We start from the raw sequence: 243,793 nt of genomic DNA on the forward strand, positions 1-243,793 counted from the left end.
TGATTGTCATGTAATGCTTGGCATACCAACTCTTCACCAAAAGGTAACATTTGTAGGAGTCCTTCGTTTGCCACTAGAAATGTTGCTGTTGCTAGGGAGCTGCTGGATTCTGTGAAGAGGTAAATTTGAGCTGAGAATGGACAGCATTTTGTTAAAAGAGGGCAGATGGAAAGGTGGTGCATGCAATTGCAAGCTTAACATTGAGAGATGGTATCAAAATTTTATGACCTTTTATTTCAAAAGCTTGCAGTTCAGCTTAAAAAAATGAATAATACTACTAAACCCAATGGAAAGAAAGAAGACAAGACAGCAACAAAAAGTTCTCAATCACAAAAGCTGTAGTATACAAATATTGTGGGTTTTTGAGAATGTGCAATCATGTTGGAAACATGAGATTTTACAGAAATAAAAATTTCATAACTATATTACTGTTCTTTGTTCTCTGAATGTTTACTGATTTGAAATCACAACAATGTACAGAGCTCAGTAGATATTGTCCTTGACTTACCTGGTAGGTAAATAAATTAGTAGCATATACCTACAATCTGTGCAACCAAAATCTTGCTCTATAATTCTGAGTTACAAAGCAACAGAATCCAGCTAAGCATTCGGAAGAGCTTCTCCAGCTTTTTAATATGAAAACTTTCTAAAAGATTGTGTTAGTGATATGCAATAGTTAACAGTGAAAACTTAGAAGTGAATAATAAAGCTGGTATACGAAAAATACTTGTGTATTAATTTCAAGTGCAACAGTGATTAAACTATTGGAAAGAGAAATTAAACCCTCAAATTCCCTTAAAAAATAATTTTAGCAATTTTTTCTTTCAGTGGAATCAGTGGAATTCACTGATGCAATGTGATTAAAATGCACTCTCATGTAAACGATTTGCATTGTCATCCAAAAGCTGCTGTCTTGTTCAGCTTTACACAGTGTGAGCTGAAAATGCAGCTACACCTTGCCAAGTTACTCCTTCCCCACCTACACACTGCACGTGTACTTCACTATCTGCTCATAAGAGGTAAGTAAGTAGCTGTTACAATAAAAGTAATAGTTAAAATACAGAACTTGCCTGCCAAATGCCAGTGATTCTCCAAGTGTCAAGGAGAGCAAACATTTCATTAAATTTTGTGTGAGAAGAAACCAACCTGAATTAACCCATAATCGTAGGATAATTGTAAAAATTAGTAAAGACCGCCTTCATATCATCTGGCAAAATTATGAGGTACTTTCAGATCAGAGCATTTTTATCAAAATTTTCCAGACAAAATTGTCTTCTTCTAAAATACACTTAGAGCGTAGCAAAATCTAGTACACGTAAATGCTTTCGAAATAAAATCTTGAAAATCTTCCAAACAACATTATCAAGCCAGAATATGTTTGGAATGCAATTATCTTGTTAACTGGTAATTTTTTTAATTGTTTCTTTTCTGTATTTCTTCGCAAGTCAGCAATTGTACGTAATCGTATATAACAAAGCACATATCTAAACAAATGCAAAAAATATGTATTTCAGAAAAAACACCAACACACTGTAACAAAAATACCTAAAATTATATTCACATTTCCAAAGAAACAGAAATGAAAATGAAACTTTAATGTATAAGTTCTAAAATGAGGAAACTGAATGTCCATTACTCTTGTTTAAGCTGTTCCTGCAGCTATCAAAGGTCAGCAAATTTACTGAGTTCTCTGTCAGCATCACAAACCCCCACAAAGGAAAAGAGCAATGTCTAAGAATTTGTTCATGTTTGAAAATTCATGTACATTCAGTCACCTTTGACTTTTGTACTCACTTTCCAAAGACATTTGCACATTTTGAGTGTTAGAGTCATGAGCACTCCAGGGAAGCAGATGGTTACCCTTAGAATCTCCCACATCTCTATAAATGTCAGAAATATAAAGTTGCAACTGAACTACTCGTAAATAGGAAAATATTCTGAGAAGCTGTATTAGGATTCAGAAGTATCCTTCTTGTATCTCTCTTATCCAGTTGGCAATGTTTTGTGAATAGTCAGCTCCTGTGGGTTTCCTGGGCAGTGACAGGGCTGGATGGAGTGAGATGAATGTGTGTGGGGGGGGGACAGACAGGGATGTTTGGCGCATGTCTAATAGTGTCAGGGAGATCTGTAGTAATTCATGTTTAATAATAAGAAATAAGTAATTGTCAAACTCATTTGATTTCTAAGATATATATGGACAGGAAAAATCTGAAAAGCATCCGAAAAGCATTGTAACTTCCACAGATAAGGGATATTTTAAATGGAGTACAAAATTCACAACTGGAGCAATCTTTTCTTGCTATATACTTGAATGTTAGGCTCTCTTTAAAATTGCTGGATTAAAAAGCAATTTCTTAGAATGGAGAAGCATTCCTTGGAATTCATGCAATTGTTCAACAGCATGTGATTAAGTAAATTTATGTGGAATTTTGGCAGATAGAATATACCTTGCAACAGGGAAGGGTCTCCACCAACTACAGCAGCTCTACAGGAAGTATTTAATAAACTCTAGTGTAAAAACATCACATATCCTGGCAAGTGTAGCATGGTATGAGATACAGATATCAGACAAATGATGATTTTTCAGACTCCTGGAATCATTTGAGTTGGAAGGGACCTTTAAGGTCATCTAGTCCAACTCCTCTACAGTGAGCAGGGACACTCACATTGCACAGAGCCTGGTCCAGCCTGACCTTGAATATCTCCAGACACGGAGCATCCACCATATCTCTGAACAACTTGTTCCAGTGCCTCACCAACCTTATCATAAAAATCCTTTTCCTTATATTGAATTTAAATCTTCCCTCTTTTAGTTTGAATTTTCCCTTATCCTGTCACCACTGACCCTACTAAAGAATCTGTCCCCTTCTTTCTTTCAGCCTCTGTTTAAACACTGAAAGACTGCTGTCAGGTCTCCCCAGAGCCTTGTCTTCTCCAGACTGAACAGCCCCAGATCTCCCAGTATGTCCTCAAAGGGGAGGATCCCATGGATCATTTTTGTGGACCTTCTCGGGACATACTCTGACAGGTGTAAGTCTCTCTTGTACTTGGGGCTCCATATGTAGATCCAGTATTCTAGGTAAGTTCTCACCAGCACAGAGTAGAGTGCTGGCCATGCTTATTTTGATGCAACCCAGGATCTATTTGACGTTCTGGGTTGTGAGGGCCCATTGCTGGTTCTTGCTCAGCTTCCTACCCACCATTACCCCCAGAATGTTTTTGGCAGGGCTGTGCTCCATCCTTACATCTCCCAGCTTGTATTGATAGTGAGGGTTGCCTCAGCCCAGGTGAAAGGCCTTGCACTTGGATTAGTTCAACCTCGTGAGACTCTCCTGGACCCACTGCTCAAGCCTGTCTAGGTCTCTCTGGATGGCATCCTGTTCTTCCTCACATGTGTCAACTTCACCACACAGCTTAGTGTCATTAGCAAACTTGCTGAGGGCACACATGTTCCCACTGGCAGTGTCACTGATGAAGATACTGAAGAGCACCGGTCCTAATACTGAACCTTGAGGGACACTACTCATCACTGATTTCCATCTGGACATTGATCCACTGACCACCACTCTCTGGGTATGATCTCACAACCAGTTCCTCATCCATCAAACAGTCCAGTCGTCAAATCCACATCTTTCCAATTTATAGTGAAGGATGCTGTGGAGGACAGCATCATAGGCCTTATGGGAATCCAGATAGGTGACATTAGTAGCTCTTCCCTTGTCAACTGATGGAGTTACGCCATCATAGATGACCACTAGGTTGGATTCACAGACTGCTAGGTGGAGTTGTCCCTGGTGAAGCTATGCTTATTATCCTTTATCACTTCCCTCTCTTTCTTTTGCCATATATAGATTTGATTATTCCCAGATGTCTCTTTCAACCCCTATGATACTTAAGTTATGTGTTTCTGCGAGTCTGTTAATCTGTTCCATGGTGCTTTTCCATGTAATCTGACATACTGACACACTGGACAAGTACATCTTACTCATATTGTTGTAGAGTTCAATGTAGCCCTAAAACATCCAGTGGAAATTGCACCCATATGAATTACAAGAGGTCACAGAACTATTTCTTTTATTGCATTACATACAAAGCATCTACCTGATTTTTCTTGAACAGTCTTTTACACACGAACATGGAAACCATGAGCAAGACATTCTAGAGAAACCCTAAGAAATATCTTGTTTATGTTTTTTCCTCCAGTCTGAGGAAGACCCTGTATGGCACAACAAGAAGAGGCTAACTGCGATGTGTATCTTACAAGAACTGCTTTCTCAGGTTACAGAGCTGTAGTGTAAAGCTGAAATTTTAGTGCTCACTGTTTTTTGACACAGACTCAAAGTAACTGATTGAGTTTTGACTGCTAGTGCTGTGATTCTAGCTTTTTTTTACAAACATACTTTATCTTTCATTCAGTTTACTCTGTGGTGCATACCTATGTTTAGTTTGTTACGGCATTTAACATTTTTATTAATAACATTTGTTTAGGAAAGAGATCTTGATTTCATCCTCTAAAATGAGAGAAATTTCAATTTTCAAATGTAAATGCTTGTTAAGAGTGTTGCTCCAAAACTAATGCCTCCTATTTTATGATATTGGCCCTTGATATCAGAGGTGGATGGAGGTGATATGCCAGTAGAGCTTGAACCTTCCTACCAATATTCCATTGCATTTTGTTGAATATATGGAGTAAAGGTGTGTCGTTGAATGCCTCCATGCAGAAAAAATGGCACCACTAACATTCACTGTCATTCGCTGAACATTTTTGGAGAATAAACAGTGGATGTGAGCACAGTGAGGGATGGGTGGTGCGTTTCAGTGGTGGTGACAGTGACAGTGGGTCACCTCCGCTGGTGCAGATTTTTATCAGTGCAGCATACAGGCTCTTGTTCATCACTGGTGAAAATGCTTATGCTGGTGACTATGCTGAAAAAGAGTGATTTGGCTGCAAATTTGCACTATGTAATAGTGTTATTGTGCTCTTTGTATGTCTGTTGTGATTTCCATGGAAATAAATATGAAGCATTACTTTTGGAGTAATTGTACAGCATTGTAATAAAACTACATACAGCACTGTAATAAAAGAATTGCCAGTTTTTCTTTCCTTTCTGACAGACCTCATATGCAGTTATATTTAGGTGTCAGCCTAATATCTTGTCACCGTTTTACTACAATATTTGCAAGTCCTCAGCTAAAAACCTAAAGTAAAACTTTATCAGATATTGAGAACAGTTCAGACTACATACAGAAGAAAATCATAGAGATGTTCAAATTTTCATCAAACCCCAGTGGTGAAGTGGGGTGAAAATTCAAGAGCAGGGTTAGAAATGAGCTGAGAGGAAAATCAGGCAAGATCAGGTGCAGTATGCAAGTCTGTACAGATTAATTCTGCTTCATAAACGTAAAGGAGAGTCCAAAAAACCCTCAAATCTATTGTTAGAAACTTGTTTCATTTGCAGCCACAGACTTTAAGCCTTAATCTTTATGACAAGTTACAAGAAGTTTTAATAGCTATGAAATCTCTTTATAAATGTATTTTGTTCTAACTGAGCTTTAAACTGCAAGTAGAATTTAAGATGAAATCCTATTGAGTTAGTTCTGCTTTTCAGTTTGTTATATAGGAAGAAACTGTAACGAAGACATTCAGGAAAATCACTTGTCTGAGGGACTAGTATCATGTTTACTGAAGAGCCACAGTAACACAACTTGCCATTCCCCAGAGGAATAACTGAATTTCAATTGCTGGGTGAGAATAATTTTAGTACAAAAAAGTAGTGTGATGAATTCAAGGATTTTGATTAAAAAAGATTAATGAACAACTGATAAGCTGACAAAAAGAATAGTAAGAATCAAAATAAATGGTGACTAGTGCAAACCTTGATCTATAGAATTAATGAAAACATAAATGAATTGAACTACAAAGAAAAAAATCGAGTAAATGGTCCAATTAAAAAAGTTATAGTGATCATTACTCACTCATTAGCCCTCCTTTTATAAAAACTAGCAATAACTTGCTCTACCAAGGACGTGTGATTTTGCAATTAAGAAGCCCCAGCAGTTCAGGATGGCTCTTAATTTTGCAACTTCATACGCATGAAAAAAAAAAAATCCCATTTAGCGGAAAATTTGTTTTTGTTTTCTAAACATTTTCCACTCTATTAGACTTTGAGATTTTTTGAAAGAAGGACCACATCCTGTTCACCCTGTACAGGGCCTAAACCTCCAGTGTGTTGAGGTACCTCAGTGAGATTGCTAGCCAGACAATGCAGCACACACAGGAGGTGACAAACAAGAAGATGGTTCCAATAGCAGTGTTCCTCTCTAAATATCTTGACCATCCCAAAAGAGTCAAAGGTAATAAACAGTTCTATTCTTAATTCATCATCATTCTTCTGGGGCAATTCAGAGAGGAACATAATATTAGCACAGAACAAACATATCTAATCTCTATTGGACTTTCAAAAGATGAATGGGTCTGCCTAAGGCATCCCTGGACAACCTTTGAGGAACTTATACATTTCTATTTCTAGCTGAGCAGCATAATCACATTATTTTGAGAGAACTGCTCTGTTTTCATGTGTAAAACCAGAGAATCTACACAATGCCTGCATTGGCTGGAATAAACCTGCACTCCAAATGCAGGTACGTGGGTTTCTTTTCTGTGAATTTTGAAGGTCATATGTAACACACGTTGTAGAGCCCTTCTTTCAGCAATATGTAGAAGAAATAAAGTTGATAATATTGTCAAATTTATGTTCCTGGATTTAAAAAAAAAAAAAAAAAAAAAAAAAAAAGTAAGCTGAGAAAAAATATAAAAACAAAGAACAGAGAAAAGAAAGGATCATAACCTCTTATGCCTCCTGTATTTACTCTTGCATTTTACAGTATATCCTGAAATAACATGATGTGCTTTCCAGAGTTTTTATTGTCCTGTGGTACAGTCACCAGTCACCAGTAACAGATATTTTTAATGAAAGGAAGGAAGAGCTATGTTAATTTGAGAGGGAGCTCCCAAATACAACATCATTTTTATGTGTGGATAACATAGCTACTGCTCCATTCAGTTAGACTTCCTGGGGTAGATGTCCATTGAGTAGCAGGCAAGAATGTCAGAAGAGCCATGATCATCAAGTCCCTTTCACTTTCCCTTCAGCCCCAAAGAAGGGAAGTCATGGGGACATAGGCTGGCATATGGGACTTCTGCAGCCTGTCTGTAGATATCTGGGGATGCAGGCTGATCTCTCTGTGGCAGGCAGAGACAGGTCTTCGTCAAATGGGCAATGCTGCAATGTTGCACCATGAGGAAAATGTCCCCGGCTGCTCTCTGCTACCCAACCTCAGCAGAGAACCTCATTTTCACTGCATCTTCCTTCAGTGGCCCAAAAAGCCAACTTCTCTGCTTTCTCAGCTGTACAGTGTATGCTGACACGTGGAGACATAACAGCAACAGCATGACATCCTGGTAACTCATAGCACATTTATGGCTGCTGCTGTCATGAGGTTATCTGCTCAGCAGGAGAGACTTCAGGTACAGCTGAGCTCCTGTGCTGGACAAGTTTTCAAGCACCAGCTAAAGCACAGTGTGGTCATGCACTCTCATAGCTTCAAATGTAAAGTCAGACATTTTCCACTCAAGCTTAAATTAGCATCTTTTACTCTTGCTTCAGGCTAGCACAAAACATAATTTGTTATTGTGGCTCAGTTGACGCACATGAACTTGCTCCTCCCAAGAACTGAAACCAGTCCGTGAATCCTGAGTGGGTAAATGTACAACCTCAAAGTGTCTAAATAGTTGAGATGATGCTTTATTGGTTTTCTTTTGTGCAGCAGCTGTACAATTGCAGGGTAGAAGCAGTGCTCAATGCAAGGGTCTGTGTGAGAGCTCTGGGTGAAGGCAGTGCTGAATCTTTCTCGTGAGGAACTGTTTTTCTTGTGTTTACCCTGGACACATAACACATTCTGGCTCTGTGGGCAGCAGGAAATTTATCTTTTAAAAACATTGCAAGGTAGAGCTATTTATTATTCACTTGTTGGTGCTGCTCTCACAGATTTCTCAGCCTTTCTTGTCCTAGAATCAAAGAGCTGAGCCATCAGGTTTCCTCCCAGAACAAATGATAGATTAGTGCTTGATTCTTCAAGATTTTTGGAATCACAGAATCACAGAATGGCTGAGATTGGAAGGGACTTCTGAAAGTTACTAGTCCAGTGCTCCTGTTGCAGCAGGGACTGCAGAGCAGGTTGTTCAGGCAGCTTTTGAAGAACTCCAATATTTACTATCGTTAATTCCTTAAACTATGGAAAAGTTTCACAATTTTTGCTTGTTTTACCTAGATTCCTAAGTGCAAGTGTTCTGCATTTCATTTTAAAAAAGTATTTTTCTTTTCTTAAAGTGTATGCCATCCACTTATTGAGTTTCTATATTGACTTACAAGAACATAGAAAGTATTAAGTCACAACTAAGGCTTCTTGGAAACCTCTCTCTTGAGGTCTTTAGCCTTATGCACCATGCATACCATAAAGCAAGAGAAGGAGCTGCTCTTTTAATGTCCTTATAAACTAATTCTCCATGAACCCTTTAGAAGTGGCAAGGGCATTTCTACACCATTTCTAGTGAGTCAGAGATCAGAAGTACAGGACAAAAAGTTTGCTCACTAGGGTAAACCTTACCTGTGCAAATCTCACTTTTATCTATGGTGGTTAAGCCTGAATCATCTGACTCTAATGGGAAAATGCCCAATACTTCCATAACTTTTTTATTCACTACCAGCTTCTTCCCCATTTGCAAAGTGTTATGTCTCCTCCAATATAACCAAATAGTGATAGATTTTTCCTGGTGATATCTTGTCTTCCTTTACAGGTTTTGCCTTTATTCTTCTGGTTGGTACTCCTCCTGCAAGCTCTTCTAGTCCTAGAGAAACTCCTATATCAGTTGTCTTTTTCTTCTCTAGTTGTCCCTATATTCTGAAGTCCTTCCATCTCTCCAGTTCAAAAGTTCAGTAAAGTACCATCAGCAAGAGAAATTATTATCATAGGCATAGTCTTCAAATGTTGAATGGATGTGTTGAGTCTTCTCCATGAAACATGTGCAGAAAACATCAGATGACAGAGCAATTAGATGTGATCCTACCTTAACTAGCACCACACAGGAAATTTTCTCCATTCAGTTGCTTCTGTACAGGTAGGCAATAGGAAGACCTCTATGGTTCTTGTTCCTGGCTATGCATGAGACAAGTGCAAGACCTATGTGTTGCTCACCACTGTGGGAGCACTTGTACTTTGTGTCAGCCCAAAGTGAATCTCCTGCAACCCTTCTGCATTGCATCCTTCCCCTGGCCATATTCAGTTCTCCCAGACTGCAAAGGGCAACTATCCAGAGGGACTCTAGCATCAGGAAGACCTACCATGTGGTACCATGGGCTAGACAGCAATGAGGCATCTCAGGAAACATCTAGTCATTCAGTGTGATACCATCAGTCTCTTGGGTAATCCACTGTGAGCTCCTCATCCCTTAGGCTGAGCTCAAATCGTTTTCCTTGCTTTGACAGAAATGCACAATGAGCAAAAGATGGGGAACAAGAAGGGCAAGAGATGAAGAGGACACAGAAGGACATAGAGTTTTTTAAGTTCCTTGAATAAATGTGTGCCTTCCTCTGCATCTTTACAGAGTGGAGCATGTTACAGAAAACTGGTGTGATCCCCAGCTTTGGACATAGAAACATATACAGTAGACAGAACTTAATGTAATAGATTTAGATAAGAAAACAAGAAGCCAACTTCTCTGACTCACGTTTATCTGTGGCAATGTGCTTTCAGTGTAAAACTCTTAAAGGTGCTTGCTTGCTTTCAACTTGCTGATGCATTCAGCTATTTACTTCAAATACAAGAGGTACTTATGAAAAGACAACAAATCCCATAACCTAAAAAAGAACTTCCCATCAGCTCTGACATTGATAATATGCGTACCTAATGAAGAGAAAACTAGTTCATAAGACTAAAATAGCAAAGGGTATGTGTTGACCCTTACCCTAAGAGTATTTCCATCATACAGGGAAAGCTTATGTTGTGCCGTCAGCATATGTTTACATCTCTAAAATATTTTGTAGCAATTTACCACATTATTACTGTGAGAAAACCTCAGAGAAAGGCATGAAGGGTAAACCACAAACTGTGCTATTTCTGAAACTCTTGTACTGTCTTAATTTCTACCTGACCTTTTCCTGGAGGAAATTTTGTTGACCTTTTACACACTTATCTCAGTGACGGTCTCATTCTCAGCAGCCCACCTCTCTTCTTCTGAGGGTCCCCTTGGATTCTTAAAGATATTTCAAGACCACCTATCTATCTATGGTCTCTTGGATTTATTTTATTTTATTTTATTTTATTTTATTTTATTTTATTTTATTTTGAAAAATGCACATCATTTCTTTCTTATCTCAAGACAGAGTTCAAAGTAATAAGAAGTTCCATGGTTTCTCAATTTTGTTTGTATGTTACATGTAACTATACTGACTATACTATTTCTGCTGCTAGTTAAAAACTTGCGTTGAGAGACAGAGAGATTAGGAAGGTTGGCTTTTTTTATGTTGTGTGATACTCCAGGGAAGAACTGTTGTTCTCTGATATGAGGAACTCCCACCTGTGAGTTGAATGTTTCATGATCTAGCAGTGTAAGTCTCAGAGATTTCTTCTGATTCACTCAAGTTGACCCTTAGATAGAAGGTTTTCATGGAAAACAAGAAGAAAGTGTTGTTTCAGAAGAAAGTAATTTCTTGGCTCTAGTCACATGAATCAAAGGGTTCAGAAGAAAGAAATAGATTTATACTGTCTTGTTCTGTGTTATTGCAAACGACGTGCACACACTGGAGATCATTCTCTATGATCACTCTCATGGAAACCCATTGGCCATGCCTAAACCTAGAATGGGTATGGAAATGCTTTGTTCAAGCTGGTAACTACTTCAAATAAATGCTTTCAGTTTCCAGATCTCTGGAAAACACAATTGCTTTTGTCCACAAATCTCCCCCCAAAAAATCTGCAACTATGAATCTAAGCAAGTTCTGTGATGGCATGTGCCTAGATTAAAGACCAACGTACAAACAATGATGGTAGTGTTGCTGCCTTGATATTTGAATCGAGGGAGATTTTCAAAGCATTACCTAGAAGCTGGTGATTTGGCAGTGAAGGTAATGATAAGACTCATAACCACACAGTAAACTTAGTAAAGAAAGGAGAAAGCATAAATACAAATTAAAAAAAAAATAAAAATCAAACACACAAACAAACAAACAAAAAAAAACAGAAAGGGTGGTCTCACACAAATGAAAGGCAGAGAAAAGCTGAGATTGCAGCTGGAATATTTGTATGTAGATATGTATGCCTATTACAAGGAGTTCCTATGTATATATTCTGCATGTTCAGTCACAGTGGAGATTTGTTCTTCCCCTTATTATCTGGATTTTAATGAGAAACATTTGGAGAAGGACAAAGTGGCACATTTTAGCTTTCCACTTCTCTTTAAATTGTTCTGGAAATTACAGAAGAATATTTATTTGCAGAGTAGGGAGCACTTGTCTTGAATGACATATCTCCCATACATAAATTTTGAGGGAAGCAATTTGAGACATAGAGCAACAAGTGCAAATGAGTTCATTAAACTGCGATGCCACTGAGAATCTCAAGAATGACTCTATCCCAGTTACAAGTAAGTCATCACAATTACTCTCATCATAAGACTGAACCTGACAAGAGTTCTGGATTATGGACTTCAAAGAGCCAGGGACTGTGCCTTCACTCATGATGTGCAGATGTAATCACACAAAAGTTAGAGTAACATGCACTGTAATGCATTGATTATATATTCAGTCTGCATGCAGATTTAGGAAGAGGGTTTCCATCCTACAGACATTAATTAGACTGGCAAAGAGAGCAAGGAAAAGACTACACAGTCCTGTGCAAACAAGTAAGACAGCAGGCCTGGGTATACAGCTGTCAGCACAAGGTTGGAGCATTAGCATGCGAAAGCATTCCTGCTCTTCTCATCATCTTTCTTATGTAGCTTTCTGTACACAGAATGTTCCATATTTCTTCAGCTTTCCTAAGAAAAATTGTCTCTCTCAGACAGGGAAACTAATATACTGATATACTGGCAAGCCAAGGGCTGATTCCTCCTAGATTGGGGAATTTCAGTCCTCATTAACAGATACTTTGCCTTCATGCATTGTGGCCAGATGGGAACAATGCAACCAGGTAACAATCAAGTGCTAAGGTTCTGAAAAGGCATTCATGGCTGCCTGTGTCTAGGAATAACTATTGGACACTGGTCCTGGAGACTGAGGGCCTAAAGCTCTTTTGCTAGGCTCCTACTTCTAAATCAAACAACTTCACATGGCTGTGGAGTTCCAGACTGGCTAGTTTTACCCACTCACATTTGCTCAAATCACAGAATCACAGAATCACCAAGGTTGGAAAAGACCTACAAGATCGTTCAGTCCAACTATCCACCCATCACCAATACTTCTTACTAAACCATGTCCCTCAACACAAAATCCAAACATTCCTTGAACACCTCCAGGGTCGGTGACTCCACCACTTCCCTGGGCAGCCCGTTCCAGAGCATGACCACTCTTTCAGAGAAGCAGTATTTCCTAACATTCAGCCTAAATCTCCCCAGGCGCAGCTTGAAGCCATTCCCTCTATCACCAGCTACACGAGAGAAGAGGCCGACCCCCAGCTCATACAACCTCACTATAACCTCAAAAACCTGTGAAAGAATAGTCTTTATGTCTTAGACCAGTTGAGAACTGATCAGCCCCATAGGCCACACGAGGTCATTGCAGGCCATGTGGGCAGTATCACTGTGGTACTCTGCCTCAGGTTGAAGTGGTAGAAGCATGCTTTGCATTCTCACTCCTCAATTGCATGAGATTCTTTTGGGGGACGATTTGCTGGGGCACAGACCCAGCAATCATATCCATTGCCCTCTGAGGTACTGCCAGTGATGTCCATAAGCTGATGTCCCAAGAGTTGCCTGCCCTATGGCTCTAAGCCTCAAGCTGCTGTCAGCTCTGGAGCTACACAGGCAGGGATTGGTATTGCTGTACAATGTCACTGTGTTTGTGGACCTGACTAACAAGGAGTGAGGGTAGGATTCTACAAAAGGTAGAGTGAGCATTTCTGCTGCCAGAGATTTTTTAGTTTTTTCCTCCTGTGTTGAAGCTGTGATGCAAACACAGTATTATTTGCCTGTTACTTAAACACTTTAATTTATATTGATCAAAATGTACAAATGCAGAATATTTTACAGGTACAAATTAGACTTCATTTTAAACAGCTGAGCAGTCAGCAGCAGTATTCCCTGGCAAGAGGGCAGATGAACCAGACAGTTAACTGCTACAGTGCAATCTGGTTATCTACCACTTTCTACATTAAGATCTGGAGCTAATGAAGAGTGTTGACACTTCAGCACTGAGCAATGGAGAACCCATGTGTCTCACTTTCTGTTACAACAGAGAGGGAGCTCCAGAAAGATCTCATAGGGTTGTACAGATGTTGGATGCCTGCTCTGGTTGGAGGTGGCCAAGTGATCCCCCACACGTGTGAGGACAGGACAGGACAGCAAAGTTTACCACAGTCATCACTGTCTGCATAGAGTAAAATTCTACTTAGATTATGTTCGCTTTGGATTTTGTCAAAGTTAATTAAACTTTGCTACTTTTAAAATAGCTAGAACTGCTGACTTACATAAAAGCATATTCATTGTCATACAGCCCTGCAGATAAATAACCAGCCTGCCAACCTCAGAGGAGATGGACATGGCAGCAGGAATATTGTTTCCAGTAACACTGGCTGGAAAATTTCCAGGTGATTTGTTTTCCTTCAGAAAATTCTGATCTGATTTTAAAAGCCAGCAGGGAAATGACTTGTTCATAGTTTTCAGTGAAAAACTAGTAATGGTTTTTACAGGACTGGCCTGTGTGGTTTATATTATGTTATGTCTTTACCTAAAAGCTAAAAAAAAAAAGAAGTCAGACAAAAATGACTTAGCCTAAACAAAATAAGGCCTTTCTGAAATGGAATATATCCCTTAAAGACAGTCTTGGCATTTGTAAAATTAAATGTCTGAAGAAAAATTTGTTCTGTTTGTCTTTTGAATTTTGCTGTTGAGCAAGGATAACAGGTTGGACTAAGGAGCTGAAAGTCCTTCTAGGGTAGAGGTTTTGCTTCTAGACTGATTCTAATCCATGTAATGCAACACAGCTGTGGAACAACAACAACAACAACAAAAACAGTAAAGATTTTGCAAAGAAGATGACTAGGGATTTCCCAAGAAAGTTAAGAGTACGGGGATCAGGGGTACAAAATGGCTACCTAAAACATCTTGTTTCACTATCTAAATGACAGAGTATTAAATCCTTCAGGGGGTGAGGTGTCTCTGTTTGCACGGAAGGTTTTCATTGTACTAATGCCCAACTATCATAGGAGCACTTCAAATTTCAGTGTAAAATGGAGCAGCAGTCTCACACTGACCTAGTTTCCTCTTGTCCACTAAAACCTTAAAACCTCTCCCATAATTCTTGTTTTGTGAAAAAAATACAACTTAGCCAACTGTAGAATCCAGCTTTGTCAGAATGAGGAATTCTGAAACAGTTTCCAGTTGCTTTGGAAAATGCAAAGAACCATTGAAATAAAAAATATTCAAAGGAAATTTAGGCATTACTTCCCTTCAATGATTTTTTTCTTTTTCAGTATGAGAACATGATGGTTTGTTTATTCTTTAGAGATGTGAAAACACTGAACACTCCCACATAGGCATTCAACTGAAAGCAGTATCTATCTTTTGGTTAAATGCTTGAGATGATTACAATTAATGTGCAGAGTGATATAGACACTGAAGGCATTCAAATTCCAATTGCTCAGACACAGAAAAAAAAAAAAAGCCCTAATTCCTGGAGACCCATTGTCTTCCTTCCTTGAAAGGACACAGACAAAAATGCTTAGGCGTGCTTAAAACTGACCCACATTTCAATAATTTTGGTTTTTGGTTTCTTTTTTTAGCCAGTGTTCTGGAATCAATAATGTTGTGTCTTTTCTGGATCCTGCCTGGATCCAGACTGGTTCAGTTGCACTGATGTGAGCCAGCTTCAACTCCCTAGTGGTATTTGATCCAGCTCTGCAAATATTACCAAGGCACTCCACTGCCTCAAGAACCCAGCCATCTACTGAAGCAGCACAGACTTTTCTCTGTATATGTGCCATGGTTAATTCTCAGCCTAATCAGAAACTTGTGGATTAGTATCCACTTAGACTATGTTAACTGCTAATTTGTGTTCCTCTACTAGAATTGCCTACACTGGTGGCACCCAGCTGACATTACCTGGTACCTAAAACAGTCTCTGTGGTCATTCTGGCCATCCTTTCCTCATGGCTACCCTGATCCCTAAAAGTTTTCATCATCACGAAGTTGTTGAAGAGGAAGCAGCATGACAAAACAGACAAATTCATAAATGAAAAATCCAGTATGGCTCGGTTTATATGCCAACTGACTCTCTATTGTCTATAGTGCAGTACAAAAGCGTGCTGACCCTACAGCTTATTGCCAGGCTGAAAATCCCAGAAGTATTACAAATAAACTCGGCACTAGAGGTCTAAGATTATTCATTTTAACAATCTTTGTTGCCTTGAACTCCTGTCAAGATCTAGACATCAAACACAAGTAGATTTCTATTGTCATCCTTTGCTCTGTAAATTGAGCATCTCTGCATTCACCAAGCACAGGCCCTTACTGCCTTTCACATTTTCTTTCTCTGACCTGATCTCCAATTAGTAGTGGTTAACAAATATTTACATCTAAAATAATAATAATAATAACTCAGTTCACTGTTCTGAGAAAAGGAAAAGCTCACTAACTGTGTTTCTTCTAAAAGAAAAAGATTTTGGTGCAGCCTCAGTATTGGCAACCTGAAAACACAAGGCCACACAGGATTTTACCACCAGAGCAGCTCAGTGGGGACAACCCTGGTTATGTTGAGAGCAAGACCAGGCACACTGCAGCTTGACTTCTGTGCAGCTATGCCTTTGCCTGTTCTTTCTCTCTTTCTTTTTTTCTCTCTCTTCTCTTCCTTTCTCCCTCTTCCTCTTTCTTTGCTCCATCTCTGGGGACAATGGAGCAGATCTCCAGCTGGTACTGCATAGAGGAATAAAGTGAACAAAACTGATTTGTACCGTGACTTGCACTGTGATAAAGGCGTGGATCTGTGTGATCCAAAGTGGCCCCTTTGCCATTTTTTCTATGTCATTTTTTCTTGCAAAATCGCAAGCACCTAATTGATAGAGTTTCATCCTTAGCTCTCAGTCATCGGGATTTAAGCGAGCTTCATGCTACTACACTAATCAATTATTTTTCTCTTTTAATCGCTTGACCATGAAGCAGACAATAAAATATGTGCAGAAGGAGCTGCAAGATAAGATAAGATAGAGGCTTAAACATTTTTCAAATTAATCCAATTGCTTTGTGTTATTTGAGGAGATAACATGTTTTTCCTCTTGTGGCTAATCAAACTATGGCTTCAGAAATCCCCAAATCAGGAGGGCATGCTTAGCCCAAGCCCCAGTCTTGCTGACAAAAGTTTGAAAGCTAAGCTTGAAAGAGAAGGTGCCATTGAACTTCAACAGAGCTTTCCCCAGCCATTTCTGTCCTGAAGCTTCAGACACTCACAGGGTACAAACAACAAGAGTAGGGTTTGCAGAAGGTAAATGCAACATAGCTCAGAGAAAAGAAGAAATGACCAGCAGTGAGAATCCCAGCCACTTCCCTATGGGAGGGGGCATATTTAGGTGGTGCATGGGCAGAACACCTCTCTTTCAAAGTGGCTGATGGCACTGAGAGGTGACTTATTTTATTACACTAGTGTGTATCATCTTGCATTGAGTCCAGATCCTAGCTCAGCAATCACACATACTTGGATAGTTTACAGGGTCTCTACCAACAAGCCACAGTTTCTTTATGACACAGATGCGGGCATTTGCTTTTCAGCACCTCCCTGTAACTTTACACATGGTCTAGGTTTATTTTGAATCGAGGTGCTGCAGCATATATTTTACAGCCGTCCTCAAATCCACTTCCAGGAAGAGATTCCTACTGTCACCCCACACCACCACGTCTCCACTGAGTCTGCTAAGGTCACTGTGCCTGAACTCCAGCAGGAAGAGCATGCATTGAACAAACTGATCTTCTCTGCTCTTCTTTCAGTGCTAGGTCACTGTAATTGCAGGCACATTTACTGCAACCTCCTCTCTAGCTTATTCACTCATACCCATCTTAGATGGGGTGATACCCAGGTGTCCTCCCAACTGTAGGTTTCTCCACATCTTAGAGTAGCTTTCTACATGCTTTCGACACTGGTTCCTGGCTGAAAATATGGTCAGGCTTTCATATCATGTCCTGGAAGCACAATGTATCTAGTCTTAAGGACCCTTGGACATTCCTCTCAAAGCACAGTATAAGAAAATCAGCATTTCCATGTTCCAGTCTGGCCACGGGTCTCTACAGTATTTTGGTAAATTGAGATAAGCACTAGATTCTGTACTCAGAATTAAAGATAACTGTAGTTATTTTTATTAGAAATAGAAGGAAGAGAGAGAACAGGAAAGGTATCTAGCGTACTCTTAGAATGATGGAATTTTAAAGAAAAACAACCGAGAATTTCCAAAATGTAAATAAAGACACAGAGTAATTTTCTGTTCAAGTAAATTCAAAGAAATCTTGGTATCTCTTAGTTGTGTTTGTGATTACTGTGGTCTGTCACAGTACAGGGGAGGTGGAGCTAATGAAAAGAACCTCCAGCAGATTAGAAACATACTGAAAAACAGGACCAGACTATGTCTTGCATATCTTGAAGCCATCCCATTCATCGTTTAGAGATTCAGGCCTCACAGTCCCATCCCCTCCTAATCAGAACTATCAACATATCTACGTCCATGGAAAAATGAGGACCACTGAAGTCAACTTGGTATCAACTTAATGAGCATTCATGGTGCCACCTCCTATAAACCACACAGATAAAGTTGCCAGTGGCAAGGCAGTGCTATGCAGTGATTCAGGATGTCTTGCTGGGGGCAAGCTGTGATCAATAATTGGAGGGTGAAAGTGGTTTGCACAGTCTGTGCATGATGAGCTGCAAGACCTGGAAAGCTCCCATTGGCACTGGTCTCCAGCTGTCCTCTGCTCCCAGGCTGGTATGTAACAGTGGCAGGCTGAGCATCTGTCTCTCTATGTCCATGCTGAGTTTCCATAACACTTCTCCATAAATTTCAACTGTGCACGTGTATTTTTCCCCAATACTCCGTTTCCATCTCTGGCTCTGCACTGCACCCTCCCTGTGCAGCGTCGCAGTCCTTTCCTCTACCATCTGCTGCAAAGAGCTCATTTGTCAAAGGGACAAGATCTCTAGGGGCTGACAGGAAGAAGCCCGTCAACACTGCTTTCATCCCACCACGTGTGTTGGCAAGGAGCCAGGAGCTAGCTAGCCATGGAGGACTTTGCAGGGCCCATTTGTTTAAATGCATTTTACAATACATGATTGTCAAGGGCACAATGTCCTCGTGTCAATGGAAAGGGGCCCACCATGGGAGGAAAACAGATATTTGAGAATGCCACATCTGCTGGCCAAGGGCAGCCACCTGCCTGGGTTCTGTAGGTGCAGGGGGACTATGTACAGCCTTCTGCTCCCTTGGCCTTGGCTGCTGCAGGCAGCACAGCCGGTGCCAGCCTGCTGCAGGTGCACATGGCTGCCAAAGCAGAGGGAAGCAGCACTAGGTGGGTTGCTGGTCATGCTTGGAGCCAGCTCTGGCCATCAGCTGTGTCATGGTGGCTGGTGTTGTGGTTTGGTGATTTTTTGTTGTCAGTATTCCACATCAGAACATCATGTGGACCTGTGGCAGTTAAAGAGTTGCCATTGTGTTTTCTCTTTGTTAAAACTGCTAGCTCTCTGCCCTTTCCCCCTTCTGCCAGAGCACATGGCCCAGAGCTGGCCGGGTCGTGTGCCAAACTGTTAGTCTCCTTCCTTTTTTTTTTTCTTTCTCTCCATTTTTTATTTTTTTTCCCATTTTCCTAGGGCCTGTGCTTCCCTAGACTTATATCTAGGGATAACCCCGTGACAGTTGGGTGTGCTACCAGCCTTCTCCATGGTGCTCCTGCCTGGATCTGTCATGGGCTGAAGGGCAGGCAGGCAGGAAAAGGAATCCTTCCATCACCTGCACACCTCAGTCATCTCATTGCTTTTCAAACAAGGTGGGAGGAAAGCCAGTGCATTCTTCAGGGTGACATCGTCAGCTGTTCCTGCACACCACCTCTCCCTTAACTTGTAAAGAAGAACCTGGAGTGCTAGTTTTGAAAGACACTGTAAAAAGTAATGCAAGAGGATGCTCCATGAGCTACAAATGGCTGCTTCATAGCTCTGAAAACCCTGAGCGCAAACCCTGACAAGGGAGGCAATGTAGATTGTAAATGTGCAGCTGTAAGCTCCAGCACCACCGTTCTTGGCAGGAGCAGGAAGGTGGGGAGAGGCAGGGACTCACTTTCCACCTGCAAACCACTGGGCTGGCAGAGCCAAGCACTCACCCATCACTGCCTGCCTCAAAGCAGTGATTTTTTCATTTTTATTTTTTTAATTATCTGTTTTCCCCAAGGCCTGCCCCATGCTCAGTGCATTCCCACAGCAATGAGACAGGGCTCAAGGCCGGGTAGGAGGCACATTTCAGAGAAGCACTGAATGGGAACGGGCAAACCTGCCAGCAGAGGGTGCTTGGGGGAGAGTGAAGGGCAGTAGGGTAGAGCTGTCAGGTGATAGAATGCCACAGCCAAATGACAGCTAGAACTACAGTCACACCATCATGGCCAGGCACAGACTGTTACCATGCCACACCTTCAGGAAGAGTTATATGTCAACATAAATATTCTCCATGCGCATTTGTATTCACCTAGAGCATAATGCTTCAGTACCAAGGGATTCCTCACTAAGGCATGAGAGAGGAAGAGAGATCTGGGAAAATCTGAGAGTTCTAAAAGTGATATAAACAGGTCACAAGCCAGAGTAGAGTGAATGTATGGCCTACACCTAGCCAGGACAAATGCTTTACATTAATGAAACAAATGCTTTACATTAATTGGGAGAGTACAGAGTAAGGCTCCCAGCTCCCCCAGCAAGACAAGGCAGGAGCTTTCAGTCCTGATGGTCTCTGTGAATTTGTAATACTCTGTCCTTTGGAGCTGATTATTTCAGACCCAGAGACCAGATCAATGCATTTTTTTCATGCTTTACAGTAAAAGAAAATACTGTGCCAAATCTCATGAGTCAGAGTCAGTGTGAAAAGAGAAGAGGCAGAATAGAGGAAATTTATTATAGGTGCGAATTCCCCTGCTAGCATCTGGGGGAGCCCATGTGGGGAAGAGGCTCAGCTGGTATTTGGGCAGTGGGAAGGAGCGGGCTTGTTGGCTGCTGTCAAAGATGCACCCTGCTCCCATCAGCATCCCACTGGCCCTTCCGCAGCCCTACTTAGCCCTGCACAACATGCACTGCTCGTTCCTTGTCCTCCCTGACTCTGAGGAGCGATTCTTCCTTCTCATTGTCAGCAGCTGAATGCTGCTTTGCAGCAGGGCTGAGTCACAGAGACGTGATGAAAACGAGCTGGAGAATTTAAAATGCCAGCTGCCACCTAATGCCAAGTCAAAATTAATCAGAATCCTTGATCACTATTGTGACTGCTAACAAAGAAGTGTATGTATATTAACTTGGTTTTCTCTCTATTGTACAACATGCCCTGGGGTTGTATAATTTACAAGTAATTAAGTTCAGCAAAGATTACTGAAAAACAGAAAAGGATGCCAACCTAACTCTTTTATTCATCTGCCAATGAGACTATGGTATAATTAACCAGTTAGCTTTGCTCTAACTCTCATCCAAGCCAAATAGGAGGGTTCCATTTTGAGTCCATTAAGATTTGCCTAGATAGGCATGAGGGGGAGAAAAAAAGAATACTCCTCTTTATGGTGTTAATTAGGATAACACAGGCTTTGGACTAATGTTTAGATCCACAATGATCTTCAGGAGCTCTCTCCAAAGACCTTATGGCATGCTAGAACTATCGAGTAGGGCTACCTGGCACCTACTGGCTCTCCAGTCAGAGAGAAAAAATTTCCAAAGTTTGATCTTAAAAAATCTTTATTTAAAACACACTGTTTGACAGAATATATATATATTCCAAGCTGCTTAGAAAATATACCCATGAGTGTGCTCCTGGAATTTTCAGTCCAAGTTGAGAGGATTTTTGCACAATTTCAAACAGCCAAAACTTTTATTCTGAAATCTAATTTGAAACATTCAAAAATAGATGTAGTAGTTAGAAGATTAGCTACTTAGCTCTGATGTTAGTGAAGGACGGCACATGCCATAAAGGATAACCATTCTTCCATCTGAGTCTTCATCATCTTCTCAGGAGAACATGATGCATCCACATTTATAATAGAGATCCATCTACCCTACTATCCTGTCTCTGCCTATGACGTTGGGAGCTACTGAGGAAAAAATTGCTTGTTTTTTCACCCACAGGTCTACCACTGACGTTTTGGTGATTTCCTGAGCCACAGCTAGCACGTTAGGCTCTTTTGCTCTTGCTGGGACCTTTTCCAACGTTATATAGTTATTCCTTTTTTGTTATTTCTATTTTTGTACCTGAGGGCCTTAAAACATACTATGGAATGATTTTTGCAGTCTAATCACTGACTGAGGGAAAAAATAGTGCCTTCCTGCCTTCCTTTTCCTTCCTCCCTCCCTCCCTCCCTCCCTTCCTCCCTCCCTCCCTTTTTTCCTCTCTCCCTCCTTCCCTTCCTTCCTCCCTCCCTCCCTTCCTCCCTTCCTCCCTTCCTTCCTTCCTCCTTTCCTCCCTTCCTCCCTTCCTCCCTCCCTCCCTTCCTCCCTTCCTCCCTCCCTTCCTTCCTCCCTTCCTTCCTCCCTCCCTTCCTTCCTCCCTCCCTCCCTCCCTTCCTTCCTCCCTCCCTCCCTCCCTCCCTTCCTTCCTCCCTCCCTCCCTCCCTCCCTCCCTCCCTCCCTTCCTTCCTCTCTTCCTCCCTCCCTTCCTTCCTCTCTTCCTTCCTTCCTTCCTTCCTTCCTTCCTTCCTTCCTTCCTTCCTTCCTTCCTTCCTTCCTCCCTCCCTTCCTTCCTCTCTTCCTTCCTTCCTTCCTTCCTTCCTTCCTTCCTTCCTTCCTTCCTTCCTTCCTTCCTTCCTTCCTTCCTTCCTTCCTTCCTTCCTTCCTTCCCTCCTTCCTTCCTTCCTTCCTCCCTTCCTTCCTTCCTTCCTCCCTTCATCCCTCCCTTCATCCCTCCCTTCCTTCATCCCTCCCTCCCCTCCTCCCTCTCTCCCTTCCTGCCTTCCTCCCTTCCTCCCTTCATCCCTCCCTTCCTTCATCCCTCCCTCCCATCCTCCCTCCTTCCCTTCCTCCCTTCCTTCCTTTTTCTCTCCCTTCACCCCTCCCTCCCTCCCTCCCTCTCTCCCCCCCTCTCTGCCTTCCTCCCTTCCTCCCTCCCTTCCTTCCTCCCTTCCTCCCTTCCTTCCTTCCTTTCTTTCTCCCTCCCTTCATCCCTCCCTACCTTCATCCCTCCCTCCCCTCCTCCCTCCCTCCCTCCCTTCCTCCCTTCCTTCCTCCCTTCCTACCTTCCTTAGTGTTAATTTCACTGTTGTTTTTACAAGAGGTTCAAAAATTTTACCTAGTAAAGTTTATTAGAGACATCAAAGGCTGGTTGAACTAAATTAGAATACACTGATGTAAAGTGATTTGGATATTTGTGAATTCAAAAAATAATTTTTTAGTTTCTTTCTCAGTTCATTTCTTATTTAACTCTTTGTGCACAGAAGGATGGCTAGCCTACTGCCTCTTGAGCTGCTCTCCCTGCCCAGCCCTGCTGCACCTTTTTTCAACAAGGAGGGCTTGAAGTCCATCTCCAAAATAACATTTTTCTGTTTCATTACACATGTTCATTTCTGTATGATACCATGAAAAACTACTGAATTAAAGCAGCTTCTGCAAAGGTCCAAACCTGACCTAAATTTCCCCAGGGAGCACATCTCATGTTGGAAAAATGCATTCTGTTTATTTTCACTGCCTGATGCACCTTGCCAGTGGGTGGCACGAAGCCATCACAAGGTTAGTACCCGGAGTGCTGTTTTAAAATGTTCTGAACATAAGTGAGTCAGTAGTCGTCTTTCCAGTCCTAATGGGCTGGCTGTTTCAAATTAAATTGAGTTATAGTGGGGCCCCTAGTCCACATCAGAGGATAAGAGCATGCAAAATTGAATTGGAAAAAGGGAGTCAGTTTGCATTCCTCCTTATGAACATGCAGACAAATCAGCAACTCAGAAATTACCAGCTATTATTTTATTGGCAATTCATACAGTTTAAAAATAGCCATGGAAATTTGTACCCAGGCCACTACCTCCCTTCAAAATCAGCTAACCATTATTGCAGTGAGCCCAAGTGGCAAATTCCTGTTGCAGCTGTTAAGCTGGGGCCAGAGATAGAGTGAAAGGCAAGGAGTGGTGGGCTCAGAGTGAGGCTTGCTTACATTTCCAGCCCCAGATATCAAGTACTCATGAGGCAGAATCATGAGGCCAAGTTGAAAATTCTCATAAATTTGATGTTTTTTCTTACAGTCAGTGAACTTCTAGTTTGCAATTTCTGCAGGCTCCATAAGGCCAATAAATGTTTGTGTAACAAATATGGGAGGTACACTCATTGCTCATACAAAGAGGTTTCAGGAGATTAAAAGAAAAAAAAGGTCGGGTTCAAGAATGGCCTAATCTAAATGGGGAAAAGGTGCTATATGGAAATAGGAGGGGTCCCACCACTGCTTGAGATGGAGGAGAGGGCAAAACTAGTACCTAGGGGTAAAATGGCTAACCAAACAGTTTCTTTCACCTTTTGTATGACTGTGGCTTTGAACTACCTTTTTCGTAGTGTCATACTCAGCTGCAGGTGCTCAGCTTGACTGGCCAGCCTTACTGCAGAGACAGGGAGTGAGGTCAGCAGAAAGAGAATGTAGAATACAAAGGCTCCTGTGTTAACTATCATTTAGCCTGGTTAGGAAATTCATGCTATGACTTTCACTCCTGGGTAAGGAATCACTCTTATGGACCAAGTATTATCTTGAACAGGGAGATGGACATCTACTGATAAGGTCAAGGCAAATTGATTAAAAACCTCTGGATGATCCTATTCTAGAAAAGTTCCTATTGTTGCTAAATGACATGGCATTTCCACAGTTTCTAGTCAAACACCTACTGAATTCACACCTTTGGAGGGCTGAAGTGTCCATATTTTTGTCCTGTGAACTTTCAGACAGGCTGTGAAAGCAGCTTGTCATAGGCCTAAGCTTTGATCATCACACACAAGCATCACACAGAGACAAAATGTCTTCCGGACTGAATTTTGAGCCACTTACCCAGTCCTGCTGTTACAGTTTACCTAAGTGTTAGGTACATCCTGCTTAAGTACATCCTGCTCAATTGCATGCAAGTATTAAAGAAATTCCAAGCTTTAGAGGACAATTAGACTTCTGGAAGTAATAGTGGTGATGCAATGAAAAGTTTTAGGCCCATTTGAGGTTTCCTTAGGGGTATATTATTCTCTTGGTGCAAACACGCGCAATGCTTATTCACATTATGTAAGCAGTGCTTTCACACAAAGAAGTAATATGCCTCCTTGCGACTAGATCAGAAGGGTTCAATTTATCCATGTAATGTTTCAGACTGCTTTTCCATGCTTGCAAGGCACTGTCTGCATTGTGCTCAATATGTTTCTGCCAGGTGCTACAGGTGAAGTCTGGAGAGACAAAGGATGCAGACATGCTGAAGGATGGGTTTGTGTCACCCATGTGCATGTGACAAAAGCAAGGGCTAATTCCTGCACCAGTTCTCTCATGGAGAGCAGGAGGTGTGCAGCATTACGCCTGCAAATAGCACAAGCAAAATCTTTGATTTTGGATCAGAGGTGAGGAAATTACAGGTTCTCTCTCAAGCATGTGCACCCACATTCACAGCCAACCACACTACTGACTCTTTCTGTCTCCTGATTACTCCACTGCTCCAGCCATGCAGTTTTCTCCTAGCCTTTCTCTTTCTATCTCTTGTTTACTCTGTGGTTTATCACTACATGCATCTTCAACATTTTTCTATGCTTCTTTCTAAATAAAGGCAATGGAGGAAAATCCCTTGCTCCCTGGGGATATTAGTCTGAATTCATACCTTGCCAAGTAATTAGTCCCAGTAAGCCATGCGAACATTCCTGTGCAGAGAGAACACCAAAATATTCTAGGTTCATACTGGTTTTGAATTGTAAGAAATGCAAAGAGCTGGAACCTCCTGCTTAATAGTATAGGTGGGAATTTAATCTTTTACAGTAATGTCTTGCATGGAAAGAGGCTCTTTACTACCATCTGGAAGTTTTCTCCCTGACAGCCAGTCCACAGGTATTTCAGCAGCGCTTATGTAGCAGTAAACAGGCAGACAGTCTGGGTCTTTGTGACTGTAGATGTCAGACTGTAGCTGAGTAATTGCACAGAAAGGACAGAAGAAGAGTCTGCTTTAAGGGTCTGCTGATGCTCTCCGTTTCTCCCCCACTTCCTATAGAGGACATATGAAGAGGTGCTCCAGCTGACAGAAACAGTTTCCATACTGCTGTGGTGGGTGCTATTAGGGAAAATTTTTTCATCCCTAAGTACGAAGAAATTGATAGTTCTGTTGTTACTTATTTGTAGATGCCTTTTTTTTTTTTTTTTTTTTTGCCATTTTTGAAACTTTATTTTTTTAGAAGCAGTGTCCAATCTCACAGTCAACAGAATAACTTTCAAGGAGGGGTAGAAGAAGTAGGTCCGGTCTTCACTTTCCCAAATTACTGCTCTCCATACATGCTGTCTTGTGTTTTGTGGCTCACATTTTCCAAAAGTTTGTGGCAGGCACTATTCAGCCTCACAGGAGCTCTCCTGGAAACCCAGTCCTTTCTCTGAGCATCTGAAGTGGAGCACAGCAGCTATGAATATTCAGTTCTGGAAGAGGGAGAAATGAGAGAAAAGGGGTCAGCTCCCCAAAAGCATTAGCTGTAATGAGCAGCCTGAGTGATGCTAATCCTAACCCAAAATCTGTGTGCTTTTTCAGGCCATTGGAACTTGGGCTGATTCAGGGTCTCTCTGCTTTGATCTGTCTGCAAAGGAATTAAAATGGCTTCTCCATTGGCAGATCCTAATCTTCCCAATACCCATGGCAACCATTTGCTTGTCAGGAGCAGGATTCTCTGAGACTTTTGGGAACCCTTGAGACAGGCAGAAAACGGTATGTCATGACGCTGACAATCAGATCTCGGGGTAGTCACATCCCCAGCAGGTACAAATATCCCATCTGAAGATTCACATTGGAAACAATGTCCTGTTTTGCTATAATCTGTCCTGGAGTGGGATTTCCCAGTGTTTTGCCTGCTCAACAGACTGATTTATCTCAAGCAGTCTGATAATCAGACAGCGCAGTTTACAGTTATAACAAGACAGCAGTTAACCCAATTTAACATGTCTTTAGACAGTCACAAGCGACAAGCTTCTCTGGGACGGGGAAAGGATTTAAACAAGTTGTCCTTGTTTGGTGAGGATGAAATAGAATTTCAGCTCCTTTGTTGGAGCATGAATGCTGTCAAGGGGGTGGGATGTATGAAACACATTGAGTCATGAAAGGGGAAAAGATTCCTTTTCAAGTGGAAAAACAAACTCATGCTATTAAAAGTGACTTTTTCTCCTCCTCTTTTTATTTCTTATTTATGTCAGCAGAGCTAATCCTGCTCAGTGCACTGCTCAGATGAAATATAGCTAGATTCCTTTGAAATCATAAACAGGAAGATCTTTAACTGTGGGAGTGGGCTGCTCCACCAGAGGTGAAAAGTTAAATGCACCCTGCAGCAATTGTTCAACTCATAAAAATTAAAAATAATGTCTTGGTCACATACATTCAAGAATATCATGCAGAGTGATTAATGTGCAGTCTTCTCTAGTCTCTCTTACCTCCTTCACTGACTCCCCTCAAAACATGATTATCTGCATTTCTTCCTTGATTTTTATTATTTTAAGATTGCTATCTCCATACTGCCTGGACTCCAGATTCTGAGCACAGAGAGCAAGAGCACAGCCATCATGCCTGTGCACTGATTGACCTACCAGTTATGCAGCATGGAGTCAATCCACGTGAATGAGGACAAAGGGACCGGTGCTGGGACATGCTGCACAATTGAAGTCACCATCTACTCAGGATGAGAGCAGGCTTCACAGACTTTCACTTCCCCTTTGTACTGGATGCTCTCATTAGAACACGTGGCAGTAATTATGCTCATGAAGCAGGGAGCTTTGTGTCTGCTAGTTATTTTGTTTTATTTTATTATGTTATGCTGTAAAAGCCTTTGCTTAGGTAAAATCTTCTCTTTTTTTGGATCATGAGAAGTAAGTGTACCATCAATTAGATAACTTACAAGTGGATCCCACAGGACACTTTACAATGGCTTTTATTCAGAGGGTTTTACTTCTTGACCTCTAAAGGCGGTAGCTTTTGCTTAGGTAACTTCCTACAGAACTTCACATGTACAACCAAATCCTCTAGTTTCCCACAGCTCTGAGAGTACCTGACAGTTTCAAAACGTGGCCCATCCAAGAGAGATCTGCATGCCAAACTGGGAGCTGGGCAGAAGGGGTTTTGAAAGGAAGACCATAAGCATGCAACGCTACTGCAAGATGCAGCATTCCAGGCATTTCATAAGTTGTCAATAGACAGTTCTTTGGAAAAACACCTATTTAAGTACATTTTCTCTAGTTTTCAGGGCATAAACGGAATTTGGCTTGTTACTAATATTTGAATTTGTCCTGACACTTCTCAGAAGAAAGCATATCTGAATGTCCTCATGAAGACTTACAAACTCTTCCTGTGGTGGAAGCCATACAGACCATTTAAAGACAACTTCTAAACAAGATGGAAATCAACTTTTTACACAGTCTAATCCTGGTAGGACAAGGAGAAGAATTTTAAACTAAAAGAGGGGAGATTTAGACTAGATGTTAGGGGGATTCTTTACTCACAGTGTGGTGAGGTGCTAGAACATGTTGCCCAGAGCAACTGCAGGCACCCCATCCCTGGAGGCATTGAAAGCCAAATGGAATGGGGCCCTGAATAGCCTGGTCTGGTGGCTGGCAACCCCCCCCCCTGCTCACAGCAAGGGGTTGGAACTTGATGATCTTTAAGGTCCATTCAAACTCAAGCTTTTCTATGATACTCTGATTCCTTTCTTAGCAATCAGCACAGACCTAGACACCTTTGTTTGCCTATACGAACACCTGCCTTGCTCAGTGCACGCTGGAAAAGACACTCAACTACCCCTCCATAAGGTAACTAAAACCTTTGGTACAAAAGAAGCAGTGTTTATCAGGGGGCAGTACCATCTCATAGTATTTAGTGGTGGTGTAAGCTTGACAGACCAAACTAAGTTCATGTTTACAAGCTTTGGAATAAAGAAGTTAGCACAAATATTCCCCTAGGCATATGGTACTTTCTATACATACAACATCGGAAAACAAGCTCTTGTTCCAGCCAATATTAACTTTAAATTTAGTCCTTTGCTTTCTACATCAATACAAAAATCACTGGGCCGTATATTCAATTTACTTAGATCCATTCAATCCCATTGGTATCAATAGCAACGTATGTGTATGAATCAGCCACACAGGACTGAGTAATAATCTCAGCGTATTCAGATTTAAAGCCTTCTTTTTCATGTTGTTGAAGTTTCAGCTTGGTAGGAACTTTGGTAACCGTTACTTCATGCTCTGTCTAGTTGTAAAGTCTTAGGATATTAAAAAAAACTTTCAACAATCTGAACAAAATGTTTATTATCCTATTGATAAATCAACCAAATACAATGTGTTGTTCTGTCCACAGTCCAGCTAGGACATCTGTTTTCTTGACTGTATGGTACTTAGCACAATGAATCATTTACCTCCAGTCATTTGCAGTCCCAGCATGTTATGCTGCCTAAATCATAGGAAAATTCCAGGCAGTCTCCTCCCAGTATTCCAGCCACACTGATCTCCTTACTCCCACAGCAAAAGCAGTGGGCTTTGCCTCCCTCCGTCTCTCCCACCACAAAACTCCCAAGACCTGTAGTTTACAAAGACTCCCTTTTTGCCGACCCAAGTTATTGAATGCAGCTTTTTTCAAAATACTTTGTGGGGTTTTTCTGGTTTCTGTAGCTATGCCCATATTAATAAATAAAATTAATGAATAATAAATAAATAGATAAAAATGAGTAAAAAAACTGGTTGGTCTCCAGCCCACGCAGTGCAGCTCACAGATGTCCCTCTCTGCAAATCATTCAAGCCCTCTCTGGGAGCCAGGCCTTACCTGGGTCATGGCCCAGGACAGTGCCAGCTCAGGCGGGGGAACAGAGTCATATGAAGGTATCAGAAAGAGGGGGCACTGCTGAGCCTTCCTGGTTTTCTGGTGCATGCAGAGCAACATCTGATGGTAGGTAGCTGGTCAGCTGCCCACAGGCAGGCAGACTGAGGGCACTGCCAACAAGGTAGAGAACCTATCATCTGGAAATTGCTCTTATGCAGATTCCAGTCCTTGGATGCAATTGAGGTTCCATAAGTAAGGAACAGCACTGAAGGAGCGCCCCCCTGACATGCAACATTTTCTTGTCTCCCCATAGGCATTACCAAAATGTTTTCTGTGGGGATGTAAAGCAAAGAAAGGAGAGGTAGAAAACAAAGGTAACAAGGCCAGGTCTGCTGAGGGATGCGTACCCAAATTCCTACCCAGAGTCCTCCAGAACCAAGGGGCAAGGGAGGCTGGAGGGAGAGGTAAGTTCAGAGACCCATGCTATATCCCAGCCAGATAGACAAACATCTGGCTAGGATGCCCTGCTCCAAATTTTAGCCAGCTACCCCAGTCAGAAACACTACTGCAGTTTGCTTTGCATGGAGCCCCTTCAGCAATAGCTATGGCAACTCATTGAACTCCTCTCCCCCAGACTGAAGAGGAAGCAATTTAGATTTTCCGTAGCAGAAGTTTTTAGAGATCTTAACTATAACTCCTGGGGAGTTCCCGGCTGTATGTTAGGTTGATCACAGAGCAAGATGCTATTTATAATCTATGGCATTAAACATTAGCATGAAACAAGGTTAAAAGTTACAGCACTGCTTAAGCAGTTTTCATGTATCTGTTGGGTTAGTCTAATAAAACCAGGGCCTCCAGCATGTAACTGAGGACCAGAAAATAAGTAAGAAATCTCAGAAACAACAGATCTTTGACAGGAATGTTGCTGCTTTCTGTTTTTCGCTGCCTTTTCTTCCTTGCATTTGCCAGGAACTTGGACTCCAGCTCATAAGAGGGAAAGTCCTAAATACCTGATGACAAAGACAGTAAATCTAACAATTCTGAGGCTATTCTTGAGACACTTGGGGAGTTTAATTCATTAAGTGGTAGAAATACATAGTTTGATATCTAGAACGGTATGAAAGCTTGGAGTGCCACCAACACCAAACAGGAGAAGAAAATCAGATAAACTGTTTCACAGTTGCACTCAAAAATACTTTGAATTTCAGCCAAAAGTTCTCTTTTTCTTTAGAAAAGCCAGTTCTCCCATGGCTAAATATAACCCAGGACACTACAGATAGCTTGTGTGCTCTATACAGCCAATTTGCCAACACTAAGTAACGCTGCAACCACTCCCTTTTCAACTGTTGATTGTAAGATTATGATACCTAAATCAGAGGAAAGATGAGGAAGAGCAAGCTGTGTCCCCAGAGATAAATTCTACTCTTTTCAAGATGCATCACCAGAAGAAAGGGATGTCTGAATGAAGGGGCATGCACAGTTTTAAAAACTGCCCCAGGTCTCCCAGCAGCCTCTGCCTGGCACTCAGGCAGTTGCACAAGTACTGCACATTGCATGAGGCAGTAGTTCCATTATTTATGAAACAGCCAAATAAACGATCATATAAAGCCACTGCAAATGGCCAGAGGAAAAACCTGTGTTCTCTTTGGGCAGAGGTGTTTTCTTTGGGCAGAACACCTTTGCTTCTCCAGTTCCCTTCCACCAAGCAGTACACGCTCACTGCTCAGTCATTTGCTGATCACTGGGGAAGTTCATACCTCTCCTGTCATTTTCTCTCTCCCTCTTTCCCTCAGTAAAGAGCCACAACCAGAGGCTGGCTGACCTCTGCTGTAGTTGCTGATAGTGCTACTTGAGGCTGTGCAAAGCTCACTTGCTGTTCTTGGGACACCAGAGCTGGTCTTTGCAACACAGCATGTGGCTGACAGTGTGTGCTGATCCACTTCTCAGAAGTAACTGGGGACAGACGTGGGCATCAGAAAGATAAATTGATCTGCTGTTTCCCATTTAAGTAATTTTTTTTTTTTTACTCACTAACCACTTTCCCATAATATATAATTCTAGTGATTTTTACATAGGAAAAATGTCCTGGAAAAGGGTTTAAGTTCTCCTACATCAGAAGCACCAGTAGTACATAAGATCTTTCACAAGCTGAAGTGCCATTAGGATTTTCTCTCTGTATTCCTATTGAAAGGCTATTCCAGACCAGAACTGCTCAGAAGCTGGAAGTGAAGGGGAAATAAAGATGAAAAAAGAATAATGTAGTATGGCACAGTTATTGCTTAAAGCAAGCTGATGTCCCAGCAAGGACCTTGACAGGATGGAAAGGTGGTCCCGGGTGAACCTGATGAGGTTCAACACAACAAAGTCCAAGATTTTGCACTTGGGCCAGAGGAATCCCAGGCATCCTTACAGACTGGAAGGAGCAGTCCTTGAGAGCAGCCCTGCGGAGAAGGACCTGGGGGTCTTAATGGATGAAAAGCTTAACATGAGCCATCAGTGTGCTCTTGCAGCTCAGAAAGCAAATGGTATCCTGGGCTCCATCAGAAGAGGGGTGGCCAGCAGGGACAGGGAGGTGATTGTCCCCCTCTACTCTGCTCTTGTGAGGCCCCACCTGGAGTACTGTATCCAGGTCTGGAGCCCCCAGTACAAGGAAGGCAGAGAGCTGTTGGAGAGGGTCCAAAGGAGGGCCACAAAGCCCTCCCCTACGAAGACAGGCTGAGGGAGCTGGGTTTGTTCAGCCTGGAAAAAAGAAGGCTGCAGGGTGACCTCACTGCAGCCTTTCAGTACCTAAAGGGAGCCTACAAACAGGATGGGAATCAACTCTTTGAAAGGGTTGATAACAGCAGGACAAGGGGAAATGGGTTTAAGTTGAGTGAGGGAAGATTTAGGTTGGATATCAGGGGGAAGTTCTTTACAGAGAGAGTGGTGAGGTGCTGGAACAGGCTGCCCACAGAGGTTGTAGATGCCCCATCTCTAGAGGTGTTCAAGGCCAGGTTGGAAGGGGTCCTGTGCAGCTTGGTCTAGTATTAAATGGGGAGTTTGGTGGCCCTGCCTGTTGGAGGGGGGGTTGGAGATTCATGATCGTTCAGGTCCCTTCCAACCCGGGCCATTTTGTGATTCTGTGATTCCCCAGATCACCATTTTTAATTCTCCCAGCTCAGTAGGATTTGATAAAGTGATTAGCCCAAATGCTTAACCTCAATTCTGATGTTGCAAATTGCTTCTCCTGGAGGAGAAATTAGCATTTTAGTCAAGACTTTTCTCCATCACAGTCTGATTTTTCTTACATAGCACCAATAAATGTCTCCAGCCAAAAGTGCTTGAAAACCATACTGTACTTTGAACTTTTCCTTCACTGGATGCTCCCTCTATTTTGTTGGTAGCACCTATGAGCTCAACTGCCATGTAACAGGAGGCATTGAACTGTTCCCTCATTTAATCCTTAGAAAGGTATCTACTAGCTTCTGTAACATATAAGATCGGTCACTGAATTAAGACATACTAGAAGTCACTTATTTTTCAATGTAAGTATGTTAAATGTCATAAGATCCAGAAATCCATAACACCCTTTGTCCATCCTTCAATAGAAATATTTTGACACAAACAGTTCCAAAGCTGTGGGATCTCATTTTTTCCCACTGCTTATCCAGACATTAATTGGACTTTCCCCTTCATGTCCCACTCCGTTATTTGCTTTCATGTATCTCATATTGAGGGTCTTATCAAAAGCTCAGCAACCAGTAATGCTTTTGATACAGACTGTCAGACATGCCCCACTCCTCCTGCTTCAGAAGAAAGCAACACACCTGATTCCCATTTACAACAACATAGCCTCGCAGGGTGCTGCTAGGATAAAAGGATTTAAAAATAATTTATAGCCATTCCAGGGTCCTGTTACAGAGACAAACTAGGGCCAGTGAAAATGAGAATTTATATTTCTGACTTTGAACATATCATCTATTTCATTTATTTTAGGGTTGGTGAATGAGTAATGTCTTTTCCCAGTGGGAGCCCCTAGAGGGGAATCTGGAGGATCTACTACCCACAGAATTTTTCAAGTAGTTCTGTGACACATCAGATGGTATCAGTCATCTGATCTCTTGTAAAAGAGCCTTGAAAGATGACTTTCCATATCATCTTTCTCAGTTCACCATGATACAGCTTCCTTCTCCATGTCCTACTCTTCTTAAATGGTCCTTTTGGCAGGAACCAGGGCAACACATACTGTCTCTTGCTCCTGAGAGACTAGAGTAATTTATAGCTATTATTTACCCTAATATCTTTGGCTCCCTAACACTCATACTGTTTAACCTTTTGATTTCATCTTTATGCCCAATGTAGCAATGTCTGCTTCATTTCAAGGTACTTGTTATGCTTGGATGGGTGCTTCATTTTACATAGGAAGGAGATTATTGAGGGAGCAGAAGGTCTTCGCATTTCTGCTTGATCACACAAATTTTACTTTTTCTATCACCCAGATTCTATGAAGGAAGCTATATAAACAATGGAAGACAATGCCAATGTATCTCTTTTGTTTTCATGGGAAAAGCCAAGATCCACTTTGAGAAGATACATGACAGAGACTGAACTCAGTAACTGGTGCAGCCACGCAATGCAAACACTCGTCCTTTCTATGGGAGAGAAAAACAGAGCAGAGATACTTATTTTAGGATGCACTTCTCGCATTCCCAGAGCAAGATGCTACTGGAGCGCTAGCCAAAGAATATGAGGTCTAGTGCAGTAGCAGAAGCATTTTATAAATTAAGGCAATTCAAAGTCCACAGATCATTATGGCAAGCAAAGAAATTAACCCTGATTACTACCAGAGACTAGAAACCAAATGTCAAAGCCAAGGGCATACAGCTCCTTTCAGAGCTGGAGGCTGTCCAGCTGACTATGAAAGCAAAGAAAATATGGTGCAGTCCCAAGCTTTCAGATGGAGAACAGGGTTAATCCACTATAATAAGTATTCAAATTCAGGAAAGGGAGAAATCAAATTTCTCTTACCCAGTCAGAATAGAGAATGGAAGATAGAGAATTAAGATTTGAAGCCTATTATTGCCTGTTTTCGGATGCATGGTAAATTGAGCAATTTTGTTTCTGGCTTTCACTGCTTTTATGCTCTATGACTTTAATGCTCTAATCATTTACCAAAATGGAGAACTGTTACAAAGGAACAGCACCTCTCTGGTCTAGTCTCTTGGGTGTTATCCTGTTATACAGTGGTAGCTGTATTGCTAGCTCATCTCAGAATTTCAGCTTCTGCTGAAAATTTCTGTTTCTGGCAGTATCCCCACAATTCTGCTACATTGTCTCATGGCCTTGCCATGGGACAGAAGCTGCAGCGTGAGGCGACACATCAAGGAGCAGCTTGATGTTCACATAAGGTAGGCATGGAAGGCTTTCAGTCCAAAAAGCAGCTGTTATCTTAGTTTGCACAACAGCTTGAGGGAGAAACCAAGAACAAGTTTAAGATAGTTGTTTTCGTTAAAACTTAAAAACAGACAAATGAGCCAAATCCATAATAGCTAGGCTGTGCACACTCTCACGTGTGCACTCCCACAGACACACAGTGTTTTATCTGTGGTGTAATGGGATGCCTCCATCAGTGAACAAGGGCTGAAAATGAATCTGCTTTGATGGCAAAACTACAAGCACATTAAGAACAAAACTGAAAAGAGAAAAGAAATCAGGCCATTGCCATAAAATCTTGGTTTGTGTAATTAACTTGGATAGAAGATCACCAAAATAAAAGCAAGTTGTTCCAGAAAACAGTTTTGGTGATTTAGTATATAGTTTTCTTCCAAGTCAATACTCCTCCAGCAGATGATTAGAAAGACCTTCTTCTGTAGAAGAAAGTGCTCTTTGAAAGGCCCCGTGGCACCTTATTCTAGAGGAGCAGGTATTAATGAAAGTGTCCGGTACAAAATCCATACCTTGACTACTGTATTCAGAAGATGCTTAGAGTTCCCTACAGTTTGTCGTTTTTATTTTTCTCTCCTGAATTACCAAGTTTTGTTGATGTGCACTATTCAGATGCTTCCTAGAATTCACCCCAGAAGTGTCTGCATGCATTAAGGAGAAAAACACATTAACATATGCCTTTCCAAGGCTCATGGGTGGCTTATGCTGATATTCCAAGGGACACTTCTGTTCCACAGATTTGCATTTTACAATTAGCAAAGCAGTTTTTCCAAGCTTTATCAGGTTTATGCAAAATAGTATTGGAGTTCAGTCTGCATTCATCTTCTTACAAAGTCTTAGCTCCTAACTCAGCAAAGTACTTCAAACAGGTTACTGATTGCACTGATTTCAACCCACAAGTAAAAGTAAGGCTTTTTCATTAATTGGCCACATCAGCACTTTATTTGTCTGACCTCCAACTAAACATGCTTCAGAAGAGCCACTGGAACTTGTAAATGACTCATATCAGCCTGAGGAACGGCTGAAAACTGCCTTTGTCTCATTTATTCACTAAAGAGCATGCAAAAATCCCAACCTCAATATAGTCAGTGCATGATGCGACTGCAGCTGTGATTAAATTTTGCTACAGCATTATAATTCAAGTGTACCTGGACCTTCCCTTTTGATTTGTAACACTGCTCGTCTAATCATTTATATCAAATGCATAGGATGAAAGCTGAGCTTTGTCTTTAGTCAGGCACGCTCATAAAATTTTTCATATTAGATTTTTGTTACCCAATGAAACAGTACATTACCTGTGAAAATACTGTTAAAGCAGTTGTCTCTTTTTCGATCTGCAACATTATCTCAGGGTCTCCTAGCACCACATTGAAAGACAACAAGAAACCTTGTGACAATCAGCAAGAAGAGCTTGCACTAGCCACATGAAGTTTGTAACAGCAGTAATGTCTAAAATAACTCCCGCTGCATCAGTCTAGGGACTGGTTTAAAAGGGGACAGTGGCTATCTGCTGTTCTTGGTACTCTCACCCACATGGTACAGGTGCAACAATCAATGCCATGTCAGGAATGCTTGTCTTGCATTCACCTGCTGCTCTTAACCCTGGCAGGAGCTCTCTTAAGTGTTTCCAGTGCTCACATAGTGTCCTTCTTTAAGTCATCATGAATGTTTTCGTTTTGCACCTCGGCCCCATGCTACTGACACTGCAGGGGTGCCAGCTGAGCATGCCATCCCGCTGTTCCCTCCCATCCCAGCAGTTGGGTTGGCTGCACTCCCGTGTGGGTTCCCACTCCACTTGCGGTCAGCCTGGGGTCTCATTTGCACTTGGATGCTGCATGGTACAATGCAGCCCTGTTCCATGCCTTGATTTTGAATGCTCTGTCTGCTTCCACGACTGAAAACCTGAAGCCCTCTGCTCCTTGAAGGATGCAGACACACTTGCACCATATCCCACCCTCTTGTTTAATTGACAGGGAGTAACAGATGGTTCCACCAGGCAAGGCATGGCAGCCACCTGTCCTGCATCAGCACTCAGCACACAGGTTAGAATGCTAGGAGAGGAGAAAGAGGGATGTCAGAACAAACCCAAAACAACAGCAAAATTACTGTCCATATAGCATTTGCTTAATGGCCTTGAACCTGCAATAATGCTGATGTTGTTAAAAAGAAGACATAAATGGAAAATCTGTTCCAATTTATCACAAAAGGGAATTAAACATACTCCTCAGCTGTAATGGCTTATGAGATCATCACAGCTTATGTCATGTTCTCCATTTTTGTCCTCCTTGAAGAGATAGTTTACCGTAAAAGAAAAGTGGCTAATGAGCAGGTTTTGGTTTTTTTGTTTTGTTTTTTGTTTTTTGTTTTTGTTTTGTAATTACAGTCATGCATTTTTCCTGCACTAACAACATTTGAATGACAGAGAAATAAAATTAACCTCTATTCCCTTAGTTCTTGTCCTGTCAGGTGTTGGGTTTCTGATGCTCCCCACAGTGTCTTAAAAACAAATTGTGGAAGGGTGCTTTCTCTTCTGACCACCACTCCCTCATGCTGAAAATAGTCCAGCCAGGACTACCCAGGAAGCATGCATCCATCAAAGCAGCTTTACACTGGGCTAAATGGGAGTTGGCCAGCCTAGAAAATCAGTTAATAGTGCAGTTTGTATTTCCTTGTTGCTGTTTGTTTTCTGGCTATCCTGTGTTAGATACCAATCTCTGAAGCAATTATCACTTCTAACAGTTTGTGGATTGTTAATGCTTTTGTTTTTTTAAAAGATAGAATTGCTCATAAAAAGAAAAAGAAAAAAAAAAAGCAATGTTTGATGCAACAGCATCATGCTGAAAAGCCATAGCAATCAGAAATCAGCACAACGATTGTACTCCTTGCATATACACATATACCTCCTTCCACTCAAATGAAGAGACAATCTGAAGAGCCCAAATCTTATGGATGATCATCACAGGGATTCTGCATCATCAGCAAAACAAAATAGCACTGCTGTTTTTTGAGGCTGTGAGCAGGCAGGGGGAGTCAGGAAACTTAGTGCCCAGTGTGCTCCTGAAGCTTCATATCTTCAGTGTTGGAAAGCCCAGAGAGGGGCAGACTTGGCAGTGTTACAAGCAGGAGCAGAGAGCTGCCTTCTCAGGGAAAAGCTGGGACCAGCACAACAATGAAACACATCTAATTCCCTTGCATTAACAAGAGAAATAGTTTCTCCTTTAAGCCACCAAGCATGCTAAATCTGATTCTTAGGAAATTATACTGGAGAGACATTGGCGAGGCAGGAAAAAAGCTTCTTGCCTCCCCAGTGGTGTAGCAGGAGGCTGAAGCCATGAGTACTGTACTTGGGGCAACACTGCCTTCACTTTTCTTTTAGACGAAGAAAGGATTTCCAACAAGCAAAAAATATTAATGCCCCCCATAAATCAAATAAGCTGAGTATCAATGTTCATATGCAGAACGGTGGCAGGGAAGATCTGCTTTGTGCATTTTCAGCCAGTTTTTTGCTCCATGCTAACATATTTGTAAAGTGTCCCACTTCACAGAATCACAGAATCACAGAATCGTAGGGGTTGGAAGGAACCTCCAGAGATCATCAAGACCAACCCCCCTGCCAAAGCAGGTTTCCTACACCAGGTCACACAGGTAGGCGTCCAGGCGAGACTTGAATATCTCCAGAGAAGGAGACTCCACAACCTCCCTGGGCAGCCTGTTCCAGTGCTCCGTCACCCTCACCATGAAGAAGTTCTTGCACACATCAGTGCGGAACTTCCTATGCTGCAGTTTCTGGCTGTTTCTCTTGTCCTGTCTCCACACACTGCTGAAAACAGGCTGGCCTCACCACTCTGCCCCCCACACCTTAGATACTTATAGACCTGGATCAGGTCCCCTCTCAGTCTTCTTTTCTCAAGGCTAAACAGACCAGTTCACTTAGCCTTTCTTCACAGGGAAGATGCTCCAGGCCCTTCACCATCTTTGTGGCCCTCTGCTGGACTCTTTCCAAGAGATCCCTGTCTTTTTTGTACTGGGGAGCCCAGAACTGGACACAGTACTCCAGATGAGGCCTTACCAGGGCAGAGTAGGGGGGGGAAGATCACCTCCCTCGACCTACCTGCCACACTCTTTTTAATGCACCCCAGAATGCCAAATCAAAGCTAGTGTTATCCCAGAACTTGAAGCTCCTCCAAATTGTTTTTACCCTCTGAAACTAAACTCAAGGGAAATGCTGGAAATCTGAGCTCAGGCAACAGCAATGGGAGGAAGGTCCTCCCATGCCAGCCGTGTTATTTTGTCCCTCTTCATGCTACTAAAAAACACCTCACTTCCCTCCCATGTCCATATGTAATGTCCTGTTGTGCAGCTGCTTAAAACAACCACCATAGACCTGATTATTGACATCTACATACAAAAAATTAATAGCTCACAGATCTTCCTTGATGCCCATGCCTTCAAAGTTAGGCACTGTGCAGAAACCTCCCCTACAGCTTCCCCCTCCCAAATGGCAGCAATTTTTCAGTGAGGTTCAAACCTCTGCCCTGTCAACAATGTTCATTTAAGGAAGGGTGATGGATTTATTTCAGAACTAAAATGTAATAACAGTTGTATATCTAAACATCTGCTTTACTTCTCCGTTTGTCAGTGGAAGTGCTCTTGTTGTGTCTTACACCAGAATCCTCTGCCTGCTTTGCATGCCAGGCTATATTTCCCCCCTTCTACAGGTGTTTACTGTAGGATATATGTTTTGCTTAGATATAGAACTCAGAGCATCTCTCACATAACACTGCAGCCCAAGCTCTATACAGTGAGGTGGTGCTATGTACCCTTCAGACACAATGCCATAAATCCAAGTGCTCCACCTGCATCAGTGCAGATGAGAAAAGTTATCATGAAATGGTGCCGTGGTACAAAAGCTAAAGACTGGCACTTTAGGTATCATCCATCTTGTCAGTGGCTGAAAAACCAGGTTGGATCCTTTTTTAATCACACAGTCTTTTAAAGTGAAGCAAAGGTTCAGAAAACACAGTGGAAAACATTTTTTGTTCTGTGGAAGGACAGTTCCATAAGCCTTGAACACTTCAAAGGTTTCTACCAGGAAGCACAGCTCTCTGGGAATGTAATCTGAGTGATCAGCTTAATGAGGGTCACATTTTGGAATGCAAGATCTGAATTATGTCCATGTTTGTACATGCCTCTACGGCAACTGTAAATCATGTCTTCACCCTCAAGATTATCAAGTGCAAGTTCAGAGCCTCTCTGCAGCTCACACTGCCATCTTGACATGGGTATCCATCCTGAAAAAAAGAGGGAATGCTGGACAGGAAAAAATGTTCTCATGCTCGTACTTAACACTGATGCTTTTCATTCAGAGATCTTTCATCATAGAGCATTATCATCTCCATTAGAGAAGATGTAGTAGATTCCAAATCCATCCGAACTCTGTTAAACCCTAGGACTAGGAGTGTGATTTGCGTGGATGTGACAAATCTCAGAAGCATGTCAGGGTCTAAAGGCAACAGCTAGAATCAGTCAGCTCAACACACTCTGCCAGGCCCTTGGCTAACCACGTGCTGCCCTAACGCACAGAGAGAAATAGATTAGTGATTCAAAAGGGGTGTATTACAGTCTCAGGAGCTAGAGCTGGTTCTAAGTCTATTAGCATAACAAAAAGGAATGTACTAGGGTGGGAGTGCAGCCAACGGGAATGAGCAACGGGTAATTGCAGGCACAGGCACAGGCGGAGCAAGTAGAGCTCCTGCAGGGACTGGCTGCAAGCAAGCCCAGTGAGCCTGCAGGAGCTTCCAAGAGCTTTCAGAAAAGTACATAACTATGACAGATACAAGGAGCACAATAACACTATTTGACATAGCAAACTCTCATCTATAAAACACTATTTTCTAATATAATCACCACCACTAGCTATGCATTTTTGCCAGCAATGAACAAGAGGCTGCATACCACTTGTAAAAATTTGCACCAGAGGAGGTGACCCGCTGTCATTGTTTCCACTGCTGAATTGCACCACCCACTGCCTGACTGTGCTCACATCCACTGTTTGGTCTCTATTGGCATTCAGCAAGTGTTAGTGAATGTCAATGGGTGCCATTTTTCCACATGGAAGAAGTCACTTGGACACCTTTGATTCATACACACTTCCATGCCAGATGCCATTTTGCCAGTGCCCCTTTGCACATGACAATAACATGCAATTGGATGTTGGCAGGAAGGCTCAACCTCTTCTTGTACCAACATCCACTTCTGACATCATGGGCCAACATAATAAAATAGGAAGCAATAGTTTCAGGGCAGCCTTCATTGAAAACCCTTATCCTTTCTGATTTGATTCCGTGCAGTTGTGCAGGAGAACAAAAGAGTTCACTCAGTGTTGGCTAGAATAAGTAACCCTGTGTTTCAAAAGGACTGGCTGTTTAGGCAGAGGATAAGGAGTAAAGCAGGTGTCTTAATCTACATTAAGATCCTGCAGCAGAGCAGAAAGTCAATGGATTTGTTGAAGAGCATTTCCCCACTCTGTCTGGGTGCCAGCAAAGAAGTGGGTGCCAGTGTACTTCTTGTGGCTAGCAGTTTGGCATCCTCACCCACACCTCCAGCAGGGCAAGGCAAGACAGAGCAGAGCAAAGAAATGGATGCTGATGAAGGAGAAGGCAGTCCATCTTTGGCAGAGCAGCAGATACATTTCATTCATTAATGTATTGGGAGGGAAGAATAAACATGGTGAAAAAAAATTCAGCTGGGGGGCTGAGTGGGAGGACAAACTGGGGCAAAAGGAGGCTGGAGAGCAGGAAAGTGGAAGAAAGGCATTCGCTGAAGGCAGAAGCCCACCATTCCGAGACGGTTGTCTGGGGCTAACCAGGAACCATTCATGCTCCACCTGCATTGAAACATTTAATTTCAAGGCAGAAAAATAACTATTCTACAAACATATTTTTTGATTCAGAACGGGGAAACTGCTCCTTAAGGTCTATTTTCCTTTTCTTAGCAAAGTACATTGGTCCTCCTCTTCTTATCTGTTTGGATGGACATATCTACTAAACACAATCAGAATTTACCAAGTGTTTTATTTTACACAGAGCAACTTTTGGGGGGGAGTTTATGACTGAAACAACAGCTCAATCTAACTTCCCACTAGGCCTGTATGCATTCTGGGTAAAGCAGTCTTTCACAGGAGTACAAATTCAAGTCCCATTCCTCCTGCTTGACTTGAGCAGTCCTTTTTAGCTCTCCACAGTTGAGGAAATCAGAAGCTCTGTGCAGCCCTTTGGAGCCCTTCTCTCCCCAAGGGACAGCACTTGCAGGAGGGCAAATGGGAAGTCACGTCTGAGCAGAAGCTGAATTATATTGCCTCAGGCTATGTAATGTGCTAGCATAGTATCTAGCACATTAGCACACAGAAGAAGTCAGGCTGCTTGTAGCAGTAATAGAAAAAATAAGAAAAAAAAAAAGAAAAAAAAAGAAAAAAAAAAAAGACAGTAAAGCACTGTGTCTATGCACAGACCTGACTGAAAGATGGGGGAGAAATTTAGAAGCCAAGAATCAAGTGATAAGTTGTGATCAAAAAGAATGTCTCTTGGTGTTTGTTTCCACCTCAGCTAAAGGGTAGTAGCGATACGATCAGCAGGAACTTTTAAAGACAGCTAGCTCCATTGTCTGTTTTCTCCAAAGGTGAAACAAGCACGCGGGATCCTTTGGCTGACCATCTGGATCATGGTGGAATAACAAGGGGATGGAATGTGTGTCTCGTGATATTATTTATTGTCAAAGGAATGCAAAGAGGCTTACACTCTCAGGTCAGTTGTGTTGTTATTGCAGCTTGTACTGCTTAAACAACTCCCTGTGCACTACTTCAAAAGTTACCTGGCCTTGGCACATGACCTCCCAGTAAGTGAGCCAAAGTTTTTAACAATATCTATTTTCCTCTGTTCACAGGTCAGTGCCATTATAAACAGTCACTGTTCTTGCAAATGATTTATTGTGAAAGGCAGCTTAGAAAAAAGTTTGTGCAATACTAACAACAAGCACCTTGCTCCTGTCAGGAGGGACAGTCCATGTGATGTAAGTGCGGAAAATGTCCTCACTTTCAAATATACATTTTGTTTATGCAGGACCATCCCACAGAATCACAGAATGGCTCGGGTTGGAAGGGACCCGAAGGATCATGAATCTCCAACCCCCCCGCCATAGGCAGGGCCACCAAACTCCCTATTTAATACTAGACCAGAGTGCCCAGGGCTCCTTCCAACATGGCCTTGAACACCTCTAGAGATGGGGCATCTACAACCTCTGTGGGCAGCCTGTTCCAGCACCTCACCACTCTCTCTGTAAAGAACTTCTCCCTGACATCCAACCTAAATCTTCCCTCACTCAACTTAAACCCATTTCCCCTTGTCCTGCCGTTATCTACCCTTTCAAAGTGTTGATTCCCATCCTACTTGTAGGCTCCCTTTAGGTACTGAAAGGCTGCAATGAGGTCACTCCACAGCCATCTTTTCTCCAGGCTGAATAAGCCCAGCTCCCTCAGCCTGTCTTTGTAAGGGAGGTGCTCCAGTCCCCTGATCATCTTTGTGGCCCTCCTTCGGACCCTCTCCAACAGCTCTCTGCCTTCCTTGTACTGGGGGCTCCAGACCTGGACAGAGTACTCCAGGTGGGGCCTCACAAGAGCAGAGTAGAGGGGGACAATCACCTCCCTGTCCCTGCTGGCCACCCCTCTTCTGATGGAGCCCAGGATACCTTTTGCTTTCTGAGCTGCAAGAGCACACTGATGGCTCATGTTAAGCTTTTCATCCATTAAGACCCCCAGGTCCTTCTCCGCAGGGCTGCTCTCAAGGACTGCTCCTGCATCCTGTAAGGATGCCTGGGATTCCTCTGGCCCAAGTGCAAAATCTTGGACTTTGTTGTGTTGAACCTCATCAGGTTCACCCAGGCCCACCTTTCAAGCCTGTCGAGGTCCCTTTGAATGGCATCCCTTTCTTCCATCGTGTCAACCGCACCACTCAGTTTGGTGTCATCAGCAAACTTGCTGAGGGTGCACTCAATTCCTTCGTCGATGTCATTTATAAAGATGTTAAAGAGCACAAGTCCCAAGACAGACCACTGGGGGACTTGTTACAGGCCTCTGACTGGACATAAAACCATTAATCACCACCCTCTATCTGCGGCCTTTCAACCAATTCCTTATCCATCATATGGTTCATTCATCAAATCCACATCCCTCCAATTTGGAAATAAGGATGTGATGGGAGACCATGTCAAAGGCCTTGCTCAAGTCCAAGTAAATGATGTCGGCTGCCTTCCCTTTGTCCACCAATACCATTACTCCATCGTAGAAGGGCACCAGATCAGTTAAGCATGACCTTCCTCTGGTGAAGCTGTGCTGGCTGTCTTGGATCACACTCTCACTCCTCATGTGATCAAGCATGTCATCCAGGAGAATCTGTTCCATGATCTTCCCAGGTACACAAGTGAGACTCACCAGCCTGTAGTTCCCTGAGTTGTCCTTGCTCTCTTTCTTGTAAATGGGAGTGATGTGACCCTTCCTCTGGTCATCTGGGACCTCACTTGATAGCCACGACTTTTCAAATATGATGGAAAGCAGCTCGGCAACCACTTCAGCCAGATCCTTCAGAACCCTGGGATGCACGCCATCCAGCCCCATAGACTTGTACGCATTCAGTCTCATGAGGTGGTCTCCGATTTGTTCTGTCCTTACAGTGTGTGGGGGGAAGGGATTTACCATCCCAGTCCCCACCTAGAGATTTAGGGATGCAGGGCTCAGGGACGTGAGAAATACTGGAATCCTGGCCACCAGTATAGACTGAGGCAAAGAACTCATTCAGTACCTCAGCCTTCCCTTCATCCGTTGAAGCCAGCTCTCCTCTTACATTTACCAAAGGAGGTACACTTGCTTTGACCTTTCTCTTCTGGCCAATGTACCTGTAGAATGTCTTCCTGTTGTTTTTTCACGTCCCTCGCCAAATTCAGTTCTGCCTGCATCTTGGCTTTCCTGATCCCATGTCTGCAAGTCTGGACAGCATCCCTGTATTCTTCCCAGGTGACATACCCTTGTTTCCAGAGCTTGTACGCACCTTTCTTTGCACTCAGTGTGCCCTGCAGGTCCTTACCGAGTCACGCCGGCTTTCTACCTCCTCTGCCCGCTTTCTTATTCAAAGGGACAGAGAGCTCTTGTGCTCTCGGAAAGGCATCCTAAAAGAGCAGCCAGCTCTTCTCAACATCTTTGTTTTTAAGGACAGCATCCCAGGGGATTTTGGCCAACAGTCCACTGAACAGCTTAAAGTTCGCTCTTCCAATGTTCAGGGTCCTGACCCCACTCTTTGCCAGGTCCACATTCCTCGAGATCACAAACTCAACCAGGGCATGGTCACTGCAGCCCATAATTCTTCTCTAAGGACCTATAATTCTTTGCAGCATTTCAGTGGCACTTGCATGGAAGATGGTTCATTCATTTGCAAAACAAGAGAAATGCAGAGGCTAACTGTTCCAGGCAGTATTTTGCCAGTGCAAACTTGTGAATTGCTAACAGCCAAATACCCTTCAAATTTATACAAGCCAGAAAACTACCACCTACCTGTCCAGGTCATATTTCTTCTGTTCCTCTTTAAATTATGAGCTTCCACAGGGCCAACCTACTTCATGTTTATTTTCTTTAACACATCAAGCCTGCAGCTGGTAATAACTTTTTGGGTTGTCTGGCTGTGAACCTCCTGTTTCATCCGCTTCTGTGTTGCCCACTGTTGTTTCTATTTAGTGTCAGTCAAAACCCCAAACAGCATTTCTCCCATCTCTTAGAACAAAATTATTCCTTTGCAGACTTCTGCCAGCACAAACAATACAGCAGTAATAATTAAAAAAGGTACTGCTATAAATACTTTTATTGCTGGCATAGGTGATTTACTGCCCACTTAGTTAATCCCTATAAAATAGCACAGCTGAACGCCTCCAAGTTACATGCATACAGATGACTAATTAAATACATAGTTAAATGACTTGACCTGGCACAATTCTGACCATTAAAATCATTAAAGAAATAAAGCTTGCAGTTCCCTGGAGGCAAAGTCTTATAGTGAACAATTTTGATGTTACCATGGCTTGGAGCAATTCAGGGTGGAGGACAGGAACACACACAAATCAGAGGGGCATCCAGCACTTCAGAAACACCTGCTGATCCCATCTATCAGCCCACCACCCCAGATCCTTGCTCTGTGCCAGGGAGACGCTGGCAGAAGGACACAGGAGACAGTGGGCCTGAAAAGAAAGTACCTTTGAATATAGAGAGGCCTTGCAGAGACAATCTGACAAACTGGTGTAGTGGACAATTGTCAACCACATGAATTTTAACTAGAGCGAGCGCTGGATACTGCACCTGGGATGAGAGAACCTTGGCTATACATACAGATGTGCCAGGAAGCTGCACAGCAGCCCTGCAGAGAGGAGTGTGGGTGTTCTGGCTGTCTAGAAGTAGAACATGAGCCAGCAGCGTGCCCTGGCAGCCAAAAGAGCCAACCATACCCTGGAGTGCACCAAATTCAGCATTGGCAGCAAGCAAGGGAAGGAGTTGTCCCCTCTGCTCTGCACTATGCAGTCTCACCTCCAGGACTGGGTATGGTTTTAGGCACCTCAGTATAAGAACCCAAAGCTATTCAAAGGAGTGCTGTGAAGAGAGTTAAGGCTCTAAAGGGGAAGGTGTACAAGCAGCAGCTGAGGTCGCTGGGTGTGCTCAGCACAGAGGAGCCTCATGGTGGCTGCAGCTCCTCACAGGGAGCAGAGAGCAGGAGCTGAGCTCTGCTCTCTATGACAGCTCTGCTCTCTATGACAGGGCCTAAGGGAATGGCATGGAGCTGTGCCAGGGGAGAGTCGGGGTTAGGAAAAGGTTATTCATTATAGAATGATTGGGCACTGGAACAGGCAGTGGTCACAGCACCAATCCAGCCCATTATAATGTCTGGTTCCACTTACAGTAGGGGATAGACCAGCACCAATGCTCATCCCTGTACTCCAGTGTCCTGGCCTATGCTGGCCTAAATGAGAGGTTTTTCTCTTGATCCCATTTCAGGACTGGATTGTAAGAGCAATGCCCATTTCTGGTTGGGAGCTGATAGCAGACCCCTATCATGTATCTCCTTTAAGCCACCTTTAAGCCCCTCTCTGCCTTTCTGCCTCCAGAGCAAACTATGCAGAAGGCATCTGGGGGAGGATGATGAACTCCGCTCAGTTTTCAGGAGGATGCTAGTGGGAGAGTAGGACATACGAAAATATGTTTAGCTGCACACATTCCACTTTATTCTGCTGCCTAAAAAGCCCAGGTAAAGAAGTGATGAGAGACATGCCAGCTACCACTATCCATCCCATCTCTCTGCTACTTAAGATGTAGTGCAAACACACCCTAAACACTGTTCCATTACAAGTAATGGCAGTGACTGGTTTTCATGGCAATTTGGCAGATGTGACCCCCAAACACATTCCTGAAATCACGACTTACTCTGTAAATGTTTGTAACTAGTGAAACTACCTGCTGAACCACTGCTGAACCTTTTTCTCTGCTTCCCCATCTCAGAATGAGCCCATCACTTCTTTCAGTCTTAGGTAACTCTATCTATCCCAGCATCCTGGCAGGCATGTCAGGAGTATGAGGAACCTCTCTGAGAAGTGTAGCAGTCATGTCTCAGGTGAGGACAGACTGCTTATAGGCAGAATGACTATAGCTCCTCAAAATGCCATCCAACACCAGGTTGGGTGTTGTAGTGATGTGCTATTTGAGACTCCACACAAGGAGGAAAGAGAGAGGGAAGTAGTTTGTAAAACAAGTGAATCATATTTATGCACATGTTCACAAGACGTTGATGAACAGCCTTTGGTAAATGTTTGCAGGAGTATTTGTACCAAAAGTGTCCTTCTGTTTATTGTTTGAATTGTAAATTAATTAAATTTCTATGAATATTAGCTGATAATGCACGAATGTAAACAGACTATATGTGACATTTACCATCTAATCAGGAAGCTGACACAGTGTCTTGTATCTGAAATGAGAAGTGAATGTCAAATATTCCTACTGCATTTCTTAGGAGAACCATTCCAGTTACATCTCTTTGCATGCATGTCTCATAGGTGAAACATAAATCTGACTTCAGATATCTTTCAAACAGAAATTAGACTACATTTTTAAAATAAGTTGTGTCTAGTTCAACTGTGAATAGTTTGCCTGCCTCTAATAATAACTGGCCAATGGAGATCAAATAACAAGTATCACATTCAGTCATGAATCCAGTCTAAAAATAATACTCTTAAAACCTTTCTGGAGTAAATTCAAATATAGTCAAAGAAATCAAAATTGCCTCTTAGGTAATCTGGGAGCAGAAAATAAGGCAAAATATGCTAAATAAATTATTCATTGTGATTTGTCCCCTTGACTCTAACTTTGACAAGATGCTTCTTAGGGAAGTCCGTTTTAAAATAGACAGTGTAAACTCACTTATAAGGTAAAAATTTGTCTTGGTAAGGCCCTTTTAACAAAGAAGTGCCCTGAATTATCTGTAGTCAAACTTATTTTCTATTTCATGGAATGAGTGTAAAGCAGTACTGAAAAAAAAACGACATTTTGTTTGACTGCATATCTTTTTCACCTTTTAATCTCTCTCTTTTCCTTTCTCACTATCCACAGAATGCCCCCCACATTTTCAGTTCCAGATTTGGAACCAAAAGTCCAAGTCACAATCTCTGAAGCTCTTGTTTTCCTTTGCTCACACCAGTTTGTTGTTTGCTGTCCCTAACAACTGATTTATGTGCATTTCTTTCTGGCTTCTGGATACTATGCACTGGAGTATTTATATCTCTCAACTTTTTTCCTACAAGTTCAAATTTTAGTTTGCGCTCATGAGCAAGAAGAATAAGCAATGCAATAATTGCAAAAATAATGCAGTACATTTTAAAATTACTGCTGTAATGTTTTAATACTGTTTGAAAATTCATAATGTAGGCATGCACAGGTTGAATACACATTGGAAAACACAGAAAGGAACTGATATTGCATGTGCCTCATTAACAAATTTTATAGCTATGTATGCCTTTATGCAGCTAGCAAGACTCAAGGGAGGCTATGGCAGAGGAGATACGGTTGCTGTAGGTGGGGAGCGAGGGGCATGGCATGTGGCATATTTGCTGCTGGGGTGAAAGGCATCCCATGCACCTGCTTCATGGCTGCGGCATGCTACAAGCTGGAGTTGACATGGTCTGGCTTGCGGCATACCGCAGGGCAAGGGCAGGCATGTGAGACACCACATCTCTGCTGCCCACAGCCTTCCCAGCCCCATCAGCTGCTGGCAGGCTGCCCAGGCGGATGGAAAGTTCAAGCGACATTTTCATGATCTTTCACCTACTTGTCTGCCAGAGCTTCAAGAGAATGACTAATCAACACCACAAAAAAGTATTCAGCTTTATTAATATACGTGCCATTGAGCACAGTACTTCAAGGTAGTATCTTATGATGGTACCATAACCATTTCAGCATTTATTAGATTGTGGACAAGTCTACAGACATCATCTTAACTAAATAGGAGCTTCTACAGCTGGGGAGTTCTGGGTTATGTGCTTAGAACCCAGGCCTATACACATTCCAGAAGGATGCAGAAAACTCTGCCATGAGAAGAAACAACATGGAAAGATTTCTTGATCAGCCACCAGTTATCTTCTGGTGCCACTGCCAGGAAGCAGGAGCTCATCTGCCTTCATCTTTTAAAGGACAGAAAGCAGCTTATTTTCTGCAGTGCTCTTTGTAGAGAAAAGTTAAGGAGGTTAAGGTTTCCTGTATCATTAGAAATCCTTAAAAATGCAAGGCACTACATGATATCGTTCATGCATCCTCAGCGGGGACAAAGTTGGTACTCCTGTGCTTCCAGCCTAGCGCAAGGCTGCCAGGAGCTGTGTTCTCCACAGGAGCTGCATCAAAACATGGTTTTATAGAATTGAAGACTCATAGAATCATCAAGGTTGGAAAAGACCTACAAGAACATCCAGTCAAATTGTCTGCCTATCACCTAAAGAGCTCATTAAAAAAGTGTCATATCACATCTAATTTCATCTTAGCCTTCACCTGTTTAACTTGCATTTCTAGGGGTCTTGTATGGGCCTAGAACTGAAGGAGAACAAAAAACAAAGGTTGAAAACACAGGCCTAGAAACTGCACTTTGCAAGGAGAGTGAGAGGAATTGTGTTGGTGACAAGGAGGTGGTTATTGTGGTGTTGCAAAAAGCTCACATTAGGAAAGACTGACAAGTGAAGAAATCTGCCACTTCTGAACCAGAGAACCAGTGTAAGGCAAGTTGTTAATGCCAAGCTTGCCCCAGCATGTATAGCATAGCAGATTTTCAGCTGTATCACCTGCTCCACTGTTGTGTTTTAGATGTTCCATTAATGCCAGGAAATGGGACAAGTTACTGTACCTAGTAGAAACATTTCTTCCGTGGGGTATGTGAGCTGGGACAAGACCGTATAACACCATAGCCTTTTACAAGTGGTGAGAAAGGTTTATCTGAGATGCGGTCCCCAGTCAGGGAAAGGCCAGACCAGCTTCTTTAGAGTTGTTGTTTGAAGATTATAACTCAGGAAAATATTACGCAGACCAAAAAAATAATAATAATAATAAAATAAAAAAAAAATTAATAAATAAAAAAATTAGTAAAGGCACGCAGGACAAGCATTGGCTGCCATGGGATGGAAGGCAGGAGGGGCTGGAACTCTTCTCGTCATCCCCTTGTCAACGGTTCATAGGCATGTTCAGCCCGGTTCCACGACTAATGGGGTAGGGGGACCCATGGACCCATGCCCTTGGAAAATGGAAGGGGGAAAAAGGGAAAGTGTAGGGAGATGGGTCTAAAAACAGAACAGCGGCAACAATCTGAGGAGGAAAGTTAGTTTACTAAGTATAATATTGGAATGCAAGATAACACACTACAATACAATACAATTTAATTGGAATTGAGGCTAATAAATCAAATAAAATGAGAGAGAGACTGTTCAAAAGCCGAAGGCCTTACTCTAATGCTGAAGGAGAGACAGCTAGGGAGCACACACACTGCAGAGATGAGCAGAAAAGGAAACGGGATGTCTGGTGACCTGTGAGCAGTTTTATCTTTCCCTCTGAACAGAAAGTGGAAACAGAACAGTAAAAAGTCCTCTGGGATATGTAGTTCTTCTCTTCTGGGACAGGTATGCCTGGAACTACCAACAATCTACAGAAGTGGAGCATTAACTTTTTAACTCCCAGAGCACTACATGATGTTATGATGTGGAATATCAATAGCAAAAATCATAATACCATGACATTCCATCCCTTATTCTACATCACTACATCATGCTTAATATATATATATACACAAACAATAACTAACTTGCATTAAACACATACATACACATATATATAACATATATATACATGGAATTACTGACTGCACTCCCCCAGCATCAAATTGCCTTGTGATACACATTGAACATCTTCATTTTTCTGCATCACGCACCAAGTGGACCCAGGTCCCTCAGGAAAAACAGTGCGATGGAGAGATTTGCTCTTTCCAGAAGCTGGTAGGACCCAAACCACTCTTCCCAACATGCTCTTTACATATTTGATGGGAACCTTATCTCCCTCTACAGTATGCAGGGAGCTGGATTGTGCAGGACCATCACAACTGATAGATCCTCAAGTATTGACCAACCAGATATCATCTGCCAAGTGCTTCTTCCAGTGCTTAAATGTTCCGCCACCCATTGCTTTCAACATAATTTTTTACAATCCATTATGTCGTTCAATTTTACCAGAAGATGGTGCATGAAAGGAAATTTGATAAATCCACTCAATGCCATGATCTTCAGCCAAAATATTTACAAAAGAATTTTTGAAATGAGTCCCATTATCTGACTCAGTTTTTTTGGAGTGCCATGTCGCCATAAGACTTGTTTCTTCAAACCTACTATAGTGTTTTGGGCAGTAGCATGAGGTGCTGCATATGTTTCTAGCAACCCAGTGGTTGCCTCCACCATGGTAAGCACACAATGCTTCCCACTGCAGGTTCATGGCAAGGCAGTATAATCAACCTGCCACTCATCCCCTTATTCATGTTTAGCCAGATGTCAACTAGCACCCCCAGATCCTTTTCCTTCATATAGCTTTGTATGCACTCTGCCCTAAGCCTGTAGCATTACTTACGGTTGTTGTGGCTGAAGTGCAGGACCCGGCATTTGGTCTTGTTGAAGCTTGCACAGTTGGCCTCAGCCCATCAATCCAACCTATTCAGGTCGCTCTGTAGGGCCTTCTTGCTCTCAAGCATGTGAACACTGCCTCCCAACTTGGTGTCATCTGCAAACTACTGGGAGTACACTCAGTTCCCTCATGCATAATGATGTTAAACAGGACTGGCCCCAACACCGACCTCTAGGGAACACCACTGGTGACTGGTCATCAGCTGGATTTAATTCACCACCACTCTCTGGGCCCAGTCATCCAATCCTTGTCTTTCAGCTGAGGGACTCTTGGGATAAATGATCTGACAAGGAGGAAAGAAGACATCGACTACCTCAGCCTTCTTTTCACCCTTGATGCCAATGTTCCCTTTTGCATTCAATAGAAGATGGAGATTCTCCTTGGCCCTCTAAAAATGTTATCTTATACAATGGTGGCCAAAGTAAGTTTTACCGGGGCATATCTTAGCAGCATCCCTGTGCTATTTTTGAGTTGCCTACCCCTTCTTTCAATAGTGGGGAACCCTGTATTTTTTTCTCAGACTCTGAGCAAAGGCTGCTTGTTCAGCCAGGCTGATCTTCCACACTGGCTCATCTCATAGCATGCAAGAATGGCCTGCTCGTGTGCCTTTGAGATTTTCATCTTGAGGAATATCCAGCCTTCCCTTCAATGATGTCTCCCAAGGGACTCTCCCAATCAGTGTCCAAGGCAGACTCTCCAAGGTCCAAGGTAGTAGTCTTGAATCACAAGAATTGAAAACTCTATCATTTTGTGGTCGTTCTGTCCAAGACAGCTTCCATCCACAATATCTCCCATCAGTCCTTCTCTGTTCATAAACAGTAAGTCTAGTAGGGCATCTCCCCTGGTAGGCTTTCTTTCCAGCTGTGTTAGTTTTGTATCCATGTTTTTATTGTTCATAGTCTTTATTTCTTCACCCCAATACAACACCCCAATGCTATAACTTGAAAAGCAGCAAAACATGGTGACTCAACTATTTGCACAATATGATGAACAAGAGGACTTTCTCACTTGGAAAGCCAGTGTAAATACTGCAAAAACTCACTCTGGTATATGCAGCTCCCTGGAACAACCACTTACATACCGCACTAATAGCCTAGGTATTTTTCATCCAGTATATGCCCTTGCAAAGGGCACAAAGGTTACATGCACAGAGGAGACCCAAAGTCAGTCTGTGGCTGCTGGGTGGCTTTCCAGAGGCCCAGATAGTGTGTTTGTGCTCCTGCAATCAGTTAGAAGGAATGCAGTGTCTTTTTTCATATTGATGTTGAGTCTTTTATGACTAGAAGGCAATATGGCTCGTGGAAATCGGTGTTCTCTTTTCCTTGTCCCTCCCCAGATCAAACTAGGGAGCGCATGTTGTGTCTTTGGGCACAGCATAGACAGGGAGGCTCCTAGGCATTAAAAAAGAAATAAAATAAAGAAGAGATTAAAATGACAAAATAATATCCTTAGGTTCTTCATCTCTTCTCTCTTCCCCTCCCACATACTATTCCTCTATTAGATTTTCCAATAAGATCAATTATTTTTTTGTCCCCTGCAGCCCAGATCTCCAGACACAACACTCAGCATTTCTGATGATCTCATAGCAGTCTCCACAGCAAATGATAATGGCCTCAGAATTCACCAATTTTTGCTAAAATCATTCCCTTGCTGTTTGGCATTTGGAGAGGTGAATTATGTCTTTAAAGCAGACAAGAATAGCAGAAATGCTCCCCTTTTTTCTTTGTCTTCCAGAGGAGAAGCTCCAGCATGAGAAGGGCAGAATCATCCCTTTTCCCAGTTCTCTATTCACAGATCCCCTCTCTGCTGCAAGCAGGGAATACAAAGCTGTTAGCAGCAAATTGACATTGGGCAGCCTTCTACATCTTTGTGGGTGACCCCAGCACAGACTGACAGCTTTGTCCCAAAACTCCATTTCCAAATACATACACACCTATACAATTCATATACAGGCCTTTAAGTTTTCATCTGAGTTCATTCTCAAAGCATTAGCCAAATATTCCCAACTGCTGTTAGTATCTAAAAAGATCTGACCAAGGCAAGTGGTCCTTAAATAGGGATGCATTTTCTTTATTTTTTGTTATTTTTAACAACATAGAAACAGATCAGGAACTTGTTGTCTTTGAAATTTGCAGGAATGCTGGTATCCAGGATGGGGACAGGCTAACTGTGCATGTTCCTCCTCCCCACCATCAGTCTGCAACAAATTCATCTCTTCAGAAAATGAAGCTTTGCTCATTGTATCTCAGGCTCCAAATACTTCATTTACTCAGAGGAGAGAGCAATACATTGAGAAGCTCTGAACTGCGTCAGCTTAGTTACTGTTTTTATTAATTAGTAAAATAAATTTTTAATGTACCAAGATGTGTATTATTCAATCAATGTCAAACAAAACTGTCAGAGAAACTCTTCCAACTCATTGACACATTAATTACACCTTTTCAGACTACAACATTCTAGATTGAATTTTTTCAATCTAAAAACTGAAATTTTTACAAAATTAAAATTTTTGAGAGCCTTGTTTATTTTATTAGAATATTAGGGATCTTGGGTTTAGCCTGCAGAATTTCTGCCTCATCTTTCATCAGCCACAGGTAGTGAAATATTGAATAAAAAAAGAATGATCACATTGAAAGAATGACTGGGAAACCATGCTTGGGAAACCAAGTCCCTAAATATCTTAGAGTGCAAACAGGAGAATCACAGTTTTTTGATTCACTGAGTAAGACAAGAAAGTGAATTTTGCTTGTCTCAAAGTACATTTATATTTGTTTCCACAGAAATTAACATCGAAGAAAATGGTTTCTTCTGTAGAAAACAGTGAATTTGAAATTAAACACGTAGTCATTTTTGTGACTTATCTGAATGTTTAAAAGTCAACAGGAAGTGAAAATTCATCTTCTTGTCCTACAGAGGAGGTTGGTGGTGCCTCAGCCTCAGCTCTGGCCAGCTGTACCCTGTTGTCGCCATGGAAAGCACCTGCATTTTTCCCCATGCTTCACTCAGTATATAGAATGAAATTTAATTTTATTTTTGAGATGAATTTGCTTTTTTTTTTTTTTTTTTTTCAGATCAAGTATTCTAGTTTTTAAAGATGGGAAAAAATTTACATTAAATGTGTGTTTGTAACATGACATAGAAGAGAGGTGATTTGGGCAAGGGATTTCATCCAGGAGCAGTAACTTTATATTCAAGATCATAAAGCAGAAGAAAATGGAGAATGAACACTTGAAAAAATTATTTAGTTGATACTATAGCAAACTTTGTCCCTTGAGTCAGATAAAAATGGGTTACAACACAGTCTGCACATAGAACTGGGAATCGTTAGGCATTAGCAGAAGGATGTGATACAGTATATAGAAGATTGACATTTCACATATCTGTGATGCTATGAAACTCTTCTCTGGAACACTTTAATAAGCCAGAATTAATATTGCACATTCCCATGAAGATGCAAGAACATTTTCTTTACTAAGTCTGCCTGGAAGAGAAATGTTCCCTGTGAACAAATTACATGAGATAGTAAAATTAGAAAATTAAGCTGTAATGTTTTCAAAGTTTAAAAAGTTAAACAACTTTTTAAGATTTTTTGCCATATGTCAAGAATGTATGAAGTTGTTTCTCAAAATAGCTTGCCTGCATGCTTTGTAACACATGCAGGAATTTCCCTTCTCCTCCTCATATTCACTTCACTGCTAAATTCAAGCCCTGATGAGCACAATCTGTACAAGACAGGGATATTATGTTAATAAGGAAGATACTTCTATTGGGCATTTAAAAGTATGTCTGTTTAAAAGATATTTAAATGAATCTATTAGATTTACAAATTGCCTTGATGTGTTTATTCCCTCCTTGTATTATTGTATTTACAGGTGTTTTTAGGCAAATGTTTTTTGCAATGTGTAAGGTAAAGTCATGCTGCAGATAATATCATTCATCTGACTATTTCAAGGAACCTTTTAAAAATCTTACATCACACTCAAAAGGTAGTTTTTTAAGTCCCATTGAGAACTGAAGCAAGATAGCTGCAAACAGAAAACAAGTATATTTCTTTGAGTACTGTGTTCAGTTTTGGGCACCTCAATACAGAAGGGAAACTGAGGTGCTGGAGGAGTTCCAAAGAAGGGCAGCAAGGCTTGTGAAGGGCTTGGAGAATATATCCTATGAGGGGAGACTGAAGGAATTGGGGCTGTTTAGTCTGGGGAAGAAGAGGCTGAGGGGAGACCTTATTGCCCTCTTCAAATACCTGAAAGGTGATTGCAGAGAGAGTGGGGCTGTTCTTTTCTCACTGGTGAACAAGGAAAATGGCCTCAAGTTGTGCCAAGGTAAGTTTAGGTTGGGTATCAGGAAACACTTCTTTACAGAAAGAGTTGTTAAGCATTGGAATAGGCTCCCCAAGGAGGTGGTTGAGTCACCATCCCTGGATGTGTTTAAAAATCGTTTGGATGTGGTGCTCAGGGACATGATTTAGTGGAGGGTTGTCAGTTAGGGTGGTATGGTTAGGCTGTGGTTGGACTTGATGATCTTTGCGGTCTTTTCCAACCTGACCAATTCTATGATTCTATGACTATAAACACCTAGCAGTCCCTCTAACTTACAGCTTTTCATTTTAGAGTTATGGACATTTACAACAATCTTTATCTTATTAGTGAATCCTGAATTTCTCCTGAGCTAGAACAAGAAATACTGCTAGACAACGTACATCATATAGTTTCAGACACCATCTATTAACTCTGAAGCAATTGTCCTCGACTGCATTTGCCTGAGGTCTTCCATGACCGTTTTTACAGTAACGACTTTTTGGGGTTTCTTTTATCCACACCAACTCCTGCACTTGATTCTTCTTTAATAAATTGTTCCATGGTAATATGTCATCAGTAGTCTTTGTCTCAAAAAGCATCTTTTCCTCCTAGCTAGTGTCTTGCATAACAGTTGCTGTATCTTCAATCACGTAAGTATTACTGAAGTAGTCTCAACGTTGAATTGTTTTAACTGTCCTGTCTGTATCTATAATGAGTACTAGGTATTGAAATACGTGGTTATTTCATATGGTCATATGTATCTTCCCTCAGATGTCATTGCTATCTGCGCTCTGGCACTTCAGGTACATTAAACTTTTTTAACTTTACTTCCTTATAAACGTCACTGCCTCTTTTAATGAGGTTGGCCTCAGTCACCTCCATGGTGGCAGCAGAGCCACACTTTCTGTCTGACTCTGCTACAGAGAAGGTCACCAGACCACAAGCAGCACCAGGGACTGGTGGCCACCCCAGAAGTTTCAAGTGTCTGCTTTGACATCAAACACCAAACTCAGGTCACCATCATGTCCCATCTTTTGAGCTATGCTGTGCATTTAAAAGATAAGAGCTCAATAGTCAGTGCATTCCCTGAGTGTTGCTCTCTCTGCTTGGAGGACTGGTGGTAAAACTACCGCCACTGTCAATATTGATTGACTGCCTTATACTGAAACCCACTTAAGATCAGCTGCTGTGTGTACATAAGCTGTCACAAGACACCAGACAAAAATGTCAGTCTGTATCAACCTGGGCTGGCTGGTAACCAGTAAACTAAATGTAGAAAATTGCACGTCCTCAAAACTCAGCCCAAGTGGTGCCTAGGTGCTCAAAATAGCACCTAGATGTGCTGGGTGTTTAAAAATACACTGTCTCACTTGGATGTCAGACTGGGCAGGAGGACTTACGCCAATTAACTTTGGCATGTCTTAAAAAAAACCACACGCAACTTTAGATAGAAACTGAGAAGAAGAAAAAATTAAAAAAAAATCCGTGACAGAGCTGCTGAACTTGCAGCCCTGCCACAGACTTTGCTGCTCACAGGCCAGAAGACATCAGAAGTTTTTTCTGCATTTTACACTGATAAAAACACCAAAATTATAATTTGCTCTATAATTTCACCACACACTTTACTTTTCAAAATTAGTTGCTAAAATATAGGGTATTACACAAATGTTTCATTCACTGTAGAATAATTACTTTTCGGTACAAATGCAGAGAAAAAATTCCTTCTCTTCAGCAAGACATGGGCAGATTTATTCAAAATAGTGGCTGGTTTCACGTGGCTGACACAATATGAGAACTTTAACTTCCTGTCAAAGCTAGGGGGGATTTTCAGGACAGCACGGGTTAACCAGTCAAGATAAGCAAGAGACAGATGTTCAGAGGTGGCAGATGAGAGGAGATAAGCACCAGCTTGTTTTAAATGTAAGCCACCAGCACATACAAATTAGAAATGAAATTACTGTTCTTATGCTAACTGCCTAGCATGGGTGGCTTCATGGCTTCACCAATATTGTTGTTCACATTGTAAAAGCAAAACATTTTTAACTCTGTTTTTAGAGGCAGGTTTCAAAAAGTATTCAGTCACAAACTCGACATCTCATTGGCTTTGAATTCATTACAGTAAAGGAAAGAAAACAAAAAGTTAACTTTCTTTTAAGTTCTCAAACCCAGCAAAATACAGTGACCAATATCTAAGCCCTTCTTAGGTAAAATGGCAGTACTAGAAACATTTTCACAAGTTTTAATGAGATTTCTTACACCTCCCTGCACAACTTGAAGTTAGATCTCTGCTTGTGAGGAAAAAAGACACACTGTGCAGTATCCCTCTGTGCATTTCTAAGACCACGTACTGGAAAAGCTTCCAGTACTGTGACACCAGATCCACTGAGCTGCATGTACCTGTGATAAGGACAGAAAGCATGATAACCTTCCCCACGAAGCTGCCCTTCTGATGGGCACAGGAGACAAGGTGTTTGTGCAGATGCCAGAAGTCTGAATTCTGGGACACCAGTGAAGCAGTGATTCCAAGGCAGTGACGGGGCATAGACAGCACTTGCCAGGTCTCCTCTTCCCTCTTGGCCACCAGACAGGAGTCTGAGTCGTTACTTGTCCAAGTTGTACATGGCTGCCACCCAGCCAACATGCTCCTGTTGCCTGGTGTGTGCCTGGAAAGGCGAAAGAGAGCTACAGTGGTATGTAGCCAGACCTGAGAACTCTGAATATAGCACAGGCGCAGAAGCTGTAGTGGAGGCATGGAGCCTTAAACAACCCACTGGCCAGGTAGCTCTGGCTTTTGCTGGCGAGCTGGAGCCTGCTGTGCCTTCACACAGCTCTGTGATGCACTGCATCACAAAGCAGTGAGAATTAGCCTCCATACCAGGGTGGCTTGCCCTCTGAAATTCTAGAAAATTTGCACGTATATGGGGCTGTCATGAAGGGCAGACCAAATGAACAAAATGATCAGGAAGAAAGACATACTTGAAGAAATGCGTAGTTGAGAAAATAAACAAAAAAAAAAGTCAGAAGAACATAACCAGACATGAAGGTTCCTGCTCAGATTTGCAAGTATCAGGCATTTAACCAAGTGCATGGATGGCGTAAAGCAGGAATATTGGAATGTACTGCATCTGTGCTGTGCGGAAGTGTTGATGGCAACGCTTGGGTCTACCTGTTCATCTCCTGAGCTGCTGTTGCGACTTAAACTTCTAAACTGCAAGGCTGTAGATGTTTGAATTTAACTCAAAGGAGGGCTGTCAGAATCATGTCATATTTCTGAGTATGAGTATGACAGCCTGCACAATTCACGTCAGAATTTTCTTTTTCTGTACAGTAATCACTAACAGTAACATAAAAGTCTCCTACAGTTTTTGTGCATGTTTAGTCTCTGAGCAGCAGGAAGACGTTGATGAGTGATGAATAGAAGGCCCTTCTTTATTGCTCTAAAACTCCTTTTGTGTACTTGTACTTTGAATTATGGGACAGCATATCTCTGGTTGATAACCTGCAGTTAGTGAAGTTGCACAAGAGATGCAAGGTAAATGTAAGAAGCTGGGCAGGAGCTAGACGTAAGCATTTTCCATGCTACCAGTTCATCAGCACAGGCAAAAGCTTGACATCAAATTATTGCAGCTTGATTTTTTTCCCCACCTAAAATTATCAGTCACTAAAAAATAAATTTGAGTGTATTTGCTCAGGACTAGTTGGGTTCAGTCATCTTTAGAATTAGGGTTGATGGTGCAGATGGACGCAAGGTCATCTAAAAGAATCCAGCCTAAAGAATCCAAAAGTCCCTACAAAAACTGAATCTCCAAGGGAAAGAGGGTTTACTTCCTCGCTCAGGCTGAACTATGGAAAGAAATATGGTAGGTTTTTGGACAGGGGTATTTCTCAACTTCTACTGCAAGAAAAGAGAACATAAAGATCCTGCTTGACTAGCAAAGTTCTACTGATTCCTGGCAGATGGGTAAAAAAATGAAAGGAAAATAATACAGATGGAGGCTTGTCTGCTTTGTGTTGTAGCTGGAAATTTGGGTTTTAATGGCCATTGCAACCTAAAGGGAGATTGTCAGAAGTCTCCATATTGGAAAAGAAAGATAAATCAAATCTCTGCATCTAATCATTTTTCCTTCTCAGTCTTGTCTGTGACTGAGATGACATTTTGAATATGACATAATACATTCTGCCCTTGTTGTAAGACTCTCTTATAACAGACATTGATATGAATCCATTCTATCATGCATTCCCTTGTCATTAAAACACATGAAACCCATGTTATAATAACAACATCCACAAAAAAGTAACCTGGAGTACTGCTGTACAGAACTATATGCACTATTATTTTCATGTTTTTTCTAGATTGCAGACATAATGTGACTCTGGTCTCTGGATATTTAACCAAACAATCAAACAAAAAAACACAAGAAGCAGATTTCCATTTTACTTTCAATGGTTTTACTTTACGTAATTTTTTATGCCTGATGTTTTCAACAGTTCCAAAAGCCTAAAATACAACTTTCAAAAACACTGAGATTGAATGGCAGCAACTTGTACTCCTCATAATTTACAATTCTCAGTCACTCCAGTCTGGCTTGTGCCACCTTTACCTATGTCCCACACATCAGTAACCCAGTCTGAACACACGCACCCAACCCCAACACCACAAGGAAGTGTCAGTGCTCCACCTCCACTATGTCTTCACTCAATTTTGAAAATGAAGTTCTTTGCAGCATCTCCCGCCTGTGTGCTTCTCATTCAGCCTCTAATTCAAAAGTACCAATCCTGAAGTCCATTGTTATATTCACTTTCATAATTAGCCCAAATAATGTCAAGATGCAAAAGAGAAACCTGAATGAAGTCCAGGAGAAATTAAAAATGTTGTCGGGCTGACAAAGTATTTTTCAAATGTCATCTTTAAAGAAGTTCAGCCTTTGTTATGGGAAAGAAAGAAGCTGCGTGTCCCAAAATACCCTGTGCCTGAGAAGAAAAACAAAATTTTTAAGTGTCACGGAGAAATTTGTTTTCTTTAGTCTTGTACTTTCCTCATGGGGAAAAGAAGAGAAATATCGCGTTGCTTCTCTATTTCCCTCTCCTTTCTGCACACTCAAAAAGGTGAGGGGAAGAGTGGAGTTTCAGGGAATGCCAAGTCTTTCTTTAAGGTTGACATCTGCTTGTAAAATGTTCACCTTATGCCAACAAGTTCAGCATAGGTGCATGAAGCAAGTTGGGGAAGAAGCACCATCAGTCTCCTTGCAGTCTCCAAGGGTTTATTTCTTGTCCTATCCTATGTCACCTGATATAGTTGCAGTGGCCTTCCTGCACAACCAAATGCAAACAGTGTCACATACTGAAAGCTGTCGTGTTTCACTTAGATTGCCCTCCCATCTTGTATTTTAGGGGGAGGATATCACCCATGTAAGGGCTGAGATCTCTTTTTAGTTCTTTTTGCAATATCGCACAACAGGCTCTTGAAACAGATCTGACAGATAAGGCACTGCCACCTTTCAGAAATGCATCCGCAATGTATGACCCAGCTGCTCTTACTCAGGCGCTTGGAGGCACCAGAAAATTCACCCCATGTGAAGAAGAGCACCTTTACTTCCCTGCCTTGGGGTACCAAGCCACTCCCATAGACAGGCAGAGCAGTCCCATATTTTTTCTGCGCTTACATCTTTCTCCTCTGGGTACAACTTTTAATTATAGGACTGATGTAATAGTACAGGGTTAATCCCAGCACCAAGTATGCTGAGTGGGACATCTAAACTTCCTCAAGTGTGATAGGTTTGAAGAAGGGGAAATGGAAATGTAGGGCTGGAGGGGGCAGGTAGGAGCTGGGGCCCACACATACTGCAGACAAAGCAGCTTGCAGGCATGTGGTGAGCTGGAGGCAGCATCACCCTTAGCCAGTTACATGGCTGCGCTGCATGGAGCCATGCATGTGATGATGGGTTGTGCCTTCTGCTTGACCTGATCACCCTGCTCAGGATGAGGTGCTCCTCAGCTTAGCATCTCCAAGACATACTCCTGTCTACTCCAAAGCTGGTTTTGGTGACTGATCAGATCAAACACCCAACAGTGCTGTAACTTCCTTAAATTGTAAGGGCAAATAACGGAAGGCAAAACTGGAAAGTCCCATTGTATTTTCTTCATTGTCTAGCTGAGGAAGGGAGGTTCTTGCACAGAAAAGTATCTCCAGCCGGCTGCAGCCTGGTGGGCATTGTAGCTGGCCAGCACCACCCATGTTCTTCCTCCACAAAAGTGAAGGTAGACAGTAAGCACTAAAGAGGAATTGGCACCATTAAGCTAGTTTGAAATATGCTGCAAATATTTCATGAATTGTCCAAGGTGAAATTTATGGTCACCATTCATTCAAAAGTACGTGTAACAATTCACCCAGTGTCATACATTAGAAACTAGATCTCCTTTTTAAAGGAAATTGCTCTGCTTTCACTGAGAATCTGTACACTTCTTATGATCATACGGTATCTCATAAACAACTAATTCCAATGTGAGTTCTGTATGCTGCATATGATGTATTAAACCTAGTTTCACAGTACTTTATGATATAAAAAGTAGTTAATGTCTGTTTGGCTGTGTTTTTTTAAATTTTTCTTGGGGATTTTTCACATCTTGATGGGGCTGAGACTTCACATATGTGTAGGCTTATAGAGTTTGCATGCTTATAAAATCATATCAGGATCTAAAATGTTTTGGAATGTTTAGAAAAGACCTAAAATCTTGATGGTTCACTTTCAGATCTACATAATTTTCTTTTTTACTTAGAGGTCATGTTCTAGTTCAATCCCAATCATAATCAATCAACGTAAGCCACAGATAAGGATTGCCTGACAGCTGGATATTAGAAGAAAGTCTTCTTCATGCATGTTTAAAAAACTCAACCACTAATCTTGCCATGAAATCTCAGTTAAATTATTGTGGAATATTACATCAAAGTTATCCACTGATCAGCAATGTGACTTATTTTCTGACAAGTACAACTTTGTCATTTTTATCTGATGGTCATCACATCTTCACAAAATAGCTTCCTTTTTTTTATTCTCTCCTTTTTTTACCAGACTTGACTACAGTGCAGATTTGTATTCTTGGCATTCTCATTCAGTTGGATGAGTTTTAGGAAAGTCAGATTGTTGTTTTGTCCCCAGAAGCAAAACAAACACTGCCCTTAATTGATAACAACACAATTTAACTGCCCTATAAACAGTCATTTTACCTCCATGATATGTGCCTGCTGCTTCAACATTTAAGCAATGGAAATGATATCATTATCAGACAACTCTAGATGATGAAAAATGACCGACATTAGGGAACACTCTGAACCCAAGAATTCTTCAGCTATCAGTCATCACCATGATAATGTATTTTCTTCTATCTGCAAGTATAGACCTATGATGAGGATGAACTTGCAAGGGAAAGAAATACTTTGCAGAGGATGTCTGTATAATTAAGCAGCAGCAACAACACCCCAGAGATTCTGCATTTCTGAGGAGAATCTCTGCAGACAGGCCCACAAAAGCCTGTACACTGAGATTTCAGCCACACAAGAAATGTAATGATGTCCGAGGAATGTTTTCTTAGAGATGCTCTGTGACTGTCAAAATAGAGATTTGTGGTGATTCGTTTTTAGCATGAGATTTGCTATTTCCCAGTAAGTTGTTTGTCTGCTGTAAGCAGCATTGTGCACTGTGCAGCATTGTACAGCAGCAGTTCATGCTCTGCAGTGTCTGCTATTCCAAGGACAGCACCAAAACCTACAGAGCATAGAGTGCTCCCAAAACCAGTAGCTGCACAGGAGCTTGCACAAATCGTACTGAGATCACACATTGAGACTCAGCCTCCAAAGTGAGCTCCCATTAATAGGAAGGGGAGTAATGTAAGGAAGGTGATTCCAAGCTGAATGTGGAGACTGGCAGAAGCAGAAGATGCTGCATGAGTTTTGGATAAGGATGGGTGATTTCTGATTAGTGAGACATACTCAATTACAGGAAGCAACACCCTGAGAAACAGAGACTTGTCTAAAGCCACCATACCACCTGTGCTGTGCACTTGTAGCTTCCAAACTTCGTATAGATGGGATAGAGGAACATCCAGGTCAGAAATAGCCAGGCAATGCAGAAAGCCTTGGAGAGACAGCACATTCCTGAGAGTTTTAAAGTAAAGGATATGTTGGTAAGGAAGAATTGGGACTTTGGAAAACTCTGGGTAACTTGAGTTTCTGTACTGATAAGAAGAATTTTAACTATTGAGTATGTCAGAGCAAGGAAGAGCAAGGGGCCTTGGCATCCACTAGAGCATCAATGCACTGGCAGGTCTCTGTTGCCCTGTCCATCACCAAAGACTTTTTCTACATCAGCCCATTGTCAGCTCTCCTTCCTCTAATAACTGCATGAATGCACAATCAATTCCCTGAAGCATGCCCAGCTATGACATGTAGCTTCCCATACATGCCAGAAATATCTGAGCACTCTTGTCCTGTAAGCAGTACGAGGGCAATACTGCTCTTTTGGTCACTCTGGGTAACAAATTAAAACATACAGCTCCACAGTGTCTGGTTGTTGCACTTTAGGTAAATGGAAAGAAGACTCCACAGTTACTTCACAGCTGTTTGTGAAAGAATATGGTGAAAACTGGACAATGAAATCCCATGTCATCGTTGGAAGTCCATCGTTGCAGGAATTCTGGAAATCATTTTTCAAAGTGAAAAGGTTCTTAAGTTCAAAACAGTTTTTGATCAGTACGAAAAGAAAAGAGAAGCACTTCTTTACAAATACTAAGTGAAACATTTGTCTCCTTTTTCTTCTGTTTAAATATAAAATAATTACAGAAAGACTTAGGAAATCATTCTGTGCCAGAATGAAAGGTTTCCACTGAAGTGATCTATGACCTTCCAAACAAATAAATTTTATAACTCATTCAACTGTCACTCTACCCAAAAAAAAAAAAAAAAAAAAAAAGGAAAAAAAGAAAACGAAGAAATTTTGAAATAGTTTTTTTCTTTTACTCTTTTAATTTGTTGAATGGTACAGATCACAAACACCAGATCAAGCGTCATTTATCCAAAATCCCCAGCTTCAAGAATCTTATCACATCTTCCTATGTTTTATGTTCATCAACTCTCTCTACCAAAATCAGGAAATTACAGGAAAAGTGCACTTCTTATTTGGCTTTTCCTTTGTTTTGCCTTTTTTAAGAACATTTCAAGAATGCTTTTTATTCCCCTGTTTATTAAAAGCTTGAAAATATGACTCATAGAGGCTCAAAAGCTGGCAATTAAATAAAAGGAATCACAGATTTACAGCTCTATTATCCCAAAGCCAGTGCTGATCTTGGTGGGACAGGAGGGGGAGGCTGACACATGTTTTCATGCTGAGGCTCAAGCATAGCAATGCTTCACAGCCCAGGGCATGGGCCACATGTGTCCTGGGATCCTCACTGAGGTACAGTCTGACTTTTGGGCTCCCAGAGGGTAGAAGGGGCCAAGCACTTTCTGAACATACCCTGATTTCCATGCTGTATTTTTGTATGCTATAAGCATCAGCAAAAATTCTGTCCTACGCTCAGAATGGGAAAGATTTCTTGCAGCAGTCTTTATACACTGAGCTTTCTAGCCAAATACAGGTACTGACATTCATCTAACTCTCATTACTACCATGCTTAATGATCCTGCAACCTCACTATTGTAGTGTGAAGGCATTTCAAAGGGAGCCTGAGATGGGCTCAGCCGCATGCTCAGCAAGGAGTAATGTGGGACTTCTGGATATTGCTTGCTGCTCCCTTTGGCTGGAGGGAGTCGCAGCCAGTTCTGGCTTCTCTGCCCGTAACTCAGCTCCTAACCATGATGTAGCAGGGAGGGAAGACGGGAGGAGTGGCTGTTTGCAAGCCTAGGGAAGCGCTGTCAAGAAGCTTGAGTTAGGATCAGTGCTGAGGCAGCATTGTCACCTTTATAGGTGAGGTGAGGAATCCACTGACCATTACGATCCTCACTGAAGACAAGTGAAATCTGTACTGTAACATGGACTAGCACTCAGGAGCAATTTACTATTGAGCAGTGGATGATCTAAATGCTGCCATTGCTTTCTTGATCCATGACATGCCTTAACATTGCCTTCGGAAGTCTAACTCTAGGAGATCTTTCCAGGGATAAAGATTTTAAAGAGCATTGCCTCCTGGAGGAAAGGGCTCTTTCTGATAGTGCCTTGGTATGTCTGTCCATGTGATCTGTCTGCTAGAGACATGAAACCTCTTCCCCGCCCCCCAGATGTGGCTTTGGGCAGCAGAATGCACTCACAAGAGATGCCCCAGGTAGCAGCTCACCTCACTGCTGTAGTGGCAATTATTCCTCAATTTGATGCTGAATAGTGCTTGAAATTTCACCAAGATACATCTTGCTGATCCATCAGCCTCCCTTATGGCACTGTGGCAAGGGAGCTCACAGAGTCCCAGGTAGCTTGCATGCCCCATACTGTGAGGTCATAGACAAATGTGCCAGCTGCAGCCATCCAGTGACTGGCAAGGGAGAAGTCTCCACTTCTGCCTCACCACATCCAGCTGGATGATGATGTCATTCTTCTCTCCTATTCAGTTTTTTTTGGGGTTGTTTTGTTTGTTTGTTTATTGACTTTTTTGGTCCCAGGCAGGTGACCAGAAAGAGTGTCAGCAAGCAGTAAATGTGATGCATGTCACCCAGATATTCCATTTACCAGGGCATTGCAAAACAGCAGTGTTGGTCCACACGAATCCAGAGAGCTTTGGGCCCGCATTCAAACCTGATATTCCCCTATCATCTAAGAGCTCATATCAATAAGGTATTGGCAGACAAACTCTTATGCAACTCATTAACCATAAGGAGTTTTTAAAACTCATTTCCTGAAGCTGTAATCTACATTGCATTAACAAGGAGAGATGGAATATGTAGGTATGCATAGAGTTAAACAGGTGTCAGGATTTAATATGTTTCAACAAGGAGTCACTATTGAAGAAGAGAGGATATTAATACATCCTGGTATATAAGCACTCATGAAGACGATGGAAATAGAGAATTCTGTGAAGAGAAATACAAAAACCATTGACCGGACCACTGACCACAATTGGATTATGACAATATCCACTAAGTAAAGAAGATCCACAACTCTCTGTTAAAAAGACCACAATTTCCTTCTCCGATTTATTTTCAGACCTACTATTCCTAATAGCAACAATAATTCCTGTCCACAAGAGTAATGCCAGCTAATAGGTTTTGTGGCTGGTCTATTCTGAAAGATAATAAGAATGACAATATCTTGAATTTGCCACATCCTATCATTATTCAAAGGGAGCAAGGATCCCTTAACTATCAAAGCTATTTCAAGTGGAAGTGAGGGAAATAAAAATACGATGTAGATTTCTCCAGTGGCAGTCAGACAGAAAAGATTCAAAGCTGAAAATTCATTGCACATTCTTTAGATGAGTCACAGAAATCCAAAATAACCACAAAATTATATGAAAGCTTTTTTAAAAAAAGAACAAATTCATCTCTAGGAAACAATCTCAGGGAAATTATTCCAGGAAATAATTTGTTCACTATACGTTCAGCATTGCATGTCACATGGTCTAATTATAGGAATGAAGGCAACATAGGAATTAGATGGTCTTTTCAAGCCTGTAAGGAGTGTGAACAAAGAATATAATTACACATCGAGCCCGTTGATTAACCAATTACTAGTTAAAGCAGATTTAGACTTTAAATTAATTTGGCTCTGAATTCTGGGGATTTGGGGGCTAAGATAAACAGTGTTTGAAGATTAATTATCCTTGTTTAAGATGAAGGAACTAATTTCAATTTTGTTAGCATGTCGAAAGACTCTGGCTGCTGCATGGGAGAGGGTAGACTGCAAATCTATTGAACGGATTGATTAAAGTGAATTCTGAGGCTCCTAATCACTCTAATCCTCACAGAGAGTGGTGATATTACAGACAAGGCCAAATTAATGTTTAAATGAAAAACAGACCAAGATTTACCTAGAGGAGAGAGCGTGCTGTCTCCAAAGGACTGAGAAAGTCCTACCAAAAAGTTACATAGGCAGTAGAGAGGAGAAACTGGAGCACAGCACTTTGTGCATCTTTGTGCATCTTTGTCCAAAGACTAACAACAGGAAAAGAAAGGCACTGTTGTGGTACCTGTCATTTTCCTGTGTAGTGTCAGTATCAATTCACATTATCATGACAGAATTTCACAGGAATTGTATGTAACATAACACTGTAGTACTGCCAACAGTTCAGATACGGAATTTTGTAAAGCAAAAACTTCTCGTTTTGACTGCTATTTCAGAGTGTATGTAGGTTTCAGCATGCCTACCAAGATATTCGATTGCCTGAAGTCCCATGGTGTGCAGGGCAGGTTCACACTGTGTTCTTGCTAAATGCCCCAAGCCAGACTCTCCCTGGCCATTGCTGCTCTCCTCCATGAAATGACCCTGAGCTGCAACTATCAGGAGTCAACCTTTGGTTTCATGCCAGCAGCAGAGAATTATAGAATCAGGGAATATCCCAAGTTGGACAGACCATCAAGTCCAACTCCTGGCTCCTAGTTCCTCCACGTTGGAAGAAGATTTCCCCATATCTAAATGCTGAATGCTTTATGCATGGGTGATTAAATGCAATTGACAAATTCCTTGAGCACCTTTCAGGAAGTTCCTGCAGAGCAGGGTTCTACCACTGCCTGCTGAATACCAACTTCACCTCAAAGTGAAGTATTGCCTAGTGCAGTTCAGTGTTGAACGTTCCTTAGCATATTTCCACCAAAGTCAGCATAAGGCATTACAGTTCACAAGAACAAGCAGAAGGGCCGAATTCTGTTTTTAAAACCCAAAGCCATAGATTTGGAACTATGTTAGATGTTGTAACTGCAGAGAAAGATGGCCCACAACTCAAATAGGACAGTAGTACAGATGTAAGGTTGTAAACAGTGGTGAAATGGATGAAGGGTTACAGCTTGCTTGCAGAAAAAAAGCAGGTCCAATGGGGTTTCCAGAGTTCAGAGAAGAGCAGCAGGTCTTGCACCATCTGAAACTGCATGGAAAGGAGCAAAAAGCATCTGCATCTTGCACTGATCAGCTTCCAGCTTGTGTTATACATGACTTGTATGCTCCTGTCTTGAGCCAGCAAGGGCCATGCAGCAACCTGAGCTGGGAAAGAAACTGCAAGCCCTGGGCATCAGCATTGAAGCTGACATTGCTGTCCTTAAGCAGAGTGCACTATTTCTCTTGTCTCATTTTCTCAATGGTACTGCTACATGGAAGTAGTAGCATAAGGTTTTATCTGTGCAGGGCCTAGACATCTACCTTGAGTAAGTAGCAAGACATATGTGTGTACAGTTTCTTCCACTGAAAACTCTTTCATTCAAACAGATTGGTGCTGTCATGTCTAGTGCAAACAAATACCCACAAGCATGAGATACTCCAGTGTGAACTGCCATGAGCTATAGGTAAACCTGGAGCCCTGGATTTATTCCCTTAAAGGCTGACATTGCCCTTCAGCCACCAGAAGATGATTAATGGCCTCTTAAGCTACTGAGCATGCACATGTGAGCATGTCCAAGTTCTAGACACTAAAAAATGTCTAGAAATATCTGATGCACAATCTTGTGGGATCTTACATCATTTTCATAGGAGGAGTGATTTAAATATACTCTTGGCTAAAATTATTAATTTTTATAATATTACTATTTTTATTAGTTGAATTTCAGAATGATTCAGAATCCAGTCTTGGAGGAAACCTGTCATGGTTTTATGATTTTTGGTTATTGGTATTCCACATCACAACATCATGTAGTGCACTGGGAGTGCACTGGGAGTTAGAGTGTTAATCCTTCAGTTCTGGGTGCCTGTCCCAGAAAAGAACTACTTCCACAGAAGACTGTTTGCTGTGTTGTTATCATTTCTGCTCAGTGGGAACAGACATAAGGCCTTGGTAGTTCACCTGATGCTCTCTTCTTTGTCAGGCTCTCCTCCCTGTTGCTCAACTGGACTGCGCATTTCACTTCAGTGTTATGGTGAGGCCTATCCACCTTTCGGACACTCTCATTATATTTGATTTATTAGCTTCAATTCTAAGTATATTGTATTATAGTGTGTTATCTTGTATCTTGTGTAGTATCTTCCGATACTGTATTTAGTAAATTTGTTTCTGCTCAGATTATTGCCGCTGTTTTTAATTATTTTGGGGTCCCCTGTTTCCCTTTTCTGGAGGTGTGGATTCACTAAATCCCTCCATCCCACTAGTCACAGAACTGGGCCGAACCAGCCCGTAAACTGTTATGGTAAGTTCTGCACAAACACATGTCTATATGCCCTAACTGCCAGCTGCGGGAAATTGCATTGCCTCCTCTTGTGCTTCCAGACACCAGGGATCTGTCTTTCATCATGCATGCACAAACTATAGATTTCAGGTGAAACTTCAGTTGAGCTACAGGATGACAGAGAAGAGGCATATGTTTCTGTGTGAGAATGCTGACAGAAGTAGAATTACTGAGAGCATCTCTGAGGAGAAGGACTGGGGTTGGTCGATGAGAATTCAACATGAAACAGCAATGTGCACTAGCAGCCCAGAAGTCAATCAGTATTCTGGGCTGCATCAAGTAGTGCGGCCAGCAGAGCAAGGAAGGTGATTAATCTCTCTGCTCTACCCTCACGAGGCCCCATCTGGAGTACTGCATCCAGGCCTGGGACCCCCAGCACAAGAAGGATGCAGAACTCCTGGAGTAGGTCCAGAGAAGGGACACTAAGATGATCAGAGGGCTGGAACAGCCCTCCTAGAAATAAAAGGATGAAGAAGCTGGGTTTGTGGAGAAGAGAAGGCTCCTGGAAGACCTCATTGCAGCCTTTAAATACTTAAAAGGAGTTTATAATCAGGAAGGAGACTGACTTTTTATATAGTCTGACAGTGATAGGACAAGGGTGAATGGTGTTAAACTAAAAGGGGGTGTTGAGGCCCTGGCACAGGCTGCCCAGAGAAGTTGTGGATGCCTCATCTCTGGACATGTTCAGGGCTAGGCTGGATGGGGTTGTGGTCAGCCTGATCTGGTGGCCAGCAGTTCTGCCCATGTCTGGGAGTTGGAACTGGGAGGACTTTAAGGTCCTTTCCAACAAATCATTCTACGATTCTATGATATCTAGAGCACCAGCATCACTTCAAGTGGGTATTTAAAATGAAAATTTTTTAAAAATGTCCAGTGAGATAATTCATTTTGCCCCAGGGTTTCCTGCATAGTGCATTGCAGCCCTTTGCTGTAGCCAGCAGCCACTGGTGCAACTTTGGCTGCTGTGGTCTCTGAGGGACAGAAAGCTATACCCTTATCAGACCATCTCTGCTCCAGAAGCCAAGGTATTAATGTGTAACCTCATCTGGCTCTTGCAAATTTGAGGTTTACATTTTTACTTTTCTTTGTTAAGAAACATTGTGAGTGTCAGATATTGAAGGATTGTGTTTGACTGCCTATGAGATACGAGGTCACTAACTCAGATTCAGTGGGCAAATAAACTTGTGACTTTGTGCTAAAAATTAATAAACCGCCATCAGCACCTCAAACAGAGGAGGAAGGCAGCATCTGCTTATGTTAGCTCAAGCCTGGACCTGCTTTTCTTTCATAATGACCTGACTGCAAATGGAGGCTGCTGTATTTTATGTTGCAGACTGCCTTCTAAAGGAGACTGACCTGAGATCATGGCATCATTAAATTGGGAATGATGCTGGACATGCACTGCAACCACAGAAGTGAAAGGTGAGCTGCTGCCTCAAATTGTTTTAAAAACTCATTATCGTTAATAAATACCAAGCTGTGGTACGTGCACCATTTCATTAAAAGAGGATATCCAGAAGGAGAGCTTAATTATCTTGTTCTAGTAAAATGCCCTAGAGGCAAAAGTGGAATGTATAATTACAGTGCCGATGTGGCCTACTGACCTGCCAGTGGTACAAGTGAGACGGGGACCTGGCGCTCTAATTCTGATCTCACCTCTACCATACGTGACTGTTGGGGCACATCATCCAACATTATTTCCAACATGACAGCCCTAGGACTTCCAGAGGTAAGTAATCAATGTGCCCTATGGATTTATTTTAGTATAAAAACTGGAGCATTCACAACCTATTTCCCATTTGCCTTCATGCATGTTTAGGTAGATACTGACTCACTTTATCTCAGATGGCTTGGATTCAGCAACTAGGAGTACCTTGGCAAAAGGGGCACTGCTTGATTTGGGACTGTGGCAGCTGGTATCCAGACACTCTGAAATTGTCCTGCTGCTGATAATGGCTGTCCCAAACCACACAGAAAACAACTTAATTAGATCAGATGTGGGACTTATTTTGCTAGAAGCCAAGGAAGAGGAAGCACAAGACAAGATTTACAACATATCTACAATTGCAAAATGCAGTGGGTTGTGTTTCTCCTAATCAACATAGAGTCAGGAGTAGCAAAACCACATTTGCACAACACAAATCAGTCCATGGTGCTTGGGAGCCTTGAGTATCTAGTGATGCTACTAACTTCATCTACATCCCACATCTTTGCACCTACTGCTACTTCTCCAAAAAAAAATTGCCACCACATAGACTTGGCCAGCTGTCCCACAGCAGCCAGCTTAGTGCTTGCACCCCAATAACCTCCTATCAGCAGTGAGTCCATAGTTTTGTGCATTCACTTGATTTCTACAGCTACCTCAAACAGCACTGAGTGAAGCACTTCACTATGGCATAGAAATTTCTTGGACATTTTAATGTCTCCTGGGATGTGCAATGGTATTAGTACCTGGCAGTGTTTTCTGTGATGGTGGTGTTCCTATGGCAGCACTGCTTGGAGAATGGTGAAGGGTTATGTCCTGCCTGAACGTTTACTTCTCTGCTACCTGAACAGTTACCATGCCTGCAGCACTTCTCTTTTGTGCACTACTCAAAACTGCCCATGTGTGCATGGGCATCCCCAGTTTGAGGAGTTATAAAGCCTAGAAGCCAGCTTGATTAATCCCAATTTCAAGGTACAGCAAGATCTACTAAGATCTACTTTATCTAAGGATAAAGAACTCCTAGAAATGTCCCATAGGATGAGAAATTTTAAGAACAATAGCAAGAGAAGACCTTCTCTAGCGGAGCAAGGAGCAGAGTTAAAAAGCATTTGAGTGAGGTATTCCAGATTCTGAAGGGCACAGCCAGAACTCATCAGCTTCTCCCTCCTGACCCATCCCAAAGCATGACAACAAAAAAAAACTCCACAACATTAAAGACAATAAATTTAGAAGAAATTACAAACGGTATTGCTTTGGACACTGAGTAGAGAGCTTGTAGTCTTCACTAGTGCAGACGCTCAATGTCAAGAATGTATGGCTGGATTTTTAAGAGCACTGGCTAATTCAATCATTGCTGGCTACTACATGTAGCATTCAAATAATCCAGAACTGGATTTCACCCTACAGTGCTGCAACTATAAAAATTACCTCTGAGGTATGTGTGTGCCTACGCAGGCAAACTACACTACTGGCTGAGTGTATCCATGTTTGTTTGTTTTTCCCTTCTGAATCTTTACTTTTAATATTTTTGAACACGTGAGGCTGAAGCAAATGGAATGACTTTGCAGTGAGAAAGCCCAAAGCTAAAGCTAGAGCTAAGGGGAATTTAGGAGTCAAGATCTTTCGTGTTTGCATATGTATCTTGGCAATGGATTTTGTAGGACATAAATACCCAGATGTTTCAGTAGGTCTAATCCAATGGGGGTAGAGTAGCAGCTGCGTAATACATGTAATCTGTACAATCAAAAATGGAAAGTGATTTCTGTCACCTTTGTTCCCTGGTATGATTTTGAAAGTACCTAGAAAACGTCTTCCAGGTGCTTCCAGTGCAATGACCCTACAGTTGAAATCTCTGCTATCTTTATTAGCTATGCCTAAGCATGCTGAATTTGCTATGCCATGTGGTTTGAACTGACTCTGTCCTGCCTGTAGTGATAGAATTCAGGTCTGAGGCACTCCTGTGGCTCAGTTTCACCCCTCCAGTCTGGACTGTTGTTTGATCATGAGAGCACTCTAGCGTGATGGCACAGATTTTCTTTTCTAGAAAGACTAAAAAGGTAGAGGATAAGTGGGGTGCAGGACCGTGCTGACCCACACCTCTCCTTGATCCTGCTGAGAGGTGGATGACGGTGGGGCTGCTTGCAGTCAAGAGGGTTTTCCTCCATCCAAGATGCTCAGTTGTACAGCTCGCTCCTTGGCACCCAAATGTAACTTACTACAATAGCAGTACAATATCCTCATCATCTTCTGCAGGGCAGAGGCTACCAGAGAGGTTTGGGCAGTCTGTTCTGAGCACCTGATAGCCCTCAGAGTTGGGCTGCCCATGGGACATTTGCTTGTTCTCTTTTGTAAGCCACAAAAGTGGTGGCTTCTGGCTACTGGGCGTGCTTCCTGAAAGCTGTGAAAACCTTCCGGGTTTTCCTATTTCAAGCACTTCATGTATTTCATGAGTTCTCAGGGGAGTTAAAGCACTCAAGCCACAACATGTGGCAGCACAAGCAGCTGTAGGTGCAGCAGAAGACACACCAGTCCTGGTATACAACTCTGAAGAGAAACGTGTTTCTGAGTCTCTTGCATGGGCTGGAGTCACTGAGAGCTTAGCAGCTCTAAGAAACAAGTCCATGACTAAATGCATGTTTGGAAATGGCTCAGTAGAAGAGAGGCTTTGCTGCCCAGCATTGCTGCAGGCTGGTGATGTTTCTGACTGAGAGGGATTCAGCCAGGCATGACTTGGACAGGGGTGCTCAACTCTCACATCCAAAGCCACCAAGCACCCAGACCAGTTTGCACCCAGCAAGACTCTCTCCTGTCCTATCCCAAGAAGGCATTGTGCCACCAAGCCTGTGAAACTCCTGTGAGATGCAGGGGCTGAGATGAGTAATTCATGGCTCCAGACAGAGCTGATGGCACCTCCTGTTAAGAGTCCTACACAATATTTTCCATTGTGTTCGTGTTCACTTACTCCTCTTTCTGCCAAATGCGTCTGACTCAAGCTGCTATTTTATTTAAATTTCATCCAAAACAACGTCTTGTTTCTAAAAGTGAGGGCAGTGAAAAATATGTTGTTTTATACACACATACAGGAGAGCAGAGAATCATCTTGCAAGGTACCTGGCTTTTTCAGTGCACAGCTCTTCTTATTGCCAGCCTATTCGTGATGGCTCAGCAAGGACCTACTGAAGCTGCGCGTAGATTTGGCTTTTTTTGTGGCTCCAGTTGCACAGCCAGGACTCATGTGTCCTTGCAAGCTTGCAGAATGCCTCTTGAAACAAAGGAGATGGATTTTCTCTACTGCTGGATAAGCACAGTGGAAGACAGTGAGTGCTAGAGAAGATAATAGAATCATAGAATAACCAAATTTGGAAAAGACCTCCAAGATCATCCAGCCCAATTGTCCACCTACAACCAATACTTCCTCAGTAAACCATGTCCCTTAGTACAACATGTAAACATTTCTTGAACACCTCCAGGGACAATGGCTCAACAACTTCCCTGGGCAGCTCATTCCAGCACCTGACCACTCTTTCTCAGAAGAAATTTTTTCTAATATCCAAACAGAATCTCCCTGGGTGCTATTTCAGGCCATTAACTCTTTAACTCCCAGTGTACTACATGATGTTATGATGTGGAATACCAATAACCAAAATCATAAAACCATAACACTCTCATCCTATTGCTAGTTACATGGGAGAAGAGGCCAAAACCCACCTTGCTACAACCTCCTTTCTGATAGTTGTAGAGAGCTATAACATCTCCCCTGAGTTTTTCTTCTCCAGACTGAACAACCCCAGTTCCCTCAGACACTCCTCATAAGACTTGTGTTACAGACCCCTCACATGTTTTGTTGCCCTTTTCTGGACAAGCTCCGGGGCCGCAATGTCTTTCTTGTAATGAAGGGCCCAAAACTGAATACTGTACTTGAGGGGTAGCTGCAACAGTGGTGCATACAGGGGAACAATCACTTTCCTGCTCCTGCTGGCAACACTATTTCTGATACAAGCCAGGATGCCATTGGTCTTTTTGGCTATCTGGGAACACTGCTGGTTCCATCTTTAGCTGACCATTGATCAACACTCCCAAGTCTATTCCTTCCACATGGTCTTCCAGCTGCTCTGCCCCAAGCCTGTAGTGTTGCCTGGGGTTGCTGTGGCCAAAGTACAGGACCTGGCACTTGCTTGTGTTGAACTTCATCCCACTGGCCTCAGCTCAGTGATCCAGCCTGTGCAGATCCCTCTGTAGAGCCTTCCTACCCCTAGTCAGATCAACGCCTCCTCCCATCTTGGTGTCATTTGCAAATCTTACTGAGGATTCACTCAATTTTCTATCATCCAGGTCATCAATAAAGACATTAAACAGGAGATGTGAAAGTGTGCCTTAAAGAGGAGAGGAAGGAGGGGAAAAGGTTGGCTTCTCTACTTTTGAAAATTATTTGCATGAAAATATTTTCTTATCTCAATGGTTTGAACTAAACCAAGGTTTGGAGTTCACAGGGGCAGGTTTTCTTTAAGAAACAATGAATTCCCTGGATGTAAGTGATGCCTGCACAGAAGATACGCATCTTGTCGCTAGAATGTCTGCTAAAAAAACTGTCCATTGTATGCAAGTGAGGTGCACATAACAGTAGTTATCAATAGTCATAGAATCACATTATCACAGAGTTGGAAGGGCCATTAAACACCATCTAGTTATAACTCCCTGCTAATAGAAGGGACAGCACCCACTGGATCAGAGTGACAAGTGATAAACACTTTCCTTGCCCTGCTGTCCATCCCTGCTGGAAACCTGAGTGTTTTGAGAGTTTTCAGTGTGGTTTTCTTTCTCCAGGAGACCAGGCTCTAGAAGGTGATTGGTTCTATGTATGGCCTGGACCTGATCTGACTATGGAGGACTGAAAGTGTGCTCTTGGTGATGGCATGCAGCGCCTTCAGAAAATGATGCATTTTGCCACATAATGACAATATGGTGATGCTGCTGTGCAAGTAGTCAAGGCTGCATACTTACAAATGGAGTATGATGTGTGCAGGATGCAGCACTGAGCCTGAGAATCACCACCATCTCCTTGCTGCAAACCATCTAAGGAGACAGAAGGACACTCCAGGACACCCCACCTTTTCAACAAATGCCAGTGTCAGAGTAGCAGTTCATGGCAAGCAATTGGCTTCCCAATGGGGTTGGGAGCAGTCTAGGATCCATAATGCGATGGCAGGTGCAGGAATGCAAGGGTCTCGCTCAGAGATTTCCTGTTCAGAAATAAACCCCACAGCATTTCCCTTCATGCTGTCCTGCATGCTCATGCACCATAGGAGCACTAAGCAGCAGGTGCATCTAGCTACTCTGGCTGCATGTGCATTAATACAAGACAGCAAAACTTGATGGGATGGCTTATTATCTGCACAGAGCCAAATCTCGCTCACCTTCTCCACGGGATCAGCTCCACCAAGGACTAAGGAGTTGCACTGGCTTACGCCCAAGCTGAGCTTAGCACAAATACTGCTTAACTTTACCATGAGACATTAGTGATTCTAATAAATCCCTACATAACACCTTCATTAAGCAGGATTTACTGTAATATGAGGTATATGCTTTATGTCTCACCTGCATAAACAGCCATGTTAACACTATAAATTACAGCATTCCTATTAATGGATTGCAGGCACCTCAACCAAGGTGAAATGCTTAATGGTTTTCAGCATGCACCCAAATTACAAGCATGAAGCAGAGTGGCTACAGAATGCACGAGTGCTGTAAGCCTTGCAAAATTATTCTTCTAAAAAAAATAAAAAGAAGAAAAGATCTAACCTCCCAAAGTTTTGCATAGTGCAGCATTAGCACTAGACTTCAAGGCTTGGTAACGGAAATTGGCTCTGATTTTTTTGAGATATGCATTACATCATAGTCTTCTTTTAGGGCATTATGTCATTCCTGCTGAGACGCATTATCTCGGCTTGGCCCAGCATTAGCGATTTTTGCAGGCCTACTGCAGTGTTCCCAAAGCACTGCTGGGAACCACAGATTGAAATCTGAAACGTTTATCTTTTACAAAGCTGAAAAAGGGGAAAGATGTTAACATCAGGCATCACTGCCTTCTTTAACCCTCTCCTGACTCCGTTTCCTTCTGGATCTTGGATTTGATGTCTTTGAACATGTTGTACAACGGAGGTAGCCTTTAAAAAGTCATGTTAGAGGGGCATAATATTGTTTCTTCCCACACTCTGAGCAGTGCCTTTTCAGCTGCATGAATAACACCTCCCCAGTATTTACAAGATGTCAACATGAATCGGATTGTACTTATGTGCATTGACAAGCTGTATTCCACAGACAAAGTTAGAGCATATATCGAGAATAAAAGGAGAATGCAATGAAAGTCTTTCTGTGACTCAATTCTTATTAAAATTTTTATTTAGTATCAAGCAATCTCAATATTCTATTTTTCAGTACATGCAGAAATCATGCCCACCTGGCTAGATCCACACATCCTGATCTGTTTGAGGACACAAAAGCTGAATTCCAGGAGTGCAGGGAACTGAGCAGATATTATCTCTTCTGACTTCAACCATGAATTCAGTAGCCCATTTTGTCTCACTGCATCCAGGAAAGGATTAGAGGCTGTGGCATGGAGAGAACAGACAGGTGCTTTCAGGATAAAGCAAGGATATTCCCCTAACCCACGAGAATCCCAAGACCTCCTTCACCACAGAAGCAATATTAAAAATGGGGGCTATGAAAGCTAAGTGTAAATGGGAAACATTCAACCATGACTAAATTCCAATTCCCCTTCTTATTATAAACTAACTAATGCTATTTGGTGGAGGATTTTATTTTTCTGCTCCATTTTTTCTTAAATTATTTGTTTCAATGAGTTGCCAGTTTTTGGTGTTTTAAAGCTCTCTGCTGCAGCTGAAGTATGTTTTCTAGAAAGATTGTAACAGTAACTGTTTCATCATAAAGGAATGATTAGTGGCATAAGCAGAATTCAGGAGATGGGACATCATTTAATCCTGCCAGAAACTGCTTTCCTGCTTGGACCGAAAACATTTCCCTTTCTTCATTTCCTTTCAGCTTGCAGCACCTGAATAATACAGCATTAAAGAGGAGAACAAGTCCTTGTATGACACCTGCCATCCCCATCCCAACTCCATGTCCATGAAGAGGACTCTCTAGCCTCAGCAGCCACCCTCCACAGGCAGAAATGTTATGTTTGGGGAGCCAAATACTGTTAGTACTTAGCATTGCAAAGGGATGCATGTGGCAAGCTCCTCTCCTGCTGCTCTTCCTGGTTTTGACAAGGTAACTCACCCTTAGATGTAAAGCTGGTACCTACAGGCAGGAAAATCCAGTCTGTTTTGTTAAAAAGCCAGCCACAAGAGGTGGAAAAATGGGTGAGTTTCCAGATATTTTCACCAAAAATACACTCACAAAGTTTTTGACATTGATTCATTTCAACAGGAAAAGGCAATGATATGCTGTAATAACTTACCCAAGGGAAGGCAGTTACCCACCACCTGAAGCAGCAAAAAAGCAGCCCGCAGACAGGTGGGAGTACTGGCAGCTCCAAAGGTCTGATGTCATATATAACACAGGAGGAGACACTAGATTAGCCAAGGCAAAAAGCTTTTACAGACTGGTGCTTTATGGGTCCTGCATGGCTCAGGATGTTCGGCCACAATTCACCAGCAGAGGAGAATATATTGATCAGAAAGATCCACACTTCCGAAAGCTGCTTTAGTTAAGGCACCACAGCAAAGTGCACTTAAAATTCAGAGCAAGTAAATACAAACACTTTTGATCCCCACCCAGAGGACTAGTAAAACTGCAGTTGTGTAAAATCACAGGACCAAGCTGTGCTTCTAATCAGCACAGCATAAATCTGGATTATCTTCTTGGACTCTAGCAGAGCTACTTCACCTTTATGCAGGTTTAAGCAATAGCACAATTTGGCACATGTTGCCAAGCAACAGACTCATAACAGATCGAGCTCATTTTGTAGGGACTCCTGCAGGTTTTGTGTTGAAGGTGGTATCCTCCAGGTCACACAAGGAAGCCCATTGCTAGTCAGAGGTGCTAGAGCTGGACTTGGTGATCCTTATGGGTCACATCCAACACAGCATCTCTAATGATTCTATGATGGCCAGTGACACGTGACATCACCTCAGCAGGTAAAAAGCTCCTGCCATCCAGGGATATGTAGGTAGGGGTGCTCTAACTCACAGCTTCCCAGCAGACAGCAGGTCCTTCCAAGACCCAGTGTGTTCTTGTGGCAGCAGGGTCCTTCCTTGCTGTGGGGTACATGTCTTCTGACTTCTTGCTGTCAGAAGGCAGTGGGCTCCACATCCCTCATGCATTTTGTGGAAGCAGATTCTGCATAAGCAGCCTCACTCAGCTGCAACAAGACAAGGCAAAAAGCTCCTACCAGAATTAGTTAAATTCACGATCTTAAATATTTGTTTGCCTTCTGTCCTTTTCAGTCCAACATCCTCCGACATAATTTACAAAGGAGTTCTTTTGACTTTAATTAACTTTATAAATTCCTTTTTCTTTTCACTGATGGTGTGAAATTAGAAGCCTGTTCCTGATCACTGCTCTGGTTTTACAACTGAGTACCTCAACTGATTTTACTCTTCCCTGAGCTGTGAATCTCACTGCTGAATTTATGCCTGTAGAAGATACCAGCCTGCTACAGCCCCAGTGGGAATGCCTGAAAGCACGGGGTTGCAGCTCACAGCTTTAACTCAGGATTAGAGGGGAAAGGAGTCTGTATTAGCAAGGGGATCTGTTAATAGCAAATTTTTAAAAATTGGGTATAACTTGATAAGTTTCCAAGGAAAAAAAAAAATGGCAAAAGTATATAACAACTCATATTTAATTTTTGTCCTTTTGACATGCAGAGATTTGTTTTAGAATGCTGCACCTATTTCCATTTGATGCTGAAAACAAAACTTTTCTTCTCATTATTTTGAAACATCATTCCCCACTTTAAAGCTGATCCAAGTGCCCCCCTAAAGAGGTAAAAATGTTTTGGAGAACATTAAGCAATGCCAAAATGAAACTGAAATAGCTTTCAAAGATAAGCTAGCATTTTGACATTAGTTCAATAACATTCTTCAAGCTTTCTTTTTGATTTTTTTATGACTTTCTCACCATTTTTGTTTTGATTGTCCACAGAATCACAAAGCTTGTTTTTCATCCAGAAGACTAGGCTGACAATGGTGGGACAGGATGGAAGTACAAGACCTTATGGTGGACACATGAATTTGCCATTCAACTTCAGATCATCATTTATTATCAGACCACAAAAATCTATTTTTGGAGTGCCTAAAGCTCTTGGCTTTGCCCACAGTCCTGAGGAACCAGTATGTTTGTGCACTGTCACTGGTGATCAGATATGGACAACATATGCCTTGTGTCTTATTCACACAAGGACATACGTGGGTCTGGTGAAAGCTCACCACAGCATTTTTATTGGTCTCAGCCTTGAACAGCAAGCTCTTATCTGCTTTGTATTAGTATTACTGGAGATGGGAGTTTGGGGAGAGGACTCCTTTTTCATGAGGGTTCTTGAGTCTCAGTTAGAGTATATGAAAGCAAAATAGATATATATTTTTTAAGTGTTTCTGTAATGGACTACATCTGTCACTTATATTACAGACTTGTAACTTTCAGACTACTGAGAAAAATTCACTCTGGCTGAACACTAACACAGTCTAGTATCCGGAATCAGCTTTCATACTCTGAACAAGGCTCAACTCTCTGCCCAATGCAACTTGAGCATCTGGACAAGGATGTGCTGGTATTTATGGAGGCAAAAGTTGCTGCAATATTATGTTTCACTGTAAAAGTAACCCTCAACTAGACATGTGTTCCATGTTGCATCAGCATGCCGTCCTTATGGGGTGAGCAGCCGGGGCTGCAGGAGAAGGTGAGTTTGCATGACACGTGTAGGGACAGCACATGGGAACCAGTGCTGCGAGGCCTCTATGGCAGGACCTTTGGTTTTCATCACAAAATCACCATCACCAAAACACAATGAAAAGTACCCTTTTACGCTCAGGGCAAAATGTGGTGTATGCTGTTCATTCTTCCATACCTGGATTAAAAGGAATTGCAAGAAGATGCTGAGTAGTATTGCAAACAGCTGCCAATAGGGATGAGCTCACACATGACCAACAGGAGTGTTGAGGGCATCCTTATGATGTGTGGAAATAGCTATCGAAGCACAGTGAAAGTTAGACTCTGATTCTGCTAGTAAAGCTGCAACAACAGTGGGCAGCCTGTGTTTTGTGTGCAGATTCCCCTTGGAACCACAGCAGTGAGGGAGAAAAGATGTCACACCTCAGCCAAAAAGAGATCTGAAGAAGGCGCTGGGGCTGTGGGGTGATAGATCAGCTTTGGAAGTGTTGCCTGTGACTACCTTTCCCTTGTGCCCGGAGTTCATGCTGCTGCCCTAGAGGCTGATGAAGTGCAAGGAGGTCAGGCCCTCACTGGGCCAGAGGGTTGGAGAGAGCCCCCTTGTCCTGACCAGGGTCTAGGAAAAGTTTCAGTTTTACATTGCATGTGGAGAAAATAATTTCAAAATTTGTGGAGAGGCCAAAATACTATGCAGTGACCCTTGTCCTAGCATACTGGCTGGATTATCTTCATCTGCCAAGCCATCTTGCAAAGTCTGAGAGCGGTTTCTCTGCTTTCTCCTCCTCATTACAGCTGACAATGCGCCCATGCTTCTTTCAGCACCAGGAGTATAACTCCAAGAGCTGCAGGAAAGTCATGTGGGTGCAGTAGCACAGGGCAGGAAGGAACAACTTCTTTAAGCTACAAAGCAAATGAGAGTCAAGACTCAGTCATAAAAGTCAGTGCATATCATGCAAAGTACAGCTCTTTTCGTCACATTTAGGCAGTAGCTACCAAAGAAGGGAAAGAACCAGGTATTTTCCCCAGTTTCCTGTATTTCCACACTCACTGCTCGTAGTGCAGCCCCCCAGTAGAGCTGCATTCAAGCTATATGGGAGCAGAGTGAACTCAGCTGACACAATTTTAGAAATGAACTCAGTGAGGTGAAAAGATCAATTTTCTCTCCTGACATTTTCAACTACTTAGTTGCTTAATTATCTGTTTCCAGAATGTCTCCCTATAAGCACCAGCAATTTTGCCCATTAGCAATTAGTGAAAACAGTTATTCTACTGAACTTTGTGCAGTTGAATAAATAGATTAATACTCAACCTTCTGAATATGTCTACACGGGGCAGATTCTCAGCTGGAGCAAGCTGACTTAGCATTACTCAAATTAACATTTTACTTTTGTACTTAAAAAGCAACTTGAAAATGACAAATCTTTTTAAAGAATGACTTTATTTCCTATATTACACTATTCTAGCAACAATACACTCTTTTGTCATGCAAATAATTTCAGCAGTGATCCAGTGAACAGATAAACTTCAGCCTTGCACATATTCTTGCTGTTGACAGACAGTTTTATAAACAGCAACCAGTAAAAATTTTCCAAAAGATGCCAGATTGGAGTGAACTTTAATGAAATCACCTTCACATTACATCTTCCTGCTCCAAATTATCATAACAATTTCAAAGAGAACTTCTAACGAAGTTAGGCCATAAGCAATAATTACATCGGACCATTAAAACTTGCTAATGGAGGATCCACATCACAAATGTTGTACACAAATAGTGTAATTGGTTACATTTTTACCTTCTGTAAAAGCATACCCAGAGAGTCAGTCCAGAAAGCAAACAATCCAGCTCTGCCTATCAAAGACTCTGCAATATATCAAATTCAGCATTTACAAGGTATCTGTTCCTACATAAAAATAGAGAATAGTAAAAGAGGAGATATTGCATACTTTAAAATAAAAGGATTCTTCAGGAACATCTACAGGAAAAAAAAAAAAAATCTGAGAAAAGACACTTTCCCCTTTCTCTGAGTTTTTCCTTGCAGTTTTCATAAGCCATTTATAATCATGTCTCTGAGAACTTTTCCTTGCTATTTTAAAACTGTTTCAACTTTATACTGATGTGCATGGCTTCTTTTTCAGAGGACTGCTCATTTGTTACAGAAATAGTGCCTTTTCTTACCTTATTAAAAAAAAAAAAAAAGAATTAGAGAGCTCTGCATGACTTGATCAGAGAGAGGACCTTGAGAGACCAGCATCTATGCTGTTATCTGTACAAGTTCTGTGCAGCTCTCCTTTGCCATCGCCTGTCGACCAGCTCAGAAGAGACTGGAAATCATGAGTGCACATGGCTCCAGCAGCAAAACATGAGATAGCTGATTGGGTATCTCACAGCCTGGGTTACAGGTTGGCCTAACCAAACTCAGAGCCTCCAGAGTACTCAAATGCAAGGGCAAGGCCACGACCAGACCAAGGCACACCCGCAGAACGTGCAGGCCTAGCACTGGCCTCAAGCACACACTCATATCTGGGCCATATCTCCTCCCTAGCCAGGAACACTTACTGTAAATGGAGATTTCATAGCTAAATTTAGGAGGCTATAGAAGCCGACATGAGATTTTCCATCACCCACTCCATGTGGGTGCAAGCCACAGGCAAGCCCACAGTGCTCACTTTGGGGCAATTGGTGCAGAATGCCAGCTGAGGGGCAGATTTTCTCCCAGATGTGAAGGAAACATAGACAGGGAAGGCTGTCAGCATGCAGAGGGAAACATTTGAAGTCTGGTGAGGGAAGTGATAACCCCACCAGGTGCAAGTTGCTACACCAGACCCCTATAGGCATCCTCAGTACAAGAGTCCTGGCTGAGTCCTGGCCCAGCAGCTCCTGGCACATCCCAATGGGCCAGTGTAGGCTGGGGCCTCCTCTCAGCACATGCTTCAGCCACCTCCAAGAAGGACACAGGCAAAGTCCTTAGCTAGGCACTGGATCACAAGGATATTTTTTCACCAGCAGCCCATATGATTTTAACTATTGGCTCTGGAATTTGTTCCCTGTGTGCCATGCCTCTTTATGGCATCAGCTCCAAGGCAGGTGTCACTCAGGTATTGCCCTTCCATAAATAAATACTTCTAACAGGAAGCCTCAGTCTCTTCACTTGGCTATGCACAGGCATAGCGGACTTATCTATTTCTAAGGAAAGTCACGTTTTCCAGAGGGAATTGCAAAGTTAAGCACATAAACAGCAGCTCAGGATGAAGGGATACTTGAGATAGAAGGAGTGCAAGAGGACAGGACATGATTATTTGGGATTTTGGCCTTCTGAGGACCAGGGACTTGTAAACCACTTGCTCTGAACACAGATTCCACTCTCAACCAAGAAAAGTCAATAGGAGAGATTCATAAAAGTAACAGTGATCCTCACAGGTAGGTGCATATCACAGCCGAGAAGAAAATACTGCCCTCACACAAGCAACATCTTACAGAAAAGTTAATTGCCTCAAGGTGCCCTATGATGGCAAAACAAGGGGATGCTTTCATGGCAGACAGGGTCTCTTCACAGCTTGTTTTTAGCAAGCCCCCTCCTTTTGCTCATCGGGACAAGAGCAGGTGGCTTTCTGTGCAGAATGGCATTTTCACAGGCAAAGAGCTGATGTGTAGGGGAAACCCCACTGCCTTATATGGACCCCAGAAACCAGGAATGCACCCAGGAACTTGCCCAATGCCTCAGGAGACACAACTGCCCATCCTAAAAAAGAGAATTTTACATTTTCAACTCCCTGCTCTACAGGTGTAGTCATAACTCACCACAGCCATACAGATATTCAAACAGTTGTTATTCCCTTCAAACTCTCTCTCTTTGTTGGCTTGTTCAAACCATACTATCAAACCCCATATTCCTGAGCTAGTTATTTAAATCACTTTTCACAGTTGCTTCTATTCTCCCTGTTATCATTAATGTTTATACTGTTCATAGATTGGATGCTCTGTAAAGCAAGGCCATAGCTGTGCTCTCTCAGCTGCAAGGTCTTTCTGAAGGCAATATTCTTCAGCCAGTCTGGGCTTTTCAACAGCACTTCAAGGGCCTCATCTACTGTCAGTGGATGGTGTTACTCCTGCAGTTCAGGACATGTGAACCTTAGCACCAACTGCCAGCTGAAAGGAAAGGGCTGCCAGGCTATGGCTTTCTTACAGCTATTTCTGCAATGTGCCATTTGAGTTGAACGAACCCCTGGTTCTTTTCCCCATTCAATCTGAAATGCTTCCCACAGTGCTGATGAGATGACATTTCTGGAAGCATCATGTTTCAGCAGCTCTGAACTTAACAAATGAGTAAGGCATGAGCCATATGTTCAGAAATTATTTAGGAAAACTTGGGAAAAACCTGTCCCTGTAAGAATGTCCCTTTCCTTACTTCATCTGCTACTGCATGCCCCAAGTTGTTTTGAATTCCTCCAAGCTATGAAGCTGAGTGTGTCTTCCTGGCTGACAACAAAGGCCACAATATTCCCAGACAGGCAAGAACTTTGTGTAGCACAGCACAAGCTGTGCATGGCTCTTGTTTCCACTGTTTTATGGGGCCACATTGACTCCAGCCATAGCTCGGCCATGGTGCCCCGCAGCCTCTGCCCAATCTGGTTTGTCCCAAAGATAGGCCCATGCCTAGTCAGCATGAGTTCCTGAAAGGCAGGTCCTGCTTGGATCAACCTGATCACCGCCTACAAACAGTTGACCTGCCTGGTACATGAGGGAGAAGTTGCAGTGTAGTCTACCTAGACTTTAGCAAGGTCTTTGACTATGTCCCCCATAGTATTCTCCTGAAAAAGCTGCTAACCTATGGCTTGGACAGGTGTACTTTCCACAGGTAAAAAAAACTCGCTCAAGGGCTTGGTCTTGAGAGTGGTAGTGAATAGTGATAAATCCAGCTGGTGATCAGTCTCTTGTGGTGTTCCTCAGGTGTCCATATTGGGGCTGGTCCTGTTTAATATCTTTATTGCTGATCTGGATGAGGATGGAGATGGAGTGCACCCTCAGAAGGTTTACAGATGACATCAAGCTGGGAGAAAGAGTTGATCTGTCTGGAAGTAAGAAGGTCCTACAGAGGGCTCTGGACAGTCTGGACTGATGGGCTGAAGCCAATTCTATGAGCTTCAGCTGGTGCTAGGTCATGTACTTTGGTCACAGGCAACACTACAGGCTTGGGGCAGAATGTCTAGAAAGTAAAAGGATCTGGGGGTGTTAGTTGACATCTGGGCTGATCATGAGCAAGCAGTGTGCCCAGGTGGTGAAGAAGGCCAATGACATCCCGGCTTCTATCAGAAGCAGGGAGGTGGTCCTTCCTCTGTACTCAGCACTTTTGAGACTGCATTTCAAGTACTGTGTTCAGTTTTGGGGTCCTCTATCAAGACAAGAAAGACACTGAAGCCTTGCAGTGTGTCCAGAGAAGGGCAATGAAGGTGGTGAAGGGTCTGGAACACAAGTCTTATGGGAAGCCGCTGAGGGAACTGAGATTGCACAGTCTGGAGAAGAGGAGGCTCAGAGGAGACTTGATTGTTCTCCGCAATGACCTGAAGGGAAATTGTGCTGAGGTGGGGGTCAGCCTCTTCTACCAGGTAACAGATACAGGATAAGAGGAAATGGCCATAAGTTGCAGCAAGTGAGGTTCAAGTTGGATATTAGGAAAAATCTGTTCTCAGAAAGAGTGGTGAGATATTGGAACAGGCTGCCTGGGAAGGCAGTAGAATCACCATCCCTGAAGGTCTTCATAAAAAGGGTAGATGTCACACTGACAGACATGGTAAAGAGCAATCACAGGCATGGCTGATGCTTGGACCAGGTGATCTTAGTGGTCTTTCTAACTTTAATGATTCTTGATTCTATGATACCCATGCAGATACAGAGCCACAGGGAGGATTTACAGGCCAACTAGCAATGCTTTCCACTACTAAGTACAAAATAGCAGCATTTGGTTTTGCTTAGATTGTGGTGGCAAAGGCAAAGAAGTGCAAGTGTGAGCAGGGTCACCCATATCTTATTAGACACTCCCCTGACAGATGCTAAAATTCAGCCAACAGCCTGAAGTGATGGTTTACACATGCCTGTCAGGAGCAATCTGCTGAGATCTTTAAAGGCTGAGAGGACATCCCTCTCCCTGAAGTTCAGTGTATGTCAGTGCCTGCTTCTCACCTAGGACAGTTGTATCTGAGTTTGGTTTTTCCAACCACAATATGTGGCATACATCTGTGATGGAGAGGAAGACAAAATGGAGAAGTGCCATGAGCTGGAGCATACAGGCAGCAGTTTGCATGTTGTCCTCCCTTGCCTGTTTATTCAGCTAAGTTAATTGCTGGTAGTAATTGCCTAATCATCAGATGTTTTGAGGATGATGAGAACGTTTAACAAACAATGGAACTAACACTAGTCTGATCTCCCACATCTTTGCAAATCAAGTGGAAGTCTGGAGGAGTAAAATGTAATGGCTAATTGTTTAACCTAAAAAGCTCAGCAGGGTTAAGTGATAGTACTGAACACACACACACACACCAAACAAAAAAAACATGTTACCAACCATGTCTGGACTGCCAGTTCTACACAGAAGACTGCAGACCCCTGCAGACATATCCATGTAATTACCCTCAGAGTTGATGGAAAATGTAATTAGACTTTCTTTTTGCAGACAAAAGGAATAGATGACCCATAAAAAATTTTAGTCTATTTGGTAGCAACACTTTCAACGTTTTCCACAATTTATGTATAAGTGCTGTTTACGATTTATCATCATACCACATAAACACTGCATCTTAAAGGTACAAGCTCTTTTTGCTTCACTTGCATTACTTAGCTATCGGTTATACTGGAGACTGAATTCACCCTAAAGTCTGTTCCAAAATACTTTTTTTTTCTATGATTTTTTTCCCCCCATGAATATTGAAGTCATTGCTCAAAGTGCAGTTCTGTGCACTTTTGGCACTCACATTTATAAAAAGATGCTGACGGTCTCAAGAAATTGAAGATAAGGACTTTATAAATGATTTCAAGGCTAAAAGAAGAGAAGTACAGGGAAAGATTTCAGGAGTCTTTTTTTGCACACTAATCATAGAATCATAGAATTACTCAGGTTGGAAGGGGCCTCAAGGACCATCAAGTCCAACCGCAGCCTAACCATAGTACCCTAACTCTAAACTAAAGTATGCAAAGTGACATTCCCTGCAGCTTCTTTAGGTAGTGAAAATGCTGAGTCCTAGAGGCCCTTCTAACTCCAAGTAGAAATGCACTGGAAACACTATTGAGTAGAAATCTAAGAAGGAAATTCAATTACAAGAAAGATCACCATTTTTAAACAGAGTTTGTAGCAACAAACAAACAAAGAAAGCTGATGCTAATCAAGAGCAAGTAGCTTTATAGAAAGTTTTGTCTAGCAAAGTTAGAAGAACATGTGAACTGCTATCAGTGTCCTTCAGTGCAGAGAAATACAAGACAGGAGGAAATATTTTTCTCTTGCCTTAGTCTTGTTGATTAGAAAACGTCTAATTTGCAGACGTGAAAACAAATTCAGACTCACCACCCTCATGTTTTCACATGCCCACTTAAAAGCCCTGGCAAAAATCACCCAATAACAACTCTGATACACTGAAAAACATGTTTTGCACCAGAAATGAAAGCAGATAATTTTGCAAAGGTCAGTTTCTCCTATCTTAATGCCACAGGCAGCCTCATCTGCTCATCTTACCTATTGTAAGAAATTAATAAAACCATTACCCCACCAAGCCTACTCTGGACAGATGGTTATCTTGCTAAATACATGGCTTAACATAGCAGATCAGGTTCACGCTGAGGTAAGAGTTCAGAATATTTTTGAGCTGCTGTCTAGAAGCTGCTGTCACCACTTTCCCTCCCTTCTAGGAACAGCAGGGATTTTTTTGTTCAGACAGGTAATGATGGAAAACGCTGTCCAACAGAAGCAGACACTTGGTTTATGAATAGCATGTGCGTCAGCCACTTCTGTAGCAAAAATTAAAAGCTATCACTCCAAAATTGTGATTTAAAATCACCAGAATGAGATGTTATTTGTTTCTTTGTTTTTATAATACTTCAAAGATCACAGAAAAATACAGTTGCAATTATTTTCTGATGGTGTTCCTCAGAACTATTATTTCTAGTCTATGCAATTCTCCCCCAACTCTGAATTTTTGGCAATGCAAAGCAGTTGCTAGGCCAGGAGTTAATGATTATGAGATAAGCATTTATCTCACTTGGTGCCATGTCGGCTTGTTCGTCTTTCAAATATTATTTGCTCTTATGCATGCTGTTCTTCTGCCAAAGCTGAATTCCACCTGTGTTTTTTACTTTATATCTGATAACTGGGGTTCTGTAGAAATCAAAAGCTGACACATTTGAATTATGTTATCCTTTACTATACTGAATATGGAGTAAGAAATGCAGAATGCAAGGAAGTCCCCTCCACCTCAGTAAGAAATGAATCTGTAAATCCAAATTACGCTGGCCAGAGTGCTCTCATGCTCTGGTTTTCCTGATCATTGCCTTCCACAAGTGCAGTTTGCCTCTGTCTGGGTGCCTCTGGGCCACACCTTATATTTTTCTCTTTTTTTCCTTGTTTACTGTTTTTGTAAGTTCAAATGTAAGTCCCAATCTATTTCTTATTTTGTCTTACTTTTCCGCTGACTAATAAAGATATTGTTTAAATTAAAAATTATATTACTTTATAGCTAAAAAGAACTATTGTTTGATTCATACTTTTTCAATATATGTTACAGTTGTTAACAAATTAGTCTAACTGGTATTCCTGTGAGACAAGTCTCATTTTTATTTTCCCTTGATATATAGAATTTCCGAAGACCAAACTGATCACTAATGTATTGTCCCAGGTTTTCAATAGCTAAACTTGTCAACTCAGAAAAATACTTTTTTTAATGTTTTTGTCATGTTTTTGCCTTTTTGTTTGTGAGGTGACAGAAAACAGAAGGAAAAGTCTGTGAGTGTCTCAGTCCATATATCAAACTGAAGTACCTAAACCACACTAAAAATGGCAGGGTTAAATTAATTCTTGTGATACATAGAAGAACATTCCTCAGAAAATTGACATTCAGCTTCATATATGAAGCTATGAAATCATGAATCCACATTTATGCCTGTTCAAAACTGTACAATAAATAGGATGTGCTTTGAGTTTTGCAGCAAGAGGGATTCAGAATAAAAAAGTATTTCTAGCAATAAATGCCAAACATTCATAAAACACAGCAGGTAAGAACATTTTAGTAAGATGGGCTACCTGCTAAAATGAGAAGCCCTAAAAATATTTTTTTTCCTTTTTAATTTTCTCTAAAGAAAATAGTAATAGGGCCAAGGAAATAATCTAAACTGATACATAAAATCTGTTTTAACTGGTTTTCTGCCTTGAGGTATATAATCAAGACTAAAAAGCACAACATAAAACCTCAGCAAGAATATCAGAAATAGTCGCATCTCATTGCTTCTTCAGCCCCTCTTGTTCTTATTGGTGATGATGTTTAACATAAGAAAAATGGTTGGGTACAAATGTTATACTTATTCTTACTCTTTAGGAATAAACACAGCCTTCTGGGCAGATAGCATCCTGCCAGCTGCACCTGGAGACATGCAAGTGTACACTGACTTCCTTTTATTAAATACACTTTGGGATCAGGGGTAAGTCAGGACTTTAGAAGCTTTTAAGTCCCTTAAATCCAGGCAAAGGCATAGATCAGAAAGCAGTAAAGCAAATTGTCTGTAATTACACACATTTCACCCAATCCTGCAGTAATGCCTTCAGCAGTGTTTTCGTGTCCGTGCAGCAGGGCACTCCCCCACCTGCAGCAGCATATGAGCACACTGCAGATACGTGCTTGCATCAGTATCTATTGACAGCCTGCAAAAATTGTCTGAACTAAGAGAACAGGATCCATACCACCTAACCTGCTGGCCCATCAGATTAAGCTGCCTAATGCAGAAGGGTCTGAAAATAAACACCCAGGCACTATGCAGCTGAGCATGGCTTTTTCAAACTCGAATGCTTGCAGAGGAGCACAACCTATTCACACAAGGATACGTTGCTTTAAAGGCATCAGGGAGTTCAGGGGAGCAGGGTTCAGAGCCTATTCAAGACTCCCTCCTGAGGTCTAAGAAGCATAGGTAACCTTCAGTATGTGAATTCCAGCCACCTGAGCCTCACATGAAGAAGTATTAGTGTAATAGTGACCTTATACCAAAGGTATGCAGTGTCATATTCAAACCAGTTCTAACTTTTCTAAGATATATATGCATGCTAAGCAGCTTTCTAGATAGAAATTCTTCCCATTCTCTTTTTTAAAAAGCTCCTTGTAACGTCAAATGATTCCTCCAGCTGCTTCAGGTGGCAACTGGCTGCTCCAAGAGGGAAGCTCGCTATGTCTGCCAGTAGTTCAAAAGCTGGCACAGACATAGTGGACAGTGAGGAATGAATGAGACATGATGCCAGCTGGTGCAGTTCTGCTTTTTCTCCCCAAAAGCTCCTCTCCTGCACTTCTACTCTGCAGTCACAACAACCCAAGGTGGGAAAGGGTAACTGCAATGATAGCACAGGACAGAATGTGTGGCCATCAGTGTTGCCTCTCCACCAGCCCCAAATGACGGTGGGATCCAGCTCTGAGTAGAGCATTCATTCTTCATACTTGAATCTCCATGGGATGTGCAGAAGGACTTGGGAGTTTGGCCAATACTGTTAGTGTGACCATCTGTTAATACACACTCTTTCTTGAAATGTGCAAGAACTTCCCTCTTGACCAATTTCAAAATTGATTTAAATTAAGTAGTTCAAAAGTCACCAAAGTGACAGACAGGACAGACAGTGCCTGAGGCTGCATAAGCACCATCTTCCCAGGAAAGCAGGGAAAAACAGAGAAATGTGTTTGCTAGGACATCGTAGTGACTGTCCAGCTCAGCAGTGCAGGTGAACATTAGTCATATGGCAGTAAACAGATTCTGATTTCTATGATCAAAAAAAAACAAAGGTGCTTTAGAAACCCCAACAATTCAAAACACCCTTAAAATTCACATCTGACAACAACTCCGAGACAACAAAACGAAGAAAACAATACTGAAGTACAAGGAGAAAAGAATGACAAATATATTTCAGCTTCTAAAATAAACTTCAGCTGTTTCTGAGGTCTCTTTCCATTTCATAGACCCAGAAACGAACAGAAGGAAAAATATGCAACTCCGAGGGAACATTTATTCTAAAAATTGTCTGGCCATTTGCTGGAACATCAGAGAACTGAATAGCTAAATACTGTGTGTCAACCAAAAAAGGAAATGACAAATGAATCAAAGCTATTTTTGGTGCAACTGTATATAAAAACAACAATAAGAAACAAAGACCTGCAATATCGAAAATTCAGTTTATTGTGTTTTACCTTCTGACCCCAATCATGAAAGCAGTTCTGTGCCCTGTTTATGTAGACCTCCCTGCCACATAAGTAGACAACAGATCTAGCTGAAACAATTATGCCGTTGCTCAGGAAGAATTAATGCTGCTGCACTCCACAGAAAGAAAACAATGGTAAAATACTGAAAAATGACGAGTACATTCAAAAAATAATTATCCAGTACAGCCTGTCTCAGCAATCAGATATTTTCCTTGAAGCTGAACAGCTTTGCTAAGCACTTTACAAACCAAACCCCATAACCCCATTGGCTTGCTGGCTCCCCTCTGCTCTTCCTCTCCTCCACTCTTTCCAAGACGTGGCTGAACTTGCCAAGAATGTCTCAGAGTGAAGACAGAACATGATGAACTTGTTTTTCCATGTACCATGGAGTGGAGTCTCGTTTCCATCTGGCCAGCTCATGGCTTCATTCTGCAAACAATTTTAGGTTTGAAGCTCTCTTTGACTGACACAGAAGAAATGTTTTGGTCTTGTCTTTCTCCAGCATCAGGTCTCAGCCTGCTCTCTCTCATGCCAATGGCCAATACCTGTCATGCTCCCACCTTCTTCTCTCTCTTCTAGGCAATATGAAAATCTGCAAGTAAAATGTCGTCAAGTCCCATGACCATAGTGATTCATCTTCGTATGCAAATCCTATTCTGTGAACAGGTAACACTGCATAAAGTGTTTTGATTTGTTCTTCAGGAAAATGTTTCATCATCATTTTTTATTTTCTTTCTTCAAAAAAATAAAATTATTTAAGGACATCACCATCTCGGGTTTTCTCCAGCTTTCTCCTTTTTATGACTGGTATGGATCATTACTCAAAGTAATGAGGTTAAAAACTCTCCAGTTTCTGAGTTTTCAGTCTGAAAGTAGTTATTTTTCTAAGTGGCTGAAGCTCATGAAAGCCAGAGCCCCAAGTAGCCATGAAGCCCAAGTGGAATAGCTTTAATTTTTGCTTTGTAAGGCCTCCACACTGCCCAAGTACTAGGCAGCTCTTCATCTCTCCAGCCAAAGTGAAGAAGAAAGAGGGTCATAAACACACAGAGAGAAGAGGTTCTGTCCTGAGAGAACTGATGTTAGAGTAGGCAGAGAAAAGATGAACACAGTAGAATGTGGAAAACATAGAGAGGAAAACCAATACAATCTGAGTGTTACAAAAGTGACAGGGGACTTTCTGTGGCTGAGAAGGAAACAGGACCCAAGGGCAGGTTTACAAAGCTTTACTGTAGTTGTGATCGAGAGACCTCTCTTCCATGAGGAAGGTAAATGAGAGGAAGAGAGACACCCTGATTAAAATCTCCAGTAGTTCATGTACAGTTTCCAACAAACCCTCCTCAAACCTATAAATTCTTATAATCACATCGGTCCTCCACAATCTTCCCTGCATTCCCACGCACAGAGATCCTGGTGCTGGACAGGCACAGCCCTGGGCTGCCTCAAGGCCCCTGTCTGTGTTCCAAGGGACCTTGCTCTCCTATGGAGACAAAACAGGACTCTTGGTGTTTTTGCCATGCAGTCAGTTTGTTGCTTCTGGTACGTCCTGAGAAAGTGTTCAGGCCAGTGTTTACAGCTCTGGCAGAGACAAATCAATTGGTGCCTGTCTTCTAGAAGAACAGCTTCCAGCAAGCTCTTTCCATGCAGAGCAGGGCTGAGCAGTTAGCCCTTTTCTCATAGGAGCTTGCAGGTGTCTTGGGCCAGAGAGAAGACAGGGAAAGTGAGCAGACAGAAGCAAGCAAAAATGAGCATTGGCTGAAAGGCTCCCCAGAGAGGAAGCTGCAGCAAGGGGGAAATCCAGTGGATCTTAAAGGGGACTTGCAGGATGAGTCGTAGTTTAGTAACTGTTTTGGATGAAGTGACACAACTCCCTCACTACTGCTGAAACCAGATGTTTGTGATTTTGGTTCGTTATTGCAAGTGTTTTCATATAATCTTTAAAAATGCATGAAAGAGGAGAAACACTTGAGCCAACTTCCCTATCACCAAACATCAATTTTCCAGCTTTCTGTATTTCCATAATTGTTCTCCAGTGTATTTGGAATTGACCTGACTGCCCAGAGCTGGTTACTAGTGCCTGAAGACTAGTGCTAATCTGATAGACGATTAATTGTCTGTACCTGAATGTTTCCATCCATCTGTATTTACCACCATACTTCTGACAATGTCCAGCTTTCCCAACACTAGTCATCTGGAAAATCTTTTACATTTAATGCTTTAAGTTGATAACTGGTTCAGGATGATCAGCACTACAACGCTGGGGTTACTGTGCTAATAATCATCACTGCTTTTGAATTCTTAACAGCTCTCTGCCAAAACTGTCTTTTTCCCTTTTCCTATTTTTTTTATATAGATCAAGAAAATCTTTGCTGCAAAGTAGTTTTGTTCCTAGAGAAGAAGCAAGAGATTCTTCCTTTCCTTTCCTTTCCTTTCCTTTCCTTTCCTTTCCTTTCCTTTCCTTTCCTTTCCTTTCTTCCTTTCCTTTCCTTTCCTTTCCTTTCCTTTCCTTTCCTTTCCTTTCCTTTCCTTTCCTTTCCTTTCCTTTCCTTTCCTTTCCTTTCCTTTCCTTTCCTTTCCTTTCCTTTCCTTTCCTTTCCTTTCCTTTCCTTTCTTCCTTTCCTTTCCTTTCCTTTCCTTTCCTTTCCTTTCCTTTCCTTTCCTTTCCTTTCCTTTCCTTTCCTTTCCTTTCCTTTCCTTTCCTTTCCTTTCCTTTCCTTTCCTTTCCTTTCCTTTCCTTTCCTTTCCTTTCCTTTCCTTTCCTTTCCTTTCCTTTCCTTTCCTTTCCTTTCCTTTCCTTTCCTTTCCTTTCCTTTCCTTTCCTTTCCTTTCCTTTCCTTTCCTTCCTTCCTTCCTCTCCTCTCCCCTCCCCTCCCCTCCCCTCCCCTCCCCTCCCCTCCCCTCCCCTCCCCTCCCCTCCCCTCCCCTCCCCTCCCCTCCCCTCCCCTCCCCTCCCCTCCCCTCCCCTCCCCTCCCCTCCCCTCCCCTCCCCTCCCCTCCCCTCCCCCTCCCCTCCCCTCCCCTCCCCTCCCCTCCCCTCCCCTCCCCTCCCCTCCCCTCCCCTCCCCTCTCCTCTCCTCTCCTCTCCTCTCCTCTCCTCTCCTCTCCTCTCCTCTCCTCTCCTCCTCTCCTCTCCTCTCCTCTCCTCTCCTCTCCTCTCCTCTCCTCTCCTCTCCTCTCGTCTTTCCTCTCCCTCCTCTCCTCTCCTCTCCTCTCCTCTCCTCTCCTCTCCTCTCCTCTCCTCTTTTCCTCTCCCCTCCTCTCCCCTCCTCTCCTCTCCTCTCCTCTCCTCTCCTCTCTCTCCTTCCTCTCCTCTCCTCTCCTCTCCTCTCCTCTCCTCTCCTCTCTTCTCTTCTCTTCTCTTCTCTTCTTTTCTCTTTTCTCAAAATCAGTTTATTATGACATTTCACACCAGAACTCACATCACAATGGTTCCCACTAAAGTTTAAAGAGGAACTTGTCACAGAATCACAGAATCACAGAATTGTGGGGGTTGGAAATGACCTCTGGAGATCTCTAGTCTAACCTCCTGCTAAAGCAGATTCTCTGCTGTAGGGTTGCACAGGGAAGTGTCAAAGCAGGTTTTGAATATCTTCAGCGAAGGAGAGTCCACAACCTCCCTCAGCAGCCTGTTCCAGTGCTCTATCATTCTCACAGCAAAGAAGTTTTTCCTTGTGCTTGTATGGAACTTCCTGTGTCCCAGTTTTCACTTCTTGCCCTTTGTTCTTTCACAGTGCACCACTGAAGAGTCATTCTTCCTCGACTTCACTCCTGCACTTCAGATTGTTACAAATACTGATGTGATCTCTTCCCAGCCTTTTCTTATACAGGCTGAACAATCCCAGGTGGAATATGTTCTTAACATATCTAGGTCAAGATGGATGTTCTTGGCAGGGAGCTTAATTGCCCATGGAACAACTTATCAGTCTGCTGTAGGTTCTTTATCTCTTGAGGTCTTCAGAACATAACTGGATAGTCTTGTCAGTTATGTTCTAGCCAGGCATAGTTTCATGAAAAAAGCATTTTATGGAGTTGTGAAAGAGTTTGGGTTGGATGGGAATTTAAAGATCATTTACTTTCAACTTCCATTTGTAGAAATCTACATTTGACTTGTGTGAGAGGTCTTTCATGGTCACATCTTGTTTCAGATCTATATCTCAAACTGGATTTAGTGCCAGTAAAGGTTTATATCAGTAAGCATTACAGCCCAGACGAGTTAGTGCAATATGTTGAAGTCCAAGATGCAGATAAGATCTGTGAAAAGGCTCTCTTTGATATCTCTGAGTTCTGGATGACATCTTCAGAGGGTGAGTGCAGTACAGACAGAATGCAGTGATGAGGCATATCACTTTTAGCAATTATTAGGTGACACTGCCCTCAGACGGTCAAGACGGAGTAGGCAAATTCTTCCTAATTCTTAAAAAAAAAATTAAGGCAGGATTTAATTATCAGAGAAATACATATAAAGTAATACAGTGTAAATAAATTCATAATTGCTCCATTATATGGACAACTGAGGAAAACTGTATTTTCTTGTTCACAGCTATCACTAAACCAGAACACAAATATTCCAGCTTAGGAAAAGATGCAAACTTGCAACAAGGGTCAAGGTGGAAATTTCGGACACAGGCAGCCCTAATGCTTTTTCAACTTCTTTCTGTTTTTGCTGAATTCAACCTAGCAAGGAGAACAATGTGCTCTATGGAATCAGACCTTCAGCTGAAAAGCAAGAACAGGAAAAAAATTGAAAGGAAAAATCCTGTTCCACATAAAACCTTTGTACCATAGCTACATTTGTCTAGAAAGTTAACATTAGAGAAATTAAATGGGCACTGCAAAGTCCTCCATTAGTTGAGGGAATATTATGTTAACATCAGATACAGAATGCAATTAGGTTTTTATTGCATATTTTATGCTCAAGGTATGAGAGTGTCTGCATGCTGCAGTACTGAGGAAGCAGTAATGGGCTATACAACAGCTCACAGACAGTAAGGGGCACTGGGGAAGCAGCCAAAATAGCCTACAGGAGCAGATTTAGTCTTCAATTTTCTTTCTACGGATATTGGTATCCTTCTGTGGATTTGAAATTTATAGGCTTTCTGCAAAATCAACATTGTCGTGTCGTCCCAGAAACAGTGACAGTTTCTCAGAGGGACAGATCAACAAGCTGCTGTAAGCCATGGGTAGGATGGGACTAGGCCCCAGGACCTATTCCTCAACAATATCAGCGCTATGCATGTCATCAGGGGCCCTGATGCACCATGAGGCCAATGTTTGGACTGGATATCTGATGTACCCAGCATAGCCTCAGAAGGCATTCACACTGCAATGTGTCAGAACTAATTTATGCTTGTGCTCGCAGATGGGATCCGCCACTCTCCTAGAATGCCCACACACCTCCTCTGGTCATGCAGGAGTCCTGACGGAGCCACACAGAGGCATCTGCTCTAGGGATGCCAAAGTTCGTGAAACCATAGACAGCTGTGAAGTTGTCAGCTCCTTCTGTTCTGTTTAGAAGAATTTGAGTCAGGAAGATAAATCATACTGCATAGAATGGGACCCAAAAAATCCTCCAGAAGATACAAATTCAAAGGAACTCTCCTGAAGACCTGGGACGTTAAATCTGGAGTGGGTAAGGTCAGAAACAAGCTACTGAGCATGCCATATTGAGGTAGGAAACCACCATTTTCTCTTCCTTACTGTTGAAGTACCTGATACTGCCTTCCTGCTTAACCAGTCTTAACCAAAAAGATGCTTCAGTCTAAACTTCCAAGTTTCCATGGGAGGTTTTAATATTAAACCAAGGAAAGCCAGGACTTAAATCTTTTTATATATCGTCTCAGAAAACAAGTAAATAGAGTCTCATCTTTTGGTTGAGCAGATAAAGGGTGGTTGCACTTTGAAAACATGGCTGATGGCAGGAAAAAAATGCGCTCCTTTCAAATGCTTTCCATGAGGTCATTTCTGTAATCAAAAGAAAACTAATCCTCCTGCAGTGGATAACAGACTTAGCTAGCCAGTTATTTTACTACCTCAGACAAAGGTTCTTTGAATCCAAAGTGCTAGATATGTCAAAATGCTTTAAGAGGATTGAACAGAAAGAACTTGGGTAAAGAAAAAAAGAAGGAAACAGAAAAATGAGGGGGAAAAAAGTAGACAAAAGAGGGAAGTAGCTCCTAAGGGAAGATGCTTTTCCATCTAGATTTCTATTAACACTTGTATGTTGATCTGTCATTCAGAGACTAAGCCAGCTGTTTCCATCTGACAAGCATTATGAAGCAATGACTGTGCAGCATGTGTGTAGCAGAGAACACAGGTCTATCTTTTTTTCAAAAGACCTCCTTCTGCTGCACTGGTGGCTGCCTTGGCTGCAGGGGGACAGAGCATTGCAGTTAAAGAAATTCTGGTCTAGGCTACAAGATCTCCCAAACTCTTCCGGCAACTGTAAAGCTAGGCAGATGCCTACCAGCTCTCCTGCAAGGACTTTTCAGGCAGTGTAAATGAACAAGAAATAGAAAAGACAAACAGCCTTCTCCTTAAAAAGACAGAACTGTTGACTAAACAAAAGAAGCAACTCAGAGTAATTACAGCTGACTTCCTTTGTGACCTCTGTCACCTCTCTGAAATGAAAAGTTTGAGACATTTAGGGAATAAATATATTTTCCAATATTTGAAAATGATAGTCTTGGTAAATTCATTCTTCAGTATCTATGAGAAACAGGGATAACATCTCTCTCCTGCAGAAGGGTTATGGCAATAAAATAGTATATTATCTTCCAATGTAGTTGAAACTCTGGATAATTTAGAAAACAGTGTCCCTTGCAGAAACTCAGTTTCTCTCCTTATGTTTGCTCAGGCAGCTCTAATCCATTCCCCCCTATAAAAACATTCTTAACCCATCACTTCCACTTGGTCACCATGATCTCAGCCTACTCTGGCCAGGCTGCCATGGTGATGGGATAGTGCATACCCACAGAAGATACGCAGTTTAACAGGAACAGGGCACCAGGCACAGCAACTGCAGTGATCCTACAAGCACACCTGAGAGCTGCTCACTCTGTCAAGGTATCACTGCAAGCAGTTTAAATGCAATGTCAAAAGCCATCTGAAAGACTGTATGGAGACCCAGGCAGTAAATCCTCATTAAACTGCATGTTGCCATAGTCTTGCTGTTAATTGCATCAGAACAAAACAGTTTATAATTGTTGTAAGCTATTTGTTCCACTACAGAAAATTGTAAATCCAACTAAGCAGCCACTGACGAATCCATTCTGATTATAGGAGATTTCCTTGAGTGACACCTGAAAAAACTATGACAGCATCCTAAGAGGCACCAGAGGAGTTCTCAAGGTGCTGAGGAAAATCCTCTGAGGCCTGTAGCATTCTCTGACCTTCCTAGGAACTCCTAGTCTCAGTAGTCTCATTTCTTCATTATCAGGATCATCTCATCACAATTAATGTAGCAAGAGGCTAAGCTCATTCCCTGACATCGTACCAGCTAAGATGTGAGGTGAAAGCCACCATCACCAACTTCTTCCTGGTCTCTGTGTTGGAAAAAGTCTGGGGGACATCAGATTTGCCACTACTTCCCTCACTGTGGATTGTAGAAATTCCTGTCTTGTAATGGAGAAAATATTACTTCACCCTTGGCAGCTCGATTTTCTTCAAAGAGAACACAGTTGTAGACAGCCTTGTCCCCCAGCCAAGTACCAAGATGGTCCATGCCCTTGACACTAAGTCTTCGCTGCATAACAGCTGCAGAGCTTTCCTTTTTAAAAGTTCTCAGAAAGAGATTATAAAACACATTAAAAATAGGGAAAGAAAGATTATTTTCTTCTCTAATACATTTTGAGCGTTTTCTTTACTGTCAATTTCAGCAGTTATAATAAATGGATTTTATAGCCAATAGTTACATCTCTTTTCATTTTTTAGGTGACTAAGTCTTTGTTCCTCCACAGGAGCAGCATGGGTTCAGGAGTCATCTACTGAACCAGTGCTCCTCCTCACATCTGCTCTGTAGCTCACCCATGGCAAACTTCCAGACACCAAGGAAATCAACAACAGAGAGATTTTCAGTGCATCTTTCCAGAAGAAATGCTTAATCCTGGCTTTTTGATTTCTCCAGCAGGAGAGTTTTCATTGGTGAACTTTGAATGGCAGGAGCATGCTGCTAAGGAATTCTTTGTCCTCATCTTGCCCACAGACTTGTTCAGACAATAACCAGATGATGGGCTTTCATCAGTCAGCTTTGTGTAGGTGTCTAGTGTGGTGAGGAAGAGGTTGCTCACTGAGAGACTGGAATATCATATCAAAAAAAGAAAAAAAAATCCAAAATTTAAATCCCATGAGAAAATTTAAGAGCAATTTCTGTTTTGATCATGCATTTCTTTTCACTAGGTCCACAGCTGTCATTTTTAATGCAACTGTAAAATTCATAAAACCAGATTGAAATTTATTCCTGACCCAATACTCTGATTCAGTGACACTCACACAAACCCAGAGAGACACCAGTAACTTTAATGACTTTTTACCAGATTCACAGACATGAAGATCAAAGCAGAATCTGGCCTAAATAAGCTGCTTCTTAAAAATAAATGTATAGTTTCCAAAGTCAGCAGCTCATTCTGAACTACCACCTGCATTACTCTGACTCTAGTGAATTTATTCCAGATCTAAGACCAGGATCAGTGCCTGGGACTCCTCTCCTGCAAACTCATCCAATTCTATTCAGAAAGCTATTATCCAATGTGTTAATATTTTTTTCTTATCTTTTCTTACATTGATGAGAAATTAGAATGCTTTCTCACTCTCCTATCTTTCTTAAGTTAACAGGCTGCAATATGGTTTTGTATAGATAGAGCACCCAATATATAGGCAGTAAATTATTCTGAAGCAAATGTTGATAGGTGGAAGGCTAGTGACATTTATCATGGTTTAGCCTGTAAATTAATTGAAGCTCTTTAATGTAACCTATGACAAAATTTGCTTTTTTCTGGACTGTGATCGAAGCAAGGTTCTACAGCCCCCGAGTTTATTGACATGAAGGCAGAATTTGACTCCAAAGTCTCAAAATGCAAACAGCTTCTGATGGGAAGGCATCATGTTTTTTGATATACTCAAACATTTCTATGAATTTATCCTTATACTCTTTTCTTTGTCTTTTTTTTTTTTTTTCACTTGGCTACTATAGCAATGATATAGGAGAAAAAATCTCTTGTATATTTGGAAGATGTCAGCTGGCAATAAAAAATATATTTTTTTAAAAGTCAGTTTCTGATACAAGCTTTAAAACAATCCCTTTAAAACAAACCTACACCAGCATCATTTTGCCAGCTACCAGGGGGTGAGTGTTGAGCTTATGACTGATGGGAAAAGAAGAAAATTATTCTTTGGCTTAGCCAACACCAAAGTGCTGACTAAGAAAAGTGAATGAAGTTTGAGTTGCACCTTTCTGCTCAAGCCTTAGAAAAACAGCTTCACAATGTTTAAGATCTTTACTATGTCAGGCTGCTGAGAGCTGAGTTTGTAAACTCCATAGAGTAAAATGATAACTTGGCTTACTACAAGGAATACTCAGGAACTCCCTTTGGTGACTCCAGATTTGCTTTCAGATGGCTGTTCTCTCCTGCTGTGGACCCAGCTGTAATTTCTGACATTTTTGTAGTTTCCGTTGGAACGGAACGTTTTTGTTGGGTTCCACTGTCAGCAGTGGCAATGATACAGAGCAGCAGTTAGGGTAGCTAGTGACCACCACAGGCTATATCTGTAAAAGATTATGTACCTCTTGTATCCCACAATTCTGTATGAGAAGCTTGTTTTGAAGTAAACCTTAGGTCATAAGATTTATTAACATATTTTTAACATATTAACAAGAAGAGCTGTCTTCACAGTAGCAGTACTTTTTTAGTTTGTGTTGGGCTGTGTGATCCATCTACCTCAACTTGACACAGAGATTAGGATGGAAGGAGAAAGATGGGCCTAAAACACTGATCAAGATTTTTGCTCTTGTCAAATGGCAAGGATGGTAAGGGCAAAGCAAAATATCTTGGATGCTTATATGAAGAGAGACCTCAGTGAGAGTTAAATTTTTGCATTCTTCCATAGTTAGAAAAGTTGAACAGTGAAATCTTCAAAATGGCATGTTAACCCCCCTCACATTCCTACATTGTAAAAAAAAAAAAAAGTCTCTTTCTCATGAAAAATTAGTCAAGAATCTGCTCTGAGACTCTTGTGGCATCCTAGGGCTCGCTACAACTACCTGTCATGCTATGCTCTGTTGGGCTTTATGCTAGCACCAACATTCTTGTAAAAACATTCTTTTTGTGCTCTTGCTTCTTAGGTTTTTAATCAGTCCTGTTTGAAATTTGCCTCAAGAGCATAGGCTGTTAAGTGCTCTGGAGCTATTTTTGTTATTCATTTCACTGACACATTCCAGGCCCTCAGAGTGGTGGTGAATGGACTTAAATATAGGTGGTCATGAGTGGTATTCCCCACTCTTGTTTACCGATTATCTGGACTAGGGGATTGAGTGCACGCTCAGAAGGTTTGCACATGACATCAAGCTGGGAGGAAGTATTGATATGCTCAAGTATAGGAAGGAAAAGGATCTGGGGATGTTATCTGACAGCCAGCTGAATACAAGCCAGCAGTGTGACCAGGTGGCAAAGACAGCCAGTGGCATGCTGGCTTCTATCAGAAAAAGTGTGGCCAGCAGGAACAGGAAAGTGATCATCCCCCCTGTACCCGGCACTGGTGAGACCTCAAGTACTGAGTTCAGTTTTGGGCCCCTCACTACAAGAAATACATGGAGGTCCTGAAGCATGTCCAGAGAATGGAAACTAATCTGTGAAGAGTCTGGAGCACAGGTCTTATGGGGAGCAGCTGAAGTAACTGGGACTGTTCAGTTTGGAGAAGAGGAGGCTCAGGGGAGACCTTATCACTCCCCACAGTGACCTGAAAGGAGGTTGTAGGAAGGTGGGTGTCACCTTCTTCTTCCAGGTAACTAGCAATAGGATGAGAGGTAATGGCCTCAATCTGAACCAGGAGACGTTCAGGTTGCATATTAAGAAAAGTTCCTTCTCTGAAATAGTGGTCACGTATTGGAAAAGGCTGTCCAGGGAGGTAATGTCACCATCCAAGAAGGTGTTCAAGAAATGTGGCACTAAAGGACATAGGTAAGTGATCATGGTGGTGATTGGTTGAGGGTTGGACTAGATAGTCCTAGAGCTCTTTTCCAATCTTAATTATTGGAAATTAATCTTAATGATTCTGCAACTCTCTACTCTGAACACCTTGCAGTAGATTTTACTGCATTTTGTGTTAAGAGAAAGGTTACTGAATAGTCGTTTTTAATTTCATAGATGAGTAGCTAATTTTCCTCCAAATTCACAGGCACCACTGGAGTTCTGATGCATGAGCAGATTGAGCTATAGCTCCACAGACATTTACCTGAAATGGGAATATTAGTTTTTGCAGCTTCAAAAGAGGCAACTCTATTTCAAATCCACAAGCCTTAAGTGCAGAGCAAATGCTCATGGTCCGATCTCTATATCCAAGCACGGTGTCAGCAGTTCTCACTGATCTGCAACATGCAGCAGCACACCACTGGGCAGTATAATATATATGAAAATGAAGGAGCAAAACATATGCGAGGCTTCAGTGATGGTGCAGGGGACTGGAAAATATCTTGTATAGTACATCATTTCACTGGAATTTCTGGTTTTCAGGACATTGGTTCTAATATTACGTGTTTAATGTCCCTATGGTGGAATTCCAATGTTAAAAAAGAAAATCTATGACTGCTACCCAGGAAAGTGTGCCTCACTGCTTTTGACTAAGCTAACTTTTTAGGACCAACCTCTGCCAGGGACAGAGCTTCCAAGCTCTGAAGATAGTAAGTGCCTGCTAAGAAAATCTATTATAAGCCAAAGTCCATGCATGTTCACACTTAGAAATTTATAAATGCTATCACATGAGCAAAAATTAATGTTGGGGGACATCAGGTATTACTTTTAAATTTTGTGCCTGTCCCTACCTCTGCATTTAAGAACTGTGAAGTGATTTAAGATATTTGCAGGAAAGAGATTTTTGTTTATGAGACAGAACTTTTGGTAGCTTCTTGGACTAACCTGTTGATTGAAACTCACTCTTAATTTAAGGGCATCTCTGCCTTAAATAAATCGGGACAATAGTAATTGATACTGCTCTGTTGTGCTGAGGCTGGTGCTGTATTTCTTTCAAATAAAACTGGAAGTCAATAATGGGATATTTAGAATAGTTTTAAGTGACACATTCATTCTAATTATACCATTTCCACCATTTTAAATGGTCTCCCTTTGGAAAACTGGGCAATATTATCCACTCTAGGCAACACGCTATTCCCCCAGCTCTATTAGGAAGACTGTAAGCCTGCTGGGATGAGGCAGTATAAAACTGAAAAAGAGAGATAACTGAGAGGATTTTTATGGATGTGTCTGTTCTTTCCTCATTAATGCAGCTGGGCACAGATAGAAAATTGCCTGGGCAGGGTTTTCATCTCCACCAGTAAACTGTTGTATTTTCAAAATGCAACATTTTGCTCCAAGCCCTTTGAATCCCAGTGCTTCCAAGTTCTTAGTTCAGACCTGCTGCTGTGCATCAGCTGTTCATGAGCATATTTCACAAGTCCAGGGCTGGCTGCTGCCCAGAAGATGTCTAGCAAAGCTGTACAGCTAATGCCAGCCTTCAGAAGAAGCTTGCATTGTTTGTATGAGGGGCAGAAGATTGGCAGTGCAGTATTTCTGAGACTCTTCTGACAGACTTCCCCTCTCTGTACTGGGAAGCTGCCATCATCTGAATAAAATCAACCTGTCCAAAAGAAAAAACAACCTTCCCTTTGTCCTGCCATGTGCTGTCAAACACAGGAGGAAATGAAGCAACAAGCCAGGCTACAGTGGAAGAATCTCCAGCTTCTTCCTTGTCGCTCCTCTATATGGGGGACATGTTTTACCACGTGATAAACCTACTAGAGGAGCAAAGGAGACCATCTTCCCATCACAAAAGGAAGTCTGAGCCATGAAACATCGCCAAACTGCTATGTAGACTAAACCCCCAAACTCGGAGAAGACATCCACATTCTCGCCAGCCTTGTGGGAAGTAAACTTCTGTGAGCTCAGTTAGCTTACAAGCTGCCTTCCTGAGCTAGATTTGAAAGATAACATGTGATTGACATAAGCAGTTTTTAATTATGTCTTCTTTTGTAAAATTCCTGTGTATAACTTGAACCTGATCAACTTATTTGCCTAAGCAAAACTCAGGGATACCCAGAGGCTTAACCTACTCACATCAATATCTGCATCCAAAAAAGCTCTTCCTTCCACATCAAGGTTTTTGGGGTTCTAAAATCCAAAGAGCAGCTTTACCTCTCAAAAATACTAACAAAAAATCTACAACAAGAGTTAGATTCTCACTAAAACAGCAAGCTCACATCCCTGAGATGCTTGGTAAAGTACTGTGAGATAAAGCCATAGAGGACAAAGGGGCACAAGAAAGCTGGCTAATATTTTTAAGGATCACCTCCTCCAAGCTCAGGAATTGTCACAGAGTGGCTTAGATTGGAGAAGACCTTAAAGATCATCTTGTTCCAACCCCTCTGCTGTAGGGCAGGGTTGCCAACCACCAGATCAGAGTGCCCAGAATCCCATCCAACCTGGCCTTGAATGCCTCCAATGATCCACATCCACAACTTCTCTGGGCATCATGTTCCACCCTCTAAGTAAAATATTTCTTCCTAACATTGAACCTAAATCTCCTCTCTTTAGTTTAAAGCCATTCCCCCTTTTCCTATCACTGTAAAAACTCAGCCCCCCTTCCTGCTTATAAACTCCCTTCACGTACCGGAAGGTCACAATGACGTCTCCCCAGAGCCTTCTCTTCTCCAAGCTAAACAAGCCCAATTCTCTCAACCTGTCTTCATAGAATAAGCGTTCCATTGCTCTGATCATCTTCCTGGCCCCTCCTCTGAACCCACTCCAACTCCACATCTTTGTTGTGCTGGGAGTTCCAGGCCTGGACACTGTATTCCAGATGGGGCCTCATGAAGGCAAGAGTAGAAGGGGACAATCACCTCCATCTCTCTGCTGGCCACTCTTCTTTTGATGCAGCCCAGATCTTCCAGGCTGCAAGAACACACTGAGAGTACTTGACATATGTTATTATGAAGCTACTCTATAATCTTTTCTCAATCATGGTAATCAGGAGAAGTACTCAAAGACCAGAGGATTGTAAATATCACTCCCATCTTCCAAAAAAGCAAGGAGGACCAGGAAAACAATAGTCCAGTCAACCTCACCTCATTCTCTGGGAAGGTATGTAACAACTCATCCTGGAAACCGTCCTCTTGGTACATGAAGGAGAAGAAAATCAAGAGGAGTAGTCAACATGGATTCACCAAGGGGAAATAATGCCTGACCAAACAAGCTTCTATTATGAAACCACCAGCCTGACAAATAAAGAGAGAGAGGTGAATATTGTCTTCTTGGACTTCAGTAGGGCCTTTGATGCTGTCCCTCATAAGATCCTCATAGAGACAATGTTGAGTTAAGGGCTGGATGGGCAGATAGAGAAGTGGATCAAAAACTGACTGAATGGCAGGACCCATAGAGTAGTGGTCAGTCTAAATGAAAGTTAACAACAAGCTGAGTATCCTAGATGTCAGTACCAGTTCCAGTCTTTTTTAACATCTTAATTAACAATCTGGACAATGGGGTACAACCTCAAGGAGTTCTTGGATAACACAAAACTTGGAGAAGTGGCTGACTCATCAGAGGACCATGCAGCTATCCAGACAGACCTCAAGAGAGAGGTGGTGGGCTAACAGAAACCTCAAGAGGCGCAGAGTCCCGCACCTGGGGGGGAACAGCAGTAGGCACCAGCACATGCTGTGGGACATCTAGCAGGAAAAGAGCTCTTCAGAGAAGAACCTGTGTGTCCTGGTGGATATCAGGTTGAACAAGACTCAGCAGTGTACCCTTGATGCTAAGAGAGCTAATGGTATCCTTGTCAGCGTTAGGCAAAGTATCACCAGAAAAGCAATAGAGGTAATCTTTCCCCTCTGCTCAGTGTTGGTGCACACCTGCAGTGTTGTGTCCAATTCTAACTCCCCTTCTTCTTCCCCCCTTCCCTTCCAAGAGCATCTGGACATGATGGCTCCAAGATGATGGAGATACTGGAGCACCAATCCTGTGAGGAGAGACAGAGAGCTAGTACTGTTCACCATAAAGAAAAGGAGGCTCGAGGGAGATCTCTTCTGTCTATAAATTCTTGAAGGGAGAATGCAGAGGATAGAACAAGGCTCTTTTCAGTGGTGCCCAGTATCAGTACAAGAGGCAGTGGTCACAAAGTGGAATCAGAGATGCGATCAGAGCATCAGGAAGCACTTATTACTGTGCAAGTGATAGAGCAGAGCACTGGCAAAGACTGCCCAGAAAAGTTGTGAATATTCCTCCTTGGAGATCTTCAAAAGCTCCCTGAACATGGTCCTGGACAACCTGCCCCACATGACCCTTCTTGAGCAGGGGTTGGACTAGATGGACCCAGAGGTCTATGACAGCCTGAATAACTATGGGATTCTGTTACTCTCTATTACTGCATTTAATATATATGCAGGCCTCAAGCACTGTCTTTGATCTGAACAAAATGGCCATAGCAACTTTGAGGGGAAAAAAATGCAATCATTCTTCTGGAGCACAATGAAAAAGGAGCAGCCCCAGAGCCACAACAGGCACAGAAGGACACCTCTGCAAACCATGTCTCCTAATACACAGGGACCCACCTGGGGATTTCTTGTACCAAGGTCACTGTTGCACCCATTATCACCAAATAATAGGATGCGTGAGTCTGTACAGGAAAGGAACTATGTGGACTTTTAGCCAATTAATTTCAGAATTGATTCCCTCTGCTGCCAGCATCCTCTACAGCCAGCAGGGCTCTTCACTGCTATCCAATGCAATGCACACACCTTTGAAAAATGATGCTTTCAAGCCTGCCCTGTGGTGCAGTAAATTTGAAAGTGCTCTTAATAATAATAAGGATCAACATTGACTTTAATGGTCTTCAAACCCTTCGTGTAATTTCATTAGATACCCAACACAGATGCAAGCAGGGGTGATGTCATACTTTTCCCTTGCTCTGAAACCTGAGTCAGGCGCCAGAGATAGAAATCAATTTTATTGCCTGTAATCGGATTAAAGTTTCTGGAGGCTGGTGATCAAAAGGTGATTGCTGGAGTAATCCAAAAATACAGAAGGTTCTTGTGAAGATACAGAATGGCTCAGATTGGGGCAGGGGTCTAGCAGACTGCATGCATAGTTATGGATGTCATTTAGATGCCTCTTAGCACCTTGAATTAACATGGTCAGTTTGGCACTTAAGAGTTTTCCTGTCAATGCAAATATCAAAAAGTGTGTGGTTTCACAGTATCAAGCAACCACACACACTGGTGGTGATTTCCAGAACTCCCCTTTTTATTGCAAATCCATTGGCATAAACACTCCATGCAGGTACTAAATCACCATTGCACGGGAAACCTAACAGTAATCTGTGTGTAAAAGTTCCTTCCTGAGTCAAACACCAGTTGCTTTCCTCTGTATACCACAGTGAGCACCACTGCAAGTCTGAATTTGTAAGCACCTTACCACAGTTGGCTGTCTTTGCCAAGATCAGGAACTAATAGCTGTAACCTTGTGATACATGTGGACACACATCAATGCAATGATCTTCATTCCATCTTGCAGAGCACAGATCCAGCATATCAAAAAAATATAACAGAAAAATCAGAACAGTAAGAGAACAAAAGAGAAATTAGGAAGCTGAAGAAGTCCATGACCATTGACTGCTTTTAACAAGACTTCTTCAATAAGCTGATAAAATGCAATTACCTCATCATCTGAATATTGCAGCTGTAAAATCAATGCTTCTTAAGAAGTCTAACAATCAGTTAGGTACTCTCTCGATATTTGTGAAAGTCAAAGAAATTCTGTGTAAAACATTGATTTATGTAGAGATATCATTAGGGCACCACAATACTAGTTCCATAATAGATGTTGAGACGATTAATTTATTCTAACCACAGAATTCTGGCAGAATCAGACCTCCGAACCTTCCTCTTTTTTGGATAAAGCCTTTTATTTTTTTCTTCCTACATGAGGGTTCTTCAGTGATTTCATCATTGTTGAGCAAGAGGCACTCATGAAAGCACAGCACACATCTGCCTAATAATTTGTTAAGACACAGACATACACTCTGTTTGGGCTCATGGTATATTAACATCATTATCCAGTGGGTAATACTTGACAATACAATTCTGACTTTAGCTCAGTGTATCCGACTAGTAAATAGACCTGTGAACATGCAATGAACAAACACCAGGGTCACAGAGACCCAGAAGCATTTAAGTATCTAACATCTTTTGATTGCTTATATAGGGGAGCATCTGGCTGCCTTTCTGCATCACTAAATGTTCTGTGATTTACGCACACCAGAGATGTCAAGTACAGGAATAGACTGCCATGAAAGTTTGCAGAATCCTTATATTTCAAGACTTTTTAAGAGTAGATTAGACAAGGAACTGCCAGAAATAACCTGGACATCATTGCTCCTATTTTCCAGCCAGAAAAATGGGCTACATAATCTCTTGAAGCGCTCCAGCTCTGTAACAGTTCAAAAAGACCTGATACCCATGTCATGATTTTCTGATTTTCCAGAAAATCTGTCAGAGCTTTTATCAGATATTTAGATAGGTATTTAGTATTAATCTTATAACAATCATATCTAGGATAACATGGATCAATTTTATTTCTGGTATGGCTTGGCTTTCATGGAATTATATGAGGGATGAATTTAGTTCAGTATTTGGATAATTAATAATCTATTAGCACTTAACATTAATGTGTATACTGAGTTATTCTACCACCATTTAAAACAGTGGCATCACTAATGAGACCATTAACTATAGAGACGATCAAATCACACTGGATTCATGTTTTCATTATTTCTGTCTAAGGTTCGTTTTTACCTTAGTCAGTTAATAAATGCCAGGATGATGCTGGCACAGAAAATGTGCGTCTCTTAGTTCTCATTAAGATGTCAGGAAGAAAGGTAGTAAATAGATATGACTGTTTTGTATCACAGGGTCCTGCCAGCCAGAAGAAAACTAAAAGATGTATTCTCATTTAGAATAGGATGCATACAGTTTCTTTTGGGATGTTATTTCTGAAACTGAGCTGTACCAAATTCAGAAGCTAATTAGGACTTTGTTCTGGTAAACACATCAACTCCTGCTGAACTTCAAATACACAAGTAGCTGCGTTGAAAACAATGGCTAAATTTAAGCTCACACCTGAGCTCTTGCCTGACAGATTACCATGGCTCTTGAAGTGTGATTACAAACACAAATTGTACTCCAGCTCCCTGACAAACTAACAAAGCTTGAAAACCTTTTCAAGTTGAATTGGGTTGTAAGTGAGTTTGAGGTCAAACAGAGGGGTTCCCAATGGAAGCTCCATTACAGACTAGTTGAATGCTGGACCAAAATGTCAAAATTTTCTTTAATTTAGAATGCAAATTTTCAGACTGAAAATCTGAGATAGCACAAACAATGCAATGAAGATAATCTGTTGCAAGAGTAATAGCGAAATTTTTAAGGCAAGATTTAGAAATGATGTCATGTTCGGATGTTCTTGATATGATATCTCTAACAAAAATGAAGTAGAGTTTGAAAGATGAAAATGACACCTCAGTGCATCATATTATGTGCCAGACTGGCAACACAGAGTCAGTTTTATCTAATTAGGCTTCAAGCCCATTCTTCACTGACACTTATAAAGACTAAATATTAAGAGATCAAGAACACAGCAGCAGTCAAGATAAAGAACAATCAAATCCCTGCAGTACAGTGTGTTGCTTTAAATTATTGCAGTATATCCCAGCAGTGACACCAGGCAGGTGAAACAAAGTATTCTCTTAGTTTTACCAAAAGAAAACGGACCAAAACTGGAAAAAAAAAAAAAAAAAAAAAAAAAAAAACTGAAAAGAACAGAAGCACCAATGGCAATAGCCATGTGGCTCCTGGTAGAATCAAGTTCAGACTCAGTCTCCGTCAAGCAGTTTGCATCAGTTGTATCCTCAGTCTTGGGCTTGTCTCTGGCTCTTGTCTGCTCCTTCTGCATTGCACCTGATTCCCTACCTTCTTACCAGTTTGCTCTCAGTTAATAAGTCCACCTGGTCAGCATACCTCCTCTTTTTTCCATGCACCACACAACCCTGTGTGTTCATCTTTAGGATGAGAAATGCTTTCACAGATATTGAACAAATGTATGTCTGTTATAGAGTACAGAAATTCCAACAGCAGTTAATACATCTGGGGAGAAAAAAAAAAAATAGAAATAGGGTGCTCTCCAGGTATTTTTCTTTCCACTACCATTTTTCTTGTCTCATTCTCTCTTTATGATCTGCATAAGTAATGAATCAACATGGGCTCTCACTGACCCTAAGGCACATAGGTGAGACTCTGGAAAGGATCACATTTAATGTATTTCCTTGTCCCATCACATTTTATCAGAGCAAGACATAGGCTGTACGTTTCCCCAAGCCCCAGCCTCAGTGACATTTTCTGATGATATGAAGCAGTGGCAGGAACATCCCCCTAATGAGCAAGAAGGTTCCCTGCTGCTCCCTGTCTGCAGCTGTCAGTCTGTGTGGAATTTCATGGGCTAGTAACATGAGATAAACTGACTTTTTCTAATCTTGCATTGTTGATACCAGCATTGTCACAGACGGAGCAGGAGCTGTATCCAAGGGTGGTGACACAGGCCACCCTATAACCATACAGCCCCACACTCAGCAACATAACTCCTTATTTGATGCTCTCTATATTACATAGTGTTTCCCTACCACTTCTGACACTGCAGGAACTTCAGCAGGCAACGCATATATGCATCACATTTTCAGCAAGCTATTGGGAACAAGGCCTGCTGCAGACCAAGGGAGAGTTACATGTTTATAGCCCTGGATTTCCCACCCTGAGTCATTCTCAACCACTGATACACTATAGCTTCCCCAGCAGCTGTTAACCAAGTATCTTGCAGAGAAGCATCTGTAGGCTAAATTCTTACAAGTAGCTGAAATAAATGAGGCTATATGTGAAATCCCACTATTTACAAATGTCACTGAAACACTGAAAAGTCAGTAGGTCCTGATTCTGTGTGCCTTTTTATCTCATTTTTAACAGAGTAATAATACAAAACATAGGAGGGGAGGGAGAGGAAAGGGATTGAATATATACGAAATATAGGTGTTTTTTGCTACTAACAGACTTTGCTACTGAAGAAGTTAATATACTTAAGTTTCATGGAGTTTTGATTACTAATTTTCAGGCCTAATCTAAAGGTGCAGTGAGCAACTGAGTGTTATGAGTCAGACTGTTTACACAGCAAACAGTCCACGAGCCAGTATCCTATATAAAATTAATTGATCCATTAACCTCAAACAAGGTCAAATACAAGAACCTAGGGACACACACTTTTCCCACTCTGTTCCTGCAGATAAGTCACTCCTGTTGACGTGAGAACGTGCAGTGAGTGTTAAGAACAGTGTGAAGATAGCACTGCCATGCTTACAGGCATGATGAGGGTACTCCAAAACACACAAGCTTCATTATTCCAAAGTGGGTTCATATAAGCCTTAGAAAACTCTTCCAGGGAAAAATCCCAGCCTGCTGAAATCACGTGGACTCTCAAGCTGATTGTGACTCATCTTCAGAGTCCAGGACATTTGTTACAGAATGTAGGAGTTCAAGCTCACCTTTCTTGGGCATTTCCTGGAAGGCAAGCTGAGCAATGACAGCAGAATAATGAAGCTACTCTGCGCTCCTACTGAATTCAAGTGTTGGGTACTGGCTGCAACACTTTTTATGCCAGGACCTTCCCCTATATGATACAAATATTGTTAGGGTGTCTGTCACCATGAAGATGACTGCACCATGCATAGGGTTATTCTTGGGTTCATGACCCAGTTTCATCAGTGGAGCAGAAGCAATTAGATCTTACTATTTATGTAAATGATTTCAACTATAAAGCAGAAGATCATTTAAAAATTAAGATTTCAAATAAGAAATCACTGTAAGAAGGTAGTTTTATGTGCTGAAGACACTCAAATTTCATCCTGGTGGTTGTCACTGCACACGAGGTGGGCTGGCAGTGCTTTAAGCACACTCTTTTTAACAGTAATGATTTCTCCTGGGTGCAGGCATGTTACTGTGCTTCACACCATGTGCAGGGGAAGACAACACAAGAGAAAATTCTGCACTGTAATTCCTGGTCAAACTGAGATCTGAAATGCTGACAGCTGATCAACAGTAACAGTAAAGCCCAACATGAGTGATAATTAGAACATAAATAGTAATTTATATGATTAGCAGTCGTGTTCAGACACTAGATTAGAGGAAAATCGCAGGCTTGTGCGCACTGACCATTGGACAGCTACACTGAGCAGAGACACACTTAGCATCGTTATAGCATCCCAGACAGATTCATAGTCAGTCATTCTCATCCACCCAAGGAAAAGATGGTCTTTGTGCCAGTGGGGCTTTCCATATTTGACATTTCAGAGCATGTGGTATCAGACAGCTCAGGGCAGAGAGTGGGAAATTTACTATCAGTGTCTGGAAGAGTTTAGACAGATGTTGCTTTTCATTGCATTTTTAAAAGTCTTGAAGCATCAAACCTGTGCAGAATGTTATCTCCAAAACACTGACCAGCACTGCAGCTATGGGTAATTCAGTTTCAAATAGATAAAAGATTATAGTAAAGAGAAAAAACTGGCTGCCCCCATGTCTATGGTAGAACAGACCAGACAGAGTGGGCGTAGTGTAGCAAGCTAGCTGGACGCAAAATAGACATCATGAGAAGCTCTCCAGGAGCAATAGGAAGGTCTTAGAGCAGTTCACAGGCAAATGCTGCAGAGAGCCCCATATGAAGGTAACAGACATAACCTAACTCATCCCAAGGGAGGGAGACAAACTTGGCGAACTCCTGTGGGTCTTTCCGGACTTGCAGATGATCACAAAGAAAGACCATACGATATAAAAGTCATACCATGTTAGTATTTGCACGCATCTCTTTGAAATCAGATCTGGAACAGAAAGCGTATTTCAGATAAGTTTCCCAGAATGCTGAGACTTTACTTCAACATGTCTCACTTGAAAGAACTTGAAACACTTGAAAGAACCATGCTGTACCTATATCTCCTAGAAACCTTTTTGCTACACGCAGAAATGTTCCCTTTCCCTAGTCTCCGTGTAGTTCCTATGGCTCTCACCTTGTGATATTCACACATGTTCCAGCTAGCTTGGACCTCCAGTACAAGCAGCTTCACACCTCTGGGTGGTATTGGTAATACCTGACAGAATATTTGGTCTGGACTCTGTATTCCTTTCCAACTTAATCTCACATCTCTGCTATGACCACTTTTTTATGAAAAGACAAAGATCATCAAAGATAAGCATTCTGTGATTCTATGATTATTAACTTAAATCAAGTGACAAGTTTGGGGAAAGTACATTGGCAAGAAATCATTTTGTGTCAAAACATAACAGTGATTTGACTTTATAAACATCTGGGGCTGGAAGGAATGCTGTGTCCTACCACAAGACTTAAGGAAGGGAGAAAATGAGAAGTTTAAAACAAGTATTTCCACAGAAAGACCAGGAACAGTGCTGCAGAAATTCCCAGAGAGGTCACAACCAGAGCAGGGCATGACAGTCCTGCTGAATTTCTCAAATACATTTCAGTTTCCTTGAAAGGTTGAAATGATTCTTGACCAGATATTTATTAAAGAAAGTTTGGGGTTTTTTTAATTGACACAGTTGGTTTCTTTTCTGGTGCTAATGAAAACCTCTTTGTGATTAATTCAGTATCCTGATATTTGAAGAGCACTGATGCTGTGGTATTATATAGCTATCACAGAAAATTACCACTTCAGGACAGATGGTGCAGTGGTGTTGATGAGTAACAATTAAGCCCAATCATTAAGGGCTCTTGTGCTCATTGAAGACATACACTGAAGACATGTGTACATAGACTTTTTAGAGAACCTTTTTCATGTGTAGAGGAATTAATGAAAGGGGTTGTAGCTGAATAATGACTTTTGGTTCTCTTTCATAATTAATAATTAAATGTTCAAATGTTATGTTAAATAAATTAAAATGTAATGTTAAACAATTTTTTAAAGCTGAATATCTTTATCCTACAGTTAAGTAGTGTTTGTAATCACTGAAGACTATAAATTTGAGGGCCATACGCATTATATCTGACCATGACATTTCTAATTTTGACCTACCCTACTATTTAATCAAATATTTAAAACTTTGTATCTAAGAAGCTCCACAAAGTTATTCCCAGCTCCATTCCCCAGTGGGGCAAATGTGTTGCTATTTCAGCACAGTATAAATTTGGTAATCTGAAAAGTGAGCAGACTAGTAAGGATGATGTAATATACAAGATAAACAAGGACATTTTGTATTTTTTCCACTAGAAGAAGAAGAGAGTAATGACTCAAATGTTCTATTACACTGATACCAGCAATTTATTACAGATTTGAAATACAATAAAACCCATCAGACTCTTAGAATGAGAAGTACCTCTGTACCACGTGGAAGCTAGCTGCTCATAGGTCTGACCTCAGCGTGGCAGAAATACAGGTCTTCATATACCTTCTTTAACTCACCTCACAGATTCTGTCCTCAAACCAAATATGGAGGACCAACAGCTGGCCCCATTTTCAGCCTGTGATAAGGTTCCCTCCACAGACTGAATGTTGTTCCTATCTGGAGTCCTCCATAGCAGAGGCTCTGTGAAAGCACTGAGGAGTCAATGTAGTCAGCTGCTGCAACTGCAAGTAATTGACAGCAATGGTGAAGTTGACCCAAACCCCAAGAGGGTATTTACAGCCCACTGCTTTCATCAGGATGCACAAAAAGGCAGATGACTGAGGCAGCCAAGGCCTGGCCCCAGCATTTGTATCCAGAACACACAGAGACAAGAGTCACTGAACTTGGGTGTGGGGATAGGCCTGAAATTCAGCCCCAGCACAAGGGCTAAGCACTAGAGTCACAGACTCCAAAGAAGATACAGCCAGACAAGTCGAATATTGCAGCACTGAAGACTGCAGTGGTAGCATGTTGAACAGTTGCACCTGAACAAATCTACACCAGAAAACAGGGCCTGCTTGCGGCCTGGGTCAAATGACAAGAGAGCAGAGCTCTGCCTGCAGGCACCTGTAGAGCGCTGGAAGGAAGAGCAGGCCCAGGTAGAGGAGGGTGCCTCAGGGCAGCAGTCCAGCTCTAAAGGGAATGTCAGATTGGACTGCAGGTTCTCTGCAACTAGTGCCTTTAATGAAAGAGTCAGGTTTGAAGTCAGAGGTTTCTCCACACCATTGTGTTCTGGTAACAAGACGAAATACTGCTGGAGAAAGCTGTGTGAATACAAAGCTGGGTGAAATATCTGTCCAGATACTTGCAGATAGTAGCAGAGTCACAGTTGTTTCAAAGATTATAGTGACAATTCATCACCAATTTTCTGATGAGAGTCTGTAGCCTACGACAGGGTCACTGCCCTCTTCTCCGAAGATAAAAGCACATATGATACCAAAGGGGGAAGAAAGCATATGTTAAATAGCTAACTTGTGCCTTGCTATTATCCTCCTCCTTCCTACATAATAACCTCCTTTTCTCTATTTATATTCACATCTATATTTAATGCTCACTGAAGACTACAGACTTGTGTTTGATGTTCAGCTGAAGACATGATTCATCACAATCCTCATTTTTAGTAATGGAAAAAGGCTGTGGTAGAAAAAAACAGATGAGACTGCTTTTCATCTTGGTAGCCATGTAACCTTTTCGTGAACTTGGAAAGTTCATACAAAGAATGGCAGCCTCAGCCTATCATGGATGATTCACAAAGTTTTCTGAATGCTGCATGATCTCCTCTAGCAGTATATGATCTCTCCTTCTTTAAAGAATGCTTGTTAAAAACAGACAGTAAATCACCCATTCCTTGACCTGCTATTTCTATTGTTGTTTTTCACATGAGATGTAAAAGACATTCTATTTATTATAAAAAGTTTTGGGTTTTTTTTAACAGATGGTATCTGTAGGCCTAAGAATGAAAACAAGGGGCATAGGTCAATTATTAACTTGTTTTTCATGCTCTGCCCTGCAGCCAGAGCCACTAGTGTTATGATTCCCAACCAGCTGGTGGGAGAGCAGTGTGGCACTCCCTGCGAGGCTACCAAAAACAATCCTCCTGAACAACCTACAGCAGGGGCATTGAGTGCAAATAACCTCTAACAGAGACCCACAATACAAAATAATCTAGCGCTCTTCTTGTGAGAATAACTGGAGCACCGGCCCATTTTTTGTCATGGGATACATGTGCTCAGATTCTCCTATACATTCTTGAATCTGGTACCTTGGAGGACTCAATGTTCTCAGGGTTAAAAGTATTCCTATGCACAAAAGCCAGCAGCTACCTATTACTCAGTCACAACTTTATAAATCTCTTTGCACAGAAAATGTATTTACCTTTGTCTTTTCCAAAATAGCTAATGTGCCTTGAAATAACTAATATCAGCCTGTAAGAGATCAGATGTAACTGGGTTAAATGACACTATAATTTAAGGATATAATTTAAGCTAACTTTTAATACCGAAGCAAAAGATTGAATTTTCACTGAAATACGTGTATTCATTAAACTGAAGTTATTTTCATCTTTCAGAATGTGTTCCTTTCAGATGTAAGAAGCAGTACAAATGACCTCCAAATTCACAGTTGCTCTTAGGGCTCTTACAATTTCATTTTAATTAAAAAGCTCCATGCATTTCTGGGTAAAAGACAAAAAAGCTTCTGTCACCTCTCTTGTTCCTGCTTTCCCCAGTGAGTTGAGTCACAGGGGGTTGGTTATGGACAGTAACGATCTCAGGACTTCTTTCCAAACAGCGTGCCATTCCCCATCCCTTCGTATTGGTGTCTGCATGCCTGGCTAGTGGATCAGGAATGTGGCACCTGGGCAAGCAGCTGTGAGGCTCCAAAGGGACCTGTCCATACAGGATGGCTCTGAAATAGCTGTGCTAGGAATCAAGGAGGCCACATGAAGGCAACTGCCAGTTCTCCCTTCCAGCAGTGAGGGCACCACAGTTCCACATGAAGGACAATCTGGCCCACACACATTAAAAAATCTTCCCCTGGACTCAGGAAGAGACTTAAAACAGAATGGTGAGGAACAGGTGGTACTCTGTTTTTGTGCTTTCCTCGACCCTCGCTACATCCCTATTAAAAAGCAGTGATTGAAACCCATTTACCTCCTTGTTATTCGTGCATTATAATTGTTTGTAAATGCCATTTTTTCTTTAATTACCTCTTTCTACATATACGTGAGAATGATAGAAGAAAGAACAATCCAACATTGCAATTGAATTACAAAAGCATTGCACATGGCTGTCCTATTAGCTTCATAGCAGTGATGTGCTATAAAATGCAAAGTGCAGAAAAGGGGATAGTAATTTGTTTATAAATATGTTAATTTGGTAGAGCAAATGTCATACTGCCTGAGAAAAGAAAATCAGTGATTGCAAAGTATGCCTTCTAGCATGGATTTCACAGGGCAAAATGTAGTTAATAAAACTACCTTTATGCTTTGTATTACAGCTTTTTAGCATAAATAGCTAATAACAAATTTACATTAATGGTACTGGCACAAACGTAAATTAGGGTCTTTTTGTTTGTATTGCTGAAGTGCAATTCTATTGCCAGACAATTGTATTTGGCCATTTCATTAACTGGAGAGATCTAAGAAAGAGATACAGTCCCAGGGCCTGCCTAAGGAATATTAATATGGCAAAGAAATCACATTGCACACCTGGCTGCAAGCTGGGGCCTCAAACAGACGTGCTTGGTAACCCGTGGCCTGTTTTCTGCTACCCATACAGGCAGACATCACAGCTTCAACAGGCTGGTGGTGTCCCACGTTGGGCTAAAAACAATCTTGTGTAGCTTTTTGCAATTTCAGTTGCATTTTTGTTTTGAATCACAGGCACCAAGATATTGTGACTCCAGCTGCCACTCCACTAAGGGAAAAAAAAAAGCTGGAGAAGCATAAACCAAATCTGGAGTTACTGGCTCAGATGTCACCTTGGGCTTGGGTACCAACCTCAGCACTGGGAAGATGATGAGTTGTGGTGAGGACAGAAATGAGGCTGTCCTCTCTCTGACATGGCCACATTAAAGAGTCCAGCTCTGCCCCGTTAACCTGTAGGCTTGCATTCCTGAACTGATATAGAGCACCCTCCTCTTCACTGTAGCAGAACCTTACTCCTGTGGCTGAAAGAGGGGCTGTATATCTTCTCAGGTGTAAGAAGCGATGTGGAACCTCACAAGGGATTTACACCACAACTTCTCTTCTCTGCATTCCCAAGATAATAGCTTTCCTGCTTGACACCTAGAAAAAGAAACCGTTGCAGCATAATGATTTCTTTTGGGTTAGGTGGCAGGTACGGAAAGTGGCCTTTACAGCCCTCTAAATCAGTGTTTCTGTTAGCCAAAGATCAAATGTAAATGTTGGCAAATTACTGGCAGTGTACATGAAAGCCACACAATCTCGTCTGCTGTAGCAATAGAGGTTTTCCATTTCAGGCCTCATTCATCTGAGACCTTTCATATTCACAGGGTCTTTCTTTAGTCATGCTATGTAAGCATCTACTGTATATACTGAAAGCCAATTTTCCCATATATTTGTGTGCTGCTGGAGGGACAATAAATCATGAATCTATTTCCAATTTCATTACTCTTTATATGATATCGATACAATAGCATCCTTTCTCTATATCTACTTGTTTCCAGGATAAAGACTAGGAGAAATGCTTCTTCTCTTTGTACAAATCAGCAGTTAGCTGTTTTGCTTTTCTTGCACCAGTACAGAACGTGATAGACATCTCCAGCAAGATTTTGGGAAAGGAACACATGTATTGGTTCTCTGTTATTTCACTTCATGGCGTGGAATAAACCAGACTGAATTTTTATACCACTGACACCAGTAGAACATCTCCAGAAATTCGGACAGGATAAAATTTGCCCCTTTGAACATGATCGATCATTTTAAGAAATCATTATCTGAATATACTTATGTGTATTCATCCGTCACAATTCCCCCTCATCCTCAATGAACAATTTCATTTTAGCAGACCAGTAGAATCTGAACAGATTTCTACCTTGTATTTATCCCGCTTTGCTATAAACCAAGAATAATTTCATTAAGGTTCATCAAATTCTACTGGAGCAACAGCAAAGCAAATACATTCAGAATCTGGCTTCATGACTTCTGCAGTCTCTGTCCACTAACAGCATGGTGTATAATGAACTAAGTAAATGTGGTAGGCAAGATACTGCATACAGAGTAATAAAGGTAGTTAATAATATCAAGATAAATGTTGTGAACAGCCAGAACTTAAAAGTAGCAGAAGAGGAAATTCACTTCACTGGAGACCTGGCACCTGGAGACAGAGACCATCATACTAGATCAGTGCTCCAAGCTGGTTCTGGCTAGGTAGTTACTTAAAGTAGTTACTGTCTGGTTGCAATTAGGTGGTTTAAGTAAAAGACTTTATAGTTTCACTTCCATTCCTAAGCAACTAGACCAATGCTCCAGTTGGCTTATGTGGCTCTCTTCTATATTATAAGCCATACAAACATCAAATTGAAATAATTACGATTCTTGTTAAACCTATACAATCCGATTCAAATCCCATTATCTGAATACAAAGATTCCCAGGGGTTTGTGAGGTTTGGATCAGGACTACAATGACAAATGCCAAGTTTGTAGGGCCAAAATGAGCTGACTACACCACTGTAATTTCAGCATAACTCTATTAAAGTCAGTAGGGCTACTCTGATTTATGAGAGTTTAAGAGTGAATTTAACCATTAGTGATATGTACAAGAATACAACAAGCTTCCCATTCTATAGGTGCTGTAATTTTTTTGTTGTTGCTGTTCCAAACAAAGCCCTAATAATTTTTTATTTTAGCTGTAGCTGTTACATATTTTCTTGATGGTTTAATGAGCTCATGATGTCTTTTAGTAAAAATATTTGTTACAATCTACAATGGAACAGGAAATCTCTTAGAATAATGTAGCCTTTGAGTCAAACAGGGCTCTTACTCATACTTCAGCAGTGTTCTGTTCTCACTTGACTTCAGTGATGTTGCCTGAAAGGAAACAAGAAAAGGATTTGGTCAATTATATATGTATAATTTTTACAGAACTTGTTTAAAAGTGACAGAAGCAACAGACAGAAGGCTAATGGGAAGATTCTGAGGTACAGAAATAATATTTTATGATTTCACAGTAAAGGAAAGGATGGGTATACTAGAAATGAGTGATCACAAGAGCCATGACCCAGTATGTCGCGGCACATTTAGCAGTATGTGGCTACTAATGCTCTCACATAACAGTATTTCTATATGAAAAACATTACAAAGCTTTATTCTGCTACTGCAGACTCAGTTCATGTTTAAAGAGAAGGTAACACCTGCTAATTGGAAGCACCAAAGATGTTAAAATGCTAGGTAAAAGGGTGCTTGTGCTGGGGAGGCAGCTCTGGTAATAGCTGCCCAGTGCTTCCCTGCTGTCAGTGCCCACCTCCCAGCAGCAGGAAGAAGGAGGGGCAACAGCAGACAATCTGTGGCAGGGATGTTGAGCCTAATGTTTTTTTCTGTCACTGAGAAAAGCACTGTTTCCGCAAAAAAAAGGACAACACATCTGTCCAGCCTTCCCAGAAAAGCACTACTAACCGATGAGGTTCAGAAAAGTTAGGTTGCTGAGTCAATGCTTCTTATGGGTCCTCTGAAGCTTTGAATGCCACTTCGTAGGAAAAGAAGTGCATATTCTTTAAAACTACTTTAATCTACATTCCTTTTTAAAAAGGTGTTAAAAAAAAAGTACCAAGGCACTGATTTAATAGCTCAGATTTAGTCGGTCAGAATCAAGGGCAGGTACAGAGTAGCTATTAAAAAAGATCAATCAGCATGCACATCAAACCCAGCAGAGGCGGGTAAAATGATATATGGTGCAGTTCAGACTGCCACATTTGCCTACAGTCACTGCATTTTCAGCACTATATCCTAACGTAACTGCTTTTTAAAAGTGCTCTAGAAGAGGGAAGTGCGAGAGGAGCTATATAAAACCAAATTTTGCTCTGTTCTATTTAAAAGTTAAAGGCATCAGTAAAAGAGAATAAATATCACTCCTTTCTTTATGCAGATGGGAAAATCCATCACAACATGATTGATAAGCCTCATTCCCAAAGCTGTCTTTGGGGTGCCATTTTGCACACACTCCAACATGGTTGCTGGTCCCCAAGCCTCTCCGTGCCCCCCAGGGCAGCCTGTGGAGCAGCAAGCCTGCCATGTTGTTCTGTACAGGGAGCCGCAGTGTGCACTCCAATGCTCATGTCCCCATGGGCAGTCCCAACTTCCCCCAAGCTCAGGGCAGGGTCCTTATCTGCCTACCTGAGCTGGGTTGTTTGAGAACCCTGGAGGCACAGGAGTGTTGGACCAAGAGGTAGTTACTGCTTGCAGGTTTCACAGCACTGTAGCTCTGCTATGTTGGGTGCCTAGTATGTCACTCCACAGATGCCTTTTCCATGAGACAGAAGCTCTGTTCTCCTTACAAGCCCAGAGGGAGGGTAAGAACAAACAAATTGTCTGAGACATTTTTGTTTGCCTGGAGACTTCCACAATGACCACATGCAATACCAGCAAGTGTAGGGGGAAATATGAAGTGTCACTTAATATTATGTGTCACTGACACAGCCAAGCACATCTCAGTGAGAGGACAGAGCAGGAGCTGAACAAGAGGGAGAAGCTCCCTGCCTCCATCTTCATCTGTAGATGTCACCTTCATTCACCTCTGGACAGGGATTCCCTTCTCATTTCCAGCTCTTCTCATCAGGAGCACTTCTGAAGAGTCTTCCTGATTGATGGATGACAGGTGGGCAGGCACTTGCTGCATACTGATTAATCTACTCTCAAATCTAGGTGGTAAAATATTTAAAGCAATTCATTTTGCAATTGGATGTTGCAGCAGTGAAGGTTTTTTGTGAACTGTCTGCATAAGCATTTATTTATAAGTTCTAGTGCATGAGTGTCCAATTTTTTTTGCTTGCCTGGGCTCCACTGAGTGAATAGGAATTGTCTTGGGTAGCATATATGTAGTTGCTCTGAAAGTAATGCCTCCTATTTATTTCCATGGAAACTACAACTGATACAAAGAGCACAATAAGATTGTGTGATAGAGCAAATTCTCAGCTACAAAACACTGTTTTTCAACAGTCATCACTACGCTATGCATTTTTGTCAGCAATGAACAAGAGCCTGCATTCCACACTCAAAAAATCTTTGCCAATGGAGTTGACCCACTGTCTCCAATGCTGAAACACACTACCCACTGCCTCACTGTGCTCACATCCACTGTTTGGTCACCACTGACATTCAGCAAACATCTATTAATGTCAGTGGGTGCCATTTTTTCCACAGGGAGGAATTCAGTGACACATCTTTGCTTCATATGCACTTTCATGTCAGACATCATTTTAGCAGACTATCCTTCTGCTGCCATCTGTCACACAGAAACAGAATAATGAAATATTGATGAGAAGGTTCAACCTCTATTGCAATACCACCAACATCCACCTCAGACATCATGGCCTAACATAATGAAACAGGAGGCATTACTTTTGGAGCAGACTTCATAAAATGTACAGTATCATTAATATGTAAGTAACAAAACATGTAAAATTTAAATATTTTTCTTAAAACATTAAGAAAGAGAAACAAAAACAAATATAAAACTATTTTGACTTCTTTTTTGTGAAACTAACACATCACGCTGGTTCAGTGGCAGTGGCTGCTGTTCTTAGAGAGATCTCATGGTGTTCATCAGAGATTTTTTGATGAAATTTTACTCTTCCTGTAGTTCATCCTTGAAAACAGCTGTTCACAAATGTATATACTGCAAAAAGCCATCACATGAGTAAGAAGTGACTATAAAGCGAGGGATATTTCTATCTGGCAGAGACATAGAGATAGAGATTATGAATGACTTCCCCCCACACTGCACAAATTGCAGAAAGCAAAGGTAAGAACTGGGAGAAGGAAGATCTGTTGGTTTGGCTGCTGTTAAGCAATGGACATGTGCTCAGGGCCATTCCGCAGGGATGGAGTGGGCCATGCTGCCACATGCATCATTCACATGCATCACATCTTCATAGCTGAGCCTTGCAGGCAAACTTGTCCTCTCATCCAAGGGGTGTCCCAGAAAATTTTGGTAAGCTACATTTCCTGGAGCCAGCTCTGGCCATCAGATAATTGCAACCACTCAAATCAGTGAGCACTTCTACTGTTTCCTGGCAAGAGAGGAGTGAACAATTTCATTTTTGTTCAAGGAGATGATGGAAGAGCAGCCAGCCAACATGATGCAGTGCACAGAAAATGTGTCACATCTGTCTGGAAAGGCTCCAGTCAAAATGCACCAAAGTCTTCTAGCTGCTTGCTGCTTCCAAGCACATTTCCTCATGAGGAAACTCATGGTGAAAATGTAGATTTCCTCTCATAGAATGGCTCTGTTTAAAAGCAGAGTTCCCAAAGACAGAAGTGTTCACACACTTCCAGCTGGCAGTACTGCCCAAGTGCTCTGCCAGGTCACATCAGGTCAATAAGGTGAACGCATTCATGTGTTATCAGTCTGTTGGTAAGACTGTCCCTCATCTCTACTAAGTGTCTCTTTACAAAGCATTGCAGGAAAGATGGTATAATTGTTAGCATATGAATTTCAGATTTAGGATTTCCTGGCCTGCAATAGCTCTGTGATCTTCAGCAAATCACTTAATAATAATTAATAATAATACTTTACTGGCAATTCTTCATTCTTTAGAAAACTTAAGGATAAAGATGCTTCCCTTTTCATAGCAATTGTGAGGATACAAACAGTACAAATGCTGAAATGTTGAGATACTGTGATAATGTATGTGTCATAAAAAGGAAATATCTTATGGATATAAGACAGAAAACAGGTTAGACTTCTAAAAACAGCATATCTCGATCTGGCAATCTACAGTCATTCTTTTCTACAGCTTTCTCCTTTTCTGCCATTAAGGACTAAATCTATGGTTTACTAGCATTCATTCACTTGTCCTCAAAGCAACAGTTGTAAATCAACACTATAAAAAGCTTCACACAAGATCTTAACTGTGCACTAGAAATTTATGGTAAAGTCTCCCTGGTGTAGCCTGTTACATAGAGGCCAAGAAGCATAGTGCATGTTTGCAACAGAACTAACTTCATGAAATGACCCTGAGGAAATCTCCAAGTCAGAAAGCTGCTTTTGTCCTGGAAAATAGGATTACTCTGAGTTCATTTTCTTAGGGTGAAGGATGGGTCCAAAATGCACTAGTTTTGGAGGAAGGTTTGAGTCTTGTTTTGAAAGACAAACGATGCTGGAAGGCCATAATGTTGTAGGCAGATGGAAAGATTCTCCAGAAAAATCAGCAGTCTGTCAAAAGCAACCTCAGGTTGCTTGAACCTTGGACCTTTGTGTCCAAAAATTCTCTCTGGGTTTGGTTCATTACTTATTTACCCAGGTAAGGCTGAGCTCCTAAAGTGCTCTAAGTATTCTGCCCAGTACAGAATCTTTCTATGACCAGAGAAGTCAGAATTTGACTAAATAGAGCAAATCTCTATTACAAGAAACAAGAAACAAAAGAAAAGAACATTATTTTGACTGCACATGATCAAACATGAAGACTCGCATTTGGCCTGTTCTTGCAGCTTGATCAGAGCAGAGACTAAATTCCTCTAATTACACTATCTCCATGTCATACACTGACATAAAACAACATTTTTGCTTGTCTTCTTGTATCAGTAGATCCACACAAGATAGAAGAAAGTAACAGCAAAATAACACCTCGGGAAAAGAATGCTTTCTTCTGATTCTCTACTCTGCTCATAGCAAGCTCATAACATTCTCTTGGGAAGCATATGTGTTTGGATCACTTATTTTCTTAAAAATGAGAGACACTTAATAATAGTGTAGCATCATTTTAAAATAGACATACCCAGACACTCTTCTCATTTCCCTTAGGCTTGTATCATTGTGAAGCTATGAGCAAAGGTGAAGAATTCTGCCTTCGTAAGAAGGCCATGTCTCCCACCCTCATGTCTAGCTTTCTATAAAATGCAGCTGTGATTGCTTTTATTTTTTTTCTCAGAACAAAAGCTGAAAAATGAAAGCAAATGAGTCCTGTTCCTCATTCACATGATAGTCTGTTTAGTCTTTCTGGAATTTCTAAGGGTCTTTCAAGAAGGTCTACTTTTCACTGCCTTTTTAGCGTGCACAACTATCAGATGTCCTGACTCGGTAAGACATTATTTCTCCCTAAAGATGTTGCTCTAGATAAGCATTCTGATGTTCTTGTTTGTGTTTGTGATTGAAATTGAAATGTCCCTGACTGACAGGGTAAATCATTAGAGTTTAATTATCAAAACTGTTTTCTCCTCATAGTAATCTTTGGCTAAACAAGTCAATCTGACAATTCAGGAAGACTGAGATTTTTAGAGACTGTTTGTACACATTCACACAAAGTGGACATCAGTGAGTGAGATTTTTACTTCAGGAGGCTTTGCAGGATCAGATCACATCCTTCCTACTGCAAAACGCACAAACTCAAGCACCTTTCCTTTCTCTTCAGATTTTTGTTCCAATATGGGACTAATGGGATGTCATCCAAATTGATCCCCATGACTACACTTCACCATGACTCCTCTGGACATCCAGAGTGACTATTGGGGTGTGGTCCCCCCATCAACATTTGAACTAATGATGACAAATCCAACATTGTAAGTATGTCATTCAAAAGGTAATTTGGCCCTTCAAAAAGGTCAGGCATTTGGATCTGTGATCTTGAGAGCCTGCAATGCTAAATCTCTCTGTTCGGGAAGTCCAAGGGCAAAAATGTGTACATTTGCTAGAACTGTAGGAATATTTACAGTTAATAGGCTGCATTAATGTCTAAAAGTTAAATTACAGTCTTTACACTTTCTTTGCCTTTTCTTTAAGAGTCAGCTCCATTTGTGCATGTATGGACAAGAGAGATTTTGAATTAATAAATCCGGTATTATGTCATGATCCTTTAAGCAACTGAGAGAAGGAAGTCTGATTTTTGTTTCAGACCTAAGCACACTGACATCAGGGTTAAATTTGGAGCTCAATGCAATGGAATCATACAACTGACATTAAAGCTAATAGGAGCTACAAGAAAAACAAAATGACATTCTATTCATTGGACAAGAAATTAAATACAGATTGCAACTTATTCAAAGAGTTCAAAGTCAATTACTTTTTCCACTGAAATCAATGAGAAGGACGTTCCTTTTCAGTTCATCAAACTTGCCACCCACTGAGAAGAGTGACTTTATCTGGGATCTTTATCAACTCTTGCTTTGCAAAGTTGCTGAGTTTTGTTCTTTCTTTGTCTGATTGATGATTGGTCTCATAAATACAACATACTTTTTTTCCTTTTTTTTAAAAAAAGCTGCTTCCAATAACTGAATTTTTAATAATGATCTGACTTTTCCTTTAAGACATTGCAAATGTCACAACAAAGAACCATGTTAGAAGGATTAAACATCCAGTGCACCCATCCTGTTTCCCAAAAGGCTGTCAAAAAGAACAACAACTAGGGAGAGATCTATAGAGTCGTTCTGACTAGGATTAACCTGTACCCAGTGACCTCTCTATAAATACTTAGTCTTGGTCTTCATCTATTACAGTTTGGTTAAAGTAGGTATCTCTTGGATGGCCCTGTTATTTCTCCATTGTTGGTAGCAGCACCTACAAAAGCATAGAGTCACTTTTAAAACCTCTGCAGAAAATAGAGTAGACATACTTGAGGGATTTGGCTGATTTCTACATTCTATTCATTCCAAGATGTCACATCTGTCTGCTTTTATTTACTGATGTACTGATCCTAAACTTTGTTTCAGTGGATTGTGTGTTAGCATTGTCATCCCATTGGAAGGTAGGGGGGCCCAAGAGAGTTGGCTGACATTCAAGTACCACTACATCCAAGCTCAAGATCAGTGCATCTCTAAGAATAGGAAATCAGGAAAAGGTGGCAGGAGACCTGCATGAATGATTAAGCAGCTCGTGGAAAAATTCAGATGGAAGAAGGAAGTCTACAGAGCATGGAAAAGGAGTCTAGCCTTTGCAAGGAATATAGAAACATTGTCAGGGCATGTGGAGATGTGACAAGGAAGGCTAAGGTCCTTGGAATTAAATATGGTGACAGAGGTGAAGAACAGCAAGAAAGGCTTCTTTAAGTATGTCAATAACACAAGGAAGACTAGGGAAAGTCAGACCTGCTGTTGAATGAGATGTGTGCCCTGATAAGGATGATGTTCTCAGTAACATTGAAAAGTTATGGCAATTAGGTGAAGTCCCTGGTGAGTGGAAAGAAGGCAACATCACACTCCTATTAAGAAAGGTAAAAAGGATGGTCTCAGGAACTACTGACCTGTTAGTTTTACCTCTGTGCCAGGAAAGATCATGGACCAGATCCTTTTGAAAGCTATGCTAAGGCACGTGGAGGATGGGAGGAACTAGCATGGCTTCACCAAGCAAATCCTGCTTGACCAACTTAGTAACCTATTATGATGGTGTCACTGCATCAGTGGACACAGGAAGAGCCACTAATGTCATCTGTTTCAACTTCAGTAATGCCTTTGACATGGTGCCCCACAACATCCTTCTCTCCAAATTGGAAAGAGATGGGTGGGCTGTTCAATGGATGAAGAATTGGCTGCAGGATTGAGTCCAAAGAGTGGTGGTCAGTGGCTCAGTGTCTGGATAGAGATCAATAACAAGTGGTGTCCCACAGGGGTCAGTGCTGGGACCAATACTCTTAACTATCTTCATCTGACACTGGGGTCAAGTGCAACCTCAGCAAGTTTGTGGATGACACCAAGCTGTGGGGTGCAGCTGACAGGCAGAAGGGATGGGATGCCATCCCAGCCTAGGCAGGCTTGAACAGTGGGCCCATGTGAATGAACCCCATGAGGTTCAACAAATCCAAATGCGAGATCTTGCACCTGGTTGAGGTAATCCTCACTACCAATAGAAGCTGAGGAATGATCAGATTAAGTGCAGTCCTGCTGAAAAAGACCCAGGGGTACTGGTGGATGGGAAGCTGGACATGAGCCAGCAATGTGCCCTTAAAGCCCAGAAAGCCAACCGTATCCTGGGCTGCATGAAAAGAAGTGTGGCCAGCAGGGCAAGGGAGGTGATCCTGCCCTTCCACTCTTCTCTGGTGAGGCCTCATCTGGAGTGCTGCATCCAGATGTGGAGTTCTCAGAGGGTTATTATCAGTGCCACAGAGTCTGTTTGGAGACCTGTAGCTAATGGTGTTCCCCAGGAGTTTGCTCTGGGTCTGATCTTATTCAATATCTTTATCAGTGACCTCGATGAAGGCACAGAGTATAGCTTCAGCAAGTTTGCTGGTGATACAAAGCTGGGAGGAGTGTCTGGCACACCAGAGGGCTGTACAGCCATTCAATGAGACCTGAATCTAGGATGCTTCCCAGCCTGACAAATTTCAACCATTCTTAAACCCACATGTTCACACTAACACATTGTCTCTTCCCTTTTTTTCATATAGTACTTTGATTCTTTGATTCCCTGCATGAGGGAATCAAAGGCTGGTACAAAATTAAAATGCCTTCCTAACTTATGTATGGCTTCACTGGTTCAGGCAAGCTGAAGATCTGACAGCTGAATTGCAAGAAGCCAATCTCAAACATTATTCAACAATCACCATAGCATTTTGGCATTAAGTAGCCACAGCTACTTCCCACACCTTTTAGTTATCATGCTCCTTGTGGTCTTTGCTCCATGACCTGCCTGGTCTGCATGCAGCAGATGATTATCAGTGCACCAACACACACAAGGGCTGATTTCATCCCGTGGTAATCTGCTCCTGGAGCTTGTGCTTTTGAAGACAGATGTTTGCAATGCAGTGATGACAACCAGCAAAGGCAACAGTTTACCAAGAATATCTCTATTCTCTGCTGGGTAAGGAAGAGCTTTAATGTTTCACTTCTTCCCAAAGTAAAAGTTATTCAAAAAAAGCTAATGTCAGCACAGCCCCATGACTCAAGGCACACATTTTAAGCATACTGGGGTGCTCCATGTTCCTGGGTACATAGGTACAAGGCAGCCAAGAATGCGAGGTTCAGATTTAGCAGCCTGGAGATGTTCTGGATAACTCAGCTTAACTGAATGGGAAGATCAAACTATGACTAAGGCTCGTTAAGAGAAATAAATATCCTTTTTAAATTCTACCTGTAAGTACTATATATATGTGCATATATGTACATACACATATTCATATTATATGTAGGGGTTGTTATCACTTAAACTATTATTTGTATTTGTTAAGGGCTGTTCTTATAACAGACTTGCTACACTCGAATTACAAATTCAGGCTTAAGTGAAAAAAAATCCAACCTAAACTCTTCACAGAAAGTATTGTTTGGTCTAGGAGAGAAGGAGGTATACAGATCTCTATTTTGGAGGAAGAACAAAGACTGTGAAACTCCCCAGAGGAAAGGTGATGGGTTTATCACAGCTATCAAGGCTCTGTAAGTAACAACAGTGTCCACCACCCAAACAAACCACCATAAAGCGCTTTCTGATGACTGATGTTGTGATAAGAGGCAGTTTGTCATTCAGCAAACACACACGCACAGGATGTGCTCTCAGTGCTGATATTGGTGTTTTTCTTTACTAGCACCATGCCCAACCCCAACCAATTCCCCCACACTCTGCCAGAAGCTATTAGCTCAGGGTGAGCTCAACACAGCATATTCTCAAGACATCAAAGACAGAAAATTTTCATCCACCAGATGAAATGCAGTCTTCCCAACAAAGAGGACCTTGTTGTGCCATGGCAAAGATGATAGCCATGTGTTTGTAGGGACCTCTCATCCCTCAGCTCCCCTTCCTCACAGGAAGAAAGTGCCTCTTCATAGAGGGAACAGACTGCTGCAGGTGAGGCCTGCGCCCTACTGGCAAAAATATGCCAAGTAGGGATGGAGGGCCACCAGGGCAACAGGACTTTGTTATGATTATATTGTCTGTCAAAAATCAGTGTTTTCAAACAACAATGATTATCATTATATAGGTGGTAGGCCTTTAATTACTGTGTTTTTGGCACCATGTAGATATTCAGGACAGCCATAGTGGCTCAAACTCTGTTTTGGGATAGTAGAGACATAAGTTCAGCCCAGCCACAAACTTCCTGGAGATAAACTGCTCAATCTGTTTGGTGACTCATTCTCTGTCTATGAAAACAGAGCCAGTATCTCAAAAGTATGTCAGGAGAATGAAATAAACTAGTGATTGTGATTCTCTCACCTACACAGAGGTGAAGGCAAGGAAAGCTCCCAGAGCTCCCACTCTCCTCATTCGGCCAGTAACCAGCTCAGACTTACTCCCTCTTCCAAAAGTTCTGAGTATTTAGGCCTGGTCATATTTTGAGAGAACTTTTATATGGCCTTATACAGCCAAGGTTTTTAAGATAGACTCTGAGATTGCTAGAGTTATAATGTTATAAAAAATCCAATGCATTTCATTGCTTCTCACATTTTCATAAATGAAAATATTAAACCAGGATTTTTTTTTCTTGAAGTATGAATTTACTTGATAAATTCATGTTGTTTGGGTCCACTCAGGACATACTTTCACATGTACCAAGAGGATAAAGAGGACTAAACCGGAAGCCTATCTATACCATCAGCATGAAAAGAATAAATATTATGGCCTATGCAAACAGTAGAAAAATGTATTTTTTCTCTTGATTTTATTTCTGGTCTCTAAATACTCATTTGAAATAATAAATATTCCACCTTCTACAACTGGAAGAATCACCGCCTTTCGTAAGACATAAACCAGAGGCCCTCTTCATATGGAGAACTCATACAGATTATTTTAAAACAGATTCATACATATTCATACAAGCTATTACCTCTATAATCATCCAGAATCACAGTTGCGTACAGATTTCTTTCACTATATATATTATTAGCAAATAGAAGTGTTTAAATTACGCAAAGGGAACAGCTGGACCCCAACATGGCTCTCAGTGGCTGCTGCCTCACTGGATTTTTACACAGTACCATTACAGCAAAATCACTTGTCATGCTTTATATATTATGAACAGAGTATCTCAGCAGTGCATCCAAGAGAACGAGCAGTCAGAAGCAGGGAAAGGCAAGGGGGACAGCCTTCCCACCATGCTGGCAAGGAAACAGCAATGGGATGCAGCTAATCCAGTAACAAAAGCTTGTCACAACAACCTTAATTTGTGAATGTATTTAGTGTTCACCATGCATTTTTGTTACCATTTGCTATGAAGGTATTTTATCCAAATATTTAGCAAAGGACTGCAGGTGCTACCTGTTGGGTTTCCACCAAAGGGCTCTTGTGCCTGGCTGTGGTCACACCTGTGAACATACCTGCTGGGTTTGTGAGATGGAAAGAGAGATGGTGAGGTGACTGGCTGGAGGCAGTGATGACTGAGGACCAATGCCAGTGCCAACCCTGCTGTGAAGGAAAGCAATACTTGGAAGCAGTGGGGCTGGGGCATCCTCTCAGGGGGCAAAAGAGGCATCCCTACTCCCACTGCCCCACAAGCACCCCTTTCTGTTCAATGGGTCACTTGGCTCTGCTGGCCGAGCTGCTGGCACTCACCACCCCCTCTTTGTCACCATTTCTTCCCTGTGCTGGGTATTGTGCTCTGCATTCCCCAGCAGTGCTGTTAATCCTCCCCAGATTGCTAGTTGGAGCCCAAGGCAGGTTTGAAAAGGTTACCACCCCAGGTGTGTTTTTCAGAATCCTGCCACCTATCCCTTTTATCATCCCTGCGTAATCAACGTGAGTCCCACAGCCAGGTGCAGCTCACATCTCCCCCAGCCACACTGAGAGAGCCAGAGTCCACCTTGCAGCCTGCCCTTGCTGGGATGGGAACAGCTGCATGCTTTCTGTATTCTCTTTTCTTTTCTTCTCTTTTCTTTTCTTTTCTTTTCTTTTCTTTTCTTTTTTTCTTTCTCTTCTCTTCTCTTCTCTTCTCTTCTCTTCTCTTCTCTTCTCTTCTCTTCTCTTCTTTCTCTTCTCTTCTCTTCTCTTCTCTTCTCTTTCTTCTCTTCTCTTCTCTTCTCTTCTCTTCTCTTCTCTTCTCTCTTCTCTTCTCTTCTCTCTTTCTCTTTCTCTTCTCTTCTCTTCTCTTCTCTTCTCTTCTCTTCTCTTCTCTTCTCTTCTCTTCTCTTCTCTTCTCTTCTCTTCTCTTCTCTTTCTTCTTTCCTTTCCTTTCCTTTCCTTTCCTTTCCTTTCCTTTCCTTTCCTTTCCTTTCCTTTCCTTTCCTTTCCTTTCCTTTCCTTTCCTTTCCTTTCCTTTCCTTTCCTTTCCTTTCCTTTCCTTTCCTTTCCTTTCCTTTCCTTTCCTTTCCTTTCCTTTCCTTTCCTTTCCTTTCTTTCCTCTTCTTTTCTTTTCAACCTGGCGGTAACCTTGGCAAAAAAAGGAAAAAAAAAAAAAAAAGAAAGAAAAAAAATTTAATCATAAGAGAGCCCTCTGCTGGTAAATTAATTTCTGTCTGGAGAAGAAATTACAAAATTTGGCTTGTGTTAGGTTTCTTTTCTACCCTGTCAGCAAATGTATAAGGTTACAGAAAATAGTGTTGTTTCGTAACTGCATTAAAGGAGCAAGGACATCTGAAAATCCATGTGCTGGGAAGACAATGGTGAATGAGGTCCTTGGGTTAGGGAAATCAAGTTAGGACAGTTTGCTGCTGATGTCCTAGGGCAGATTTAACTATTGAATTAAAGCCCCCTGACGTTAGAGGTGACACTACAACGCAAGCAGGCATAGGATGCTGCCTGGTGCATGCAAAAAAAGACAGCCTGGGAGCAGGGCAGAGGACAGGCTGCCATTCCCTGTACACACACACACTGACTTCCTGGGCATGCTGTATATGCAGTGAATATCAAGCCCTTGTTCTAGTCACAAATCTGTCCCACTGTTTGTGCCACCCATGCTGTTACCCATGCTGGTATACTGCTCTCTTTAATCTATGCATTTCAGCCATACTACAATAGATGTACTGATATACCAATTTGGTGTGCTCAGTATTATCATCTTTTAAAATACATTTAGGGTTGGAATAAACCTGAGCATGAGCAGACAGACAGGTAGATGTAGGATGGCAGTAGCTTTTGGCTAGAAAGTCATCAGTGCTATTTCCCTTTGCAAACAGATAGGTATCTAGTCCCAGCACAGGAAGGTCATCATCCATCTTTCCCTACACAGCTTTATCATAACCTTCCTTGGGATTTTGCCTTCTGCATTCATTTTGCCCCCCAAGTGCAAATGGTTGCAAGTCCAGAGATATCCTACTGTTTAAGGTCCAGGATCCTAGAAGCAAGGAGAGCTGGAATAAACTCCTTGTCCTCCTGCCATCCCAGCTTTTCCACCTGGCTACTTTATGGAGTTGCCACCACATCCCTAGGGAGAGGGCTTCCACCCTGTGCCATGCATTCATTGAGCCTTACACAGCAAGGCTTCAGTCCTGGCCTGAGCCTCCAGGCTTATCAGGTTTTATTTGTATCCAATGAGGCAAAGCACCAAGGAGTCACAGGAGCCCATAGTTACAAGCACCCAACAGGAAGAGTGTCCCACTAGGTCTTTCCCTTAGTTCTGCCATCACTGTAAGCCCTGTGGTGGGTATCTCCAGATTTTCTGTTCCTGGCCGTGGCATATCTCTCCCAGACAGCCCTTGAGGAGGGAGAAATTCCTCAAGGACACAGCATTTCCAATATTTACAAGTTTCATTAACCCCCAGCAGCATGGTGAAGGTATTGATCTAAAAGCCATGTGATAACGCACAGAGAAATACTACACTAATGATATATAACATGGGGAAATATACATAGGGGATGTAGTGACTTGCTGCATTTCAAACATGATTATCTAAGGAAAGTACGCACCCCTGATCACTTGGCAGGAAGTCAAGTATACTTTGTGCTTTGTGGATTCCCTGACAGTAAAAAGCAGAGGGAGGCTACCTTTGGATTGAGCTGCATGAATGTTTTTCTCTCGCTCGGACCTGCTCTTTATGTTCAACTATTGAATTTTAAAACAGCCAATTTGGAAAGGGAGCCTTAATAAACTGATCTACTCTCTGCAACACTGGTTTCATCTTTTTCATCTTTTTCCTAATATAATCAATAGTAAAGGAAAGATTGGGCTGTAAGTAAAATTGCTCATGCGAACAGTCAATGGTGAAGTCTGAAAGGATGTATTAAACACTCTTAGTAACAATTAACATCTCCAAGTAGTGTGTTGCACCCATCAGCAGGGTCAGGATTAATGCACTGTCAGTGGGAACCGCTTCTCTCAGAACATTCACTGCTGCAAGGCCACAGATTTCTCTGTTTTTAGAAAAATGCCATATCCCAAATGCAAAGTAAGCAGCTGCCTACACAGGGTTGCTGCATTAGTGCACTTCTCTGTCCAGTGGCTCAGGGAGCTCAATGCCTTGCCCTAGACCATGCCATCTGAGCTCTTTTTTCCCTTGCACCTCCACTGCAAGTCCTTGGGCTTATTTTCTGAATGTAATGTGTTAGTCACTGGCTTGCTTTAGCCAGACAGCTTGTTCCAAACTCCCTACTACTCCAGATAATTATGAATTAAGCACAGATGAGAGCAAGATTCTCACTAATGTCATTGAAAATTCTTTCTTTAATATTATAAGCAGATACTAGGAAGGATGCCTGATAATAAGGTCATACCCTTGCTCAGCACCTCCTTCAAAGAGAGGAAATCAAACTTCTTAGTGAGTCTGGCAAGCCACCCAGGATCAGAGCTGTAACACAGCACTCACTTTGCAGTATCTCTAAAAACACCTAGCAGATGCAGTGTTCCTCTCACTTTCTCATTCTGCTTTCTACTTGTTCCATGAAACTAAAAGTTCACCTCTACGTGAGCTCTGTTGTATAATTTACTCACTGGTCTCTGGTTTAAAACACACCAGATTCCAGCTATAAACTGCTTCAAATATCCTGAAAACTTCTGCACAATACAAATTGGAAAAGTTCAAGCCTGGTGCTAATGCAATAAAAGAAGGCGAATATGATTCCAGATATACAGTTGGTGTAATGCCTTTAGGAACCGCTCCATCAGTTTGATTTAGAAAATGATTGTATTATGTTAAAACAACTAAATTGGATAAGAGGGAGAGGGATTTGTTGACGTAAATCTCGTATCTGGGTTCCAAACCCCTCTGAGTAAATGCAAATAAGAAAATATATACAGAGAGAACTGCCAATTTCCCCCAAGGAGATCTCTTTTCAAAGAAGTAAAAGTCCATATTGGAAATCAATCCAGTTGTTTATAAAGCAAGAAATCTCTGTTGGAAGTCACCGGGAAGGAACATTGGAAGCAAACCATCAAATAACAGAGAACAAAGGAAAAATATACCCAAACTATATATCCCAGGCTTATTGTTTCCAGATATTGGTTCCGATTCTGACCTCATCTGGTATCAATCAGGAATAACACAGTATGTGTCAGCTCAACATTAGCAGCTCTAAGTAAACAAAAAATGGAAGGGAAATCAGGAGCTGGGCCAGCAGCTTCAGTAAGGTTCACCATGAACGATTAGCATTGTCAAGAAGCAAGGAAGGGGCAATGTTAGGCAACAGAAATTCTTCAAATATTTTGTGTTGTCTTGATATTGTGGCAGCTTCATGCTGTAGAAATGACAGGGAAAACTATTGATACATATGTCTGTGCAATGCTAAATAGCTGTCAAGAAGCAAAAAGAGACAAAGCTGAAATGACACTGTTACACATCTCAGTACAAAATTATTTCCCTGAAGTCATCACTGTTCCTTCTTCTACTGGGCCAGCATGAAAACATTTCCTAGGTGGTGAATAAAGTTAACATTGTTCAGAGCTTTGATCACTGAGCAATGGCACAAGGCCACTTCGGTACTGCCCCTCTGCCCCCTTGCAGACTCATAGCCCTTTAGGCAGACACAGCCAGTAGTGGTGAAGGTGGTGGTGGTAGTGATGGCTCCAGAGTAGACATAGGTGCCTCCAAAGGACCTCATGCAATGTCATACTGTACACTGTCTATGGAGAAAGAAGTCTATTTTCAGGGTTGCCAGCCTGGAAGTGCCTGGATTCAGCCCTGGCTCACCCTTATTTTGAGCCAAGTCATCATGCAATCAAACGTGAATAATGTAAACCCCAACAGGCAACACAGCTGCAAAGTTTATTATGGACACAGGCTGATAGAAACTGAAAACCCCGTGCTTTATCTCTTTGTGCATGGAGTGCAACCACAAGGGCATCATGCCCTTGCTACAAAGCCTCAGGATCTTGGTTGTGACAGGGACTTGCCCCAAGTCAGCAAAGGAGCAAGCTGCTCTGCTCACCCCACTGTCAGTGGTTCATGGCCCCTTTTAGCAATCTTCCCCTCAAGCAGTGACCACTGCCACCTCTTTGGGAAGGTTGCCATCTTCATGGCAGAGTCAGGAACAGCAAGAGAGAGTGTCTTTCCCTTCTCTTTAACTGGCATACAGCTCAGTGTGTGATAAGGAATGAAAGGACTCTTGTCCTATGAGGAAGTGGATGAAGCTGAGAGCCAGCGTTGCCAGTCACCAAACTGTTAATGAATTGGGTTTGGCAGAGGAAGCCTTTCTGGTTTAAATCAGGATGTCCAAGCGCTGGCCCAAGGTTCCTCACAGTCGGGACAGTGTGAGGAAAGGGCTGATCACTGTTCTCCTAGAAGACAGGCACCAACTGCTTTGTCTCTGCCAGAGCTGTAAACACTGGCCTGAACACTTTCTCAGGACGTAGCAGAAGCAACAAACTAACTGTGTGACAAAAACACCAACAGCCCTGTTTTCTCTCTGTAGGAGAGCAAGGTCCCCCGGAACACAAACAGAAGCCTTGGTCTCACTCACTCACTCACAATCTCACTCACTCAGTCTCCTTGATCACACAATCTCACTCACCATTAGGCCAATATTTTATTAAATAAAGTTTTATTTTCTCCTTGAGAGCCACTTCTCCCTGACATTCACAGATATTCTTACATTGTCAGCTCATATTTTTTTTACCCTTTCCAGAGCAGGAACTGGTAGAACCTTATTAGCAGGAGACAACTTAGACTTCTATTACCCTATCTAGATTGTGGCACAAGGAGCGTGGGTACAAACTGTAAACACAAAACAGAGCTAAGTGCTCTAGTGGTCTCACTTGGTGTCTTTCAGAAATGCCTGCATGGAGACATCACCAACTGCTGCCTCACCGAAAAGGCCCATCACTCAAAACATGGCAATTCATTTTTAATCACAGGGGAGGGAAGTGGCTGAGCTGGCATCATACAAACGCTCAGGTGCACAAATTCACCCAAATATAAGCTTAGCCCTTACTCATCCTCAAACTTTCCCCCCTCCGGCTCAGTACCACGCCAGTGTGTCAGACCATGCCTGCAGTGTCCAGGATTGAAAACACCAGGGAGATGCCTCTGGGATGTAGATCTGTTTCTTCTCTTGCAACTGTACAGTGCCATGACATTCCTGGAAAAAAAGGAAAATTACATTCATCCAAAAATCCTCAGGTCATGGAGAGGGGTTTCCATCCTAAAATGTCCCCTTGCTCCCTCTGCTGGTAGTAAGAGTCATTATGGCCCCGTGTAAAGCCAGCTTTCAGCCCACCTAGTGATTTCTTTTCCAAAAGTCGCCTACAAGAAGTATAGAGAAAGAAACAAAACGCCCTGACTCCAGATCTTACGGCCACTGTCTCCTCTGCTTTTGCCAATTTTATTCCGTCCTGCTTGCAGTGACATTCATGCTCTATAGCACCATTCTCCTCCAAAACAAAAATCGATAGAAGCAAACACTAATTTAAAAACAAAGCAAATGAACTTTTCAGTAACTCTGCAATTATTCAGAAAGGGCAGAAGCACTCCAGACGCCAATACCATGCTGGGTTTCTGGAGCAGTAAACATTGTGTCCAGAATGTTCTGCTTCCCCTTGCTGTTTCCACTATGAAAAAGTGAATGTTTAAATCACACCTCATTCAAGAACATAACAAAACCTATCATTCTGAGCCAACCCAGAGAAAATAGGGGAAGTAAAATAACTATAACTACCAAATCTATTATGTAGCAGGCAGACCTATACTGCTGGATAAATATACCATATGAAAATCCCTGGGAGAAGAGTGATTACCGTAAGAGTGGCTTATCTGCATGATATTTGCTTAACAGATAAGGAGACAAACAAACAGTGATTTCTCTTTGGCAGCCAGCCCTATTTTCTCCTTGAATTAAAGGGTATTTTAAAATGAAAGCAAAAAAGCCTATTTTTAGGTACTGAGAGTTCTTGCCAATGACCCCTTCCCCAATCCTGGGTGACTGCCACGCAGTGAAGGTTTGGGGAAGAGGATCATCATCACTGCTTGGAGCACTGGCACCATCCAGCCCCGCAGACACTGTGAGCAGCACCACGGCCACCACGAGGACATCCCAGGGGACCTCAGAGCCAGAAGCAGCAGGCAATATTCACATCCCCTTGGAATTAATAGCAGAAGACCTGTAGAGTTCAGTAAGGTCAATGCATAACCAGATCTCTCAGTTTTTCAGACGAGCTCACTCTGCCCCGCTTGCTGCCCCACTCTCCAGGTAAGCCTGGGCAATGATGATTTATCACTGGGAGACGAAGACTGCTGCTGGTGGTCAGGGATGATGGAGTTAGCACTGAAGAAGAGCCCACATGGTTGCATGCAGCAGACCAGGAGCCAGCAATGGCAGAAAGGTAATTCAGCTGATCTTTGGAAAAAAAAAATCCATATACAAGTTTGTATAATTTACACCTGTTTTTGGTTGGTTGGTTGGTTTTGTTTTTGTTTTTTTTCTAGAAGCTTGGCCACTGGCTATGTAAATGAAGAAAATTAGAAAATTCTCTTTTGGAAAAAAAGAATCACGCCATCTCAAAAACATCACCTTCCCATTAAAGATGTATTTCTCTTTTACAGCTGAAGAAAATCCTGCTTGAATGTGAACTATTTAGTATTTCATATTAAGTTCTTTGCATTAAGCTGATGAAACAGAACTTCTCTGGGGAGATTCACACAGATATTTCATGAGTTTCTTTTTTCCTCCCATTTTATTTTCAAATTTTCTATGTGCAGAACCTAATGTCTTGTTTTCCTCTTTTCCCAGAGAGAGAAAATGATCTTGATTCAAAGCAGCATTGAAATACAAGGCTCTGCCAGATGTTACATAAACAATGATGTAATGCCAAAGTATTTCATTACACATGCAGCTCTGTTCTTCAGCCCAGAGGTGATTTATTACATTTTGTCAATCCCATTTTATGTACCCACATCATTTTTACATCATTTTTCTTCATGACATTGTTACATTCTCACAGAAGCGCATAGATATAACATGATAACAGTGCAGGCAATGAAGTTAGCATTTTACAAATAATGTTACTAATAAATAAGTATACCAGTGAGGGGGAAATGGTCTGTCTGAGAGAGTGAAAAACAAATTTACCTTTGAACAATCTGATGGGGGGAAGAGGCCATAGTTCCAACAAGAAAACCGAGGTTGTATCCTTTTGAAGCATCTTCTGCCTTCATGCAGAACAGAGAGAAAATGCCTCTCTTGCCTGTTTTCAGCTTAATCTCACATTCTCTTTGTTTACCTAATGTGTTCTGTGTGCTGCCAGCTAGATCTGATACACCAGATACTTGGTCAGAAGGATTCATCAGCGAGTGCAAGAAGATCAGCACTTAAAATCTGTTTCGACTGACCCTGAAATTATCAATCCTTAGGATATATTAGCCTTTTTTTGTTGTTGTTTTTCCGATCTTCCACCAACATTTGTTAGAAAAAGCACACACAGCAACATCACTCGATTCAAAGAGAAAAGGAATTCTAGAAACAGTAAGATAGAAATATATAAAGGTTGTGCCAAAATAATGCAGCAGTATACTTAAAAGATGCAGTCCTACAGGGATATGGTTAAAGAAAATGACCCATCTGATGAGCTGGATGCCAAAAATCCTGTTAGATGACTGAAGCAGAGAAGATACCTTTCCTAGCAGGCAGCCATTAAACTGCATAATGCAAAATGATGCAGTGAGAAGCTGCAGTTGGCAATAATTTGAAATGTCCTTGTTCCAAGGAGCACAGGGCCAAATACTGCTTTCGCTATGTCGCTAAAAAATAAATGAAAGCTGCTATTCTAAATGTCATGGCGTATTTCTCATTTAAGTGGAGTCTCTGCAGGACAGTATTTGTTACTTGGTAGTTAAGGTGTCAGGAGAATACTTAAATATATGCTTAATTCTTACTAATTTCAGTGGTGAAGTATATGCTCAGAGATTTGGCTAAAGCAAACTTCCTTCTCCCTTTCTTTGTGATATGCTTGGCCCCTACTCCAAAGCCCATTCAAAGTTGTCTAAGGCCACCCACTGACTGCACGGTGTTGGATGAAATCTTGGATTTCAATGCAGAGTACTCAGCCTACCCAAAAACATAAATGTTTTGCAGAGAAAATGCTACGCTTGCAAATAGCTGTTTGTTTCCAGGAACTGGATGTCAACAGTGAGCTGTTGAGAAGGGAAACTTTGCTTTCTGCTCCAGGACACCTCTCAGTAGATGTCTGGTCCACAGCATACTCTTACTGTCTAAAGTCAGTGTACAGATAAGCTGGAGTTTATTTTGACTTCCTGCATGTGTTTCAGGCTATTCCTAACTAACACTGTAGTTGTGCTGGGACTCGTTTCTGTTCCCCAGCTGATGAGAATCAATTTTCCACTGAAGGTAAGCAGAGAGTAGAGGTGGAAAAATTTCAAGATACCACACCTTTTCCATTTTCAGTTAACACTAGATCTTGCCAAGCAGAATCTTTTTAAAAAATCAAACCTTCCTAATCAAACCTGATCAAATATGGTTATTGTTTATTTACTCACAAAACACAGACTCAAACAGCCGCAATACCGCCATTAGTTCAGAAGAGGAGTATGTGGGCAAAGGCAGGCACAGAAAAGAGAAAGGACTTGCCAAAGCCATACAGAAGATGAATGGCAGAGCCAGAAACAAAGCCAGGTTTCCCACACCCCTAGCTACAACAGTGAAATACCAAAAGACTGCGGAGCTTATCTCTTTGGAGTAACTTCAAGCAAAATGCTCATGGACAGTTTTGGATGTTCAGTCTCTTGGTCAGAATGCTCCAGGTGCTATCAGCAGCTGGTGCCTTAGCTGCAGGTGAGGCATCAAGAGACCAGTTAGAAGGCACATTTCTGGCAGGGGCATGAAGAGCTCACAGACTCTCTCGCCAGACTCCAGGTCCAGTGAAGATGGCCTAACTGGGACACACTCCCCTCTCATGTTCAGAGGTGTAGATGGAGAGCGACGTGGGCAAGGTCCATGGGGTAAACCTGTGTTTGGGAAGGAAAAACATGGCATATGGAAAGTGAACTTGGGCTGAGTTTTTACTTGCCTTCTCATCTCAAGACATTGTTCACAGAGCTCATTGGGCTCTAAGGACATTCTCACAGTTTGACTTAGAAGTTGCTACTGCTTTTTCTTTGGAGGGGAATGAGGAAGGATTAGGCTCAGCTGTCACAAAGGCCTAAATAGCTGCCAGCACTCAGCAGTGCAACACAGCCACCCTCTCAAACTTGTTCAGCAAGAGGACACCCAACAGAGTGAATAAAGAACATTTAAGGAGCTATAGAATACAGAAGGACGCAACACCTCTGTGGGTGCAGGCTCCTTTTCTCATCGAAGTTCAAAAAAAAAGGAGTGGGAGGGTGTTGTTATCTAACCAGCCATGAGATTTAAACCGGGACAAATAGCAGTTTGATTTCTTTTCAGATAAAAGAGAAGTAATAAATGAGAATTTTATCTTGCATGGAGGCATGACAAAGTGTGAGACAGAATCCTTCTTGATTACAATTTTCCATCATTTTGATTTCATAATTACTGAATGGAATCAATCAGCTTTCAATTGTTACCTTGGCAAAAGATTAAAACATCATTACTTGTCATACATATTTCACACTTTAACAAATTTTAATAAACTGAATGCATGAGAAATGGTCATATTATCTTTCATGGCTCCGGGATGCTAATGACATTTCTATTGATTTTAATTCACATTTGTTGGTCAAAATTACTCAGATTCAGGCAAGGCATGGGCTCCCATAATCAACACTAGCAAATGAAGACTGCTGAGCACTGAAATGGCTGAAATGGAATCATTAATCAGAAATATTATAAAATAATTGCCAATGAGCTAGGGAGGTTTTATCTTCCTAATGATCATCCTTTATGGCATATTGATCTGTATATAGCCAGTACGTGTTGGTGGTCTCTCCATGAGTGTTAAGAGCACCACAAAGTAGGTGACAGAAGATGATCACAGAAAGCCATCTTGGGCACAGCTGCCTGTCAATCCAAGAGCCATGACGGCCACTTTTACCACCCAAGAAGTTTGGTGAGAAGCCAGGAGCTGGATCCAGCTTTGGCTCCTTTGGCAGAGACCTTTTGCTTATTACGCTCATTTCCTCACTTAGCCAGGACAAGCCCTTTGGACTCACAGATCACTCAGGTTGGGCACTGAATGGCAGTGTCCTCTGCTAAATCCCAACTTCCAGCTGTTATTGATGTAGTGACAGAAACACAATTCTGTGTATGATGGATCTTCATTCTGCTGTCTGCAGTCTGACCCATGCAAAGCCAGGACATAAATAAAGAGAGGGGGAACGTCCATCAGATGCTGTGGATCTTGAGGTTGTCTCTTCTGTGTGAGCCGTAGTAACTCATGGGCCTGGTCATGGCACACATATCCTCCTCATACCCACAAACCTTTGAGGAAACAGTGAGGATGACACAACAGCCTTATAAAAATTGATTGTCATTTTGTGCTTCTTATGCCTATACCATGGTATCTTCTTTTATCACTTTGCGGAGTAAGATGCCTTTGTTGGCTCCTTTGAATTTTTCTGTATGTCTGTATACAGTAGAAGTTGAACAGGCCTCCAGTTTTCGTCAGTTGTTCTAAAATCTACAAATTATAGGACAATCTGCTTTTCTTGCCACAAACACCATGATTTAACCAACAAGCTCAATAGTCCAATAGTAATTTAACCAATAGTCCAAGCTATCCAACTAACCTAAATAACCCTGTCAGTGTAGGCAAATAGACATACTCAGTATTCTTGAAAGTCAAGCCAAATTGACACACTAACAGAACCAGAAATTTAACCTGAAGGACTCTGTTTTGGAAACCTAGTCAAATCAGCACTTCTATGCTGAATCATATTTTGATATTTAAACTAATATCAGTGTTTTCTCTTCCAATTCTAAGGGGGACTTAAGAGCAAGATGATGTAATCAGGTCTCAAATTATTCAGACTTCATTACTATTATCAATATACTTTAGAACATTTACTAATATACTCTCAATGTTATAAATAATTAAAACTTAAATACATTTGTTGAATTAATAGAGCACTTCTTATGATACATTTTTTCATTCTTCTCCTATGGTCCAATATCGGGATGCTATTAGTCTGGAGTTCTGCAAGCTTTTAGAAGTCATCTTGGAGAAAGCTCTTGAGAAATGCAATTAACACCAAAAGATCTATAGAGAGTCTTAATGTTGGGCACATGCAGAAGTTCTTGGAAGACCAAAATTCAGTTTTCCTGCCTGCTGCTGATGTTCTTGAGTGTCTGTGGCAGCCAAGGGAGTAGGTAGGTTTAACACTTTGTAGAGCAACCTTAGCTCTTTATTGTTTCAACACATGAACTCACAAAGACATGTGTGAGTCATCAGTTTACAGCAGAATCCTGCCAGTCAGGGTGCACATCACTGTAATTATAACTTAGCTGAATTACCAGCAGATCTCTACTATTATCATCAGAATTGTTTCTCTTCTCACCATCACCAGATGTAAACATGGCTGAGTTTATGTCTAGTAGTGGTACTATACATCATGTTTTAAATGCACTTAATGCAAAACAGAATGTTTAGTAGTGTCCTTAAATAGGGTGTGCTTGAACTCATGGTGCTGTGCATTTTTTGTCAGAAGTCTCCAGCACAGCCATACGGGATGAGGTGTTGCATCTCTTCAGAAAATGCTGTGATTTGAGAACCAGCTTTAACAGTGAAGAGGATGCATACTTGCTGTGGTATCCCTTAGAAACCATATTCCAACCTGTGTATACACACACATAACTAATCAACAGGCCCTGCACTAATAATTGCTAACTCATTTGTAATGCATCATACAGTAGCAGATAAAATAGATTATGTCTTAAGATTCCTTAACTGCAAATCATTTAACTACATAGAGAAACACAGTGTGTTCCTTGGAATATTCTTGCTGAACACAGAGGACAAATTTCCCTGTTGTCCCTCCATCAAAGAGATTATCTGCCATTCAATGAATCCCACTCCTCCAAGAGGAGCTCACAACAATGTTGTGAGCACAGGAAAGCCAGGGTCTGAGTCTCATTCCTACAACACACCATACCAAATGAAATCCAAAGGTATCAGGAGAGACTAGAGGGATCTCTCTAAAGTTTAGCATGGATGAGTAAGCTTATACAGAAAACAGGAACTGCAGACCTAAGAAAGATACGCACAGAGCTGCACTGGCTAAAAGTCTGACTCTTCACAGAATCACAGAATCACAGAATGGCCGGGTTGGAAGGGACCTCAAGGATCATGAATCTCCAACCCCCCTGCCACAGGCAGGGCCTCCAACTTCCCCATTTAATGCTAGACCAGGCTGCCCAGGGCCTCATCCAACCCGGCCTTGAACACCTCTAGAGATGACGGGGCATCCACAACCTCTGTGGGCAGACTGTTCCAGTACCTCACCACTCTCTCTGAAAGTGCATCTCACTGGGTCATGTTATAGGCACCATATTTCAAGGTTATTCACATAAAGCTTTCTTAATACTTCCCCTCTTCCACAGGTCATATCTGCCAAAGCATACATGTAAACATCAGTAACATTTTAAAAGTCAATGCATATTTTAAGATCCAGTCCTACTAAGGGTTCAATACAAATATGCATAAAAGGGGAATTATTTGTATCTTGGAGACATAATGAAAGGAATCATAGAAACAGCAACTGCTTAGGACTAGCAACACCAAAAATTATAAGCGTGGATTGCAAATATTAGTTTTGTCCCACTCAAAGACCATAAAACATGCTTCCCTTGTCCACCTGCTCTTCTTGAAAATGGGAGATACAATAACCTCAACTGCCTCAGTAGAAGTACATACATGCTTCTTGACACTTCTAATGCTTAAAAATCACTTTTTCAAAAAAAGCTGCTCTTACATTTGCCTTCAGTTTAATGTCCCAGAAAAACTGTCCCAAACAACTAGTGCACATCCATAACATCAAAAAATTCTGGACTCTGGATTTCCTTGGTAACTGGTGAGCACCAACATTTTCACACATCAGCCTGCAGGATTTCACACCTTCACTAGGAAAACATGGCACTACAAAAACAAAACTGCACTAACTCACCAGGAAGTGAGCAGCATTTTTCTTCTGATTGTAGCAGCTCTGGAACAGTCAGATACTGTCCTTCTTGACCGAAGGCATAAGAAGAGACAGTAAGTTTTATCCTATTGATGATTTGTTATTAATGACTTCTTAATAGTCAAGGTCATTTACTAAATATTCAGTGTGACTGATGCTACATACTGTGATAATACTCTCAAATCAGAGGGACATCAAAAATGAGCCTCGAGGACAGAATTCTCCCATCCCCACTCCCAATAATGGGCATTTATAAAGCTACAGTAAGCCTCCAACTGCACACTGAAACACCAGATTTAAACACAGGAGCCTGACTTGCAAAATGAATACAGAAAAATTTACTTCCTGTATGTTTCAAGATGTAGAGGCTCCTTATGTTATCACTATTAAAAAAATATATAAAATAAAATTGCAGCCAAGATACAAAGTCAACAAAGCAGATAAATTTGGAGTTGAGGAGTCACTCTTACACTACATCAGACCCCAGGAGAATAAAATGTGTTGCTAAACTACACCCTCAATAAGATGTCATGTACTTTTCCTGTTTTCCTTTTCACGATCACTGATTACCAGGGTTTCTTCTTTATAGTTTTAATATCTTGCTCAAACGGGTGGAATACTGGCTCTAGAGACAGCATGAGATTTTCCATTTACTTCATCAGGGCCAGGACCTCACACTCTAAGCTTCTTTTGCCTGTGGTTTGGCATAGTCCTGTGATGTTCCTTCTGCCCTCCACCACTGCCCACTGTCTGCATCCCCAAATCTCTGTCTAACAGATAACTCCAAAGTCCCATCAGTAGCAATAAATGTCTACTTTTTACTGAGAATACAACTCATATATGTGTATGTGTACAGATAAGGATGCAGATATAGTTGTCAATATTTATATACAAATTTATATCTCTAATACCAAAGTGGGAATGTACAGACACCTAAACTAGAGGGGCTTTCACTTTACGTGGTCCTAAAATCTGCCCAGTTATGGACTGACATGAGTCCATCACCAACATGCAGAAGATATACCTGCAGGTTTCAAGGCTGGGGGAGAACTGAGTGAAAACCAGATTCCTCCATAACTCACTGATTTTACCTTTTCTCTTATAGCCATAATGCACTTTCAACATCTTTAGAGATGTACGTAGAAGTCTCAATTCTGTTGTTGTTATGTATTGTTAAAGAAGCTATAAATGTCTTATGACTCAAGGATCTCTAGCCAGAAGAGAAGAGCTTAAAAATGGAACAAAATTGCCATCCATAATTTAAATGGACAGCACTGCCATTGAAAAATGCTTTTCAATTTAAAGTCTATTAACAGGAAATTAGGAGATCTCCCATCAGAGCATTACTGTTTATTTTAAAATGAAAACTAAGAACATAAAAATACTATCAGCACAAGTGTCTGATAGACCCAGAAATAAATCAAACCACTCTATTATAATTTTTACCCCCCACTGTTCATCTTATAGTCTTTGACTATTTAAATAGAAGGGCTGTTCCAAAAGTAATGTCTCCTATTTTATTATGTTGATGGTATGGCAGTAGAGGTTGAACCTTCCCACCAAAACCCTGTTACGTGCTGTTGCCATATGACAGATGACAGCAGAGGGGCATGCTGACAAAATGGCATTTGACATGGAAGCGCATATGGAGCAAAGGTCTGGCACTGAATTTCTCCATGCAGAAAAAATGGCACCCATCAACGTTCATTGATGTTTGCTGAACATTTATGGAGACCAGTGCATGTGAGCATAGTGAGGTAGTGAGTGGTGCATTTCAGCACTGGTGACAGCAACAGTGGGTCACCTCCAATAGTACAGGTTTGTGGCAGTGTATCATGCAAGCTTTTGCTCCTCGCTGGTGAAAACTCATAGCTAATGATGGTGACTCTGTTGAAAAACATTGTTTTTGTAGCTGAGAATTTGCTCTGTCACAGTGCTATTGTACTCTCTGTATCAGTTTTCAAGGAAATAAATAGGAGGCATCACTTTCAGCAGCCTACATTCATAGCCACTGGCAGTGTCAAAATGATAAAGAGACTACAATGTAAAGAGAAGCTCAGTCTAGGAATTCAGACTTTTTAAAATAGTTACACATACAATGTAATGTTCAACAAAACAGGTAACTCAATATTCCAGTTGCATTTTTATTTTCAGAGCAACCAGTAGCTTGAGGCATAGTTTTAAAATTTTTCAAAATTAACTGTTTTAGAAAAAAGACAACATCACATGCCTTTTCTTTCAGAAAACATTCTGAAAGTTCCTCATTCCAGTCTGACTAGAAATACAATAATGTCAATCTTTCTCGCAACACTTGAGTTCTTCTGTTGGTAATGTCTAAAAACAATAAGTATAATGAGATGGAAAAAAAAAAAAGGAGAACTTAATGACTAGCTAGAACTTTGCAAGCATCATAAAAAAACATAAACAGTAATTGCAGTAACAATTAAAATATTCCCAATCACTGCAAGATAGCCAAGAAAGCCACTGACTATCTTCACTTTGAGTATTATTTTTGATTACCAAATGATCTGTGTTAGCTCAGTCATTCCTTGATCTAGGCTTATCAGTTTACTTTTCCCATAGTGTGTTTTCAGCAAAGAATTTCTACATGTTTACAGTAAAGAAACGTGACTTGTAACAGTATGGGGCTGCTTGTTTTTCTGGTTCGTATCCCCTGTCACATGCCTTGAAGGCTTGGTCTTCATGAACCAATGAAACCCCGACAGCCGGCAATAAAACCTGATAATAGCTAACAGTGTCAAAACATTCAGAGAAATGGGACAATGCCCTTCAGTGAGCTACATTTTATTGCAGGAAACAAGTTAGTAGGACACTGTTGACTCATGCCTAGTTTCATACAATTTCAGTAGTGACCAAGACCACGATGGCACAGCCTGTCTAGGGATGAAAGTGCCTGTCGCAAAGTAGTGGTTCAGAGCCTACACTCCTTAAAAAGGAACAGAGAAAAAGTACAAAGAAAGTCTGCACTACTGACATATGGCTTCCCACTTCTTTGTCTCTCAAGGCTGGGCTTTCTGATCAGGCATAGCCTCCAAGTTTTATTTTATAAGAAACATCCAAAAATCACTTTCCCAAGTCATTTTTCTATGGAGGATAAATACATATATCTGCCTCTCTTTCAAGTAGAGTCCCTCATCATCTCTCCTCTCTTTAACCAGGTTGTCAGTCTCATGAAAATCATTTGAAATTGATGTTTCTACATCTTTGGGTCAAGTTAGCCCAAAGGTTCAGAAATGCAAAGATATACACACAGACACACTCCACATGGTAACTACAGCCCACTCTTTCAGGGGAAAAAATGTTTCATGGCAATTTTTAAAGTGCATGAGAAAGATAAGCCTTGCTAACAGGCTTCGCTACAAGATTTGAGACATCCCCCTTAGCCCATAATTCCAATTGTTTATTAGGTGATAGAGAACAGCTTGATCACATTGGACGTGGACAAACTACAAAGCTCAGTGCTTTCTGCCAAATTCTTGTAATCGTCTTGCATGTCCCATTTGTCTTTACACTCACTACCAAATCCAGACCTGGTACTGTCGGTAACTTTCAGGGATTTGCACTTGCAGGTACCAGTGTCAAATCTTGCCCTTCATCACCCATGTACCTACAGGGCTACCCTATCAGCTACTGGTGTCTGAGTGCACACAAAGCAATCCTTTATGCTAGAGCATCCACACTGGGTGAGCTTGGTGATCTCAGCTGTTCCAGCAGCCTTCACTAAATCCTTTCTCCTTTTCTTTGCTCAATCCACCTACTGAAAGGAAGGCCACTTCAAAGGGAGACTCTGGGCCAGACTGACATCATGGTATGTTGAGATAATTCAGAGTAGTTATGATAAATGTTCTGTCTACAGGCATCAAGAAACAAAAGGGCTCACAGCAACATAAGATTAAACATGTTTCTGCAGTTATCTGGGGAACTGTCTTGCTGACCATGTCCTTTCTTGCTATTTTTTATGGCCTGCAAAAAGCAGAAACTTAGATGAGATTGTGTGAAATTCAGCTGCAGAGCTTCAGGCCTCTGAAAAAGCAAGGTGGGTCTGCTATACTATGGTTTGCACCCATCAGGTGAGAAAGGGCACATTTCTAGCCTCTGCATCACAGTCTCTTCTTGGTACATTTTAGAGAGAAGCAATGCTGCTAGTAATGCCACACCGTAACCATGGTGAAGGGAGACTATGTTCTACCAGAAATGTAAGTAGCAAACAACAAAAGGATTTGAAATGGGAGAAAGCAGAACATGCCGAGTTGGAATGCTATAGAAGCCTTTATCCCAGCCACTCTCTGCGCTGAAGAGCCTGGTACTCAGTAGTCCAGCCATGAAAACAGTCACAGAGCAAGCAGGGGAGTACAAAAAGATAAGCTTAGATTTGCACACATGACTGATTATGAATGAAAAATAAATAAGTACTTCATGAGAGAACCTCCATCTCAATTCAACTGTTTCTTGCCATGCCATCCCCCAGTGAGTTTCTTCTTTGGTTTCTATTTCTACTGCTTCTTTAACAAAGACTTCCCTCCTTCCGTGACAGCAATACAAGATACTTCACTCAGACCCCAACAGCTCCATCCACCTCCTTGAGATAATCAACAACTCTCCATTCCACCGTCTCTCATGAAAGCTCACAGGGTAAATAAGCTTTGAGCGCTTTGCATCTTGGGGCCAGAACCAAACCTGTACCCAAAGACAGCCTTACAGACACCATGGTATATTGAACACAACCAGCACCACCCTTTGGCAATATAACCAGATGGAACAGCAGGACCCACAGCACGATCTCCTTCCCTCCTCAACGGGTTCGTGCACTATCACTGACAAGCAGAAACACCCCTGGCCTGTGGTAATTCCCAGACTGTGCTGATAAGTTTCCTGGAGAATGAAAAATGCCCAGGGTACATGTGCTAGGAGCTAGTCTAGCCATTTCACAGTGCAGACTCTTCAATTCTGTGCCCAGGTTTGTTCAGTGTTTAATTTACCAGCTAGCTTCACTGCCACCGAATGTGTACTTTTCTATAAGCATGTTTTCCTAAGCAGTGCCTACAGATGACTGAATTGGTTTCGTGTTGATTCCCTCCAAACATGTTTTTACATGCTGGATTGCCTTATCTACTGACAAAACAGTAGAGGTCTTAGCAATACTCAGTTCCTTGAGTTTTGTGAAAAAACACAGCCAAGTGGAGGAGAGCAATCCAGACTGACATACTATTATAGAAAAGTCTTACACATGAGTTTGGTCAAACTTTTAGACCACAGAGAATTCACATTGATTAAAACCATTATAAATACCTGAACAGCAGGAAAGTTTTAATTCAGGCTTAACTAATGTTTCTGTGATAGGGAAATCATTCTAGACAACCTGCATACCACTACCAGTTATCGGTTTGGCAAAAATGTTCCTCTGTTCATGTGGACTTTTTATTTCCCTTTCCTCCCCTCCTTACCCTAACTGCTTTCATAAAAAATATTCTTTAAATTTTAAAAACACCTTTTTTTCAACCCTTCTAATATGGGCAAAGGTGTATCCACAGCATAAGTTCTGGCTCTCCAGAGACCAGACCACATTATACTTCTTGTCAAACCAGGACCTGAGGAATACCAGTATGGATGTTAGCAAGTAATATTATGTGAAAAAAGGCCTGATAAGTTGCAGAACAACATAAAAAAAACCCACCTGCCTATTCAAGCAGTACAGAAACACACACAACAGCTCAACAATGGTCAGAAATCCTCTAGTCTGCATCCTGATGAAGTAGCATGGCTGTTGCCCAGAGGTCTGCGGAAGATGAACTGTGTAATTTTAAAATAACTGGAAATAAAATATGAAGAGGAATATCACCCACAAAGTGTATTCTGAATTCTGCTTTCTCTCACTTTCTTACAGCATCCATTTATCTCTGTCAGCACAGCTTTCTGAATATGCTTATATGGGCCAAGCTCAGTGCTAGGCCTGTTCCCAAGGCTGGGCTTGCCCACTGACCACTGCAAGTCCACACATCTGCAGCCCACCACAGTCAGTAGCTGAAGTGCCTCAACATAGGTCTAAAGTGAACGTGGGCCATACACAGCAGCACACCACACCAGCACCAGGCCAGATGCAGAGAGGCCCTGCCTGAACAAGGCTCAAATGCAAATTTTTATGCAATGGTGTCTCTGAAGTTGTTGCCTTCAGTCACTCTGGGAAAGAGGCAAATCTGAAATAAAATGCTGTTGAAAGAGGTCTGTGTGGCTCAGCTTCTCAGCAGTCTATGATTCTTGTTACTCAGAGCTGTCAGAAGGGAGAAAAGATAATATAAAGAGCTATCTGAGATTGCTGTTTTAGAATGGAAAGTTAGCATCACACATTTGTCCCTACTCGCACTAGCCATGCTTCATGAGTTCCCTAAGCCAGGATTGACGTTGTCAGTAAAATAGAACATGTGTTAACTTACATTTTGGGTGTCCAACCTTATGGCTTGCCTGGGACACATCAAGTGAAGAGGAATTATCTGGGGAATCATGCTCTTCATATCTGCTGTGGTTCCTATGGAAATAAACAGGAAGCATTGCTTTCAGAGTAGCATAAAATATACAATGCTTTTAGGATATAAGTAACAAAAGATTTTAATTTTAAATATTTTTCTTGAAATGTTTTTGAAAAGAAACAAATACATAAAAGTAGCAGGATATTTGACTTTTTTTTGAGAAACAAATGTATCACTGCTTCAACAGCAGCGGTTGCAAATCTTAGGGAAGTTTCAAGGTGCTCATCAGAGATTTTTGATGGAGTTTTACTCTTCCTATGCTTCATCCTTGAAAACAGCCCACAAATGTGCATACTGCCAAGAAATGATGACATGAACAAGGTGTGATTGTGAAGCGAAAAATACTTTTCTCTGGAAGACAGGGATTATGGAAAGTCTGGTAAAAAGACATGATCAGATTTTTGAGTTGAATATCTGACTGCAACTCTATACGTTCCATCTGAAAATTTGCAGGTAATGTATTTATATCAACTGAAAATGGTGTAACAAACACAAACTGATGATTTTTCTTTGCAATCTTGAAACCATTTTCAAATTTCCTTATTAGAAAGGAAAGCACAGCTTAGTATTCTTTGCTGTTCAGAGCACTGCATTTAGTCAACTGTATGCATTTTGATATATTATTTGCCATAGTTTGAATCAGGACTGCACAGCACTGCCTTCCCCATGCCCTGGTTTCAGCTGGCACTGTTAATAGCGCACTGTTGGTTTGGTTGTTCATTAGCAATAGGTGCATGCCTGGGGCTGCTCAGCAGCCTTTACAGAGGGTGGCATTGGGCAGGCTGTACTGCCAGCTGTGCTTGATCAACTGAAACTGCAGGCCACAGGTTGGACATTCCTGATTTACATCCTTGGGAAAGAAAGCATGAGTCATTTTCAATAGTTCAGGTGTTCTATTCACAGGACCTGATTAATTTTGATTGGAAAGTTGCAGAAAATTTTCTGAGACAATTTCAAATACTTCAGTTTTATTATTAAGCAAAGTCCTAATGACTTGTGGTTAAACCACTGGTTTCATCACCAATCATATCCCTACAAAACCACATCGCTCTGCTGGACTCTATGTTTGCATAGAGTCCTCTGCAAAACCTTTTAGCAAACCGCACACATGATGTTGGGAGATACTCAACTTTTGCATGCATTGCTGCCATCAAAGGGCCAAACCCTGAACTAGTTCTTGCATTCATCAGGAAGATGATAAGGCCAAGTCAGCAGGATTTATCCATTCGGGAAATCTCCTTGGCCGTGAGCATGAGAAACAGCTGCTGACAGGCAACAAAGTAGAGCTGGCTCCTTCCATGGACCTCCAGTCATGAGGAATAATGACACCTCCAAGTGTTTTCCTACTAGCATAATCAAGTGACAGCCACATAAGCAGAAATACCAGGCAGAAACCAGAGTGGACACTGAGACTGGCACTACTAGATCATCAGCAGAGCAAGGGAGCCTGCAGGAAACAGTGCCGTCTCCACCTATGGACACCACACTCAGTTTATGGCCTCCTCTCGTCTTCCCAATGCAGCTCCTTCATAAAGGCTCATAGGGGAAGTAGGACTGATTTCTTCCTTTTCTTGGCTTTTGTGGCAAAATCAAAGCAGTACCACAGGCCAGCTCTTAGCAGGGAATTTATGCATAAGTAAGGTGCTCAGAGGCAGGGGCTGATGCCCTCTGGAGCAGTGGGATTGGAGCCAGAGCACTCCAGAGACAGCCCGGACCAGCATGGCAGTGCCCAGGCCACAACCAGCACTGCCGCAGTGCGAAAGAAAAGCAAAGCTCCATGCTGGTGCATCTGAGTAACAAAAGTTGCTTATATCTAAACAAAGGCTTTCTGATAATGTAAAATTAAACTGATAGGAAACAGCATGCATGTTAGAATATGGCATGACAGATGCTTTAGGATTTGTTTTATGTAAATTTAAACAGGCACCATTCTCTGTGACCAACTCGGTAAGGAATGCAACTCTCATTCCAGCACAGCAACCCCGTGTATGTTTTTGCTGATTTTATTTTCTGCTACATTGACCTCAGATACATATTTTCCAGCCAAAACACAACATTACAGGAAATCAGAATAACCTCTAAAGTGATCCTGTTTTTAAGCAATTTTCTGATTTTTCATCAGCATTTTTTCCCTTCTCACACCTGCTACTTGGCTGATACTAGCACGTTATAGCAGGAAAATTCCTTTTTAAGTCACCATAAGGCTTTCATGCTAAGTCATTTCTTTTTTTTTTTCTGAATTACTACAACACAGAGGCCTTGCTTTCTCTTTTATCAGTGTAACTTTCCTACTGTTACACTAATACTGATACACTAATACTGATGCACGGATATAAGGTGATATACCACAGAAGTGCAAGAAGAGGAGCCTCACAGCAATTGAAGTCACTACATTACTACAGAGACAGCTCCCTTCTTTCCTCTCCTCCTCAAATGCCAATTCTAAAATTTTCTGCAAATCTTTATGGATCAGCTTAGTATCATGATTGAACTGAAACCCATGGGTACCTGATGCCTCTTCCCAGAAATGCTGCTCTCTGCTAAGTTGTTCTTTGCTATCAGAAAAATGAAAGAGCACATCTTGAGCTGGAATCAGGAGGTCGAAATGCAGAAATCGTTGCAAAGTCTTTGTCTTCTCATGCTGAATCAGAAAGAAAAGACGTTTTCTGTCATTCCAACTATTTAGTTATTCCCAGCAAGCATTTCCTGGTACAGAAATCTCTATTGCCATTGTTCAATAAATACAAAGCTACTAAGATATTTTCTAAATAAAACTCTTAAGGAAAGTGCAACTGGGAAGAAATGCCCATGTGCAGCACAGCTTTGCCAGAGCTTCGCTGTATAGACAGTCTCAACTTTGCTTCCAGTAAGCTGGAGTCTACAGCTTGATCCAAATATCTACCTCTGTGTTCAGTGGCCTGGGCATGGGCACCCACACCAATCACTGTGTTTCATCCAGAGGGAAACCAGATCAACTTTCTTTACAGATCAAAAGTCCAAACTAGAGCTATCTCTCCAGCTCACCACTGAGCATCAAATAAAGCACTTCTGCTTCCACCAGGAGGGGATTTTCTTTTTAATCTACTGGCCCTTGAGCACTCATGAGGCAGAAGTCACAAGCATGATGCTGATAGGAGGCAACCCGCCTCAGCGTGTCACATGTTCCCAAACTTAAAAAGTATGGAATAGTCAATCCAGCATCCCACAGCCTTCACAACACTGTAATTTAACTCACCTCTCTGATTTTGCGTTGGATGACTGTGTGGGGCTTTCTCCCAGTTGTGACCACAGAAATCACCTCCATGCCCCTCCAGTCCATTCCTTCACCACCTGCGTGGCCCCAACACAACAGGCTGACTCACCCCATAACCACAGCGGGCTGCCTCCTTGGTGATCCTTGGACCATTCATCGTTTTCGACCACGCAACCCGAAGTTTTCTCCAGTTCGAATATTCCAGCCGTTTGGCAACATCTCCCCCTACCGGACAGAGTGCACATGGCATGTAACTAATTTTTTTTTCTTGCCTGCCACTGTCATCGACGTCTTCTGGTTTGACTCACAGCCGTGAGGGATCGCTACGCTGGGAATGGGCTTTTGGACAGAAGGACAATAAACTGTTAAGGGATCCGCAAGAGGCAGCTGAAATTGCAGAGCCTGTACTTCTTTTAATAGGTTTACATCTCCTAGGCAGAGGACCCCACTTTAACTGTGAACAATTTACAAACACACAAATAAAAAATAATTCTAATTTAAAATAACATTCAATTTTTGAAAAGTGAATTTCTGAATCGTTTTCATTTTCCAGCAGACATATCCTCATATGTTCTCATCCCTTCATCTCTCCTCATTCAAAAGCTACTCTAGATTATTACTTGGATGAAATCTAAGATGCAACTGGCTATTGCTGAATCTCATTCAACACATGATGCTAGCAGCAGCAGACTTAAAACACGCAAGTCTCTTCTCTCTGAGATATCTGATCTCTATCCTCCACACTGTACCATTCCATCCCTAATCTACTTCCTTTCATATCTTAGATGACTTCTGTAATATAATTTCCCTGCCTCAGAGTGCACCTAGGGATCAAAATCATATGTCAGGATGTCCCAAAATAAGGGAGTTCGCTATATGACTGGAAAAAAGCTGTTAGCTCGCAATATGAACACGTCCAATCTTTTGCCTCTGTTTTCTCACTAGTGTCAATATGATATTGTAATCCTCTGTGCTCTTCTGTAGCACCTTTACGTACTCTGGCACTTCAGGTACCATACAGGTTGTTGCTTCAATTTATCTATTCATGCAGCAGTCCTAATGAAGAGTTCCTAATGTTGCCCTGGATGTTGTATGAAATTCACTGCGTATCAGACAGTTCACCGAGGACAAATTCGAAAATGCAGTGCTATGGGATCTTCCAAACTTCTTGGCAATTACCAGAAAATCCTAGATGGCAACATAGTGCAAGCATGAAGAAACAGAATAATAGAATCTTGTGGATTGGAAAACTTACTCTGGATGTAATCTTCAAGCATGGAATCCAAGCCTTTCTAAGTGAAAGAAAAGAAAGTCATCAGGAGTAGTGAACATGGATTCTCCAAGGAAAAATTACGCTTTATCAACGTGGTAGCCTTCTATGATGCCATGACCAGCTGGATAGATGAGCAGAGAACATTGCATGTTGTCAACTTTACACCATCAAGGCTTTGACTCTGTTTCCCACTACATCCTTGTAGGTAAGCTTAGGAAGTGTGGGATAGATGAATGGACAGTGAGGTGGATTGAGAACTGGCTTACCGGTACATCTCAGAGAGCTGTGGTCAGTGACAGGATGGAGGCCTGTAGCTAACACTGTTCCCCACGGGTCAGTACTGCATCTGATCTTGTTTAACATCTTCATAAGGGACACAGATGAAGGGGTAAAGTGCACCCTCAGCAAGTTTGCTGGTGATACAAAGCTAGGAGGAGTGGCTGACACACCAGAAGGCTGTGCTGCTATTCAGCAAGACCTGGACAGTCTGGAAAGTTAGGTAGAAAGGAATCTTACGAGATTCAACAAGGGCAAGTGTAGAGTCCCACACATCGGGAGGAATAACTGCATGCACTAGTACAGATTAGGGGCTGATTTGATGGAAAGAAACTCTGCAGAGAAGGACGTGAGTGTACTGGTGAACAGCAGGTTGATCATGGTCCAGCAATGTGCCCTTGTGGCTCAGAAGGCTAACGGTATCATAGGTACTTTAAAAAGAGTGTGGTGATCAGGTCGAGGGAGGTGATCCTCCCCCTCTACTCTGCCCTGGTAAGGCCACATCTGGAGTACTGGACTGCCCACATTTTGGCACACCAGTTCAAGAAAGACATTTCAAGAGAGAGTCCCTGTTTTCCCTTAGTTTGATTAATAGGTCAGTCATACGAGTCTCCTGCTTTCTCTGCTTGTTTTCTTATATGGAGCTCTTGTGTTGTCAAAAAGGTGTCCTTAAAAGAGCTGCCAGCTCTACTCCAATGCTTTTCCCCTAAGGACAGCCTTCCAAGGGATCTCATCTAATAATTCCTTAAACAGACAGAAGTTCACTCTCCTGAAGTTCAGAGCTCTGACTTTCCTTTTCTCCAGGTCCATATTCCTCAAGATCACAAATTCAAACAAGGTATGGTCAATATAGCCCAGACTGCATTCAATCTTAACCTGTTCAATGATCTCCTCTGCATTGGTGAGCACCAGATCCAGGAACACTTCTCCTCGAGTCAACTTGTATAACACCTGGACCAGGAAGTTATTATCAACACACTTAAGAGTCTACTGGATTGTTTGCAACCCACTGTGCTTCTTTCCTTGTAGACATGAAATCCCCCATTAGGATGAAAGCCTGCAAATACAATGCTTCCTGTAGCTGAAGCAAGAAGGCCTCATCCACAGGCTACCCCTAATCCCACCGCCTAGACCCCTTAGCATCAGATGTTCTTTGTTGGACCAGTCCCTGATATTTATCCATGCACTTAAGGAGTCTCCTGGAATGCTTGCAGCCCATCATGTTGTTTCCCCAGCAGATACTGGGTGGTTGAAATCCCCCATCAGGATGAGAGCCTTTTGTAGCAAGAAGGCCTCATGCACAGGCTCCCCTTGATCAGGCAGCCTGTAGTAGACCCCACGCAGCAGATGTCCTTCAATGGACCAGTTCCTGCTGCTGCCCACAAGCTCTCCATCTGATCATGGCTGTTTTTCAAAGGCAGCTCTTCACAATCTAATTCTTAACGCAGAGGGCAAACTCTCCTGCCACTGCATCCCTGTTTCTTCTAAAAAGCTTGTAGCTCTTGATCACTGCGCTCCAGTTGTGCAATTCATTCCATGTTTCCTTGATAGCAATTAGGTCAGTTTTTTAATTGCACCATGGCTTCCAACTCCTGATTATTTCCCAAGCTGCTGACATTGGTGGAGGCACTTATCCACTCAGCAGTATTAGCTTCTTCAGGGAGCCCTCTTGAGTTCCTCTGGGACAAATCTGAAGTCCTCCACTGTTTCCCAAAGTGACAGCGTTCCCCAGTCTTCCTTTATCATTTTGAAATCCACCTCCTTTTCCCATCCAATCTAGTTTTAAGCTCCGCTGATCAGCCCAGAATGTTTCCCAGAACATTCTTGCCCCACCAGTCAGTTGTTTGTATTGACTTCATTTGAAGTCAATATACTCAGCATCTCGAAGGCCTGTCTAAGATCATGGAAGCCACAGCCCCATGTGTAGCACCATCCACACAGCCAGTCATTCACTTGTCCTGTTCTCCTTCTTCCCAGGTGCCAGCCTCGAAACAGAAGGACAGAGGAGAACACTGCTCACACTCCTGATCCCTTCTACATCCTTCCAAGAGGTGTAAAGTCTCCTTTAATGTGTAGTCTCCTTGTTAAAGCTTGAATGAGCAGAAGCAGGTAAAAGCTGTCTGGCTCTAACAGACCCACTACATGCCAGTGACTCCAGTCCCTGGCGCTGCTTTCTGTACCTGCAGAGAAGGCTGGCCACTGCTCCTGGCCCCACTGGAGTCTTCTCAGTTCTTCTCACAGAAGCGCCAGCTCCCCACTCCCCAGGGCGTCCCTGGTGCAGGAAGGCCCCATGCTGCGTGCTGCAACCCCCCACTTGGCTGCAGATCCTGCCAGCACTGACCGATCATCTCGGTGAGGAATACAGTGATATCTGAAAAAAATGAGCTATGGGGATCACGGTGCCATTTTGGTCAATAGGTCTGCTTAAAATGAACAATCTTGTGGACAACAGAAAGGACAACTCTTTATCTAGCAATTTTGGTTCAGGCATCCGTACTTGGATCAACCCTTCCACAAGCTCTTCACGCCGCCTCCTGACGCCCCTTCACTTCTGCGCTTCCACTCCTAAAAACCGCGTTAACTTGGGAAGCCCTCCTCCCTTCCGCAGGCCGGCCGAACACCTCGCGCCCCCGCCCGCTCCGCTGAGCGCACAGACCGAGCAGCGGCACGGCTCCCGGGGTGGGAGGCAGCGCGCCACCTCGCGGCGAGAGCGGGGTGCGGCGAGCGGCGGTGACGCGCTGCCGGGCGGTGCCATTGTCCGGGCGGGGAGCGGGGGGGAAAGCGCTCCCTTCCCCGCCCTCTACGCTGTCCCACGCGCGCCCCCCACCGCGCAGCAGTGAGCGGTTCCCACGGCTGCGGACGTGGCGGCCCGTTCTGCCGCGACGCCTGCGCCCTGGGCGTGCGCGTCTGTGCGCGGCCTGGCCTGGGGCGGCTCTGGCGCCCGCTGAGGATGAGCGCTCCGTGGCGCGGCCGAGGCCGCCGCTGAGCGCGCGTCCGGCCGCGGGCCTCTTCCCGCGCGCCCGTTCCTTCGCCGCGGCATGGAGGAAAAGTACAGCAGCCAGGCGCTGGCCGGCGGCGGCGTGCTGGGGCCCGTGGACGTGCCCAGCGCTCGGTAACGGTTGGGGCGGGCGCTGCGCCGGGTGAGGGGGCCGCGGTGCGCCCCACGCCGGCCGCCTCCATCCCTGCTGCCGCTGGGTGGTGGGAACCGGGGCCTCCTCTCGGTGAGGCCGTGAGGGGGCGGCGAGTGGGGGAGGAAAGCGGTGCCTGGTCTCCCCGAATGCCGATTTGCTCCGCTTTTACAGGTTAACTCGGTATGTTGTGCTGCTGTGCTTCGCCAAGTTTCTGAAAGCGATGGGCCTCTTTGAATCCTACGATCTTCTGAAAGCGGTCCATCTTGTGCAGTTTATTTTCATAGTGAAGCTGGGGTGAGTGCGACACAGGTGAAGCCTTGTCTGCTGCAGCACTGCACACTTTGGCCACAGAGTTCTGTGTTGGTGTCAAGATGATGGCCTCCAGTGTGTGTTCTTGTAGGTCGGTCACGGAAGAAAAGGCATTGCAGTGGAACCAGGAAATGCTATGATTGTAGCAGTGTTGTTCTTCTGTGCTCGGAGTAATTTCAGAAATTGCGGAATGTTTCCTACTTTGGAATTGATGGTACTATGACAGTACTGAGTACAGGAAACTCAGATGTGTCTGAACTCTCTTAGAGTGTGGAAGACTAGTACTTTTTGTTAAAACCTGTATTCTTGTAATTCTTACGAGTTTAAACTGGTATTCTTACCTGACTGAGAACTGAAGTGTAGAAACTGATAGCAAATATACAGAATCAACCTTTGTTAGGATGCACACTGCTTGATCCTACTTGATGTTCAGCTGATATGATATGGAAGAGCATTTCTGTAATAAACTTGGCAGCATTAGAGCGTTTGGAACCTCATTTTTCCCTTTTATTTCAATTTATTTATGTTTCTAGGCTTCTCAGTAGAGTGTTCCCAAACACCATCATCTTTTTTCTCCATCACTTACTCTTGATCAGAACTGAGGAAGAAATACTGATTTCTAACACAACTTTGTATTCAGCATTCCGTATGTAAGGCAGCCTTTGGGCGTGTATCTTGCTTGCAGAAGATCTGTTAGTAATACTGTAGTAAAATTTCTACTAAAAACTTCTTTGAGATCAGTTATTTTAACTTTTGTAAACCACAGGTAGACTTCTTCAAGCAGAGCACTGACAACAGGTCAAAGGGAAGGCTTGTCCCACTTTGCACTGCATTCGTGTTGCCTCACCCCCAGCACTGCAAGTAGTTTTGGGTGCCACGATATAAGAAGGACATAAAACTATTAGAGAGCATCCAAAAGAAGTCTAGAAAGAGAATGGTCTAGAGGAGGGCTGAGGCCCCTGGGTGTGCTCAAAGGAGAGGAGTTGAGGGAAGGCCTGATGGCGGCTGCAGCTCCTCACAGGGAGCAGAGGGCAGCGCTGAGCTCTGCTCTGTGTGACAGCGGCAGGGCCCGAGGGAACTGCTGTGCCAGGGGAGAGGCAGCTGGGGGTTTGGAATAGGCTCTTCATACGGTAGTTGGACACCAGGACAGGCTGCGCAGGGCAGTAGTCACAACCCTGAGAGGCTGGAGTGTGGACAGACACAGGGTTTGAATTTTAGGTGATCATAAATAGAACAAGGAGTTGGATTCGATGACTCTTGTGCCTCCCTTCCAGCTCAGGACTTTGTCAGGATATATGTAAAATTGGCTGGAACCAAAGTCCACTTATCATCAAGTTTTTACTGGTATCCAACACAAATAATGCTTCAGGGAAAATGCAGTGTGCAAACGTGGCGTTGTGAAAAATATAAAGGAAACTTGTAAAGTAGTCCTGATATGAGGAGACACCTAATTATTTAGCACTGATCTGAATTAAAAGCTCACTGCTAATATATTAATAGAGAAAACTTTCTCCTTTTAACAGGTCTGCATTTTTTATGGTTTTATTTCAAAAACCATTTTCTTCTGGAAAAGTGGTAACCAAGCGTCAGGTGAGTTGACGTGCAGTAATAACTCACATCTTTGTAGAGGTTCTTGACAACGTGGCTGTTAACAGAAATCACCCAGAAAGAGGAACAAAGGTTACTCCATTTGGCTAATGCCACTGCAATTTCTAGAAGTGTTTAACTGACTTAGTATCTGTTGCACTGTAAAACACACATACACATTTTTAGCTTTTGTCAGCTCCTGCAGAAAGTATGGTGAAAACTGCTATGCAGGCACCTGCTTTGTGGACTAGATTTTTGAAAATAACTTAATTTACACAGCTGCCTTCAGCAGTTCCGAACAGCAACTTCCAGACTGTCAGAGTCAAAAGTGCTCCAGTTGTGTGCCCCTACCCCATCAGTGCTCTTTGCATGATGTACATGTTGTAATGGGAAGCCAGTCTAGCTGCTCTGAGCTACGCTGGGTTCTCAGTATCCCCAGAATTCAGAACAGAGCTCAATTTGCAACTTTCTAATTTGTAATAAATAACTTTTTTTTCCACTTGTTCTGTATTCACAGGAATTTAATCCATCGGTAAATATTTGTAGAGTTAAGATTTTAATCTCTGATCTTGGATATTTTATCTGGTGCTATATGTGTTTATCGTGCACAATAGATAACCTGTCAAAATGCTATTTTGTAAATAGCCTGGAATTTTTTCAGTGTTAATGTAAAGGGGTTTTAAAGAATTCTCTTGAAGACTGTATCAGAGAATCTGGTACTTTGTCAGAAAGCAAATTTTCAAAAAATCTGGTTCATAATATGTGCAAAAAAAACTAAGCTGCCTGACAAAGTAGGTAAGAAGAAAATAATTATACTCCAAATTTTGCAGAACCTGCAGAGCTTATGTTTTCCTGTCTATTTCTACAGCTATTGTACTAAAGGAATGTTAATGATGATTTGTTTTGAAACTGTGGAGAAAATAATAATAAAATACCTTTCTTTTGTAGTGGATCAAAATTTTTAAGCATGCTGTTGTGGGATGTATCATTTCACTCTTATGGTTTTTTGGCCTAACTCTTTGTGGACCACTGAGGTAAATATCCATTTACTGTAAATTATGTTTTGTCTTTTTGAACTCATTTCTGTGATCTTTGCCTTTGTTTTTAACTTATATCTGTCAGACCATGACTTTATTTTTTGAAATTTTAAATGAACCTTTATACTTCTGCTGAGTCTGCGTTACTTGGGAAAAACCACTGACAGTTTTCTGTACATCTTTTAATTTCCTTTATTCATTGTTGGACAAGATCCACTGAAATTCTTGATAGTGCTGAAACTGCTGGTGAGAGTAATACAGAAAGAATGCTGACTGATTTTTGTTATATTCATCTCACTAGTAAACTCACTAGTGTATATAACTGTTTGAAATCCACAGCTTGACAGCTAGTGACAGTAGTTTGCATTGCTCTGCTGTGTGACTAGAATTCCTTCATCCATTTGTTTCAGGACAGTGTGTTAGTCTCATTCTGTGCCTCTGCTGTATTGGAACTGGGTAGCATTAGTGCACGTCTTCCAAGTAAAATCACTTATGCTGTTTGTTAGCATGTAGGAATAACTAGCAATTAAAGAAACGACAAAAACAAAGATTAAGACCTTAGAAAAACACCTTTACTTAGAGGGAATGTAAAGCCTGAAGTTTTTTAAATTTTATGATTTGAAGCTTTATTGTATAAACATCAGAAAGCATACCTAAGAAAAATAGGGTTTCTTTAAGAAATGCTGTAATGGTTTTCTGAATGCTGTGTCTTCTCAAGAAGAATCAGTAACATGGTCTCTAGTAGGTTGTATTGTTGAGCAAAGAACAGCAGAGAAGTTTGGTAGATTTCACCCTGATGGCTTTCTTGTGTTCTGCCCTGGAAGGCTGTTGCAGCTTGTTAGTCAGCCTTTGCCACCTGAAGGAGGTAGTGTGCAAGACAGAAATAAAGAGGTTCAGAGCTTGCATTAGCTATTGAACGATCATCGCTTCAGTAAACAAGATATCACACAACAGAGCAGGACTTCTTTTTCTGGAAGCTAGAAACTTTTGGAGGAGATACTGTACTGGGAGTAGTACTTCCATCCTGAGCAAGTGAATATCGTCTTGTAGTACTTGAAGGAAATGAAAATTTAATCAGTAAATGACAAATTTCAATCTGTTACTTGACTCTGGAAGTTGTTTTTTGATACGTTTAGCTGTCGTGAGTTAGATATTTCGCTGGTGAAGGCAAGTAGATATGCAGCTTTTGAGCTGTTTAAGCTTGCTGTTGAAGTAGTAGGATAGATCTCTCACCTTTGCTACTGAAATTTAGGTGAAATATATCATGCTCATGAAGCAAACTCCTCCTAAATGGACTAAAGTGTTTATTTAACTTTCTTTTCTTTTTAATAGAACACTGTTGCTGTTTGAACACAGTGATGTGGTTGTGCTGTCACTCCTTAGTGTCTTGTTCACAAGCTCAGGTGGAGGACCAGCAAAGGTATTTAAACATGGTGACTTTTTTGCCAGATGTAAAAAATACTTAAATGCTATAAATTATCACTTTACTCAGAACATACAGAGTTCTAGACCTGTTTTCATCATAACTGCGTGGGTTTTTTTCCGTTTTGTTAGTGGTGAAATATGAAGTATACTGCCTGAAGTAAGAAATACAACACTCAAGGGGAAGCAGTGGGTGAGGCTGCTTGAGATCCGTGACAGCAATCTGAGATCTTTTTTGGGTATGAAAAAGGATGTTGAGAATGATTTTTGCATTGCGGCATTCTTTGTAAAGGGATTCGGGGTTCAAGCAACCCCAATAAATGTCAGGGACATTGATGTATATAGTAGTCCTGGCCTTTGGGCACTGAAGTCAGCATCACAGCTTTTAGATCCCTACCTGTTCAACGTCTGTAGCTTTTCATGTAGTTTATTTTTCTGACAAAAAGTTTTGAGTGCTTTTTTTTTCTGTGTGAGCGTGTATGTACTGAATTTTTGGCCATTAATCAGAGATGTATATGTCAGACATCTTTTGTCTGCGTTCCATTGCATGCAGTTTCACAGTGTATTTTCTAATTGTGCCCAATCCTAAATGAAGTGAGCTGATCTCGATGCCTAGCAGCCTTGGCTACCTGAATTCAAAAACTAATGGCTGGAAGAAGATTATTTATGGTGTTGTATACCTGAGGATGGAGTTTTTGCTGTGTAAGAGAATGGCTGGCTTCAGTGCTGCCTCAGACTGAGAATTTCACAATTTCTCTTGTAACTTCTATTGGAGTCCCTTAATCATTTTTGCTTAGAGCAGTATAAACAGCCCAGGTAACTATTTTGGTGCCCCCCCGACCCCCCCACGTCCCCTTCAAACTGACATTGTTTAGGGCATTCAGCATGAAACTGTTCATCTAGGAGAAAAAATCTTTTTCTAACCACTGACTCTAGCAGTAGATACAGAGCTTCAGAAAAGTTCTTAGATTACACCTAGTTGTTAAGGTGCACATCTAAGAGGGTAGAAACAAAGGATTGAAAACCTCATCCTCTGAATGTTTCAGCTTTATGGAGTGAACTGTGGTAAAAGGAAGTTACTTGGTTTTCCAAAACAGCAATGTGATATAGCTGTGTTTGACTTCAGAGGATGAATTGTAATAGTTGTTTTTAGCTGTAGATCTCAGGGTTTTGTCAAGATGATGGATACTAAAACTGCAGTTTTAAAAGTCAGGGTAGTGAAAGCTCAAACAGCTGGGATTTATTTATTTTTTTTAAATCACAGAACTGTAGGGATTGGAATGGACCTCTAGAGAATAATCAAGTCCAACCCCTCGCTAAAGCAGGATCCCTACAGTAGGATGCACGTGAAATCATTCAGATGTGTCTTGAATATCTCCAGTGGAGACTCAACAACCCCCCTGGGCAGCCTGTTCCAATGCACCATCACTCTTGCAGTAAAGAAGTTCATAATTACTTTTGTCCCTACCTCATACAAGCACTTGCAGAGCTCTACTTTCAGGGTCTTTGTGCAGGGCTGTGTGGCCTTTGCTTCTCATAAGACAGAATTCTACAGTCTATTCAGTAGATCTTCTTTATGACTCCTTGATACTACAGAGTATTAAGTCATCAGACGTACATAGGTGTACGTTCTGTCTCGATGAGTTAGACTGTTAAGAAAGAAAGTTTGAAGTTTTCAAGATTCAGTCTTCTTGCTTGTAACGTCGTGATTTATCCTGAGTTATACAGCAAATCTGAAAACTAGAATAAATAAGAAATTATATTGTCAATGTCAGCTTTTTCCAAACATGCTTTTTTTTCATACTATTCTTATTGAACTAAAGAATACTTGCATGAGGGTGGAGGGAGGAATCTCCTGGAATTTTTGAAGTCAAACTGTTGCAGGATGTTGTAATATATTTATTATTCTTTTTCTCCAGACAAGAGGTGCTGCATTTTTCATCATCGCTGTCATCTGCTTACTGCTTTTTGATAATGATGACCTCATGGCTAAAATAGCAGAGCATCGTATCCTTCTTGCTTAGCACAAGTGTTCATTACTAATGGAATAGGGAGAATAGATTAAGTTGAATTAACTATATTGCAAGTATTTATGCTTTTCTTAATAGAAGTCTTAGTTTATGATAATGTTGTAGCATAAGATTTTATTTTCCATGTAGATACTGGTATTTGTCATCAAACTAATGCCTAATTGCTTGCTTTGTTGTTAAAATCTGTAGCTGTGCTCTAAATTCAGTAGTAACTAATGGCCACCTTCGCATTTGCACATATCAGACTACTGTGGATTGTTACACATCTTTTAGATTAGCTTTCATTTTTGGAAATTGTGTACATAATGGCTGTAGCCCAACTGTGTGCAGTATATGTTTGGCAGCCCAGCTGGCAGTCTTTCTTGTATAACCAGAAAAATTGTTTTTGTGCTTTGTAAACACAGTAGAAGTGTCAATACCATTTCTACGCTGAAAAATGATGTGGAGTAGCCTGCAATCGTTCCAGAAATGGTGAAGTTTACTATCATGCTTCTAAAGCCTCTCAGTAGATTGGATATGATTTTAATGTAAGTTTCCAGCAGGGCTTCTCATCATTGTAAAGTGTGCTGTAAAAAGGTGTCTAAGGATGGAAAGTAACAGCACGGTCGTATAGATGATAACAAAGTGAAAGTAAACTTTTTTGAGGAAAGGTGAAAACATGGAATTAAGAATGCCAGCAGTGTATTCAGAAATAGTACTGATCAGTCAACCAAATTTTAAGTAAACTCATTGTTCAAGTGCTCTTTAGAAGTGGTTTCCCCAAAGGCTACGATTAGTGGAATATTTGCTGGATTGTGCTTGTCAATTGCTCTTAGTTTTCTAAAGTTTAAATGTTTTTTTTGGTTTATAAAAAGTACAGATCATATTCTAGACACATCACTGTTTTAGTGCTTTTAGTAAATTTCATTATTGTTGAGTATATTTTTCTAAGTCTAGTTGCCGAGATTAATGTAAACTCTGTTTTATGACTGCTATGCAGTATTTAACAGTGTCTTGTTCTTGTGTTTTAAAATATTTATAATTATTTTCTGTGGAAAATGTCTTCATCTTTCCTGAATTTTAAGGATCTTTGGAACTTGTAATGCTCAATTTGCTTACTTTTGGTTTCAGTGATCTTTTACTACCTCTATATGTCTGTTGCCTAAAAAAAAAAAAAAAAAAAAAAAAAAAAAGCACTTCCTTAATTTTATTTAGCTGAGGGACATCATGACAGTGCTCTCACACATGTTCTGTATACAGTCATTGCTTTCCTGGGTGTTGCCGATCACAAGGTAAATAACATGTTTTAGTACATTAATATGTATTTTAATATGTATTTGAGTTTTGCAGGTAAAAATTTCTGCTGCTCAGAATTCAAATTCAGAAAAGAGAGATCAACACTGCAGTCGCAAATCAAAACTAAGTCAGCCCTGTAAATTTTGCATCTTCTCTAAGGGCCCACACTCTGAGCCCACACAAGGAGTGAACAAGAATGTAGAGCAAGCCAGTCCCTACAGTATACTTGTATAGCTGATAAGAACTTTCCTTAACACATGCATTGAAAGTCCCATTAAAATTATCATAAAACACTCCATTTAATCAGTGTTTTGGATTTTATAATGCATTGCATACAAAATACTTCTTACTCACTCTTCCAGTCTGTGTTTTGTTTCTACTTTATCTTTTCTAAGTGTTCTCCTTTAGACACTTGAATTTGAAGACACTTGTTCTGATACTTCTTATTTTGTTGTCCCATTGTAATGAGTGGGAACCATAAATCAGAATTTTACTGTTACAGGTTTGACTAGGCTGAGTGAGGTTGTACTGTTAGCTTAGTCTTGTTGCTAAATTTGGTGCATTGATCAATAAGATAAATGAAAAAAGTCTAGAACAGCTGAGAAAGTTTTAATGTCAGAATAACTTTGATGTTTGGGAGACTGGTTAACTGCAAAAATCAAGTATGTTCTAAGAGAGATGTTGTGTGTGAAGTATCTTACGATTTGTTAATAGAAGAGTCTTGAAATATTGTGAAAAAATATGTTAAAATAAGGTTAAGATAATGAAATGGTTGTGGAAGTATTAGCAAAGTGACATGACTCTTTTAAGACTGTATGCTTTCAATGCTTTTCTTTTTATAATGGAAGATGTTGTGAATACATAATACATAATCATATATGCTGCATTATTGCTTTAATTAGAATAACAATTAGAGCAGGCTTGTCCAGCCTACAGCTCGCAACTAACGCACAGCTCAGCCCAGTATGCATTGTGATGCACTGACTAAACACAGTCCTGTGAACAGCAAGAAATAGTTGTTCTTGCTCTCCATTTTGATTAAAAAAAAAAAAAAGAAAATTGAGAACAGATTTCAGGATTGCAGAAAAAATATCAATTTTTGGTATATTTGCAACTCCCATTTTCAGTTGACATAAATACATTACCTGTGAATTTTCATATGGAATGTAAGAGTTGCAATCAGATACTCGGCTCAAAAATTTGGTCTTGTCTCTTTACTAGACTCTTACAAGCCTTCTCTTAGCAGAGAGAAATATCTTTCCCCAATCAGGCATGCCTCATTCATTGCTTTTGGGCAGTATGCACATTTGTGAACTGCTCTTAACAAAGATGAAGTACAGGAAGAGTAAAATTTCATCAAAAATCTGTGACACCTGGAGTCCTCACTAAGAACTGCGGCTATTGCCGTTGAACCAGGGTGATGCATTATTTGCATAAAAACAACTCAGATACTCCACTAGTTTTATGATTTTGTTGCTCTCTTTAACAAAAAAGATTATAAAGACTAAAATAAGTTTTGTTACTTACTATATGATACATTTTATAAGGGCTGCTCTGAAAGTAATGCCTCCTGTTTTATTATTTTGGCCCAGAACGCCAGTGGTAGGTGCTGGTGCTATGGCAGTGGAAGTTGAACTTTCCCACCAATATTCCATTGCATTTTGTTGCCATGTGACAAATGGCAGCAGAGGAGCAGTTTGACAAGATGACATCAGACATGTGCATGTGAAACAAAGCTGTGTCATTGAATTCCCTCACATGGAAAAAGTGACACCCATTGACATTCACTGATGCTAAACATTTATGAAGACCAAATAGTGGATATAAACACAGTGATGCAGAGGGTGGTGCATTTCAGCAGTGGCAGCAGTGACAGTGGGTCACCTCCACTGGTACAAATTTTTACAAGTGCAGCACGCAGGCTTTCGTAACTGGTGAAAATGCCTAGCTAATGATGGTGACTGTTGAAAAATAGTGTTTTATAGGTGAAAATTTGCTCTATCAAACAGTGTTATTGTTCTCTCTGTGTCTGTTGCAGTTTCCATAGAAATAAATGGGAGGCATTAATTTTGTAGCAACCTACATATTTGCATGCAGCCCAAGACAATTCCTCTTCACTTAATGTGACAAGGCTAGCCAAAATGTTGGAAATCCACAAATTGGATGAAATATGCTGTCTTTGCTCTCTGTTGATAAGGAAAGCAAATGACTTTGTTTGGAGTAATGTATTAGGCTCATGAGAAGTATTGACAGGATCTCTCTTTGTTTCCAGGGAGGAGTACTGCTTCTGGTACTGGCATTGTGTTGTAAGGTTGGTTTTCACATGGCTTCTCGAAAGCTTTCTGTCGATGTAGGTGGAGCCAAACGTCTTCAAGCTTTATCTCATCTTGTTTCTGTACTTCTGTTGTGCCCATGGGTCATTGTCCTCTCTCTGACAACAGAGGTAAGATAGGAAGCACATTTTAGAAAAAAATTGATCGTTTTTTGTAATTCTTTTTCTTAAGAAATTGCAACTTAAGAATGTTTTAAATGAAAGATTTGCAACCATCAAAGTCAGTTGTCCTCTTTTTTTTTTTTTTTTTTTTTTTTGAGAGCTCTGTATGAAATGGTTCCTCTGCATCTTACTTCTGTGATAACTTCATAGAATCATAGAATGGCCTGGGTTGGAAAGGACCACAATGATTATCTAGTTTCAACCCCCCTGCTGTGTGCAGGGTTGCCAACCACCAGACCAGGTTGCCCAGAGCCACATCCAGCCTGGCCTTGAATGCCTCCAGGAATGGGGCATCCACAGCTTCCTTGGGCAACCTGTTCCAGTGTGTCACCACCCTCTGCATGAAAAACTTCATCCTAATATCTAACCTAAACCTCCCCTGTCTCAGTTTAAAACCACTCCCCCTTGTCCTATCACTATCAACCCACACTGATAATGGGAAATAGCCATTCTCTCTCCTGTTTATATGCTCCCTTCAAGTACTGGAGGGTCAGAATGAGGTCTCCCCAGAACCTTCTGTTCTAAGGCTAAACAAGCCCAGTTCCCTCAGCCTTTCCTCACAGGAGAGGTGCTCCAGCCCTCTGATCATCTTAGTGGCCCTCCTCTGGACCCCTCCAAGAGCTCCACATCCTTCCTGTGCTGGAGGCCCCAGGCCTGGACGCAGTACTGCAGATGGGGCCTCACAAGAGCCAAGTAGAGGGGGACAATCACCTCCCTCTCCCTGCTGGCCACCCCTTTTTTAATGCAGCCCAGAACACAGTTGGCCTTCCGGGCTGCAAATGCACACTGCTGGCTCATGTCCAGCTTCTCATCCACCAGGACCCCCAAGTCCTTCTGTGCAGGGCTGCTCTCAAGGAGATCTTCCTCCAGTTTGTATAAATACCTGGCATTGCCCCAGCCCAAGTGCAGCATTCTACGCTTGGCCTTATTGAACCTCATTATGTTCTCATGAGCCCACTACTCCAGCCTGTCCAGGTCCCTCTGGATGACTTCCCTTCTCTCCAGTGTATCGACTGCACTGCTCAGCTTGGTACTGTCTGCAGACTTGCTGATGGTGCACTCAATGCCATCGTCTGTGTCACTGATAAAGATGTTGAGCAGTGATAAAGATGTTGAACTTCATTTCTTCTTTTATGTGATAACATTATTTTATATTTTTAGCTTCAGATATAGCCTGGGTTCTTTTACTGACATTGTGCAGGGAATAATTAATATAAATGTGCGGCTTTCCTGTCTTCCCTCCCCCCTCCCCCCCAGTAGCATATATTGTAATTTAAAAGATATGTTCATTGTGCCCTCCTAATTAGGGGTAATAGAATGATGCGAACACAGTATTTCATACAACATTGTTTTTAAGCATAGCAGAGCTTTGAATAAGATACAGGAATGCTTATTACCTACATTTGTCTTTCTATAGCTTGAATGTTTTATATGATTTTTGGTTTTACGGTTTTATATGATCAATTTGAAATACTAAAGTACTGATGGATTGCTGAAAGGATTTTTAATGAAAGTGGACTGGATGAAAGTGGTATAATGGTGAATAATCCTGTTTGAAATGTGGGTTGTTTTCTGTTGTTGCAGAGCAAAGTCGAGTCTTGGTCTTCTCTCATCATGCCTTTCATAACAGTCATCTTTTTTGTTGTGATTTTGGATTTCTATGTGGAGTCCATATGCTCTGTCAAGATGGAATCTTCCAAATGTGCTCGATATGGATCCTTTCTTATATTTGTTAGTGCACTGCTTTTTGGCAACTTCTGGACACATCCAATAACAGACCAGCTTCGAGCTATGAACAAACCAGCACACCATGAGAGCACAGAACACGTTCTTTCTGGAGGAGTGGTAGTGAGTGCTGTTTTCTTCATTTTGTGTACGTATTCATATTTCTCTTTTAGAAAATCTCTTATCCGTGTTACTTGGAAGCCAGTGAGAAAATAGCAGTATGCAAAATGCTTTTGAATGAGTTTGTATGGATTCTTTTGGATAAAACGAGCATGCAACTTTGCATCCTCTTACTGTACAAAACAAAACAAAACAAAAAAATAGTGCAGTGTATCTGTTGAAGAAGTAGTTAATCTAATCTTACTTAGTAATGAAATGTAATGGTGAGCCTTAGGATAAAGTTGACAATCAGTTTACTGCCTTGTAATTTCATGTTATCTATGACTATGATATAACAAATTGTTTATAAGCTTCACAGCTGTTTTATAAAAATAAAAACTTCAATATTTTCCTTGCAGCAGCCAATATCTTGTCCTCCCCCTCCAGGAAGGGGCAGAAAGGCACCCTTATTGGCTATTCTCCTGAAGGCACTCCTCTGTATAACTTCATGGGTGATGCAATACAACAGAGTTCTCAGTCATTACCACGTTTTATTAAAGAGTCATTGAAACAGATCCTTGAAGAGTATGATTCTAGGCAGATCTTCTATTTCTTGTGCCTAAATCTGGTAAGTCTGCTTGTGTTTTTTTCAACTCAGTAATACAGTATGAAGAGTTATTCTTTAAGTGATTCCTGTGATTGGTTGATTGGTTGTTTTGTTTTTAAGGCGTCCTTGTTACTGTAGTTTCACTAGATAGAATCTTCAAATAGAAGATTTTTATGCTAACCTTACAGTAAATGGCAAGTTACATTAATTTGTTATCACAATGGAGCACTGATTTTGTGTGTGACTAGTTTACCAGCAAGTAAATGTGTGTAAGAATAGTAGGGTGCTGTTCAAGGCTGAAGTATGTCAGTGTTACCAGCAGATAAGATGAAACTAATGAGGCTTTCATACCCAGGGATGGCAAAATAATAAGAGTTGGATTGAGTAATGTAATTTTGGAGTGGACAGTTTTTAATAGTTTTTATTTCTAGCTCCCCTATCTTGAAGAGATAAGGGTTGGGCAGTAAGCAAGACTGATAATATTTGCAGAGATCTCTGCCAGTTATGCAAGAGAATAGGGGGTAAAAAATAAAGTATCCATTAAAACTTTTAAGGAATTGCATTATAAAATTTGAAAGGTGAGAGAAGTAGTATACAGGCAGGCCAGTTAATAAAGGGTAATAAATGATAAGTATATCCTTCTGAATAGTAATGTCTAATATTGAAACAGTCAGCTAATCAGAGAAGGCTATTTGTTGATTTTTTTAATTCTTCTGTTTTGGAATCTGTGGGAGAACTGGTAGCAATTAATTTAGTCGATTATTAGAATATGTAAATGGTTACTTATTTCAGCCACTCAGATGCTCATACTTTATTCTTTACATAAGGTGCTTTGGCTAGTGTGACAGGAAGAGCAACTACTTTAGATATTTATAACTTGTGAAGCAGGTGTTTGTAGGTGTATGGGCCGGAATCCCAGAATGGCTGAGGTAGACAGGGACTTCTGGGTCCATCCGATCCAAATGCTTCTCAAGCAGGGACATCCAGAGCAGCATGCCCAGGTCTGTGTTCAAGCAGATTTTGAAGATCTCCAAGAAGGAAACTGTACAGCCTCTGGGCATCTTGTGCCAGTGCTTAGCCACCAATACACTTAAAAAGTGCTCCCTTGAATTTAGACAGAGTTATGAAAACTATTTTTTTCTCTAGTTCATTGAATCTTTTTAATTTTTTTTAATTGTTTACATTGGCTCTTGGAAATAATTCAGTAAGTAACTGCCATGAGTCATCCATTTAACTGCAATAGTTAGACCTGTTTTGTTCATTTGACCTTTTTGTTTAGATAGTTTATGCAAAACATGGATAAACAGCATTGATTTTGATGTTCATGATAGGTAAGATTTAAGTAGTTACATTGTTTAATGACAGTGCATACATTTTTGTCTTCATAATAGCAATTTAAAATTCTAAGTGAAAACTTGGATTTATTTACTTACTCTTTCATCTGTGGCTTTTGGAAGGGTTGGTTCCCTTGGAGAAAGAAAATGGTCTGGAAATACTTTGAATAATACCTTTTGAAAACTGGGAAACATACCATGAAAAGGTTTTCCTGCTAACTGACAAAACATTAAATTGCAATTTAATCTTCCAGGAAAAACTTAAACTCCTTTTCATTTCAGGCTTTCACTTTTGTGGAGCTTTTTTATGGAGTATGGACCAATAGCCTTGGTCTTATATCTGATGGATTTCATATGCTTTTTGATTGTTCTGCATTAGTGATGGGGCTTTTTGCAGCTCTGATGACAAGATGGAAAGCAACCCGCATATTTTCCTATGGGTACGTAGATTAACTCCATTAAAGACTATCTGAAAATTATTCTACTTGCTTATTTTCAGAATGTCCCACGGTAAAGATATATTCAGGATGCTTTTAATCGTGCATGCTTCTTTGTTCTTTTGCTGTGTCTTGCCTCTATCCATGTGTCTGTATCTTGTTTCTATTCCATTCGTGTTCATTCACTGTTACACAGCTAAAAAGTGTGTGAGACCTGATTAGCATTAATCTCTACAAATAAAACTTTCACTGTAAGTATAATACAGAAACATTTTCTCTGTATGTATGTACAGCGTATATGTATATCTTCTAACAGTATATTGAAAGTCATTGTTCGTGTGGGGATTTCTCGTGCACTAATGTAATTAAAAGTTGTTGAGTCTGAAGCCCTACATGTATAGTATATATTAAAAAATACTTATGTTGTTAAAATTTTATGCTATTGATCTATGAACAGTTGCAAGCTAGCCACCTAATGGTAAAAAATAAGTAGCCCAGACCAAGGTATGATTTCACAGGACTGAGGAAGAAAAAAATGTATCAAAGTTGTATTAAATATGTTACAATTTAATATATTATAACTTTGAAATTTGTGCAGCATACTCATTCACTGCTTTCAAAAGTTCTGATATTGTCTTTCAGATACGGACGTGTAGAAATTCTCTCCGGTTTTATTAATGGCCTCTTTCTGATGGTAATTGCTTTCTTTGTTTTCATGGAATCGGTGGCCAGACTGGTAGACCCTCCAGACATAGACACAAATATGCTAACTGTAAGTTTTATTGTTACATATGAAAGCTGTTTTGCAGTTAATTGTTTGTTAATTCTGTTCTTAAAAAAAAAAAAACAAGAAGAAAGAAAAGAGAGACTGAAGTTGCTTGCTCAAGAGATCTGAACTGTGTCTTGGCTCTTCAATGGATAATTACAATTTTAAAATCCAAACCACATGTAATTTTAAATATGGAAATATATAGGATGGAATATAATTTAATTATTAGAGGTGTTTTCAATTTTTTTCAAAGATGTTAAAACTCTGATCTTTTTAAATGGTTGTTTTTCAACAACAAAAAAAAAGATACTAAAAAAATAATCTGTACAAGACAAAACTTGGCTCTGCTATTGTGTATACCAATGTCAATTACTACAAAAAAGCTTTTGTATTTTTCTCTGAGAAATGTCAAAAGTCAGTCAGGATTTGTAACATGATAATGATTGTATTGCTATGGCAAAGGTAATTATGGAGCTGTTGAGTAGTAAAGACAACAGTGCCTGCATCTCACTACTTTCCATGCCCTCTCCAGGGGCTCCTCATTAAGTTTTCAGGCTTTCACTACTTTCTTCCAAACTCTTATCGTTTATTTTATTCAAACCAAATTTTTAAATTACAGAATCCTGAGATTCTAAGCCTCCATTTATCATTCTTGTAGTTTCATTTGTGTTATTGTCCCTGATACACTTGAATTTGTGCTCTCTTCTAGCCATTTTGTTAACAAAGATTTTTGTGTAGGTAAAATTAGACGTGTACATTGCTGGATTTAAGGCCTGACTTAACTTAAGGCCTGATGGCCCCTGAGCAGTATTTGCTTAACTTGCATACTAGGTAAAATTACTCTATTGCAGATCACAAGTTTTTCAAGAGGAGAGTAGAAGAATAGGTAGAGATAGAAAAATCACAACCAGAAAACCAGTAGTTGTTGTCTTCAGTTAACTACAATTTCAGATGTATATACAATTTTAAATAGATTTATACAGTTCTTTTTCCTACCGATGAATGAGAGCAATACAAAGCTTGTAGCCAAAGCACTTTCTCTTTCTGGAAGTAAATAAAAACAATAATCTCCTTGAAACTTAAGTTGCCACCCACCTTCTCATGATATGTGGGTACTGAGTGTTGCATTTTGGTGTCAGTTGTTGAGTGGGATTTGGGGTTGGAATATGTAGTGTCATCAAACACTTCTCTCCCTCTTACAGCCAGTCTCTGTTGGAGGGTTGATCGTAAACCTGGTTGGTATCTGTGCCTTCAGCCATGCACACTCACATGGGGCTTCTCGTGGAGGCTGTCATTCACATGAGCACAGCCATTCTTATCATGGACACAGCCATAGCCATGGGCATGGCCACTCCCACAATGAGCATGGGCACAGCCATGGACATTCCCATGTGTCTTCAGGAGGAGGCATGAATACCAACATGAGAGGCAAGTATGGATTGATGAATCGTGAAGGATATATCTGGTCTACAGCAGAGTGATGTTTCTCAGATTAAACCCCAGTACTATGTATCGTTCTTGAAATCTCTCTCCAGAAATGATCTGGCAACCAAGTAAGACTGTATACATTTGAGTCTCAAAGTGTTTATTCATAAGTGAGTTTAACTTAAAGAACATAACTTGAATTATTTTTTCACAAGGCTTTCTGAGATGTGGGTGATACCCAAGGACCAATACAAAGAATTAATCTGCAGTCTTTGTTAACATTAATAACCTTAGTCAGTGTAAACTTTACTGAAAAAAATGCAGTTATCACTTCTAAGTTCCATCTCAGAACGCAAGTGGAATGTCTCTGTCTATAAAGCTATTGCCATACTTCTAGGTATCCTGTTACAGCTGGATGTAAAAGCCCTAGGGGAAGTGATAAAGAAACAGAAGAGCAAATGTAGACCAGCAATCTGGGATACGAAGCAATGTGCTTCTATTTGTGATTCAAAAGATAAGATGGTAAAGAGGAAATTTACTTTTCCAAATCTAAAATTAGAAGCTGAGGAGGGCAATATATATAAAATTTTAGAACAGCTACTTCTTAGACTCTTCTTCCCTACCAGTTAGAAAGCAGTTCTTTACCAACTGCATCACTTATATAAAAGTCTATAAAAGAATGACCTTTTTTCTGTAAGCTTGTCAGAGCATAAGCATTTTAGCTAAGACTCTCCTATTTCATCGATTATTTTACCTCAGTCATCAGTTATGTTGACTCTTCTGTTTTCAGGCATTATATTGTAACGTCTGCGCATCTCTAAAACTGTTCAGCATTCTTTTAAATCCTGGCAGTTAGTAAGTACTAGTCTTACAAATGATTAGAGATTAATTTTTCTATACTGTGTCTGAGTTTACACTGGGAATGATGCCAGCCATTAAAGCAATATAAAGAGTTATTCATAGAGTGATACATAGAGTATGTAGACAGTCGTCTTAAAACTTTGAGCAGTTAGCCTACAGAAAAACAAATGATAGATTACTACCTGTCAGTATGAGCAGGCCAGTGCATTCACAGTGATCTTCTCCTATTCTGTTGAAGATCAGTAAGTACTGATCCCTCTCAAGGGAGTATGTATTATGCAAGTCCCAATAACAAAATAAGACTGTACTTGTATGTGGCTTAATCTGTAAATATCTGCCTAGATTGTTGTTATGTACAGTGGAAATGCTTTTTCTTCCCTACGTTGATTTCTAATTAAATACTAATTAAATGAAATGTTTTGTTTCATTTTGCAGCAGGTTAGGCAGGTGGCCTGAGGAAGACTAATGTCATAAAAGTGAATGTGTTGCTAATGAACATCTATGTACATCTTAAGCAGAAGTGTTTCTCTTAATCACTCAGTGTGTTTTGTTTTCAGGTGTGTTTTTGCACGTGTTAGCAGACACTCTTGGCAGCGTGGGTGTTATAGTGTCTACCACATTTATTCAGCAATTTGGATGGCTGATAGCTGATCCCCTCTGCTCTCTTTTTATTGCTACACTGATTTTTCTCAGTGTTATCCCACTACTGAAAGATGCCTGTCAAGTGCTTTTGTTGAGGATACCTCCAGAACAGGAGAAAGATCTGCATGCTGCTTTAGAAAAGGTCAGAACTCCCTTCTATCCCAGTTTTTTTATGTTGTATTGTTGGCAGCATCCCTCTGGGCCATTTGGGTCAGCTGTCCCTGCTGTCTCTTCCCAGTTTCTGGTCCACGCATAGCTGACTTGCTGGATTGAATCAAAGTTGAAAAAAGAGGAACTCTTGACAACCATAGAACCAGAGAATGGCTTGAGTTGGAAGGAACCTCAGAGATCACCTACTTGCAAGAACCCTGCCACAGGCAGGATTGCCAGCTGTTAGATCAAAAGCTAGAGCACGTTGCCCAGAATCTACAACCCGTGTTTCAACAGTCAAAACACCAGCGTGTTAACAACACTGTTTTAGCTACAAATCCAAAACAGAATATCATGCAGGCTTCCACGTCCCCAGCAGGCCCAGTGTAAAGACCAATTTCTAAAAATGATGAATTATGGACATATGTTTCTGAAAAATATACAGCTGTGGTAACTATACATCTCCCTATCCTGGATAACAATGTAACAGATACCCTATAAGTGACTTAAAGCCCAGACCGAAGTTAGTCTGTCAGTTGTGTTTTTTAACTCATCCCTATTCACATTGCCCTGTGCTCAGTTTTCCTTTGGCTTGTAACATCTAGTACTTGACAGTAGAATGGTAGCTCCTAGGTGTTACATTATTTTTCTGTGACTTAGCTGGAAATGCAGCTTTGTTTCCCTGTGGAGTGTTTGTTATCAGTGTGCATGTACATGTGCAATTTTAAAATGTGTTTTTGAAAATAATTATTGCTAATGTAAATTCTTTACAGATTCAGAAAATAGATGGAGTCATATCCTACAGAGATCCTCATTTTTGGTGTCATTCTGCAAGTGTTGTGGCAGGTACAATACATGTGCAAGTGGTATCAGATGTGATGGAGCAGAGAATTGTTCAGCAGGTAAGGTGCAAGGTTTTTAAGGTTTTTTTCACATTATTTCTTACTCTGGTATACTGTTTTTGTAAGCTGTTATTTAATGCTTCAGAGCTGGCCTCTAATGCTATAAGTGCCCTGGTCTGCTGTCGTAGAAGTGTTGTTTGCCAAAACTTGTCCCAAAACAAACGTAAAAAAAAAAAAAAGAGGGAAACATGGACAGTGGAATTATATCTGCTGTGACAAAGGGAGGAGAAGGTTAATTTCGTGTTTCAAAACAGGCAAATCTAGATGCTAAAATAGGTTTGTTACTGACTTTGTAATATCTGTCAAGCTTGGGTGCTTTTTTCTCAAACACCTTCAAAGGTTGTTTATTTCTTTAAATGATGTGCTGAGAATTTGCAGAAATTGCAGAGGCATACTGTATGAACCTATCTTCACTCTGCCAGAAAATTGGAATTCTTTATGATTGTATTTTTTTAATCTGCAATATTTCAGAGTGATAATTGAGTAAGTTATTGTGATATGCTTATAAAGTGTAATATTAATGTTGTATTCAGGTTACAGCAATTCTGAAAGATGCTGGAGTAAACAACCTAACTGTTCAAGTAGAGAAGGAAGCTTATTTTCAACACATGTCCGGCCTCAGCACGGGATTTCAGGATGTACTTGCAATGACTCAACATCTGGAATCCATGAAATATTACAAAGATGGGACTTACATAATGTGACAGAAATTATTTTAGCCAAAGGGTTGATGGTAAATCTGTAGGATTCCATGTCTGTATTATTTTTGTCTGGGGATATTGCACATACATGTACAGAAAAAAAATGTACTATAGTCTTGATTTTTTTTTTTAAGCATTGTATCTTTAATAAGATTGAATCAAGATGCTTTTGTAAAGGAAATAAGGACTATAATATTTGCTGTATATGTGAAAATAATGTAAATCCTAAGTACTGTACATTGTGTGCTGTTCATTAAACAGAAATTTTACCACTGGTAGATGAACATTTACGTATATTCCATATGTTCTCTTAAGTATGGGACATCATGTTTATAAATTTATTGTAGAAGTAAGAAATTGAAATAGTTTATATTGGGCTACAAACAAAATCAACTGAATAATATTTTTCTTTCTTCCAGAAGTACTTTGAAAACTGAATAAAAAATATTCACACATTTATTATGGGGAGTAAAAACTAAGCTGAACTCAAAGACAAGTTTTTTGCAGAGTTGGTTAAATAAGAAATACACAGTTTTTATATTATGTCTCTATATTATGGATCTAGTACTGATTTATAACCTTTATAAACTGCATCAGAGCAGATGTTGCCATTTTAAACTTATATCAAATTATTTCTTAAGGGGATAAATCCACATTGACAGTGAGAAACTTTAAAAAAAAAATGCAGACACTTTCTTCTGTTTGCTGGAAGGGCTAAGAATCAAAAAGCCTCTAAAAAAAGATGTACTTTTTTGTGAATGCCTGCAAAGCACTAGTTAGTAGCTTAAAGTAATGAACTGGGGAGTATGCTAATAATCAGCAAATCTTTACTTCTGCAAGACAGATTATTTTGTCATCTACTTGATTTTTATCATACAGAAGAAACAAGTTGGATGGACTTCATATTCTCATATTCTTTGTGATAATTCCTGAGCTTTCGGCTGTGTCAGAATCTATTTTACAGTGGCAGTTAATAGATTAGGGAAAGCAGCTGAGTGAGCTGGCAGGTGAAATCTCTGCTTGTGACTCAGTCGTTGCTAAAGTGCTGTTCAATTGCTTTATCTTCTTTGAATTTTGTTCAAGATACACTGTGGTGATTGAATATCTAGCTAGTCAAAAGGGAAAGCTTTCCATTCTGGATAGGTAATAAATGATTGAGCTATTGGATTTAAATATATATATATTTATATTGAAAATTTAACTATAATATAATACAGCTGCAGGTGCACATTAGCAAATTGCACTGATTATATTACCCAAGGAAGTAGTCCAGGTTTAGAATGCCACACTGTAGTCTGGGACTTGACAAGCTATTGAAACAAACTGTAAATTAAGAGTCACTGATAGGAAAGAAGAAGGATGTACTTAAGAAAGAATAAATGCATTTTGGGGTCTTGGAGAAGACAAATCTCTCTTTAGGGAAAACCTGTTTGCAACATTCATAATTTACATCTTCAGAGGCAGTTACCTTTCCATTTTCCTTTACCTCCTTCTCTTGCCTGAAAGCCCTTAAATATTTTCCCTGAAATTCAGGAGCCAATTCAGTTGTTAGCAAGAGTGAGTATGTATTTCATAATTCTGTGTATCACAGCAGTCATATATTGTGATGCTGCTTTCTTATTCTAGGTACTTATGTGTCATAATAGAGACTTAATTCTTGATGTTATTGAAACAAGGTAAAGTGTTTTAAATTTACTGTATCAGATCAGCTTTAGCAGCAGTGCAGTCTGAAATATCCCTAAACAGTTTCTGCTTGTGATCAGACTGTATATACAAACTGAGATGTTTCTCTTCTAACAGTTAAAGTTGGCATTCTGTTCTGTCCTGCTCGTGCTGTATTTGTCTCATACTGCAGGTGTTGTTTTGAGTTGAAAGACTGTGGTCAGAAAGGATCTAAGAGTTGCTTTTATATTGGTTTGTGTAGTGAATGTTGATCATCCTGAAGTCCCTTATTTCCCAGGATGGTACTGCAGAACCAGCAGAATTCTCAAAATTTGATCTCAGCTTCTTCAATTTCATGCCTTTTGCAGTGGTTTTCTCACCTTCCTCCTCTGCAAGGCTCATGGCAGTTCAATAACTGTGCTGCACTTACAGTTGTTTCAAAAACATAGCAAATGGTTTCTGGTTTTGAAAACCATTTTCAAGCAAAAAGCTTCAGTTAAATGTACCACTCACACTGAAGTGATTGCAGTGGCACTGACAGCACTTTACCAAACTGAGCACTACTCCAATCTCAGTAGATGAAAAGAGTGAGTTTGTTGTTTTGATTTTTGGTTGGTTTTATGCTGTTGTTTTGTGTTGGGTTTTACACACAAGTTTAGCTTAGCCTAATTGAAAAAGCGTTATTGGTTGTCATGGCTCTCACTAAGCAAATGCTGATTTCCTGCTTCAGCTGCTCGTACTGGGACACAAACCAATTAAGGTGGCTGGGAACATCTTAGATGACCATGCTCTGGCAGTGATTTCATCCACTTAATGAATATTTAACAGGCGAGTGCATGCGAAGATGCATGTCGTGTTTTTCCAAACACATACAGATGCTCACTCTTTTTCCTGGATGCCCCAACAGGAATACAATTATCCATCTTACGTTGTTTTACCAGTGCCTTATCTGCCAGTAAGCCTCCAAAGAAGTGTACTGCTACAGCAGTTTCTCAAATCACAAGCATAGGCCAATTGATTTTGTATTTTGATCAGTGGTATATCAGGGAAGCTCGTATCCTACTCACTCTGTGTGCAGACAGATCCAGTGAGGCATATTCAAAGATAAAGTTAATTTAAAACAAACTGTAGCAACATATTGCACATTTGGCAGATGGAAACAGAAAAGTATATTTTTTAAAAGTCTGTGTAAATATGTAGTTCCAACTCCCGTCATAGGAAGGGGTAGGGGACAGAGCACAGAGCTCGAGAGCATGCTTCAGCAAGAAACACCAACGAGGGGCTGAGTTCCTTCTGTAGTTCTCTTGGCTGGGGGCACTTGATCTAGGCTTAACGTGTTCACAGCAGGCTTATATTATGCACGGATTAATTAGCTAATTATAAAATGAGGCTTCTCCGTGAAATGCACTTTTTGCTCCGTTTTTCCCCACGGTAGAGCCTGAGGGAATATCATGGAGCTGCATCAGTTTAGGCAGGGTGTTAGACACAGGTTCTGCACCAGAGGGCGGTGGGCATTGGGACAGGCTACCCAGGGCAGCGCTCACGGCCCCACGCTGCCGGACTTAAGGAGCGCTCAGACGCAGCTATCACAGCGCCCCCTGCCGACCGCGCCGCTGCACTGCACCGCGCCAGCCCGCTCCAGAGAGGAGGACATGCGCTGCCGGGAGCCATTGGGCGGCGGCGAGCAGCAGCAGCAGGCGGCTGATTTAAAGCCGCGGTGGCAACGCCGGCTCACGCTATGCGTCGAGTCGCAGTACTTTAAGCTTCGATAACTTCCATTCCAAGACCACAGAACTCCGTCAGGGTGAGTACGGGCCGGCAGCCCCTGACAGCTTCGCGGCCACCTGAGGCGGTGCTGCGGTCGCACGCTCGTCCATTCCTCTCACGCGGACCACGGCAGAGAGCGGCGCAGCGGGGTGGCTCCCGAACTCCTGCGGCCGTCCCAAGTGTCGTGCGGGCGAAGCCGGCTCCCACTCTGCCGCGTCGTCCTCGTGTCGGGCGGGGAGCGCGGCTCCGCCGGTCCGGGTCCGGCCGCCCCACCTCCTTCCCCGGCCCTCGGCTCCCGGAGCGGCCGCAGCCCTGCATCCCCGTTCCGCCGGTGCCGTTGAGTGTCCTCTGTTCTCCCACAGTCTGCCGAGTTGGAGCCCGACGGCACCGACGAGAGGGCCGTGCAGTGTTATTACTTGTATGTGCTAATATGAACTTCCTGCCATTGAACAAAGCTGAAGCTACCTGTGTTCTGAGCCGAGCCATTCTGATAGAGAAAGCTCTACTGTTTTTTTAACGCAGCACAGTGCTCAGACAGAAAGGAGCAGTCGGTCTCACTGCATTGTTCCTTGCTAATAAGCATAAAGAGATAAATGTTCCACCAGTTAATGGTTTTTTTTTTTTCCACTGTAACTCCTAATGCTGTCGTGACAGCCCAAATTTGCCAGATGGAAACAAAGATTCTGCAGGCCCTGGACTTTAGCTTTAGTTGTCCTCTTCCTCTACGGTTTCTAAGAAGAGCTTCAAAATTTGCAGAGGTAAAGTTAAAAAGAGGTATTTGATAAGCAGTCCTGCAAGATGCAATACTTGACTGTGATAGCTTGTAAAAATGGTTCAAAACTCCCATTTGAGCATTGCAACATTTTATCAACTGTTTGCTTTCAATCACTGAGCCTTGCCCGGACTAAAGCAGAGCTGAATTGCCTGATACTGCAGGTGATTGCTAGACACCTGTTAAAAAGGTAGCAGCAACCTAACCCAGCTGATCACTGCTGGGTGACTGAGCCACTGGCATGTCAAGCCTAGAGCTTGAGTGTCCTTACTAAGTAAGTATTTCTTCCTCCTTGACTAAACAAAGGCAACATTATTAGAGTTGACAGGATGCTTTTGCCTCGGAGAAGGCCATAAACTGACTTACTACGGGTGGATGAGGAACAGCCATTTCTAGCAGAGTATCCACTGGAGTTATCCATCCTGGACTACAGTATGGTTCACTTCCTCCATCCATGGCTGCTGCTGCTTTCTGCTTGGCTATAAAACTTGCTAATAGAGGCACCTGGGTAAGCGCTCTCCAGACCGCCCCTGAGTGTGGGGCTGGTGTATCTGCACATCAGTTTCAAACACCACTCTGTGCCAACTGCACATATGCCTCTTCCCTCCCTTGCATCTTAGCAAGGTGTTTTCTCCCTTGTACCACAGGGACAAGGTGGCGCTCTCCTGTGTTACTAAGGAGGCTACGACTGCCACACCCAACAGAAGTCAAAGAATCCTTTGAGTTCAAATAATTCTAATAGGCCTGTCTAGCAACTCCCTTTCTTTTCACACATCAGCTCTCCAACACCACGCGTTGTACAGTGGGAGTGACCTCCTCTCCGTCAAGCAACATCTGGCAAAGAACCTTATTCTCATGAACATTGTCAAACGCGTGGTAGGAATCTCACTGCGGCAAGGGCAGTCTAATTGCTTGTGTCAGTATGCAGTGTTCCCAAATCAGCCTGGCTGTGCCCTGAGCCGTGTGTGTAACTGCCCAATTCCCTGGGGCCAGCTGCAGGTGGGGTAAGGTGAGGGCAGTCCCTGCCAGCCCCTCTCGTCAGCGGGAGCTGCAAAGACTTCATCTTCCTAATTTGTTTGCAGGCAGTAAGGAACAAGTACGCCAGGAGCAAAAACTTCAGGACAGGCGTTGTGATGGAGCTGCGCTCTTTGTTCATCTACGACCTCTCCCAGCCTCTGGTGGATTCTTTTTCTGAATTCCAGTAGTGTCAGCAATGAGTTTCTATTTATTCTGTCTTATATATTTCACTTCTAATAATAAAGATTGTTGTTTCCCGCTGCAACCTTGTTCCCATCTGCTCTAAGCTGCGGGTCCGCGGCCAGGACCCGTGGCTGACGAGCGGGCGGCGACGCTAAGTGAGCCCGGTGCATACCAGCGGCTTTCACCCAGCGGCAGTGGCCGGGCGCGGACGCCTGCGGACGCCGACGCTCCGCCCTGAGGAGAAGCGGGGCGGTGCGCGGGAGGAAGTGCGCGCGGCCGGGCAGCTCGCGCTGGTTGACGGGAGCGCGGTTGTTTGAAGGAGAGGCGATGGCGGGGCGGCTGTCGGAGTCCGTCTGGCCCGGGCCGGGCGCCGAGGCCGAGGAGGTGGCCGATCCGAACGCGAAGCGGGACGTCCTGGAGCACCTCTGGTTCGTGCCGCGGGGCGGGGCGGGAGCGCCGCGTAGACGGCGGCCTTGAGAACGGCGGGCGAGAGGGCGAGCGGGGCTGACGGTGTCCTTCGTTCCGTTGCAGCGTGAGGACGCATCTGAAGCAGCTGGTGATGGAGTTCAGCACCGCCTGCTCCCACAGTAAGCCGCCGTTGGGATTCGCCCCCCCCACCCCCCGCCCTCTGAAGGCTTGAGCCGTTCCTCCGCGGTCTTGTCGCGCTTCCTTCCCTCGGGTCCCTTTCCGCGGAGCGGCGTGCGGAGGCGAGCCGTCGGCACGTCTCTCGAGCTGCAGATGGAAGTACTCGAAAGCCGAATCGTTCCGCCGGCGCAGCGGGCAGGCGGTGTGGGACGGGCGGGAAGGGGCGCCGTGAGCCGTGCTCCGGCACAGCGCCGCGCTCCGGCACGCCCTGCGGCGCTGAACTGACGCTCTTGCTTTACAGATGAAGAGCGCAACAGTAATACGGCGTTAAACTTCAACGAAAGGTATGCTATTCCTTACAGTCAAACTTCTCGGCTCGGTTCCCAGCCGTTCTTCAGTTAAAACACGCCAGAAATGCTCTTCTGGTTATCACTGCTTGATAAGAGCTCCTCGTTAACGATCCTTACTGTGTAAGGGTTCAGTTAAAGCGAGTGAAGGAACTATGGCAAAGAGATATTCCTCTCCTCTTCTAGTATAGTTCTGTATCTTCTGTGGTTCCTGCCATGGGCATTTGTAGTCCTTCTGGTGATGGCTGGAATTCAGTAGCATATTTCATTGTGCTAAAATGTGAAACTTGAATAACTTTTAGCCTAGAGGAAAAACTCATGCAGAGAGCAAGTTAAGAACTGGAGATTGCTTTTAAACTTCTTTGTTCTTTTCATGGTTGTTGTTGTTTTGTTTTGTTTTTTTTCTCAGTGCCGAAGAAAGTTTGGAAGACATGGGGAAAGTAAAAACTGCCTTTGAAAGCAAAGCATTAGCCTTACAAAGGTAGATGACTATTCTTCCTGTTTAGTTGGAGGCTTTCTGCTGCTTTATCTGTGTGCACATGCATGCACGAGGATAGGATTTCAAAGTGACGTAGTGTGTGTTGCAAACATGAGAGATTTAACACCATTGAAACCCCAGGAACAAAAAGGCAGATACTATAGGGAATAACAATAAATAAATAGAAGTACATGCAAGCCTCTGAGATCCTGCAAAATTACAAAAAGGCAGTTTGTATGTGTCTAGAAACAAAGCTGTTGGTAGTATTTAACAAATTCCAATAAAAGGGTGGAGGCTGTTAGTTTTGTGTCTCCTATGTTGCATGACTGTTCATATGAATTCCTACCTTTGCCTAGCTTCCCTCCTGCAGACTGGGACTAATGGTGTCTGAAGCATATTTGTCAGGAGAGAAATGCATTGTTACGCCTACAAATGGTTGATTGATACACCTTTCTGGTCCTGAGAATGAAGCTTCAGTATTTAACAAGTTTGACGTTTGAAAGTTACTGTTGTGGTTGTTTTGTTGTTTTTTTTTTTTTTAATACGCATTGCCAAAGTAGGTATAAATAGAACTTGGAAATCTCTTTTCTGCTATTTACCTAAATTGAAATCTCTCAGTTTCTTGTCAGTTTTCATCAGAGGTATGTTTCTTCTTTATACCACCCAGGATGCAGCTTATGGATGCTCTGAGAAAGAAAGTGAAACAAAATGATGGTTGCACACGGTAAAGTGTTTTGAATTCAATCTTCGCTTTCGCCTTTCTGATTTTCTCCCTGCATATCCTAGCAGCTTCTTTGTACTCCCCACAAGTTGCCTGTCCCTTTTTCCACAGGAGGTAGACACTCTTTTTCTTGTGGAGCCTCAGAAAAAGTTCCCTGTTCAACCATGCCAGTTTTCTTCCCCGCTAGTTCATCTTACAGCACAGGAAGACAGCCTGCTCCTGCACCTCTCAGATTTCTTTCTTGAGGAGCGCCTGGCCTTCCTGGACCCCTTGCCCTTCAGGGCTGAATCCCAAGGGACTCCTTACCTGGGTCCTGAATAGTTCGAAGTCTGCCTTCTGGAAGTCCAAGGTTGCAGTTTTGCTGGCCCCTTCCTGACTTCATGAAGAATGGAGAACTCTACCATTTCATGATCACTCTCCAAGACAGCTCTCAACCTCCACACCTCCCACCAGTCCTTCCCTGTTTGTGAATAGTAGGTCTAGCGGGGCGCTTCCCTAGTAGGTTCTCTGACCAGCTGCATCAGGAATTTAACTTCCACGCACTAGAAACCCAGACTGCTTCTTCTGCACTGTATTATATTTCCACCATATATCACAAAGTTGAAGTCCCTCACGAGAACAAGAGCTGGTGATCACACAACTTCTGTCAGCTGCTCACAGAAAGCTTTATCTGTCTCTTCATCCTATTTAAGCAGTCCGTAACAGATCCCCACCAGGATATGAGCCTTGTTGACCCTTCCCTGATCCTTGCCAATAGAGACTGAACCTTGTCATTCCCAGCACTGAGCTCAACAACATAAAAACACTCTCTAAGGCAGAGAGCCAGGCCACTGCCCCTCTCCTTCCATGCCTATCTCTTCTGAAGAGCTTATAGCCATCCAATACAATGCTCCAGTCATGGGAGCAATCCCACCATGTTTCCATAATGGCAACTAAGTCATAGCTTGCCTGCTGCCATTTGCCTCAGCCCCAACCCCAGGATTATTCCCCCCAGGAACATCTATCTTTAGAAAGCCTTCTTTTAATACCTTCCCCCTTTTCAATGAGCTCCTGGGCTAGGATCTGTTCCCCCTTTGAGACAGGTGAGACTCATCTGCAGGCATCAAACCAGATGCTGAGTAAACCAACCCATGGTCAAAAAAGCCCCAATTCCTGCAATGGCACCAGCATCTTAGTCTTGCTTTTATAAGATGACTTCCTGGTCCTCTCAGTATCCCTCAGTATTCAGCTGCCACTGAAGGGATAGAGAAAAATACCATCTGTATTCCCACTCCATCAACTAATTGCCCCAGCCCTCTGAAATCCCATTTGATAGCCCTCAGGCTTCTCTCTGCAAATTCATTGTTGCCAGCCTGAGCTGTCAGTAAAGGACAATAATCGAGGGCAAACCAGACTAGGAAGTCCCCTAGTAATGTCCCTGACCTGGGCCCCAGGGAGGCAGCACACTTTCCTACAGATAGAGTCTGGCCAATATACTGGGCCTTCCTTTCCCCTTAGAAGGGAGTTGCCTATGGCAATACCCTTCTTTCCTTCTTGGCAGAGGCAGTCTTGAGGCATGGAGTTGATTGCCTCGCGCTAGACAACCTCTGGGTAGACCTTCCACTGTGTCCTCACTCACCTTTGGAGATCCAGAGCCTCAAACTTGTTATATAGAGGTACCTGGAGAATTGAGGTAGGTAGGGACAGGGTTTCCCTGTGACACTGAGCTGGGATCTGATTCCATTCTTCCCTGTCTCTTAGGTCCCCTGTCTCTGCCTGACAGTGACAGGGCAGGAGGTCCATCACTGTTTGAGGTGTATCACCACAGTGCCTTTCTCACTGTTATGGCAGAGAGTTACTTCACCAGTCTATCTCCTGCTCACAGTCCCTGAGGCTCCTCAACCTCTCCACCTCCTCGAGTTCTGCCACCAGGCTGAGCAGATCTTATACGTGCTCACAGCTCATGCAAGTAGTAACCCTGCAACTCTAACAGCAGCAGCAGGCTCTGGCATTCCTTGCATCCAGAGGCCTGAACAGCCACATTCTTAGCTAGGCACTTCATCTGATCTCTGTTACATTCCTGTCACAAGCCTGAATTCAGGAGCTCCACTACTTGCCATTTTCAAGTGGTTTGGCTTCCTTGTTTCACAGGCTCTATGATTTGAAGTATAAGACAAATTTAACTGAAACATTAGCAAAACTGAGTGGAAACAAGGAGACTAGTGCCTGTAAGTATATTTAGGTATATACTAAAGGTATAGTACCCTTTATTCTGATGTTAAGATAAATGGGCATTTTTTGATTAAATAACTTTGGTTAAAGCATTTATGTTGTTGATACATCATAATGGTCATAAATAATGTAACTTTATTTCCTTCATTAGACTAATGGAAACAATGAAAGACATAATCGGGCTCAACTGGGAAATACTTCAAGCTCATCAGGTAAGAGTCGGTTGTACCTTCTGTTGCAGTTACAGTTACTGCCAACTTCAGTACGGACAAAGGAACAATTTCAAGTAACAGGAATGCACAGGTCATTTGAAGTAAATATGTGGCTTGCCCAAATGTGGTTCCTAGGGGTGTTAAAATTACCAAAATGGTTACTTAATATGAATATGTAAAAAAGTCTGCTCCTAAAGCTGCACTTAACTGCTTCTGCAGACTGAATTAGCATCATCAATAGAGATAACAGTCCAGGATTTTTTTTTCTTTCAGCAAGCACGTGTGATTAGAGAGAATTTGAATGACATTAGAAGGAAAAGATACTGTAAGTGTTTTATATATATTGGCTTTGTTTTATAATTAAAAATACGGTTCATATCTTAAACTGCTTCTTTAGAAATATTAAGTGATACAGTTATAAAAATTCTGAAGAGGGTGTATGAAGTATACAAAAATAAGCTTGTATGATGTCTACATGAAAGTAAGACTGATACAATAGAATATATCAGTCAGATAGTAGGCCAGAGATACAAGAGTGTACTAAAAAAATGGTGATGATGTTTCAATATTTAGTACAAGCTCCCCAGCAGGTTACACTTTACTTACGAACTCAGATCAGTTCTTAGAGGCCTAAAGGATATTTTTTTTGTCAAAATGTACTTTTGTTAAATGTTTGTGAATTAGGAGTGAGTGGATTTACTTACGAAGAACTTGTATAATAGTATAGGTCTTGTTATTCAGTATGCTTATTATGGTGGGTCAAACTTAGATTTGAAATCACTTTTCAATAATATCTTGAGAAATAAGGGGAGGAATACTGGGTCAGGGCTTCCTGTTCATGCTCTCTATTTAAGAACTCTCCCTTATTCATCCTAACTTTTAGCCTAGTTTTCCAGTGGTAATATTACTGGTATTGTCCATTTGTCCCTTGTGTGACTTTTGAATTTTCTTTGCATCAAATTTGAAAAAAGGAAAAAGATCTAAAATGCCTCTGTCTGTAAAATTGTGCCAAATGGAGACAGGGTGTGGGACAGGTGTTCAAATCAGTGTCCATGTCTGATGGAAATGCAGACAGTTTTGTTAGCTGCCAGAGAACCAGTCAGTGTATGTTGGTACCAGATACCCACAGCATTTGTTTCTTGTGGAAAGTACATTGGAGGGAAGGGATGGAGTGAGTATGATCCATTACAGTGGAACTGCCTTAAATCTATAAGGAAGAAGCAGCTTTTTACATCTTCTGCCCACTAATCAATTTTTGAATGCTTTGTTTTCCTAATAATGGAACAGTTCTGAAACAGGCTGAAGGAGAGAAGGCGCTGCAAATTTTTACCACAGTGAGGAAAAAAAATGAAGTAGCAAGAAAGAAAATCACTGAAAAGTTGAACTTACTCCATAGGAATATACAGTATGAAAGGAAGGTGATTACATTAATTCAGAATATACTCCAGGTAATGTCACAGCTTTCAGAAGCAGTTTGTAGTTTGCATTACAAAAAGATAATTACTGAATGTAACTTCAAACAGAATTGTGTTTTCTAAAATCTTTTTATAACAGCATCAAATTAAAAAACTGCAGTAAGGCATACCTTATTGTTTTAAAAACCAAAGGTATTAAGTCATTAGAAACTTGTATGGAATAATTATTTACAGAGTTTAGAAACAGTCTATCAATGTCCGTCTCTCTGTTCCCTTAAAACTACAGAGATAATGCATTTTCCAGAAGTGTGTCTATCATGGCAGAGGCCATATTTCCTTACACCGTGAGTCACCCCTACTCCTCCCAAACCAGAACAAATAAATAGGTCTTAAACTCGTGATACCAGTGAGCCAGACTGCTTCTAATTACGTGTTGCCCTTCACAGTGTTGTGATAGTGTTTTTAAATGTTTTCATCAGTGTAGCCTTCATGCTCTTGGTTACTCATCTGTCAGCTACTGCTAAATAGTCTGTATTAGCACAACTGGCTAGCAGATTTCCTGGAGTTTGGCATCATGCAAAGTAAGGTAGAAAACTGATATGAGATTTGAGCACGAGGAGAGCTTCCTGCAATATCCTGTGCTTAGAGGGGCTCTACTAAAGGTCATGTACCCTCTGCTGTTGGCTGGCACTTGTCTTTTCGCAGCATCACTTGCAACACCTTATTTTGCAGATCAGTGATCTAATTAACACGAAGATGAGAGGCACGGTGAATTGCAGAAGTATGAGTTTGTCTAATTAGTTATGAAATGCCAGTGAAGAATGCACAGTTTCTTTAAATACGTGTGTGTATTGAGGTGTTTAGATGGAAGACAGGATATAACCATTCTGTGAATTCATATGCTCAGAAGAATATAAAGAACAGAAAAGAAGCCACGTGTTTTTGTGTTGCATGCTTTGTCTACCAGTGGTTTGAAATATGTTTCATCTCACTAAGAATGGGAAATTAAATGTTTACTGGTTTCTGTGTTACATTTAACTAGTTCTATTTATGTTCTAAATGACATAAATGGACAAATCTTTTTGGTTAAATTTAAAATTCCCATGTTCAGTCCAGAATGACAAAGTGAGAATGTTAGAAACTGTATCATTGTGTGTTGAGGAAAACTTTCTTTCATGTGGTTAAAAAGAAAAATGAACAAACCTCCTAAATTGCTATCTTTAAAATAGGAATAGTATGCCAGCACCAGCAGAAAATCTAAAGGGCTGTTTTGTTTGTTTGTTTGTTTGTTTGTTGCCCATGTGTTGACAATAAGATCTCCTCCCTCCCCTAGTCCTGTCTGGTATTGAAAAAAATGCTATCAGTTTCAAGGACTTCCAAATTTGGAAAGAAAAAAAGCAGATAAAAAAGCCAACACTCCACCTTTTAATCCTTTTTTGAAGACATTTGCAGTTTTTAAACTATGTTTTTTCTGTCTTGCAGAATATCATAGTCGGATCCCGAATCAACTGGGCGAAGGATCCATCTTTAAAAGCAATTGTTCTACAGCTCGAGAAAGATATCTCCTTTCAGAATCTCTAGCAGTCAGGAAGATGGTGTTTAATTGTAGATTGTACTTACTTAACACATTGTATCTTATTTAGTGAAATCACTCTTTCAACTTGAGGTTTCAACCTTTCTGAAATTTCTCGTCTACAGACACAGGATGTAGCCATGCCACTCTTTTTTCCAGAATAATATTCTAACTTGTTAGACGACAGATGTGACAGTACCTATGGCATAGCTGACAAAAGGAGCTGAAGAGCCAGCTTGAAATGTACTATGCCAAGAACTCATTTCCCTATGAAATGCAGCAACAGTACAAGAAATAACCTGTGTGTTATGATCACTTAGGCAGAGGGGCTGACCGTGCAGCCTTGCCACCACCCTGCACTGAGGAGAGGTGCCCGCATGGCCCTGTGCCACTAGGCTGTGGGCACCGTGCCCCGTGCAGAGCTCAGGCTGCACAACTTTGTTATATCCTTATTTTAAGCTGTAGACGTTTTCTGTGTGCTCTGAAGTGTGTTTCTACACTGCACGGTGATTAGCTAGGTCGAGCACCCAGGAATTAGATACGGTGTTGCTGCTGCGGTCCCACCTGGAAAACAGCACAGAGGTGAGAGGAGCGGCTTTTCAGGCTGCGAGCAGCGCCCCGCCTCCTTCAACGCTGCCGTGCCTAACCTGTACTCAATCGGCTAAACCTGTCTGCATCTAACGGTCTAAATAAAGCACTGCGTTTCTGCTATTGCGAGGTGCCTGCTTTTTAAAAGGGCGGGGTCACCTCTCGCGGTCGCCGCGCCCTGCGGCCCCGCCCACTCGGCTCGCCCTGCCCACGCGGCGCGGCCCTGCCCCGCCCCTCGGGCGGGCGGCGGCGCGCGCGGCGGGGGTCACCATGGGCAGCAAGATGGCGGCGGCCACTCGGGTCGTGCAGGTACCGGCGCCCTCCGCGAGGGCGCGGCGGGAGCAGCGCGGTGGCGGGGCCCGCAGCTCGGCGCGACCCGTGGGCCCCGCTCGCGGCCGACGGGGCCTGGAGAGGCCTGGGCCCGAGGCTGCGGCGGGGAGGCCGACGGTGTCCTTGGCGTGGGGAGCGGGCGTGCGGTGGGGCCGGCCCGGAGCGGGTCCTACCGTTCGCGGCGCTCTGTGAGCTGCTCTGGGCTCCCTGAGCCGCGCGACGGTGGCCGAGGGAGGCGAAGGGAACGCGCCGCCCCTGTTGGGACGCGAGGGCGGAGGAAGATCTTCAAGGGTGAAGATCCTCCTTGGGTGGAAGCGAAACGGTGGCCGCTGAGGTGGTCAAACTGGCAGTGCACAGAGCAGCGGTACGGAGGAGTTGTATAACGGTATAACTGTCCCTTTGTATTACTGCGACGTTAATGTTTGTCCGGAAGTACACGTTACTCCCCTTATTTTCTCTTCTGCCTTGTTACGTTGCAGGTAGTGAAGCCACATACTCCGCTGATTAAGTTTCCGGACAGAAAAAGTGGTCCCAGGCCTAAAAGTAAGTGTTTTGCCTGGGGATGCAGCAGGCCCCATATCTCTGCCTTACCAATTCTATGCCAGAATGCACTTTCTGCTTTAGCCAAATGACTTCACTGATTCAGAGTAAGGTTTCTGAAAAAGGATTGTTTCACAGAATCATAGGGGCTGGAAGAAACCTCAAGAAATCATGAGTCCAAACCCCTGCTAGAGCAGATACCTTACAGTAGGTCAGACAGGTAGGTGTCCAGGTGGGTCTCGAAATCTCCGTTGAAGGAGACTTCACAGCCTCCCTGGGCAGCCTGTTCTAGTTGCTCTGTCACCCTTGCTGTAAAGAAGTTCTTTTGCATGTTAGTACAGAAATTTCTGTGTTCAAGTTTTAGGCCGTTTCTCTTTATCCTCTTGCTATACGCCACTGAAGGAGCCTGGCCTCATCCATTTGCCTACCACCTCTAATTAGATATTCATAAACATTTATTGGATCCCCCCACAAATTTCTTTTCACCTAAGTTACTCAGCCTTTCCTCGCACAGGCTCTTAATCATCTTTGTGGCCCTCCACTGGACTCCTTTTTTGACCTAGGGAGCCCAGAACTAGTAATCTAGAACTAGTAACCTAGAACAGTAATCTAAATGTGGCCTCACCAGGGCAGAGTAGAGGGGGAAGATTTCCTCCTTCAACCTGCTGGCCACATTCTTTTTAATGCACCTCAGGATACCATTGGCCTTCTTAGTAACAAAGGCACACTGCTGGTTCACGGCCAACTTGTTGTCCAAGACTCCCAGGTCCTTCTCTGCAGAGCTCCTCTCCAGCAGGTCACCCCTAACGTGTACTGATGCATGAGATTATTCCTCACTGGATGCAAGACTCTACACTTGCTCTTGTTAAACCTCATCACATTGCTCCCAACTCTCCAGTCAGTCCAGGTCTTGATGAATGGCAGCACAGCCTTCAGTCATTCCTCCCAGCTTTGTATCATCAGTAAATTCCTCGAAGGTGGACTTTATCCCTTCATCCAGATCATTGATGAAGATGTTGAATAAGACTGGATCAAGCACCAGCCCCTGGAGAACACCGCTCCTTACAGGCCTCTAACCAGACTCTGCACTGCTGATACAGCCGTCAGAGCTCTGCTAGTCAACCAGTTCTCAATCCACTTCACTGTTCACTGATCTATCCCACATTTTCTAAGTTTCATAACAAGGATGTTGTGGGAGACAGTGTCAAATGCCTTGCTGAAGTCAAGGTACACAACATCCGTTGTTCACTCCCCATCAATCCAGCCATTGATGACATCATAGAACATCATCACTTGGTCAAGCATGATTTCTCTTTGGTGAATCTATGTTGACTCCTCCTGATAACCTTCTTCTCTTCCAGTTGTTTGGAGATGTCATCCAGAATAAGTTGTTCCATCACCTTTCTAGGGGCGGAGGTGAGGCTGATTGGCCTGTAGTTTCTCCGATCCTCCTTCTCTCCCTTTTTGAAGACTGACACTGGCTATCCTCCAGTCTTCAGGCACCTCTCTCCCTTTTGCCAAGACCTTTCAAAGACAATAGAGAACGGTTCAGCAATCACCTCTGTCAGTTCTCAGCACATGTGAGTGCAAACTGTTGTGGCCTATGGATGTGTTTTGTTGGATTTTGGCTAGGTGCTTTCTGACCAGATCCACGTCAACAAACTCTTCCTTTCCCCAGATTCTCTTACCTCCAGGGTCTGGGATTCCTGAAGGCTAGTTTTAGCATTAAAGACTGAAGCAAAAAGGGCATTCAGAACCTCTGCCTTCTTGCCATCCCCTTTTACCAGGACACCGATCTCATTTGTTAAGGGACCCATATTTTCTCTCATCTTCCTTTTACTGTTGACATACTTTAAAAAAACCTTTTTTGTTATCCTTTTTCTTGTTGGTTTAATTTCAAGAGGGCCTTAGCCTTCTTCGTTGCATCCCTATGGGCCCTGACAACATTCCTATATTTATCCCAGGTGGACAGGCCCCTTTTCCACATTTAATTTCTTCTTTTCTTTTAGTTTATCCATGAGTTCCCTGCTTTTAGGTTGAAATAGCTCTCTGATGTCTCCTCTACAACTGGAGGAATACAAATAATACATGCAAGTCTGTTTCTTGCACCTGTTTCTTGGTCAGACCAGATTCTGTAAGATTTCCTATTCACACAAAGTCCTTTTTCTGCAGGTTCTTATATTCACCTGAACTGGCCAAAGTCAGTTTTAAGTATTCAGTGATATTTGCAGAAATGCTGTTGCATTTTCCTCATCTCTTCTTTTCTTGATTTTTGTGGTATTTAATGTTTGTGGTATTTAAAACCTTGGTTGCAGGTGGCAGAGCTATCCCACTGTATGTTTTAAGAAGTGTTTCCTGGTCTTATTAATTAGAGGGAAAAAAATTATTTCCATGGCCATCTTTGAGACATCAGTCTATACCTATGGCTGCGTTGATGTTTGCAACAGTACTGGAGATGCTATATTTAGACATCAAAGCTATGTAAGCTGAACGTTGTTTTTCTTTGGAGTCAACAAAACATTTGAAACTAAAGTAGCAAATGTCTTACTAACATAGCAAATATCTTACAAAGCTGTCTTACATTGCTCTCGTTTGTTTAGAATTTATGGTTGTTTTGACTTTTTTTTTTTTTTTTTAAGTTCATTACTGATTTTTTTTTTTTTTTTTCCCTAATACTCAGGTCAAAAATTTTCAGCACCAGAATTATTTCCTGGAAGACTTGCTTAGACATCTAAAGATTCTTCTTTTTCTTTTTTTTCCTGATGTTAAAATACTGATGGCTAAAAACATGAATTTTAAATTTCAGAAACTACTGCCTTCAGACTCCTAATTCTGTAAAACAATCTGAAGTGTGAAGTATGACTGTTCAGTAAAAAGAACATTTGGAAGCAACTTAGTACATGAGTAACTGCTCCATGTATTTGTCGTAGCATTATTACATCTGTAATGCAGCTGTAAGGCTAGTTTTTCCATTTACATTACAAAGCGTCTACAGTGCACATCAGTGCCACTTCTGCCATACCTGTGAACTAGTCAGGAACTATTTTTTGGGAAAACTTTGTCGCTCATACCGCCTCTCATGCTAGTGAACTGCTTTCTCAGAGGCAGTGTTACTTACGTCTTGTTTATCTCTGCATCAGAAGAATTTTGCCACTATGCACTTTTGTTCTATGATAGACCATTCTACCTTAACGGTATTCAGTCACCTCAAAAATTCCAATCTGTTTGCTCAAAGGCTGCAGCAGTAACCATGTTTCAGCATACCAGACTGCTGCTTGTGCACAGCCAAACAGAATGTTGCAGATCAAGGCTGTGCTGTTAGAAACTGTGCTTGAAAGGCCAGTCAAATTATTTTATGGTATTACTATTGCGGTATGCTATCAAACAGAGAAGGAAAAAAAAACAGTAGACAATGTATGAGCTAAAGCAATTGCAACTTAGGTCTGATACTTTTCAATCCTGAGTTCTCATGCTTTTACTTGACTAATGCTTCTGCTTCAACTGTATATCAGACTTGAAACTATATGATAGAGGAGAATCTCAGGCAAATCTCTAAATGTTTTCATGGCGTATAAAACAAGCTTGGAAAAACAGTTTCTCATTTTTCATATGTTTTATCTTTTGAAACAAAAATATATTCTAAGCACTACTGTCCAAAACTGCATGAAATCTGTCAAACAGCTCTTCTTTCTGTTTTCCTTTTCTGTTCCCTTTGCCTCCATTCTTAAATTTTAAAATTTCATCTTAATGTCATACCCTCTGTTCAGCTGGTGTGCCTGTTGATGGGCTCTCTTCCTCCTCACTCTATTTGAGACCTCCTTTGCTGAACCAGCTGATCAATTTGTAGCTTTCAGGTACAGTCTTCTGACTGAGAACTTCTTGGTACACCTCTCAATGATGTTTTTCTGTTATATTTTTTGTTGCTTTTGTGTTTTTTTTTTGGGGGGGGGGGGAGATCTGTTTGTTTTTATTGACAGTGGCTGGATGACTTTGCTGCAGCTGGTTTTCATTCCTATCCCAAATGACTCAGACATCCTATAGCTCCTCCTTTCTCTTTACCAATCTTGCTGGAGGCAGCAGGGAGAGGTGCAGACAGTACTGAGGCATTTTAACATCTTTGCTCAGTCTTGATGATGCTGGTTCTTGTATAATTTTGAATCCCTCTGTTCCAGCCACTTAGATGTTGTGTTCTTCTTGATAATTTTTCAGAGGCACTGAGAAAAACTTCCTGTGGAAGCATTCTGCGTTATCAGGTCTTTTAACTCTGTATACAGAAGTCTTCAATACTTCTGATGTAAACATATAGCCATGGGACTCAGTCCTGCCTGGTATGGTAATTGTATTTCTGCTGTAAGACCTGACATGGAAGGACAGACCTGAGATCCAAAATGCTAATTTTGGTAACAGTTTGTTACCAGACTGCCCGTTTGTTATCAGTTTTCCTGTTCTCAAACTGGAGGCTGCTTCCCTCATGCAAATTCCTTAAGACTTGCTCCTTGACCTCACCTGTAAAGTATTTAATATGCTATTTGGTCACTACATCTCATTAACAGTTTGATTGCTGATGCTCAATATGTGATCCTCATTCTGCACATTACTGACATAATTTGATACAGTACACTGCCCGTTGTATAATATTAAAAACAAGTGCAGAGTTGCATCTGTTGAGGTATGTCACTGTTATGACGTTCACCTTTCTGTAAGCCTCTAGCTCTTTTTCACCTGTCTTTCTCTACAGTTGCAGTGAACAAAAGCATCATCTCAGTGGACCTTAGTTATTTATCTTAATTGTCATTCTGCATTACCCTCTCCACAACACAATTATGATACTGTGTACTTTTTCTGCAAGAAAAGCTTTCCACTTAAAAAAAAAAAAAAAAAAAAAAAAAAAAACTTTTGTTAGGATATATACTGATTTCATTTTTGTTTCCATATTAATACTTTTTCCACTTGAATATACTATCTCTTAATTTCAGAATATTTGTGCTTTTGATGTATTTAGTAACAGTAAAAACAGGTTGTGAGCTTGTGAGCAGTTGAGTATATTAATATCTGTTAGGACAAAAGTAATTGTCAATGACGTATTTGCCACTCATCTAATTAATTGTACAATATTGTTATATTTCTTTACATTGCTTTTCAATCTGGGTTTCAGTACAGGAATCTCTACAAGCAAGTGTTCCATCACCTCAAGCTTCAAATGCACAGGAGTCCATAGGAGGGAGACCACTGGCCTTTCAAAATATTTCACCTGTTAGTAGGGCACAAGGTGCACCAGACACTTCAGAGTTAGCAAGAATCTTACCTCAAAAATACAGAAGGAAACTTATGTCAGTTGAAGAGATTGAGTATATTCAAGTACGTCTCAATAATTGTTGTGTTTTCTCTTATTTACCTAACATTCTTCTCACCTCTGCAGGTTCTTAAGGTTTCACATAAAATAATACATTGTAGTTTTTGTTAAGAAGAGCTTTTGCAGCTTTGATACACAGTACCAAAACTACAAACTCTTGTTGCAGGAGGTTCCCAGCTCTTACTAATTAGTAGCTTGTGGTGTCACTGCAAGATCTACATTTAAAGCAGAGGTAGACAGGTAGTGATAGGTAGAGCCTACATTAAGCATAGTCATTTCTTGTTTTATAACAGTTGTTTAATGTATAATGTGAATATGTTGGATGGGAGCACAGAATTCTGTTCATGAACCTGCCCTTGCCAGGTGACTGAAATACAAAATTCATAAAAACTAGTTTGGAAAGTATTATGTAATGGGAAGTTAATTTTTGCACTTCTAGAAATTGGGAACATTTTAGTTAAGCTTGATGGAAATACTTCCTGAAATATTTGCAGTTGTAGCATTATATGGGAAAGTCAAGAAAGAACTGCTTTTTTTCTGTAAGAGTTTTCAAATGTAAATATTTTTACTTAAAAAGGGAGAATGCACAGAATTTGAAGAGCTAGAAAGTAGCTTTGTTAAATGATAAGGACACTTAAAGGGTAACAACATTAATAGAGGAAACCTATTTTTCAGCATGAAAGTGGGTTCAGTATTTAAATTTAAAACAAAATGATCTCTTTCCTGTAGTTACATACTTCCTTTTTTTTTTTTTTTTTTTTTTAAACCATGGGGCAAGTTTTAAAATAACAACTTTGGCAAAATAGTGAATTTCTGATTTCTCATAAAGATTATAGCAGCTTACTTGGGCTTTGCTTTTTACTTTGCCCTTTAGAATTTGGACAGTAAAAAAAATTCTGAAACTACTACTACTGCTGTTTGTCTGATCTTTCTAAAGTGAGAAAGTCATTTCTTCCAACTAAGAGAATAAGGAACAGTTGCAAATATAGGTTGCAGAGGTTTTTATATTGTTTATATTGTTCCATATGGAAAACGAGCTGCTAATAATAATGATTTTTCTGTCATGTAACGTGTCCATTATAGATTAAAAATCCAAGTGTAAATAAGTTAAATCTAGGACTTGTTTGTTAATCTGTAACTGCAAAAGAAGATTGGATCTCAATTTCCCTTTCTTTTAGTGGAAAATAATTAACTCTGTCTATTTTTTGCTTTACAGCGTGGAGGTCCAGAATAAGTTCAGAAGATAATTTGCTCACCACTGTTGAAGAAAGAAGTATTGTGTTCATCATATAAGCTTTTCCTTAATATTATAAATAATAGTATACTGATAGTTTTAATAAAAACCCTATACGGAGGTGTAAAGGTTGACACAACGCTATTGATTGTTGATGAGAGATTTTCTGTTGATGACTAATAGCAATTGATGGCTACATCATTAGAATATTTTTCTGATTAGTCATTCTGTGAATTTGGCAATAGAACAAACTGAGTTGCTTTATTTTCCTTGTTAACGGGTCTCCTCAGGGCTGGTTTCACAGGCAGGATACACACACTCAGACACTCATAGAATGGCTTGATTTGGCTGGAACCTTAAAAACCATCTGTTTCCAACCCCATGCTGAGGGCAGGGTTGTCACCCATTAGATTAGGCTGCCCAGGGCCCCATCTAGTCTGGCCGCGAATACATCCAGGAATGGGGTGTTTACACCTTCTCTGGAGAAACTCTTCCAGTGCCTTCTCCCCCTCCTCCCCCCCCCCACCCCCCACTGGAAAGAATTTACCCCTCTTTTAGTTTAGAACCATTTCCTGTTGTTCTGTCATAATCAGATTGTGTAAAAAGCCCTACTCTATCCTGTTTATAATAAGCTCCCTTTAAATATTGGACAGCCACAATGGAGTCTCTCTGGAAACATTTCCAGACTGAACAAGCACAGCTCTCTCAGCCCTTCTTCATAGGAGAGCTGCTCTGATCCTCTTCATGATGAACTACAGCTGTGCTGCATCTTTTGTGCTGGGGGCCCCAGGCATAAATACAGTACTACAGATGGGGCCTCAGAAGGGCAGAGCAGAGAAAAACAATCAGTCACCTCCCACAGCCTGCTGGCTGTCCTGCTTTTAATCCTGACCAGGATACATTTGGCCTTCCAAGCAGCAAGAACTCATTGCTGGTTTGTGTCCAGCTTTTCATCTACCAGAACCCTGAAGTTCTTCTCTCCAGGGCTGCTTTCTGTGAATTCTCAGTGAGCTTTTCTCCCTATCTGTACACATATCAGTGCAATGCTTTGTTGAATCTCATTAGGTTCACACGAGCCTACTTCTTAAGCCTGTCCAGGTCCTGTTGGATGGCATCCGTTCTGTCATATGAACAGCACCACTCAGTGTGGTATTGTCTGCAGATTTGCAGAGGATGTTCTCAATCTGTTAATTAATTATGTCATTAATAAATTTGTTAAAGAGCACCAGTTTCAAGATGGAGTCGAAGGGGACACCACTCATCACTAGCCTCCTCTTGGACATACAGCCATTGACAATAATTCCCTGACTGCAATTATCCAAACAACCAATTATTATCCACTGAATAGTTCAAAACCACCTCAATTTAGAGATAAGGATGTGGTGTAGGACCCTGTCAAAGGCCTTGCACAGGCAGATGACATCAGTTGCTCTGTTGTCCGCTGATGCTATCACTTCATTGTAGAAGGCCACTAGATGGATAAGGCACAATCTACCCTTGATGAGGCTGAACTGGCTTTCCCAGGTAATCTCATCTCACATATGTTGAAAGACATGTTCCATGATCTTCCCAAGCACAGAGGTGAGGCTTAATGGCCTAATGGCCTGTAGTTCCGTAGGTCTTTATTTCCTCTCTCACTTTCTTAAAAATGGGAGTCGTTTCTCCAGTCACCAGGGACTTTGCCTGCCAGAGAACTTTTCAAGTATGCTGGAGAGTAGCTTAGAAACCACATCAGCCTGTTCCTTTAGGACTCTGGGATGTGTGTTCCATAGACTTATACACATTCTGTCCTATGAGGTGGTCTTGGACCTGCTTTTCTCTTACAGTGGAGGGTATTTTGCTCCTCCAGTCCCCACCAAAAGGTTCAGAGATGCTGGAGACAAGGGGAAACCTGACTGCCAGTGAAGACTGAGGAAAAGATCTCATTAACTACCTTGGCCTTCTCCATGTCTATTGTAGCCAGTTCTCCCTTCTCATTTATCAGAGGGGGAACAACTCTCCTTGGCCTGTCTCTTCTGACCAATGGACCTGCAGAACCCCTTCTTGTTTTTCTTCAAATGCCTCACCAATTTTATTTCCATCTATCTTAATCCCACCTCTGTACATCTGCACAGCATCCCTGTACTCTTCCCAGACCACCCATTTCTGCTTCTGCTTCCTGTACATGTCCTTCTCATCCCTCAGTTTGAACAGCAGATCCTTGCTCAGCCATGTCCATTTCCCACCTCCTCTGCCTGACTTCTTATGCTGGGGGATGGAGAGCTGTTAGGCTCTCAGAAAGGTGTCTTTAAAGAGCTGCCAGCTCTGTTCCCTTGCTATGCTCCTAACAACAGTTTCACAGGAGATCTCATCCAACAGCTTCTTGAGCAGTTCACCCTCCTTAAGTTCAGGATCCCGACTCTGCTCTTTGTCAGGCCCCTGCTGCTCATGATGAGACTCAGGCAGGCCGTGGTCACTACAGCCTGAGTGCCTGCTTCCCTATCTCTTTAATGAGCTCATCTGCTCTGATGAGCACCAGGTCCAGTGACATAAGCCCACCGTCTTGTTTCCCCAGCAGACACCTGGGTGGTTGAAATCCCCCCATCAGGATGAGAGCCTTTTGCAGCGAGAAGGCCTCATGCACAGGCTCCCCTTGATCAGGCAGCCTGTAGTAGACCCCACGCAGCAGATGTCCTTCAATGGACCAGTTCCTGCTGCTGCCCACAAGCTCTCCATCTGATCATGGCTGTTTCTTGCAGGGAGCTCTCCACAATCTATGTCCACGGTCCATGTCTGCTTCTTAACGCAGAGCGCAACTCCCCCGCCCCTTCTTCCTTGTCTCTCTCTTCTACAAACCACGCAGCCCTCGACTGCAGTATTCCAGTCGTGCCATTTGCCCCACCGCGAAGCGTTCTCCGCAACCGGCCGAGCTCTGATCGGCGGCAGTTACACCGCCCGCCAGCCGCCCATCAGAGCCCGCCGCCCCCCGCAGCGCGGTTAATCGCACACAGCCGTCAGGGCGGCGCAATGCCCGCCCCCGCCCCCGAATGACGCCGTAGTGACGCGCGGCGGCTGTGGCGGCCGCGCAGTGACGTCGCGGCAGGGCATGGCGGGGCGGCGGGCCTGAAGCGGCGCGGGGCGCGGGCGCTGATAAAGCCCCGTCGTCGCCCTTCCGCTTCGTGTCCTGTCTCTCTGGCCTCAGATTCTTGTTGCCTTTTCCGCTCGGCGGCTGTGGCGGCCGCACGGTGACGTCACGGCACGGCAAGGCAAGGCGGCGGGCCTAATGCGGCGCGGGCGCTGATAAAGCCCCGTCGTCGCTCTGCCGTTTGGTGTCCAGTCTGTCCGGCCTCGGGTTCTTGTCGCCTTTTCCGCCATGGACGCGCGGGCTCGTGCGAAGCGCTACGAGAAACTGGACTTTCTGGGGGAAGGGCAGGTGAGCGGCTGTTGGGGCCCTCTGAGGGGCGGGGCGGGCTGGGCTGTCCGGCTTAGTGTCCGGGGATGCCGGCTTGGGGCTGCGGGCCGCCCTGCCGATGTGCTCACGCGTGTCTCTCTCTCCCCGTAGTTTGCTACTGTGTATAAGGCAAAGGACAAGACCACGGGGCACATCGTTGCAATCAAAAAGGTGAGTGCCGGAACATCCCCCTGTTGCGTTGTGGAGCACCTTGCCCTGCAACGGTGCTTCTGCAGACAGCTGTCCTGGGTAGTGCGTGAGGAGTCGTTATGTTGGGAAAGAAAACGAAGGTTGTGTAGTCCATGGCTACCTGGCCTTCTCGCTTGTCTGTGCCACGTGGAATGAGGTGGGATTGTTCTGGGCCACGTACACATGGGCCGGACTGAAAGCAACGCCTTCATTTTATTTCTATGGAGGCTGCAGCAGATACGAAGAGCACAGTGACGCTAAATGGCAGAGCACGTTCTAAGCTACCAAAAACTATTTTTCAGCAGAGACACCACCATTAATTAGGCATTTTCACTAGCAGTGAGCAAAAGCCCGTGTGCTGCGCTGACATAAATCTGTACCAGTGGAGCTGACCTGCTCTTGCTGTCACCTGTGCTGAAATGCATCATCTGCTGCCTCACTGTGCTCACACCTGCTGTTTGGTCTCCATATATGTTCAGCAAGTGTCGATGAACTTCAGTAGGTGCCATTTTTTCTGCATGGAGGAGTTCAGCAGCTTCATCTACACTTCCATGTCAGATGTCATTTTGTCAGAGTACCCCTCTTCTGCCATCTGTCGCATGGCAACAACATGGAATGGGAAGGTTCAGCCTCTACTGCCATGCTAGCATCCACCTCTGACATCAGAGGCCAGTGTGATAACATAGGATGCATTACTGCAGAACAGACCTTGTAAAATATTCAATATTGTTAATGTATAGAAGTAACAGCAATTTATTTTTTTTTTAAAGCACTAAAAGAGCAACAGCAAAATAAAACTGGAGAGGCATTTCACCTTTTTTTGTACAACTAATGCATGAGTCTGATTGGATGGCAGTGGCTACAGCTCTTAATGAGGGTTCAAGGTGTTCATCAGAGATATTTTGTTAAATTTTACTCTTCCTGTAATTGAAAATGTGGTATTAAAACTCAACCTGTATTGGAAAAATAACACCAAAGAATGTACCTGTACCGCTGGGGCCTGTGGCTTGACCTTATGTAATATGAGACATTTATTTTCAGATTAAACTGGGACACCGATCAGAAGCTAAAGATGGTAAGTATTAAAATGAGTTCATGCTATATAAGCTGCTTTTGCTGGTTTTGTTTCAGCAAATTGGGTGATTGATTCCTTCCAAACTTAGGGGGACAGAAAAAATAACATCCAAAATACAGTATTCTCATACTATATGTCTAACTGCGCATAGATGACTTTCAACTTTCTCAGTTTAAGTACAACCCAAACATGAGTGTAGCATAGAATAATGATATTTCTGACACTTAGATGTGCCTCTGTGTCTTAATTGTGCAAGGGTGGTGAGAGTGCTTTTTTGTCCCAGAAAATATCACATGAAAACAGTAGGTAAAAACAAGATTCTAAAAATCTTTTCTTTGTGTGAATTTGCTTATTTTGTTTTGAGTAATTATATTTGTGCAGTAGTTTCTTTTGATCGGGTGCTCTGACCAGCCACATGCATTCAGGCACTGATGTTGCAATTAAAACCCAATAATCTTGGTCTTTGCTTTTTGCTTATTTGGTGCAATAGAATGCAGTCATGTGCATAGCTGCTGTCCTTCAGGGATCCTGCACTAGGTTACCAAATTCTTGTGAAAATTCTTCAGTTGCATTCTAAGGAAGAACTAGATATCCCAGAGTCTTCCAGTTATGTCAACTGCCACAGAACTGTGATTCACCTGGTCTTCACTAGACCAATGTCCTTTAAGGACAGTCATCATTTTTGGCCTGCAGCCATACTTTAAAAAAAGAAAAGTGATCGTGTCTGATTTCCTTGTGCTGATCTGGTTGCATACTTGGGATACTTTTTTCTGAATATAGAACATATGCCCACATGAAAGCAGACACTGATTGTTTGTTTCTAAAGAAGGAATTAAAATAGGTGAAATGAGAGTGTAGATTAATCCATCACTGCACCCAAATCTTTGCTAGAATCTTATATGTTGAATGAAAACACTGTGGGGATAACACTTTTTTTTTCAGCACACGTAGTCGAAACTTCTTGCACAATGTAGTGCAGTAGTATTTGTCTGCCAGTAAGTTGTCTGAGCCGTGCATAGCAGCATGTTTTTGAGAGAGGAGTTGTTACCATGTGCAGGGTTTGATGGGATGCAGTATGGATGACCATCGAAGTTCCTGCCCGAGGTTTTTCTTTACGAAATCTGTCTGTTACAGGATTTGTGTTAGGGTGAGCAGGTTTGGGCCACTACTTTTTGTGTTGTAATGCAACTGTAGAAAAGAAATTTTCTTACCTCTTCTATTTGAAATAGCCTTTTTTTTTCAAAAATCATGTTCGCTGTGCTTCCATTTGGAAATGATCAGTGTAGAACTGAAATTTCCAGGTTGTAACTTTACTTTAAAACAAAATCAAAACTTGCTATAACCTAGAAACTGTTTTTCTAGGCTTGTTGTAGAACAGACATTTTTAGCCAAAGGGATTTATACGTTGCTTTATAATGTATATCTTCTAATTATTACCTATATTTTGTCTGCAGCAATGTACGTATCTGTGGCAGTCTGTTTGGCTTTAACAAATAGATGAGCAGTGAGGAGAAGGATTGTAATGTTAAATAATCAATGAGCAACAGAATAAGAGGTTTCTTTGCTGGAGCTTAATTTGAAATTTTTAATTTTATTTTATTTCATTACTTTTTTCAATATAGGAATCAACAGAACAGCCCTCAGGGAGATAAAGTTGCTACAGGAACTAAGCCATCTGAATGTTATTGGTGTAAGTAAAATGAATCCTACTTCTAAAATCAGTTCCCAAATACTGTTTCAAATTAAAACTAGTTATCAGAAAGCTACTTTATTGCAGATGTTCTTTGCCCAAGGTGAACAGTGAAACAGTTGTTATAGCAAAACATCTGTTTTTTTTAATAAATGCTAAGTCTTTTTATTTTTAAATCCTTTTCCTATTTAGCTCATAGTTATGGAAATTAAAGGTGGGAAGGCTTCTATAAATTTAGATTACCTGATTTTATTTTTTTTTTTTAATATTTCAATAATACAAATGCAAATGAATGCAGTGTTAAGTTTACCTGAACTGGCTAGCTGCAGAGGAAAATGGTGGCAGCCAAAAGCAGGCTTTGTAAGTAACAGTGGAGTGGGATTCACATAGTTTATTAGGTTTTATTGCTGCCACTTAAACTCATTGTTGGTTAGTGTGATTCCTGTATTGTTTCAGTCTTACTTAAATTGACTTCTGTCTACAGATACTTAGCAGGAGCTGAAGGTACTTTAAAATTAGCAAATGTAGGTCATTCAAAACTTTGCCATAACCACTAGACCAGATAGGAATTTTCTGGAGTTTTTATTTAGCATTTTGAACTGGACTGGAGGTACAGTGCTATTCTGAACTGTGAACTTAACTTTCAAAGTGGTTACAGTACACAGAGAAGTCTACCTAAACTTGGTTGGTAGGTAAAGTGGAACTGATACTGGGGAGGGAGGAAAAAAAAAAGCAATCACAAAACCATACAAAATGGTGATATGTTTAAATTATGCAGCAGAAGGAAATCTATGTATTTCACACCGAACATAGTGAATCTCTCAAGTTTATTTCCACAGGCATTGCAGAAGCAGATGATATCATCAGTGTGAGAAGGAATTTGGCAAATTTGCAGTCATTCATGAATCCAAGAGGGCAGAAGTTCTATATAACAGTTAAGCTTGGGTAGAGGGTAAGGATGCAAGGTGTGCTTTGGAATATCCGTCAAAGTTAGCACAAACTTGGGATATTGGTGGGTGGTAAGCTGGATGTGAATCAGCAATGTGCCCTCGCAGCCCAGAAAGCCAACTGTATCCTGGGCTGCATTAAAAGAAGTGTGGCCAGCAAGGCGAGGGAGCTGATCCTGCCACTCTACTCTGTGCTTTGCTTGCCTTGAGTATTGCATCCAGATGTGGCGTCGTCAGTACAGGAGAGATGTTGGAGTTTGTCCAGAGGAGAGCCAAAAAAAATGTCCTAGAGATTGAACATTTCTGCTATGAGGACAGGCTGAGAGTGCTGGGGCTGTTCATCCTGGAGAAGAGAAGGTTCTGGGAACACCTGATAGCAGCCTTTCAGTATCTAGAGGGGAGCTGTAAGAAGGAAGGAAGCAGACTCTTCAGTGGTGTCTGTTGTGGTAGGACTACAGGAAGTGGTTTCAGAATAAAAGGGGAGATTTAGATTGGACATAAGGAAATTAATTTGTACAGTGAGGGTGGTAAGGCACTGACCGAAAGAGGTTGCCCAGAGATGTGATGGACGCTCCATCCCTGGAGACGTTCAAGATCAGGCTGAATGGGGCCCTTAGAAACCTCATCTGGTTGTGTGTGTCCCTTTTCCTTGTAGGGGAGGGGGGCTAGGTGATCATTAAGGATCCTTACCACCTCAAACCTCAAACATGATTCTATGAACTCAAGATTTTTAACTCTAGAATGGAGAGGTAGTTGTGTAAAATGTTACCAGATAATGTGGACTTCTTGGCTACTGAGTTAAGAACTGAACTGAGTAATAAGCTTTGTGTTGCAGATTGGAGAACTGCAACAATACTATTTCGTAGGGGTTACTTTAAAGAAAATTAGATTCAAGACAGAACTGTGAGATCAGTTCCATACTTTCCTCTTGATGATCAGTTCTAGGCCGTAGCTAGCCATGTGCCTGTCTGTCCCTGCCAGTTTGCACACGCAAACTAGAGTAGGGTGGAATTTTAGAAAACTGGAATTGAGGGAGTATAGTTCATCATAAGATATTTTGTTTTACAGCTTTTAGATGCATTTGGACACAAATCTAATATTAGCTTGGTGTTTGATTTCATGGAAACAGACCTTGAGGTAAGATGGATTAATATATCTCTTATTTCAGTACTTGAAACGTGTTTTGAAAAACGCATTACTTCTACTGTTTGTTTTTTTTTTTAATTTTCTTTTTTATAAAGGTATCTTTTATTACGTAACTTGATTAAGATTATACCTCTAGAAGAGTTGGAATAGTGTGATAGTTTTTGTGTAATTTCAACTGAAAATACCTTTACTTTTAAGTAATTTCTGTCAGCACTGTTATCAGGAAACAGACCATTTACTATATTAGTTTTCTAGGACTTCAGTCAGAGCACAGAACCACTGATCATAAGCCAGGATCTCAGAATGCAATTGCTAAGTGCAGTAATATAAAACATGCACAAGTAAGTGTGATATTATTAAAGTATGCCAAGTAATGATCTGACTAGAAGTCACATACTCCTAGACCCTTCTTTTAAATTTGACAGTGGTGCTTGCTTGCAGGCCTGACTCTTACAGATGTTTCATTAGTTTGTCTTTTACCAAAATCTTTTTCTCAAATACTTTAGTGCAGATGCTTCATTTTGAAGCACTGCTGAGATTTTGGATGACTCTCATGTCAGATCTGTTTATGCACACATTATACGTACTCTGGAATAAATTAACCCACTGTACGTATGGCATGAGACACTGGAGCTCGCATCTAAAATATTAAAGGAAACCATTGACAAGTTTCCTTAAACCCAGAGGATTGTAAGACTAAAGTTTTGCTTTTCTTTTTTTTTTTGCTCATAGAAGTAATGGGTACACTTTCTAGAGGATTAATTCACTGTTTACTTAGTAACTGTGCAGTGTTTAGAAATCAAGAAGGTACAAGGAGAAATTAAGTACTTAGTAACATAATGCACAGCAGTTATGCAGGTTGTGGTATCATTCAGACACCTTTGTTAGGGACTAAGGCCTGTTGTGATTAGGCACGTGCTGCATACTGGAAATTCTTTAGTTTTAGGCTGTTGCTTTGTAAATCTCAAACAATTTGAATCTTGGGAAATTGTACTAATGAACTGAAAAGTAATATTAAACAATTTTGAGGGAGTAAATTAGAAAATGTTTTTAAGGAGGATGTTCACTTAGAATTTTGATGTTAAAAATTAAACAATGTTGAACAGGTAGGTTTGTTAAAATACAGTGTTGTGGCTATACTTCCCTGTCTTTGTGGGGAAAAAAGAAAACCAATGTGTTAACAAAGATTAGATGCTTAAATTGCACGGAGGACAAATGGACATTTAGGAATATAATTTCTTGTAGTTAATTAATACGTCTGTTATTTTTGTGTACAGCTTCTTTGACTTGTAAGCTTGGATATGTTTGGAATGAAGATAAAATCATGTTTCCTGCAAATGTTCAAAATGTGCTTATGCCAAGTTCACAGTAGACCATCTGGACTCCCTACTCCAGTTCAGATCTCTGGATCAGTATAGGCCAGTGGGGTTTTTTTTGTTTGTTTGTTTTGTTGTTTGTGGATTGTTTTGGTGTTTTTTGGGTTTTGTTTTGTTTTTTGTTTTTAGGAGAAAGGGTGGGAACAGTAGAATATGTATAGCTACTAATTCCAACTTTATCCTAAGGCATAAACTGACTTTTGAGCTGAAAGAACTGGAGTTGAATAATTTTGCATTATAAGCTTTTGTGCTTATCAATCTATCATTATCAATCTAACACTTGCAGGTTATTATAAAGGATACTAGTATTGTGTTAACACAAGCTCACATCAAAGCATATATGCTGATGACACTTCAAGGGTTAGAGTATTTACATCAACAGTGGATTCTACACAGGGTAAGCATGCTCTAAATGCCTTTATTCCCATAACGAATGTCACTTTTGATTGAATTTGAGTCTGAAAAATAACTTTCATTGGTTTGCAATGCATAGGGTTGCACTAGCTGTTGAGAAGTGGCAATTGCAGTACTGGAAATGTTGAGAATTACTGGCATCTATAGTGTAGATGCTTATATGTGTAAATCATTCCAAAACTAATGCTTTCTATTAATTCCCATGGAAACTACAGTGCAAAAAGCACAATAGCTCTGTACAGCAGAGCAAATTCTCTGTTTTTCAACATAGTCACCACCCTTAGCTATGCATTTTAATCAGCGATGAACAAGAGCCTGCATACCATGTTCATAAAAAACAGTGTCAGCAGGCATCACCCACTGTCTCTACTGCGGAAACACACCACCCACCTCTTCTCTTTGTTCACATCCACTGTTTGGTCTCCATAAACATTCAGCAAGTATCAGTGAAAATATCACTGTGTGCCATTTTTTACACATGGAAGAATTCAGTTCTGCAGCTTTGGTTCATCTGCACTTCCATGTCAGATGCTGTCATGTGGCAACAGAATGTAATGGGACATTGGTGAGTAGGTTCAATCTCTACTGCCGTACCACCATCTGCCTTTGACACTGTGGGCCAACATACAAAACAGGAGGTGTTACTTTTTGAGCAGCCCTTGTCAAAGTGTCTCAAGTGATTCATGACTTTGGTTAGAATTGTGATCTAGTCTGGCTTAGATGAAGGTAACTTTCTTCACAGGAGTTTGCATAATGCTCTATTTTGAATTTGTAGTTAATACAGTGGGCTTTTTTTCCACCTGTTGAACACTGCTTGCGCATCTTCAAGCCTTTTTCTGCTCTGCCTCTAACCCAGCAAATCTGCTTGGTGGGCTAGAGATTGGGAAGGGACGCAGCACTTGGGGCAGCTGACCACCCAAGTGGCCCAGAGAAATGCTGTCTGTGGATCAACGGTGTAATAAATAAATAAATAAAAATAAAAAACTGGGATATAAGGAAATATTTTGTCTTCCAAGTTGGCTGTTGCTCAGAGGCTGTTTGGGCATCAGTCTCTGCTCATGAGAGGTGATAAGTGAATTCCTTTGAGTCCCTTGGTTTTGGGGTTTGTTTAGTTTTTTTTATTGTTGTATTTTTGGGCTTTTTTTCCTCCTTTCACCTGTTAAACGCCCTTTATATCAATTTTATCAGTCCATGAATTTTCTTGCTCACCCTGTCTCACTTGGGTGTGAGGAGATGCAAGTAAATGGCTACATGCCTCCTGACTGCGGCCAGCCCATAACACTGTTACTGTATTAAACTATACCAGTCCCATAACCTCTCCAGCTGTCAGAAGAATTAGCGATTATCTTATTCTTTTTTCAGTAGTGCAGTAAGACAGAACTAATGTTCTTTCAGCAAAGCAAAAACCTACCACAAATCTGTGTTTTTGAGCTCTGGAAATTAAATAGCATATTACTCAAATTGAGATGTTTGATTATTTTTTATTTTCATTTATGTGGAAATGATGTCATTTGTTTTCTTCATCACAATGTAAAAACTCAAAGTATACTTAGGAGACTGGGTTTTAGAATACTGTTACTGCACTCTTGCTGGGATGTTCTCTGTATGTCTGTTTTATTAACAATGACAGAATTCCTTCTTTGCTTTCTGTACTGACAGGATCTTAAACCAAATAATTTGCTGTTAGATGAAAATGGTGTTTTGAAATTGGCTGACTTTGGCTTGGCAAAATCTTTTGGAAGCCCAAACAGAATTTACACACACCAAGTAGTAACAAGGTAAGATATTTCCTAGATTGACGGTAGATGTTATGTATTACCTTGTGGAATACACTAAGTTAAAGCAACACACTTCAAGTTTGATTTCTAGCTCAAGTGCTGTGACTTTAGTGGCAAAAGTCTCATAACTGTGCATAAAGAAGACATAATAAAATGCTTTTTAGCATAGTCTTTTTAAGAATGATTAGAATTTGTGTCCCTGGAGGTTGTTCTATGGTATGATATGGTTTTGAAGCACATGAAAATAACATGTATTTACCTATAAATCAAGCTTTCAGAGAGACAATTGTTATTTGCTGCTAATCATGAACCCACCAGTCTTTTGTAGTGAGGCACGTAAACTATTGTGATACAAAAGCTCAATTCAGTTAAGTTATTAATGTCATTTCTGATGTGCGTGCTTAAGACATGTACTCTTAAAAAAAAAAAAAAAAAAAAGATTACTGCAAAATAGATTTCCTTTGGTCTACTGTAATGCTAAAGCTATACAGCAAAACTGTTTAATATCTTAATATTCAATCAAAAGGCATCAGTGATACACTTGTTTAAAATGCAATGTATATCATATCTTGCCCACAACTTCAAATAATTGCTGCCAAGATGTATTTTGCATGAAATTAATCTCTAAGTCTGCTGCTAGTCATGTTTTTGAAAGCTGAAAGGAATTCTGTCTTAAAGTACCATTTCTTGAAGATAAATTTAAAGAAAACAATGGTCTGTAACATGCAAGCCTCCCTTATATATATTTTCCTTTGCATATCTGCAGTTCTGTTGTTTGCCAGATAGCTCAGCTGGAACTGTAGTAAAACATAGCCCCATGATGTGCAATGCAATGTTTTTCAAAATTTAAAACAAAACAAAAACCAAAACAAAACAACAAAAAAAACCCACTGTGGTTCTTTAATGTTTGAAAAATACAGAGGCAAGAGCAGAATTCTTTTTGTAGTCATTGCACTGCTGCAGCATACATCAAGTAAAGCCAGGTTTTCCTAAAATATTTTTTCTGTTCAGATGGTACCGTTCCCCAGAACTACTATTTGGTGCTAGAATGTATGGTGTTGGTGTTGACATGTGGGCTGTTGGTTGTATTCTAGCTGAGTTGCTTCTCAGGGTAAGTCTTCAAACGTAACCATTTGTAATTATTCTTCAGTGCATTTTGCTCTGCAGTAGTATCATCAATAAAAAGTTAGGCTACTTCCTAGGAGGTAATGAAAGGCAGCAGGGAGGGATTACCTTCCAAAAGTTTGCTACCTATAAGGAAAGGAAAATTTTCTAATAGGCTGAGGTTCCAAAACCATTGCAAAGATTGGAAACCTTAAAAAAGTACAACAAAGTGTCACCGTTCTGCCTCAGGGAGGTGAGTAAAGTAGTTTACTCTTCCAGTCCTCTCAGTATTTTCCTTTCACACAGCCATTCCTCAGTTTTCATCATGATATTTCCAGGAAATTTGGCAGCATATGTGCATGTGCACTCTATTCTTTATAAGTTGTTTCCCAATAATTGGGAATAATTACCACCAATACATCAAATGTGGATTTATTTGTAATGAGCTGAAAATGTACTGTTGTTGTTGTAAACTGTGGCTAGTTAAAAGACTGGAATGAAGCTGAAGATAGTCAAGATTACATTATGACACTCCTCAGCAAGATATACAGGTGCAATCATCCATAAATATGCTTTATGGAAGTAAGCAATTATGTAGTTCTTCTGAAAACATTGAAGTAGGAGGTAGGAAGTGGAGGACAGGGGGTGCAAGCATAGCTGAAAGTATGAAATAGCCTGCAGGATAACTTACTTTCCAAAATAAGCACGTTCTGCCTGATTTATGCACTTTACTTCAAGTGTATGCTGTATTGCGAACCAGATGGGGAACTAGTCTGTTTGAAAACACTTGGGAATATGCCATTTGCCTTGTCTGATTTATCATACATATAGATGTGTACAAGCTCAGAATGGAAACATAAAGTGGTTGCTTAAGAAGCATCTGTAGTGCATGCATAAACATAGATGAGGCCACAGGTGTCCCACCTTCTGACTTGCCATGTTGAGTGAACAGGGATAATCTTGGATAGCATATATGTGGAATGCTACAGAAGTGATGACTCCTATTTATTTCCATGGAAACAACAACAAATACAAATAGCACAATAATTATTTGATAGAGCAAATCCTCAGCTACAAAACAGTGTTTTTCAACATAGTCACCACTATTAGCTATGTCTTTTTCCCAACATTGAACAGGAGCCTGCATGCCATGCTTATAAAAATATATCTGTACCTGTGGAGGTGATCACTGTTCCACAGTTGCTGTGATGACATCATTGCTGATATGCACCATCCACCTCCTCAGTGTGCTCCCATCTGCTGTTTGGTCTCCATAAATGTTCAGCAAGTATTGATGGATGTCAATGCATGCCATTTTTTTCCATGTGGAATAATTCAATAGCGCACCTCTTGCTTCATCTGCACTTCCATGTCAGATGCCATTCTGTCAGAGTGCCCCACTGCTGCCATCTGTCACACAGGAACAGCATGGGATGGAATATCGGTGGGAAGGTTCTACCTCTACTATCATACCACCAACATCCAACTCTGACAGGGTGGGCCAACATAATAAAATGAGAGGCATTACTTTTGGAGCAACCCTCGTAAAATATGTAGTTAATGCATATAAGTAACAAAACTTATTTTATTCTGTAGTATTTCTTATTAAAACCTAAAAAGAGCAGCAACAACATAGACCTAGTGAAACATTTGACTTTGCTTTTGTGCATTAGCCTAGTTTGATAGCAATGGTTGCAATTCCTAGTGATTTGCCAAGGTGTTCATCAGAAATTTTTATGAAATTTTACTCCTTCTGTGCTTCATCCTTGAAAACAGTTGTTCACAAATATGTGTACTGCCAAAAAGCAATGGCATATTAATGAGGTGTGATTGTGAAGTGAAGACTTGTGAAGATAATTCTCTTTGGTAAAACAGGGCTTATGGAGGTCCAACAGAGAGACGTGATCACACTTTAATTCAGATATACCAAAGAATTGGTGAATTCTTTCTGTAACCTTGAAACCTATTCTCAAATTGCTTAATCAAAATGGAAAGCACAGCTGCATATTTTTTGGTGATCACAGGACTGTGTTTAAGCAATATATTTCAATACATACAGTTATTTGCCTTAACTTGAGTTAACATGAGCCTTAAGTGCACTGCATCCACGCCGTGCCCCGATTTCATCCCAGGCAGAGCCAGTTGCTCACTGCTGTTTGGTTGTTGTGGGCAGTGGTTGCATGCTGGAGCCTGGGCTGTGCTACTTGGCAGGGCAGAGCCATTGCTTGATGGTACAGGGCGAGGAACATCTGCAAGGCAGGATGGGCCAGGCTGTGTGTGGGCTGCAGGTTGGACGTGCATAGATTAGACCCTCTGAAGTTGTGCACATTCCTGGAAAGTTAGAAAGCAAAGACATGATCTAATTCTATTAAATTGTTTCTTTTTCTTACGAAGCAGATAATGTTTATGGCAAGGTTTTATCACTATGATAGTTTTAAATGTAACTGTCTTTTCTTCTTCCTGGATGTACTGGATTGAGGGACAGTGAAATTTCTGGGAGCTTTACGAAAGCTCTTCAGAAATCTTCAATGCGCTTTCAAGGTACCAAAATTGAGTGCTCTGCCTTACAAGGGTGTTCATTATGTTCTTTCTGTCCTTATGACTAAAATACTGCCTCCAACTTTACTTTTGTTCACAAAGTCCCTTTTTTTTCTTTCACTGTGTGCCTGCTGCATGAATGACAACTCAAACTGGACAGACATGCCCTTTTTTCTGTGTTCTCACTAGCTTACTTGACATCTGGTGTTTGTTAGGCAGTTTAATCCTTTATGGATATGAGGCAGTATAATTTCTCTTGATGCTCTTTCATTCTATTGTTCCTAATTCTCGCTTTTAGAATGCTGTTGCAATCCACATTAATGTTTATATATAATGTCATGTCATGTCACCTATCTTGAGGTTGTAGGTGCTAGAAAGATTATTGTGATCAACAGACTAAATTTACAGCCCTGGTGTAAAACAACCTAACTTGATAAAAGAACAATGCTCCATTAATATTGTAGTGGTTTTAATGTTATGTTTAGTTCTATTCTGTCAAGTCAGTGATACTAACCCTGGGTTACAAGAAACATTCAAAATCCATATGGATGTCACTAGATAGATTTAAATGTTCAGTGTACCTTGTTGTAGGCATGTGTTTCAACAAAGATGTTTCACTTTGAATGTGTAATGTAATTATGAGGAGCCACTCTAAGTTAGTTTCTGTAATTAAATCTAGAATTTAGTTAAATGAGCTGTTGCCTTCCTCCAGGTTCCTTTCTTGCCAGGAGACTCTGATCTTGATCAGCTGACAAGAATTTTTGAAACACTGGGCACTCCAACAGAAGAACAGTGGCCTGTGAGTCTTTTAGTTTAACACTCTGATTTTAATTTTACTTGATGTAATCTCTACTTTTGCTTTTGAAATTAACTTAAAGAATGTATCAGAATATTTGAGTAAGTTCTCAGAATGCAGCTGCCTCTCACAGAGAAAGAAATCTCAGCTGCTTATCCTCTATCTCAGCAAATCTCTTATCATTACAACAATGTTGTTAGCATCATGCAGCAGTTAAAAGACATCTTACTTTCCTTTCTTGGTCCACTATTGATACGAAATTAATATTGATTGCTTAATGTTCTTGAGATTCTTGATATATTGATGTTTTAACCCAGAAGGTGTTAATTTCTTTCAATATTGGGAACAATTTATAGGACCGTAAGTTGGGCTGTCAGGTTTTCAATGTCTTTCAGTGACATTGATCCCTAAGCCTTCATCTGCCACATAAGCTATGTCTAAAACATGAATGATAACTGTCTAGCTGTGCTCAGACAGAATAGCTAGGTGTTGTCATCTCAGGGCACTTCTTTTTCAGAATAAGTTCTAGCCCTCTGATCATCTTAGTGGCCCTCCTCTGGACCCACTCCAAGAGCTCCACATCCTTCTTGTGTTGGAGACCCCAGGCCTGGACGCAGTACTGCAGATGGGGCTTCACAAGAGCCAAGTAGAAGGGGACAATCACCTCCCTCTCCCTGCTGGCCACCCCTTTTTTAATGCAGCCCAGAACACAGTTGGCCTTCCGGGCTGCAAATGCACACTGCTGGCTCATGTCCAGCTTCTCATCCACCAGCACCCCCAAGTCCTTCTGTGCAGGGCTGCTCTCAAGGAGATCTTCCTCCAGTTTGTATAAATACCTGGCATTGCCCCGGTCCAAGTGCTGTACTTTGTACTTGGCCTTATTGAACCTCACTATGTTCTCATGAGCCCACTTCTCCAGGGTCTCTCTGGATTGCTTCCCTTCCCTCCAGTGTATGGTCTGCACCACTCAGCGTGGTGTTGTCTGCAGACTTGCTGAGGGTGCATTTGATTCCATAGTCTGTGTCATTGATAAAGACGTTGAAGAGCACTGGTCCCAAGACAGACCCCTGAGGAATTGGGGTCATTGTATCCTGCAATTGTTCCTCCTGTATTCCTTTGTATGAATTGTTCCTCCAGTTTTCCTTTGTATGAATGGTGCTTAGATGCTACCTCAGGTGGTCACCAAATGGATATATAGCTATGTTAAAAAAAGTTTTGTGTAAGGCAATACTAGCCTCACACAACTGTTATGCTAAGATTCTAAAGGAAGGCCAAAGATTTTTGCAGTGATATTTTCTTTTTCTTGGGAAGTGAGAAAAGGAGAGGACAGGAAGTTCATTAGCACAACAGAGATAGTGCATTCCCAAATTTATTTCCAAAACTATGGTTTTCAAATATTGAAACCTTTACAGTCAAAGTTGTAACTGATTGCACACATTTTTTACTACAGCACCAGTGTTTTATTTAGCTTGAATAAACTTACTGAACAAATTTACTGAAATATGTTGATTTAAAGGTTTAAAATACTTACTGACATCTAGATGATTGTCTGTAACTGGTTTAGTTTTATGGTGAAATTTGAATACAAGGGATTGGTTGGTTGGTTTTTTGTTTGTTTTATTTTTTTGTTTTGTTTTTCTTTGTACTGGGGGGAAGAGGGGGAAATGCCATTCATCTTTTGTTTAACTGTTTTTCCTTTCTTTCCTGTAGTCCACAAATAAAACATGCATTTCAAAAAGTAGCTCAAAATGTTAATGATGGACGACAAACTTTGAAGAGGACAGTATATTACCAGGAGGAAATGCACATTGGCTCCTCTATGTATCTTGTCTCTTCTACTATCTGCTAGTTTTACTTTGTCTGCGCTCACTGTAAAGTTCCTCCATGCTTCCTTTGTTAATTTTGTTTCCTGTTGTACTACTCACTACTGAAGTCAGAGGATGAAAGATTACTTGGTAATGGATACTGTGTCAATTCTTGTATTTTAGAGTAATTTTTATGACCTGTTATTCCTACGCTCAGTGACTAGGTATTAACAGGGTGTCTTGAAGAACAGTTAGCTTTTGCTGTGGTTACAGCCATATGAAGTTTCATTTCTGTGAAAAGCTACACTCTTTCAATTTTGAAAAATAGACGTCCCATTTTTGTGTCTTTGTAGGGAATGACAAATCTTCCGGATTACGTCACATTCAAGTCTTTCCCTGGAATGCCTCTTCAACATATCTTCAGTGCAGCTGGTGATGATTTACTTAATCTTCTACAAGGATTATTTACGTTTAATCCTTGTTCTAGAGTTACAGCCACTCAGGTATAGTACACTTGTTTATGTTCTAATCATTAACATACTCAAAACATCAGATAAATGTGTTCTGAAGCTAAGAAGCCAGGTCTGAAATGGAATGTCATATAGTTCTGTCTGTGAAATACTGTAAGCATATTTCCCATGTTTTATACAGAGAACTTTGAAATAATGCTCTCTGATAATCACCATTCCCAATTATGTAGCCAAGGTAGACAACTAAAAAGTCAACATTCAAAATTCAGTTACGTAAGCTAGCAAGTGAATCTTAACATAGTATGTTTTATTCCCCGCTTTTAAAATATTTTCATCCTTAATTCATCCAGTCTCCAATGTCATTTAAACTTTTTTGGTTCTTTTTTAAAATGGACATCTGATGATTTAAGCATTGTCTTGATCTGAGTTTCAGTTTCCATCTTGCTTGAGTAAAATTGATCTCAGTTTCACTACTGTTTATTGGGTAGAAATAAAGGACTTTGAATTAAAATCTTGCAGAATGTTCCGTTCCAGTTGAAAATAGGATTACTGTTGTGGGCTAGGCACAGCAATTAATTTAAATATTTATCACCTCACAGTTACAGGGTAGCATGCACACTCTTACTGTAAGGCTGGAACACCCTCATGGCTTGTTGGACAAGTCAAATCCCAGTGTTATGTTAGATACCTTTCTACTAAAGGACTTTTTGAGAGCATATTGAAGGATTTTTTATTTATTTATTTATTTATTTATTTATTTATTTATTTATTTATTTGGCACCATCTCTAAAAATGTAAGTTCCCAAGTAATTAGTTGCAGCATGCTTGAGACACTTCTATATTAATTCATATATATATGAAGTCATTTTCCAGGCCATACTGTAAGATAGTGACTTGAATTTATGATTTTTCTAATCTTATATTTTTAATGACATCACCACATTGTAAGACAGGAAGCAATTTTTGCATACCATATTGGCTTCATTTATACATGACATTGAATACTTTGTAACTGCCGTAAGCAAAAGTAGCCTAGAGCTAACAGACTACATAAGTAAAGCCATAAAGCCTAGCCAATGGAAGCTGTGGAACTGCTAAAATTTAAAATAGGGTATGTAATTCTACTACATCAAGTTAATCTTGCTTACGTGTGTTTGTCTTCTGCTCTCATTCAAACTATGTCGTCTTGCAGTTTACACTGTAGAAGCAGCACAGTTAATTAATAGGAAGACCTGTCTTAGAAGCTAGCAAAACAATGGTGTTCAGATCCCAACGCTGATCAAAATTATTTGATTATTTTAATCTCTCTTTTTCTCACTTCCATCTTTACTCATGTATCTCTTCTCTTTATTCAGAATATAAGTTCTTCAGAGCTAGAAAGTGATCTCCTGCAGTGTCATCTAGAGTTTTGTTAGAATGTTTGAGCACTAGTTAGAAGTGAGCTTGCAGTTATCTCTTAACTAACAGAGTACCATGATTGTCACTGAGAATATTAAATCTTGCTTTCTTTCAGTACAAAAATGCTTAAGTAGTTTCTGAATTTGCAATTAAAAGCTATTTATTTAATTACAGTCTCTTTATATGTGAAGTTCTGATGTTTATACTAATTACTTTTTTTTTTTTTTTTTTTTTTTTTTTTTTTTTTTCCTGTTATTATCAAGGCATTGAAACAGAAATATTTCAGTAATCGACCAGGACCCACTCCAGGATATCTGCTACCCAGACCCAACTGTGCTGCAGAAGTTGTAAAGGAGCAACAGCACACACTTCTGAATTTAAAAAGGAAACGAGGAGAGGGAGTAGATCAAGGTAAATTCTTAATGTTTCACCTGTTTTAAAATGGGAACTCAGAGAGAAAACAGTACTTCCGGTATTTCAAAACATAAAAACTCTCTGAATGGATCATAACCCTGGGCACCAGTACCATCTGGTGCCCTTTAGGATTTGTGTTTTCAGATAAGCACTTGAAGGTGAAAATGGCTTAATTCTATATTATTCTATATATTAATTCTATTAATTAAATTAAATATTAATACTAAGTTAAATATTAATATTAAATATAATTAAATATTCTATTCTATTAATTTTATATTATTCTATGTAATGATTAATTCTATGAGAATTGGTACCAAAAGGCTCTTGTTATGCTTAGTGACCTATTAATTAGAAGAAATCTCTAATACCATTAATTTTTTAATGGAGTGTGGTATTATCTACTAAATGAGAGGCTATCAGACTTTCTTCTTGTTCCTCAAGCAAACAAGAAAATTCTCAGTGAGTTAATCAACTTCTCATCACTTAAAAAAAGAAGGGAGAAATAAGAAAGAAATATGGTATTTCTTTTATGTGATAGATTAGAGAATGTAAATCAAATTTAGAGGGATTTCCGCTATCTCCTTTGGACTAAGCGAACGAAGTCTTAAGACCACACTGGGTAAGGAAGATCTCAGTACATTACAGTGATCCTTCTAAGAAGCAAGCCTATCTCCTAACATTTACTTCCATATGGAACCTCCACTTTTCCTCAAACAGTAGCACATACTTCGTACCCTCATAGCAAGAAAAAGTCTGTGGACTCAACAGCTGTATCTGACACTAAACTAGTCAGCCCTTCTAGTAGAGAGGCAAACATTAATTCTTGAGCTTGGAGATTGTCATCTTAGCAGCAGGAATTTGCTAGATAGTAGCAATTAGGTTAGGCTAATAGTTAGATAGTAGGTTAATACCAGTTTTGTTTTTACCAGGATGAGGCTGTTTCAATACAGGAGTGTGGTATCTTGCTGGAACGGAGATGCTTCCATGAAAATGCATTTCCTCATGAGCTCAGATGGACAACTAAATTATTTAAGTTAGTCTTACTGTTTAAGCACTTTGACCCATTGTGTTTTAGATTATGTCAAATTACAAATAAAATGCATTAGTTCATTGGCTTAATTTTTCTTTGAAATTAGAATGTTTAATCTGTTAATTATTTGCGTGCTCTCTGCTGACCCCAGTACCATGGGTCAGCTGACATGTGGGAATTTGTCAAGTACCATAGGTAATTAATTAAAGTCATTAGTTGAAGCTCTTTATCTCTTGCAACACCATGTGTCTGCAATTAACGTTTTGAGGTCCATGTCCCTAGAATATACAGTTAGCTAAAGAGGAAGAAATGCTTCTGAGTTTTGCAATCTTGCAAGAAAAATCTTGAAATCTTGCATCTGTCAGTGAGCAGAGTTTCCAAAGCTGTATCAGAATTTGCCTAAACATCTTTACAAAAGTCTGATCTTCAGCAAGGAGAAATCGGACTTCTGCTTCAGACTTTGGACAAGGTTAGCACTTCAGTGTTTGGATATAAATAAGGCATTCAGGAATTCAGCATTACTTTTTGAGATATTTTATTGTCAGCATGAAAAGTAATATCATTTGCTTCAAGTGCTTGTTGAAGCACATCAGAAAATTATGTTGTGTTGCTGACAGAACCTGAATGTATCAAAAGTGTAGATCTTAATAGTCCCAACCAGCGTGGAAAGAGAGAGACAGTGTTAGAGCTAACAGATCTGCTATCCTGGATCTCATCTGATATCCTTATGTGGCACAATCTTTTGAAGTTAAAGTGAATATTGGAAGAACCAGTCTTTTTATGAATAGAATTAGAAGTGCAGCATCTTTTTATTGCTGTTGAAGGTAGAAATGTGCAAAAGTCATTTTGAAGTAAGTAATCCCTTGAAATTCTCAGGCTTGTCTGTGCTTGTTCTTGTACACCGTCTTTCTCAGCCCTGTTGAGATAGGACTCCAGAAACTGAGTAGCTTAAATTTGGAAGCGGTCAGTGCCCTGTTGTAAAATCTTGTCATCGGAGACTGGCTGCTAAGAGTGTACTTCTGCCATCCCTGTGAAATGCTGCTTTTTCACAAGAAAAAAAGATTGTAGCCTTAGGGAGTGCACACTAAACTTAAATGTGCTGCAGGTGTACTTTTCAAAAAAAAAAAAAAAAAAATCTCTCTATTGCCAAGGGAAAACTAGCAGTACATGAATGACTGCCTGTAAAAAGTATTAAACATACATAATTGCTGGCTATTGCTGCCACTTATTTCTAATCAGTAAGGTAAGTGGAGGCACTGATGTCCACTGATTGTCCATCTTTTCCACTCTGGGAAACAATCAAATGGAGCACTTCTTTCTTAGGATGCAAACTTCCAGTCCTGTTAATTTGCATTTCTACAGAGCAGTAAGCTTATAAAATTGAGAATACAGAAGATACAGCAATCATCTCTTTCTTAAGATAGTACAGATCTGAGATTAGGCAGGTTTCCTGTGCTATTCTACACTGGCTTGGGGAAAAAAAAAAAAACAACAGCCTATTAATGTCTAAAGTTAGGCACTTCTGTAATTTGGGTGTTTGCTTAAGGTTTGTGGGAATTATTCATTGTTAATTTATATTAGAGGACATTCACTTATAGGACATGTAAAAATTGTTGGATCTTTCTATAGAAAACTGTTTCCCAACCTACCTCGGTTCCTCAGGTGCCTGTAAGTAATAGGTTCAATGAAACTGAAACTGGAGGGCGAGGTGGCTGAGAATGATGTAGAGGGACAGACTCCAAGCTTTCCTAAGGAGGGGCGGTCGGCTCCACGCTTGAAGACTGCCTCCTCCAGTAAAGAAAGGAGGATAATAGTCGTAGGTGACTTCCTTCTAAAAGGAACTGAGGCCCCGATATGTCAGCCTGTCCCCACCTGGAGGGAAATCTGCTCCCTCCCTAGGGCACGGGTCAGGGATATCTCTAGAAAGCTTCCTGGTTTTATTTGCCCATCTGACTACTATCCCTTATTGGTAGTTCAGGTCAGCAGTGATGATGCTGCTGAGAGAAGCCTAAGGGCTATCAAAAAAGACTTCAAGGGACTGGGGAGGGTACTTGATGGAGCGGGCCTGCAGGTGGTTTTCTTTTCTATCCCTTCAGTGGCGGGGAAGGACACTGAGAGGACCAAAAAAACCCTCCTCATAAATGGCTTAGAGGTTGGTGTAGGCACAACAATTTGGTTTTTTTTGACTATGGGGCAATTTACTCGGCTCTTGGCATGACGGCTGCAGATGGAACTCACCTGTCTGCAAAGGGTAAAAGGATCCTAGCCCAGGAACTGGCAGGCTTCATTGAAACATCTTTAAACTAGGTAAGAAGGGGGAAGGGGACAAAATAAGGGCCACTGGGGGTTGAGCGGTAGTTCAAGGCTCAAAACAGAGCTTGGTGGGTGATGAGGGTGGAGTTCGAAGGGATGGAGAGTGGCAGGAGGATGCTGCTTCCTTAAAGTGTCTGTACACTAATGTGTGCAGTATGGGAAATAAACAGGAAGAGTTGGAGATCTGCATGCGGTCACATGGCTATGATCTCATTGCAGTCATGGAGACATGGTGGGACAGCTCGCATGACTGGAATGTTGTCATGGAGGGCTGTGTGCTTTTTAGGAAAGACTGGCTGGTGAGGCGGGGTGGTGGAGTTGCTCTTTATGTGAGAGAGCAGCTAGAATATATTGAACTCCACCTGGGGGCAGTGGTGTAGCAGTGGAGAGCTTGTGGGTGAGAATCAAGGGGAGGGCTGGTATGGCTGACACTGTTGTGGGGGTATACTACAGGCCCCCTGATCAGGAGGAGGAGGTTGATGAGGCTTTCCACAAGCAACTGGAAGTAGTGTCACAATCTCAGGCACTGGGGCTTATGGGGACTTCAATTATCCAGATATTTGCAGATAAGCACGGTCCAGACTGTTCCTGCAATGTGTTGAAGACAACTTTCTGATGCAGGTGGTAGAGGAACCGATGAGGGGAGGGGTGTTTCTGGATCTTATTCTCACTAATAAGGAAGGGCTTGTCAAGGAAGTAAAGGTCAGGGGCAGCTTGGGTTGTAGTGACCACAAGGTGGTGGAGTTCAAGATCTTGAGTGGAAGAAGCAAAGCAAAATGTAGGATTGCTACCCTGGACTTTAGGAGAGTGAACTTTGATCTCTTCTGGGACCTACTTGGAGCTATCCTGTGGGCTTGGGTGTTAGAAGGTAAGGGGGCCTCTGAGAGCTGGTCGGCATTTAAACAGCTCTTCTTCCAAGCTCAGGATCAGAGTGTCCCTGTGAGCAAAAAATCAGAAAAGGGTGGCAGGAGACCTGTGTGGATGAGCAAGGAGCTTGTGCACAAACTCAAAGGAAAGAAGAAGATCCATGAAATGTGGAAAAAGGGTCTGACCACTTGGGAAGAATATAGAAGTGTTGTCAGGGCCTGCAGGGATGCGATGAGGAAGGCTAAAGCCCGCCTGGAATTGACTCTGGCAAAGGTGATAAAGGATAATAAAAAAGGCTTTTTTAAGTTTGTTAACAGTAAAAGGAAGGCTAGGGAGAATGTGGCTCCCCTACTAAGTGAGGGAGGTGTTCTGGTAACAGGGGATGCTGTGAAGGCGGAGATACTGAATGCCTTCTTTGCTTCTGTCTTCAGTGAACAAGCTCTCGCTCAGGAATCCCGTCCCCCAGAGGTTAGTGAGAAGGTCTGGGGAATGGAAGACTTCCCTTTAGTCAGGGAAGAGACAGTCCAAGAGCGTCTAGGCAACACCAATGTTCATAAATCCATGGGACCCGATGGGATGCATCCACAGGTGCTGAGGGAGCTGGTGGAGGTGATTGCTGAATCACTCTCTGTCATCTTTGAGAGGCCTTGGAGAATGGGGGAGGTGCCTGAAGACTGGAGGATAGCCAGTGTCACTCTGGTCTTTAAAAAGGGCAAGAAGGAAGATGCAGGTAATTACAGGCCAGTCAGCCTCACCTCTGTCTCTGGAAAGGTGATGGAACAGCTTGTGCTGGATGTCATCTCCAGACAACTGGAAGAGAAGGAGGTTATCAGGAGTATTCAGCATGGGTTCACCAGGGGGAGGTCATGGTTGACCAACCTCGTAGCCTTCTATGATGTTGTCACTGGCTGGGTGGATGGGGGGAGAGCAGTGGATGTAGTCTACCTTGATTTTAGAAAGGCATTTGATACTGTCTCCCATGACATCCTTATAAAAAGCTGAGGAAGTGTGGGGTAGATGAGTGGACAGTGAGGTGGGTTGAGAACTGGCTGACTGGCAGAGCACAGAGGGTCATCGTTGGCTGTGCAGAGTCCATTTGGAGACCTGTAATTAGCCGTGTTCCTCAGGGGTCGGTGCTGGGTCTGGTCTTGTTCATCAATGAGCTTGATGAGGGGATAGTGGCCACCCTCAGCAAGTTTGCTGATGAAACGAGGATAGGCAGCACAGCCTTCAGGTGTGTCAGCCATTCAGCGAGACCTGGACAAGCTGGAGAGCTGAGCAGTAAGAAACTAGATGAGGTTTCATAAAAGCAAGTGTAGGGTCTTACACCTAGGGAGGAACAATTGCATGCACCAATACAGGCTGGGGGATGAGCTGCTGGAGAGGAGCTCTGCAGAGAGGGACCTGGGCGTCCTGGTGGACGACAGGTTGGCCATGAGCCAGCAGTGTGCCCTTGTGGCAAAGAGACCAATGGCATTCTGGGGTGCATTAAAAAGAGCGTGTCCAGCAGGTCGAGAGAGGTGATCCTCCCCCTCTGCTCTGCCCTGGTAAGGCCTCATCTGGAGTACTGTGTCCAGTTCTGGGCTCCCCAGTACAAAGAAGACAGGGATCTCTTGGAAAGAGTCCAGCGGAGGGCCACAAAGATGGTGAAGGGCCTGGAGCATCTCCCCTGTGAAGAAAGGCTAAGTGAACTGGGTCTGTTTAGCCTTGAGAAAAGAAGACTGAGAGGGGACCTGATCCATGTTTATAAATATCTGAGGTGTGGGTGGCAGAGTGGTGAAGCCAGCCTGTTTTCAGCAGTGAGTGAAGACAGGACAAGGGGAAACAGACATAAGCTGCATCATAGGAAGTTCCGCACAAATGTGTGCAGGAACTTCTTTACGGTGAGGGTGACGGAGCACTGGGACAGGCTGCCCAGGGAGGTGGTGGAGTCTCCTTCTCTAGAGATATTCAAGACCTGCCTGGACACCTACCTGTGCGACCTGGTGCAGGGAACCTGCTTTGGCAGGGGGGTTGGTCTCGATGATCTCTGGAGGTTCCTTCCAACCCCTACGATTCTGTGATTCTGTGAAAACTTTGTATCCATTCCAGAAGGCAGCTATGGTTTATTCTATTGTGATTATAAATAAGTAGTACATGAATAAATTAGAGGAGGTGCATTAGTATCAGAAGTGCTGCTGCCCTCATTTCTGCAGTTGATACTAACAGAAATGTGGTTGAAGAATGAGTCACAGACTTAAAGGGCTGTTACCTTCTAAAGACAGTTCTGCTGGGTACTGACAGTGTATGAAGAAGATCATTGATCATACCCCTTTACTATGTTAACAATGTGATTTACACTTTTCAGGATTACCAAAAAAATTGATTTTTTGATTGCTGTGGCTGGTGGATGAAAATGAGAGCTCAAATGACCTGAGTCCCAACCATGAAAAACGCTGTAATAGTCACTGGATGGTTATTTTTAGAATATATTAATGTATATTGTACATTAAGATATTAATGTACAATGTTAATGTAATATTTTCTTTAAAAAACCTGACATTTTTAATTTGTTTTTAAATAAAATACTGCTTAAAAAACCAAGATGGTCCCTTTCTCTGGTTTGCTGTCTCATTACTTTGACTCATGTTTTGAGGTAGAAGTCTGAACCACCTGCGTGCTGCTGTTTCACACAGACCAGTTTTGCAGACCCTTTCTGTTGAATCACATGTCGTCCTTTACAGAGGCCCACCCTTCAGAGGAAGATGGCAAATGCGGCCTTCTCACCTCGACTTTAAATGTACGTGGCTGTGTGCCTGCCCTCATAATGTGTGTTGAAAAAATTTAATGTGTGTTGGAAAAACTATATCAGAGAAAGACAGGAGGCTTTTTGTTTCAGTACATATGTCAGTAACAACTTAGTTTGCATGAATTTCAAAGGATATGTTCACTGTATTGAAAACAATATGATGCTCAGAATGACTGTGAAGTGGTTGGGTTGTTTTTTTTCCCACACATTCTAGTCTTGTGGGAGAGATTGCCTGAGAGCATATGAATACTGTTTTCTTCACAGTCAAGATTGTAGTAGGGATAGAGGGAAACCCAGTTTGGGAAACTACACCAGACCTGTGAATATATAGTTGGTGAACATTTTTTCACAGTGCGTAGACTGAGTTTAGTTCCGTTGCAAAGTGTTTGTTGGGCAACTGGACTTCTTCAGTGGAACAAAACAAGCCAGTAAGTACTACTGATGCTGCTTAATTGCATGCCTACCATTGTGCAGTGGATCTCTGGGATACCTGGTGAGGCACTATTGTTTTCCCACCTATGAACTGCTTTCAGCATTCTATCTTCTCATGTATGTCGGTTGCCCTGAAAGTGACATCTCCTGTGGAAGACTGCATACTGCACATACTGCTGCAGTTTCTGTGGAAACTACAACATATAAAGAGCACAATAACACCACTTGAAAGATCAAATTTACAGCTATAGAACACCATTTTTCATCAAAGTCACCACTAATATGCATTTTCAGCAGCAGTGAATGAGAGTCTGCATTCTAGTGTTGCCACCACTAGTTCCAACGCACTGAAGCCAATTTTCAGATCTGTATACAGTTCCCTGGTCATAATCCACCAATTTGAGCAGATGAGCTGATTCAGACGCTTGTTATTTTGTGGCGTGGCAGCTGTACAGGGCAGTCTGGAATGTGGCTTGTCTTTCACATCACTGTCACTACTGCTGAAAGTTACCATCCACCACTTCAGTGTGCGCGCATCCACTGTTCAATCATAGAATCATAGCATGGTTTGATTTGGAATGGACCATTAAGATCACCTGGTTCCAACCCCCTGCTGTAGGCAGGGACACCTCCCTCTAGACCAGATTGCTCAAAGCCCCATCTAGCCTGGCCTTGAGCACCTCCAGGCAGGGGGCATCCACAGCCTCACTGGGCAACCTGTTCCAGTGTCTCACCACTGTCACAGTAAAGAATTTCTTCCTAATACTTAGTCTAAATCTACCTTCTTCCAGGTTAAAACCATTTCTCCTCGTCCTGTTGCTACATGCCCTTATAAAAAGTCCCTCCTTGTTGCAGGCTAGCAACACGACACGGTGTTCTCATGCAAATGATTCCACTTTATTTTTCCAAGCAAGCTTTTTACATTCCAACGTGTATTCAGTACATTTCCACTAACAATCCAGTGACTAGAGAGCAAGTTTTGTAACAGCAGCGAGCTTATCTTATGCTTAGCTGCAAAACATCCCGTTTATTCCCTCTTTCTCTTTCCCAGAAAGTCAGCATTCAAAGACATCAAACCAATCTCTCCATCCCCCACACCTCCCCAGCTTTCGTGTAGGCTCTCTTCAGGTACTGGAAGACAGCTATCAGGTCTCCTCGGAGCCGCCTTATCTCCAGGCTGAACCCCAGCTCTCTCAGCCTCAGTCCTCACAGGGGAGGTGCTCCAGCCCTCCCATCATCTTTGTGGCCCTCCTTGGAATCTGTTCCAACAACTCTGTGTCCTTATAATGGGGGCCCCAGAACTGGTTGCATTACTCCGGATGGGGTCTCATGAGAGCAGACGGATAGAATCGCCTCTCTCAACCTGCTGGTCACACTTCTTGATGCAACCCAGAATGCAGTTGGCCTTCTGGGCTGTAAGCGCACATTGCCGGCTCTTGTTGAGTCTTTCATCAACCAACACTCCCAAATCTCCTCAGGGCTGCTCTCAAGCCATTCTCCACCCAACCTGTATCAGTGCCTGGCATTGCCCCTACCCAAGTGCAGGACCTTGCACTTGGCCTTGTTGAACTTCCTGAGGTTGGCATGGGCCCACCTCTCAAGTCTGTCCAGGTCCCTCTGGATGGCATCCTTTCCCTTTAGCATGTCAACTGTACCAGACAGCTTGATGTTGTCTGCAAACTTTCTGATAGTGCACTCGATTCCACTGTCCATGTCACCTACAAAGATGTTAAATAACACAGATCCCAACACCAATCACTGAGGAAAGCCACTTGTCACTGGTCTCCATTTGGACACTGAACTGTCACAACTCTGAGAGTGACCATCCAGCCAATTCCTTGCCCAGCATGTGGTCCATCCATCAAATCCATTTTTCTCCAATTTGGCAAGCAGGATGTCATGCAGGACAGTGTCAACACTTTGCAGAAGTCCAGATGACATCAGTTGCTTTTCCTTTACCCACTGATGCTGTAACTCTATCATAAAAGGCCACCAATTTTGTCAGGCATGATTTGCCCACAGTGAAGCTGTGTTGGTTACCACCAATCACCTCATCTTTATTTTCCAAGTGCCTTAGCAGAGCCTTCAGGAAGATCTGCTCCATGATCTTGCCAGGCACAGAGGTGAGACTGACTGGGCAGTAGTTCCCTGGATTTCCTTTCCTTTCCTTTCCTTTCCTTTCCTTTCCTTTCCTTTCTTCCTTTCCTTTCCTTTCCTTTCCCCTTTCCTTTCCTTTTTTCCTTTCCTTTCCTTCCTTTCCTTTCCCTTTCCTTCCTTTCCTCTTCCTCTTCCCTTCTCCTTCCCTTCCCTTCCCTTCCCTTCCCTTCCCTTCCCTTCCCTTCCCTCTTCCCTTCCCTTCCCTTCCCTTCCCTTCCCTTCCCTTCCCTTCCCTTCCCTTCCCTTCCCTTCCCTTCCCTTCCCTTCCCTTCCCTTCCCTTCCCTTCCCTTCCCTTCCCTTCCCTTCCCTTCCCTTCCTTCCCTTTCCCTTCCCTTCCCTTCCCTTCCCTTCCCTTCCCTTCCCTTCCCTTCCCTTCCCTTCCCTTCCCTTCCCTTCCCTTCCCTTCCCTTTCCCTTCCCTTCCCTCCCCCTTCCTCCCTTTCCCTCCCTCCCCCTCCCCTCCCCTCCCCTCCCCTCCCTCCCCTCCCCTCCCCTCCCCTCCCCTCCCTCCCCTCCCCTCCCCTCCCCTCCCCTCCCCTCCCCTCCCCTCCTCTCCTGTCCTCTCCTCTCCTTCTCTTTCCTTCTCTTTCCTTCTCTTTTCTTCCCTTCCCTTTTTTTCTCTTTTTTGCTTTCTTGAAAACAGCATTATTCTTCCCCTTTTCCAATCAGTGGAATGTTTATGGGTCTCCATAAACATTCAACAAGCATCTACAAATGTCAATTGTTGGAAGTGATCTCCTGGGAAACTGTCTTTAGGGACAAAGGAAAGGAACAAAGCTGGCAGCACGCTCTGTTCATGTTTCTGAGAGCGCAAGAGCTCTCCATCCGCTAGCATAAAAAATCAGAGGAGGCAGGAAACCAGCATGGCTGAACAAGGATCTGCTGAAGCAGTGGAAGTGGGAATGGATGGCCTGGAAGGAATCCAGGGATGCTGTCAGTATGTGCAGGGATGAGATCAGGAAAGCCAAGATGCGGATGGAATTAAGATTGGCAAGGGTTGTAAACAACAGGAAGGATTTATTTACGTACATTGGTCAGAAGATACAATCAAAGAAGGGTGTACCCCCTCTGATAAGTGAAAAGGGAAATCTAGCCTCCTCAGCTATGGATAAGGCTGAGTAATTTAATTAATTCTTTGCCCCGATTTTCACTGCCAATCAGGTTTCCCAAGTCTCTTGTGTCCCTGAACTTCCAAGGAGGGCTCAGAGCATCAAAATCTTTCCAAGTGTAAGATTGGAGCAAGTCCAAGACCACTTCATGAGAATGCACATGTACAAGTCTATGGGGCTGGACGGTATGCATCCCCCAGTCCTGCAGGAGATTTCTGAGCCCCTCTCTGTTATGCTTGAAAACTTATGGTTGTCAGGTACAGTCCTCCGGGACTGGAAAAAGGGAATCAGCACTCCCATTTTTATGTAAGGGAGAAAGGAAGACCTGTGGAACTACAGTCCAGTGAGCTTCACCTCTGTGCCTGGAAAGGTCAAGGAGCAAATCCTCCTGGAAGCTATGCTAAGGCATATGTGAGATGAGGAGGTGATCCAAGACAGCCAGCATGACTTTGGCAACAGCACATCATACCTTATTATTCTGGTGGCCTTCTATCATGGAGTGATGGTACCAGTGGACCAAGGAAGCTCAACTGATGGGATCTACCTGGACTTGTGCAAGGCCTTTGACCATCAAAACTTTTCCCATCAAAAGAGGAGTGGCCAGCAGGGAGAGGGGGGTGATTTTTCTCCCTCACTCTGCCCTCATGAGGCCCTATCTGAAGTACTGTGTCCAGGCCTGTAGTCTCCTGCAAAAGAAAGATGCAGAGCTAACGGAGCAGATCCAGAGAAAACCCACATAGATGATCAAAGGGTTGGAGACCTCTCTTACGATGAAAGGTTGAGGGATTTGGAATTGTTTAGCTCAGGGAAGAGAAGACTCCAGGGAGACCTCACTGTGATCTTCCAGTACTTTAAAGAAGCTTACAAGCAGGAAGGGGAACAACATTTTACTCACGTAGATAGTGACAGGACAGAGGGGAATGGACTTAAACTGAAAGGGGGAAGGACTAGGTTAAATGTTAGGAATAAATTCTTCACTCAGAGGATGGTGAGGCACAGGCAAAGGCTGTTCAGAGAAGCTGTAGATGCCCCATCCATTGAGGAGTTCAAAGCCAGGCTTGATGGGTTCCTGGGCAGCCTGAGTCACTGTCAACCGTTCCTATGGCAGGTGAATTGGAACTATTTGATTTTTGAAGTCGCTTCCAACCCAAGCCATTCTATGATTCTGTGATTCTAACTACTCCAAACCCCTGCTAAAGCAGTTCCCTACAGTAGGTTGCCCAGGAAAGTATCCAGGCGGGTCTTGAGTATCTCCAGAGAAGGAGACTTTCAGCTGCCCTGAGCAGCCTGTTCCAGTACAAAGCCTTCAGTGTCACAGAAGGAACAAAAACTGCCTTGCTTTTGATGGTGATGTTGCCCATAGATAAAGTATATGTACACCACAATAAGATAAGATTAGAGAAAGCATCAGCACAAGGTTTTTTGTTGGTTATTCTTTTATTCCAGGATTCGGAATAGTTTGACTTCGCTTTTGAGACTTCAATCAGATCTCTGGAAGGAATATTTAGGACATCTGGAAGCTATAACTTGATATGCAATTAGTCATCTGAATACTGTTTGTGACAAGCTTGCTTTGGAAGCTTTCAATTACGCAAATCATGCTTCAGCTTTAACTATATTTTATCATGCCAGCTCATTGAATATATAGCTATTGCAACCTGCTTGGCTTCTGTTCAGAATGGCAACAATTAATAGTTGTTATATAAAATAAATATTCTGAGCCCGCAGTGTGCTCTCTTATACAAAGGTGTATGTCGTACACTTGTTCAAAATGGAATGTAATCTAAATGCTTCCTCTCTTGGATTGAGACCATTTTCCTATTCTCTGTCTGTTTGCTTGTATGTTTTTGTTTGTTTTTCTGTTGTGAATCACTACTGTTTCTTCCTGAATTTTAGTACTTTCCTTTGCAAACTTGATAGTTCTTACCTTGAGATTTACTGATACTGGAATTTGAGAAACTCCTGTGCATTGCATTGATATTCCTTTTTAATTTAATCAAAACTGCTTTTTTCTTTCACTATATTGCCTCAATAAAAGCAGCAAAACTCATTCTAAGCACAAAATGCAGAAGGGGAAAGAGCTCTGTTTTAAACAAAGCATTGCATTTTTTTTTCGCAGAAACTGGGATTTCTTGTGGTGAGTTGGAGAACCAGGACTGCTGGCTATTGCGTCCTCATCTTGTCTCCTTAATTCCTCATTAGTGCCAGTGCTGTATGATCTCTTTCCAGTCTTCATGTTGTTTTGACAAGCAAGCTTAGAGCCCCTTGGAATAGTAACACTGTTGCCCTATGCTTTTACCCATCCTGTGGCCTTGATTCTGTCAGCACTCCGGGGAACTTTGCTAGTTCTTCCTTCTACCATTCATCCAAGTCCTGAATATCTCCACAGAAGGAGACTCCACAACCTCTGTGAGCAATCTGTTCCAGTGCACCGTCACCCTTACCATAAAGAAGTTTTTCTGCATGTTTGTATGGAACTTCCTATGCAAGTTTTGGCCCATTACTCTTTGTCCTATCACTGCACCACTGAGAAGAGCCTGGCCTCATCCATTTGCTTCCCACCTCCCTTTAGATGTTCATAAATTAATCAGATACCTTTATAGTCTTCTTTTCTCTAGGCTGAACAGTCTCAGGTTACTCAGCCTTTCCTTGCACAGGAGATGCTCCAGGCCCTTTATCATCTTTGTGGCTCTCTGCTAGACTCTTTCCAGGAAATTCCTCCCCTACTAAAAGAGGAAAACCTGACTACAACAGATACAGAGAAAGCTGAGGTACTCAGTGAGTTGTTTGCCTAAATCTTCATTGGCAGCCAGAATTCTCATATCCCTGAATCTTACATCCTTGAACCTCAGCCTGAATCTCTAGATGGGAACTGGGGAAGCAAACTCCCTTCCAGGGCAGGGCAAGTCTGAGACTGACTGAATGACAAGTCCATAGGACCAGAAGACATGCATCCTAGGATCCTGAGGGAGCTTGCTGATGTGGCTGCCAAACCACTCTCCATCATATCTGAAAAGTCCTGGCTGTTAGGTGAAGTTCCCAGGGGCTGGAAAAAGGGAAACATCAGTCCCATGTACAAGAAGGGAAGGAGAACCCGGGGAACTACATGCTAGTGAGCCTCATGTCTATGCCTGAGAAGATCATGAAATAGATCCTCCTGGAAGATATGTTAAGGCACGAGGGACAAGCAGGTGATCTAAGACAGCCAACATAGCTTCACTAAGGGAAGGTCATGCCTGACCAATATGATGGCCTTCTACGATGGAGTGACAGCATCAGGGAGGCAACTGATGACGTCTACCTGGACTTGTGCAATGCCTTTGATGAGATCCCCCACCACATCCTTATCTCTAAATTGGAGAGATATGGATTTGAAGGGTGGACTATTTGGTGGACAAGGAACTGGCTGGAAGGTCACAGCCAGAAGGCTGTGGTCAATGGCTCTATGTCCAGGTAGAGGCCTGTCATGAGCACTGTCCCCCACGGGTCCATCTTGGGTCCAGTACTCATTAACATCATTATCAGTGACACAGATGATAGGATTGAGTGCACCCTTAGCGAGTTTGCTGATCACACCAAGCTGAGTAGTGCAGCTGATACAGCAGAGGGAAGGGATGCCATCCAGAGGGTCCTTGATGAACTTGAAAGGAGGGACTTTGTGAATATAACAAGATTCAACACAGCAAAGAACAGGGTTTTGTACTTCAGTCAAGGTAATCCCATATATATGTGCAAGTTGAGAGAAGGACTCCTTGAGAGTACCCCTGCTGAGATGAACTTAGGAGTCCTGATTGATGAAAAACTTAATATGATCAAGCAGTGTGCACTTGCAGCCCAGAAGGCCAATGGTATGCTCGGTTCCATCAGAAAAGGGGTGACCAGCAGGGAATGGGAGGTGATGGTGGCCCTCTATTCTGTCCTCACGAGGCCCCATCTAGAGTACTGTATCCAAATCTGGGCCCCCAGAATAGGAAAGATGTCGAGCTTTTGGAGAGGGTGCAGAGGTGAGGATAATCCAAGGAACACTTCTCCTGTGAAGATAGGTAGAAGGAACTGGGCTTCTTCAGCCTGGAAAAGAGAATGATGTGGGGAGACCTCACTATGGCCTTCCAATATTTAGAGGGATTTTATAAACGTAAGGGAAATCAAATGCTTACACAGGCAAATAGTGATAGGACAAACGGGAATGGTTTTAAACTAAGGGAGAGGAGATTTGGATTAGATGTCAGGTGAAAGTTCTTTACCAAGAGTGTGGTGAGATTCTGGAACAGGCTGCCCAGAAGTCTGTGGATACCCTGACCCTGGAGGTGTTTAGGGCCATGTTGGATGGGGCCCTGAGCAATCTGATCCACTATTTGATTCAGCAGCTGGCAGCCCTGCCTGTGGCAGAGCAGTGGAACTTGATGATCCTTGAGGTCCTTTCGAATTCAACCCATTCTATGATTCTGTGATTTTCCTAAAGCTGCTTCTGGAAAATGTTTCCAGCCCCTACAGAGGTTCACAACAGCTTGAAAGCTGTTTCTACGAGTTCATACATCAGAAGACAACAGAAAATTTGGATATTTTTCAAGTGCAAGTGAACTCTCTGGAGCAATTATTGTAATGCTCTTTCTCCTCTTGCTTTTTTTTCCTTCTTGATTTTTCCCTTTTTGCATTTTCCTTTCCTTCCAAAGCTGTAAATAAGATCAGCCAAGAACTTTGGTGCCCTTGGCAGATAGTGCAATAGGCCATACCTCGCTCTTGGGCTTCCTGCACTGAGCCAAGCATTAAAACAAATAAGATGCTACGACTGCTTACTTTTGTGTTCGAGAGGACTATTCCCAGTGGCTTTTTGTCAGATCTACAACTGAATTATGCTGTTGGAAACTGATACTAATATGATTTTTACATGTACTGGCTTCTAGAACATTTCCAAGTGTTCTGGAAGCTCTTGGCTTCTTAGGGGGATTTGGGAAGAAGTGCTCAATAATCTCCAGGTAAAAAGAAGTGATGGTGCACACTTAGGAAAAAATTAGGAATGTATGTGTTTATTATGGCCTGCAGTAATCCAGACTGTGAGATAGGGATGGTCTTGCAGTAGCATACAGGTATAACTCATAGGTTGTACATAAATTATTTTTGCTGTCTGTTGGCACCTTTGTATGGTGCTCCCTTTAACTGAAATAAGTTTTCCACAGGAAATTATTTTAGGAAACATTGCAGAGGTTATGTCATTAACTATGTAAAAGGTCCCATTTGGATCTGAGTGGTCATTTCCAGAACATGTGCACGCGCATTTGTGCACACATATTTCCCCTTCTTCCCATAAACAGAGTTTTGATTGCTGTCAAATTTCTAGGCTAAACCAAAACACACTTTTACCTAAAAAGCAATCTAAAATTGTTTGTAGGTTAATAGACATAAAAGGCATAGATTTACACTATAAAAATGAACAAATTGTATGTGTCACCACCACATGTAATAGATTTTGGTTTTGTTTTCTCTCTGATTGCATTTATATTTGGAAAATTTTTATGTATTTCATTTCACCTGAATCACAGCCAAGCAGTAAATTTATTCTCATTGCATGCAACCTTCTTCCTTCTCCTTGCTAGTTGGCACAGACCAAATTATTTTTAATTACTGAAAAGTCATGGAATTTCACAACAGAAAAAGCACCATTCCTAGTTGCAGCTTCATTTCAGAAGGTGTGAACAAAACAGCACAATTTGTAATTTTCTTACAATAAAATACACTGAGCTGGTTCATACTGTGAGAGTCCTCAAGAAGCAGAGAGTCCTTGAGCATTCCTGCTCAGCTATGATTTGTCTGTGCTGTGCCAAAAAGCTTTTTGCTTCACCACTAAACAGCTTTTGAGTTCTCTATGGAACTGGTAATATTGCATTCTTCGCACAGTGAAGGGGGATAGTGAGAATCCCAGTTTCTGCTACAATCATGCATGTAGAAATGAGTTGGGAATAAGGAAAGCAGATGCACGTTAAAGTGCAATATCTGCAAGTGAAACTGCACTTGGGATCCAAGGGTAATGCCTTTCCTGGCAGCTCGAGCAAAGCTGATGTGCCACAGAAGGGCACTAGTGCATATGAAACAGGCTTAGAAATCTTGCAGGCTGTTGTGTAGGCTGCCTGAAGGTGAGTGGCTCAAAGGCAGATGTTTCTGAGGCTTCATGTTCTACTATGCTGTCTGTATATTTACGGAGAGTGGAAACTGGTTTGCTCCCAGAGAACAACTGGCTTCTTACTAGCATTTTTCCTGGCAAAAGCTTTGTAGTTACAACTGCTAACCAAGCACTTTTCTTCTTTCCTTGCTCCTCAGCATCCAAACTGAGACCAGAGTCTGAAGTCCATTCCTCAGTATTCTCCAAGTTGACCATTTGATGCTTTCATTTGCCTCTCACCTCTCAGTCTGATAGGTTCAGGCAGTATAATCTTTGTTGCTGTTTCATGTATGTCTTTTTCCTGTCCTGACTCAGTAAATCTATGTTTTTAAAATCTCTTATACAAAAGAAGACCAAAGCACTTTTTCTTTCTCTGCTGAAGCTGTGAATTTCCCAACACTCGAAAGTCATAAATCAGATTTAGCATTTCTTTGAAGACACGCTCTTTATCTTGCCAACAGGAATGGTATAAGGTAGGAAGTACTGGCTGAAGATTTCTGGCCAGTTAATCAGATTTGGGGAATATAGTAATGTTGTCTGATTTCAGAATCTACACATGATGGGTAAACCTTATTCTAAATGCACGGTTTGTTTCAAACCAATTGTTCTTTACGTGAAATAACATCTGGTCATCCCTTAGCTATTACCATGTTTAATGCTTGTCATCAACACAGCAGAAAAATTCAAGCCTTTCTTGTGACAAATGTTTTATTAAAAAAGCCACAGAGTACATCCCAAGGCCCTGACCAACTAATTGGCGAGTCCATTACAGAGCTTCACTGTTTTCTTCAGTGAAGAGGCTGGATTTATTTATGTCAGATCACTCACATATGGATAACAGTGCTGGCATGAAGAGACATGCATGGAGCTAGAGTTAAGGGTGTTCCCCACCCAGGCAATGCTTGCTGCAATCACAAAGCATGAAGTTTTTCTGAGAGCACTGAGGAGGGGCGGTACGATGAGCTAACACTTTGGGTTAGACAGCAGATGTAAGCTGCTAGATTGCAGTGTGTATCCCTAGGATGCTGCAAGAAGTCTCTGATGATGTAAGTTTGAAGCCTGTCATTAATATGGGCAGTTCTTTGTCTCTCTTCCCTCTTATCTGACTCTCTCTTGTCATGCTTAGAGTGGGATACAGCTGGGCCTTCATGCTAGCTGAGAAGAAAGGGTGACTCAAAACAGTAAAAGACTGCATGATCTGAGCAGAAGTTTTTCTGTCCATCACCAAACTCTTGATGCTTGTACTCTCCCATCATACCCTTACATCATCCTTTCACAGTCTCCCCTTGCAAGATAGTTTTATTATAAAACCTCTTTTATGTTTTGAGTTAATTTTGCATGTGTGGAAATTAAGCCAACCCTGACCAGTCTGCTTCTTGGGATTGTACAAGAAGTCTGGAACAGAAATAGAAAATGAACATATTCTGTGATGCTTGTCTAAACCACATGATTCAAGAACCTGACTGTTTCAAAATTAAAAGCACTGGTGGCTTACTATCGTGCATTTGCTGGCCACACTGCTTTCCTGCATGCAGTTCAATTCTTTATTCTTTCTCTTCAGTGCTGACTTTGTGGAGAGGAGTAGTAAATTAGAGGACCTGTGTTTAGACTCTTACCACCAGCCCTGACCTGAGGAGTCCTCCCTTGAGGTTGTGGTTGATGCTCTTCCTATAAAAAAGTCTCAGCTGCAATGGTGACTGAACTGTGGTGGGATCCCCCAGGATTTTTTGGCAACTAAATAACCATCTGATTGACAGAAATAATCTCTTGACAGTGATAAGTACCGCAGCTCTAACTTCAATATGCACAGATGGCAGAGCACCACCTATATGTCTTTAATAAACTGTACTCCTAGAGTAATTCTGGGCTCTTCATTTGCCAGCAAAACACCAAATTTAACACTAATTCATCTTATAACCTGCTTTTTTTTTTTTTTTTTTTACCCAGAGCATCAATTTTTTTTTTGCGCTCAGGAGAAGAAGGGTTTTGTGCAATACATCCTGCAATCCATACTGATTCCTTTTTTGATGTTATCTACACATATACACAGTGTAGTAGCCTTAGTTATAGAGTTCCTAAGATTCTGGTATTTTAAGACTAGAAATAAGGTTCTAAATAGTTATCTTAAATATTACAGCACACAAATACGGATGCTAAAGCAGATGAAGTGAGGGAGTATTTCTACAGGGAACCTTATTGCTACTTTGTACTTATTGCTGACTTTGTTTGCAATAGCAAAGATGGCCTGAAATCATACAAAAAAGCTGAGAAATTAAGAGGAGAAGCTTTACTGGACCCAGTGCTCATCAACAGAAGGAATAATTAGAGAGGCTAAAACTGGAAGTAATCTGGGCTGCAACGGTCATGCCCTGGTGTGGAGTTCATGATCTTGAGAGATATGGGGCTGGCAAAGGGTAAAGTTGGGACTTTGAATTTTACAGGAGCACATTTCCAG

General features: G+C 41.7%; 5 protein-coding genes and 2 long non-coding RNA genes across 25 annotated transcripts; 6 read left to right on the forward strand and 1 right to left on the reverse strand.

Annotated features, from left to right (window-relative positions):
- The first annotated feature begins 71,081 nt into the window (after positions 1-71,081).
- On the forward strand, positions 71,082-84,430 carry LOC146542159 (uncharacterized). 2 transcript variants are annotated; one of them, XR_014880551.1, is made up of 3 exons: positions 71,082-72,242; positions 72,405-72,549; positions 81,688-84,430. It is a non-coding gene; the product is annotated as an uncharacterized LOC146542159 (long non-coding RNA). The 2 variants fall into 2 exon arrangements; XR_014880552.1 differs by lacking the exon at positions 81,688-84,430 and adding an exon at positions 77,350-78,871.
- Positions 84,431-104,572: 20,142 nt separating this feature from the next.
- LOC146542160 (uncharacterized) lies at positions 104,573-144,192 on the forward strand. Its single transcript, XR_014880605.1, has 5 exons — positions 104,573-104,829; positions 104,945-105,029; positions 141,742-141,874; positions 142,282-142,404; positions 144,054-144,192. It is a non-coding gene; the product is annotated as an uncharacterized LOC146542160 (long non-coding RNA).
- Positions 117,451-162,689, reverse strand: LOC146542161 (uncharacterized). 11 transcript variants are annotated; one of them, XR_014880603.1, is made up of 6 exons: positions 158,421-162,675; positions 157,694-157,826; positions 155,093-155,184; positions 140,488-140,634; positions 123,103-123,149; positions 117,451-121,385 (listed from the first exon to the last, which is right to left on the reverse strand). XR_014880603.1 is itself a non-coding variant. In XM_085213955.1 (6 exons), exons 1-5 carry the CDS (start codon positions 158,686-158,688, stop codon positions 140,515-140,517), a joined length of 588 nt encoding a protein of 195 aa, XP_085070081.1. In that variant the 5' UTR covers positions 158,689-162,689; the 3' UTR covers positions 121,395-123,149; positions 140,488-140,514. The 11 variants fall into 11 exon arrangements, 9 of the variants coding, with proteins under 9 accessions (XP_085070084.1, XP_085070081.1, XP_085070086.1 ...); XM_085213955.1 differs by lacking the exon at positions 117,451-121,385 and adding an exon at positions 154,336-154,437 and having other exon boundaries at positions 121,395-123,149; positions 158,548-162,689; XM_085213958.1 differs by lacking the exon at positions 140,488-140,634 and having other exon boundaries at positions 158,548-162,687.
- Positions 162,690-162,799: 110 nt separating this feature from the next.
- SLC30A5 (solute carrier family 30 member 5) lies at positions 162,800-183,208 on the forward strand. 2 transcript variants are annotated; one of them, XM_085213944.1, is made up of 16 exons: positions 162,801-163,099; positions 163,290-163,412; positions 164,951-165,017; positions 165,963-166,048; positions 167,384-167,471; positions 169,393-169,480; positions 170,698-170,774; positions 173,051-173,221; positions 174,857-175,145; positions 175,516-175,724; positions 177,320-177,477; positions 178,117-178,246; positions 179,446-179,671; positions 181,087-181,313; positions 182,095-182,223; positions 182,757-183,208. In XM_085213944.1, the coding sequence occupies exons 1-16, from the start codon at positions 163,026-163,028 to the stop codon at positions 182,925-182,927; spliced, it is 2,313 nt and encodes a 770-aa protein (XP_085070070.1). In that variant the 5' UTR covers positions 162,801-163,025; the 3' UTR covers positions 182,928-183,208. The 2 variants fall into 2 exon arrangements, with proteins under 2 accessions (XP_085070072.1, XP_085070070.1); XM_085213946.1 differs by lacking the exons at positions 182,095-182,223; positions 182,757-183,208 and adding an exon at positions 181,410-182,071 and having other exon boundaries at positions 162,800-163,099.
- Positions 183,209-188,561: 5,353 nt separating this feature from the next.
- Positions 188,562-196,578, forward strand: CENPH (centromere protein H). 3 transcript variants are annotated; one of them, XM_085213951.1, is made up of 9 exons: positions 188,562-188,753; positions 188,857-188,912; positions 189,212-189,254; positions 189,667-189,738; positions 190,403-190,459; positions 192,819-192,879; positions 193,153-193,204; positions 194,167-194,297; positions 195,777-196,578. In XM_085213951.1, exons 1-9 carry the CDS (start codon positions 188,653-188,655, stop codon positions 195,873-195,875), a joined length of 672 nt encoding a protein of 223 aa, XP_085070077.1. In that variant the 5' UTR covers positions 188,562-188,652; the 3' UTR covers positions 195,876-196,578. The 3 variants fall into 3 exon arrangements, with proteins under 3 accessions (XP_085070077.1, XP_085070078.1, XP_085070076.1); XM_085213950.1 differs by having other exon boundaries at positions 188,566-188,753; positions 194,167-194,327; XM_085213952.1 differs by lacking the exon at positions 189,667-189,738 and having other exon boundaries at positions 188,563-188,753; positions 194,167-194,327.
- A 46-nt stretch (positions 196,579-196,624) lies between these two features.
- Positions 196,625-204,040, forward strand: KGD4 (alpha-ketoglutarate dehydrogenase subunit 4). The gene is made up of 4 exons (XM_085213964.1): positions 196,625-196,764; positions 197,265-197,328; positions 202,481-202,683; positions 203,895-204,040. Exons 1-4 carry the CDS (start codon positions 196,726-196,728, stop codon positions 203,910-203,912), a joined length of 324 nt encoding a protein of 107 aa, XP_085070090.1. The 5' UTR covers positions 196,625-196,725; the 3' UTR covers positions 203,913-204,040.
- A 2,906-nt stretch (positions 204,041-206,946) lies between these two features.
- On the forward strand, positions 206,947-231,278 carry CDK7 (cyclin dependent kinase 7). Of its 5 annotated transcripts, XR_014880601.1 has the most exons (13): positions 206,948-207,324; positions 207,454-207,513; positions 208,573-208,606; positions 210,229-210,296; positions 212,312-212,380; positions 214,052-214,162; positions 215,839-215,957; positions 216,969-217,068; positions 220,312-220,398; positions 222,554-222,703; positions 224,332-224,479; positions 227,612-227,822; positions 231,043-231,278. XR_014880601.1 is itself a non-coding variant. In XM_085213947.1 (12 exons), the coding sequence occupies exons 1-12, from the start codon at positions 207,265-207,267 to the stop codon at positions 231,066-231,068; spliced, it is 1,032 nt and encodes a 343-aa protein (XP_085070073.1). In that variant the 5' UTR covers positions 206,949-207,264; the 3' UTR covers positions 231,069-231,278. The 5 variants fall into 5 exon arrangements, 3 of the variants coding, with proteins under 3 accessions (XP_085070075.1, XP_085070073.1, XP_085070074.1); XR_014880602.1 differs by lacking the exon at positions 214,052-214,162 and having other exon boundaries at positions 206,947-207,324; XM_085213947.1 differs by lacking the exon at positions 227,612-227,822 and having other exon boundaries at positions 206,949-207,324.
- Positions 231,279-243,793: the final 12,515 nt, after the last annotated feature.

The sequence above is a fragment of the Meleagris gallopavo genome, chromosome Z (genome assembly GCF_905368555.1).
Source record: "Meleagris gallopavo chromosome Z, MGAL_WU_HG_1.1, whole genome shotgun sequence".
In the NCBI taxonomy this organism is placed as follows: Eukaryota; Metazoa; Chordata; class Aves; order Galliformes; family Phasianidae; genus Meleagris; species Meleagris gallopavo.

Bases quoted from the DNA above. Each gene is read 5' to 3' on its own strand.
- CENPH (XM_085213950.1), top strand. From the start codon at position 188,653: ATGGCGGGGCGGCTGTCGGAGTCCGTCTGGCCCGGGCCGGGCGCCGAG. The intron at 188,913-189,211 runs GTAAGCCGCCGT...CTTGCTTTACAG, and splicing joins CAGCACCGCCTGCTCCCACA to ATGAAGAGCGCAACAGTAAT. The intron at 194,328-195,776 runs GTAATGTCACAG...TCTGTCTTGCAG, and splicing joins TAATTCAGAATATACTCCAG to AATATCATAGTCGGATCCCG.
- KGD4 (XM_085213964.1), top strand. From the start codon at position 196,726: ATGGGCAGCAAGATGGCGGCGGCCACTCGGGTCGTGCAG. The intron at 196,765-197,264 runs GTACCGGCGCCC...GTTACGTTGCAG, and splicing joins CGGCCACTCGGGTCGTGCAG to GTAGTGAAGCCACATACTCC. The intron at 197,329-202,480 runs GTAAGTGTTTTG...TCTGGGTTTCAG, and splicing joins AAGTGGTCCCAGGCCTAAAA to TACAGGAATCTCTACAAGCA.
- SLC30A5 (XM_085213944.1), top strand. From the start codon at position 163,026: ATGGAGGAAAAGTACAGCAGCCAGGCGCTGGCCGGCGGCGGCGTGCTG. The intron at 175,725-177,319 runs GTAAGTCTGCTT...TTTTCATTTCAG, and splicing joins ATTTCTTGTGCCTAAATCTG to GCTTTCACTTTTGTGGAGCT. The intron at 181,314-182,094 runs GTCAGAACTCCC...AATTCTTTACAG, and splicing joins TGCATGCTGCTTTAGAAAAG to ATTCAGAAAATAGATGGAGT.
- CDK7 (XM_085213947.1), top strand. From the start codon at position 207,265: ATGGACGCGCGGGCTCGTGCGAAGCGCTACGAGAAACTGGACTTTCTG. The intron at 214,163-215,838 runs GTAAGCATGCTC...CTGTACTGACAG, and splicing joins AACAGTGGATTCTACACAGG to GATCTTAAACCAAATAATTT. The intron at 220,399-222,553 runs GTGAGTCTTTTA...GTGTCTTTGTAG, and splicing joins CAACAGAAGAACAGTGGCCT to GGAATGACAAATCTTCCGGA.
- LOC146542161 (XM_085213955.1), bottom strand. From the start codon at position 158,688: ATGCCATGTGCACTCTGTCCGGTAGGGGGAGATGTTGCCAAACGGCTG. The intron at 157,827-158,547 runs GTGAGTCAGCCT...TTTCTGATTCAG, and splicing joins CAGCCCGCTGTGGTTATGGG to CATGAGAAGACAAAGACTTT. The intron at 154,438-155,092 runs GTAAGTTAACAC...CATCTTCCGCAG, and splicing joins TAAGGTTGGACACCCAAAAT to ACCTCTGGGCAACAGCCATG.